The following is a 234861-nucleotide window of genomic DNA, read 5'->3' as shown; positions in this document are numbered from 1 at the left end:
AAATAGTGAGAGTTGCAAACTATATAGTCCTTAAAATGTTATTTAGTGGAAAAGGGACAGTGTATAAAACAGGGATTGGAAACTATGAGGAGCTGATAGATATCACCCATTCCATTTTGACATTTAAATGATGTTCTTTGTAGTCAGTTGTGAGGCAAGATCAATGGCACAGTAGGGATAAATTTGTCCTGCAATAAACCTGTGTTACAATCCTAAGATTTAAGCTATGTAACAGAAAGAACACAAACCAACAAGTTTAGTAAAAACAACAAAGAATTTATTTCTCGAAATTACAAAGCAAAACTTGAAGAGGTTACTTACAGAATTAAATACCTAAGTAATATGAAATGTCCTATCAAGAAGTCCAAAAGTATAGAATGTTCAAATCTTAAATGTCTTGATGTATCATAATGATATAATCCAGAATGTTTTTGAATGAGTCCTCAGTAATCCCTAAGTTGTGTTTTAGTCCAATTTCAATGAATAATTTATAAATAACTCCTCTCAAACTGTATTTGACCACAGTTGTTGTGGCATCTGTTTTGATGTAACTGTACTAAAAGGAATTAGTCACAAGCAAAAGGGTTCTACTTTTCCACATTTAATTTAACCATAATGCTTCCAGATCCACATTCTGACTCCCTGCCCTGTTTGACCATAGCTTGTAAACAATAATAGTGGACTAAAGAGAAAGCATTCCCTGCAGACCTTTTCTAGAGCTAAACTTCTTTATATCTGACCATAGTCTACATACCATAGTGCACAAAATCATATATTCCAAATAAAGCCATATATCCACTCTCCACACACACTTTTTTGCACTCCTTAATGTATAGCAGAATTTACAAAAATATATTAAAGGGGAAATTACTTTATCCTTATAAGCTAATTAATACCAAATTGAACTGTAACTACCTCTTTTTTATGCACTTTATATCTACTAAGTTCACAACAATTGGTGATTAAACAAAATGTTTGACTATTAGGGGAAACTTTTTATCATTGATTTATAGTAGTCTATGAATACACAGTCCTACTATTATAATGACTTATTTGTTTCAATCTCTAAGCCTGGACTATAGCCTAACACCATTGCCCCTATGTGGCTGTTGATAATGCCATATTTAACTGGAAACACATCCCCTAAATTTAACACTAAATAACAAAATACTTCTCTATCTTAAATATACAATTATTAAATTTATCAAGAGAATTTAGAACATTTATATACAAATGTATCTTTTCTTCTAAAACCTATATAAATACCATACCACGTGAAATAACTATGTTTAGCCCTATAATACAACTATTAATTCTGATCATAGATTCCAAAGACTGATATTAAACAGGAATGAATAATTGTTGTGCAAAAATCAGGTAGGCACTATACCCTGAATCACCGACAAAATTTTAGTGCACAATATAGATATACACAACAGCTGTGATCACCTAAGATAGCTGCAACAGTGTTCTGTTTGAAATCCAAATTTGATACTTTACACACATCAGTATCAAAAGGAACATCAACTTTTCCCTTCCTTTCTGATATATTTTTATTCCCTTTTAGTTCACCTGATAAGACCAATTTAGCTTAGGATATTGCTCTTTGTTCATCATGCATCAATGATCCATTCATAATTGTTATTTATTTGATTAAGGTATGTTGTCTTAAACTAAATTAACTGCAGAAACCATTATTTTTCTATTAGATTAACAATGACCTTTGACCTTTAGAGCTGAAAACTAAAGGTTTCTTTCTCTAATTGCAAGCCAGCCACAAAGCTTGGTCAACTTATTGAAGAACAAATTTTGTGCCAAAACCCATTTTTCTTTGAGTCACAATGGTCTTGATATCTGACCTTTTGACCCCTAGATCTATTGGCCACTTCATTATCTTAAGCCTCCACAAGCTTTGGTCAAAGCATGTAGTCTAGAACCTAAGCATTTATGTAAAAACTATTTTTCTTCTTTCAGTCACAGTGACCTTGACCTTTGGACCTTAAAATCAAAAGACTTGATTCTTGCCCAAAGTGTAAGCCATATACAAACTTGGATAGGGGTACATGGTTGAGAATTATTTTCCAGCCTCAGTGACCTTTACCTTTTGACCCAAAAATAAGTAGACCATCGTTGCCCCATGTGCAAGCCATCCACTAAGTTTAGTCCAGGTTTATGATGTAAAATAATTTGATTTGTGCAAAAAACATTTTTCTGCTTGCAGTCACAATGAACTTGACCTTTGACCTTTTCATCTCGAAATTAATAGCCTTCCTCCATATTCTACGTGCAAACTATGAACAAAGTCTGGTCCAGGTCTGTGATTTTGAACTAATATTATTTTTCAGCAACTATTTATCTTTTTTAAGTCAGTGACCTTTACCTTTTACTGATTGTCACTGAAATAAACAGTATTCTTCCTTTCACAAATGTACTGAAATTGCTCTACAGAATTTGGACAACTTTTGCAAAAAGCATGCTGGCATAAAGGTTTTTACAAATTTCTCTAATGATCCAGCTTCCCATAAGAAAAATCTCTGAATGACCATTTGATTCTGAGCCTACAGAGAACATTCAATAATGTACAAATGATGCTCATCCACCATCAAACATGGCCAATTATTAAAAATAGAACAATATTTAAGCAACTTCACAGAATTTGACCAAATTTTACATAGTCTCTTGACATGAAATTTTATACAAATGTGGCTAATCCATGATCATTGTTAGTAGAAGTATGCAAAACTTTCAATGACTTCCCCTCGGAAACTGCTCGAAAACTTTGAACAAATTTGATAGAAAACATTCAGGCATTACAGGCTTTAAAACTGATACAAATGATAACCAATTTACTATCAAATATCACTGCTGTTGCTAAAAATAACAAGTCTTTAAAGGACTTCCCAAACACCATCACCAAAATTTGACCCTATTTTACAGAAAGCATTCTGGAATTAAGGGTTGTTAGGTTTTACAAATAATGCTAATCTGCCATCAAATATGGTTGCTATTATTAAAATGAGAAAACCATTAATAACCTGATGAAAAACTACAGAACAGAATTTTACCAAATTTGACAAAAAGGTGTCCAAGTTTGAAGTCCTTTCTGATTTGTATCAACAATACCATTCTGCCATCAAACATGACTGCCATTATTAAAAACAATACAACTTTACATTAAAAAATACACTGCTGAATGGAACATGACCCAATTTTACAGAAAGTGTAATATGCCATTAACTACGTATGAACACGTATAAACTAACTGTAACCATGATATATACAATCAACAACACTGGAGGAACTGTCAGCAGAAAACATCCAACAGACCCAGATGTTGGCAAACTGCTTTTACATTTGCCATTAGATCTCAGTCAGGTGAGTGACGTCAGACACATTTAGGTTTCTTGTTAACACTTATAAAATGGTAAAATAAATAAATTATGTAGTTAAAGTAAATGATCTAGCGAATACTGCAAGAGCAGCTGGCCAAAAGTCAGTAGTATGCTTTTTACGGAAATGTCTCCAAAGTGTTATGAAAGTAATTGCTGCAATTTTCTCCAAATTTTGTGGCTTCATATTTATTTGATCACACATCAGCATCATTTGTCCAATACTGAAACACACAAACAACCTGCCAGGATGCTTTGCTAAAAATTCGTCAAAATTATTCTTACGTAAATTTAATTGTTATTGTTTGCTGGCTTTTTTCCATGATTATGTCCAACAAGCTTTACACAATGTCATCTAAAGTATGGAACACTATTTTAAATCATTATCCAGAAAGGGTTGGAGTCCTTGAAAACGGATTAATTGCTCCAACTTGCCAGGTAATATGATCTTTCAGAAGTGAAGGCTTCTTTAACAAGGCAAGAAATAAAAAATGTTTTCGTCCAATATTTGGTGTCAACGAATTTTGGGGATAAAAGTGCTTTGGGTTTTATTAGTTAGTTTCTATTTCACTTTGAATGAAAGTAATAGGATTGAAATTAATAAACCAGATAGAAATAGAGAGAAGAAAGCTTCAGCTTCAAAAAGAGAAATAGAAATGCAGAAAGAGGAAAGAAAAATGAAAATGCACATGCAGAAAGAGGAAAGAAAGAAAAAGAAGAGAGAGAAATGCAAAGAGAGAAGAAAGAGAAATGCAATTAAAATGAAAAGAATTAGAACAGGCAGGCAGAAAGCACTCTTTTTCACATACAAGGTCAGGTTTTGATGTTAGTAGAAATATTAAATTAGTAACCCCTTTTAAAGAAAAGTAGATTATTATTTTCCTTATTTTGAGAAAAATTGCTGAAAATTTTAAATAGCTAACAGAGCATAGAAGTTTATTATTACAAAGTGTACTTACTGGCAAAGCTTGTGTATATTAACACGTTCAAGAATATTAGTACAACAGCAATACTGGAATTCATTTTGATCACCTATAGAATTCATTCAGAACTTGATACTTTTGGACTTGTGATAGAACTTTCAGGACTAATTGGACTTAACTCACAATACTGTAATTTCTCTTTCAATTTTCCCTGTGTATTCTTGGAAGATAAATTATTTTTTTTAAATTTAAAAAACTTGTTGGTTTTCACTCTTTTCTGTTACTAGTTTAAGACCATAGAGTTGTAACAATGTTCAGTGTTGTTTTGAGATAAAGATGCATAAATGTTTTTCTACTTTTACTAATTGCAACTCTAGTTGATTGATGTATAGAATAATTTGCACATATTTTAAATGGTGTTCAAATTCGAGTAGTTTCTGTGAAGTTTTGTTTGGTTGTTGCTTAAAAGTTAGTGAAAGTTTTTCTATTTTTAGCAACAACAGCCACATTTGATGGCAGATTGGCATTATTCGTTCTAACTTGAAATCTTTTAATTCTAGAATATAATATTTGGTCAAATTCTTTTGAGTGGATTTTGAGAATGTGTTTAAAGGCATGTCCATTGTTAGTAACAGTTGCCATACTTGAAACTGAATTAAAATCATCAGTGTAAATGTAAAAACCTTTGAAACCAGTGTACTTTCTGTCAAATTTGATTTTTTGCTGAGAAGTTTCTGATATATTGTTCAAAGTATTGTTTTATATTGTATGTAGTGCTAACTATACTTGATAGCAAATATGTATCATTTGTACAAATATGAAAGGGTTCATACCAGAATGCTTTATATGCTTTTTGTTAAATCTGGTCCATTTCCATTAAGCAGTCTTTTGTTAAATTTGGTCCATTTCCATTAAGCAGTCTTTTGTTAAATTTGGTCCACAACTATTCAACAGAATACATTTAGTTTTTCTATTGTTAGTGACAGCAGCCATATTTTACCACTGAGCAGCATCATTTTGTACAAATTTGAAAGGTTTTCATGCCAGGATGCTTTTTGTCAAGTCTGGTAAAATTTTCTTCAGCATATCTCAAGAAAAATTGAAGGTTTTCCTATTTTTAGTAATGATAGTCTTACTTGACAGCAAACTAATATCATTTGCACAAATCTGAAAGGTCTTCATGCCAAGATGCTTTTGTCAAATTTGATGAAACTCTTATTTTTCTTTATTTTGCAACAGTGGCCATATTTGATGCTTGAATGTATCTTCTGTATAAAACTAAATGGTCTTAATACCAAGATGCTCTCTGTCAAGTTTTTTTTACTATTTTTTGGTAGATTTTGAGAATAAGTTGAAAGTAGCAACTGTCGATGAACAGTCATTTCCATTTTTGGTACTGGCATTTGTGTCAAATTTGATCAAATTTTCTTTGGTGTTTTTGGAGACATCATTTTTCTATTTTTAGTAGCATTAGCCAAAATTTACGTCAAATTATCATCATTGGTGTTTTATGCCACAATGTGCTGTGCCAAGTTTGGTTGAAATTGGTCTTGCAGCTTTTCATGTACAATAAATGAACAGCCATACCATAAGTTCACTTGGTTTTACAGCTAGGTGAACTAAAAGAACACCACTGACGATGAATTGGTGACCCTTTGCACAAACATAAGATTACTGTGGTGCTGAGCAAGATTGTTACATGGAATCATACAGGCTTCTGGATCAAAGTAAATTGTGGGCAAGGAAATCAAAGGATAAAGTTAAAATCATGGGGATTAAACACTTTACTGCAGGCTTAAGAACAAACTTCAAAATCTGAAGATTATTGTTATCAATAACAATTGCATTAAAGAACATAACTGTTTCACAATATGGATGACCTGGCAAATATGATGCAAGGACTGAGTTTTAATTTAAACAGAGGTCATAACTTTCTTACATTTTGTCTGCAAAAAGTGAAAATCAAACTTGATCTTTGCTGTTTTAATGTACAGCCACTTGTCAAATTTAGTTTCAATTCATGAAGTCCTTCAAAAGGTTTTGAATGGATATGAATTCTGCATCAGGGTGGGTATGACAGGAATTGATTGATGTGACTGATGAATTTTTATAACACTATGTACTTCCTCTACAGATGTTGTAGTGACATACAAATGTTTATTTGCTTATGCTGATGCACAATACAAACTAGATGTTTTTATCAGATTCTAGAGCTAGGATCTAGTGTAGAATATTACATCTTTTATGTTGCATATTTCTGAATTTAACCTTGATGGTTAGCTATACACATGTGCCTCAATAAATAGTTCTTTTGCTACTGACATACTTATAACTAGAGGTAAAGAAGTTGTACCTGCATGCTATAGCCTAATAGAACCAAGGAGAAATTTAAAACCCAGAAAACATTTAATTCCATATGTGATCACTTTTTAAGAATTATAAAAAATTTAAATTCTTGGAAATACAGTTACTGAAGCATGGTGCATTAGATCTACACAAAGAAATTACCTAAGTTGGTTGATTCTATACAAGTCAAATAAAACATGTAGGCCTTCAGTAATGACTATTTTAGTAAATGGTGTTTTCAGAATTTGATTACAAATACCTCTAAATGGTAATTATTCATTCTATTTCAATCTTCATCCATCCATACTCTTTGGAAGGTCATTATATATATGCTCCAAGAAATACATAAGGCAAAATCAATGTTAAAGTATGTGGGCATATTTGCATGAGGTCAACCTAAAGGTATGATCCAATACAAATCAAACTGAACTCATACGCTGTAATGTCACAATCAAAGCTGAACATGCTGGAGAAAATAAATATCACATTGCCATGTTATTTGTTATGCATAGACCCAACTTAGTAATTGGCCACCATTATAAAAGTTTGCAGCAATCAACAATTTTCCTCTGGAGGTCTTTTTGATAAAAGTTAAGGTGCTAAGCGTTCAGCAATCATGATTTAATAGACTTTGTTTAAACTAAAATAGCATTAAATTTTAGAACAACAATTAACATTCAATTTATTATGAGTAAATGCATCTATATGAACACACTGGCTTATATATATTAGCTCTGTATGACACATGCAAGCAGAAGAAGAAAAAAAACTGCACTGTTCAATTGAGAATAATATCATTATGTGAGATTGGCCAAATGAAACAGTTGGCTTTGATCAATATATATGTGTATTAAATTACTCAGCAATTGTCACTGGTGTAGTTGAAAATGCTGTAGAGCACATGTATGTAGATTGTGCCCAAAACATGTTCCAATACTTTCACCAGTAATGTAACAGAATAAAGTTGGAAAATTTTAACTGCATAAATTAAACAAAATCATGCTATTTAAAAAAAAGCGAGAAATCTGCACAAATTTAACATAAAAAAATGTGCCTGTTTACAAAAGTGTTACTTACTCTTATAAGACAGGCTAACACTATAGTGATGAAAAGATGGCCTTATAAGAAAGTTGATCTCCAATCAGGAGGGATGAAATGGTAAAATGACCTACCTTGGGACTGAATATAATGGCCTCTTGTAAGGCAGTGTTTTTTCTTAAGAATGACCTGTTAAGAGGAGGTCTACAGTAATAATTTGTTCTAATCTATTCCCTGCCTCCTGCCTCTGTCCCAATAAATGGTTAGAGTAAATAATATTAATTTAAATATCCATATAACTTTGTCTTTTTGACATCAATAAAAATCTGAAACAATTATGTAGTTTTCATGTAGATTCTATAAACAATCAATGTACAAAATATATCATATACATATTTTCTTTATTGAAATAAGTGATCATCATCAATGCATCTATTTCATACATATCACATTTTCATACACAAATCCTTTGGAATATTTTTTATATACATATACACAATTATTTATAATGTACATTTATATTTACATACAACTGCTGATCTATGTACATTTTAGTTCAATCATAATACATTTTCAAATAAGCAAGTTTCCGATGATATTTCTTTTCCTCTTTTGTACTGTACAGCTGAAATGAGACAAGAATGAGAACTCGATCAAAGCACACCTAAATACCATGTTATTGTATGTACATGTACATGTAATATGCAATGAACTGAATACAGCATAAAATCAAACCTAGCCTAGCAACCACATGCATTAAAGCAGCCTCCTGGCCACTGAGACCACACATTTTAGTCCCTTTGAAATGTCCTATATAATCTGCATGTGTTTAGCAACCACCTGTTCAAAGCTATCAATAACACCCTGGTTAGGTTTGGTCCTGTAGTTCATCATGTACTGTCTGTAGTTGTTGTTGTTGTTGTGTGGTTTAACGCCATTTTTCAGCACACGATAGGCTATGCATGGCAGCCAGTATCAGTGGTTGAGGAAGAACCTGGGAAAACCCCGGGAAGAACCACCAACCCACGAGAAGCTACTGGCAAGCTTTCTCACATACCCACATTGGCCAAATCCTAGACTCGAAAACACGCAGACAGAGGTGAGATGGCAGTGATCCGTAACAGAGAGCGCTTTAGACCACTCAGCTACTGTCTGTTGTGACTGGTGATTATAAGGGGTGAAATCAATGTCAACTTTATTGTTTTTTCTGAATTAATCACATACCTCTGAACAAATCCATAAAATCCTCTTATATAATTCCTACCTGTATATAACAACCACCTCCCTATAAAGACCACTTTAATATGGCCCCCAACATAGGCTGAATGTAATGCTCTGACAGATCAGGGTCTATGCTGGTCATGCTCTGACAGATCAGACTATATGACTAATTCTCTGACAGATCAAGGTATATGCTTTTAATGCTCTGAAAGATCTGGAAATATTCTTGTAATGCTCTGATAGACCAGGGTCTATAATTACACTGTTCTGGCAGATAAGGGTCTATGCTGGTTATGCTCTGACAGATTAGAGTATGCACAGTAAATGATCTGACATATCAGGGCCTATGCTTTTCATTTTACATGGAACTTAAGTGAATGGCATAGACCATGATTGTTAAGTATATTATGCCACATCAAGCCTGACCCAGTCTTCTTAAAAATATTTTAGCAAGGAACTCAAGCTCAAAGTCCCAAAGTTCTGACAGTCTGTAACTTTAGTTAGAATATAGCTAGAATCATAGAACTTTCATAATTTTCTTCTGTTCCTGTACCAGACTGCCAAATTAGTATAATGTAAGTATACCCTAAGTAACATATCTGATTTGAGGTTCTGAGCTTCATCTTGAGTTTCTTGCTCAAAATGTTTTGAGAATAATGGTCCGAAAATCGCAAAACTTCTGAGCTTAAGTTGGGCTTAAGATTTTGTTTCCATCAATTAGAAATTCAAATGGCATTACTTTTGAAAGCTCATTTCTGATCAGCACCTTGTAATTCCAATGAATAATTTAAATAAATAAAACTGAATTAAAATTACTAAAGTGAACTTAATTACTATCCTGATAGTAGGAACTTAAAAATTAAAACTTTAAAAGATAAGCATTCAGATGAATGTGCTCTCTTATTTGGGGGAAATACCTAAACTAGATGATGGTTTATATACTTAAATACTGCAGCACTCCTACACTATAAGGCCCTTAATTATAACACCATTCCTGTGATAAGGCAGATATGGTCTCATCATTAGACAGTATACTCTATAGATCCAATGGACAGCATTATAATGTGGGAGTTCTGTATCATTTACTTGATCACAACATGGTCTCACTATATGGCAGACAACTATTTGGTTCCTATTTACAGCATTATAATGTGTGAGTACTGTATAATATACTTGATCACAAGGTGGTCTCATTATAGAACAGTCAACATTATGACTCCCACAGACAGCATTATAACTAGGGAGTAATATATAATATATTCGATCACAAGGTGGTCTCATTATAAAACAGTCAACTACAAGACTCTCACAGACAGCATTATAATTAGGGAATAATTGTTATGTATATTTGATTGAATTATATCTGATCTAATATATATTTATTTCAATTTAATTGTTTGTTTGTCAGTTTTAATTTTTTTTAAATTTTTCATTACATGCTATTGTAATGTAAATTTATTCACTGGAGATGATACTTTTTCCAGAAAATAGTTTGACACTGACTGTTCGTTTTGTAAACACCATGTGTTGATCTAGATCCTGACCTTGATTCAAAATTAGTAGCAACCACGTAAAAAGTTCTATTTTTATTTTAAAACGATTGGTTGTTGTTGAGGTCATGATGGGACTACATGTTTAAGATGTAAACAATATTTTTTTAAAAAATTTTATTTTTTAGAGTAAAATGATTGGTTTTTGTCAGGACCACACTGGGTGTACATGATTTTTAACAAGTAATTAATTTCGACAAGGTTCTGGAACATGATGATGTGACCCCCTTTTTGCATTTTAGAATATGATATAACCTTTCTTTTGGAGAGATATTCTCAGTAGTAGTTGGGCTTTTACACTGGAAGTTGTAAGTTGTGCTGTTTGGAGTTATTTCAAATTACATGGATTCAAGAAGGATTAATTCTGTTTTTTCCTGGAAAATATGTGTGCTCATGTAAAGTTTTTGAACAAAAGACAGCTCTAATAAAAATTTATTCAGATTTCCAAAACCAGAGTGATATTTCTTGTTTCTACAAGGAACTATAGACTTCAACACTACAGATTACAGCAAACTTCATTGTCTTCCATCTTGGACTCTTCATTAGGACTCAAACTTGAAATCATTAGAACATTTTGTTATGAGGACTTCAAAAATTTTATTTGTGGATTATTCTTGGATTATTTTTGGATTTGATTCTTAAAACCATAAGTTCATATTTTTCATTTTTACAGAATTTTTCCAGGGAAATAAATTATTATATTTTTCAAAGCTTGTTGTTTTCACTCTTTCTTGTGTTCTGTTTATTCGAGCCTAAACATGTAACATAAGAGTAATATATAATTTACAAATTATAAGGTGGTCTCATTATAAGGCAGCATATTCTGTGTCTCCAGTGGACAATGGACAGTGCGATAATCTGAAAATATTGCATAACTGACTCCATCAATAGGCAGTCTCACTATAAGGCAGCTTACTCTGATTCCTATGGACAGTTATAACTAAAGACCTCTGAATGATGTACTCCATTCTGGTGGTCTCACTTTAAGGCAATATACTCTAATGCTTCCATAGATAGCTTTACAATGTGGGAGTATTTTTAATGTACTTAATCATAACACAGTGTCACTATAAGGCAGTATACTGTGGTTTCCGTGGACAGTGTTATACTCGGGTAGTGTTGCATTGCATCTACTCTATTTTAAGTTTCATTCTAGGCAATATGCTCTATGGTTCCCATGGACAGTGTTATAAATAGGGAGTACTGTATAAGGTACTCTTTTGTAAGTTTCATTCTAGGCAATATGCTCTATGGCTCCCATGGACAGTGTTATAAATAGGGAGTACTGTATAATGTACTCCGTTGTAAGTTTCATTCTAAGCAATATGCTCTATGGCTCCCATGTACAGTGTTATAATGTCCAGAGTACTGTATAATGTACTCTATTGTAAGTTTTATTCTAGGCAATATACTCTATGGCTCCTATGGACAGTGTTATAAGTAGGGAGTAATGTATAGTTTACTCCATTATAAGGCAGTCACAATGTAAGACAGTACACTCTATGGCTTGAATGGATGGTGTTAAAATGAAGGAATACTGCAAAATGTACTCCATTATAAGGCAGTCTCGCTATAAGGTAGTATACTCTATGGTTTCATGGACACCATTATAATTGGGAGTACTGTGTAATTTTTTCATCATAAGATAGTCTCACTCTAAGCAAAATACTCAATGACTCTTATGGTCAGCATTATAATGAGGAGTACTGTATTGGTAATTTGCTTTTATAAACTGAGTAACAATTTTCATGGATTTTGTAGCCATTAAAAAATCCTGCAATAAACCAAATGTGCAAAATTTGCACAGCATAATTTTTAGCACAGCTTTGTTTTCTTTGTTAAATCTGCCGAAGATTTAAGAATTACATGCATATCCATTTTAAATGAGGGGGAGTTTCCTCCATAAATAATCAAATTTAGAACAGGCTCTGATCAAATACTAAGAAAAATCAAATTTATTTTGCCAAACAACAAAAATATATCCCCATGAAAATAAATGAATTTATAGTATTCTACCTCCCTGGTCTGTCTGGGCAAAAATGTACACATATATTGGTATTTCTGTCAGTGAAGTTTCATATTTAGAAATAAGTCTAATTTTGATTCCTTACAATATTTGACTTTGATCTCAATTTTCTTCTATATTATTACTGAACAATATTTACATGGATCATGCTACTTGAATTTTGTAAATCAATAATTCAATAACTATTGAATATTGAAACTAAGGCTTTTGAAAATGTTGTAATATAGCATACTGCCAGGTTCACATGTAATCATTTAAGGACAGTGTGTGTGTGTGTGTGTGTGTGTGCATGCATGCATGTGAGTATGTGCATGCATGCATACAATTATGTGTGTGTATGTGCATGAAAGGGCAATTTGTGCTCTGGACTGTCTGTGGCATACTTGACAAGAGATGCTGCTTGTGTAATTCTGATCAGTGGAGGATGCAATATATATATAAAAACACACACGGTATGCCCACCTTTTCTGTGTTTTTGTCTATCGTACTCCTGACTTGTGCTTGAGGCATCATTATGGGCTCTCCACCAAATGACTGGTGCCACTGGACTTTCCTGTTCTTCTTTATCTGGTGCTCATATGCCCCTGGGCTGCAAGAACAGAAATGGAAGAAATGTCTGAAAATATCAATGATCCAAAATTCAATTAATCCAAATTTTGATAATATGGGACTCCACTGTATTTCAATCCTCTGGCAATTTTCAGGAAAATTGTAATCTATTGTGAAGAAAAGTAAGAGTTTTTTAATTTTATATAAAAAATGCTGGTTGAAATTAGTTTGATCAGCTTTGTTCTTTGCAGTTTGTGAACTAACATGGCTAGCATTATGGTATAAAATTAAAATAAAAATTTCAATTTTTTTTCAGTGAATCCTGAATGTTCCCAACACTATATACCAATAAAAGAGCTAAGAAATTTTCATTTTTATTTCACTTTCCATCTTTCCTAAGCATATGTTCAGGTTTCTATTGCATTGCAAACCTGACATCTCAATGGTAATGTACTGGTAATATAGCTGCTTCTCATGTCTGCAGTCTTGGATTTGATCCCCATTTCTGTCAGATATAAATATCAATAGTTGCCAATGCACAACCAGTGGATTTCTCTGGATTCTCTGGTTTCTTCAACTTTATAAGATCACTGTTTCATGTGAGATCTGAGTCATGGAAAGTAGACGATACAAGTTGTTTCACTTGTTATAAAATTGTGGTGAAAATATATAAAATATGAAATTTACTATAATGTGATCCACAATGCAATGGATGACTTAGGCTGGCAAATGACCACATGAATAAATCAGTGAAAGAAACATTTTTACCATCATTTTACGCTTTTTGATTGATAATCTAATAAACTGATGGATGTAACATGCTTTTTGACTGGTTGAACATCAAAATTTGCAGTAATAAAATCCATAGTATACTGTCAGAAATGTCGGTGCCATTGTGTTGTCTTTACCCTACCTGCAACTTAGAATTGCATTTTCAACAACTTTTCAATAAAAAAATTTGAGTGTGTGTAAGAATGGGGACAAGATTTTGATTGGAATATCTAACAATATTAATGGAAGTTTTACTGTTACATGTTGCCAGTAAAATTCAATTTTGCAAAAGCAGAACTAATATTAACACCCTGAAACCCTCATTGTACATGTACAGGACTGTTATCATCTATGCATTTTACTCATATATACATACCCTGGAAGGACCTCTGCCACATCACGTTTGTAGACAGGAAATCTCTCAGCTCCAATATAAAATGGCTTTTTGGATTTATCAAATTCCTTAGCTTCTGTACATTGTGTTTGATATGCTGTGGGACTTGGTGTCTGAAACTGGAGAGCGAAAAGCACTGTGAGCTACCATTCCAACTTAGATTATACAAGAATGCTTCCTCTCTTAGCTAAATGTCTACCACATTTACCTCTTATTGACTGATTAAAGTTTGAAACTCGGACAGACCAACACTGAATGACTTAAAACCCTGGTAAAACAAACTTGATCCTCTCTTCACTGATTGTTGTCAATCAAGTTTGTTGTGTTTATATGAGTAAAAAATTAAGAATGAAACTTTTCTTTCAACTTTTTTATATACATAGGAAGTATTAAGTTGAATCTTGTTCTCCAAAATGTTCATCTTAATTTCAAGAATAATGAGAAAGAAAAGTGTATTTTTTATATCTGTCAGACAATTTTTGAATCCAATCGATCTAATTTTATGACAAATTGATAATTTTCTACTATTTATGTATTTGTACAGGCAAGCTACACCTAATTTTTATCCTTTTATATGAATGCAAAATCAAGGCTTCAGCTTGAAAGACATATAAAGCATAGAATTTTCGAAAATAATAGTAACAAATATTGAAATATATCAATTTGTTTCTCATCTTAATTAATCTTTAACTACAGAATTCCATCACCCAAAGATACTGAGACACATCAACACCCAAAATTCAGTGTGTGAAGCTTCAATATAGGAAAAGTATTTCTCTCAAAACACCTAAAGATACTGAGACACATCAACACCCAAAATTCGGTGTGTGAAGTTTCAATATAGGATAATATTTCTCTCAAAACACCCAAAGATACTGAGACACATCAACACCCAAAATTCAGTGTGTGAAGTTTCAATACAAAAAGAGTATTTCTCTCAAAACAAATCTTTGTGCATTTGTGCATTAACAGAAAAATCAGACTGAAGTATGACTTGATATGACCTGTGAATGATAAGTCAGCCAGGCCACATACATGCATTCTTAAAATGTGTGGAACAAAAAACTCCAGCCCAGGCTCAATACCCCAACAAATGTGATAGTTTGAGTTAGCCATGTAATTGTAGTCTAGAAAGCTTTCACATGAACCCAAGTTAAGATGATCTTTAAACTTCTATTTTTTTAACTTCATTTTATTTAAAGTTACAGAATTTCAAATGTTTTTCACTTTGAGGTTCAGCCTGAACTTCACCTTTACAAAATGTTTCAAGAGTATGGGTCCTGTGACCTGATTTGTTATTGGGTAAATCAGTACACAGCTTAAGGAAAAGAGCAACCAGGGAAATTTTAATTATCCAGGATATTTCAACATCTACTTCATCTCTTTTCAACACTCTTAGATTGATGCCAATCAAGGATTATGTTATTTTTAGAACATCTTTCCTTACCTTTGGGGTCTTAGTTATCATAGTGTTTTTAAGATTGTACAGATTACTGATTTTAAGATTGTACAGATTTCATTTAGTGGATTAATCTTAAGTCATTTGGTTAAAAGATTACAGTTATTTATATTATTATCCCCACATTCCTGCAAAGTATTTAATCTGTCATTGCCTCTATGCATAAGTATCTCTTTCCATCTGTCTTCCATTTGTGAGAAAGCTAAATATTACTTTTCCCATACTGCTGGAGGACTTTAATGAAGCTTTAAAGGCTAGATATGTGTTTAATATATATATATATATATATATATATATATATATATATATATATATATATATATATATATATATATATATATATATATATATATATATATATATGTACACCATAAGGTTTTTGATTGTTCTACTGGCCAGTTGCTAGAGACATTTTCTGAAAAATCATCAAAAAAGGGGTATTCTGGGTCCTGAATTTGTCACTTAATTCTCCTCCCATACCACTGGGAGTATTTTCTATTAAAACTTTGCAGGTCAGATATCTAACTGGTGCTGATGTGCAATAATGTTGGACTTTTTTCCCCACATACCCATTTTTTGGGACATTTTTTAAAAAAATTGTCAAAAAAAGTAATATTTTGGGAAGTGAATTTGTGATCACTTAAATGTTCTCCCACATCACATGCAGGATGTTATTAAACTTTCTAGTTATATACATGGTTAATGTAGGTATGCAATATAATTTTCCTTTTTCCTTTGGCCCATTTTGTGGAAAAATTTGTTGAAATTTTTTATTATTAACATTATTAAATGTTTATTTTTATTACTAAGAATTCAGCTTGTTCATTCTTTTCCTCTAATATTACTTTAAGGATTTAACTGACACTTTGTACCTAGCTTATTGGTGAAAATGCATAATAAGGTCTTACCTTTTTCCTCTGGCCCATTTCTGGAGACACTTCTTGAAAAATTGTCCAAAAATGGGTATTTGGAAATTCAGTTCATTATCACTTCTTCTCCCACACTGCTTGGAAGATTTAATTGAAACTTTGTTGGCTTGATATGTGGTTGGTGTAGATGAGCATTAAGGTTTTAATTTTCTTCCTCTTGCCCATTTTTGGGGAAATATATTGGGTTTATTTTGAGACTTTAGCTCATCATCACTTCTTCTCCCATGGATCTTTGAGTATTTTATTGAAACCTTGTAGGCAAGCTATGTGCTTGGTGTAGGTGAGCAATTAAATGTTAATTTTACATCAGGCTCATTTTTGGGAATATTTCTTGAAACACTCTCCAAAAAGGTAGTATTTGGGGAATTCAGTTTGACAATGCTTCTCATTCCATAATAATTGGAGGATTTTAATGAAAAATTGAAGGTTATATATGTGGTTGGTGAATATGCAAAATAAAGATTAAACTTTCTTTCTGTCCTATTTTAGCTACATTTTTTTGAAATTCTTAAAATAAGAGATATTTTAAGAATTTAGCTTGTCATTACTTCTCCTCCACCAGGCCTCACACGATTTTACTGATTCTTTGTAGGCTAGATATTGTGTCAGTGTAGATGTGCAATACAATTTTATTTTTGTTCCCTTTAGTGAATTTTGAGAATTATGCTCATTTATTTAGCAATTGTGTCAACTTTGCAGCTAAACAGTCATAGATGTACAGGAAACATTCTACTCTGACACTGCTTCTAAAATCTTAAGAGTGAAGAATTTATATTATTTGCCATATAAGAAAAACATGTTCAAAAGAACATGCCTGAAGTGCAGGGTATGTATTCCTGTCACTGCATGTACATATAGTTATTATTATTATTAGTAGTAGTAGTAGTCTGTTATTGCTATAAATAATATAATGGTTCTAAAAATGGTCTGCTTGTTTCAAATGTAGCTTTCAAATGGGAAAAAGTTTCTCAAGATAAATGCCACTGAATGAGTGATTTCATAATGTAACCTCTGACCATGCAAAAAGAGACTTCTGAAAATCATTGAATACCATTTTTTCATAACTTTTGTGTAATTAGAATTCAGATTATTATTTTTAGCATTGTCTATGAACAACAGCAGCAATCATCATCATCATCTTTAATACATGGCTATACAAGTTTGTAATGAGATATAAAATATAAAAAGTTCCTATTAACAAAGAAAACAATTAATGAACTTAACTTATTTATTTATATTACTTATGAAATCTTTGTAGGGATTTTGCCCAGAAAGACACCATTAAGCTGTCTTCAAGACCTTGCTACAATGAATTTAAAAAATTTTAAATCACACCTATATTTATAAAATTTATATAAACATAGTTATCTCCAAAAGATGATATTGTAGCAAAATAATTTTGTTAGTAAGGAAAACATAAATAAAACAAAGCACGTGATATCCTAAAATGCATGATAAAAGGATTTTGGACTGGCATTTTCTGGTGACACTATCAGTCAGATTCTGGAAAAATGACTGACTAAAGTTGGTCCCTCATTACTGATATAATAACTCCACTTTCTTAATCCAAAGTAATGAAATAATATAGTTCTGAAAGGACCTAATCTTGCCATTAAGGATACTGACAGGAAAATGAAATAAAGACAGGTCAAAACAACACATCCCCAAGTGATTCCACACGAAAAGTACATAAATATATACCAGTACCAAAAAAAATGAATTACATATATTTTCTTGCTGAACATGGAAAATTATGTCTCAATGAAAGCCCTGGTTAGAAAAATCTCATTATAATGCAAAAGATATTTTTAAATACCAGAGCCTAGACAACCATACCAAATGCAAAGCATATAATATTTGGAGAAAGAAAATGTTTTAATACAATACTACCACATATTTATTTTTTTAAAAATTGTTAGTGCATAGTAAAAATGTTTAAAAGAAATTAACGAAAATTGTAAATCTACAACAATTTTAATTCTGTGTTACTGAAAAATTCAAAAGTGCCTAATCATGGTGTCTTAAATAAACTTATCACTAAGAGCATGATGCTTTATATCAAGGTACGTTCAGTATTAAAACTACATTCATAAACAAAATTGTGACGTGTGACCATAACTGTGATGTATGTTGGACTGATCTATGCTGTGGTATTTGGTTATGAAGATCACTATATTTAATTAGCCCTAGATGAGACTGGTCAGACTGCTCCTTTACATTTCCTTCATAAAACACCTGATGACAACTTATGCTTGTTGACAGACTGGCAACTCCTGATTTACATATATGAGATGGAATGCAAATAACCATGGAAATACCATTTTTTTACCATACAGTGCCAGGTAAAGAGTTTCATAAATATGTATAAAAAAAGTTTAAAATATTCATGTAAAAGTTAAAGAAATAATTGGTCCATGTTCAACATGAAAAAAACAAATCTGCAGTTCCATGAAATATACAACTCAGGCAGGTATTCAGGCAGAATGTTACCCTGTAAAAGGTGTGTTCCCTCTCTACTGGTTTAAAAACAAAATCCATGAGGGACTCATTTCGAGTCAACATTGGCTATAAACAAGAGAAAAGAATTTTAAAGTGAATGTATAGACGATAAAAATGGAAAATATTATGCATAAATGATGGTATCATTCAAAATTCTAAACTGAACAATTAAAAAACAAGGATTCTGCAGAATATGGTATCTCACCTGCAGCTTTATAACATTGTAATCCCACAGTATCTATCAGTAATTTGCAAACAAAATTTTTAACATAGACTTGTAATGCTGACATTGCTGCCACCACCTCTGCTGCTGCAACTGCCAAGGAAGCGAACACTTCTGTCTCATCATGCTATCAGAGGTGAGACAAGAACACACCTTTGTCTCACCATGCTGTCACTGGTGAGATAAAAATACTTATCTCAACATACTGTCACTGGTGAAACAAAAGCACTTTTTTCTTGACATTTTTCATGTAACAGAAAAAAAAACCTCATAAATGTCTCACCATTATTTCAAAGGTGAGACAAAACAGTTTTCTCTTGGCAGGATATCAAGTGGTGCATATAAAAAGTGACATATATGTCATACCATGCTTTCACAGGAGAAATAAACATGTTCCTCTTGGCAGGGTACCATGTGATGCATACCAAAAGTAACATATATATCCTACAATGCTGTCACAGGTGAGAGAAAACATCTCTTGGCAGGGTATGAGATTGCAGCATACAAAAAGTGATATCTCTGTACTACCACTCTGTCACAAGTGAGAGAAACACTTTCCTCTTGGCAGGGTATTGTGTGATATATACCAAAAGTGACACTTCTATTCAAACTTGCTGTCACAGATGAGAGAAAACACATGTCTCTTAGCAAGGTATGATGTGACAGCATACAAAAGTGATACCTATTCTTTACCATTCTGTCAAAGACAATGCTTGATGATATGCCTGTACTTGCTGATAAGTTCAGACCCATTTTTTCAAAATTTAGAAAAAATTTGAAGTAAGAAAACGTTTTCAAATGATAATATGCTTATCCGCACTTTTCAATGCATCTAAAAGGTGGGACTTATGAGCATATCATGGAAGAAATACTACATTAATATATATCTTTTCCATTATCTATCTGCAACTAAAATACTGATTTTTTTTTCATCTCTATCTACTTGTTACCTTGGGTGAATCAAACTGTTCGTGTTATGTAACAGAGAAAAATAATACAATTATTTCACAATCTATCAACACTAAAATCTAAAATTTATTTACAACCAAAACAACAAATATAACTTGTGTCTTCAAGAAAATTAAAAGCTCTTGCTTGAAGACATATAAGGTTTAGGGTATAATTTGTAGAGAAATCACCTTTTATCATTGGTTTCAAATGGCACTGAGAAAGTTATCCAGCACTGATTTTAAAAATGTATTTAAACAAACATTTCAAGGTCCTAGTAGTGTAAACTTTCAGCAATCATAAAGAATAGCCAGAAATTGGCATGACCCTGAGGGGTAGTAACCTTTGAAAAATCACCTGCTATTTTCATCTACATTGTTATTGGCAATCATCATTTTTTCCTAAAAAATAATTTATTAAGAGAATCTTTATGAAAATGGAAAGCTTGTATAAAACCAAATAAAATGTTAAAAACAAATTGCTAAAATAGTAAATGACGAAGAAAAAAAGGATATTTGGAATTTAGGGAGAAGGAAATTAGAAGAATTTAGTAAGTTCATTAAAAACAGTTTTTGGAGAGATGTAATTTTGGCAGTATCTAATTGGCAAGAGGAAACGCAAAGTCCAAATGAGTATCTATCTATGAGTATTTTAAATTTTGTCCTCCCCCCCTCCCCAATGTTCTATCAACACAAATCCTAGACAGAAGCCAGTTTTGAAATTGTGAATGATCTAGTAGATGATCATGGTAATTTAATACCTTTTAAAATAATAAAACAAAAAACTAGAAGTGATGATTTCTTGAAATACTTCTCCTTAATATCCAAAATTCCAAAAGCATAGAAAGATAAAAAACCATTTAGTACAAAATAATTTTGATAAGCAGGAGGATCAAATAATGAACTTGCAAAACAAAAATCACTCAAGTTTGTTTACAAAGATCTTTTAAAAAATGCTAAAAGGCAACACATTGCAAAGCAAGAAACTTGGATGCAAGTATTTAATAAAAATATAAGTAGTGAAGAGTGGTCTGAGATTTATAGCTGGGCAAAATGCTGTACCAAGGTTACCAAGTTGATCTCTTTTAACTTTAAATTAATCCATAGAATAATTACTTCACAGTTTTGGTACCGTTTTATTGAAGTGTTTGCAACTTTCTGCCCAAATATTGTACATTTGTCGAAAAAAGAAACATTCTTAGGAAGTGAACAACTGGACAGTTTGTGTAATTTCCTGCTTATTTTGGCAAAATATTATATTTATACTTGAGATTCAATATGAAAAATCCTTCTATTTTTGCTTTTAAGCAAATAGTTGCAATGCATAAGAACATTGCTATGGTAAATAAATACACTACTATGGTAAATAAAAAAAGAGGACCAATTTCTTCAAAAATGGACCTCAATAATAAATATGTAACTTGTATCTGATTTGATGGTAAACAGGAACAAAATACTGTAATATCACCAAGTCCATGTCACCTATGTTGTGTGCCATATGCATGTGTGTGTGTGTGTGTGTGTGTGTTTTCTTTTTCTGCAGATTATATTTATTATCCCTAGATTATCTGATAACCAGAAATATTTGACTGAAAGGTGACCTTGGGATGATTCCCTGACCCAGTGGTCAACTTATATTGTGGTTAATAAGAAAAATAATAAATAGTAAATGACTGGAAATAACTGGAAAGCTGGAGCCAATACACCCATGCATGGAGAAATTGTGATGGCAGTTTTAACATTATGAGCACCTTGAACAGGAGGGATATTGTACCAGTTCATAACACCTACCACAGCCTCTTTTTGCAATCTAGGGCCTGTTCTGGCCCCTAATGTGTAGCCCTTGCTGCTGTTGATCTTATGCTCAATCTGATATGAAAAACTGGTTTTCTGAAAAAAAGAGAGATAAACTCATACAACTGTAATTTACTGATTCTACCATTTTATTTTTTATTGCAAATAACTTTATCACATATACAAGCTTAGAAATGTTAAAATATCTTTCACACAGTAAAATCAACACTTTATTTACATAAGCAACTGTAAATAAAAAATATTTTTAGCAACAATACATTTGTACAAATAAAACTGAGGCTTAAAATTTGTCAAATCATGTCTGGGAAAAATATGTTTGTTCATACAGTTATATCACTAAATTTAAGAAACTTCTATACTTGGTAATATTTAGTGATTAAGGATATAAGTTTTGATCAAAATGGCTCTTAAACAGAAAACTGATTTAAGCTGCATATTATTCGAAAATTTCAACCTTAAACATATTTACAGGGCTTTATGATTCAATGACCCAGTCTTAAACATATCTAATATAATGGCTTTCTGATTCAATAACCCAGTCTTAAAAATAATATGGCTTTTTGATTCAATGACCCAGTCTTAAACATATCTAATATAATGGCTTTCTGATTCAATAACCCAGTCTTAAAAATAATATGGCTTTTTGATTCAATGACCCAGTCTTAAACATATCTAATACGGCTTTCTGATTCAATGACCCAGTCTTAAACATATCTAATATGGCTTTCTGATTCAATGACCCTTAGTTTTACACAAATATAATATGGCATTCTGATTCAATGACCCTCAGTCCTAAACATATCTAATATGGCTTTCTGATTCAATGATCCAGTCTTAAACATATTTAATATGGCTTTCTGATTCAATGACCCAGTCTTAAACATATCTTACAGGGGTTTCTCATTCACAGACCAATGGTCTTAACCCTGTCTTATAGGGCTTTCTCATTCACTGATACAGTTTTAAAAATATCTTATAGGGCTTTCTAATTCACTGACACACAGTCTTAAACATATCTTACAGGGCTTTCTCATTCACAGACCCACAGTCTTAAACATATCTTACATGGCTTTCTCATTCACAGACCCCCAGTCTTAAACCTATATTATGGGGCTTTCTAATTAACTGACCCACAGTCTTAAACATATCTTACAGGACATTCTCAATCACAGACCCAGTCTTATACCTATATTATGCTAAATAGTTTTAAACATATCTTACAGGGCTCTCTCATTCACTGCCCCACATTACTGGTAAATTATATGACTGGTTTGTTTTTTGATGTTTTATAGCACAACAACACAAACTGGTTATTTCAGGCTGAGGAACTGGGAATAATGTGCCTTGTCCATTGACACATCATGGTAACCAACTGCAGATAATGTAATGGTAGGCTTTGAACCCACACCCTTACTGTCACAAATCCAGCACTCTGTGCAATGAGCCACCACAGATGTAAATTGTACAAGTAATGATAGCAGCATATATCCAAAAATTCTTACTTACTTGCATCCATATTCCTTTAGCTATAAGAAGTGTTTTAAGTGTAAGGACTTAATCCTTGGATCTATATTTGTGACTATATCTACACTTTCTCTTTTTTTAAAAAAGGTACATGTACCAACTACTTTATAAATACCAAAACAAGTGTAAAATAATCATGACAGAAATGCATTTTATCAATATATATATTTATGGATTTAACTGATTTTAAGATACACTGAAATAATGACTAAAGTACTAATGACAATGAGGTCTGCATATCCTTTATTTAAAGCAGTTTTTACCAAATTTTACTTTTAAAGGAACAAGATTTACCAGTTGTTGTGGGCTTGATCTCATTTCCCATATATGATAGGCTATGAACAAGATAGAAAATATAGTTGGCAGAGGATGAACCTGGGAAAACCCCAGGAAGAACCACTAACCTACAGGGAGCTATTAGCAAGCTTTCTCACACCCACACTGGTTGAGCCCAAGACTCAAACCCAGGCAGACAGTGGTAAGATCACAGTAATTGGTAAAGATGAGTGCTTTAGACCAGTTGGCCACCTGGGGCCCTATTTAATTAGTCTACAGTTTTTAATTACCATAGACATACATAGCAAAAAGTAAAAATTTAAAAAAAAAGACTAAAATAAAATTAGTAACATTAAACTTACATCCTCATTTTCATAGCACCCAGGTCCTCTGTGTGGAGCACCCCTCAAAGGAACAATCTCATTGCCAAAACGGTTGTAAGGCATTTTGACTGGAAATAATTCTCTGTCCATGGTGGTCATAAAGGCCACCTTGGACTTTTTCTCCACTGGAAAAAAAGCAATTTAAAAATACACAAGATTAGCTGTTGAAGATATTATATGAAGCATATTTTAAAAAGACAAAAAAAGGTGCAACCGGAACTCTAAGATTATTACCAGCCTGTCAAGTTATAAACTATAATACTTGATTTAAATGACTTATGTCTGTGAAATCCTAACTAATGTTCCCTTTGAAATTCATATTAACAAACAAATGAAAGCAAATTGAAAATATGAACAAATTACATATGAAATTTGTTTTTACAAAAAAATGTGAAGATAGCTCCTTTTTGTGGAGCACTGTAGAGACCTACAATCCATGGGAGGTAACTAAACTACAGTAAATTAGGCCAGTATTTATAAACTCATTAGAAATACTAATAACTTATATTGAAATAGCATCTTTGCAAGACATTTCAGATATAAAATACAACCTATTGTAATTCAGTCTTTATTATTTACATATATCTGTTACCACTATATTAGAATACTCACACAAGGTGACCAAAACAAGTTTCAACAAAATTCTTACTTTTATCTGCATTGAAGGAAGAAAATCTGCATCTCAGTGCAGTCGATATGTAGAAATAATGCAAGACTCAAAGATATCTATAATTTTTATGACATTATTTTCATAATTAATTTCTCAGCTTGTGATATGTTTAATTACAAGGGAAATTTAATAACAAGCAATATATGCAGAAATTGGAAATGGACAGTAAATGTAACATTTATTTAATTTGATTATACTCCCCCCCAAAAAAAAAGAATAAAAAAAAAAGAATAAATTATCTGCAGTTCTGGATGATCCATATGTATATATACAAGTATGATGATTAATCCACATAATCTGGTCAGCCTAAAAATGCAGATGCACACAATGTTTTTGAAAATGTCACTTTCAATGTCACTGAAGAAGTTAATAAGAATTTTACCTTATTTATCCTAAGAATTTTACATTATTTATCCTAAGAATTTTACCTTATTTATCCTAAGAATTTTACATTATTTATCCTAAGAATTTTACCTATTTATCCTAAGAATTTTACCTTATTTATCATAAGAATTGTACAGTATTTATCATAAGAATTTTACCTATTTATCCTAAGAATTTTACCTTATTTATCCTATGTGCATGTATTTTGCCTTATTTATCCTAAAAAATTTACCTTATTTATCCTAAGAATTTTACCGTATTTATCTTCAAATGTAAAATGCAGATGCTGAATTATATGATGTAGCTCTTCCTATACCATAAAATTTGAATGCTCCATACATGTACATACACTGTGGCAATTCATATCTCAAATCTCAATAAGGTGCAAAGGGAAACAAAACTGTTGGGCTCTGATTATAAAAACAATTTTTTTTATTGCTATTTCACTATCACTATCATCATACTCATCATCAACATCATCATCAGCTTATTATTATTATAATCATTATTATTATTATCATTATCATTATTAGTTATTTCTTTATTAATTGTAATTGCTACCATATTTTTCCCATGACAAATTCAGTGGCCTGCCTTGTGTGAATGTCCTGAAAACAAGTGGGTTTATAATTGGTAATTTGTTAAAAATGGACATGGATTATCACCAAGAATGGGCTTATCATTGAAGAGTTACAGTATTACACAAGTAGAACAATTCATCGGTCCCTGTTCATTTACCTGTCTTAAGTATCAAGAGCTTCCTTCCTGGAGAAGGTGTTTCCCAGGAAGCTGGTACTAGGAAAACCTGTTGCCAAGGTGACGGATATAAAGCTCTGGAGCATTTAGAGGAAGAAGGTAGAGGGGAGGAATGAAAAGGGTAGGAATAGAAGGTTATACCTGAGAGAAGAAAAGAAAAGCAAAGGCAGAATAAGAAAAAAGTATAGATTGTGTAAGAATTCAAACACAGAAACAATTCAAGTTTGCTCCAACTTCTCAAGATACAATACTCACTCACTATAATGCTGTTGAAATAAACCATAAAAGTGGACATGATGTAACTTTATATTGAGGTATTATACACATATTACTAATGAATAATGAAATGGAATTCATGACCTTACCTGCCTTATAAAAAGGGACTGTATGTTTTAAAGTAACTTTATTGTGAGGGATAACTGTATTTAGAATAAAGGCCTTCAAAAGTGAACTGTGAATTACTATTATTCATGCAATTTCCTGGATGCTGTAAACCACATATTTACGATATTATGAACAATATTCCTTTTGTGGAAACAAGACACCTAACTCAATCAACGAATTAAAGTTGGAACAAAATGTCATCTTTTGCAAAATAAAAAAAATTGATACCTACCAAAAATAAATGAACGTACAGTATGTCAACTTGCAATGAAACTTCAATTATATAAACTAAATTATCCAAACCTTAATTTTCCAGACTCGAATATCTCATTTTGAAACAACAACACCATGTCCCGAACTATAGTCAATTCTCATTTATCTGCTTATTTCAAATTTAATATTATGTCAAGAATGACTGATACAAATTATTCTGTAAAATGAATCCATTTTGTTTTTTTAACTGTTTGACTTTTCTGGATAAAGTCTTCCAGTGAAAGCAAGATAACTGAGTGAATAACAGTGAATCTAGTAACGCACTGCTTAGTAAATTTCAAATACTAAGAGCATGGCAGAGAACAAATGTGTTGGTAAATGTGTTACGACATGAAAACGCCTACACCAATGTCAATTAAATCTTATGGCTGATTGGTGGTAATGACCAAATCATCAATTATTAAAAATTTCAAATGATTCCAATACTATCAATAATCACTTTAATTTGATATTTTTATGGCAACAACAAGTGTTGAATAAACTAAATAAGAGTATTTCCAACATGATCAAGTACCGACTAAATTAACTAACATTATTGGAATCATTCTTACAACCCCTAATGAACTGGATGATTGAGATTCTACAGTAAATGCAATATGCTGCATTAGAAATATCTTTTTGTTGAGCCGCCACCCCACCCCCAGGCAAAATCATGAACGAGCAATTACTTCAACATCAATGTGTGTATCCATCAATCCTTGTACTCCATGGCTTAAGGTCCATGATAAAAATGTCATGCTTTGGTAGTGTGGTAAATTTGTCAAATACTGTTGGCCACAGAGTAATATTACCTGGTATGTCAATACAGTCATGTAACACATCAATTTACCAAATGCTTTGATGTGTCACTAGACATGGTCTAAGACATGACCAGCTTCTTGTTATGCAAATGAATATTTAAACCTTCCTACGACCAGTGTCACGGTGATTCTCAAGGACTCAAATTAAGTCTGACATGTTCCTAAATGTGAAATACATACATTTCATGGTTTAATATTTTATAACATTTGAAAGATAAAACTTCATATATACCATCAATCCTAGTGCATCAACTGCTTGTGTATATGGAATACCTGTCTTTGGAAGCCAAGTTCTAGCTGTCCTATCTATACATAAATCAGTTAAAATTTACCTGAGTATAGAGGCAACCTGTTCACAAAGAACTCTTCTCAATGGTCCAAGTTACTATTTTCAGACTTGACTGCATTATGAAGTGTTTGTGTAAATGTTAAAAAAAAACAATGCACTGCATGACTCTTAAGATTTATTTGGTTATCAGACATAAGAGTACAAAATTGGTTTCACCACTTAAGAGCTTCATATTTTTAACTGCAATCCAAACATTGTTTGGCCCCCATGTAGACATTCAGCTGACAGAATACTGTAATTCTCTAAAATATGATACACAGTAGTTTCTTAGCAATGATAAGTATTTTTGATGCAACACAACACTCCCTCACTATAAAATACCTCAATATAAAGCAGTCCCTTTTTATAATGCAGCTATGGTCATGGATCCCATTTCATTATTTAGTATTACTATTATTTGTAAAATACCTCTATATGAGGCACTCCCTTTTATAAGGAAGGTATACCAATAGTTATCAATTCACTTTCATTATTTAACAGTAATATTATCTGCCTCAATATAAGGCAGTCCTTTTTACAAGGCAAGTATAGTCATGGATCCCATTTTATTATTTAATAATAACATTTTGTATAAAATACCTCACTAAAAGTTAGTCCTTTTTATAAGGAAGGTATAGTTATATATTCCATTTCATTACTTAATGATAATGTTATGTATAACTTACCTCAATATAAGGAGGTCTACTTTATAGTAAAGAAGAGCAGTGTTATAATGAGAGATTACTGTATTGAAATAAAATATGTGATGGATCAATGATATAACCAACTATGATTGATAAGTAAATGATGCACACTTCTCATGAACAGAAATGCAATGGATGTTAAAACTGACTCACACTTGGGTTGTTATTAGATTATAAATTTCACTTGACAATGTGTCAGTTTTTTCTAAGGGTGAGCTCACTATATTTAGTAACAAAAGAATCAAAACAAAGGAAAACATCAACCATTATCATGTTAAATATCTGACCTAGTAATTTGTGATTTCTTCCCAAAATTTTGCTTAATTTACATATGGTAACTTCTTTTTATTAATTTATCACTTTTATACCATTTACAATAATTCACAAAACAATTTCTAATCTCATGCCTATGGGTGTGATGATAAATTAAAATAATCAAAAATTGGTTGAAAAAGTCAGTCAAGCAAGCATTTAATTATGAGTTTAAGATAACTGAATATAAATTAACATAGTTTTCTTTTTTAACTATTCAACATCTTCATAAAATAGTAAATTATATTAATAAAAGCTTCTTATTAAATGAAATTTCCATTGTTTAGTACAATCCAAGTGCCAAATGGCAAGTGTCAAGTGACAAAAGTGTTAGTAAATGGCAAGTGGCAAGTTACAAAAGTGTCAGCAAACCATTCAACTTTTTGGGATACAAGCAACTTAACCATGTGTTCAAAAATTATTATCCATTCAAACTAATAAAATATGTCCAATTAAAATATGTGGTTTATCAGTTCTAATAAACAAATCATCAGTCTTTAGATTTAAACAAATTCCCAACACTATTCATGCCACATGTCAAATCTTAAAGTTGAATGATCAAACACAAAAGATTTGTACCACTGGTTGTTTTATTCCTTATTTATACTTCATGATATCTGGGGTGGGTGGGTGTTAAAATAATTATATCCTAAAAAAATATTGATCATTGTAATGTTTTAGATTTGATTCTTAGCTACAAATATTAGCAACACCTTAAAAAGAATACAAAGTTATTAGCGTTAAAACTTAGCAGACAAAATTAACTATAATTTGTATGGATCATTGACATATGACAAATTACAAATTATACAGTTTGTTCTAGTGGTTGGTTTTGTGGGTTTATTGCCACTTTTCAGATAATGATAGGCTATACATGACAGCCAGTATATTTGGTGGAGGAAGAATCTGAAAAGACCCTGGAAAGAACCACCAACCCACAACAAGCTATTGGCAAGCTTTCTCATGTACCCATGTTGGTGGAGTCGTGATTCAAACCAGTGCAGACATAGGTGAGATGGAGTGACCAGTAAATGCCAGCACTTTAGACTACTTATACAGAAGGAACAAGTGGGGTGTGTGATTTAGATTGTGTGATTTGGATTTTTAATGTAGCTTTAACAATTTTTCAGTCATATCATTACGATGTTTGCAGTGTGGCAGTTTACACTGATGTCTAGCACTGGGGCATCATGCTGCAGACATGTAGCATGATGTCCCACCCAGTCATATTATCCTGACACCAGGCCAACCAGTCCTAACACTAACCTCTTAATGCTGAGCACCAAGCGAGGCAGCTATTCATACCATTTTTGTAAGTCTTTGGTATGACTCGGCCAGGGATCGAACCCACAACCTCCTGCATCCGAGGCAGATGCTCTAACCACTAGGCCACCAGAGCAGTCCAGAACAAGTGGGACCATACCAACTATATTTAATAAATGGTTTATATTATGTCAATTGTATCATTTATCAACAAAGTGCAATTAGCAAAATGGGAGGGATTAAAATTCCACATCTTGGGGGTCTCATTGCTTCTAAGATTACTCAATAACATTATGTCTCCATCAACAATGCCACAGAAACATTTCCCCCAAATTTTGCTCACATATTGATGGTAAGCTATGGAACAATACTATTACATAAGGTAAATGAGGGATCTATTTTGTTATACAAGATGCTCAACAGCAACCAAAAAAGGATTAAACTTAATGGATCAACCATTAGCTACTGATCTCCAATGGTAATCAAGTGTCACTGATTCATTACAGGATACAGCAACATACAGAACAATCTTTAAAGCCTTGCATGAAAACCTAAAAAGGAAAAGAAAAGATCTTCTCTCTCCCTGCCCACCAATTTGGATACCTGGAAACTTCAGAGTTGAATTCAGTGATATCTGAGTGAAAGATTTTACCAAAAAGCTAAAAAGTCCACTGGCATTAAAAGAAGGATATGTCATACAGGTAATGAAATGAGCTGTCAAAAACCTCACATGTATCCACTCATTGTGATGCTTCTGTATATTAAATGTAGGCAAATCATGATGAAAATTAATCCATTGCGACCTAATTTCTAATCAGCAGTTTAAAAATGGTGCAAAGATTTATGCTGCCTAGCTTAATGGTTAAACAGAGAAAAATGTTCATAATGGGAATTACCTGAAGATGATGACACATTCATACTTGTAAAATTCTCATGAAAAGTTAAAGTCAATGGCAGGTGATTTGTTTTGTAAATCAAGGTTTCTAAATTAATTTTCAGTGGAAAAACTAGTTCATGATACTACAACTGCTGTAACATCAGCTAATATCTTTTCTATGGCATGAAAAATGCATAATGTGTAATTACGAAAAACTGGAACAAATGAGCTGATTAAGATGAATTACGAAATACACAAATGAAACTAAAACTGTAATAATGGTGCAAATCATGGTTTTATAACAAAATTAAAATTGAAAAATAGGTTGAGAACAAAAACTTTAAAGTTGATGAGTACATTTAATACTGACAATGAGCACATGCATTACATCAATCTGAAACTTGGAACCACAAGACTGTATGATGGATTTCAGCATGCAGCAGTCGTAGTACATTTTTCATCAAAATGACAACCCAACGCTTTTGGTTAGCTTTTAGTGTAAGGAAAGTTTTAAACTAATAATTTATTATCATTCTTGACATATTTCAATAATTATGTCAGTACTAATTTGAACAGGACAACAATACGTATAACAAGCATTAATATTGATCTACTACAGTAAACAGTTTTCTAGGCAGCTAGCATTTTAGAATATTATCTGTTAGGAGAAAAGGTTCAAAGTATTTTACATTAATAAAACAAAATATTTAACCTACATAGTCCAGCTAGAATTGCAGCTAGAAATAAAAAGTAATATTTAATAAATACTAACATATATCCTCTTCTATTACATAAAAAATAAAACAATTAAGCTTACTTTTAAATAAATGATCTGATTATGTGTGTGTACATGTGTGTCTGCAAATGTGTGCATGTGCATTTGTGTTTGTGAATAAGAGAAGAGAGAATGTGTGTGTCTGTGTATGTGTGTGTGTGTGAAAAGGAGAATTGGTCCATGTTCCAGTTCATATACAGAAATAAACTATTAAATTTAACAGGATATCAATCATGTTCATCCTTTATTCATTCAAACACTTTTACATAAAATCATCACATTATCATGGATGCTCTTCAGGTAGATACATTATACTTTCAACATTATACTTTCAAAGTATTTTTGTTAATAAACAATTTGTTAGTATTTATCAAATTATATAGTTACAAAAATACTTTGAAAGTATAATGTATCTGCCTGAACAGCATCCATGATGATGATGCAAAATCACCTGCAAAAATAAGGATCGACATAAATGATATTCTACTGAATCTGATATCCTGTTGAATTCACAAATTTCTCTCTCATTCTCTCTCCATCAATTAATGAAGTAAAAATCAAAATAATATATAAGATACAATTGTTATAAATTGTGACAAATCATATTTTATGCTTTCTAAATTTAAATGGAATTTTTGCCAGGGTCTCATCTACAAAGTTACAGTCAATGGCTGTTACAGCTTCTTGTTCAGAGGTGGCATCATCAATGGCCCCTTTTCAGTAAGGTCACAAGCAAATGCCTGAAAACAAATTTACCTGTGTTGGGTACCAGACAATAGCTGGTAATAAGTATGGCAATTAATATCTGCCTTTTACACAAATGATAACAGCAAACACAACTTGATTAGTGCTCAGGCAGTGAGCTTTTCTTATTAAATGAGGTATCAATACAGATAGTCCACAGTAGATGTTTTCACTTTTTTGTCTGGTGTGTGTATGTGTGATTTGGATTTTTAAAATAGCTTTAACAATTTTTCAGTCATATTGCTATGATGTCTGCAGTGTGGTAGTTTATAGTGATGTCTAGCACTGGGGCATCATGCTGCAGACATGTAGCATGATGTCCCACCCAGTCACATTATCCTGACACCAGGCCAACCAGTCCTAACACTAACCTCTTAATGCTCAGCGCCAAGCAAGGCAGCTGTTATTACCATTTTTGTAAGTCTTTGGTATGACTCAGCTGGGGATCAAACCCATGACCTCCCACATCCGAGGTGGATGCTCTAACAACTAGACCACTGGAACAGTTCATTTTTGTCTGGTAGAAGTTTGTATGAAAATCAAAATAACAGACATCATCGTTGAGACTCAGCCCCCAAGATCTTAATTCAAATGAATTAAACTGATCCCAATTTCTACTCAATCCCTATAAAGCTAAATTCTAAACTTGTTTACAAAATCAATCAATCAGTTTGGAATAAACAAATAAAAATATTTTACACACAAATTTAAAGTAGATTAACGCTGAAGAACAAATTCAGAAATATTCAGTGCATTATAGATTTTTTTTGGTCCTGTCTAAAAAACTAAAAGTCTATATTTCGACATTGCCTATTTATTTTTCTCCCTACATACTCAGTTATAAGCATGGGGTAGAAAAAGCCACTGCCCTGAAACCTGGAACAAATGCAAGGCATCCAATTTTCACAATGTGAAAGCCTTGACGGGCAAGCAAAGATATTCCAAAATAATGACCATGTTAAGAATCATAACGAAATTTAGTTTTGCAGTACAATGTATACAAAATTTGATCACTGAACTGCTCTTCTGGGTACATACATCACGGTGTCTGAACTGTCTTGATATAATTCCATACTTCAGTACATGCTGGGTAATTGCTGTTTGTAAGAGGCTACACTAATCCACATGTGTTAACTACTTATAAACTAAGTAATCACAGTCCTTACTATCAGTTCTTCATCGAAAACCCATAAAGAACTGAATGCCTATTATCTAGTACATGTATTATGCTTTCTCATTGGTCTGTTGAAGAAATGTGCACTAAACGTAGAGCATATGACAGTTGCTTATGTTGCCTAACTTTACCTAAATGAATATGGCATTTCAAAAATCAAATCAATTACATTTATCATTTGCATACTACATTGCAAACAGTGTCGGATTAAAAAAAATACCACGAACCATACTGATGATAAATCACATAAAACGTAAAATATGGATAAGTTTCTGGTCATGGTTGGCCTACTACTAAAAACCTTACAGACAACAAGATACTGTAAAAAATATTGAAATGGTTTGATTATTTATCTTGTTGTTGATGATCTCGAATAAATATGAGCATAAACTTGTGTGACAATTTCCATTAGCAGGACTGATGCTGAGTAACAAGTAGTGTGTGTAGTTATGAATAAATATATATAGGAGAAATGAGTACTGTACTGTATACACTGCTGTCTGGCATTTCTGCGCACCTAAGGTTTTCGTTTCCAATATTGAAGCAAAACGCATACCGAATTCGAGCGATTGACAAAAATAAAATACAGCAATGCTTACCATTTGAAAAGATGCAATTGTCACCAGAATATTCTGTTCAAAATAATATTAATTTGGGACACAGAGGATACCCCCCCCCCCCCGTTTTCCTGACTCGCAATATGTTGGCCTATTATGTGCATAGCTTTGAAAAGATGTAATGTTTATCCATCTTGCTATAGAAATGACATATTTTACTTTGGACTATTTCTGTCAGCAGTTCAGTCAAGTAATTAGGTCAGGTTTATAGCTAGTTTTAAAAAATTCAACGTAAAAATGCCAATAAATGGCAAGAGATATTAAGCAAACTAAAATGATCTTGTAAAAAAGTTAGTAAAGTTCAACAGTTTATGAAAAATAAGCTATTATATGGAAGAGAAACAACAATGAATAGGATGTAATGTGTTTACAACATCCTGTTGATGGGGAAAAATTACTACAGAATTTACAAACAGACTATATGCTGGGGAATTTGTTGAGAATTTATGTTCTAGCAGCAAGTATACACGTTTGGTAGCAGATGATTTTGTACGTGTGGGACAACTTCTTGCAAAATTGGAAACTTGGATTAAAATACAGTTTTGTTTTAAGGTACACATTTCCATCTTTTATGTAATGTATTTATTTGTATAATTCTAAAAGATGCATAGTAAATCAAATTGTCCGGGTTACAGGTTCAAGAAGGTCATGGAGTGGGTCTTCACGTTGCCATTTATAGTCTGACTCTACATCCTCGTTTGTTTGTACCCTGTACCATTTTCAAAAACGAGAAAATTATGTGATAAAAAGTGCACAGAACTAAGTCAACTGAATCACTGATTTATAATTTATAACCTGACTGACACTAACGCTGGCATCCCCTGCACCATTTCATGCTTAACGGCCTTTCCATAATAACATGGCGCCATATTGCGTACACTATAGGCTAGTTTATTTCCATCAGATAACATAATGATGTAGTTCGGCAACTGCCGGATAATTCCGTAAATTACATAACGTTGAGAGTTTGTAATTATATCCCTTTGCATATATGAACATAGAAATTAAACCGCTTGTTAAATCCACATGAAAAGCAAATTTGTAATTGTCATTATTTTCCTTTGCTTGATTCGACATTGTAAATATTGGAAGCAGATGACTTATGTATGTACATCTGTAGTCGTGATACACCACTTTGCTGAAAATGGACTTGTCCAGAAACTAGAAATGGATCCGATCATGTCCATCTATTACAATGAAAACTTCCATTAAGCATGAAACACGCAACAGGTGACGGTGTTAGGGCCACTCTATTCACAGTCAGGTTAGAAATTATAAATCAATGAATGAATTGACTAAGTTCCTTGCACTTTTTATCACATTAAAGGTTTCCATTATTTAAATCGGTAGGGGGTACAAACAAACGGGTTTGTATTGTTAGACTATAGAAATCACATTTTTATGTGCATTTCGAGTCTAAATGTGGGATATTTTTGTACAGTTTATGATAACGCTTTTCTTAATTAATGTACGATTCTTCTTTCTGGATACAAAATGGATTTTTGACCCAATATAGCACGTGATCAAATGTTTACAGAAATGACGTATCGTTGCGCAGAATTACCCGACGCGCAGAATAGGCCGACATGGCGGTAATCTAAACGGGATGGGAAAGGACAGAGGAAACTAAAAATAATGTGGTCTAATTATTTTCACAAAAATCCTTCGTTCTACATTCATGGAGACGACTGAAAACAAATCATAAACTTGTTATTACCTTCCATGTTGAGCTTTTTAACTATTCGTTCAAAATAAACGGACGTTTATTCTGCAAATCACCGCATACAATTTTAGATTGTCAATACTTTTCCTTTTGATTACATGTTGCTAAGTTCATTGCGCATGCGTATTGCTATTTTGTGGCAAATTGTTGTCGTAAAGGTACCGGAAATGAACAATACACGGCAGTTGTGAAACTGCACGTTGGAAGACGAAGTTGACAGAATGCACCATGTCCCAGCGCCTTAAATTTTAGTTATTTCTTGGTGTTGTTTCACACGTTGCAGTACTGCAAAAAAATAGGAAAAATGATAACCATTCATGCTTGATCACAACTTATAGCTTGAGAAAGATTGTCCACACAAACACTTGAAGTTTTCTATGAATCACCATTCTCATGTACTTGAGCTTCCATAGATGCATAGCGTCCAGAGACTGCAGGGTTTTTGTTGCGGCTATTTAACTGTCAATAAGTTAATTACATTAAAGGTAAATACAGTCAATTCACTCTTCAGTAATAATAAAAAGATCTATTTAACAAAAGACACATTTATAGATTTATACTGAGAATTGATTAATACGTAGAACAAAGGTCGGCAACCTATAGCCTGCCACTTTTTTTCTAGGTTAATTACAAAATAAATGAGAGCGTGCTACCACTAAGAGAGTAACTCTGTTAAAATCGAGATTTTCGGCTGCCCTTCGCGTGCCACACAAAACCTCTTGATGTGCCGTAGGTTGCCGACCCCTGGCCAAAAAGGTAGTCCAGTAGTGTAAGACGCATCACTTGTTTTTTATGTATTGGGACTAGGTCTTACTGCCCAGATAACGGCCTTGTGTAGCATATTCCAATATTGACTTACATCGGAATGAGTGTACAGATTTTCAAGAATATTACACTTTGAAGCACGTATTGGAGCTTTTCCACAAATTAAAGTTATGTTGATTTAACCCTTTACCTCATAGAGCATAGTGACAAAGTGCAGTGCACTAAAAATAGAACACCTGTTACCTAGGCGACCGCATACGCATAGGCCTGCCTGTGAACTGTTAAGCAATGTAGTGTATGTTACGTTTAACAGCAATTTGAACCATTTTACGTTTTTGGTACACATCTATTATATGTGGAAAAATTTAAGAGTAAAGTCCGATTGTTATAGCTGTGTAATTATTTTTCACAGAAAATTTTTTTATGTGCTTTAAAATCTTGAGAGAACTCGTTCACTGTCATGTCAGTGAGGCCACGTGACCAGCTGCAGCTGCCATTTCCCATACTCGAAGTTTTTCGTCTGTGTCTACATCACTAAGTCATCTGAATTTGATAATTGATAAAAACAAATTGCTGCCTACATCAATATCAGAGCCTTTACTACATAAGTTATTGAATCTTTCATGGTTGTGATTCTAATCGTGAAAACTTCATAAGTACTGAATGAAATCTGCAACCGCCATTTTGGAGAGTGGAGACTACGACCCAGTTACTTTAAATAGCAGATATCGACCAGTGCATAAACAGTGATCACATGATCTGATGTAATTGTCATTTGCAGAAATTAATGTATTATCTAATAGGGGGGTTTTCCCCGAAGGTGGCGCCACAAAAACAGCTCAAAATGGCTGATGTTTACAGCAGGCGTCAAAAGGCCCTTCCATGCAAATGGAGTAGAGGCGTCGAAAGGCACGTCCATGCGAATGGAGTAGAGGCATCAAAAGACACGTGCATATGGTAAAGGGTTAAGTGGACTTTACCTTGATTTTTTTTTCTTCAAATAAATTTGAATTTTCACACAAGCAAATGGATATGTTTTCAAGTTCCGTTGAAGTTCATTTCAGTTGGTCGGAATGCGATATGAGCCATAAATTCCAAAATTGGTTTAAAGGATGATAAATATCCTGAATGAAATTAAGCTGTCTAAATACTTTCTTCAGTTTTTATTTGTTTCATTAAAGAAACATCTTTCAGCCTAATTTGAGATCAGTATTCCCAGCTTCCATCACATTCCATCCAGCTGAATGGAAGATGCAAATGCATACATTTGCTTCTGTTATATTTTGATTCCATCAGGATCATGATAGCAAAGTAAGTACAGTGTGACTCCGCTATAGTGCACTCCGTTATAAATGCGAATTCCGATATAACACGGTCGTGGCATGGTTCCCGAAATTTCATATACATGTATTTTTATTCTGCACACACAAAAAAACCATTCTTGAAAAGTACAAAGAAAAAACTTAAAAAGTTGCTTCTCATTTTGGGGAAGAGAGCGCATATGAACAGTATAAGACGATCGTAGCTTGGCTCCTGAAATTTTATATGCATTTTTCTTGTACACGAAAAAGTATTTTTTCTTCTTGAAAGTAAGAAGAAGAAAAAAAACGCATAAAAAGTTTATTCTGGGATCACTTAGGTCTTCGCCTGTGTCGCAAACTTGGATTGTTTTTCCTTATTGGCTGCAAAACATACCATGTGGCTTTTTTATTTATTGGCGACATTGTTGGCTGTTTAAACTTTTATATACAACCATTGGTTTAGAGTGAAGAAATTCAGAGGCCCCATGAAAGGAAGCCGCAAACTGGATATAAAATGCACTGAAATTTATCTATTGTTACATTAACAAATTCTTTGTCCATACTGACAAACCATCTAAACAGTGCATTTTATATCATAATCCGCTTAACTTGACATCTAGCATGAGTTCTGTATGTTGTGAAATATCCTCTTTTTTGTTTGTTGACATTTCTGTTAATGGAGATCAACCGGACGAGGCATTGTCTCGTAATCTATCTTTCATAGGATTTTTGGCAGCAAACTAGTAATTAATATATTTACAAAGACTGGCATTTGTGTGTGGATGGCAAGTAAAATTCCTCTTCTTTTCACTCAGAATTAAATCCTTTTGAACACTCGCGTTTTCTGTAATAATCCCTGTCATCAGAACACCTGCGTCTCTATTGTCCATTGACCCTTTGTTAATTTTTTCAGACGCTGCTACCACAGATGTAAAAAAAAAATACATCTTACTTATTGGTTTATTCAGTAGGCATGGAGGGACAGTAACTAGAATCGTCTAAACGATGGCCAATTCCTTTTTATAAATGCACCCAGATAAAATAGTTTAATGAAATTTCAAAGGAAACAGATTACCTTTGAAGCACCAACTGTTATGAAAACATACTCAGCAAATGGAAAAAATACCAGTCTCAATCATGCAGTACAATTATTTGATGTTGCCGCCACAATAAGAAATGGGCATTTGTTTGGTTCTCCAAAGCTGTCTTTAGCTATGTCTTCAATAGCGCATGCACCCTTCATCAAAGAAAGCCAACTAACTCTTTCAACAACAGCAAAGAACTTTTCTTCAAAGGAAGTCAGTACAAACTTAAATAAAAGTGATGGAATCTGATGGATTTTTGCATTTTCCAACGTGACTGGAGCATGTTAACTGTTTGTGAAAGTTTACTTTTTGTATGGAAAAAGTTATGCCAACGGCGGTTTAAAACGCAAACTAACTTTTACCGACTTGGAACGTACTTTAAAGTAAATGTGCTTCGTCATTCGTTATGTGATTGTGTTGTGATTTTCCACTGAATTCAGACCAATGTGACCTGTTACAAAATTAATGAATATTTTAAAGCTGTGTGTGCAGATTTTCGATGGAATCACTTGTATTGTGGATTCAATGTATATGATGAGGTTCGTGGGTGAGTAAACGGTGTTGATACTCTATTCATGCTATACATTAGACATTTATATATAAACAGGATTCATGTATATGTACCAATTGATGGTTCTCTAAATAAAGTAAACTATTATATGATGTCTTCTCTGTTTCCACTACAGGTGTATTTCTCATTTAATATGCATCAATTCAAGATGGTAACTGCGCAGACGAAGCACGTATTTTACCGTCCGCATTTATTACATTTTCTTCAGCTAACTGACTTGGTTGCATATAACACGGTTCAGTATATAACAGGGTCGGGTTTTATGGCTCCCAACTACCATGTTATAGCAGGGTCACACTGTACAGTGTATTGTGCAGACATGATTTTTCTCCATTTTAAGGTGGAATTCTGCTTTTCTCCAGGCTTGAATCAGATTTATCTTGATAGGGTCTGTTTTTTTATATCATCTCTGATCTGGTTTTTTAAAAACGGTCTGTCCAGTCCCATTCCACAACAACCCTTGTAAATTATTCATTCCATATATTAGTTAGCACATGACTCTCATAAAGGGGGCCCCGAGTGGTCTAAAGCGCTCTTCGTTACGGATCACTGCCATCTCACCTCTGTCTGCGGCGGTTCGAGTCTAAGATTCAGCCAATGTGGGCATGTGAGAAAGCTTGCCAGTAGCTTCTCGTGGGTCGGTGGTTCTTTCCCTGGTTTTCCGGGTTCTTCCTCCACCATTAATACTGGCCGCCATGTATAGCCTATCATGCTGAAAAATGGCGTTAAACCCCACAACAACAACAACAACAACTCTCATAAAGAGCATTCTGATTCGTCAAAGGTTTAAATTCATCCAGTGAATTTTTGTGTAATGGAAACTGATGGCATTGGAAAGAAGAGCATGCTTGCAAAACATGGCATCTCGAGTTGTTGAGAGAGATCACGACACAGAAAGTTTAGATAAAGGTTTAAAAACTGTATGGGAATTGCTAAAGTGAAAAGTTGACGGAAATTTAGTTGGTCAGTTTATAACAAAACTGAATGCTAGAAGACTGGCATTTTGTGACCTCTGCAAGAAAGATCTGAATTACGGTAATCACGGTTGGAAGAGTTTGGAACAACACCTACAAGAGAAGCTGCATACAGAAAAATTGAAGCTCAGAAGGCATCAGGAAAAAGTGCAGTTAATTACTATAAGAAGAAAGATTTCTTGCATGGGAGAACAGATGTAACCTTCTGTCAAAATATACACACTCAGTGTTGCCAATACAAGCACCAGGTTGAAAGGAAAAAGGCTGTCATTGAGAAGGAAAAGAAACAATGGCATATTGAGCCAAAAAAAGTCAGTGATGACAAAAAGGAAGGCTAAAGAAATCTTTATCAAAGCCGCAAAAAGAGCTCAACTGTCATATCAACAGGTTGTGTCCATTGGAGAAAAAGACACGGGAATGTATGGAGATTATTTGTATATAGTTGATGTGCTTGGGTGTAAATTTTACAGATTTGTTATGAAAAGAGGGAAGTATAATACATTTGCCACAAAAACTGAGAAATTTTTGTGACTTAATAATGATGTGAACACTGACATGCACATGAAATAAATTCAGCAGCAGTATTGGAGAACAAATTCATGTGACGATAAATATTGTGAAATTATTGAAGTTAAGCTGATGGTAAGTTTGTTAGTTTTTCAAATGATTATTTTGGTTTATTTTATGATCATAAGTTGCACCAGGAACATTTTTTTGAGTGTAAAATGTGTTTTTGGTCGGGGGCCTTTGGCCACATGGAACCCAGATTGGGGGCCCTGCCCCTCAAGACCCTTTTGGAGGAGGACCCCCAAAGCCCCCCTTAAAATATTTTCAGCTTTTTTATATGGAAGACCAAAATTATGTCTGATTGTGGAAGGATTTAAAATCTGATGAATTCAAAGTGTGCTGACTGTTGCTTATCAGTTGTATGCCAAAGCACAAGTGTGTGTAATTAGTCATTTGATCAAATGATCGAGCACTGGTAATTGATTAACAGGTGACATACTATCCTTATCTGTTGAGACCTAACCTGTGTGGTTTAAACCTAAATCCCTGTACAGTCACTTCACTAAATCCCTATACCACCACTTCATTAAATCCATGTACAGTCACTTCACTAAATCCATGTACAGTCACTTCACTAAATATATGTACAGTCACTTCACTAAGTCCATGTACAGTCACTTCACTAAATCCATGTACAGTCACTTCATTAAATCCATGTACAGTCACTTCACTAAATCCATGTACAGTCACTTCACTAAATATATGTACAGCCACTTCAGCTCTATTACATAGCCTGCACACTGCATGATTGATCCTTGCTTTATAAAAATGGTTGATAAAAATTTGCAGACAAAAGAAAACTTGCTAACCACTGACTCTGCTGTTGGAATTGTTATGTGTCCTGAATTAAAAGCATGCATTTCTTCTTCCCAGAGAAACCCAGGTCATTTATGTTCATTGGCAATAAGGTCAGAGAGACTTGTAAGAAGTTGGGGAAGAACCCCTGCTGAATTTAAAATATCCTATTAGTCTTGGTATTCTTAGGGAAGTTTTTTGACTGCAAAGAACAGTGCAGAGCTGAAGGTAGTGGAGGCCCTCATTAGTCAGTTGCTGATCTTGTAATCAACTAGCCAACTAGTTCACTAAGCATTACACAAAATATGCAGAAATCATTAAAGGTTGAGATATTCTTTTAGTATCTCTGGTGTATAGATGAACAAAGTATTTTTGGTAACTGAATTAAGCAGATAAAATTTGTTTACAACAAAGTTTACATTTTCATGAGCAATGTTTAGGTAAAGATAGGATTCAAAGGACCAGGAACAAAAGGGATGTAAAGTTGAGATAAATTCACCCCTTTTCATGTTTTCAGAATTTGCTGAAAAAAGGATTAAGTGACATTTGGCATGGAAAAAAAATGGTTAGATGTTGAATTTATCCCAAATGCAAGTATAGTCCATAGACGATGAAACCGTAATTTGTATATTTTTCAGACAAATTCAAAATGTCTCGTTCATCGGAAGAGGTGTTGCTGATGGTAAATTCCGTACGCAACAAGAAGACAGATGGCATGCTGTACATGATGGGGGAGCGTATGGCATGGATGCAAAGCAGCAAAAACAGCTTCAGTTATAGCCATCCGTATACAGATATTAAAAGTAAGATATAGCACCACATGTCATGTCATGAGTGATCACTAGTTTTGGTGGTCCCTAGTTGATGAATGGTCTCCTAAAGCAGTTATCAGTCAAGTCAGGTTTTACTGTTCAAAAGTATCTTCTTGTCATCACTTTGGTTCTCGTGTGCGTGTTTGTAATTCAGGCTAAATAGTTGCACAAGTACATGTAATTTTGCTAACTTCCACAGAGAAAATAAAGAAGTAATGTTAATTACACTTTTCTCATTTGAATACAGAGATCTTGGAAATGCTTAATCACATGTATTTGGACATAAAATGTTTATCTGGGATGTAGAAAATCACGCAGGAGTCGTCAATGCGCATACAATAGCTGGGCAGCAAATTCATTGGCTTGCCAGTCTGCTTCATCCACTTGCTGGATGTGGAAAATGAGTTGATCATTTTAGCTGTGCTGATATTTACAATGACAGAATTAAGCGGCTGAAAGGCCCCCAGATGTACATATTGTTATTATAAGAGTACATCAAAAGAACATGACCCAATAGCTGGGTGGCAAGTTCGCAGACTAGACTAGCTGCTGAGTGGTGGGAAAATGTGCTGATATTTATAGTAACTGAATTCAGGAGCAGAAAGTCCCAGTGATGTACATGTCGTCGTTATAAGAGTACATCAGGGGAACAAGTTTAGCCTTCAAAATCTTGTTCATTTCCTAGTGTAGCTGAATAAGTAGTGCATCTGACCTCAAAATCAAGAATGTCGAGACTTAGACAAAATGTCGTTTGCAAATTTGTACAAGTATTTTGGGGTTAAAGGGCAAACTGACAAAGATTGTAATGGGATTAAGAAGAGTGCTAAACTTGCTAGAACTGATAATGTAGAGGGAACAATAGCCAAGTGTAAGAAAGTGTTTGATGCCTGGTTTAGTGTTTGGAATAAGTCCTTACCTTGAATTGACAACATTCAGTCTGACTCTAATACATAGACCAGAGCTATATGTCAGTGGTTATAATATGTGTTATTTAGTGAATTTAACAAACTTAACACCCTGACATGTTAACCTATTGTTCCAGTTTATTTATTGCTTCAGAAACGTGTCTTCTAAATGCAGTAAATGCAAGAAATACAAAGTAAGTTCTTCCAATCATATACACAATGCACCTCCTCTTCCCCTTGCAGCATGTACATTTTGTGGTATGAGGTTGGCTGTTTTGCAGATATCCGCAAAAGCCAAAGAGAAGAGGGGAAAAGCATTTCAGAACCAGTACAAATGTGCCAGGTATACAGCCGATTACAGAATCGGTTGTGAGCCTTCCGGGGGACACAACACCTACCCCCTTCCCAAGATAATTTCTGGAGACGATTGCAGATATATTGCAGTTTGATATGCCAGCCTTTCAGCAACAGTTGCATTGTTTGGTACATGAGATGGATACTCAGTTCCAGGCTTCAGGCCAAATTTTATCTCTCTTTCACTTTCTTGCATATAATTTGGATACAGTAGAGGATTGTTGTGCAATTTTTAGGCAGCCCAATGGGTGGAAGTTCCCCCACAAGTCCAAGTTTTGCCTTTGGGCCTGTAGGACTGGGCATATGGTGTATTTCAGATCCATTGGATGCAGCATGTAGTAGAATCTCGCTGTCTATAGCCATATCGGCCATCCCAACCAGGACTCGATTATGATCTTAGTGATAAATCTCACCATTTAACTGGATATGTGGCTTAATATATATCTAAGGACAAGAATCTTAGTGAAAGATCCATCCATATTGCCAAGCCGATGGTTATACTTGCAGATATTGATGAGGAGAGTAGCAGAAAATCTATCTGGCATCTGCACATCCAATAACTGAGCCTACCATTCTCCTGGTTAACCAGCTGTCTGCCTAGGTATGACAAAATCTCCTAGCAGAGCTGGCTTTTCCTTTTTTCTCTGCTGTCAGTAGAATATTGGAAGTGGTTTATTTAGGGACAATGGAATTGCATCATCGTTACATCAGGGCATGGTATACCCCAAAATGAAAGTAACGAGGACCAAGAGTATTCACACAGTGTGAAAATATTCCACAACTACAGCTTTTCTCCATTCAGATTATGTAGAGAACAGAGTTTTGATTTAAGGGTGCTGTCAGTGAAATATACTGGGTGCTAACAGCTCTAGAATGCCTGCACCCATGCCACCACACAAGACTATCAAATCAAAGCATTAGTTGACATTGATGAGAAGAAGATTCTCCTTTCCATCTGCTTCCCCAGTCAGCATAACTAACTAATGAGATTAATGATCGGTTGTCAGACTTATCTGTGACCTTGGGAATGTTAAAGCCTTCTTTTCATAAAACCCGGTACCAGTCATGTTTTCCTTGCGCTGGTGCAGGACACATTCCATTGCCTACCATTCTGAACTCCTGGCATTGGATAACAATATAACAGCAGTTAATATGTCTGCCCCACCATTTTATGAAATGGGTAAGAATATATTTCTTGCCACATAGACACTAGTTCCAAATGTTTGCCACATTTATGATGCTGGCTCTGGCCTGATTAGAGATGTTCCAGCTTGTTTAAAGATTGGCAAACCAGCTTGCCAGCCAATTGATGGTCTGAACTGCATGGGTCATTGACAGAGTAGCTCACCATACAATGGCTAATGCATTGACTGCTTCTGCTAATCTTGACTTGATAACTCATGTTGCATGTTTACATACCACATCACTGCAACTACATTACACCCTGGCTTTAAGAATGACTCCATAAGGTGCAACAATGCTGTTTGGGGGTGAAATTTAAGAAATTTAGAGGCAGGCAGCTCAGGAACTGACCTCCCAACTAGCCACTCCACATGAATCCTCATTTAGGAACCTGATGTTCCTGACACAGTGGAGGGATGACAGGTGAGCAAGGCAAAAGGGATCTTTTATGCTCCAAGGGCCATTCAGATTTTGACCTTGTACCAACAGAATCAGTCTAGGAGGCAAAACAAGTTTCTCTGCACCCAAGTTTCCCAAATCTGATTTAACACCCCTACCACCAGAAGACAGCCTACCAGTGGGCACCTGCAGTTCTGATTATGTTGGATAAACCTGTTCCTGCAAAACAGACGGGTAACACAAGTAATTTCAGAGGGGGCTTCAGACTTTGTTTAACCAGCCACCTCTTTCTTTCTCTTTCCTTTTAATGGATGTGCCATAAGATCGGGAGAAGGACAATATTCTTCTGCAGGAGATACAGTCACTTATCAGCAAGTGGGCAATGTAGATTGTACAAGGTCCAAAATCTCCAAGGTTATTTTCATGGTTATTCCTCATCAAAAAGCCCAACAGTGTGTTGAGTCCAATATTTGATCAGAGCTGCCTCAGTGACTTCATTCTTCCGCAAGTGATGTTTATCCAGCTCCATCAGAAGGGATGAGTATGCAGTGTCTCAATCTCATAGATGCCTACTTTTATGTCCCCATTCACCCGGTGAAAGTTTCTTCAGTTTGCTTACTATGACAGTGTTTAACAGTTTCAAGTAATTGGTGGAGTAGGAAGCACATTGATCCTCGCTGTAAATTTTCTTCTCATCCTTTTTGAGGAAAGAGAATATTTGGTGCCCACTATTAAGGCTAGATAGCAGCCCTTTATAACACTGTACTTAAGGGATTGTGCTATTGGATTGGACCCTCATCTTAATGGTATCATCAGGTATTTTAAGGAAAGAGGCTGGTATCTCACTCAATAATGTTTTAGTGTAATCTTTCACGTTTTCTTTGGGTGTTGTTATAAAACCCTGTATGAACCTGCAGGAAGGAGTTCTTTACAGTTTTATGGTAATTATGATTCAGTTTCTCCACTTTATCATCCTGCTGGGGATGATCAAAATAGACTTCTTTGCCTGGTTAGGACCTTAAGGGTTTATTTGGCATCTTATAAAGGTAGAAGGAAGGGTAAAAAATGTCCCTATTCAGGGTTCCACTGGCATTTCAGCAACTACTATTTCCAAGTGGATTGTCTGCATTATCATGAGAGTTTATTAGCCCCTCACTTAGATGGACATTTTTTTTTCCATGAGAATTAAAGCACATGAAGTAAGGGCTATTGCTGCTTATTGGCCCTGTTTGAATTATCACTCCTCCTTGGATGATGTTATGAGAGCTGTCATCTGGCAATCTGACATCATCTTCTCTTACATCTGATCTTTGGTACATCAGAGCAAAGGCATTTTTTTTCTTCACTGGGTTCCTATAATGACAACACATTACTTGGCACAACCTTCTAACAGTAGTGAACACTATTAGCATAAGATGAACTATAATAGATTTTTGTACCAGATTTGTTGAGGCCATCAGTTCTCCTCCTCAGTGGTCAGTTCAGCCATGTGGTAGGAACAGGTAATGTATTACTGGTAATAGAATGTCCTGGGTGTGGGTAAAACTAATTTTATTTGTGTAATAGTTAAACTATTACAAAGATTCCTTCCTCCCACTCTGCTTTGATGCCCCATAATTTAGGTCAAAGTCAAAAGAGGATGGTACTCTGTATTTTGGTTGTGACTAAGGAGTTAGACTGGGATCATGTTCTTTTAAATTCTGGTCCTCCAGTACTAACTGGAGGAGGGAATAATTAGCTTAGACTGGAGACTCCTGAGTCCTGGAAAAGAAAAGCAGTTCAGTAGGAGCAGCATTATAAAAATAGTTCCCCGTCCCCATTTCATATTTATGAGTTATACTTGTATCTGATTTTGATCAAACTTTGTAAATATATTTAAATTGTGAGCAAAATTCATGTATATAAATGAGGTGATCCTATTTGGCTGATCATGTCAGCACTTTAGTGACAATTTCTAATGGAATTTACTAAATAGCCTTATATTATCAAAATATCCTACAAGTTTTGCTGTGATCAGTATCTGTCTTTAAAAATGATTAGATCTTGCATCTGGTTGGCTGGGCGTGCCACTCACAGTTTGATTATATCTGACCTTTTTTTAAATCCAACTCCGTAAATAGGCTAATATGATTAAGGCATTAGACAAGTTTTATTATGATTGAGACCTATGCTTATGTATGAGATTGTATCAGATTAGTGGAAGTTATTACCGCTCTGGAGACAGAATCTTAATAACATTTTACTTCAACTTGGTGAATAAGGAAGGTTATATCAGTTTTCTTAGGTTATGTTGTAAATGAGATCTGTAGATATTAATTAATAAGATGATCAAGCATCTGATTGGCTTGTTGCAGCTTGAATTAGATACTAAATTTTATATCCAATGTCTTGAATAACTTTGGAAGTAAGTTTATATTATCAAGGTCTTGGAAGAATTTGATTAGGAGCAATCGACATTGCGTGATAAGTGTGCCCATGTCTTTGGAATGAATTGTTATCATTCTGTGGAAAACATAAGTAAAACTTATATAAAGTTAGGGAGTTTTACTGTTTGATTTACAAGTTTACTAAAACATCTGCTTTAATTGGCTATTTTTAATGAAAATGCTGTTGACTCTATGCTCAATCACTTATCTTCCCACCACTTTTCCCATTTTTTGGCATGTGAGAAAAGTAACTTCACCAAAAGGTCCTGCATTTATCCCGTATCACGTATGAAATTTTTCCAGTCACCTGATCCATTAGTCTCAAACTAATTTGTAAAGAAAATTCGAGTCTCTACACTGTATATGATACATAGGATGGGTCTTTGTCATGGAGATGTACATGGGGAGCCATTTACATGTATTAGTTTTGAACATTTTGAAAATTCTGTGATTCTCAGTTTATCCAAGAGACTGTTAAAGAGTTTAGAAAGTTGAAAATTTAATTTTGAGACCCAGATTGATGACAACAACACAAGGCTTGTTATTGCATCTTTATATAATTCCACTATTCCAACTATTAGATTATTTGGTAGGGGGCCTAGGCCAACACATTAACTGGGGAGGGGACATCCCCAAAGGCTAGCTTAGAACATATTTATGTTAAAATTGCAAATAAAGGGAAAGATTTTTGAAAATATTTCATTGGAACTATGGTCTAATATCCAACGAATTCTTAAAGCCAAAAGGTTAGAAATTCATGTTAATATGGCTCCCTTATTGTAACACTATACATGGGAGCCACGGAGTGAACCACCTTATAATGATTTACATGATACAGTGCTCCCTAATTGTGACACTGTGCATGGGAGCCATGGAGTGTACTGTCTTATAGTGAGACCGCCTTTAGTGAATTACACGATACAGCACTCTCTCATTATAATAATGTCTATGGGAGCCATGGAGTATACCAGCTTATAGTGAATTACATGATATATTATAACCCTGTGCATGGGAGCCATGGGATCCCCGGCCGAGTCATACCAAAGGTACTAACAGCTGCCTTGGTTAGCGCTCAGCATTAAGAGGTTAGTGTTAGGACTGGTTGGCCTGGTGTCAGGATAATGTGACTGGGTGGGACATCATGCTGCATGTCTGTGGCATGATGCCCCAGTGCTAGATATCACTATAAACTGCCACACTGCAGACATCATAGTGATATGACTGAAAAACTGTTAAAGCTACGTTAAAAATCCAAATCACACACACACACATGGGAGCCATGGAGTGTACTAACTTATAGTGAGACCACCCTTTGGGAATTACAATGTAGTGTTCTCTCATTATAATAATGTCTATGGGAGCCATGGAGTATACCAACTTATAGTGAATTACATGATACATTACTCCCTCATTATAACACTGTGCATGGGAGTCATGGAGTGTACTGCCTTATAGTGAGACCACCTTTAGTGAATTACAGTAGTCCCCCTCTTGAATGGCCCCTCTGACCAGTGGGCACCCACTCCTTATGGCCAGAATCCCTTGGCACAGACGAGTTTGTATTCAAAAGTACACCTCAAGAACGGCCACCCCTCTAACGTGAGCAACATCCAACATATTAGTAAAAGAAAATGTAAAATGATCCCCTCACAAGTAGCCAGTTTTCATTTCAAATGTATCAAGACCCAATAATTAATTCATATTGTGAAGTAAGGTAAGTAATCAGATTATCTCTGTCATCAATACATGTCTCCCAATGTCAAGTTTCCATTACTGAAAGAAGCGGTGACTAAAGTACATTTATATTATATTATTGTCTATAAAAGCTGACGTTTACAGGAAATGGGCTCTGACATGTTATGATAGAGTTTTTTATTTCACACATGTCGAGTTATTCTCTTAGATGATTACAACTGGATGTAATTGTAAAGGTCATAACAGGGTCAGCATTGGCTAAAAATAGATTTTGTGCATTAACTCACACACAGAAATTGAATAAAACAGGGTACCAGACAAAGACTGAAAATCATGTGACAACACATTTATCACTTTCTTTATGAAGAAGGCATTTCATCCACTCTACAAAAGTTTTGTCTGCATAATTAAATCGCATACAGTTAGCAACATCCAAATAAATCATTACCAAACATTAACATGTCATCACGTAAATGGAGACGTATTATTTTAGAAGAAAGTCTGTTTTTCTACTCGACATTGGGGGAGGGGGGACTTGCCAAACAATTTTATGTAGAAAAGACTCAAATAAACAATGTCATAACCGGTAAGGAGGTTATCCAGAAGCAGTGGGAAAATGGAGCAAACAGAAAGAGAACAGTGTATGTACCAAGATTTAAATGACGTTTTGAAATGGTTTTGCAGTGTGCATGACAGCAATACCCACTCGCATATCACACTTACACCAAGAATAAGAACAGATAATGTATATTCAGTTGAAATAAGTCTATTATTATAACAAGAAGAACCTTTTAATAATTAATGTTACTTTTAAACGAAGATATTAAATGAAGAAATGCTTTGAGGTATGTAGCTTTCTTACTACTTACATTACATATACTTCTCACAAAAAATTAAGTCCCCCTCTGGAAAGGCCACCCATCTTATAAGGCCACTTTCCTGGTACAGGAGTGGCCGTATAAGAGGGGGACTACTGTACATGATACATTACTCTCTCATTATAATAATGTCTATGGAAGCCATGGTGTATACCATCTTACAGTGAGACCACCTTATAATGTATTACACAATACACATGATTGGACTTGCACTTTATGAAATGGGTTCCCTGTCTATACTCACCTTTTAACAAGAGCTGGGTTATAATGAGAGACTTTATAAAAGGTCTAATTGTGAGGGATTGCTGTATTATTTTATGGTGGTCTTTTCTTGATAGTAGAAACATCCCATCTGATAGAAAATTGGTATATTAGATTTTAAATTGGATGTGTTGGACAGTCTGATCAAGAGATCTTAAAATCCACTGTTTTGTGTGGAAATGTAAAACTGCCATTTTAACATTATTTGAGGTACAAGTACATTTCTGTAATAAGGACAGAGATTTGAGTTTATTATTAATTTAGAGTTTATAAATAATTTAGTTCAAGATGCATTAGATACTTCACATTTGCTGTAATTAAGTTTTGATACAGGTGAAACAGCTGGGAAGCACTTCCTGCTTGTATACTCTAGTCCATAGGTCATGAGGTCAATTTATATTTTATTGCAGGTCAGAAGATCTCACCAGACACTAAAGAGAAGGTCCAGTTGCAGGTTGTGATGCATAATGGCAGTGCCAACACATTCCACTTCAACAATCCTGAAGGTCGTTCAGCCCAGATACAGGACAGAGATGCTGTTAAGGAGTTGCTCCAACAGCTGTTACCAAAGTTCCGACGCAAACTCAGCAGTGAACTTGAAGAGAAAAATAGGTCAGGATGCCTGAAAGATTTCAATAATTTAAACTCTGAATAATCTTAGCTGCATGTTGAGTCACAGAGTTTTGATAATTGATAATCCATTTTGTTTTCAGTTGCACATGTTCAGGTGAGATCCCCAGTCATATGTGCCAGATATGACCAACAAATAAGCTTAAATAACAATTTTCTGACTTAACATGTGAGACATTATTGGACAATTATCCCATGCAATTTTATAGTTATGTTTTCAAAATTGTTAAACAATCTAGCCACAATTCTCAAGACAGAGTTGTGAAATTTTATCAAAACTCTGTATCAAACACTGTTCATTCTTTCCAGTCAGTTTCTGAGCCGACACTTCACTATTTGCCAAGTCAACATCCAGCTGCCCATCCACATACATGCCAACCATTACGCTTTTGGCGTAATCATTATGCTTTTTTTTCACACCTTACGCATAAACGTGTATGGATTACGCTTTTTTGGTATATCCACCTTCCAAAAAAAATAAATTGTTTGTTTTCTCGTTTTTATTAACATCCCATTAATCCCACAGACTGTATTTTAGAAAAGACGGCTTCTTCGTAACTACAATATAAGAGTACGCTTGTCCGTGCACTTTCCTAACAGTAGTATGTTCTATTTATAGCAACTATCCTGTTACCCAGAAACATGCTGGTTCTACTTTCCAACTTTCGACCTTGTATTCTATTTATAGCAGCTGTATGGCTTAGTGAGGAGAGAACAGACTGGTTTTCTAATTTTTTATCTTTACTTGCAGATTCTTTTTTCTAATTTATATTTAGTACAGAACCAGTCTGTAGGTATTTGGCACTAAAAAGTATAATTTATTTTAGTCGATTTGTGTATGAGAGCAGAATTATCTCCTTTCAAATAATTTCACAAATGGATTAGAAAAAGGCCAAAAATTAACGAAACGAAAAATAACAGAATCCTCCAAAGATGAGGACACGAGGGCAGCATCATGTGACGTCTATTGACCTTACGCCAGAAGGTAGATCGCTCCGCCTACTGAACACATGACTTGACAACCTCTTAACTTTCGACAAACATTCTGTGAAAATGGCGGGCGTGATAACTTTGAAAGATTTACCAGACGATATTGGTGAGCAATATTTGCCATATGAAACAACACTGAGACAGAGACAGAAAGCAAGAGCATTTATCCATCGCTTGCACTTCTCTAAGTTACATCGGTATGCTGAGAACTCGCCCCCACGTATCTGGAGAAGTCGCCCCAGAGTGGTTGGAGAAGTCACCCCAATTGGCTGGAGAAGTCATCCCAAAACATTTGCTCAGCAGTAGAATTTTGTTTATATGGAAGCAGGAAGCACATGAATTTCCTCTCCAGCATGACTTGTGGTCCGCACAGGCATTCAGGCCAAATCAGTCTCATATAAAAACCTTAAAGCTGTGAAATCCAAGCTGAAGTGGCTAATTTGCACAGTGGAAAAGCTTCATGAAATTTTGTGAGATTAGAGCTATGTCTGTAAGCATCAAACTTGAATGCAATGTTTTGTTCAGAGTTGTCAAAGAAGTTGTTGGCTGGCATGCACAGTCAACCATCTCTAGTTCTTTTCTCAGAGATCTAGAACTGCATTGATGCGAATTGAATCAGATAGGTTAAGAGGCTGCAGCCCAAATGACCACCAGACCTAGTAGACATAAGCACAATCTCCTCACAGATGTGGGATTATCACTTTCACCTGAATCATCCAGATTTTTTCACAGTAAGGAAAGTCATTATTTTCATATCCATTTATTGTTGTTTTGTGTTATGTGTTCTTCACCATCAAATGTTACTAAACTTAGTCGATAGGTAGCACTTGGGGTAAGGAAAAATATTTTTGATTTCAGAGTCAAAAGACCAAAAGTCAAGATCACTGACTGAAATGATAAATAAGGTTCCCAAACATAACTCAAGTTCTGTATCGTCAGTGTGTCCCAGACTTTGTGGATGGCTTGCACTTGAGATATGAAAGATTGATTTAGCTTAGTTTGGTATTTTATGGCACAGTCTCACTCTCTAGTCACAGTCAACATACAGAATATTGTCTTCATTTTCCTTGGACAACATGTGTTACACGTGTGCTATATCACTCAGCTGGACAGTAAGCATCATTGTCCTGGTCAGTAAACAGTGGCTTGATTATGCTGAATTTAATAAAATTCATTAAATATGTCATATGATATAAATAACTTATTGTGTTTTCTCCTTCATTTCCATGGTACATCATATAAATAATCTTATAAAGGGCTGTTGTCATTGTCAGTATGCGTTTGCTTTTGCATGTGTGATGAAATGTAGGATCAATTGGTTATAGACCAGACCTATAGCATTTTTCGGAGTACTGGTCCTGTGGGCTTGCAGGATATTTGTGTGAGCTCCTTGCACTGTTAGCAGGTGGTGCTTCATTAACTTGTATTCCTTGTCATTGTTCTGGTGCTGGGGAAAATAGTATCTACCCTGTTTGGGTTCTGAATTTGCTTTTGTTTTGTATGTTTTTTTATTTTAATTTCATAGCTTAACATGTCACAGTGAGTGGGTAAGCGCAGGTACAGGAAAGCCCCATGGGAGCCCCCTTCCCGCATGTTGTGCACACAAACAGATGTCCATTTATTTTTGTTTCTTGACAACTTAAATGTGGGACTTTGCAGAAGTTGTCACATGTACAGATGGATGATGCAAGGTCCCTCTTCCTATTTGTCACGACTGGACAACCACCTCCAGTCTTGAGAGGTCTTGATTTACCTTGTTTGGACAGACAAGTGCTTTCAAAATAATTCCTCAGGTGCTCCAGATCAGGAATTCCACTTCTCTGCTCATCCTGGTAGATCCCCTGTAGCTCCAGTGGTTGTGGTTCAACAACCTTCACATAATATTTGTTAACAAGCCCAGGAGATTACCACAGAGGACGGACCTACTGTCGCAGCACAGGGTGTCTCCCATTCAAAACAGTCCACAGACTCATCTCAAGCAAGCAATCAAACGGGACCAATTTTCAGGCAGGGTTGCCAACTGCATCATCCAGGCTAGTAGGTAATCTGCTTCCAGGGTTTACAATGCCAAGTGGTGAAATTTCTGTAATTGGTGCAGTAGGAAACTGGTTGAACCTAGCTGTCCCCAATTAAATGCAGTAACAGACTTTCTTTTCTTTTTCAAGAAAAGAGAATGTTCTGTATCCTCTGTTAAGGGCTGTTCTTTCTAACATGGTCAAGTTCTCTTAGGTTTCACCATTGGGATGGACCCTCATCTTTCTGATCTAATGAGGTATTTTTAGCTTCCAAGACCTGTATCATTCACTAATGTCTAGATGAAATCTTTCATGTGTTCTTTCCGCATTGTCAGAATCACCTTATGAACCGTTTGACTGAAACTTCCTTCAAGGGCCCTACCTTTAAGACTTTCTGCACTCCTTAGCATCATTGAAGAGAAGGAGCAAGCTTCATGCCTTGTCTGTGGAGAAGAGTTGTTTATGGTTCATTGGTAACTATGATTAGGTTTCTTTTTTACCATCCAGGGTATCTTTAGTAGCTCCACTACCCAATATGATCCCCAGTCTGAGTCTTATACTGGAAATGATCAAGATAGACACCTTTGCCCTGTTAGACTTTAAAGTTTTATTTGGCTTCCTCTGAAGGGAGAGCAACAGTCAGAACCATATTTTTTTACCCCACAAGGTTTTTTCACGTATTTTGGCAGCCACCAGTTCCATGTGGATTGTCCTTGCAGTCAAGATAGCATATTAGTCCCTCACTGATAGAGACCTTTCTTAATGAAAAATAAAGCCTATGAAAATTGGGCCATTGCTACATCTTGGGCCTGCTTGAATCACCCCTTTTTTAATGATGATGTGACAGCAGCTTTCCTACAGTTTTATCTTATCTTCCTTTTACCTTTAGTCTTTGCTGTACAATATTGAAGGTATTTGTTTCATTGGGTCCTATAGTAACAGCAAGGTATGCGGCTAAACCTTAACCTTAATCTTAGGTATAAGTGCAGTTGTTTTAAATACCAGTTTTTTTGAGGCCATCAGCCACCCTCCTGACTGGTAAACTGAGCAATGCATTAGTAGCAGGTAATGTATTACTACTATTAAAATATACTTTGGGATGTGTGGGGTAAAACTAGTTTTTATAATGTAATGCTAGCTACTATAAGATTCCCTCCTCCCACCCCTCTTTGACGTCATGTACTCTTGGACCAGGTCAGAAGAGGAAGGTATTCCATATGCTGGCTATTACAAAGTAATCAGACTGGGATCATGTTTTAAATTCTGGCCCAATAATACTAATTGGAGGAGGGAATAATTGACTTGGACTGGGGACTATGAGTCCCAGAAAGAGAATGCAATGCTGTAGTCTCAGGTAAGTACTAAAAAATAAAATTAGCCTCCCCTCCCAAAAATCATATCGCTGCCACTATGCTAATAATGAAAATAAACAACTGTACAATTTATCTTAATTCATTACAAGTTATTTATCCCACTTGTTTTTGTTGAAATATACCACAGTGAAACTGTCTTGAGGGACCACCTGTTTTGAGAGACCAGGATCTCCATGCACAGATTTATTCATCATATAGTGTTGTGACCTGTCATTAGAGACTACCTGTATTGAATGATCATTATTTTTTGGCATAAGGGGTGGTCTTTCAAGACATTTTCTACTGTATAAAGGATATATTTATAAATAATGTTTTCATTTCAAAACTGATGGCCAAAAAATTAAAAATCCCCATTATGTAAATGCCAAATGGGGAACTCACTTGGGCTTTGAAATCACTAATTCTGCATGTAGTCTGGACTAATTTACATACAGGAATCAAAAAATTATTTTGTTTTCAAATTGTGTCACTAAAACAGTACTTGTTAATTAATCAATCCTATTGGTAATAATAATAATCATCTTTTTTATAGACTCCTGAAGGAAAACCCAGAGTTGTTTCAGTTGTACAAAGATCTTGTTGTGACTCAAGTCATTACAGCTGATGAATTTTGGGCCACTCAAGCCAATGTAAGTAAAGCGTCCAAGAAAAATATGAGAGTACTGTCCAGACCACAAAGTCAAGGTGACAAAACTGTTTAAGTCAATAAGATTACCTCATTTTAAACAAATATTTTTTGTTGCTTTATATACTATTTTCCTTTGTCCCTCAAAAATATTGCATGTCCACCAACTTTGGAGGGTGGGGGACACTGTTCTTTGCCCTTTGGTGTCCTATGTGCAACACTGGACTAGTTTTAGAAAGTTTCAATAAATTCTTCTTTAAGTAAATAAAATCTGTCTATAAAATTTTGCCTTATATGGGCAGGTGTTCTTTATGTAAAGAGGATTAAAATGATAAGAAAATCAAGAAAAGGGGATATTAAATATCCTTTATAAGCAAAGCCATTTATATAAAGGTGTCTGCAAGGACAGTTTTCACTGTCTCTGCAAAGGAAGCCATGAACACAATACACTGTTCATTCAAGGAAAGCAGATATAAGGAATTTAAACAAGTCTGCTTAAAACAAATGAAACTATATAATTTGGGAAATACCTATAAAAACTCAAGTTTGAATCAAGAAAATCATTTGGGTATCCACTAATCTTTGGACAGTGTTTATATTTTTGTTTACGTTTAGGTCCAACCAGCCTCAGAAAATTAGGATGGCAGAATAAGCAAAGCAAATCTGAGAAATATTGGTTCTCATGCTTGGCATTTATGTTGTTTTTACATTGCAACTAAATAGATATGGGCTACACAGAGCTTGGACTTTTTTACGTTTCACATTTTATCATCCAAGTTTGTTATAATAACGCACTTGCCTGTTGTACCTATTTCAAGTTGCATAGTCTAAAAGCCTTATCTAAAGGTTCTTGGAGAGCTATACAGAAATCCAGATATGTTAATTTTCAGTGGGGAAAGAAATGTGCTCTGACAAAGCCTTTACAGTAACTAAATTTGTCTGGAAATATGTTCCAAATTGTAGTTTTTGTACACATGCTACAAAAGGCTTTGCCAAAAGAAAATTTATAGCAAAACTATAATAATTTTCTACCTCTATTTGATTTAACGGTTATACTTTTTCTTTAGAAATACACAAATGGAGGTGAAAAGGGAGAACAAAAACAGCAGACTGGAGTTTCAGCAGCATTCCTGGTAAGATGTCTTTTTAAGTAATGTAAAAAAAAATATTACACATAAAAAAAAATTTTTGGGAAAACCACTTGACTGAGTGTAAATGGACTTTTATAAGCACAGACTGTCCATTTTAAGATAATATTGTCGCCCACATTTTCAAAAGAAAAGTGAGAAACATAGTATGTATATTTCCTATTAATGTCTGTCCATCACTTAATCTGTCCCACTTTTGTTTTAAGTTTAAAACCATTTGAGATTAAGAATTAAAACTTGGTATACTTTTAAGATGTATATTATACCATATTGGGAGTCTTATCTTCAAAGTCAAGGTTACAACTCAACATTTGTAGTTTTCCATTTCACTTTCCTTAACTTTAAAGCTGTTTGTTCTTAAGGAATGAAACTTTGTTGCTTTGTATGTCATCACTAAAAGGTGTGGCAAGTACAGCATGCATCTTAATGGTGAAGATCAATGCTTAGTATTTTCAGTCACTTTTCCTTTCTGCCTTTTAACTTTAAATATGTTTGAGAATAGGGGATGAAATTTTGTTTACTCATACATTTACTAGTAGTCATGTCACAATCACTTTGGAGATCTTGTCTTCAAGGTCACAGCTCAGAATTTTGCCATATCATCACACTTTCCATTCTACTCCAAAACTTTAAAGCTGTTTGAGATACGGGTTGAAGCTTGTTGTATATAATCACTAGAAGGTGTGACATTCAGAAATCTTTGTCATGTAGTCATGGAAATTTAACTGATGGGCTTCTTACAATAGAAAGTCAGTCCTAAATGAAAATGATACCAATCTGACACTGAATGCATAAATAGTAGATTTTGACCAAATTTTATATTTAATTGCATTCCAAATGACTGATTGATAGTCAGCTCTCTGACATGGATTTCATAACCAAACGTTTGGACTTGGGTTTTTTGTTGCTGTCTGTAATGGCTTGTGTACATAATCATAGCTGCCAATCCTCACGAATTTGGTGTGAATTTCACGACTTTTTCAGCGATTCACAGATTCACGCCGTAAGCCAAAAATTCACGAATTTTCCAATCCTCAATTATTTTAAATCTTTAATAAAATAACCGATTTCCCGTTAAGCGCTAGTCATGATATTCGCAGTTGCCGAAACGGTCCGGTACTGCTGGTCACGATATTAGTAGCTCTACAGCCAATTAGTACAGTTGGCCCTGTAGCAAGCATTTTAGCCTCTTTTAATCTATATGTATAAGAGTAGTTTTACAAATGCTTTTGAGAGAAACTGGGGCTTAACTGGAAATTTGCTCCGCGCATGCATCAAAACACTGATTTTAGTTACCGTTCTGCCTCGCATGTAAGATTTTGAAAATGTCTTCACCACCAAGGAAAAAGAAATGTGTTACTCAAAAAGTGAAGTTTAATTTGGAATATATCAAAAATTGGCCGTGCATTCTGCCATTAAACATTGATATTCATTCATGCTTTTTGCGCTCAGTGTGTCATCGCAGAGACGATGTGAGGAAGAATGTCGGTTGCAAAAAACACGTAGAAGTTGGGAAAATTAAGAATTCGCAGATATCATGTCTGGAATATTTTAAACCATTTGTGGAAGACCTGCAGGCTACCAATGCTGAAGCATTATTTGTGAGTTTTCTTGTCGAACGCAATCTACCTTTATCAGCTGGAGACCATGCTAAACATTTGTTCTGACAAATATTCCCGGACTCGAAAATCGCTTTTTTTCCTGTGGAAGAACCGAAAATGCTGCAGTTCCTGTGCATTACTCACAGCGACAGTGACAGCGTAAGAATATTTTCTTTAGTGAGGAAAAATAAGACAGACTTTAGGGCCTCCTTAGCTGCAGAAAATTTGTCAGCAATTTTAGTCCCCAAGATCAACCTGCAGGCAATAAGTCGGAACTGTTTAGAAAACAAATTTATGATCAAGCAGTTGAGGAAGTTCAAGCCTGCCACAGTATAATGTCTTGATAAATAAATATTTCTGCATATGTGTAGTGTTTTATATTTATTTTGCGAACTTGATATAGTGTAGTATTGACGGTCGGATTGGTCAGAGTGGATGGAGTTATTGTCATGGTATTTTTCACGAATTCATGTCCAAATTCACGACTTTTTATCCCTATTTTCACTAATTGTGAGCCTGGAAGGTTGGCAGCTATGCATAATCAACACAACTGTGAACGAGTTTTTAGCTCTACTGGTCATAGACCAGAAGAGCTTATTGGATGACCTGTTTTCTGTCATCTGATGTTATTCCATCTGTTAACACAAGTTTGTTATTATAACTCCACTTAAAGTACTTTGAGGATTAACTATGATTCTGTTTCTCTTCACAATACATATTTATCGCAGGCTCTGGTTTGTCCTAAATAAAAATAATGCTCTTAAAACATACATTATGGCCATCACGGAAGCCATCTTTAAAATTTTATTATTGCTAATTCTTCTTTTTCACTTTGAGACTTTGTATGATGTCTAGTTGATCCTAATGAAAATGGTGGCAATCTGACATTCCTAATGAAAATGGTGGCAATCTGACATTCATTATGGCCTCCATTTCAGCTAGCTTGAGAATTTTACTGCAGCTCCTCCTGAATGGGAAGTCGTATCAACACGGGGTTTCACCAGAAGACTTCTTATGATGTCTAGTTTGTCCAAAATGAAATTGGTTCCGCTATGGCACCCAACATGGTCACCAAAATGGTCAGCTTAAAAATTCTTCAAAATAGCTACTCTTCCTGTTTGGATGGTCATATCAGCATCAAGGTTTCACTGAAAGATTTCTTATGATGTCAAGCTATTACTAAATGAAAATTGGTGCCAGTCTAATGTCCAATATAGCCAGCAGAGCAGCCATCTTGGAAATCTTGTTATATCTTTCCTGATAAGAGAGTTGTGTCAGCCTAGAGTTTTCACCGGAAGACTTACGGTGTCCTAAATGGCCCTAAGTGAAAATGGTTCTGCTTGGACAGAGAACTTAATTGCAACAGTGGCAGTCTTGAATATCTTCTTACAGTACTTCTGAATGGATCTTCTTACAGCACTTCTGAATGGAGGTCATATCAACATGCAGTTTTCTCTAAGGGACTTTTTATAACATCTAGTTGGTCCTAAATGAAAATTCAGCCAGTCTGAAAACCAATATGGGCACCACTATAGCCATCTTAAAAATCTTGTTATTGCTACTCCTCCTGAAAGGAAAGTCATATTGAAAGGGGGGTTTTCACCAGAAGACTTGTTAGGAGGTCTTCTTGGTTCTAGATGAAAATGATGCTGCCTTATGGCCATCTTCCAGATTTTTGTATTGCCACTCCACTTGAATGGATTGTCATATCAACATGGGATGTACAGAGAAAGACTTATTACGATGTTGAATTGATCCGAAACGAAAATGGTGCCAATCTGACATCCAGTATGGCCACCACAGCAACCATTTTTCACATTTTGTTATTACTACCCCCAGAAGAAGCAACGGTCATATTAGGTTCTAGTTCAAAATGGTATCAGTGCTGATCTGAAATCCAATATGGCCACCACAGCTGCCATCTTCAGAATTGTATAGGTACTTCTTGATGGAAAGTCATATCAGAAGACTTCTTATGATGTCTAGTTTCAACTAATGAAAATGGTGCTGATCTGACTTTCCATGTGGACACCATGGCAGCTAACTTAAAATCTTTTTATTGCTACACCTTCTAAATGAAGTCTTAGTGACATGGGTTTTCACCAGAAGACAAATTATGATACCTGATTTATCCAATCTGACCTCCAATATGGCTGCCACAAAAAACATTGAAAATTCATGTCTTTAATTTAATGGATAGTCATATCTACATGGGAGTTTTCACCAAAATGTTTTTTAATGCAGTCAGGTTTATCCCAAAAAGAAAATGGTGCCATTCATACATCCAATATGGCTGATACAGTGGCTAATATGAAAATCTTATCAGAGATGATTTCAGCGTTTAGCAGTTAAGAAGAAATGGTCTTATCTTCACTTCCTAGAAATTCTTTTTGGACAGTACATTGTCAGTCCCTTCAGCGGACTCAGTGTTATCAAACATTGTGGATTTGTCTAAAGATTGTGAATGAGTATGAGTGTCTGTATTCTAATAAATTATCACTAAAGGATGTGTCATTGGCGGAGCTATCTTCAGGATGAAGGTCACAGCTCTAAGTCTTGTTTTGTTCCACACTTACACTTCCTCTATAACTTTTGAAGGTTTTGCATCCTACAGTATGGGGATACTAACTTCAGGGTCATTGTCAAGGTTTGGTATTTTAAGTTTTCAACTGCCATTTCCCTTCAGCCATATATTTTTAACTATTTAAAATTAAGGAATGAGACTTGGTATGCTGATATATCATTACCACAGTGTGTATTGCATGCCATCATTATAGGTCATATCTGAAGGTCATGGTCAAGGGTAAGTATTGTATGTTTTCATGACACTTTCTCTTCTGCTTCATAATTTCACAGCTGTATGAGGTTAAGGGACAAAATATGGTATGCTTATACATTATCAGTAGATGGTGTGTTGCATATCATGATGGCTGTTATGTCTTGCAAGTTAAGTTTACTGATCAGTATTTTAAGTTTTCTGGCTTTACCTTCCACACTTTGATTATACAGTAAAGCTTGTCTTGAGAGACTGCCTTTCTGCCATCAAAAACCAGTCTCTTAAGACAGGTGGTCTCTCATAACTTGTTTGTACAAAAAGACAGTTTTCAAGGTTGAATTTCAGCACTATTCAAGATGGAGATAACCACAATCACTGCACATATATTCTATTCTTTATTCATTGTTTTTGTTAAAATATTTTATTTATTCATCTGAAAAACAAAATTATATAGCATTAAAAATATACTTATATCATTAAACATGAATTACATTCATATTTAAAGAAACTGCGTGCATGTATTAGCATATGAAAGTTGATTCTGGTTCTCTTCATGTCCTTATAACACCCTGAATTTGTTTTACTGACATTTGAACTGCTATTTTACAAGTTGGCCACTCTTTTTCACTTCTTTCAATTACAATAAATCATTTATAGGTGATAAAATTTGTATCTTTTTAGTTTTAGGTTCTACCATTGTTATTAAGGTACTAGGTGTTGCCGTTATCATTGCTTAATTGTAATAGTGTAATGATGGTTTTGATCAGGTTTTGGGGAAATATGGAAATATATGCATGTGCATTGTAGATGAATCAGTGAATTGAATAAAAGACAGTTATTGCATCCAGAAACAGAATCATTTATTCAAAGAAAGAGCCAGTGGCTTAATTTGCAGATGACTTAGAGGAATTACTTCTATAAACAAAGTGCATAATCAGCTTCACCAACTTGAGCAGATGAAAGCATGGTATATGGGCTGTAATCACTATAACATTGGGGGGGGGAGCTACAATCACACTATCAATCAAATCAGGGAAACTATTTTTTCCTGCTAGTTTAATAAACAAAGACCTTATTCACTTCCAGGCAATACAGATTAACTCCAAAGACAAGCAATATATGCGACCACTAACTTTAGCACTACAATGGCAGTTCATGACATGTACTTTAGCCTGATTTACAGTCTATAAGAAATGTCACTATATGCTTGACCTACCAAATTTACAAACCAGTAGCCAGACTCCTTTTTTTTTTTAAAACATTTTTTTCTCTTTTTTGTTGTTGTTTATCAGAACAGTCAAGTCAGTGGTGTTTGTCTCTATTCTCACAGTATGGTCATTCATATTGCTGGAACAATCTGCATGTACTTTAATCTGGTTTTACTGTATTGCATTTATACTGTAAAAAAAACCCCATACAATATGTTGCAGAAATTCAGACTACTCCAATGGCCTCTTGGTTAGAGCATCTGCATTGGATGCCAGAGGTCGCATGTTCGAGCTCCCGCCAAGTCATATCAGAGACCTATAAAAATGGTACTAGCAGCTGCCTTGCTTGGCGCTCAACATTCAGAGGTTAGTGTTTGGACTGGTCGGCCTGGTGTCAAAATAATGTGACTGGGAGGTACACCATGCTACATGTCTTTGGCATGATGCCCCAGTGCTCAACGTCACTATAAACTGTCACACTGCAGACATTGTAGCAATGTGACTGAAAATTGTTAAAGCTACATTAAAAATTCCAATCACAAACACATACACAAATGGTTAAAGCAAAAATATTAAAGCACATTTTTTTAAAACATTTTTTTTCTCGCTTAAAATCTAATTGTTAAATAATTCATTCAGCTATGGTGTGATACATTATTTTTACTTAAGTCCTAATATCATTTGATATTTGTATGCTTCAAGTTTGCAAAAACTTTTTTTTTGAGATTAGAATCAGACTTTCTGTTGATACACATAATTGACTTTGTTTGAACGAAGTAAAGATAGAATAGAATTCGATTTTTGTACATAAGTAGTGCATGGAAGTCACAAATAAAACACACAAAGAGTCATATTCCGAAGATAACAGACCTTTTTGACCATTCTGACCTTAAATGTCATCAGTCTTCTTTTTGCTTAGTGCACAAAAAATAAAGCTTTTGTATTTTATAAGATACATATAAAGATTAGAAAATTTCAGTATTAACTATTTTTTCCATCTAACCATCAATTTTGTATACATCATGTTCTGGCTCTTTATGAGAAAATGTTGAGTATTTTATTGATCTTACTAAACCTGCATGTTATATTCTATTTGTTTTATTGGTTGACTCATATTTATGATAGAAATCTCTGTAAAATTAGTACAGCCATTTATTTCTGTCTTTGAATTGGTATGAAAACATATTTTCACTATTTTCTTTCCAATCAGGCTGACATCAAACCACAGACTGATGGTTGCAATGGGTTGAAATACAATCTTACTGCAGATATTATTGAATCCATATTCCGAACATATCCAATGGGTGAGTTAAACAAATTATAGTCAGACTTTTAGAACAAAAGATAAAATCACTTGAATATTACTGGACAGAGTTCAGATGGTTTTCTCATTCCAAGTATAGAACATGTTTTGTCTGCAGTCATGGAACACTCAAACAGGCAAAAACTTGAACATTTTGGTTCCACTGCCAGCTGTTCTGTAGATTTCTAGAAATTAGGATATATTGGGATTGTTCAATCTCATTTAGACATAAGGTTATACACTGTCAGATTCAATTGTGCCCACTATTTAGTCTTTCTTATCTCTGCCAATGTCCCAACCAGGGTATTAAGTTATACATTTTGAGCTATAGTGCACACGTTACAGGAGGCAGCAGTTCCAGTATTGTCCTACTACACCAACACTGACAGTGTATGAAAAACAGTCTTGTTTTTAGAATTTTTGTTACTTTTTTCTCTGCTAAAATTGGGCTAAGTACATAAAAATTTACTTGCCTAATAATGATTTTTAATTGCCTGGGCTAACTTGTCATCCCTTCATTATGACACACTTAATTTGCATTACTTGAAGCTGATGCCTGCGGTTAATATAAATATAATCTTTAATCCAGATCTCCACACATTAACCCTTTACCTCATGTTGCCTGCCAATGAATTAAAGCTCATTTATACATGACTCTACAGTGTATAATGTGCTAAAAATAGAACAGTATGCAACCAGTTGAAAATATCCCATTGTAAGGAAATTTGCAGCTTTGATATATGTGCATATTTGGAAGCTTTCAAAGTCGGTATCATGTTGTTTCTTTCTATAAAGTGCAAGTCCGAGATTAATGTACTTTAGATTGTTGCTTGATGTTGAGCTTCAAGATCAGTGATCATTATCATTGATTTGTAAACTATTTTAGCTTGTTTTGTTGTGTATTGTTTGTTAAACAAAATTGAACTATACTGGTCATAATAAATAATGTGACTAAAAACCGGTTGTCTGCAAAAGTGACTGATAAAGTGTTACTACCTTAATCTTTGATGCAACTGATAACCAGTTTGAGGGGTTGTGGTCATTGCTATGTATATTTGATTTAATTTAATTGTTTGTAAGTTTTAAAATCTTTTTTTTTTAATTTCGTTACATGTCAAAGTAATGTAATTTTGTTTACTAGGAATTTGATATTTTCCAGAAAATTCAGTTTGACCTGAATCTTTTCATAAACTCCTAATAATAGAAACACTGTTTCTATATTTTTGACCTAGTTCTCAACCTTGATTCAGAAATCACCGAGACAAGTAAACCAACTTTCTATTTTCATTTTATTCTTGGAGTAAAATGATTGGTTTTTATCTGTGACTTTAGATTGCAAACAGCTTTATTTCACAATTCTGGATTTTCCGAAATTGCACATTAGATTTATTAGTGATGTTTAGATAGATATTTCACAGTTTGGGCTTAAAAACACTTGATGTCAAGGTGTTCGTTTTGTTGTGACCAGTTTGGAATTATATTTTAATTTTTATTCAAATTATTTGGATTCTAAAAGATTAATTCTTTATCCTGGAAATATTTCACTGCTCATACTAAATTCTTGGACAAAGACATTTCCTTAAATTTTAATCATAACTGCACACAATGGACTATTATTGTTTGTGAATCAACAAAGAACTGTAGACACAACAACACAATACTGACTACAGTATATGTCATCGCCTTCCAGTTTGGATTTTTCATCAGGACTCAAATTCAAATTTCATTAGAACATTTCATTACTAGGACTTCTAAAATTTAATTTGGGGATTATTCTTGGGCTATTTTTGGATTTGATTCTTAAAACTGTAAGATGTTATGTTTTCATTTTTACTGTATTTTTCCAGGGAAATAAATTATTTGTTAAATTTTTAAAAGCTTTTTGTTTTTACTCTTTCTTTTGTTACTGTTTATTAGAGCCGAAACACATAACATAAGTTCATAAAGGTAATCCATACACTAAACATGATTCTACCACTATCCCCAAGCAGTGTTCCAGTAAAAGGGTTAAAAATAGATTCTTGCATGAGTCATCTCCCCTTTTTTTCAGTGACTATATACAATAGTATTATAGATATAATTTGTTTATAACTAGACACTTCTGACTTCATATTATCATTATAGCCTCTGATACTATGATTTCCCTTGTGTCAAAATGGGAAAATGAAAGAAAAAAACCTTAACTCAGCTCTCCTGAACCGCTCTGGTGGCCTAGTGGTTAGAGAGTCCACCTCGGATGTGAGAGGTCATGTGTTCGAACCCTGGTGAGTCATACCAAAGACTTACAAAAATGGTGCTAACAGTTGCCATGCTTGACGCTTAGCATTAAGAGGTTAGTATTAGGACTGGTCGGTCTGGTGTCAGGATAATGTGACTGGGTGGGACATCATGCTACATGTCTGCGGCATTATGCCCCAGTGCTAGACATCACTGTAAACTGCCACACTGCATACATCATAGTGATATGACTGAAAAACTGTTAAAGCTACGTTAAAATCCAAATCTCACACACGCACAGCTCTGCTGATGAACAACAAAGTATCAACGTGGTTATTAGAAAGTTGAAATCTATTTTAAACCTTTGCTCTTTGTAAGTACAATTAATGAAGGTCATGTTGTTTTTAAACTAGAATGTAATAATTATCATTTAAACCTATTGACTCAAACTACTGAGCTGTCAAACTGTTGTACATGGTCATGTGGATTTTTACTGAGTAACTAAATAAGTAAATTCCTGCTGAAATGTCTTTTTTTTTAATCTAAGCAAGAATGTATGTAATTAGTTTAGTTATTAACCTATTATTGTGCATTTCTTATTTTTGGGGTGTTATAGTTTGGTTTTATGGTCCAACTTTGTCATAATTAACATAAATGAACCAAAAGCTTCAGAAATATAATTGCTTAAAAGTCAAATGAGCTAGCATTGCTGCAAAACTCAAAGCGAACACATTGAGAATATTTGCAATGGCACTAGAATTAATATGAAAGGTTAAAAATAAACAGGAATAATTGTGATTTACAATCTTTGAAACCAAAATCTCTTCCTCCTCCATTTTGGAGTAGATTAAGAGGTTCCCAGCAGTGCTCTCTAACTGATCCCACCCATTTTGTGCTTGCTACATGTATATCTTCTGTAATGTGACCTTTGACTTTTGTTGCTATTCTGCTTCAGAGTCCTCAGTTGGGTCATGTTATGTGAAATTTGGGCTATCTATTTTTGCCTCCCTCTAGGACATGTGGATTGTCTTAAGCTCTGTGTCCAGTGTTTTATGCCAAGTTGTGGCTGGTCATCCTCTGTTGCTTTTGCCTTGACGGTTCCAATCCTGGGCATGGCCAGAAATGTTGGGCTCATATCTCCACAGGGTATGTACAGTCCATCACCACTGGTGTTCCTTAAAATTGTGTCAGGTATGGGTTTCTGTTGTGTCCTCAGCCATAACACCTGGTTGGGATTTGGTCTAGCCATCTGGCATGCAGGTTCTATCAGAGACTTGTATTAATGAAGACCAGTTTATGGTTCAAGTTCTTTGTGTAACTACCCCAGTTACATATGCAATACCCCATAGAGCAACACTGATTTGACAGTGGAGTTGAACAGACTAAGCTTTGTTTTCAGGTGGATGTTATCATTCCTCCAGCCTGGCTTGAGAGTAGTAAAGGCATAGTGTGCCTTGGCAATCCTTGTCACGACATCCTCCTCTGTTCGTCCTGACTTGATTATGATGCTACCAAGGTACGCGAACTTGTCAGCATCCTCAGTGACTTGTCCGTCTTAGAGAATAGGTGCTTCCTGGTTTGCACTGTCTCACAGGCATTTTATGTTACCAACATTCAGCTCCAGGCCAGTATTGGAGGTAATCTATCTTTTAATTGTACATGCTGGAGTGTGTGTGACAGCAGTCTAATAGCAAAGTCTAGATCCTCAAGTTTTTTTTAGTTAAGGTCCATTGTTTTTCTCATGGTTAGTTCAGTTGCCATCTTCGTCAGCAAGCCATAGTGAGAAGATTATTTGTGAAAGTAAGCATCTTTGCCTGATGCCATTGTCAACAGAGGAAAGAGACAAGTCTCTGTTGTGATGAGTTGTCTTCTGTGGGATGCACATCAAGATTTTCCAGGTGTTGCTTCAATCCACCATATCATATACTTTCCTAAAGTCTACAAAACGTACATACAGGAGTGAATGTCATTCTAGGGACTGTTCAAAGATAATGCAAAGTGTTGCTATCTGATCAGTACACCAAATGAAGTTTCTGCTGCGTTGGTTTCTATAGTGTGGCTTTTTTATGTGGTGGGTATGCTAGCCCCACACACAACCCTCTTCTTTTCTTACCCATGCAACAAAGAAATCTTCCTAATTTGCTAACCTGACTTTTCTTATCTCAGTCTGGCTCTCATCCTGGTTGTCTCAGTCATTGTGTCCATGTGCTAGGAACTACTTTTATCAAGGGATGCAACCCTTGCTGTCTTCTGCTGTGCACAAATGAGTTGTTATAAAATTAAACACCAGTACATTAGCAAATTTATCAAAATATTATGGAGAGAAACAGATCAATTCTGAGGTCAATGAATTGACTGATCTTGCAATCATTGAAAGCAAAGGTTAATGTATGAACAAAAAAATGATGCAAGACACATTTTAAATAATTTAAATTTGTTTAGAGGGAAATGAATTTGAGAAAGATGTAAATGAATGAAATAATTAACTTATTACCCAGAATATAATGGTGTAATGAACAAGAGTCTTACAGAACTTTAAGATGTTAATTTTGTTATAAACCAACTTAAGGTCTCTCCAGTGTGGATAATATATAAAGCATTTTGAGGGAGAAAGGTAATGGGAGGAGGTGAATAACATAAACATCAAGCGTGGAGATACATCTTTAAAGCACGATTGTAAACTTAATCTAGAATTTTTTGAGTTTAACAAGAGATTGATGAAGAAAAGGACAAGGGAAGGCATGAGACACACAGGAAATGAAAAATTAGTTATTTATGCTAACCCCCTCTTTCCAGATGTATGTCCAGTAACTATCTATAATTGTTATAAGGACAAGTGTCCCAGTGATTTTTGCGACCCTGACCATCCATTTTGCCTTGCCCGTAATTCATGTGGATGCATCTTGACCTAAGGAACAATGGTTTTATGGGCTTCAGTTGGGGCAAGAAAGCTAAGTACCATAGTGAAATGAATGACTAAAAGCTAACTGGCCGAAGCAGGCTTTTAAAGGAATTACAAAATCAAGTCTGCAAAAATATTTATGCCAGAAACTAATAGAAAACAATGTTCCAGACACACAGGCTGTACCCATATATAGCTAGATTCTACTGAGATGATTATTTTTTTCTTCTTCATAAAACATTGTAAGACTGTGACCTATAGAATCAAATCTCTTTTGGGGTTTACACTGAGACAAGGAAATCCCATTCATGAGTTTATATTAGAGTCTTTCATGGAGAGGAATAATATAACCCCCTGACTGGGATTTCCTTGTCTCTGTGCAAACCCCAACATAGATTTGATTATTCTCACCTGGAATTGGGGCCGGTAATGGCAGAGTTTTTGTGAAGCACCTAAATGTTGTTGTGGGATTTTGTGCTCAGAAATGTATCTTTCATCTGTTACAATACATGTATGTTACATATTTTAGTAGGCGAGTCTTTGAATATTAAATGGCATTGTGTACAACTTAAAAAGAGCATTTGGTACTGTCTACTGCAGCTCAGTCAACAGCTAAGTTCCACCCAATGTAGTGGATGACTGCTATTACATAACTATATTGCTTTGACTTTCCATTTGGGGCAGTGCAACTTAATCCGTTCAGTACAAGCCATGACAAGGACCTCCATGATGACCACTATATATCTCACAGACAACAGCTTGGACAGATTGATTTCCACCATGGAAATGTGGATTTTCCATTGTCTCCAATGCATGTGATGTATTTGAAGGATAATATGGATTACCTTTATGATTCTCAGATACGACGTCACTCACTTTAGAAATACATTTTGTTGTCAAAAACCATCATTACTTTATAAAAAGAGATTGATATTAGTACAGGCTATAATTGGCAGTTTCCTTGCATTGTTATAATCTCAGTCATGCTTCTAGATAAGTTTCTAGTGATGATTGAGATTTTTTGGCTTATACTTTGCTTGTAGATCAAGCAACATGACAATACCACAGTTTGTGAACTTGCTAAAGTACAGTAATTATATCGTTTAGGGCCAATCCATTTTTCACCAAAAGTAGTGCTTGTACACAGTGAACAGACAGAAATAGTTTTAAAAACATAAAATAAACATCAGAAATATAGCTATGATTTTTAATTTATTAAAGACTTAATATATTAAGAAAACACAGAAACATTGTCATCAGTGTTCGTAAATGGCAGGCTAGGATTTGATACATTCCAGTTTACCTAGACCACTTCCAACCAACATTTTACTTGGGTGCATTGATAAACAATCCTCACAGTAAAGATATTCTCTTTTTCAAAGAAAATAGTTGAGAAAGTTTCTAATTTTCTCCCTGACAGAAAAGTAATTCTTTTTTAAAATCCAGATGTTTAAGTCCGTGATGATATTTTCATTATCAGCATGTACAACTGGGATCATTAAATGGATATTCAAAATCGTCGCTTTTTTTCTACTTAGGAACTATGGTATATTTGTCAGAGACCATACTTGTGCATCACATAGATATTTTCCAATAAGCACCTTTTGATATGAGTTACTTCCCTTTAAATGCCATTGCATGACCATTATGATGGTGGAAGATGGTTTTGGCAGTTGTTGCTTGAAATTGTGATAAAATCATCTCCTGCATGCAAATTAAGAGTATATTTTTTCATGATATTAAAATTGTTCCCAGTAGTGCAAATTAAAATTTTATTTGTGTTGGGTATGGAACAAATTTTCCCATTTTTCTTACCATTGATAAATAATCTTAACTGCAAATATGATAGAAAGCAGATATAAGGGAGAAAACTCTTGAGTTATGTGGAAGAGAATAATTCCATAGTTTATTTACATTCTCATATGATGTCACAATTATTGTTGGCATTGAGAAATAATGGTCTCGGAATGATAATGCCAAATAAATTCCTATCAGATTGTATTACCTTCTATATTAAAACCTCCATAGATCTGCAGTCATTAAATATAACACGTCAAAATTTAAGATGTACAGAATTATTACAAAATTATCAGTGTTTCAGCCCCTAAAAATACAATATGTATGCTAACCATTTTCATTACTTTTAATTGCAGTAAGAAAAAAACATGCAGAACAAGTGCCACATGAAATGACAGAGAGTGATTTCTGGACTAGATTCTTCCAGTCTCATTACTTCCATAGAGACAGAACAACATTAGGGAGTAAAGATATCTTTTCAGAATGTGCCAAGAAAGATGAAGAAGGTAAAATTCTTCTCAAGGGATTGTTTTTGTATTGGTAACAAATTCATTTCCTTCAACTTACAGAACGAATATTTAGAAAAAAATGTCAGGTTTTAGATATATTACCTAAATTTCTTGCATTGTAGTTTTATGCAATACTTTTTTGGTTGTTATTTAATTGTCATTTTGCATATAATATGGATATTTTTTGTGTATTTAGCTTTCTTTCAAAAGTCATAAAAATTCTGAATAATTTTAAAATTTACAATATTTTAAAAATTTGTTTTCAGATTTTCTAAAGTTTTGAAAAGCATTTCGAATATAAAATTGTATTCCATTACAAATAGTAAGAAATGCATAAATATTTTAATAATGTGTTAGGCTGAAAGCAATGCTTTGTGATATCATAAATTTCAGATATATTTAAGATACTACCCAGAATGTGAATTAATCAATATTTTCAAAAGTATCATGGTTTTATAGATATCAAGGAAGAAATGGACAAAAATGTCAACGACCCTTTGTTGGACTTGACCCGGTTAACAGACAGTACTCTAGATGAGGTAAGAACATTTCCAGGAGAGCCATCTCTGACCCTCTTATGCCTCATCTTTTGTTCATTATCCAGATGATTTAAAATTTAAACTTGCATAGCTTGATTTCATTTGTAATAAATGGACTTTACCATGGTTCTTTAAGATTGGTGTGTTGTTGTTTTTTTCTTCATTTTTATGAACTGTTATGTGTCCATTATATCCCCCATTTAAGATTGTTGCAAATGTAGTTTAGTTTGTTCCTGGACACTTTGTCCAATCAGTGTATAATGACCTCTCTGGGAACCAGATTATAGTGGTCATTTTAGACATAATGTTATTTCATACTATTTAGAGTCACATGGATACAGTTAGAGAAAAAGATTGACAGTATTATTGATCAATCAGTTGATTGATTGAAAGATAGGATGGTATGCTGGTAGTTAATTAACATGAAAGTGTTTGGGCATTGCGGTTATGATTGATAGGCATTCTCAGAGCATTCATTCAGTGTGCAAGCAGTCACAAGAAGCTGCCTAAATAAAAGTGAAATCATTCCCTCCCATTGGGAGGGGAGTATTCTAGTTACCTCTGGTCTTTGATTGGTTTCGTTATCCTTGTAACTCCTCAGAGAGAAAAGATGTTTGATACATGGGTTCAGCTGGTAACTGTGTCTAGTTAGTCATTGCTGTGTGACTAAGCCAGTTCACTGCAAAAGTGTAGCCACTGCTTGTAAAGAATTAAATTTTTCCTAGCACAATTTTGTATTTGCAGAATCAAGCATGCCTCATCACTTCATTTCTTGAATGTAATCTGTGAATTTCTCCTGGGACAAAAAAAGGAGAGGTGGGATAAGACCTTTCCAAAAAATAATTTAGGACAAAATCATTACTTCTTATTTATTTCAGGGATATGGTGGCACAACAGAAGACAAAAGAATCAGTCATAACCAAACCAACTTGACAATGATCAGGAGGTTTAACTATCACTCAACCATGGTGTTAAAAGCTTGTGAGAAAAATAAGGGTCAGCAGGAATCACACAAAGGGGACAGTTCCACTAACTCTTTAGAGCAAATTGGAGAACCTCCTTCACCAATGATAAATGGTGAGGCCTCAGCAAGTAGTAATACTGATCAAAGTGAGCCAGTGACAAAGAAGGTAAAATAGTAAAAGCTGGTGGCAATAATTTTTATCTTGTTTGTCATTACTAGATGATGAAACAGATCAAATTCATCATTGTTTAGGATAACTAAGGATTTTCTGCATCAGCCATTATCAACCGTAGAATTGTAGGGATATGTGTGAATTATCAACCTTAGATGTGATTGTAGGGATATGTGTGAATTATCAACCTTAGATGTGATTGTAGGGATATGTGTGAATTATCAACCATAGATGTGATTGTAGGGATATGTGTGAATTATCAACCTTAGATGTGATTGTAGGGGTATGTGTGAATTATCAACCATAGATGTGATTGTAGGGGTATGTGTGAATTATCAACCTTAGAAGTGATTGTAGAGATACGTGTGAATTATCAACCGTAGAATTGTAGGGATATGTGTGAATTATCAACCTTTGATGTGATTGTAGGGGTATGTGTGAATTATCAACCTTAGCTGTGATTGTAGGGGTATGTGTGAATTATCAACCTTAGATGTGACTGTAGGGGTATGTGTGAATTATCAACCATAGATGTGATTGTAGGGGTATGTGTGAATTATCAACCTTAGATGTGATTGTAGGGGTATGTGTGAATTATCAACCTTAGAAGTGATTGTAGGGGTATGTGTGAATTATCAACCTTAGAAGTGATTGTAGAGATATGTGTGAATTATCAACCTTAGATGTGATTAAAGGGGTATGTGTGAATTATCAACCATAGATGTGATTGTAGGGGTATGTGTGAATTATCAACCTTAGAAGTGATTGTAGAGATATGTGTGAATTATCAACCTTAGATGTGATTGTAGGGGTATGTGTGAATTATCAACCTCAGAAGTGATTGTAGGGGTATGTGTGAATTATCAACCTTAGAAGTGATTGTAGGGATATGTGTGAATTATCAACCATAGATGTGATTGTAGGGGTATGTGTGAATTATCAACCTTAGAAGTGATTGTAGAGATTTGTGTGAATTATCAACCTTAGATGTGATTGTAGGGATATGTGTGAATTATTAACCTTAGATGTGATTGTAGGGGTATGTGTGAATTATCAACCATAGATGTGATTGTAGGGGTATGTGTGAATTATCAGCCTTAGAAGTGATTGTAGAGATATGTGTGAATTATCAACCTTAGAAGTGATTGTAGGGATATGTGTGAATTATCAACCTTAGAAGTGATTGTAGGGATATGTGTGAATTATCAACCATAGATGTGATTGTAGGGGTATGTGTGAATTATCAACCATAGAAGTGATTGTAGAGATTTGTGTGAATTATCAACCTTAGATGTGATTGTAGGGATATGTGTGAATTATCAACCTTAGATGTGATTGTAGGAGTATGTGTGAATTATCAACCATAGATGTGATTGTAGGGGTATATGTGAATTATCAGCCTTAGAAGTGATTGTAGAGATATGTGTGAATTATCAACCTTAGATGTGATTGTAGGGGTGTGTGTGAATTATCAGCCTTAGAAGTGATTGTAGGGGTATGTGTGAATTATCAACCTTAGAAGTGATTGTAGGGATATGTGTGAATTATCAACCATAGATGTGATTGTAGGGGTATGTGTGAATTATCAACCTTAGAAGTGATTGTAGAGATTTGTGTGAATTATCAACCTTAGATGTGATTGTAGGGATATGTGTGAATTATCAACCTTAGATGTGATTGTAGGGGTATGTGTGAATTATCAACCATAGATGTGATTGTAGGGGTATGTGTGAATTATCAACCTTAGAAGTGATTGTAGAGATATGTGTGAATTATCAACCTTAGCTGTGATTGTAGGGGTATGTGTGAATTATCAACCTTAGATGTGATTGTAGGGGTATGTGTGAATTATCAACCATAGATGTGATTGTAGGGGTATGTGTGAATTATCAACCATAGATGTGATTGTAGGGGTATGTGTGAATTATCAACCTTAGATGTGACTTTGTTGCCATTGAGTTTAATTTCTACATTCTTTATAGCACTGACATAGGTCTTGTTTTTCCATCAGAGTGAGTCTGAATTTTGTCAATCCAAGGAAGGTCTTATTCAAAGCACTAAGCTAGGCATCACACACTTTTTACTTGGCTGCTGTCCCATCCAAACTATCAGTTCTAACAACCTTAGCACTCTCCTGAATTTATTACAGTCTTCATCAATTTGCTGTTGAGCACCAAAATAATCATTCAAGTCTAAGTCTCAACATGTCTTGATTCCGAGGTCATGTGCACTACTTATTCCGCTACACTCAGAAATGAACACAATAATGAAAGCTAAAGTTTTTTATTTTATGTACTTTTATCAATGACCACATTTACATCTCTGGATCTTTCTGCCTCTGAATTCAAGCACTATAAATATCAGTACATTTTCCCACCCAGCTGCTAGTCAAAGCCTTTGATCTTGCCGCCCAGCTATTGCAGCATGTTCTTTTAATGTACTCTTATAATGGTGACATGTACATTGGGGGGGAGGGGCATTTCAGCCACTAAATTCTGTCATTGTAAATATCAGCACAGATAATTGATCAACACTTTTCCTACACAGCATGTGGCTCAGGCATGACCAGCAAGCCTTTGAATTTTGCTGCCCACCTATTATATGCGTACGGAGGACTCTCGCCTAATTGATTTTATGCATCCCCAATACAAAATTGAATCCAAATATGCATAATAAAGCATTTCCGAGACCTCTGGAATTTGTGGGCAGGAATGAGGTTTGCATATGTTAATGATGTTGATAAGCATAGCTACATGATCTGCAGTGTGAGTGATAGTATATATGTGGAATATTTGTATCCCACATGACCTTACGAGTTTTCAAATTCGTTCATGCATGTGTAGGAATGAGACATATTGGTATCACTCTGCGCCGGTAGTAGTATCATAGTTAACATTTTGTTCAAAGCTGAAAAACATGTAGATGATCATACAATTTGTAGTCATGTCATGGTGTTCCATCTTACCCATGTACATAATGTTGTATTTGACAAAAGTAAGCTTAATGCCAAGAGTGTGTAAGAACTTTTGTCTTCGTAAAATAGGAGACAGTAAAAAGTACAGTTAAACTAGGAAGACTTCATGTTTCAAGTTTAGAATCAGTATTTTAGTTTTAGCAGTTGTTTGCATGGATCTTTTTCTATTGTCCAAATTAAGAAATCATAAATTGGCTACAAGTTACTCTGTGTTGACACATCACCTCTGATTGTTTGATACTTATCTAAATGAAAAAGAAGAGCAAAACGTTCAAGACAGTGATTGTAAAAATTCTACGCTGAATTAAGCAAACACTTGTACAGCTTGTCTGATTTTGTATTTTTCCACCCATCATGGTGGGACAGTTAATTTCCTCTATGACTGAACCATCTAGAAGTGCCATGGTAGACTGGTAAGCACCTAGCAACTCAACACTGCAACTTGGAATCAATATGTGCACCTCCACTGTGTAAGAAGATTGGGAGGCATATGCACCTCCACTGTGTAAGAAGGTTGGGAAGCATATGCACCTCCACTGTGTAAGGAGGTTGGGAGGCATATTGACCATCACTGTGTAAGGAGGTTGGGAGGCATATTGACCATCACTGTGTAAGAAGGTTCGGAAGCATATGCACCTCTACTGTGTAAGACGGTTAGGAGGCATATTGACCATCACTGTGTAAGAAGGTTGGGAGGCATATATACCTCCACTGTGTAAGAAGGTTGGGAAGCATATGCACCTCTACTGTGTAAGAAGGTTGGGAGGCATATTGACCATCACTGTGTAAGAAGGTTGGGAGGCATATATACCTCCACTGTGTAAGAAGGTTGGGAAGCATATTGACCATCACTGTGTAAGAAGGTTGGGAGGCATATTGACAATCACTGTAAGAAGGTTGGGAGGCATATATACCTCCACTGTGTAAAAATGTTGGGAGGTATATGCACCTCTACTAGTTTTATATCTCGATCAGTGCAGAGTAGATTTCATGGACTTTTTACATAATTTAAAAGAAATTTGAACTGACTTGTGACCTGACTTGAAAGTAGCCATCTTCTCTTGAATGACTTAAGTTCTTCCCATTGTTACAAGGGAAAAGTACTTGGATGAGATATGGACAAATAAATTCCAAATGACAACCACTACTGTTTAAAATAAAGTACAGAAAAAAACACAAATTTTATATTGGAATGTAAATCATAAACTTAAACCTTTTTATGCAGTAATAGTGCAATGTCTTATTGAGGTTGTGTAATCCACAACTGTGAGCCACCTTAGATTCTGTTACAACAAGGCTACTGCATGTGTACTGTAACAGGGACCTGAATTCAGTAAATTTTCTTCAAAAATAAGTTAGGGACAAAATATTATCAATAATTGGCATCAAAAGCAGATGTCATTGACAAAAATCCTTGGATGGGCTAAGGGTTATGTTACTCTCTCATTCATGAAACTCTTTAGCACATACTTGCTGGGCCCATAAATAGCATGCCACACCTGTTTTATTGACGCCACCTCAACTTCATGAAGTTTGGTCTTCAGAGCTATTTTCTTCATGAAGCTGTGACAGCTCCATCAGAATGCATGGAGACATGGTGGAGGGACTTTTTCTTAATCCTCTCCATGCTGTCTCCACTCCCACTGAGATGCTTGGAAAAACAAAAATCATGTGAGTTGTACTGTATCATTTCTTCAGTTTGCCTGTCAGTCTGTATTATACAGAATTTTAGCCCAAGTTTCACTAAGGATTTTGAAAGGAATTTAATCAGAACCAGCTGAAATTACTGAGTGATTCATGGTGTTTTTTTGAATGTCTTTTTAAACCATTATTTTGGTATGCAAAAACTATTAAGGTTTTTCTACTGGGTTATCTGTTCCAGCAGGAACTCATCAACTTGTGTGTTCTACTCATCCCGTGGCTGCTGAGCTGAAATTTTCTTAACTTAATTTGGAATTAAGTAGTGTGCGTGTGAGACAGAGGGAGAGATCTTGATTTTTAATTTACCTTATACAATTTTTCAGTCATATCGCTATGTTGTCCGCAGTATGGCATTTACTAGTTATGTCTAGCACTACAGCATCATTGCGCAGACATGTTGCATCATGTCTCACCCCGTCACATAATCCTGGCACCATGCTGACCAGTTCTAACACTAACTACTTATTGCTAAGCTTCAAGCGAGGCATCTGCTAGTTTCATTTTTATAAGTCTTTGAAATGACTCGGCTGGGCTTAAACACAGATCTCCTAACCACTTAGGCCACTGGAGTGGTGGAATTAGAGGAAAGGTTTAATATGGAATAGAAACCATTTGCTACCTGCATTTGGTTTATCTGTGCTTTTAATTGGTCTGGCATGTGTTGTTCATCTTCCATTTGTTCACATTTACTTTTTAAACTTGTTTTAAAAAAAAAACAACACTGAACAGATTTTAGCTATATTTGGCAGAGAGCTTTCCAGAGGAAGAGCTTTCAAATTTATACAGATGACTGCCATCATATATGGCCACAGTTACTGAATATAGAAAAACCTTTAAATCACATTAAAAACCACTCATCAGAATTGGATCAAATATAATATAAAGCATCCTGGCATGAAGGGCCTTTCAAATTTTTACAAATGATGCAGATCTGCCATCAAATATGACCACTGTTACTAAAATTAGAAATGATTTTGAACAACTTCTTTACAAAAGAACATCCAACAGAATGTGACCAGATTTGACAGAAATTATCCTTAGGTGAAAGCCTTTCAAATTTTTACAAATGATGCTGGTCTGCAATCAAATATGACCATCATATATAAAAACTTTCAAATGAATTAGCAGCAACAGTTTTGCAGAATTTTACCAAATTTGTCATAAACCATTCTGGAATGATGAGCTTCCAGATTTATACAGATGATGCCACTCTGCTGTCAAAATGGTCAGCTGATACTATAAATAGTAAAGCCTTTAACCCTTTACCTCATAGAGCAAAGTTACCCAGTGCAGTGCACTATAAAAAGAACACCTGTTACCTATTCGACTCCATACACATAGGCCTGCCTGTTAACTGTTAAGCAATGTAGGGTATGTTACGTTTAACAGCAATTTTAACCATTTTACATTTTTGGTACACATCTGTTATGTGTGAAAAAATTTAAGAGTAAAGTCCGATTGTTTTAGCTGTGTAATTATTTTTCACAGAAGAATTTTTAATGTGCTTTAAAATCTTGAGAGAACTCGTTCACCATCAAGTCAGTGAAGCCGTGTGACCAACTGTAGCTGCCATTTCTCATACTCGAAATTTACAAGTTTTTTGTCCACGTCTACATCACTAAGTCATCTGAATTTGATAATTTATAAAAACTAATTGCTGCCTACATCAATATCAGAGCCTTTACCTAAGTTATTGAAGCTTTCATAGTTGTGATTCTAATCGTGAAAACTTCGTAAGTACTGAATGAAATCTGCGACCTCCATTTTGGAGATCTAATAAGGAGTTTTCCCTGAAGATGGTGCTACGAAAACCCGCTAAAAATGGCTTATGTTTACAGGAGGCGTCAAAAGGCGCTGCCATGTGAATGGAGTAGAGGCATCAAAAGGCGCTTCCATGCAAATGGAATAGAGGCGTCCAAAGGCGCTTGCTTGAGGTAAAGGGTTAAATGACTTCTCAAAAACCACTCAACAGACCAAATTTGTCCTTAGTATCGTGTTATGAAGATCTTTCAAATTTTGTACAAATGATGCCAAGCCACCATCATATTTGGCTGCAGTTACTAAATATAGACACACCTAAAACAACTTTATTTCAAAAACTAAAGGAGAATTTGACATAAATTAGAAAGTGTCATAGTTCAAAGACTTTTCATATTTATACAAATAATTCTGATCCACTATCAAATATAGTCACCATTACTCAAAATAGTGAAATTTATATATTGTATGCTGGTTTGCTTAGAGCATAAAGTCTTGGTCATTCACCAGTCTATAAAACGCTGCCAGTTTGAACCATGTCGACTTGAGTCTCTGTATAATACTGGGAAGTTACAGTTCAAAGTTTTTCAACCTGTTGGAACACTAACCAGGGCCAAGCAACTTTAGTTTTGTGACCCAGCTTGTATTGAAGTACTTACAGTTGTCGAGTTTGTCTGAATTTTCCAATTCACAGCTATGTTATTTTAATAATGAAAATCATGGGGAAAATTTTTGTTGCAGGCAAGGATAAGAGAGAAACTCGAACTGGAAGATCTTCAAGTTGAAGAAAAGGAGAAGGCACTAAATTTACAATTATCACGAATGGAGAGGTATCTACATGGCCCAACACCAGTGACGGCTGTACGTTATACCACAGGGGAGGACATGATGCAGGCAACACACTCAGTTGCAACTGAGATCTCACACTGGACTCCTAATCTAACTCAGGTTATTATTGACCAATGTTGCATCTTGGTTAAGCAGCCTGGGGACATTTTATGTACCTCTGTTGCCCAAGTATGGTCAAAATATGGGGCTTTGTTAAATTTATGGAGATAATAGCATTTTGGGGTGTGGAGATGGTCCTCATGGTTTGCTAAAGGTGCAATGCTGTTAATTATTGGCATTCTTAATTATTGTAGTGACAAATTTTAGGGATATTGGTGAACGTAAAAATGCTTTGATTTTACTTATATATATGTGGGCTATTATCAATGTTCATGTAGAGAGCAATCGTGGCTAATCATTTAAGGCACTGGACTTGACACAGGAAGGGTGCATGGCCAATTCTCACCATCTAATGAGCCTGATTTAGCTACCATGATGTGTCCTTGGGCAAGATACTTTGTTCTGTTTGCATCAGCATGATATATTCAAACAGTTATTATTTATATACATGATTCCAGTTAGAGGTGTATCCAAAAATTTAAGTAGCAGATAAATGTCAGTGCTTGCAAAATGAATGAAAATTTATTTAGGTCACCCCATTATAACACAGTAATGGTATGAATCCAGTGACCAAAACTTTTTAATTTTTTTAATTTTTATTTCATTAGAAGTTTAAATATTTATCAGCTGAAAATTTGACATCAAAAACATTTTACATGATTTAGATATCTCCAGAACATGTTTTTAGAATCAGCCTTTGACTGTAATTAGCCACCATTGTATTTAATGTCAAATATTGTATTCCTAATAAGCTAGAGCACATCTAAAATTGTCCATGTCTCTAATGAGGCACTATGGTAATCAAACTGTATAGTTTTTTTTAATTCATAACAGCACACAGGACTACTAAAATTGCCTTTACATCTAAAGATACTTTGCCAGATCAGTGACTTTCTCTCGGTAAACACACTTCATGAATCATGCAAGCATGTGTATGTGTAATAGGCACCACATCCTGTGTCAAGGGGACACCACTCTAACTGCCACTTATGTGGACATGTAACTTTTATAGCCAAAACATTGAGCCTTGGATTTGTGAGGAAGTACTCTTCTAAAGTGTAAAGATCAGTTAAGTACTATCAAAGAAGCATACTTTACTAGAAAAACTGGTTTTTGGTAATGCTTTTGCACAGTATGCATTCACTGGCTTAAAATTTCAATAAAGTTTTAATTCATGGAGATATTGACATATTGTCAGAAGTTACACATATCTTCTACTGTTTTCAGACAGCATCTTGAATGATACCTGGTACTGCTTCTACAGTAATTGTTGATAAATGAGTAGCCAGTACAGACATTATTTTGTTATACATTGCATCATTCAGTAATTGTTGTAATCTTTGTCCATAAATACTGCATGCACCGCTGAACTTTACAAGGTAGTTTAGGATAACTGTTGTAAAATAATGACATGGTAGCATAGACTTAAACATCCCATATGGTACTATGGCACCATGCAACAAAGAGCTGTCACATGATCATGTTTTGAGGTTGCATAACTTTTTAATGGGATTTGGATATTGATACTGTTTTGAAGGTATCATCAATTCAGTGAGGTACTTACGTAAACTGAGTAAGATTTTATGGCTTCTTGTTGCCAAATCACTTCCAAAAGAAGGGGTTGGTATCTTCAAAAAGATAATTGTTGCATGCATATATCAAGAAGAGCAAAACTTTAGAAAGCTGTGTATAATATTCTGACTGGTCCTTGATCGTCACATACACCAGACATAAACATAGCTGAAAATGTATGGAAGACCATTCAAACGAAACCAAAAAAAGTTTTGCTGAAATTAAAGCAACAGGTAATCTCATAAGAAATCAATTAAGGAACACTAGAACTTGTTGTTGTTGTTGTTGTAGGGTTTAACACCATTTTTCAGCACAAGATAGGCTATACATGGTGGCCAGTATCATTGGTGGAGGAAGAACCTGGAAAAACTCAGGAAAGAACCACCAACCCACGAGATGCTACTGGCAGGCTTTCTCACTTATCCACATTGGCCGAGCCCGAGACTCCAACCCACACAGACAGAGGTGAGACAGCAGTGATCCATAACAGTGAGCAATTTAGACCACTCAGCCAATTGGGGCCCCCTAGAACTTGTAATTTAAAATAATATAAATATTCTAAATTTCCTTGATACCATCATTTAAATTTACAACAAAGTGTACATCAGCATTAGCATGTGAAATGGCTACTCATGACCCACACTAATGTAGAAATGTTTAATGTAAATGGCTTCACTAATGGCCAAAGAGAGTTCCTTTCACATGAACTTTAGAAATTTAAAAAGAGCTGTCTGTATGCATTTTTCATAATGTTTTCAGCAACACATTTTGAGATGCACATCATTTACCATTTGCATAGCAATTTGTATTGTTTCTGTTTCTATGCAGAAATCATGTAAAACTAGTGTAACATTTATTTTTTTCAATTCCACCTTCTGGAATTTCCATGATGATGTGCATACTGGTACTGGTGATTCTACATCTGGGAAATCACCTGACATTTACAAATCGCCATCAGAAAAACATCTGATCTGATCAACCTGTGGTAACTATTAGAGATGTTGAGTTAACATAATTTTGAAATTTCATGTCTGTTGACCTTGACCTTTGATCTATGGACAACAGTCTCATTAGGGAATCGCACAGTGTAAAGTGTAATGATGCTGAAAAAATTGGGTGATGCAAAAACAGAGAAAGTGGACTTAGCGTGTGGAACCTACAAGTACAGTTTAAACCCCAGTGACCTCAAAATTTGACCTCTGGGTTTCCGAATAAATTTGGTTGTATCTGTGCCCAAGTATAGACTGTGTATGAAGTTTCATGAAAATGGATCCAGAAAATTTGACTTACATGTTTTGAGCAAACCTATAACTAATTAAATATTGGGACCAGTGACATTGACCTTTAACCTCTCAGCCTTGCAATCAGTGTGGAGTTATTCCTGTGCAAGTTTAGGAAACTTATGAAGTTTGATTAAAATTAGGCAATGGAAACTTGACTTACTTTGCTGAAAGGAAGAGCACTTTTCCAGCTACAGTGACCATAACTTTGGACCTGGCAGCCACAAAATCAATAGGGCATCTGCCTTTACCAATGAATAGTGCAGAAAAAAGATCACAGGAAACAAATGTTATGGAGACAAGGCTTGCATATGGACAGATGGACAGACAGACCACTATCATTATGTCCTCCCAATATCTAACAGTGACAGACAGTTATATAGTGGTTTCTGTTGCAGGTCATACCAGAAAATGTAGCCCTCAGTGTGTTAGGAGAATTGTCTCCTGGAGGTGCCTTAATGCATGGAACTAGTCTACAGCAGCTTCACCGTAAGTTTTAAATCATCAGGCATTTTATCATATGAAGTCATGGAGTCAGTTTTTCAGAAACCCATTGTCCAAGTCTTATAAGAGTGTGTAATATCATGTCATGGTGTCAGTGTAAAGTTAAGGCATGAAAAGTGAAAGAATGAAAATTAAATGAACTTTTTATTCATTTGCTATCATATATATAATGCAGAATATTAAGAAACATTTGGCATGTGTAAACTCACTTATCTTAAAAATAATTGTGTTCAGCTGTCACAACAAAGGCACATGAGCAAAGCATTTGTTTCTCAACACTGCTAAAAATTATCTTTGATTTTCCATTGGAACACTGGTTTATTATACTGAGGGAGTGAATACATGCATTATTTAAGAAATGCATATATACTGTATTTTGTTAATTGACTTTTATTTCAGCACACTCTATTATAGACTGATATGCAAGTTGCTTGGAAAATAATAGCAGTGATGTTAAATTTCTACATTTTATATTTATATATATATATATATATATATATATATATATATATATATAATACCAGCTGCCAGTGAAAATTTTGTGACCTAATTATTCAAAGTATAAAGATAACCATTTTGGAATTGAATTTCAGATCCAAAATTTCAACTTTCTTGTGTAAGTTCTGAATCTGATTGGTTAAACATGGATTTTGTAGGAAAAAATTGACAGAGTTGAACTTTTTACCTCACCTGGCTGTAAGGCCAAGTGAACTTATGGTATGGCCCAGCATCCATTGTGCATTCTCTGTTCAAAGTTGTTATATACACAGGGATGGTCCTGGCTTTTAAAATATTGTCACCAGAACAAGTAGTGAATATTTTTCCAAGTCTATTAATGTAATTTGAAAAAGATGGGATAGTTATTACTTTATTGACACCAAGCTATACAGCCATAATATTACAAAATAAATTATTACATGACTACTGCTTCCATGGTCTTTGCATCCCGCATCACCGTTAGTGCATAGGTATGACTGTTGTCACCAGAAATAAATGCATTATCAAATGTAAAATACCTATTTTCCTGACATCTACAATCTCTCTCTCTCATTTTTTATATAGATACATCAGGTATTAAGCAAATCTGTATTATGTATATTATTTTCCTAATAATAGTTTTGTAAAAAACTTAAGTTAATGACATTTTAATACTAAAACCTTATGATCATACTTTACAATGTAAGATAAGTGATGTATAATGCGACCGTTGATTTCATGCATTCAGGAACTAAATGCCCCCCCCCCCCCTTATGGCTAGCTTCACAAAGTACATCTCCATCAACCAGGAGTTCAGAAATTTATTTTTGCCATGCTTTACATGCATTTGCTTGTAGTGAATTCCTTCCTAAATCCCAAGAATGATCACTGAATGCTGTAGATTTTTTCTCGACAAGCAAACTAGGATCTCCATTCCCACCAATGAAACTTTGGGAGACAACACCTGGTATTAATGTACCGTATATATAAACATTAATTGCCATCATTAAATTAAAAGAAGGAATGAAGAAATATATCACAGAGCATAAGTGCCCCCAAAAAACTAATTTGGGATAAACATGTTATTTAGTAAGGAGTGTTATATGCCTATATGAGTTAACAATAAGGAAATAAGGTGGGATATAAAATGTGGAAATAGCTATCACATGTGTGGTATCTTGAGAACACATTTGAACTGTTAACATAAATTCACACCCATTTTAGGCATTGTTAGTTATAACAAAGAAGGGCATTGTTTATTTGTTGATCGATTGCTAATGCTTTCACTCACTGTAGAACAGGTGGTTTCTTTGAAGTATGTTGAAGAGGCTTGAGTCTAACCTTTAGCTATTATGCAGTTTGGGCACAGCTGACCAGAATATGAAATGGAGGCACATTGGGTGTGTGTGTAGAATAATGCACTCCACTGGGAGAAATGGCATGTCCTTTGAGAATTTCATGTGTATTGGACCTGAAAAATCAGTGAATATTTAGTGAATATGATGCTTAATTATGCAGTAAAAGACTTCCCTATGGCAGGTCCCAATCTGCGTGTTTTCAGATTCAATCTCCCAACTTGGTTTTTGAAAAGATATATTTTTTTGCATGACACGCTAGAGTAACTGTACGGTATTAACTGAATTTGTTCAAAGAATATTTGAATTCTTTGGAAATCTGTCTCTACATTTGAAACTTCAACACAGAAGGAGCATTTTTCGTTTGAACATATTCAGATTTCTTGAAACTATTGGAATTAAATGAACTTTTAGGAAGTAGGAATTCATTCACCACACTGTAAGTTAATTTAATTCTTTCACTCCTGTATTTTGAGAAGAAAATTATTTTCAATTATGCAAAACTTGTTTGTTTTGCTATTTCTTGTTGCGTAGTTTAAGTCCCTGGATTCATAACACAGGATTGATGGCAAAAGTAAGAGATCAGTGAGCAGAATTAATATATATTACTTAACATGCCTGGATTCATGTTTGGTGACACACTCCTTAAATATCTGAACCAGTTGTAAATGAATTGACAACTTGTGCCAGGATAAATATATCACAGAACATCTGCTTTAACTTTGTATCATATCTCAGCCATGAATGCCAAATGTCCAGCTGTCAATAAATTTTTAGGAACTTTTGACCCGTTCACCATGATGTGGTGTTGCACTTGAAGCATTACTACCATCACTACATGTAGATGATGTTGGAATGTAAGGTATATCATCAGGTTCAGTGACTGTGTTGTCTGATGAATTTGCACTAAATCCAAATGCTGTTATTTATGTTAACTTTTAAGATGAGACGATGAACACGCAACATCTAACTTATCTTTACCCATGATAAAGTTGCACTGTTGACAGTATATAATTCTGACTGAGATTTTGGATTAGGATTAGCTGTCATTCAATCAATTATAGCTGTTTCTGTTCAAGTCTTCAGAGGTCGGTCAATTGTAGGTATAGTTTGGTAGCATGACTGAGTGTATTACAGCATACAGTAATCAGGCCAGATGTCAACATAAGCAGATTTTGATGTAACAATACACTGTAAATATGGGTTTGTCAATATGTACAAAGGATTTGTTTATGTAATAGATAGATTCCAGTGCATTGTGTATCCAATTTGTGGTTTCCTTTCATGGTCCCTTTGAATGTCTCCACTCCAAATCCATGATTGTATGTACAAATTAAACAGCTAAAAAGGTAGTTGCCAAAAAAATCATCAGATGTTATATTTTGTCGCCAATAAGGGAAAAAATCTCAATTTGTGACATTGGCGAAGCCCTGGACGATCCATGTATACATCTTATCAGAAATTGCTAAACTAATACTTACACGATTTTTCAGGGATATTTTAGCATCAAGAACTTTCAGATTTGTTTAGACGATACAAACTGAAATTAGAAATTTTTAAAATCTTTTTGTTAAAAAAGGTACACAGCAGAATTTGAATAAATTTGATAGAAAGCAACCTGACATAAAAGTCTGAAATTTGTTTAAATGATGTTGATCCACCATCAAATATGGCCACTGTTTCTAAAAATAGAACAAACTTTAAATGACTTTTAATAATTTGTTATACAGAATTCGACAGAAAGTGTTCTGGCATGAAGGGCTTTAATAAAAAAAAATGTAAATTATGCCAATTGATTCAGCAAAAAATTTGGCTGCTTTTACTAAATTAGAAAACCCTTTAAATGACTTGTTCTCAAATTCCCATAAAGAAAATATTACTGAATTTGATATATACTGCAGAAATTTAAAATGGAATGTGCAAAGCGTCAGTACATGTCATTGAAGTCTTTCTAGATGGACTAAAGCATGACATATTGCTGGTAAAAAGGTGGGAAGCACGTTTAACCAAAAATCACTTTGACTCAGTTAGGCTAAATGTTTAAAATAAATTATTGAAAAACCAAATTGAAAATTTTCCTTTTTTATGTTCCAATTCCCAATTTTAAACACACTCATTCCAGTTTGATGCTGATAGGAGTTGACATGTCTGCAACACTAATCACACACACCAGACAATTGCTGATGATTCAGGTTTTGAGAAGATAAGGTGGATGCTAATGAAGGCTAATTGACATGGTGGAGCTATTAATTAAAGGACATTTTGCTGATGTTGTCACTTATGAGCATACATTTTGAAACCACATTTTACATTCTACATAGTGGGATTTAAAAATTTGAGTTCAGACTAAATAGTGCTGAGGTGTATGCAAGCAGATGCAGGCATAATTTTACTTGGAGTATGTCAAAGCATTGACAAGCTGTATTCATAAAAACTAGATGTACTTCGTTATCTGTGGGATATTCTTTTTGCTATTGGCTAAAAGAAACATTTACCTGCATAAGCTCAATTTCTAAATCATTTTGTTTTGTTCTGAACATTTTGTCTGAGAAAACATGTCATGCTTGTGTTAATACCTTCATTACATACGCATCTCTTGGCAGAAATGGTGTCCCCAAATGTCCAGGAGGAACTTAAACAGCAGTACAATGCATTATGTGAGCTTCTGAGGCACTTCTGGGCGTGTTTTCCTACTTCCTCAAAATTTTTAGAAGAAAAAGTAAGTTTTTTATTTTTATGCCTTACCACAAATATGGTTACGGTAGGAAGTGTTACTCTTATTTGTTCATATGCCTTCTTGTCTATCCATCTTTATCTTTAGTCTCTGTTAGGTAACTTTGTACACCTTTGAGTGTGTGTATCCATCTGGTCATAACTTCACTGTAAAAATTCTCTACTTGGTCTCTTACTACCTACTTATTGCTTGTTTGTACATAGGTCGAGACCTTGTGCTATGACCTTGGCATCATCAGCATCAAAATTGGCATTTATGGATGTAAACAGCAGGTGAAATTTGTATTTATGATTGCTACATGTTTAGTAATATGTACTTGACCGTGATTAATATTTGTTACCCAAATTTTATCCTGATTTTTTTCCTTCCCATTTTATGGGGAAAAGTTTGCAGGTAATGATTTCTTTTAAGGTTGCCCTCTGTAGACAGCTGGTTGAAGTTTGTTTCTAAGTTTTATGTTAAGGTCTTACAGAAAGGAAATAGGCAATCAGATTTCAATTCTCTTGCTAAAATAACATGTGTCTGTCCATATTGAATATTTTTGTTTATTTTTTAATAAACTTTTAACATTGTTGTGCAGTGTATGGGGAAATGTTTGAGATTAAAGCTTACATTTAATGTTTTTTCTTTGTGGACAGCAGGTTTAATTTTGGATATAAAGTTTCAATTGTTGTTTGTGGGAAAGAACTGTCCATTTGAATTTTTCTTTCGTGTTAAATAGCATGCACATGGCTCTATTCACTATTTTTTTGTGGCTAGTTTTACTGATTTTTTTTTAGCAGGTTATGGAGAAAATAATTAGGCTAAAGTTCATATTTAAAGTTTGCACTATGTTTGCAACAAGTTGAATGTGTATACATGTACCTTTGCAGGTACAGTGCACATAAATTTCACTTACGTGCATTTTCCTACTATTTTCTATTCATTTTAATACACTTTTTTCTTGTTTTTATTGTACAATTTATTGTAAACAGTATGAGATTAAAGTTTCTTTATTTTCTCTATCAGGTTTAAAATCCTCTTTCATGTTATCATGAGACCAACATTTGTATTTCCTTTCAAAAGGACACAAACTATTAACTGTATGAAATATGGGAGATCCCTGCTATATGCCAATTCATTTTACATGCTTTCTTTTTAATGCCATTGGTAATAAAGAAGTAACAATCAGTTAGTGCCACTGTGCTAGCTTTTATGCCATCTATGGTGCCATGTGCTGTGACTTGCTTACAGTTCATTCCAGTAAATAATTTCAACAAATAATTCCTTGAAATTATATCTGTACATAAACACCAGATGATTCTATAGACTAAACCTAAAAAAAGGAATGAAGACTTTGAAGACAAAAACCCTTTACATATATGCCCACTTGGTCTATGTCTTAAGCATTTTCTGATAAACTAATGGAAAATTCCAAAATATTGTTAACAATTATGCTTCCAGAATGTACCAGTCTCATGAACAAGGTTATGTCTTGAACCTAAAATGCAAGTAAATACCATGACAGAAATCAGGTAGGCACAGCCTTCAGCCATGACAAGTTGTGTAGGCCAGAACTGTACCCTAAATCACAGACAAAAGCACACAATATAAATTAAATATACATAACATCATTTAATACCAGTTTCACCTTGTTTGTTTAGATGTATGTTGACATTTCAAAATTATCAATGCATTAGTGAAGTGTTTCACCTCTACTTGTAGTTCAGTGTGGATACAACTTGTTGAAGACTAAACTGTCAAGCAAAAAGTAGGTCACAATTACCTAAATTTTCACTCTTCAGTGACTTGTTTACTTGCACATATAGTCAGTGTGTCATACAGCTTTAGTGTTGTGGTTTTGTCCATGAATCCATTACAGTAAGCTCTTCATTGCATCAACAGTATGCCTCTGTAACCAACAGTTCATGAATCGCTGACTTTGAGCCATGATTTTCACCAGAATAATTTTGATATCTAGTTGGTTCTGAATAAAAATGTGCTGATCTGACCCCAAGTAAGACTGCCACAATGAACATGTTTAAAATCTTATGTCTAATTGGCCTCAGTGGACAGTTGTATCAGCCTGGGAGTTTCACCAAAAGTCTTCTAAAAGTATCTAGTTTGTCATAATGAAAATGAAAATAGAGCCAATCTTATATTTAATACTGCCAGACACAGTGGTTTGAAAATCTTGTTACTGAAGAACATAGAAATGGTTTCAACACTCAGCAGTTTAAAGAAGAAAATGTTCTTATCTTGAATTCCCGACAATTCTTATTGGTCCCTTCAAAGGACTTGTGTATATCATATACTTTGACTTACTGCAATTTATCACATTTTACATGAAGGTAAAGCTGTTAACATTCAAAAGGGATGTCTTTTGAATATATTTGAAGCCTTCTTTTGCCTTTTCCACAGGTTGTCCGAATGAAATCCACATTAGAAAGGTTTCAGATGGCAAAATTGAATCCACTTAAAGACAGATTAGAGGAAGACCACTATAGTATAGATGTGAGTATGCACTTGATATCCTTATTCTCAAAACAGTGAATAATGATTGCCCTGAATTGACTTTCATATACAGAGGGACCCCTTAATCAAACCTCTGAGAGATAAAGGATGAAACAAGCAAAAGAATTTTCAAGAGAAACGTGAAGCAGTATACTGACTTCTAAGTAAAATTATAGACCTTTTGTACTTTTTGGTTGTCATATTATCTAAATCAAGTCAGTAAACTGAGAGTATTAACATGTATGAATTTTTTTTAAAACAATGCCTCAGTTTCCGCTTAGAAATTTATGTACTTAAACTACACCTTTTGAAACAGTGTACTTGTGAAATAATTGATCATTCCTCCTGGTTACTATATTCAGAAATCTGTTGTAATGGGACTGGGTGAATGCGATCATTTTCAGCTGATAACCTCTCTATGGAGGTAGAACTGATGCAGCTTTTACTACCTATATACTCGCTTATAAGATGAGTTCAAATGCAAACTGCACAGGCCCAGATCTGCCATTGCATAATGCACCAGCACATCTGGGTCTGTGCAGTTTGTTTGGAGTAATCAGCAGAACAAACAACATAGACCATGATCTACATCACATTAAGCTAAAGCAGATCGGATCTTTGTTATGTGACTCGACCTTTAAACAAGTACGTATGGTATATTTAGATGTAATTTTTTTCAGAATGCAGTCTTTTCTTAATTCAGTGCAATCCCATTGAGGGAAAAAAAATTATCTTCACTGTTCTTATTATGTCTGTCATTGTATGAACAGAGTGATGGAATAGAGAGAAGTTGGAATGAAAAGAGTTGTAGGTTTATGTAATTTTAAAATGATTACAAAAGTAAATGATCGGAACAAATAGGACTTTGAATCATTTTGTCATTATGCAAATTAGTAGAAACAATCATAATAGCAAAATCAATGTTTACAGTGAATTGCTGATATGATTGATATTTATGGAGTCAAAACACACATCTCAGGCAAATTATTTTAGGTAGACAAGAAACTGTCTTTGAGAATGTTCTCAGTTATTATTATAGGATTGTAAATAGTTTGCTGTGTGCAAGTGCTTGACAATGCAAAAAGGGATAAATATGAACCAAGGTCAAACCTATGGCTTGTTGTCTTTCCCTTGTTCTCTGATAGAAATTTGCTCCCAACAAGCTATGTATGATTGTTATTCGTATAGGGTTATTTATTAAGCATAGAAATTATCTACGAGAAACCTACAAAAAGAAATTTTTCAGAAACATAAAACAAAAACTTAGTCAAGCAGCACATGCAGTTTCATTGTTTTAAGTATGGTTAACTTTACTAAAACTAGTGTGTCAACCAGATACAATTGGTCTGACCATGTAAGAATGTACGATACAGCAGACTGTTATGGTCATATTGGACGTGTATGACAAGACTTTGAATCTTCTAAAGGATTTTTATTCTCAGGACTCCAAAAAGTTTTTTATGGGCATGTGTCTTGTATACGATGTCTTTTTTATATTAAAAATGTACTGTATTTTTCGTACATCTTAAAATGCCTTGACTTGGCTGGTTGGAGTGTAACTTGACTACATCAATTGTAACTTGCTGCTGAAGTGTAACTTAGCTACGTTTACGGTAACTTGTTGCTGAAGTTTAACTTAGATACATGGACTGTAACTTGCTTCTGAACTTTAACTTAGCTACATGGCATGTAACTTGCTGTCTGAAATCTAACATATCTACATGGCATGTAACTTGCTGCTGCAGTGTAAGCTAGGTACATGGACCATAACTTGATGTGGAAATTTATCTTGGCTTAGCAGACTGTAACTTGCTGTGTCCTCCAAGTAAAACTGACTTCTTGAAGTGTTACATTGTGTGTGAAATGGAATTTGCAGCTGCCTGATCTCTAACTTGGCTGCACAGTTGTGTTTTGGTTTCTGAAAGTGTAACTTGGGTGCATAAAAAATATCACTGCATAATCTGTTATTTTGCTGCTGAAGTGATTCTTAGCTGCTTGAAGGGTACATTGTCCACTGTAATCTTAATTTAACTGCATTGTTATTATCTATTAGAAAAGAAACATAATCTTCCTCAGCTATGTTACCCGATCATAATACTACGCCATACAAATCCAGCCCTCCCAAGGTTCCCCCCCCCCAAGGCATTAACCATGTTATTTGGTTTCTTTTAGCATGAAGTAGTAAGATGCCATCTCCTTGTCAGAACAGAAGTATGATGAAACTGGTATCTCCTTAGATGGAAAGATTCGTCCCAAATCCCATCCTGGTGGCAATAGTAATTAACAATACATCTCACGATTTGATTTGTGTTGCATTTTTGTTAGATAATATCTGTAATTTTCTGTGCCATTTATTTCCTTTCCTTGCAATCCTTTCATTGTAAGCATATCATAATGATGCCACATGATGATGCCTGTATATACCATTGTTTCATTCTCTTTAATTGCAGGTAACAATGGCAAGATGAACAATTTATTTCCAAGATTCATGATTGTGCAGATTCCCATCTTCACTAAATAAACAAATCACACACTCCACCTCACCATGCACACTATTTTCCTTAAGAAAAATGTGTCACAGTGGAAGCCTTTCTGTGTGGCAGGAGGCATGATCTGGAAAGGACATTCATTGAATCTTTGCATGTCATGGTCAATGTATAGTGACCTTTTTCTGATGAGTTGGAATGCCAAGCTCCAAACCCTTGTCTCTTTACTCTCTGGCCTATAATTCTGGCCAGTCTCAGATCTGGATCAATCTGTTTGCAGAAGCTTTCCACCATGCCCTTGGATTCTAAATGCCTTCAGGAGGCAGTGAAATGTGAGTTAAGATCTTTAATTCTCTGCTCAAGTGGGAAAAAGCATTGATCAACAGTCATTTGAGCCTGGTGGTGAATATTCATAGGGAAGCCCCAACTTTTCCATGCCAGTTGAAATAACTGTGCAAACAGTTTTGCATGACAAAGTGGAAATGCTGAACCAGCACACATGGCTCATATAGATCAAGCCCTAATAAAGAAACATTTGTGTGAGCCTGTAGTGGCAATTGCTCAAGCTGGAAGGCCCATCACTTTGATAGTCCATTTTGAAACTTGTGCCGCCTTCCATTGGTGCAGAGTCCCCGGGTGACTGAGTGGCTTACAGATTACTCACATCCCACCATTGACAGTGCTTCCCACCATTGGGCCATTGGTTTTTTCCAGGTTCTTCTTCCACCAAAAATATACTGGTCACCACGTATAGCCTATCATGTCTTGAAAAATGGTTTTAAACCCACAAATCAAACTCTTACAGCAGTTGATGCAAAGAAAGATCTCCTTCTCCCTTAAAAGTCTTGGTACCACAAATAGCAATATTCTTCTTATGGCTTTTCATGGAGAAGTTAACCCCAATTACTATTAATGGTTACTATTCCTTGATCTCAGAAATGCTTCACTATCATTCAAGGGAGGACATGGACCAAATCAAAGACCTTTTCCAAGCATTCTAGCCAGTTTAAATTTGTCTTGAATGAAAAATTCTTTGCCCTTTGTCCAAAATGGAACCTACCATGGCTTTTAACGTGGTTTAAAGCTTTGCAGAGTCGTATTTCCTATAAGACCTGTTTCTTAGTAGTAGATAGCAGAATTGATGAAATTCATGCCCAGTTGGTTATCCTGACCTATCTGCAGTTCCACAACAATCATTTGGTTTCTTTCATGGTGGCCCCTAGTTTCAATGGCAAGACCAGGTTTCCACTAGAGAAATAATCCTTTTATTTTCAAACTGCCAACTCTATTGGACCAAAGTCATTTTCAGGACCCTGTTAGAGTATTGAAGTGGAACCTGAGAAATTAAAGTGATTAAAAAAGGGAATTTCACTCACAGAAGGTCAGGTGGATTTCAGCCCAGGTGATTTTGTCCTAGATCCATATGGTTGTCTTCTCAGCCCATAAGGAATGAACACATCCATATGACTTCATTAAAGATAGTGGCTCAAAAGGTTCGGGCAGATGCCACCAGAATAGCATTCCAACATCTCTTCCTTGGCACGGCATTCAAGTCATGAGGTGGAGGTCTGATGGCACCCAGGACTCAAAATTGGGCCATAAAAATGAGAGAAATAGCAATTAAAGAAAAAAGTGTGGAGAAAATAACTTTAATTTGCAGATTTATATCAGTTGATTTCAGATATCAGTAAATATAGTCTTTACCATGGTCAACAGACAAAATATTTTCCAACATGATGCTCTTTTCAGTTTTAGACCAGAAGAGTGCAAGTTATCACTTGTACTTCTCAACTGCTGGGAGCATTCCCATGAAAATTGGCAAACACGTTCTTGCAAAGGTCTAATTGGTCCAAAATGAAAATGGTGCTCCTCTGCCAGCCAGTATGTATTTCATGGCAGCCATCTTGTTGAATTTTTTTTTTATCACTTGTAAAGAGATCCTCATATTGACACATAGTTTTCACTTGAAAGACATTCTGTGTCTGATTGGTTTTAAATGAAAATGGTTCTGAGCTGATACCCAGTATGGAACATATGGTCCTATTGTTACACAGTTTTAACTGAAAGACGACCTGTCTGATTGGTTCTAATTGAAAATAATGCTGAGATGACACCTAATATGGCTTCCATGGTGGCCATATTATTTATTTATATTCTTCCTCAGCAGTTGGTTGCATTGATGTAGGGTTCCACTGCTGGTTAGTCCAAAACTGAAATTTTTACTTTTCTGACAGCCATTATGGCCACCATAGCATCCATCTTGAAAATCGTTTGATTATTCCTACTGAACAACAGACTTATTGAATTGACCGTGATGTGGTTTTTTTATATTTACGATACATAGTTGGCCCAAAATCCAACTGCCAAAAAGCTGCATGGTAGCCATCTTGAAAATCACATACAGGTTCTTCCTGTGGACAGATGGGCATATAGGCATGGTGTATTTACTAAAAGACTTGTGATATCTGCTCGTCAGTAAAATGGTGCTCAACAAACCTCCAACAGATGACCATGGTGGCTGTTTTGAAAACGTAGTTATTCCTGTCCTCTTTAAAGAATGTTCATACTGACATGTGGTTGTCACTGCATGCATTTGGGCCATAAATGAACATTATGCCAGTATGAACTCCAACAATTTGTCATATCTTTTAAAAGCTACTTATTTAGAACTAATTTTCTTAAGCAACATTTAAAAAAGTCAAACTACTTGCCAGCAATATATAATTGTCCTTACATTAAAGTGATGTTGAATCAAAATTGGTGCTTGCAGCTATCCAGAAATTCTTCACATGGCTGCATCTCCCAAGCAGTTGGTCATATTGAAATGGGGTTTTCTCTAAACCATGTAGCTAGTTCTAATGACAATGATTCTAATCTGACCTCCAACATGGCTAAATAGCCATCTCAAAAACTTTGTCAAACTTTTCTTTCATGAATGGTGGCAGTACAAGAAGTTTTCATGAAAACATATTTTGCAATATTTACTTTATTCATAATGGTTGGCATGTATGAAATATAATGGATTTGTATCATTGAACCCAGTTTGTGGATATATCTAAAGAACACTTTGAATGATACCAGTTCAATATCTTGTTTTGCCTAGACCACTCCGGTGGCCTAGCGGTTAGAGAGCCTGCCTCAGATGCAGGAGGTGGCAGGTTCAAATCCCAGTTGAGTCATACCAAAGATGTATGAAAATGATACTAACAGTTGCCTTGCTAGATGCTCAGCATTAAGAGGTTAGTGTTATGACTTGTCCCGGTGTCAGGATAATGTGACTGGGTGGGACTTCATGCTACATGTCTGCGGCATCACTATAATCTGTCACAATGCAGACATTGTAGCACTACGACTAAAAATTGTTAAAGCTACATTAAAAATCCAAATTACACACACACACACACACACACACACATTGTTTTGCCCCAAAAATATTGCTTATAGATTTAAACAAATTTGGCATGTGGTTGTATCTTGAGGTTGATACAATGTTGTTTATATAATATCCATATTAAATATCAAAGGCCATGATAAAGAACTTTGTACAGAACATGCAAGTATCATGTGAGCATGTGAACTTTGCCACAAAAAATTGGTTTTATTGGTTAAAGTTTCTCAACAGTTAAAAGGAGGAAATTGTTATCTTGGATTTCTGGAAATGTGTGGCAGCCAGTAGAGTGATAATCCATTTGACGACTTGGGGTTTTTCAACACCTTCATTTTACTTAAAATGTAAAAACAAAATGTGTTTTGGAAAAAGTGTCTTACAGATCCTGGTGAAAAATGATTTTACACTGTTCATTCTGATCATGGTGCCCCGTTTGGTATATCTTGGATTTTACCCTGCAGACAACAGCTATTCCTGGGGGTATTTCATAACCTTGCTTTTAAGGTCATTGGTGATTTTTTATAACTTAATCATATCTTATGAAGGCACGTTTTCAGGAATGACCTTAGCAAACATGGGACCCAATTTTGATCATTTTGGCAGGGCCCGCTGGATTTACGCGTGGGGCCCCCTGTGAGCACGGCATTTGGAAGTTTTATATGATATTTAACTTAAAAGTTTCTTCCATCACTTTAAAATTGCTTTCTTGCTATAGATATATTCTTTTAATTACTAAGAGGCCGGGCCCCCATTAGTTCGTCTGGCACTGCACCTTGTCATTTAAAGCAACTTACAACAGCATGACATTGGATTGTTATGTAATGGTTCACGCTGGTGATTAGATACATCATTACAGCTTCAGATGGATGGATCCAGTTTTACAGCTTACTGATAAAGAGGATTTCTGAGCTATGAATGTGCTGCACACTAAGGCTCTAGGGAATATTCATTTATGCATTAAAACCTCGGCAAGACACTTCAAGCACCAGAAGAGGGTATGTTCAAAAGCCGTATTATTCACCGGGGATCATCTCCAATTCAGTGAGAAAAGTGGGGAATTGCTAGTAGACATAAAAAAACAGACGACTTATCTATATTATTTTCATCCACTACTTCAAGCAATGGAGCCAGTGCAACAGTACTCATTCCCACATCACTCAAAACCTTTGTAAGCCTCGTTGCCACATCACTCAAAACCTATGTAATGACAGGTTATCACATGCTTTTTGGGAAGGCATCATATCCATTCATAGATATGTGCCATTCCATCCTGCATCTTGCAGAAGATAACTCTTGGGTAAGGGGATATAATTCCATTCACATCCTGCCTGTTTTCCTTATGTTTTTTTATATCTAGTGATGTATTTGAAGAAAAAACCAATTTTGGAATAAAAATGTTTCCTTGATTATATTTGCCAAGGTCTTACTATGGGCACTTCCAACTAAACCCTTCCCCCAGTTACATCCCTGGATGAACTAACAATTTATGGGATTTGGCACCAAAACCTCAATCCAAGGGAGCCCACTCTTGTATATATTCCTTCTCTGCAAGCAAATTAAAAAATATTAAATGTCAGGACATTAATGTCTTTTATCACTTGGAAGAGATGGATTTGTGAGGTAGTGGATGTTCTGTTAAGGTATTATGATTGGGTAAGTATTATCAAAGAAACATTTTATTGCAGAACTTTTTTCTTTTTTTTTAGCTAACAGGTCACATGGAGGAGATGCTTGCTGCAGCATGTAGGAAATTTGATACATGGCAGTCAAAACGAATGCAGAAGAAATCCTGACATCACTTAAAATGCTGCAGATGTAAAATCTACAGTAGAGAATTTGAAGACTTGCATTTGCCAGCATCATCTGTGTAGGTCAGGGTAAAGAAATGGCAGACCTGCTTCAGTCATGCCTTTTAATATGGAAAAGGTCTGAGAGATTCTTTTATGCATCAGGGTTTTATTCAGATCCAACTGCCATACAGTTGTAACATGATGTTGGAAATCAAAGGTCACAAGTTTTTATTTCAACTATTAAATTTGATTTTCAGACCATCAGATGATTAGTTGTAAGAGTTCATTTCTATGCTGACATACAGAAACACAGTTGATGAATTGTGCCAAAAACTGTGGCTTGATGGTCATATGGCTTGTACATCCATTAATAATTCTTGTCTTATGAAAGCCAGCTTGTATCAGACTCTGATAAATCTTGAGCTACTGGAAGCCAAAGGGTTACTAGAAGGCATATGTTTAATAGGGGCATTCCAATGGGCCAGTAAATTATAGGATTTCTTCAACATTTTTTTCAAACCAAATTGTGTCAGTTTTACAAATTTTATTAATTACTGTAGATTGATAATCAGGTGAATGAATAGTGACACATGCAAATTACCATGATGGGAATCATAAATAAGGATAAATTATTGCATAAAAATGTGTTGCATCATTGATGGATGTGGCTGTAACCTTGTACTATTATCAGATTTCCAACAGCATTGATGCCCAGATGTTATACTTTTTCTTTTTCTGTGCTGCACCAAAACAAATTACTGTATTCATCATCATGTGTGTATTGACTGAAAACGTAATCCTGCTAGGTTCTGCAGTCACACGGGGAAATTTTCCAAAAAGAGAAAACTGTGCTGTATTGCCAAATTTATCTTATTTATCCAGGGATTTTCAACCCATCTGCTCCACAGTAATCTATGTGTATCTGATTGTGTACAAATCAAAATATGGATCAGAATCAGTAATTTCATGTAAATTACCTGTCAAACCGCCAGTACTTGCTTTATTCAGCAGAAAAAGATATTAATCATTTGCTGATGTGGTTATTTCCCAGTAGATGATTGAAGTCTGTCTTGCAAGGTCATTATTTGTTGTACATCAGAATGATGCACCACCCCAGAAGAGTATTAAATAAAGCCAACACATTCAGTAGGAAAACTTTAAATTGTATCCAAAAGATTATGATTTTTGTTGTTGTTTTAATGTTAGAATATTGATCTAATTTTTTTTTTCCTGGTTAAAATGTTCACCAAATCCCTCAGATGTATTGGAACTCTCATTAATTTGGGTTTGGGCTACTACATCTCCAACAGGATTCAATGAACATAGATACCAATTACACAATTCTATTAAATTGCCATAAAATATACCTTGACCTACCCGAGAGTAAAATTGTTGGATCTGAAAGTTAGTACTGTCAAGAATCAACATGCTAATTCCTTGGAGAGATATACGAGGAAGCCAATTCATGTGCCATGGTTTAATTTGATGCATGCAGAACAAGATATTTATATTCACTGCTGCATCAGATTTCACAGGAGATTTGTGTGTGCTAGATATAATGATGGAAGATTCTACAAATGCAGCTATATTGAAAAGCAAATGCTCAAGTTTTGATGGTGTCTGATATTCTGTCCAAATAAATTTACAGGTGTTTCTTTAAAAAGAAAAAGATAAAATATTTTATTTTATTAAATATTTGTAAATTCTAAGCATGTTCTTTACCAGTCAACATCAATTAAACTTTTTGTATTTAAAGAAGAAATTGTCATATTTTCCCAGACAGGGAAGATATATATGGGAACAAAAGTTCAGGTCTAGACTTTTCTCTTAAGTTTGATGTGGAAAAGTGTTTTATGCCCACCAAAATATGGTTTTATCACTGCAGTCATTGTCCATCCAAGTTCCATTTGTTAAAGAACAATTTAGAATTTTAGACTACTACAATAATATTCAGCCATGTGTAGAACCAGTAAGAGAATCAGGAACCAGTTCACGTTCAAGGTTTATATTATGAAGTACTGAAACTGGAAATTCAAATATTTGCACATTTATGTGCAAAGTTCAAGTATTTGGAACTTCAGAACCTATGCATATGCATAAATATTTGTTAAATGTTTTTCTTCCTTTCATTTTACAGTTACTTTATAAGAATACTTTCAAATAAAAAAAATGGAAATTATCACTTGTCATTTAAGTTGTTTTTTCTTTGTTAGAATAGTGTCATTTTACTCTGTGTGCTGGTCTTTCTTGAGAAAAATATGGTTGTATTAATTATGTTGGTATAAGACGTTACAACTTTTTCATATCCTTTTTTTAAATCGGCAGGTAGAAATTTATCAAAACAATTATCTGGCCTTGATTTTCCGTGAAACCTACCTTATTTACTCACTAATAGATCAATTCCAAATGTAAACTGCACAGACACCAATCTGTGATCATGTAATGTACCAGCAGATCTGGGTCTGTGCAGTTTGTTAAAAATAATCAGTAGAACATCAAACCTTGATCTGCAGGCACATTATGCTGCAGCAGATCAGGATATATTTTGTTAGTTTACATTTTGAATTGATTTATAAGCGAGTATATATGGTAAACAAGTCTCTATTACTTCTTTCTTTGGCTCAATAGATCTGCTTTTGATCTGTACCTTTTGTACTGTAATTTCTCTTTTCAGCTTGCATGCTTAAATTGCAGGACAGCTTATGATATATCCTTAACATCATGGTTACTAGCATGATTGGCACTGCATTTACAGTGTAGACATTTTCTGGACACGTTCTTCTAAATTCTATTAAACCTGATCAATGCATGCTTCCTGAGGAGTACTAGAAAACCATATCAAAAATAGGTTACCATGACCTTTTCATTGATACTAAATTGATTATCTTGCGCTCTTTAAAAAAATATTCAGCAAGTTTCATGACAGTCTGCAAACATGTAATCATAGCCCTCCGTTCATATAGGTAGGTAGATATATATCAACTCCATTTTAAAAACTTTTTTGTTTTCAATCTGAGGAATGCTAATCCTTTTGTTTACTAATGCAAGGTCTAATTAAAATATACTAATGTCATTTTCTTTGCAACACAGCTGAGTAAGAATACAAAGGTGAATTTTATTGTAAAAGAAAGCTTTGGTTTCAATGATTTAATAGAAAGAAAGAAACCACCCACAAAGCAGAATGTTAAAACATTTTATTATTCAATTATGACACTCATATGGACACATGTACTTCCAGTATTTTATAATGCCTCCCTTTCAAATACTTTTAAAATATATACAAGTAGACATTGATTTTCACCAAGGATTTATTATAGAACAGTTTTCTCTGTACATCAGTGTTACATACTTATGTTCTGTAAACACCTTGGCTGATTCTAAAAATTTCCTTGTCAGTAATAAGACAAGAAAAGCCCACATCAACTCTCAATCAACTGAAAACATCAGATTCCTGTATGCATTGCCACAGAATAAACTAGATTTTGTTTTTAATACATAGCCTGTGACACATCTGCATGATCTTGAAAAAAGAAAATGATAACCAAAATAAGTAACTATGAGACTCCCCTCTTTTCAAGCCCAAGAAAGAAAAAAAAAAAAAAAACTTGAAACGGTGACTTTAATCAAGGGCATGGACAATCATATAAATGCAAAAATGATCACTATGTTGAGCTTCCACCAAGGTGGGCAAAACAAAAATCACAGCCTCCATTTTCTTGTATTTACATTTAAATTTGACTAAGCTCACTCATGTGCATTCCATGAATATACAGTCAAACAAGTCAATAAAGAACATATTAAATAAAAACATTGTCCTTGATGGAAAGATGTCTTTTATGAAGAGGTGTCTATATATAATAGGTTTTAAAGAGAAGGTGCCCTTTACAATGGGCTTTTGTAAATTAGGGAGCCATGGAAGCTATGTTGTGCTGAAGGTACCATCAGTCAACTAGTTTACTATTACCAGTTTACTTGTTTTACTATACAATAAATGTTAATTACCCAAAAGACATTATTTGCAAAGTCTTCAAAAACAATAACTGAATTCACTAAGAAATGCATGATTCATCAGTTCTCACAAGTAACCTGAGCATCATTTCAGCCTAAAAAGATGCAGTTAATTGCAAAATCTACTCCCTTATCCTAAGCAATTGCCAGATTACAGAGCTGTGAAAACCATATCTATCCATCAACACTTTTCATAAACTGAAAAAGTATGATATGTCATTTTAGTTCATCTTAAAATTACATAAGAACTGGATGAAGGATACTGATAATAATGTGAATTCAGTGATTATCTGGGGATGGGCCAGTGTCAATTTGCAATAAAAGTACAACATGTATATAGTTCAGAAAATTTTATTTATATTTGTCCCCCACCACCAATCAATTTAAATATGGCATTTGTACCAATATCAGTATTAAAACATACTCTACTCCAACAATATTCTTTGTGGCAAATTGTTTTTTTTTTTTTAAATTGTGTGTTAGCAAAACAGGTAAAATTGGGCCACTGGTTTATCATGAAGAGTCATAGATATTTGTAGCAAAAATTAAAAAACGTGAGCAATTTGTACAGTCCTATTATTATAAATCAGAATATTTGAGAGGCATTCAATTTAACAAATAAATTTGAGTATGTTAACCATAAACAGTTTTCACAAGAATTTGATTCTTAATATGAAATTATCTAAATTTAATGGCAATATTTTAGCAAAGAAATATGTTCCTTGCCAATTTCCCAAAAATGTTGTGCTTGCTAATGTTTTGTGATTTACAGCACATTAAATCTATGTACATGTCGAACCACCAGTTAATCATGCTAAGCAGCATCATAATACTTAGGGTATGATTACTGGTATATAAACTGGTTCTGATACTGGTCTAAAGTCAATTAAAATTTTGAATAAATCATTGCTTGACAGCTGATTATATAATGATGGGAGTTTACATTTCTACTACTCAGTTTCATAAACAGAAAAAGATTATGCCTTAATCAAATTTTAAGAAAAAAAATCGATAATCCAAAAATTATCAAACTGTTGTTGTTGTTGTTCTAGGGTTTAACGCCATTTTTCAGCACAAGGTAGGCTATACATGGCGGCCAGTATAACTGGTGGAGGAAGAACCCTGGAAAACCCAGGGAAGAACCACCGACCCATTATCCAACTGTAATTTAACTATTCTTTTTTTCTTTTAACCTAAATTTCCAAACATATGCCTCTCATGTTCCTTTTTATTTTGGGGTGCTTGTTTTTAACAGGCTTGTGGTGAAAACATATTCTGTTTGCATAATTGTAATGTTAAATTAAACTGCTTTCAAGCTGAAAAATATCTCGCACTCAAATCTACCGAAAGCAAAAACAAAAAGAAAATTCAAAGAACATTAGGAACGTTGCAGGTTATTCAAGATTTACTACAGCAAATAGCAATTTACTGTAAACAATCGATGATACTATCACTACACTTGCCCGATTGTCATTCCCTTAGTTCAGAAATGCAATAGCTTCTTTTAAATGTACTCATAATGGGACTCCTGATCTGTAAAAGAATATTTCTGCCCATTTAAAAAAAACAGAAATGATGGTACCAAGAATGAAATTTTGTCCTCCTCAATTTAACCATTCAAAATCAAAAACAGAAAGCAAGTCTTTTTATGAGCTGGCAATGGTTTATACTTCATTAATGTCTATAATGGACATACACCTGGATCTCAGTCTTTAGCTAGCATCTTGACAATGATTGCATAATACACGTATTCGCAGTAAATCACTGGTACATGTCAATGTACTAGATGGGAATTTCCAATTGCATGCTTATAATATTTGTAGAAATAAGTTGCAGTCCTCCAAAATGTTTTTACTGACGAATAGGTAACAAAGGTGAATATTACTTTCATATCTCTTTTGCAGTCTCTTTTGTTTTTCATCCTTGATCACCTAAAGTCAGCAATTTACTGATTAAAGAAGAGCTGATGAAAATAAACTGCATAAGCTTTTACATTATTTTCGTCTTTCAAAACCCTGGACACTTGAGGTCATGACTATGAGAAGAAAATTCAACTTCAAATGCACAAAAATAACTGATAAACAAATTCTTCTATCAATCGGGTGAGTCTAGAGCATTAGCCTCCCCTTTTTTACGATTAAACTTTTCTACATATGCATCCACAAGGGCTTTTATTTTCTCAGAATGAACCTCTCCATTTTTGGTGTTGGCACTGTGACAGATCTGAAAATAAAAATGTATAAATGACTAAAGTTTATTTCAAGACAGTCTAATATTAATACCCTTCCTGTTTTTTCTTCAAAACTATACTTGACTTGGATACCTACAAATCCTGACAACACAAAAGCTCAGTTATTTCATGCAGGTGAATGAATGCCAATTTTGTTTAGAAGTACTATGCATAGCAGATGACAGCAGAAGTAAAAAGTCTTGTACAAATCGACCATCTTGCAATTGTGAGTACACTGGTACAATGCTGTATGTACTTCACCCCTTGTATGAATGAGATAAAATCGTAAAAGAAAGCACAATATAGCACTCCCTCATTTATCCATGCCTGGATTAACTTTTGAACTCCCTTATTATGCATTAAAATGTATGGATCCCATTTTCGTTTTTAAGTTGGCAGCAAAAATAAAGAAACAGACTATGACAAAAGCTTTACAAAGCTTGCACTATTGTGAACATCCAATATTCACATTTTAAATGACAAAATGTTGAACATCCCTTGATTTTAATGGGAAATGAAAGGGAACAGGTCAGCATGCAGACATTTCTCGTCAAACTAGACTGTTTAGTTGCGTGTCTAATGAAGAGAGCATCAAGGACATTTTCAAATCAATGGAAAAGCAGTTGTAATGAATACAGTTAGTGGGCTATGCATGCTTTATCTTGACAAGTATTGAGGACTTGATCCTTTACACATAACACAGACTGACTATGATATTAACTGTCTGCAGCCAGAAACATTACATCAATTGAGTTGGCATTAACATCTGGGCACAGTCTGTCAAATTTCTTATTAAAATTATTCACTACACAATACTTACATTTCTGGATTTGGCTAATCTGTGAGTTGATCTTAATAGCTGGCAGTAATTTATTCAAAAATAATTTGGAAGTTCTAACATTAAGTCCCAACGATCCCAAAACTGACCAGCATCTTCCAAACAGTCAAATGCACAAGCAGGAAATCTTGGTCAGTAGTAAGTTTTCTACTGAATTTCTTTCAATGCTGTTGACTACATGTTAGGAAAACAAGTGTTTTCTCGAGTTTCTTTATCCATATTTGATGGCACATTGGTATCATTTGTAAGATCCTCCGCCAGAATGACTCATATCAAAGTTAGTCAAATTTTGCTCATTTTTTTTTTTAAGATAAAAGATTTATGATGTTTTCTAATTCTAGTAACAACAGTCAAATATGATGGCAGAACAGCACTAGTTGTATAAATCTTAAAGTTTTTCAAGCTCAAGCACTCAGAAGTTATTAAAGGCTTATCTATTTTTAGTAATAACTGATTAGCATTATATGATGTTACGACTCTATGGTCTTTAAGTAACAGAAATGAGAGAATAATAAGTTTTGTAAAACTCAACAAAATTTTTTTTGTTGCAAGAATACAAAATGAATATTTAAAAAGAACTTACAGTATTGTGAATTAAATCTGAAACAGTCCTAAAAGATCTATAACAAGTCCAAATGTGCAAGTTCCAATGGCAATCCAAATAAATTCTGATACTGAATGTTAATTGCCTGTAGTCTTGAATGTGCCAATGGCCTGGAGTCTAGCGATGTGCTAACAATCTGTTGTTGCATCACAATAATATAATAATAAAATGTTCCTGTCTAAATTCACTACAGTTCCAAATAATGTTTCTGTCCAATAGTTTACTCAGCACTTTGTAATTCCAGTGAATAATAATTTGAATAAATAAATCCACCCAATGAAAAATGGAACAACAATAAGAGTGATTCTGCTTCAGATATAAGGGCAAGAATGAGTAATTTTTCAAGTAAAAAAAAAATATAATCTCTACTTGATCTAGGTTGCAATTACCATTTTCTGAAAATAGTCATTGGCTTAAAAGGAAATTTCCATTTGGGAAGTTTCTAAGGTCGGAATCAAGACTGCATCTTTAACTCAAATTAAAATAAACATGTTTACTACTAATAATGATCTGAATATTTAATGATAGAGAAATATTATCTATGTTATGTTGTTTACAAAATAAATGTCACTGGTCAGGTGCACGATTATGGTCTAGGTCAAGTACAAAATATAGATGTACATAGTCATTTAGAAAAGCCAACAAACAATGCAAATCAAAGATACATAATAATACAAAAAATTTTTAAGCCTTTCATGTCACAATGCTTTCTGCAAAAATGGGTTAAATTCTGTTGAATTTTGTTGCTGTTAAAAGAAGAAAAAAAAAGACCATTCAAATTATTACATCTTTTAGTAATGGTGGCCATAACTGGTCATCAGCATCATTTGTATTTGAAACCCCTCATTACCTGAATGCTTTCTGTTCAAAATGGGTCAATTTCTGCTGATTTGTTTTTGAGAAGTTATTTAAATATCTTATTTTTATTAATGGTACCCTGTCAGTGAATTGGCATCATTTTAAAAAATCTGAAATCCTATTTTTGTCAAGATGCTTCTTGTAAAAATTTTTTTAATTCAATTAAATTATGATAAGCAGTTTTTCAGTATTAGTCATTTAAATGTTTTTCTACTTTCACAATAGTTGTCATGTTTGACAGTGGAGAAACATCATTGCATAAAATTGAAAGCCCTCAATTCCAGATGGTTTTCTGTCAAATTTAGTCAAATATAGTTAAGTGGTGTTTGAGAAAGAGCTGCTGTAAGGTATTTTTATTTTTAGTAAAAGTCACCGTATTTAATGTTGGATTGACATTATTGTTACGAACTAAAAAATGTCTTCATGTCCAAATGGTTTCAGTCAAATCTGGTTGAATTATAATAAGCATTTTTGGAGAAGGTCATAAGAGAACTTTTCTATTTTTAATAACAGTGGCAACATTTGATGGCAGATCAGTATAATTTGTAAAAGTTTGAATGTTTTATGCATGGATGCAATGTTCCATGTTCACATTTGGTTGCAATTGCTCTGGTTGGCTTTATGCCCCAATGCAATGTGCCAAGTTTGGTCCAAATTGCTCTGGCTGGCTTTATGCCCCAATGCACTGTGCCAAGTTTGGTCCAAACTGCTCTGGCCGGCTTTATGCCAAGATGCACTGTGCCACGTTTGGTCCAAATTGCTCTGGTTGGCCTTATGCCAAGATGCACTGTGCCAAGTTTGGTCCAAATTGCTCTGGTTGGCTTTATGCCAAGATGCACTGTGCCAAGTTTGGTCCAAATTGCTTTTGCTGGCTTTGTGCCATAATGCAAGGAGCCAAGTTTGGTTGAAATTACTATGGTTGGCTTTGTTTCAGAATGCACTGTGCCAAGTTTGATTGAAATTGCTGTGGTTAGCATTGTGCCAGGATGCACTGTGCCAAATTTGGTCAAATTTGCTGTTTGGCTTTGTGCAGGATGCACTGTACAAGGTTTGGTTGATGCTGTTCTGGTGGGCTTTGGGAAGAAGTTGGATGTAGTAGTTGTTGATGGGTAACAGATTTTATTTTTAGTAACAAAGGATATATATGAAGGCAATTTGACATGTCTAAATCAATAGCTGTCCTGCCAGGATACTTTCTGTCAAAATTGATGTAATTATGTTCAGTCATCTTTGAGAAGTAGTGTTTCCATTTTGATTAATGATGGCCATTACTAGATGGAAGCTTGCATCTTTTGTACAAAACTTCATCTCCAGATGCTTTTTGAAAACTTTGGTAAAAACGGTTTCAGTGGATTTTGTTGAGAAGGATGCATGACGGTCACAAGGCCATACCATAACTCACTTCACCTTATTGGCAACGTGAGTTACAGTAATAAAATGCAAATTTTAAACTTTTTTTTATGGTCTATTGCACTGGTCAACAGTGAAATCATTACTGACTTGAAAAGGCACTAATCTGTAGTATTTTGGTGTGCCGAACACGAATATAACCGTGAAAAATTTGTATTGGCTCTCGTTTTGAAGATATTCATATACCTCATTTTCTATGTTTCACTGTGTAAATTTCTCCAGTAGGACTGCAGCAACATCCGGAATAATGATGTAACATTGCATAATACCATCATGCTCACATCATCCACAGTTGATTGCATCATTTTCTGATGCAATGCAATACTAATGCCATGCGGCTGCTGAAGTAAGTTGACGTCAGCAGTGTACTATACATGTGTAGGCCTATTATACTAATGCCAGGCGGCTGCTGAAGCTGACGTAAGCAGTGTACTATATAAAGCCCAATCAGATAGGTTCAGCATTTAAAATATTTTAGACGTTGTGCGAGACAGTTCAAGCTACTGTTACATAAAACTTATTATTTTATCCATTTACGTACAATAAAGAACAGTAATGCCTCGAAAGTGTGTTAATACCGCGGACAATTTTTGCTATATTTGTGGGGAAGTGACATTTGCCAACCAGAAGAAAAGTATCAATTCTCAAGTGAAGAAGGCATATCATCTTTACTTCGGATGCAAGGTTGGTGACCAAGACAAGCCTTGGGCTCCGCATATATGCTGTGCTACATGTACAACACAGCTTTCACAGTGGTTGAATTGCAAAAGGTCATCAATGCCGTTTGCAGTCCCAATGGTGTGGAGAGAGCCAAGCAACCACCTAAATGACTGTTACTTCTGCTTGGTTCCTCCTCTTTCCGGCGGAATAACGAAGCGAAAGAAGTCGAGAATAGTCTACCCAAACATTCCGTCTGCATTGAGACCAGTTCCACATGGTGAGGGACTTCCTATTCCAGAACCTCCAGCAGAATATTCTCTTGATTCATCTGACGAAGACAAAGGTGAGTCGACCTGTTCTTCTCCTGGTCCATCAGCATGCAGTGATCCAGATTTTCACTGTGGTGCATCATCAACCCCACACAGAATAACACAGGAAGAACTAAATGACCTGATTCGTGATTTGGACTTATCAAAGAACAAGGCAGAATTGCTAGGATCAAGACTCCAACAATGGAATCTTCTTGAAGAAGATGTCACAATTACTGCATATCGAAAGCGCCACCAGCAATTGGAGCCTTTCTTCAGAAAGGAAAGTAATCTGATATTCTGTTCCGATATTGAGGGCCTCATGAATGCTTTAAAAATCACTCATGACCCACAAGAATGGAGACTATTTGTGGACTCTTCGAAACTGAGTCTCAAGGCTGTGCTTTTGCACAATGGAAACATTCTTCCATCTATTCCAGTAGCGTATGCTGTCCACATGAAAGAGACATACGATAACTTAAGGCAGCTACTGAATTCCATTGAGTATAACAAGTACAGCTGGCACCTCTGTGGTGATTTGAAGGTAGTTGCCCTTTTAATGGGACTGCAGCAAGGATATACAAAATACATGTGTTTCTTATGCGAGTGGGATAGCCGAGCAAGGGAAATGCACTACATGAGGAAGGAATGGACTCACAGGCAGAATGTAGCCATTGGAGAGAAGAATATCGAACACCCAGCTCTGGTTGAGGCTCAGAAAATCTTGCTACCACCCCTTCACATCAAACTAGGTTTGATGAAGAACTTCGTGAAAGCCATTGACCGGACTTTGCCAGCATTCCGATACCTGCATGAAAAATTCCCTCGACTCAGCGAAGCAAAGATTAAAGAGGGAGTTTTTGTGGGTCCTCAGATTCGAGAGCTTTTTAAAGATGACCGGTTCAACAACTTGCTGGAAGGTGACGCGAAACAAGCATGGAATGCTTTTCGCCTAGTTTCTACAAACTTCCTCGGAAATGTTAGGGCAGAAAACTATAAGGAACTAGTAGAAGACATGTTGATGAAGTATAAGAAACTTGGCTGCAATATGTCTCTAAAGATTCACTTCCTTCATTCCCATTTGGATTTCTTTCCTAGCAACTGTGGTATTGTTAGTGATGAACACGGCGAACGTTTTCATCAAGATATCGCAACAATGGAACAAAGATACCAGGGAAAATGGTCCACTACAATGCTGGCTGACTACTGCTGGACACTCCTCAGAGATGCTCCCGAACAGCTGTACAAGAGACAGGCGAAGAAATCTAAGATGTAGTCAATGACTTGATTTTTTATAGGTAGGCTATTACAGTTGACCTTTTACTATTGGAATGCATTTCGTTATGTAAACATTAATTTCTTGCAGATTACAAAAAAACTAGAGCCAATTTTGCAATTTGACTGTCATATTCGTGTTCAGCACATAAAAATTGATAAGAATTGACTAATTTTATTTCAGTAACATGACTTTTGTAAAAATTTGTTGTCCAGTGTTGTTGTTTCATCCAACCTATATGGTGTTTCAGGACCATATGACTGCTGTATGGCACCCTGATTGTGAGCACAAGCAACAATGAGTCGTGCTATTGACAATGAAGAGTTACATTTCAAAAAGACATCCTGCAGAATTAACCAGTTCAAATGTATTAATGGGTTCTGATCTTGTGTTCTGAATGTAACTAATGCTTTAGTTCATTTACATTTGTTTCCAATGGATCTATCCTCTGATCTTGAAGGGGAGCCAACTCTAACTTTATTGATGCACAAACCTGCGAGCACTGCATTTCAGCGTAATTATTATTAAAAATCTGTCATCAATTTATTGCTTTTAATTGACTGCTAAGATTAAATATCCATTAGAGGAAAATTTGTGTTGGTTAATTGAGTTTATAATTTTCATATATCAACACAAATTGCTCACTTCTCTTTTTACCAAAATTTAAGTCTACTTTCCTATCTTGCACCCTCCATAGACTTGATCATGAGCTATGTCTGTGCATATTAATGATGCAACCTTGCAGCTGATTCGCTGAACTATTTACAATTCTAAAGGTTTCATTTGTACCCAGATTTTATCACATTTACTATATGAGCTTCTATCACAAACACACTATAGAGTTTAATTTGTGAGCAACAGTCATATTACAGAATTATTTTGCATCAGGCTCAACAGGTTTATTCACTTTCAAAGATATATTTCTGATCAATTTTTTTATCACACTCGGTATGTAAGCTCATTTCATTATGATCTAGTATAAGTTAAATAATGAGTGAGATCTATGCATATTAATGAGGTGATATGTCATCTGACTGGTGAGCTTGTTGGCACTCTAGAGGCAATACTGCTCAAACTTGGTATCATGGCTTATATATTTAAGGCTTTAGATAATTCTGATCAAAAGTGCCATCCATTTATATTTGTGAGGTTATCATCCATCAGATAGGCTGTGCTTGTTGCTATTCAAAAGATCAATATTGTTTTTTTAAAACCAGGTTTTGATCGAACTTCATTATGTATACTTATATAATTAAGGTTTTGGATAAGTTGATAATAAGTGAGATTTAAGCATATTAATGAATTGCTATTGCATCTCATCGACTGAGGGCTGTTCCAGTAAAATGTACATGGGTCCCATTAAAGCACTTTTAATATGCAGTACTCACCTAAAGATGAAATTTAGGATTTTGTATTGTTTTCATGTGTAAATGTGTGTATGATTTAGATGTTTAACACAGCTTTAACAAGTTTTCAGTTATACCGCTACGATACCAGCTGTGTGACAGTTTATAGTGATGTCTAGTACTGGGGCATCATGCTGCAGATATGTAGAATGATGTCCCACCGAGTCACATTATCCAGACACCAGGCCGATCTGTTTAATGCTGAGTGCAAAGCGAGGCATCTTCAAGTACCATTTTTATACATCTTGGTTACGACTCGTCTGGGGTTCTAACCCACAACCTCTGGCAGCAAAAAGCACTCTAACCACCAGGCCACCAGAGCGGTCTATTTTCATGTGAAGTCTTTTTGAGTAATCAGAGCACCCTTGAGTAATCAGAGCACCCTGGGATATATTTTGTAAAATCTGCCTTCCACAATTACCATATATGTTCAAATGGAGAACTCCTGAGCTTTTTTTCACTACAGGTTCCAGATTTCCTTCAAGATCCTTATCTCACCCTGTGTAAAAAGGTAGACCTTCAAGTCTTTTAATGAGTTCTATGACAAGCAACATCTACACAAGTTAATAAGAAATTCTAGCAGCTGATTTGCTGAGCTTGTTACCAATTCTATCAAACTGATTTTATAGTCTAATATCACCAGTATCTTGAATGAATTTCATGACAAATAGTATCCAACTGTTTGAGTTTTTACAAATATTTCCACCTTTTGTGCAAATTAGTAACACTAAGAAGTCACTTTCCAAGTCAGACACGTTCTGTTGTCACTTACTTTCCCTAACATCAGTTTTATTTGCCTCATGAAGTCAGGCCACCATTAATGTTCAGCCCTTATTAGGATGATATACATCATTCCTTTTAGGTGTAAGTAAATACATTTACATGCAAAAACTATTTAAAACCAAGGAAGTGGGGAAGCATCTGGCTGCCAAATAATGTTTTGGCCAATTATCTGCCCTCTATTTGTGGAAGGATAATTGTTTTTGCTGACTATATGCCCTCTATTTGTGGAAAATTGAATGGCTGAACATTAGTTTTAGCACAAACTGCTGGCACTACTATTCCTGCTAGATGACAAATGCTTGTCCCTAAATACTATCTGGTAACCAAAGGAAATTTAAAGGTTTCCTAATAAAATTTGTTGATACCTTTGGCACTGCCTTCCTGAGAATCTCTTTGTATTGGTCCTTGTTGATACGGCGACATGAGTAGTGTGGCTTAATTGCATCTTTAACCTCAGCTACTACTCTCTCCTGAATCTGTAGTTTCTTTACAAACTAAAATTAGACAGCAATAAAAAATTACTCAAATATCCGGAAAGATGAATAAACAGACATTTTGGCTTAATTTTTCAACTTCTAAGCCACAGGAATAACGCTGGCCAGAATCACAAAGGCATATACTAATGACTAAATTACATATGAAACAAGCAGACAACTGTTTTGAAATGCAAAGACGACTCCCCTCATACATCCATGACCAATGGTCATCTTGTTACTAATAGTTGGCCACATAAATGATGCATACATTCCAAGACTTAAATCAATGCAATTAGTATTAACAGCTCTTACAGGCTAACAAGCTGAACATGACAACATAAAACTGACCCCCTGGCATTGAAACTTAAATCAAGTTTACGAAAACCTCTTCATGTCCGTAACTATCCTGAGGTATCTTCAAATCAAATTCTGTCAGATTTCAGTTATATTACATGCAAGCTACTTGTGGGCACTTAATGTCACCATGTGCCCTTGAAAAATGTGTCAAGTTCACCAAAATGTATTTGGATCTTCTGATGTTTTGAAGCCATCTACATATAAAGTCAGGCATTGTAGTTCATACTGGAGATATCCTGTATCATGTTCACAAGTTGAAATTTTGGCTCCGGTGTTACCCCGTGACCTTAAAAACAGGTCAAGGTCACCAAAACTTTAATTCTCATGGGACTGTCTCAAGGAATTTACATTACAAATTAGGTCAGGATTGCATATGTTCCAAAATTTTTTGCTCACAAACAAAGCAGGATGGGACTATCTGCACAAAACCAATGTGTCTCCTGCCCTAGGAAATGAAGCCAACAAAAAATAACATCTATTATTATCCAAAATAAAATAAATACATACTAATATAAAAATTAAAACAAGAGTCCCTCAGAGGAACTAACGTTCTACTAGACAAAATGAATTTTCAAGAGTTTGAGAAAAACATTTCTTCCTTTAACTGCCGAGTGTTAAACCATCTCTGATATTCTTCAGGAATAACATTTTCAAACAAGCTGCTATGCTGGACATACTGGATGTTAGATTGACACTGTTTTATTATAAAGCAGACATCGTTAGAAGTATTTTGGTGAAATGAGAGCACCATTCAGGCAGAGTAGTGGCAAGAATTTCAAGATGGCTTCTGTGGTGGCCATATTCGATGTCAGATCATCACTTTCTTTTTAATTCAGATCAACTAGACAGAGAAAACCCCAAGTTGAAATAACCATACATTTGGGAATAATAGCTATAACAAGATTTTTAAGATGCTGTCATGTTTGCCATGCAGGGCATCAGATTGGCAGAGTTTCATTTAAGACTAAATAGAGAATAAAAGTTGTTAAGAGAAATCCTCAGGTTGATATCACCATCCCTTCAGGGGGAGTAACAATAACAAGATTTTCAATATGGCCATTGTGGCATTCATATGGGATGTGCAAGTGCACCCTTTTACCTGGAACAACTAGATATCATAAGATTTCTGGTGAGTACTCCATGGCAATATTACTTTCTGTTTAGGAGTGGCAATAACAAGATTTTCAAGATGACTGCTGTGGCAGCCATATTGGACAACACACTGGCACCAATTTCATTTAGGACAAACCAGACATCGTAAGAAGTATTTCAGTGAAAACTCCATGTTGGTATGATCATCCATTCAGAAGTAGTGATAAGATTTTCAAGATAGCTACTGTGGTAGCCACATTGGACATCCGAGTAGCACTATTTTCATTTAGGACCAGCCACACTATGGGATAAATGCATACATTTTCATCATAATTCTCCATGTAGATTGGGAATACTCATAATAACTTGTGCTAATAGAAGGCCAATGACAACAAACTAAGCTAAAGTAGTCTATGACCAGTAAAGCTAAAAATGAGGTATTATGTCACATTTAGTGATCCATGATTTTTACAACTGGTCAAATGTCACATTTCTAATTTCATTCACTTGGGGTCTTGTCATACAACCTATCTAACAATTCTAAAGTTATATAGTTTTGTTTTTTTTAAAAAACATCCTTAAAATGTCTTGTCAACAAATTTTAGCATTTAATAATTCTTATGAATTATTTTCTCGAAAAGTTCCATACAAAAATATAGTTATGCAGTTGTAGATTGGTCAAAGTACAAAACTCTTTACAATGTAAAAGGACCATACTCTAATTTGAGGGACAGCTAAGGACAGAGTCGGTCACATCCTCAAATAAACAAATTCAGTGAATTTTGTCCCCTGCTTGCCATGGTGAGGTCACTAAAAGTATGTAATGGTGAAATCTGACTGACCTTTGCAACTGAGCTGTAGAGCTCCTTGTGGCATAGAAACTAAGCTCCACATCTCCATCTCAAATGGCATTAGAGTAACAGTGCAGAAAAGGGGGGAAAAGCTAAGCAGTGACCTTGACCTTCAAAACAAAATCTTTGTGATACACAATGCCATCAGATAAAATGTAGCATGGTTCACCCTAACCTCAAACAGCTTCTAAGATCTAAAGCATAAACAAACGAAGCCATGTAATATACATATGTGACCTTGACCTTGAATATTGGATCCCAAACGTAGAATGTAATACATCTTCTAGTAACAATATACAGAGCAGAAACGGAAAATGTCATTGAGATCTAAAATATTGACCTGTTACTACCCCAAGGTGGGACTCAACAATCACACCCATTTCATCACCTAATTTCAGTCAAAAGTGGAAAGTTAAGCATGAAGGAAAACTCAAAACACTAACCTGTGGCCGTGGCCATACAGACTGGACTCTCAATGTGGTATGTGACACACCTGCTAATGATGAAGTCCAAGTATAGTATGTTTCTTCTCATAATGTCAAACATCTCAAGGTTTAGAAAGGTGTGCATGTGTGTTGGATTTTTAACGTAGCTTTAATAATTTTTCAGTCACATCACTACGATGTCTGCAGTGCAAGTTTATAGTGATGCCTAATACTGGGGCATCATGCTGCAGACATGTAGCATGATTTCCAAACCAGTCACATTATCCATATACCAGGCCAACCAGTCCTAACACTAACCTCTTAATGCTGAGCGCCAAGCGAGGAAGCTGTTAGTACCATTTTTGTATGTCTTTGGTATGACTCGGCCGGGGATTGAACCCACGACCTCCCACATCTGAGGTGGACGCTCTAACTACTAGGCCACCGGAATGGTCGTTGAGAAAGAAAAGGAACATGTGATGCAAGATTTACAAATATTGACCCATGGCATTGACCTTTATGATTGTATGCCACCCTCACCCCCGATGTGTTACATCAGACACTCTCTAATGATACTGTGCAAGTTTCATCCTTAAATCTGAAAGCACTCTCAAGTTGTAGAGTGCAAAGGGGATATTTTGTACCTGTGATCTTGACCCTGACTAGTATTGTGATACTCAACACACCTTCTAATTATGACCTACAAGTATATCAAGTTTTATCAATTAATCCCTAACAGTGCTGAAGATATGGATGGGAATGGAAAGTGGGCAAGAAAACTTGAAATAATGACCTTGACCTTGAAAATGTGATCCCCAATGTGGGTACTGTACACATAACACACTTTCTAATGATGATTTACAAATACACCAAGTTTCAACATTTAACATTGATGGTTCTAAAATCCTACAGCAGAAGATTTTATGATGGAACCATCACATCATGCATAAATACAAGAGCCCCATTTAGTACATGACACCCCTTCTAATGATGGAAGTATACCAGGATTCATCCCTAAACTTCAAACAGCTCTAAAGTTATAAAGTGGAATTGACAGAATAAGGAAATACTTGAAGTATTGATATGTGACCTTGACTTTGAAGATAGGAACCCAATGTGGCTTCAGAATGCTTTCTAATATTGATGGATGATTATACCACGTTTTATTCCTTAATCTGAAACAACTTCTAAGTTATAGCACAGAGACAAAAACGTGACAGATGGTCAAAAATGTCTCTTGCTTTTCTTTAAAAAAACATCAAGCAGAGAGCAGGTGAGCTGCAATAGCACCTCCTAAGTGACTGAACACTGGTAAGGCTCTGACAAGAAAAAAGAAAGAAAATGTATCATACACATATGCATTTGAATAATTTTAAAAAAAAATAATTTCAATTTACCTTTGCACTACTTGTGACATCGCTTTCAGACTGTGCTGTATTTTTCTGGATCTCAGCATCGTCTTTTGTCCCCTTCTCTTTATCCCCTTTCTTCCTGCTGGGATCATGATTACGATGTCTATTTTCCTTTGTTTCACTTTTCCTTTTAGCTTGGTTTGCTTCATTTTCATTAATCTTCTGCTCTGACAATTTATTCTGATGGTCACCAGTTTCAGGAAGTTCAATAAGATCTTCATTATCCATTGGAGATGACATGTCCATATCGACAACCTCATTCATGACCTCCCCTGAGTTTACATTGTTGCGATTTGATGTTTTGGCACCTGATGGGGGAGGGGGTAAGGGCACTTTAAATACATTTTCATCTTTCTGCTCAGTCAGCCTGTTTGTCCTGTCTGAATTACGTTCAACAGAATTGTTTTTACTTTTGTTCAAAGAAGCCAACCTTGCCTGGGTGTTCAACAATTGACTCAGCTCCTGTAATTTGATTGAGATCATTCCACCAGGTTTAGGTGCATTACTTGATTCTGTGACATTACTAGTGGTTAAAAGCTGAGGAGCAGCTGTTGTAACAGCAGTTGATGTTCGAATTGTATCTGTGACAGAAATGGCTGAATGAAGAGGAGGAGGTTGAAGAGGGAGGCTTAACACTGAATGAGGCCTTGGTATTGAGGATGGGATCATGGCTCCACCCTCTGTTTCAAGAGATACTGGTAAAAGAATTGCATCTGAGGTTGGAACTATAACATTAGAAAGAGTTTCACTTTGTGGAGGTAACAGAGGTTGGGCGAGTGCTGTTTCTTGTGGCAGACTGTCATATAACCCTGCAGGTCCAACAATACCCTCAGGGGCTATTCTAGCCCCAAAGGGAATCATCTGAGGTGGCCAGCCTAGTGGAGGTCCACCTGGGAGATGGAATCTATTGATAGGGGGTCTGTTCAAGAATGGATTAAAAAGAAAATGCCTCTGATGTGGACCAAGGTGTTGATGGAATCTAGGTGGGACCACATTTAGTCCCAATGGGAGTGGCATCCGATGCTGGAACAGAGGAGAATCCCCTGGGTGAGGTCCTTGGAGAATTAAAGGCCCTTCCCCTAAGAGACCATGCCCTGGGGGGCCACTGACTTGTATCATATCAGGGTCCTGACTGACAATTAATGTGGTTGGAGGAGGAGGAGGTGGAGGAGGAGGAGGAAAGCAATTACCTATAACTGGTTTACCAATATGTATTGATGATGGCCCTGGACCCAAAAGAGATTCCTGGGGTCTCTCCTCCTCCTCGAAAAACTCAACAGAATTGTCCACTGGACTAGAACAATCTAATGATGTGGTAAATCCCCTATTTTCAGGCAATGACCTCCAATTTTTTCTCCTCCGTCCCGTCATCTCCTGATCAGAATTGGGAGAACGTGACCGTTCTGTACTACAGTGCATATTTTCAATCTGATCAATTCTTTCTTCTTCAGTAGTTTCTTCATCCATATATCTGTTATGTTTTTCATTGTAGTCAACATCTGCATGATCAGTCCTGTCTCTCATTCTTTTCATTCCTGCTGATACATCAATGTCCATAAGGGACTTGATATCTCTTTGTCTTTCCTGTCTTGTATAATAAGCATTTTCTTTCTCAAATTCATCACTATGCCTACTGCTTGACCTTGTGTCCAAATCTCTATCTTTTGACCTACGCCGACTCCGACTGCTATCTCTTTCATTACTTTTTGACCTCTCTTTACTCCTTGATCGTTCTTGACTTCGATCCCTGTTTCTCTTTCGCTTCCTATCCCTGGATCTTGATCTACTTCGGTCACGCTTTTTCCTTGACCTGTCACGAGATCTAGATCTTCTAGACTTGTCATGCGATCGAGATCTTTTGTCTTGTGATCGTGGTCTTTTTTCTTGCGATCGTGATCTTTTGTCTCGTGATCTTGATTTTCTGTCTCGTGATCTAGACCTTCGATGTCTACGTTTTCTATTATCGCTTCTATCCCTACTCTTATCTCTATCATGATGTCGCTCTCTTCTGTCTTTCTCTTGACTTCTTTTTGTGGACACTTTATCTTTCTCTGATTCTCTCTCTCCTTCTTCACCTTTCTTCTGTTCTTCTCCTGATTTAGCTAAAAGTTGAAGAACCTGTGCAATTGACCTATGATCAATGAATGGCGTCTCTTTATCTTCAGCTTCATCCTCCTCTTTTGCAGAAGCTTCTGTGTTTTCATTTACATTTTCCCCATTTCCTACCTTGTCGTTTTTATCAATGATACCCACGTTTCCCATATTATCACTTTCTTGTGCATCTCCATTATGCTTTGACCCATCTGTCTCACTTCCATTTGAAAGTTTACTATTACTTGCATCATTTTCCTCAAGATTTTCAGTTTCATTTGAACTCACTTTTTCTGCATCACCTCCAATCAAACTTCTTTCCATAACACTGGAATCATCGCAATTATAATTAATTCTCTCTTTTTCCTCATTCATGAATGGTGCTCCTGAATTCTTGTTGGTAATGTCCATTTCAATCAAATTTCTATTGTGTTCCACTGACTCATCTGCAAACATATCAATCACCTCTTTTGATGACACTTTACATGAAGTCTGTTTTGATTCCGACTCTGAACTTTCAAGCAAGTTCTTTTCACTGTCAATTATGGTTTCTTCACTGCCTTTCATGTCTTTTTCAGTGCTATGTACACTTATTTCACTTAACGTTTCAGTTTTTACCATACTCTCTTCTAAACTATGTGAAGAACTCTCCACAGGATTAAAGCTTGACAAAAATTTACTATCCGTTCTTAATTTGATTTTAATGGAATTACTTTTATTTTTCACATCTTTGCCATATTTACTCTTGTGATCATTAATGTTCACATTAATGGTATTTTTAGAATTTTTCTCATCCTTAACATTTTTCACATCCTTTCCATAAATAGAATTATCCCCCTTGTTGTCACTTGTCACCTGATGATCAAAAGCCTCTTTACTTTCCACAATTTCCACTTTTGATTCTTCCATTTTCTCTTCCTCCATATCATCTGTGGGATGGGCTGGGTCATACTCATCCTCCAAGGAAGTTTTACGATCTGTCTGCATTGGAATCTCATTTACTTCTTCCAAATCATCCGTTGGGTGAGCAGGGTCATACTCTTCGGTCAAACAAGAGTTTATCTCCTTTTTACACCTGATGTCAAGTTCCGCATCTATGCTTAAGTTACCTGCCTTGTTTGAATTATATTCCTTTGACTGCATAACGTTTTCATTGCTAGCTGTCTTTTTACTGATGCTACCAAAAAGAGATGGCAATTCCTTTCCGTCAGAGGAGTCTTTGCTCTTGTTCTTTGGTATTTGATTGTCTAAAGGCTTCTTTGTGGACAAAGAACCTGAAATTGGAACAGAAATGAGATTTTAAAAATTCCCATAATGAATTCAGGAAATAAAGGTAAAAGTAGATGTATCACCATATTTTCAGCTTAAATTTTCATATTTTTTCTTTTGCCCATATATATATCAATGTCATAAGCAGCTGGAGATGTCATGGTTCCTTACTTTTCTGCACAATAGCAGCTAAAAGTGAGAGAATTTCACATGCGTACACCAATGTTCTCAAATATTACTAATACATTGTGTGTGGCAATTTCACCTACATACACGATATTCTCAAATACATGGTGTAGGCATTTCACCTACAGATATCAATATCAATGCTGACTAATAAAAGCTGGCTTAAGAATTACATATCTGCATCACATTAATAGAGATAACAGTAATTATAATTAGCTTTCTATTTTTCATTGACATGTTAAAAGAAACTCGATGTTCCAAGCAGGTGAATGGACACTGTAAGTGATGTTGGAAATCAGGGGAGAGACCACCCTTCTTCTTTGTTAGGCTCTTGGCTTTGTGACAATTTCTGTGCCAATTCTTTGGCCATCACTGAGTGGGGAAGCAAATGAAGATCCATTTTTATACTGTATCGCAGAAAGCCTCTCTAAAATGGATAGGATCCTGGTGTCTGAAGATCCAGAATGTTTCGGACACAGATCATGGAAAAGGAGATGGCAACTGCCTTTGCTAAAAGGTCCAAACTTCATCTTCCACTCACTGCCTGACCTGTAGAGAAGAATGGATATGGGGACCTCAAAGGTGGAGAAAGACACAATCAGGTCATCCTGGAACTCATCCAAGTCGCCCAGAACTGAGAGTTTATTGCACTGTCTTTATTAATTAGTGAGAGATATTATTTTTTTTCTCCCTCCTGTCTTCACTCAATAGGCAAGACAAGATAATCCCTCTTTATCTTTTCTTGCAGCAACTTAAGATCCTAAACTGCAAATGAGGAAAGTAAAGTTGTTCAGAAAACAAAATTCGGAGACCCTCTAACATAGTTTGGATTGCCCATTGTTTCTGAGAATAGCTGTTCCAAACCTGATGAAAGGTAGTCTGGTACCTCGGTTAGGTCATAAGAGGGTATGATGGCGCATCATTGACAATTGATCAAAGGCCTGAGAAAGGAGAAACTGTAGTTCTTTTTCTCCCCTGCTTGCATGCCTGTTAAAACAGGACCATATTACCAGTCACTGCTCAGAACACACACTTTAATTTTCTGGTGACGTTTTATTTTCCATATACAATCCCTAACAGGGTTATGCTGAGATAGTACAGTACACTGAAAGTTCCAGGGCAACTCTGTACCTCTTGCTTTCTCACCTCCTCAATTCAAAGCCCTAACACCAGTAGAGAACCAAAAGGGAGAGAGCGCATAGGAAAACAGCAATGATTGTAAGCAGCCTTTCTGCTTGATGTTTAAATAAAATCGTCAGATGCACCAAATCAAGTGGTGAGGAAGACGACACAACATTCCTAACTTTAATGTGGCATTAGGACTTTCCTGTGTTCTTCATCAACATCTAGACAAGATACATGTGGGGAAAAGTTCTCTTGACTTTTTACCAATGGGGTGAGAAAATAACATCTACCATCTACCCTCTACAGCCAATCAAGCTGGTTTTAAACCTTGATATTTCTATTCAAATTCTAAATATATCTGGGTGGAGTTTGCTCCTAAAGCATATTCTGCATACAAGTCACTCTCAGTTAAATCTTACCATCCCTGTGTATTGTGACATCTTTGCCCTGCATGTGGAGTACGTTCTGTCCCTGCATTATAGAACCCAGTAGATCGATGGCTCCCACACATGCTGCTGAAGTAGAGGTACTTTCTACAGGCTCTGAGGAACTCCCTAGTTTGGCTATCAACCTGGAAAGTAAGGCTTTAGATACTGTGAGCTTTCTAAATAAAGCCTTATACAACACTGCATGTATTTTTCAATATAAGAACTGTTTACTTCAACAAAAGCATTTACCAGCTTGCTAGTCTTGCTTGTAATTTTTGCTAATTGACTGTGCTTTTCATCCCAATATTAATGCTGAGTTTAAGATCAACTTTTTAATTTGTAATTTTTTTAATAAAGCATAAATGTAGAATCCCTTATTCAGCTAAGCCACCAACCACCTGCACCCTTCTAACTTGCAATACTTTTGCTACCCCTCTTCTCATCAAGTCACTGATATTGAACCAATGCATACAGGTCCCATCTAGCACCTAATAAATGCTGCATGCTTCTATGTTTACCTGGCTGGAATGCGTCCTATGGGTCTATGAGAATAAAGAGCAGATCTGGAGTGCCTGCTGTGAGGTTGCTGCTGCTGGGATTCTGCTACCTCTTTTGAGCTGCCTGGCTGTTGAATATCTTCATCTCTGAAATACCAAACATAGCTTTGAAAAATGCTATTCTTGTAGACAATTTATTTAATTAGATGTCACTCTGAACTACAATTCACTTCCTTCTATAAGGAAAAATTAAACTGTTTTACACATGACTTAAGATTTTCATTCACTGACATAAAAATCAGTAATTTCCTTCACAATCTACATGCGATTCTGGGCAAATAACATAAAATTGTACTTGCCACACAAAATTCTAATTCTAAATGAAAAATAATTTAAATTCTATGTTGTCTATTTCATACATACAACTTCATGAGGACTTCGTGGTTGTGTTATACATCAGATGAAGATCAAGTCAATCCAGAAATAAGTACATAGCTTGAACTTCATGGGAAACTGCAGGACATTTTTTTTAATTTTCAAGGTTCATTTTCTCTATATCTATTTTTGCTTTCTTCACCCTGCATCTGTTTACACAGGAACAAGTTGGTGGAGTGCTAACCACAGACAAGGGAGTATATGCAATTTTGACTTGGAAGTTGTCTTTTTGTCACAAGTAATGTCATTAACAAAGCTTAATCACAAATGATCACATTTATTTGTATGTAACATATTCATAATTAATAACTACAAAATAATATCATTAACAGCAAAAATGAACTCAGTTTTTCATGTCATTATAACATTAAAAGGAACAGATTTTATGAAAGAAAATAGACAAGATATTTAAAGTTTATATACTCAAGCCCCTTCAGCTTCTTAGGATGTTTGGTTTTGAAACTATTAACTTTCCTGCATTGGGATTGTGGTGTGTTCCTAGCAAGAGAGTACTGAGTGCTCTGCAGGGTGGATGGGAGGGATATTTACTTTACACAAGACAGAAATAATTTTTTTAAAAATTGTATTATTTTTCAGCAGAAACTCTGCTGTCCATTGCTGTTCAGTCTACAAATTATAAGACTGGAAAAGGTACACTATGAACTGTGATTTGCACATGCACTTGTTAAGAGGATAGATTTTTTTCTTTCTTTTCTTCAGGGCATGTGGAGAAAATTAGAAGAAGCATCAAAGTGGTGTGACTGTGCTATGGGCAGTTGTGGAATAATTTCCATTCCGGCACAAACTTAGCAAGAGATTGTTTTTTTGTTTCTTTTCCCCTTTTTTTTATATTTAAGTCTGTAAAATGAAAACTATTTATTAATTCCTTTTGGTTAAAAAAAAGTCATGGCTTTTCAAGGTACCCAGACAATATTTTGAATTTTCCAGGTGTTTTCAAAGCCTTGAAGGAACAATTTATTTTTCAAGACTTTTCACGGTCCTCTACAGACCCTGGAAAATGTATGAAATATATAGCTTCAAGATCTAGAGGTTAACAAGCTCAACCAATCAGATGCAAATTCAAGGTTATCAAGCTCAACCAATCTTATGCAAGGTCAAGGTTAATAAGCTCAACCAATCTGATGCAAGGTTAAGTTAACAAGCTCAACCAATCTGATGCAAGGTCAAGGTTAACAAGCTCAACCAATCAGATGCAAGGCTATCTCATTAACATGTGCTGAACCTACTATGTATAAAACCTGAGCAAGCAGGCTGCAGAATGCAGGATATATTCTCAAACTGAAAATTTTGGAGGTAAAACTCTACCCTCCAGTTGAAAAAAGGGGTGGGGTGTAAATATAGGAGCAATGTAAAGAAGAAATAAAAGATGGCATGAAAATATGACACATGATTCTTACACATTTGGTTGATTTGGTGGGGGTGGGTGGGCATGATTATCTCAGACCTGTTTACCCATAAATTTTCTTGTCAGTATTTTAAACAATCTCTGTCAGTATTTTTAGAAGGCAAGTCAGTATTTTCATTCAGTGTTTCTAACATCTTAACACGGCACACATCACCTGTGAAACAGCACACAAATAGTAGACACTATCAATACGCTATAATTACCATTATGTAGTACTGCATGGCATACTGACTATACAATATTCTGTAAATAACTCCTAGTTTTGTAAAGACACTGGTATTCAGGCAATTCTGTGTTTCAAGGCAAAATCTGCAGAAACTGAATACCACTGACTTAAATAATCCTGTTTATATTATAGTGATAAAAACCATAAAAGAATACCTCCACACACCCAAATTTATTCGGTTATTTACCTATGTTACTTTCTCTAGAAAATCTGTTTTCTCAGCTTCACACATATCCATAACATTTAAATAAAGCCAATTCTCTACATTAATCATGGTTACGGAAGACTTAATACAAAACATTATGACACTGTTATCCACTCAGAAAATAACTTTATTTAGACAGGTGAAGGCAATCTTTTTATTTCATAAAATCTAGTATCAGCTTTGTCAACATTTACTAGAATGGAAATGAGCTTTATATATTATTCTGCACAAAGTCTGTCAACAATATCAAACTGATCCACTTCGAATTAATGTCTTAATGAAGGTTTAGTCTATGGAGTTTTAATGGCGATATAATTGGCACTCTTTATCCTATCAAGCTGGTCATCTGTCCACTCTTTGGTAAAAGAGATAGATTGTTTCTAAATACCTTGTGCAATTTTGGAATCTGGGAGCATATTTTTCATTGCTTCTTTTAACTTGTTGGCTGTGCTCAATGACAAGTTCATATTTACGATCAACTCGTATAGAATCACCTCAGCACGTGTTATTTGCTTTTGAAGTATGTGTTGATCACGTACTTCCTTTCCCTTCATCACTGACAAAATATTCCTATTTCCCTTTACTGATTTCAATTTTGCATGATTTTCCAATTCCACGTGCTGTGAACAGTCATTCCTTCCAACATGTGCACAGGAAAAGTCTAAGTTGCAAACTGTGAACAAAATGTTCTCCTTTAGACGATGGTTTAAGGCACGGACACAGAGTATTATAAACTGATAGAAAATGCTGCTTTCTATGTTTAAACTTTCCCTTTTCATCAGTTTCATGCTGAAACTTTCTTGTCAGCAGCATTTTCTTTGTTTAAACAACCGGATGTTGAGAATGTTAAAATCAGTGATGTGGCAGACTGCAGACACAAACCGATTAGATGATACAACAAAATAAAACGGAATAAAAATGGCTAAAGAAGTTAGTAAATAAATGCAACCTCAAATCATATTTTCAGATCAATGACTGTATGACCGTACAGATGGGCTTTATTCCATACAAATATGGTAAAATACGGATGGGTAAACAGGTCTGTTATCTACAAAACAGGATGTATGACGCAATTGTCCATATTTTAATAGATCCCTGAGAATGATGTCCTTACCTGTAAAAGAATTCATCCAAAGTATGAACAAATCCCACTACTGGTTAAAGAATTATCAGGAAAAGGAAAAGCTTTAACCAAAACCTTAACACACATTTGCTATGACTGTAATCTTGACCCAGAAAACAAAAGTGCAAGCAAATATGGCAGAATAAATTATCTCAGCATCATAATAATTAATTCCAACAAGAAGAAATCTATCAAGGTATATAAGCGTCTGTGTGTTTTGGAATTTTAATGTAGCTTTAACAATTTTTCAGTCATATCGCTATGACGTCTGCAGTGTGACAGTTTATAGCGATGCCTAGTACTTGGGCATCATGCTGCAGACATGTAGCATGATGTCCCATGCAGTCACATTATCCTGACACCAGGCTGGCCAGTCCTAACACTAACATCTTAATGCTGAGTGCCAAGTGAGGCTGCTGTTATTACCATTTTTATAAGTCTTTGGTATGACTCAGCCCTGGTTCAAACCTTCAAACTCCCGTATCCGAGGCAAATGATCTAACCACTAGGCCACCGGATCTGTCTCAAGGCATATATGAAATATAATCAAATGAAAGCAAATTTAACCAAAACGGTAGCTCAAACCTGGACCCCAAGATCAAAGAGGCTTGAAAACATCTCACACAATGAACTGTTTCAGCTTCAAAATCATTTATGCCAAGTAGGGTGAGAATCATACAAAGTTTTGCTCCCCACTAATGTGGGTTTGTGTGTGTGTGATTTGGATGTCTGCAGTGTGGCAGTTTATAGTGATGTCTAACACCAGGACACCAGGATGACCAGTCCTAACACTAACCTCTTAATGCTGAGCACCAAGTGAGGCAGCTGTTAGTAACATTTTTCTAAGTCTTGGTATGACTTGGCCTGGGATAAAACCCATGACCTCCCGCATCCAAGGCAGACGCTCTAACCCCTAGGCCACCGGAGTGGTCTAATGTGGGTTTGAAAATAAACATGTAAGTTAACTGATGAAAGTAAAGACACTAACTCATATGAAGGATCAAGTTGATCTCTGGATCCAAATATTGATAGTGATGTTATTCCAACTTCGGAGCGACGCATGTCAAGGGATTTATCCCCTGGCAGTTTCTGCAATGGAATCGTACGTCCTGGAGGTGGTTTGCTCAGCCCCAAAGCTCCAGCAATACGACCTTTTACAGTCAATGGGGTATGTGACTTGGCAACTCTTTCTTTCCATTCTTGCACTGTCCTCTGAAAGGGTAATAAGAACATAAGTGTCATGTGATGTGACAGATTTCACACTGCATACACCAATCTTGCAAAATTAAATAACATAAATGTCATGATATATGACAGATTTGACACTGTATATTCCAAACATCTTAAATATGAGCATAAATGTCACGTCTTATGACAAATTTGACACTGCATATACCAATTTCACATCTTAAATAAGAACATAAGTGTCATGTGATACGACAGATTTGACATTACATATACCAATTTCACACCTTAAATAAGAACATAAGTGTCATGTGATATGACAGATTTGACATTACATATACCAATCTCACATCTTAAATAAGATCATAAGTGTCAAGTGATATGACAGATCTGACACTGCATATGCCAATCTCATATCTTAAGTATGTGCTACAACATCACGATTTTACACAAAATAAAAGGTTAACAGCTAATGCATTAAAATGTAAGTACAGTCACAGCATGGAACATTATTTCTGAATGTCATGTGATTAATAGAATCTTTAATATTTATTCTTGTTTGATATGAAATCTATAAAAGACTATGAAACCTTATTCTGCAGACACTATATATAAAGATAACTGCTACGGACACTAAAAATTCACCCACTCAGCTCAAAATGGGGTGGGAAGTTTTCTGGCAGTGAAGTGAATTTTCCAGATACTTGCTCCATCAGGGAGCACAGATTCAGGGCTGACCAGTGTTTCTCTTTAAAACAAAGGAGAATAGTTCTGACTTTGTTCCTTTAAAGTCTATGTTTGCTACCAGAATCTGTTTTTCCAAGTACTTTTCTCTCACTCTTCAATACTAATAAACACTTACCAGAGCCAGCAGAGACAGATCTGATTTACTTACAGCTGGCTTTTGAAAGGGTCACAGAATAAGTTCTGGAAAACAACCTTTCACACAATCCAACTGAGATCATTAACATCTTCAATTTCTACATTTCTATAATATCTTTTTGAATAAAAGTTTATTCTGGGAGAGTAAAAATGTTTAGTGCTGCCTGACTGGGCTAGTGAATTTTTAGGGATTTTTCAACCTGTGCTCATAATGGACAACATTTATGAATTCTTTCCTTCATTTTAATTATTATTCAACTTTTGAAGAAAAGACACCTGTCTATGATGAAGACATCTGTGTAGTCCCTGAATGATGGGCAGGTTGTACTGTATATTTTAACATGTTATCACTAGGGTTCATACAACAGGGAAATCCTTCAATCTTTTTCATACATTTCATACCAAACTAGAGCTATGAGCAGCTGGTACATGATGTTAAATACATTTTTACACCGAGAGGACCTTCTAATGAGCTACCACTTGTACTAAAGAAGGATCTTACCTTCAGGAAGTTTCAATTACCTAAGTATACAATACCTCCCAGCGATTATTCTGGCAGTTTCTATCTTAATCTTATGGGATTGAATTAATCAGTAGCAAACAATGTTGTTGTAAACAACGATGTAGATTGCAAGTTTTAAGTGAAAGTATCTGCATGAAATTAATTCTTAATCAATACATGCATTCCTCCTTTCTTTCATAAATATCTACTGCTTGTATGCCAAGGGGCAGCTTCATGTGAGATTAGCTAAATTGTTGCTAAATGAGCTACATGCTCTACAAATAAAGTATATTATTATTATTATTATTATTATTGTTTTTATTGGTATTATTATTATTGTTGTTATTATTATTTCTATTATTATTATTACGAAGGGCTGCTTTCAAGGGTCTTAAAATGACAAAGCTGTGTTGGGAAAACTAAAAGTTAGGAGAATGGACATTCAGAGCCATAGCTCTTCAAAATGATGATTTGGAATGCTGGAAATGACACTCATTCAGGGGGTGCATACAAACCTAGTTCAACTTGCTAAAGTAATGCTGCAGAAACCAAAGTTATAATGACAAACAATCAAGGCCATAACCCGGTAAATAATGTTATGGAATACTAGAAACCAAAGTCATAATGACAACCAATGATGGCCATAACCCAGTAAATAATGTCATGGAATACTAGAAACCAAAGTCATAATGACAAACAATCAAGGCCATAACCCGGTAAATAATGTCATGGAATACTAGAAACCAAAGTTATAATGACAAACAATCATGGCCATAACGTGGTAAACAATGTCATGGAATACCAGAAACCAAAGTCATAATGACAAGCAATCATGGCCATAACCCAGTAAATAATGTCATGGAATACCAGAAACCAAAGTCATAATGACAAGCAATCATGGCCATAACCCAGTAAATAATGTCATGGAATACCAGAAACCAAAGTCATAATGACAAGCAATCATGGCCATAACCCAGTAAATAATGTCATGGAATACTAGAAACCAAAGTCATAATGACAAGCAATCATGGCCATAACCCGGTAAATAATGTCATGGAATACCAGAAACCAAAGTCATAATGACAAACAATCATGGCCATAACCCAGTAAATAATGTCATGGAATACTAGAAATCAAATTCACGGTCCTATTAACATTAAGATCCATACTAAATTTCGTTGAAATCCACAAACCTTTGGTAAAGTTATATGGCATGAACCAACATTTAAGGATGGGAAATCAGGTGCAGTTAACTCTTCCAATTAAGTTGTGGATTGCTGGGAATCCATCATATTAAAGGTATCATGAATATAAAGCTGCATGCCAAAATTTGGTTGAAATCATGATCCTTGTTTAATTGGAAAGCACTTCCCCTTCTGTCAAATACCCCCATTGTTCATAAACAGTCATAATATTATGTGTACAATGTGTCAGTAGCAGACTGTTAGCTTATGTACAAATTGATGCAATAAAAAAAAACACACTAAACCATACTGAACTGCAGTTTTTTTCATATGTTGCTAAAAAAACACATTTTATAATCAAGCAAACTCTTGGGTTTATTATCTGATTTTCCTTTAAACAAATATGACCAATAATGCCAAATTATTCCCTAAAAAAATGGTCATATAATTGCTCACAATATAATACACATTCCAACACAAAATAACTGTCAATCATATCATATCTCTCTCTCTCTCTCTCACACATACACAATGCTGACAAGTAAAATAAATTGATAACGAAACTAGATTTAACAGAATAAATTGTTGTCAAACATTGAATCTAGATTTGCAAAAATTTTAAGACTTTGAAGTAAAGTGGTGTGTATACAGAAATTATTTTTGAACCTTTTTCTTGCAAACAAGCTGCTTTAATTTCACGAAAATTTAAAGATTGCACAATTTTTTGACAGATCATTTACAACTGCACTTACAACTGTCTTTCTACTACGTTTTTTAACTCGTCTCTTTCCAGTTTTTCTTTTTCCAGTCTTAGTCTTCCTCTTCCTTCTTTTTGTTGTTTTCCTCTTTTTTCCCTTTCTTTTCCTTCTTGTAGTCTTTCTTTTACGAGTAGTCTTCTTTCGTGTAACTGGCTTTTTCTTGGCTGCTGTGGACGATGGAGTCTCAGTGGTACTTTCTTCTTCCATTGTCCCTTCTGTATCTTCTTCCTCTTCTTCTTCACCATCCTATTATACAAAAGTAAAAACAAACAAAAATCAGAAAATCCAGATAACATGATTCCAAGAAAATCAAAAATTTCTAAAGATCACAAGCAATACCTGTTCTGTTTATTATTATAGTAAACCTTTTCATACAACAGGCTCATTTTGAAACTACCAACTTAATAGGCATTTGTTAGATACAATGATTTTTAATGTTATTGGAACTACCAATGCACAATTGAAACTGCATAAAATAAATTTAACGGCAACCCAGCACAAAAGTGACTACGTAGTGCCAGCTCAAGGTAAAGTTCGAAAAGTGAAATAATGAATTGCATACAAATTTAGGAAGATAAAGCCTTCCAAATTAAAGTATATAATAAGTGCAACAAGACTTGAGAGATATTCGAAATTCCTTTTACTCATGCTGTATTTTATGAAATACATGTATTTTCTTTAGGTGATATGTGACTTCTGTTCTAGAATATGTGTCACAGGGATAACACGAGTACTGGAGCGACACATTATATGCATACAACAATGTTAACAGTCTTGTATGCAGATCACTGACATTTTTGTGCAGAAACCACTTTTCTTCTTTCATTCATGACCTTGACCTTTTAACTCCAAAACTGAAAGGATTTTTCCTTACAACAAGTGCAAGCCAACAGACATTATAACATAATATACAGTACCTTATTGCAGGCATGTAAAAAGCCTCTATCTCCCTTTCTCACTCCTCCTCCCCACTTTACACTAAGATGGATACAATGTATGAAAGGGAGTTTATAAAGCATCTAAATTTCTACAAGTAGGTTCACTCTAGAAAGCCACTTAATTCAAAGTTCTAAACAGATGGCATGTCTAGACTATTAGTCAATTATGTGTACGAAGATTCATAGTCCACAATAGTCATATCTGGAACATTAGTCAATATGTGTACCAAAATTCATAGTCTATAACAGTCATATCTAGACTATTAGTCAATATGTGTACCAAAATTTATAGTCTACAATTGTCATATCTAGACTATTAGTCAATATGTGTACCAAAATTCATAGTCTACAATAGTCATATCTACACCATTAGTCAATATGTGTACCAAAATTTATAGTCTACAATAGTCATATCTAGACCATTAGTCAATATGTGTACCAAAATTCATAGTCCACAATAGTCATATCTACACCATTAGTCAATATGTGTACCAAAATTTATAGTCTACAATAGTCATATCTACACCATTAGTCAATATGTGTACCAAAATTTATAGTCTACAATAGTCATATCTAGACCATTAGTCAATATGTGTACCAAAATTCATAGTCCACAATAGTCATATCTACACCATTAGTCAATATGTGTACCAAAATTCATAGTCTACAATAGTCATATCTAGACCATTAGTCAATATGTGTACCAAAATTCATAGTCCACAATAGTCATATCTACACCATTAGTCAATATGTGTACCAAAATTCATAGTCTACAACAGTCATATCTAGACCATTAGTCAATTATGTGTATAAAATTTCATAGTCTACATAGTCATATCTAGACCATTTAGTTTAATATGTATTTTACTTCAGAAACAAATTTTGAAAGACAGATGGAGCACAGGAAAAATTGATAAAAAAACCCACAAAATACTGAAACTGAAAACTTGTGAATAACAAACTGTGCAATGTATAGACTCCTACCATATGTATTCTGTACTCCAACTCACTAAATTCATCGTATACCACTTCTGGTCTAGCACTCTCAATTTATATACTAATTTTGCTACACTTTGTGTCTAAGTCAACTTAAAACATACTGAATGCAAATTTTTTTAAATAACAAAAGGCACTTCTACACAACATACTTGCCTAGTTTGGTTAAAATAATGCAAGTTTCAGAGTTATTTTCCAGGAATGAAAATGCTAAGGCAGACACTGTTAGATACACCCCCCATCCCCACTCCATTTCCTACTGAGTAGATATCAACTTGACCAAAAAAAAAGATTAAATATTTAACTGACAACATCTAAATAGAAAACTTTACACTGGACCACTAGTCTAATATGTGTCGAGTTTCAGAGATACTTGAACAATTTTGGAGTTGTGCACAAAAAATAAAAGTATGAACAATGGCAGGATGAATGAAACGGACTTTCAAAAAAAACGGTAAAATCACTGAAAATGAAGATTTGTGAATAGCAAAAGACAAATGAACAAAATTATTACCAAATACTGAAACTGAAGAATTTTTAATAGAAAAGACACATCTACACCACCAGAGATATATTCAATGGTTTTGGAGTTATGCTTAGAAACAACTGTGGGACAGCCAGTCAAATAAACAGACTATCCCATATCAACAAAAAAGTACATGAAAAATTATTTCACCATTTGATTGAGTTCTGTCCTTTGTAAAACATACAACAGTGTACAAGATTTAAATTTTATCTTTCAAAAAAGTATGGGATTTCAATCCTACAAATTTGCACCAGAAAATGGAAAATAGTGTATTGGCAAATGCAGAAATAAAATATGAATGGTGGAATGGAGTGGATGGCAATTTTACCACCAAAACATATGTTGAAATTTGTGTTTCACTGCATTTTCTCCTACAAATGTGGTATTCCAAAATACAACTTGATGGTTAGTGAGTTTATATAAAAAGTGCCTACCTTATACTTTTATTTATGAACTAGCCCACACTAAACTAATGCCTCCAAACAACTACAGACATCTGATACAGTGGTCCCCTTCTTATACGGCCATCCCTTCTGCACTGGGAAAGTGGCCTTATAGGACTGCTGGCCTTTCCAGAGGGGGACTACATTTTTTGTGAGAAGTATATGTAATGTACGTAGTAAGAAAGCTACATACTTCAAAACATTTAATATCTTCTTTCAATATCTTTGTTTAAAAATAACATTAATTATTAAAAGGTTCTTCTTGTCTTAAGAATAGACTTATTTGAACTTGAATATACATTAACAGTTCTTATTCTTGACATAAGCGTGATATGCGAGCGCTTATTGTTGTCATGCACATTACAAAACCATTCAAAAACATCATTTAAATCTTGGTATATACATAATTCTCTTTCCATTTGCTCCATTTTCCCACTGCTGCTGAATAATCTCCTTATTGATTATGACATTTATTCAAGCCTTTTCAGTGTAAAATTGTTCTATAAGTCTTTTCTACATAAAACTGTTCTGCAAGTACCCACTTCCCACCCCACGATGTCGTTGACTAGAATAACCTGCTGTCTCCTAAAGTAATGTCTCTGTTTACGTGATGATGTGTTAATGTTTGGTAATGATTTATTCGGATGTTGCTAACTGTATGCAATTTAATTACACAGATGAAACTTTTGTAGAGTCGACTAAATGCCTTCTTTGTAAAGGAAGCGATAGATGTATTGTCACGTGATTTTTTGGTCTTTGTCTGGTACCCTGTTTTGTTCAAGGTTAGCTTTTCTCTGTGTGTTAATCCACAAAATCTATATTCAGCCTATGCTGACCATGTTATGATCTTGAAAATTATGTCCAGTTGTAATCATCAAAAAGAAGAACTTGAAAGATGTGTGATATAATATTAATCTTAGTGTTACATGTACTTTAGTCAACACTTCTTTCAGTAACAGAAACCGGACATTAGAAGACATGTATCAATGGTAGAGATAATCTGATTACTTACCTTCCGATATGAATAATTATTGGTTCTGGACATTTGAAATAAAAAGTGGCCGCTTGTGAGGAGAACATTTTACATTTTTGTACTAAAATGCTGGCCGCTGATCATGTTAGAGGGGCAACAATTCTTGAGGAGTACTTTTGAACACAAACTCATCGGTGCCTAGGGGTTCTGGCTGTAAGAAGTGGGTGGCCGCTGGTGGAGGGGGCCATTCAAGAGGAGGACCACTGTATTGCATTTCAAATGTATTTACACACTGGTCTATGATCAAGTAAAGGAAAAGACAAAATGAACAAAATTACATCAATCAAATATAACAATACAAAGAAATTAAAACACAATGGAAATCACCTCTGAAGATGACAAAATTCTCCGTATCCTAAGACGACGTGTTTCTTCGATTGCCTCACGAACTCTTTCACTCAGCAGAGTTCTAGGAATTCTTCGGTGTAAATGCCTGGCTTGCTGTGCCTGGGTGTTCGTGACGGTGGCTCGTAAACGTGTTGGCATTAGTCGGTCTCGATTTTCAGCTATTAGCTCACTTGTTTCTTCAAAGTCGTCAATTACTTCTGCAACACCTTTGCAAAAGGATCAGAAAAATTTCAACACAGCAAATTACATTTGTCTGCTATAATGATGGAAAAATTATGTGATTATAAATATACTGTCAATTATGACTGGAAAAGTGGTACCTTCTAACACTATTTTGATTCTCTCCAAGACACTGAACAACAACAAGGAAATGCATGACAAGCTGACAGATAGCTATATATACAGCACTCCCTCATTGTATGGCTCTTCATTATAGCACTGTTATGTTATAGAGTGAGTATGGACATGATCCATTTTCATTGAATGGTAGTAAATTATATGTATCATATACTTCAATATAAGGCAATCTCACAGAATGAACCGTCTTAGCTTCATAATGATTCATGTCAAGTATGACGGGAACCTATCTAAAGTTTAGAAAATATAAGCAGATAAATAAAACTTTACTCAAAACCTAAACACAACATTTATATGACTGTTGACCCCAAAAGGTAAAAGAGGCAAGCAAACATTTAGAATGAATTGTCTATGCTTCACAATCATTCAAGCCAAGTATGATTATAATCTAAAAAGGGTTCTGGAATACATGCAAAAAAATAGCTTTAGCAAAAAATATAATATGTTGATGCAATGCCAGCAGTGAGAAAGTGACTATGTCTCACATCCCACTAAGGGCTGATCCATTTAAACATAACATGGTACAAATGGAAGGCAGTTTTAAAAGTAAATGCCAGGAAAACTTGACTTCACAGAGTTCACAATAAAATGATAAGAAAATTCAAAATTGCATCTATGGGTGAGTATCCCACATTAACAGTGCCTTCCCTGTGTCCCAGATAAATTTTACTGGAACAGCCCTAACATAAGCTCAAGAATCGTCTGAAAATTATGAATGTCTCTAAGTTAATTATGAGAAGAAAAATAATATTCAATTAGTTCCTACTCTGGCTATAGCTGGTTGCTTCACATTCTGGGCAAAACCATTCCTCTACTGGAACCCTCCTCAGTGGTGGTACGAGACAATCCATGTGATAGCTGAAATTCAGAAAAGACAATGATGTCTAAATAATTATTTACTCATTTAAGCAAATGTACCTTGCAATACTAATATTTTTTATTTTAATTCAAGATCTGTTTCTTTAAAACCTTTATTGGAAAGGTTCCATGCATCTAACAAACCTGTGAACCTCCAGGTCAGGAGGGTTTTTCTTATGAGATGAGGTGTATACCATCCCTCCTTTCACTCAATGAAATCTCCCTTATACAAAAAATTAGTTTTGAAATTTTTTATTCTTTTAATTTTTTTCACACCATCTCCTAGTGTTGTATATTTCTGGTAATATTGCTTGTGATCACATGACTATAGCTACCAACCTCAGAGTACAAAAACATAACTAATTAAGACAAAAATAATGATTTTTAAAACTTAATGCATACGTAACTATTTACAACATCTACAACCATCAGTAAAGAAGGAAAAGTAACTTAATTATTGAAATGTCAATGATCCTTTCCAACATGACTAGAAGATGAGACAGTGATAGCGGCAACTGCTTTGCGCAGTCCAATATGGTGGTTAAAGATTGGCAAGGTAGCCTCAATTTTGAATGAACCGATCATATTTTAGAACTCTATATCGTTACATACATGCAATACATTTACTCTCAGAATGGAACCAGGTGCCCATTCTAAACAGAAAATTGCAAAGAAATTTGTAATTTAATCTTTTTACAAGTAAACAGATTATTACCAAGAAAACGTACACCCGTATTCAGGTCAAAAAAACCTGACAAATATGGAAAAACAGGACACTTGCCAGCAATGCATGACTGTAAACTGACTTAAAACAGGGCAAGACAATCTTGTTGCAAAATTCAAGCAGCATAAAACAATTAACATCTCTTTGATTCTGTCAGCAGGGTCAGCTGGCTTCAGTGTTTGAATTTTGTCAATATGGATTATATTATACATTATCAGAATTCCAAAAGGATTAATGTTGACAAAGATATACATAAACTGTTTGCCAAATTTATAGCCAAATAATCTCCTGTTTATGTTAGCATATAATTTTTCCGATGTAGTCAAAATAATGTTCACTGACTTGCAAAAAAGTGCTCATACAAATGGCTGAAAACTACCCACAAAGTGACATTTGGATCAGAAAGTCAAACTCATGTGTCTCAATGGCCAACCAAATTCCACAAATCTCCTAAATTGTCCTAAGCTGACTTCGCTGTCACATGTATCATCAAAACAGAGGTGTGTGTATGATTTGGATTTTTAATGTGGCTTTAAAAAAAATTCAGTCATATCGCTATGATGTCTGCAGTGTGACAGTTTATAGTGATGTCTAGCACTGGGGCATCATACTGCACACATGTAGCATTATGTCCCACCCAGTCACATTATCCTGACACCAGGCCAACCAGTCCTAGCATTAACCTCTTAATGCTGAGCACCAAGTGAGGCAGCTGCTATAATCATTTTTATCAGTCATTAATATGACTCTGCTGGGCAAAACATAAGTAAATGTCAAATCCCTCATGAAGAACCATGAAAAGCATTCAAAGACTACATACAACATCGACAAAAAGCTAAGGAAGCCATGATAAACTATTTATGGTTGGTTGTTACCATGACAACATAAATTTATTTTGCATCTGTAACATAAAAGGCAAATGTTACCATGATAACCTACCCAAGGTCACATCCATCACAAAGCAACAGCTTATCCTCTCTGTCACATTGGTTGCAAACCTCGCAGTAAGTCAAATCATCCTCATCTGCCACTTCCTCCTCTTCTAAAACATTATGCTCCTCCACAGGAAACTGAAATACATCACATAACCGTTTATTATTCTATTTTTAACTCAATTTAAAACCTACACACCATACACTCAAAGAAGTGGCCTTACAAAACCAGTGGTCTCTGCATAATGAATACCGATAATGCACAAATGTGCAACCCTGAAACAATAAAATTACAAATGATGCCTTAAAATTCCATCCGCAGAGTCCCAAAGGATGCAAAAAAATTGCTGACCATGTAAATTTCAAGCTTACAGAAACGTTCGAGGTTTCTCAAAACAGATGTCTCAAGGATTTTCTATGCCATCTGTTGAGGTCATGCTCATTAATTATGTGTTCATTTCCGAGTGTAGCCAAATAAGTATAGTGCACCTGATCTCAAAAGGATGACGCGCTAAGGATTCAAATTAAATTAGAAGATCAACCCTATGACAATAATTATTACTACCATCTGATGCTTTTACACTGAGACAAAGACATAATGTCATTTGCAAATTTGGATAAGTACTTTGGGGTTTGAATGCATACATGGCAGCCATTATGCTTTTGTCGTAATCATTACGCCATTTTTTTCAGCAAATTACATTGTATGTTCTCCAGCATATGGATTACGCTGTTTTGGTAAAATAAAAAATAAAAAATATCAGAAAACAGTTGTGTTGATAATTTTTAGTATCATCTCTTTAATTCCACTCATATAAATTTGAGAATCTGCTTTAAAAACATGCATAAATATTGTCCTTGTTTTCTATTTATAGCAACTGTATATGACCCATTTTATTTCCAAGAAAACAGACGGGTTTCATCAATTTGAACTTAGCCTCGCAGATTCATTATATTTATAGTAAAGTTAGGTAGTGGACCAGTCTGTTGTTTTAAAGAAAATGGCACCAGATTATAAGCTAGACGCTTTACAGTGTGACTTGTGGACATTATACAACAGAAAATGTTAGAGTAGATGGATCTTTGCAAACTTCAAAACATGTCAGATCAGAAAAAAGTACAAATCAACACAGTTTGACGAACTTTAAAAGAAAAATACATGTAATACAGTACTCGGGATTGAACACATGAATGCTAATTGCAAAATTTAAAATTAAATTCACAATCATCCAGTTCTGTAATTAAGACACCTTGCCTAATATTTCTGTTTTGGAGGGCGTGATGTAATACTGTCTAAATAATGGCCTTGTGTAGCATGTTCCCAAGTCAACTGATATTAATATTTAAAGAATTACAAATAAGTAAAACTGACAAGGTTTTGTGTTTCTTTATTCCTTTATTATAATAATGGACATTTATTCACTTCATGTATTCCCAACATGCTTCTGAGGGGACTGCAACTTTTGCTGGTGAACTACTCTCACAAAAATTCTAGTGAGACCTCTCTCTCTCTCTCTCTCTCTCTCTCTCATACACACACACAAAGACACACAACTTACTGTAGATACTATAAACTGGGACCCTTTAACATTATGTAAGGACCCTATAAAATTCAAATGTGAGGGCCCTTGGGACTACATGAAATTTAACGGAAGCCCTAGTGTGTATGTATCTTTGTGTACACACACCCAGATGCACAGACACGTACACTTACCAACCTATACACACAGCTTCACTAAAGACACCAGTGACAAACCGGAATAGAAACCTCTCAGACAAAACAAAGTGATCAGTTAAACAAATGAATCAACCAGAATAATTTCCTCTGACGAGTTACAGTATTAACTAAACCAGTCTGGGACCAACTCACTTTCTTGAAGATCTTGTCTTGCCCTGGATGTCTTGCAAGAATTAGATGAAATACTTGTCGATCTACCGGGCAGGTATTCACATTCTAGAAAAAAAAGCACAGACTGATATGTAAACTTCGATACAAGGTAACTTATGAAGCATATTCAAAATAACATCTAAACAATACTGAAATCCTCATTAAAATCTCCTTTCTACAGAGTGAGAATTGTTTGGAAAACACTACAAAAGACAGCAACATCAACAGTAATATTTAATGTCATTAATACTTGTACATTTTCTTTAGCATGTGCTTATACAAATTACTTTTAAGAATTACTCTCTGTATATATTGATATTTTTAAATTAGTTCTGTGGAATTTGTTATTACTTGTTGCCTGGATCATAATGATCATAATCTAAACCTCACTATTTCATATTACTGGCATGCAAAAGATACAAACCTTTGCCCATTCCTGAATGCATTCCAGACAGAATGTATGATCACAGGTCTCTGGCATGCCAAGATCTTGGTCTCGCAAACGATTGAGGCAAATGGGACAAGTTTCTGCGTTCTCATCTCCAGAGTTCTCACTTTCTTCAAGCAATGTGGATTCATTGTCATCATCCAATGTCTCCCATTCTAAAACAAAATAGAATAAAATAATATTTTCAAAATCATGCATGCTAATATCTTGGTCACAGAGACCATGCATTCTTATCCTCCAAGTCCATGCTCTTTTTCGGCAACTTTGGACTCGCCATTGCAATCAAACATATCCCATTCTGAAACAAAACTCACAGTAAACTTGAATATATCTAACATTTAACAGCTTTGGTGTCTCTGTGCTATTACCATGTGATCTGGGCTGAACAAACAACAAGGTCACCTAATTTTTTTTTATTATTCCATTGACATTTTTTCTCCTGATTTGGACATGAACTTCAGAAGCAATCTGAATACTTTATAAAGTTTAAAATTTTACTCAAAGAATTTTTTTCATTAATTACTGGCAAGTCCGCCAAGCATATGTAATACATGTGACATTCAGGCACTGTAGGTCTATACAGAGACTAGATATACTAAGTGTTTTATTATTATCAAAAACCCTTTCTTTCCTCATCAATGAAGCAATATTTATATTTTGACTACATTATTTCATCTACCATGTGTAAACCAAGCACTGGTATGTGTCTTTCTTAATTGCTGTATATATTTTGTATTTGAAACATGTCCATATGCTCCTGCCCATATGATACTATTAACAGCCAAAGTTCCAAGGCAAACAAGGGCTGTAACTCCATATTTTTTCTCAAAATGATAAAATCAAAACTTGACCTAGGTCTTTTTAATATCAAGCCTCAAACCAACTTTTGTTTTGATCTATGATGAGCTTCACCTACTATTGTGGAGAAACTGAAGGGCAAAGTTCCAAGTCAGAGGCCATAACTAAATAAAACTGCAAAAAATGGTGAAAATTTAACTTGATAGAGGTTGCCTTAATCTAAGCCAAAACTGAACTATCAGTTTTCTTCACAATTTAAGCTTCATACTAAATTTTATTTCAAGTCTTTCAAAATCATATAAAACAGAAGTAAAACTGAAGGATAAAGTTTTAAGTCAAACAGGCACTGCAACTCCATAAAATTTTGCGGGGAAAACTGTGTAAACTAAATGATGTATGATAGATGAAGAACTATACCATATGCTCACTTGACCGTATGGCCTGGTGAGATTAAAACAACAATTTAAGACATGACTTTTGTCATATCCATGCTACAAATATCTAACCTTTTCCTTTCTTCAACGATGACAAGCAATACACCATACAATAAATGCCAAGTGATCTTGCTCAAATTGATTAACTAAATATAACAAAGATCTACTCTGATATATCCTGCCCTAATTTAAAGGAGTTATCTCAAAGATTTCACCTTTTTCTTCTTTTCTTTTTAACAAATGTCTGAAATTGGCACAAAATAAGCCTATTGGTTTCCTTGTTGAAAACATCATACAGGAATCAACATAAAGATTTAATCCTAAGAAATGTCAGTAGTAACAAGTTAGCTAAAAGTTCAATATTAGAATTTGCTGATAATGTTGACTACATAGTACTTTAATGAAACTCATTGAAAAATATCTGACTTCCAAAGGTTAACAAAACTTATGCTGGGGTTGGCACAGTGTAAATTAAATTGCAGTATGTGGTATATATTATTCACCTGTGGTAAGACTTCTGAGAAAAAGATATTTAATTTTTAATGCCAAGATGAAGATTTCTTTGTCTCAGTGACAACCACCTAATTAAATTTTTCACCCATTTGAACTTTAAAATGAAAAAATAATGCTACCATATCTATCCCACTATATCACTGATTTACATCAATTGAAAACATGGACACTGACTAATTCAAGTAATCTCCCCATATCAAGACATTTGCAAACTGTCAAGTGACAAATTACTTGAGACAGAGTTGCATCAACCAGACCAAACGAAAACATGATTAAAGAATACAGGGAGTTTGCTGCCACATGGACGAGCAAGAGTATCCTGAAACCAGGCCAACCAGTCCTTACACTAATCTCTTAATACTGAGTGCTAAGCAAGGCAGCTGCTTAAACCATTTTTGTAAGTCTTTGGTAAGACTCGGCCATGATTCGAACCCACGACCTCCTGCATCTGAGATGGACACTCTAACCACTTAGGCCACCAGAGTGGTACTGTAAACATATGTACCACATTTCCTTGAAACGAGTTTTACAAAATTGAGTTTTATCCAGAAATCTATTTCCCCTAGTACTGTTCTTGTTTTCAAGCTACAAAATCCAAAATCAATAATCTCTTTCTATGGCAATAGGATTATAGTACATTAAACAAGTTTCTTTTTAAATTAGTTCTGATCTGGATTAAATGTGTGCGTGTGTGTGATATGGATTTTTAATGTAGCTTTAACAAATTTTCAGTCATATATGTCTTCAGTGTGACAGTTTATAGTGATGTCTAGCTCTGGGGCATCATTCTGCAGACATGTCCCACTCAATCACATTATCCTGACACCAGACCGACCAGTCCTAACACTATCCTTTTCATGCTGAGCGCCAAGCAAAGCAGCTGCAAGTACCATTTATACAAGTCTTGGTATGATTCAGCTGGGGTTCAAACCCGCAACCTTCCACATCCCAGGCGGACACTCTAACCACTTAAGCCACCAAAGCGGTCAAATTTTTTTTTATATTAGCAGCCTTGACATTGAAGGTATGCTACTCCAGAATAAATGGGTTCTTTAATTAGCACAAGAAACAAATGTACATTGTATCAAGTTTCATAAAAATGCATTTTGTAGAGCTGAAGTTATTTCCAGAAATGAAATGCAACGGCCAAATGTATGTTTTTGTAAATGTCCTTGACCTTGGAACACGTGACCCCAGATCCAATAGATTTTTTTCTCCTGGAGATAAGGAATAAATATACTTAATTTCTTGAATTCTGTCTACTAAAACTTAAGATATCATCTGGAAATGAAATGCAAAGGCACATTTTATTTTTAGCATCAATAGGCACATTTTATTTTTAGCATCAAGAGGCATATTTTATTTTTAGCATCGATAAACTTGACTTTGAAGCTACTGAATCCAAAATAGGGATCTTCCTTGTGCTAAATGGAACTGTAATAAAAAATTTTTAAAAGCAGCCGACTAGAACAAATGTTATCATCTGAAAACCAAAACTGCCCTATGATTGCCAACCCAGACAGCCACCAGAGAACTGCTAAAGAACTTTGCAACATTTTTTGGCAGGATGTAAAATTACTAATAGCAACAGCCCTCTGGTGATCTTCAACTGGTGTTCATGTTTTAGAATAGTATATTTCAGAAAATTTGGAACCCTGGTCAACAATGTTTTGGATTTTTTTTCAAAAGTATCAACACCTGTACTAAATATATACTGGCTACATGAAATTAATGGATACCCACTTCTGTCAAACTAAATTTGTGTACCGGAGTTTCTTATCACATCATACTGGCCTGTCTTACCTTCTGTAACATGTTACAAGCTTGGTCTAAAGACTGTTGGAGAACTATCAATACTTAAATGGTATGCACAGTGACAATCTTGTACCAGCAATCTAAGTGCTGTGTAAATATAATTTTTTAATCTGTAGATTATTTGTCGAAACAACTGTCTGATTGTACAAACTTGCAATTTTCGACAAATGTGATGGTGGTTTACTTGGAAGTAAAAATGCTGGCTTTTGGTGCTAAATTCATATAACTCAAACTTAATGCCGTTTACTGACTTGAAACTTGAGCCTAAAACTTGCTGACTCAAACCATCAAGCCGAACACTGATTACTGACTCAAAACTCAGGTCTAACACAGATTACAGACTTGAAATGAATGACACTACATTTACCCACTGCCAACAATAAAAGCGGATTTATATTTTGTACTTGTGCTACTGTCCTTCTTTGAAACACTTCTCAAATTTGTTTAGTTCTAACATTAGCAAAACTACAATTATTTCCAGAAAGTAAATTTTTCAGACTTGTGAAATTCAGGCTGGGACTTCCCCACTCATGATTCCCAGCAATGTTATCAAATAGCACTTTCAGGAAGGAAGCAATTTATATTGTATGCTTTTAAGTCTATATTGGCAAGGAAAATAATGTCCTCACTGTAAACATCTTGTACAATTGTTTCAATTTAACACTGTGATAATATATTTAATCTCTCACAAACTACATGACATGCAACTGGAACAACATTGTGACGTGTTTGATCTCTCATCAACCAGACAACATGCAACTGGGGCAGCTGACAATAAACACACTGGTATGGCCAATTTATGCCAAGCAAATGGGAGTTAAGCACCTTGCACAGATAGAAACAAGGGCAACAAAACCTACACTGGTCTGGACAGAATTTAAACCTGTTACCAAAGGAGTGTGAATCAACGAAAATGACCCAACCACCATGTGGAGAAAGGTGATATTACCACAAATTGCCAGTCAAGATGATACATCAACCACTGTAGAGTTGAAACAAAAGCCTGATTAGTCTAACTGAATGGGTTTAAAGATACAAAGGATGAATAAACAAAATGGTTGAAGATGCTAACATCATTCAAGCATGAAAATCAGGTGAGTTACCAACTTTGGTAATGATGAGTTACTTTTCTTGAGATGCATTCACTTAACACTTTTCATGAGTGTTGGTGAAATAAGGTCAAAGAGGATATAACAAAATGCTGAAAATACAAAAGTCACTCAAGATGAGAATTTGGTGTGTCATATTACTGACTTTCCTTGACAGTCATTCTTTTTTATGAGCATGATGAAAAAACAGGCTCCACAAAGTTAAGGGTAAAATGAATCAATAACTTAAAACAGAAAAGTCAATCCCAAACTAAAACTGGGTCATAGTGACCAAGTAAACAAAAAACTTTTTCCCCCCTTGTATTATTTGGTAAATTTCAGTTCAGAACAACCTTAAGTCCACCTAGATTCTACTAAGCAACCAAGGTTAAAAAAGTTATATAAACATTGGCAGTTTATATATGGCTTTATAACATGCTTTGTTCACATTTTACCCTAAAATATTGTCACTGGTCATGTTCACATAGTGATCTTTCATAATGGTGCATCTATATAGGAAAACTCAGATTTTATTGTACGTGTTGGGGCAGCAGGTGGCAAACTGGTCGCACGTGCTCACCTTTACAGATCACTGATGGATACACGAGATAGCTTGCCAGTAGCTTCTCATAGGATGGTTGCTCTTCCTCTACCATATACACTGGCCTATCATGTGCTTAAAAATGGTGTCCCCACCCCCAATTAATGTGTTGATCAATTTCCATTAGATTCATGTTGTTATCTTCAAGTCAGGAGTTTGATTCTCAGCAAGAAGGACAAATCATCCCTATCAGTATTGACAGACGAGTCCAGCCTGGATAAAAATAATTTATTCCTAGTTCATCTTTTGATGGCTTCTCTATGTAGTAATTTAGACAAAACTACAAACTTTAAGGAGGAATAATCTACATCAGGAAAGTCCAATCCCCAACCCATGCAGCCCAGTCCTTCACATTGTGCAGCCAGCAGCCATGTACGCCATATTTTTGACAACATGCATTTTAATATGCAAAATTAGTGGCAAAGAACTGTTCTTGTGCTTGCGGCCCACGACCTTAAGCATTTTATGTGTTTAGATCCCCCAGTCAAAACAGGTTTGATTCCCCTGATCTACATAGTGAAAGAGAAACACTGCTCAATGATCTTAAGTTTCTCCAAACAACTTTTGCAATAGTGCATGAATTCAAAACAACTAACACCTTGGCAGATTTATTGTGCCAGCAAAGAGAAATGGTAGAAGATATATTTAATTTTTACTGCTAATGAAATGTCATTATTAGTTAAAGAACAAGGTACTACACTTTGGAAAACCAAAAACACTTGAGAAAACCAAAAAAAACTTTATTTACGATTGAATCCAATCAAGTTTCAGCTCATCAATGTTTCCACCTCCATGATACACAAATCCTGAGAGTATACATTAAAATCAGTGAGGATCCATTATCAATACTGGTTATAACAGTGGTATTTCTGATAGTGACCATAGAGACCATTATCCAAGCACCAGAGCAGAGGTAACCACAGGTAACCATCAGCATACCACATCATACAAAACTGAATTTGTTCATTTCATGATTAATAATAAGAATGCCAAGTATATACTAACAAAAGTACCATGAATGGTGCATTACATGCCTGCCCCATGTCTAACAGTCCACTATTCAGATACTAGTAGAATATAGTTGACTTTGGAGACTGTTGACCAATGACCTGGACCTTTGGTAAAGCAATGCAATCATAAACTGGACTATAAATCATTATTTTCTTATTAGACTTACCCCAACAGTGACAGCTGACCTTTTGTGGGAGTTAAATTGGTAACAGACATCTTTATAATACACCCCGACTTTTAGTAGGCATATTATGCATAACAGTTAGTTGAAAAATGATGATGTTATTCCCACTGAATTGGTGAATGTTATACTGTATCTGTAGGTGATGGTTTGATACCATTTCTAGGAATAGCATTGGTCAGCAGTTCAAGGGCAGTGACGCATATTTTACTTTGACACTAAGCAGTAACTTTATTACATACAATGGAATTGAAAAGGGCCATGTGCCAAACTGCAGACCTGCCAACTATGACAAGTCCGTCTCAGTAAAGCAGCAATTATTTTTCCATAAGATTGACTAGTTTTCAGTAAGGTTTAACAAAACATCATTAACTGCTATTGTAAAGCTGGAAAACATAATTAAAAGTTTGGCGTATCGATGATAAACATTATGTTCAACTGAAAAGTTTGTAAAGTATACATAGACTTTATCTGACACTAGTACTGTTGCACAAATTGTTCCAAACCCTATACAGCTCAATGGTTTGTTGCTATCTCTCAACTTGACATAGTTCTTGGAAATTCTTTTCCATTTCACATGACGATGAATTCAATAATATCTCCTGCCACAAGACATACTCAAATTGGCACGTGATGTCTAATAAATGTAACTGTGTCCTTTCCAGCTTTTATTCACAAGAATCTGAATACTCGTTTTTATTCTTCTGAGTTGATTATTAACCCTTTTCTAGAAGTTTATTTTCTCTTTCGTCTTAAGCATGCATCGCTTTCTGGACACCATCTTTAAAACTTCTATAATCAACCATTTGATCATGCAGACGCTTCGCATGAACAAATATGTGCAGTTTAAAGTGTTTGGGGTGCTGCTGTAAAGTTAGTCTGGCTCCCTGACTAATTTCACTAAGATGAAACCAGGATCCAAACAAAACATGGATGAACCAATTATCCAGATTTTTTGGCAACGATCATTTTTCCATAGTTTCTACTAGTATGCCATAAGTCCGTATTTTAAGGGTAATTTTCGTAAGACTTGTGGCAAAATCGTAAGAGTTGGCAGGTCTGAAACTGTAGTAAGCCCATGAATACTATTTCAATTCATATAGAATCAGTCAGCTTTGAAACTCATGTCTTAAAGAGTATCATTGGTGAATGTCTAAGACAAGACGGCAAGACTTCTAAAGCATGCTAACAAATTGGTTGAGGAGAACACTAAGTCCAGAGCTGCATAAAAGAAGGAGTTTCAACAAAGATCAGGTATACACACTATACCATTACAGTGGGAAGTTCTCCAGCCACACAGTCACCCAGTACCAACTCCAGTACACACATCTGTAATACACATAATAGAGATGTACACTATGACAGTGGGGGAAATACACGGTGTGCCCAACACCCACCATGGCCAATATCAGATGTTGGACCTCAAGCATCCAAGCTCAGTATTCTCACAATATTAAGCTCCATTTTAATTGGAATTGATGTCAGAGGACTGAATAAGAAGGACAAGAAATGTGCTTTAAAAGTACCAATGTACAAACAATATACACGACAAGATTAAGCTGTACAATCTTAGAATATTTTCTACTGTTTTCATCCATGTTGGAGGAAGTAACGTGGCACAGATCATAATTTGGAATTGACAGAATGTGATCACATTTTAAGACCAATCCATACCCAAAATTCTAGATGTGAAATAGTTGTGTGTGAACAGGTAAAGTAAAGATTGCAAAGTACAGGATATAAATTAAATCCATCAGATTTGTCTGAAAAGATCTACAACTATCATTGCCAGGAATAGCTATGTTGACAAGAGACAACATCGAACAAATGATCACAAATCAACTTTCCATGAAAGAAAGTGAAACTGTCAAAAACATAAATCAAGTTGTTGTGCATAACTAGAAAAATGGTTAGCAATTTACGCACATAAAAATACCTGACTCTCCAGTATCCTACTTCTACCTCATGATGGAGACGAGTCAAAAGTCAAAAAAGGGGCACAACTCTGAAAATAATGGAAGTACAATGACTTGTCAATATGCATACCTTGACCCTCAACTAATATTGACTTTTCATTACCAGTAAAGAACCAAGCACATCATGTACCATTAATATTTGCTGGCATAAAAAATCTGTATAGGTGTTCAACTATTGTTCTGAATTCCTGCACCCTTACTTATAAAACCTGCGAACAGAAATTTTTTAAATGCAAAATGTTATCAAGATATTTGATAAAGATTACTCTTTCACAGTCTTGACTATTCCTTCTAAAAGATTATTTATAGTTAAGTACTACACTATTTTTATCCAGGCTGGACTCCAATGTCGATAGAGAAAGGAACGATTTGTCCTCCATGTCCTCGCCATTATAGACTTAAAAGTTGCTTTGTTCCTGAAAGTACTACTTGGTAACATTATTAGTATTAATGATTGGGCCTAAATTTCACAAGTTTTAAAAACTTATTCTCTGGAAATAATTGCAGTTTTGCTAGTGTTAGACCTATATAAAGAACTTCACAGAAGGAAAGTATCTGCGTGTGTGATTTGTATTTTTATCATAGCTTAACAATTTTTCAGTCATATCGCTACAATGTCTGCAGTGTGGCAATTTATAGTGATGTCTAGCACTGGGGCATCATGCTGCAGACATGTAACATGGTGTTCAACCCAGTCACATTATCCTGAAACAGGGCCAACTAACACTAACCTCTTAATTCTGAGCGCCAAGCAACGCAGCTGTTAGTACCATTTTTGTATGTCTTTGGTATGACTCGGCTGGGGATCAAACCTACGACCACCCGCACCCGAGGTGGATGCTCTAACTACTAGTCCTCCAGAACAGTTAGAAGGAAAGTAGAAACAGTACAAAATATAAATCAGTTTGTATCATTAGCACTGGACATGTAATATAATTCATTTCGAGTTAATAATTAGTGAGAGACTAGAGTTTTGAATCAATTATCAGTGTTAGGCTAGACTTTTGAGTCAATAAACAACATTTGCTTGCAATTCTTCTAAAGCCCATCAATGCAGTGAAGATGCACTAAATGGTTCACATCAAACCATAGCAATATGACAGTAAAAATGGACACCTATCAGAAAATAAAACCAAAAGTTGTACAGTACAAGGTTCTGTTTCAAGGCCTTTGTTATTTGTTCTTTTCATAATGACCTACCCCTGAAAATAAGAGATGCAGTCTTATCAAATTACATTTATACTGATGCAATAAACTCGTCTGATGCTCGCAGTAATCAAGCTGAACTTGTGAAAAACTTTTCAAATGTTCTCAACAGACTCCAAATATGGTGTTACAAAAATGGTATGATTATTATATCCAAGGTGTAAATCCTCAATACTAAAGTCATTAAAGTGTGAAATGTTGTTGTTGTGATTTGGATTTTTAACGTAGCTTTAACAATGTTTCAGTCATATCGATATGATGTCTGCAGTGTGGCAGTTTATAGTGATGTCTAGCACTGGGGCATCATGCTGCAGACATATAGCATGATGTCCCACGCAGCCACATTATCCTGACACCAGGCTTATCAGTCCTAATACTAACCTCTTAATGTTGAACGCCAAACGAGACAGCTGTTAGTACCATTTTTTGTACTTCTTTGGCATGACTCGGCCGGGTATGGAACCCATGACCTCCCGCATCTGAGTCAGACACTCTAACCAATAGGGCACCGGAGCTGTTTAAAGTGTGAAAATTAGGGAAAAGTGACCTGCATTCGTATATCTGAGTCTCTCTTTAAAATGCAGCCAGTGCTGCCCAAAAGCTCTTTTTTGGAAGGCTATACACCTTACCCAGAATATATGATCCACTAAATCTTTGGGGGTTGTGATATCCTTAATTTTCAGAGCTATAATACACTGCATATGGTAATATTCTATGTGTACATTTAGGACAATCTGACATGGTTTGCCCTATGTTTCACTCGCAATGCAAATATTATCATAAATGCACTAATGGAGTACATGAACTTAAAAATGCTCTCTTGTATATAGATAAAACTTGACTGCACAAAAAAATCCCTTGACAGACAGCACACTACTTTGACCATCATGTGATCTCAGGAAAACAACATGTTGGCAAAATCAGGTTGATGATATTAAGAATTTAATGATCAGTTAGGTTAAAATACACATGTCACTCTAACATGAAATCAGGATTCAGTGACCTAATTAAAGTTATTTTATTGGTGATGTATCTATATACCATCTTCCATGAATGAAAGTGACGTAGGATCCAAGATTTTTGAAGAAATAATATAATAACAGCTGAAAATAAAAATCTTTCATATGAAAGTTACTTCTTGCATGGCTGATATATCCTCCTTGAAAATCCACAAACCAATTGTTAATGTATTGAAATAAGGTCAATGATACTGAAGTCACACCAAACAAGCAACAACCATATCCCCTTCAAGCTTCATTGGCAATGAAATAAAAACTTCTATATTAGTGTATTTGCAGAGGTCTTCCAGTGTAAAATCAAAATATAGCTTGCATTTTTCTCTCATCTGTAGAGTTATGAAAATTTTTACTGCAGCTCAACTGATGTTCTATGTCTGAAATATGACGTTCCTGTGTGTTTCAAGTCACTAATCAAAAGTTGCTGCTTTCCTTCTGATTTCTTGGTCTGTTCTACTTCAATGACCGCATCATGTCACCACTTAGGCCTCCAAGAATACTTAACATAATATTCAACCTGCAAGAGTACTAGTACTTAATATAAATATTGGGTATTCAATTTTATGTATTATAAACACTGGACCTTAAAAAGTACTTTTAGGTTCTGGACCTTCAAAAGTACATAATATAAATATTGGACCTCCAAGAGTACTTAATATAAATATTGGACCTCCAAGAGAACTTAATATAAATACTGGACCTCCAAGAGAACTTGATATAAATACTGGACCATCAAGATTACTTATTAAAAATAATGGACCTTCATGAGTACCCCATATAAATATTGGGCCTTCAAGAGTACCCAACATAAAAAGTGGGCTTTCAAGAGTACCAAATATAAATATCGGGCCTTCAATACTACCCAATATAAATATTGGACCTTCAAGAGGATCCAATATAAATATTGGACCTTCAAGTGTACTTAATTTAAATATTGGACTTTCAAGAGTACTTAAAATAAATACTGGACCTTTAAGAGTACTTATTAGAAATATTGGACCTTCAAGAGTACCCAATATAAATATTGGGCCTTCAATAGTACCCCACATAAATATTGGGCCTTCAAGAGTACTTAATATATAAATATCAGTGCCTGTGATACAACTGGTGTCAAATGAATTTTTATTTAAGATTGTTGATGGATGATAGATAAAATGAACATTTAAACTAAAAATATGAAACTGTTGCCTCCAATGTTGAGACCTTTAATGACATATTTAACATGATGACAAAATGCAAGTTAAAACATTTACATTATTCTGTATTCAGTACATATAACACAACTGCATTTATTAACCCATCTTTCTAACAAAGGAAAATAAAAATAATAAACATCATTCATTGCAGGGTAAAATTTACAAGGCATATACACATACAATCACTCTCACATCAATATATTAGACCCACTCGTGGTATTCAGTCAAAACTTAAAACAGTATCAAAAGAATACAAATCCAATGTCATCATTAAAAAAACCCAGACAAAACGTGTGTACTGTATGTACATTTACAATGTTCACAATTACACAAATCATTTTTACATGTGCATTAAATATTACAGTTTTTAAGGCTAAAAAAAAGTGGTCTACACTTGAATTTCATATGGGAACTGTTTTACTGAAGCCTTTTGGTGTTAGCTTGCACATATTTGCCCTTTTGACAGAAAATTGCAATTAGTTGCAAAAGCAATAGTCGCAATGTCCTGGATTATAAAAGAAATTGAATTTCTCACCAAAGCACCTTACTGTTTTCATTTATAAGGGAGATGCAGGAGTTCAGGTGGTAGAGTGTCTGACTTGCAATCAAAGGGTTGCGAGTTTGATACCCACCCAAACCAGCCCAAGTCGACAGCCAAAATATGGCAAACGCACTTAGCTCCCCTTTTCCAAAATATGTTATAGCCAATAATGTGTTAAAAGTGTCATACAAAGAAAGAAAAGAAAAGCATATTCTTTTCATCTTTATTGCTCTTTTGAAATAAGACACCAAGGAGAAAAACACAAGTACACAGACATAACATAGGTAACTCTACATGGATCATGCTTGTCCAATGCTTTCGTGTTGCAAACTTATTCATCACCATTCCTGTAATTCTGGAAAGTTCTTAACCTTTCAAAAACCCACCAGAAGGAAAGAATTAATTTTTAGGTTTTTATTTTAAATAACCATATTAGTTATGGCTGGGTTACCAAAGATTCCTAGATGAAATGGTAGACCCAACACCCAACCCACACCCATCCCCCTTCAAAATTCAAGAGCTAAATCCCATACCAAAAGAAACTTTTGAATAATTTAAATTAATATAAATTCTGATGAATTTTATTCTTTTATTTGTAATAAATACTCACAAAGACATAGCTACACTCCTTTATACTTTAAGAAAAAAGTATCAAACATGATTATAACAAAAACATGTAACAGAATTATCAGTTGTATTTAATTTACTTTGATAACAAATATTTAAGTATGATATAAAAATACATTGAAATATGTTCTAACAGTCACTGATGCTCTCATTTAACAAAAATTACCAATAATTTTAGAGAATATTGCTCTCAAAGCACTTTCCAAATAATGTACAAAAATTCTGATCTTCAATGCAATTAAAAAATTCATCCAACATAAAATGCAGGCATTAAACATTTATCACAATGTAGATAGAACATTAAGTCTATATGAAAGTTTTGACATTACATGATGCAACAAATCCTGATCATGACACAAATTAGGTCAAGGTGGATCTCTGAGGCATCCAAATGCATTTCAAAGTCATTCCAATAAGGGGGGGGGGGGGCAGAATTTGTCTTCCCATGATAAAGAAAACATTACAATGTATTGTTTTCAAACAAAATTTATGAAACTTTATGAAGAATTTGAGTCTTTATCATGGCCATGATTTGCAAAAGGTAGAAAGTATTAAACTTCTTTCATAAATTTCTTAATAAATAAGCTGTTTTGTAAGATTCTCTATGTAAGCATATTAATATTTAAAAAGAAGTCAAAATTTACAATCCGACTTTCTGATGTAGAAATCCAAATTTCACAAAAAGATGACTAAACTATCACACAAATCAAATTATGCTGAATTCATCTTGGAATTCCTAATTATTTTTTTTACTCTTAACGACTTTACCTCTCTTAACAGAGATCCAGTTGTTTTTATGGAGTTTATGGTCATTTCATTATTTTCTTTGGATATCAATTGTAGTTATCATCGAGGGTACTTAAATTTGTGGATTTAGGAAGGGTCCCATTATTTCTGTAAATGAAAATTTTCTTGTCGAATCTTTAAATTTATGGCTTGTAGCAAAGACAGAATCAACGAAAATTCATACCGCATGAAAACTGGTACATCATGTTAATTTGAACCCCTTTAAATAGGTTCAAGAATTTTTTTTTTTATTCCATGAAAATTTGCACCTTATGAAAAATAGTGAATATACAGCATCTATGACTCAATTTAAAAAAGAAACCATGTTACATTTTAAGAGCACTAAGTTTTGCACTATACATAACAATATCCTGACCATGTTATTATGCTTCGAGTTTCTTCATTTTAAATTCTGTGACAGCGAATTGTCATTATAATGTCCTCAAACCAAACTGGAGTGACCAGGATGTGACTATCTAATACAGCAAACAAACTATGCCTAACATACAAAGACAAAGCAATCCACACAAGTAATGGAGGTCTTAAATAAAAAAAAGTAGCACACTGAACACATTTACTCTATATAACATGCGCCCAAATGCAAACAAATCCAACACAATTTTTTTTCTCCCCATAATGCCCTGGAGATCTAGATCTATATTGTTTGTAATTACAAATTTGCTATACAGAAGCAGCACTCAGGTCCATTCTCCATTCAGAGCACCTCAGGGCATTTCTACCAAACTCTACGATGGAAATACTTTGCTGGAACAATAAAGCACATAAATAGGGAAATCACTAGAAAATGGCAGAGAACGGAGTTATATGCTCCAAACCATTATATCTTTATAGAACAATCTGCACAAGTAGAATAAAGTTTTCTAAAAAATTCATACTTGGAAAAAGAAAGCAAGGAATGTCTAGCCAAGAATAAGTCGTTTCAATCAATCGGTTTCCATAATGAACACTTTGATGGTGTGTGACATGCATATAACATCATTTTAGTAACTAATGGGCAATGGAGACTATTCAATATTTTTTAGGTGTTTTCTACTGATTGGTGGAAAGATTAGTACATTCCAATTACCGGATTTTCACGACCTGTACTAATTTCAAGTCTGTTACCAATCAAATTATGTAATCTACATTGTATATTTAAACTGTAATTAACTTATATTTAAATCTGGGAAAACATTCCATTTGATATCATTTCTTCTATCAACAATGGGCACAAACTGCAAATTTCTTGTCTTTGATTGAAGTTTCTAGCAACCACTACTTATTGTCCCGAGTCACTCATAATCCATCATCCATCCTGTTCTCAGAATTCTTTGGAAATATTTTTTAAAATGCCAACCGTATCAATGCATTTCCAGTAGTATTCCATGTTATCCAGTACTGTGACTACTTTCTTGTATTTCCAGAACATCCTGAATACTACCCTTAATATAGGGTCAAAGGGCAAGGTTTAAAGGTCTGTTCCCATTTGGAGTCAATTTCTCCTGAGGAGATTTGCCAAAAGTTATTTTTCCTTCCCTTTTCTTAGTCTTTTGATATTTTTCAACATAGGCATCCACTAATTTTCGAATCTTTGCTGGATTGACATCCTTGCTTTTACACACCTGAAGAAAGAAGCAAAAGATAATGCTTGAAAATAAAATACTGAAAAAGCATGCATGAATTTATGTCAATCAGGCATACATGCTATTTGACACATCTAAATGTCAAAATAATAGGCTTCTTAGTGAAAAATTAGTTTTAAGATATATATTACCTTGGAAAATATCTTAATTACTTCTTTTAAATTCTGAAAAAACAAACTGCATTTCCTTTATCAAAACGTCTTTTAAAACTAAAAAACCCCACTATAACTGTTAATCTGAGGCAAAACAAAGATGAATTGCCAAACTAGTTTACACTATACAGGTAAAGAGATGATGACAGAGTCCTCTGAATAAGTGGTCTTTATAGGGTCAAAACTAATTGTATCAAGTACATACCTTTGGCACAGCTTTCCTGAGGATGTCTTTATACTGTTCTTTATCAATATTCTTACTGGCATAATGCGGCTTCAGGGCTAGCTTAAGCTCATCCACAACACGCTCCTGCAGGTGCAACTTCCTCAGGTACTGGAAACACAAAGATGGAAGTTTGTAATTACTTTATTCTTTTACACTTAAATGTTATGCTATATTTGAGAATCAAACGTTTACCACATATCAAACTACAATGAAGATGCATTGCTGCCTAGTTGTAGGTACTATGGACTCTGGACCAAGAGGTTGTGGTTTCCAGTCCATGACTCATGTCCTCGAAACTTTTAAAGCAAGAAATTCAAGCTTAATGTCCCAAAATGCTGACAGTTTATAACTGAATTTATAATAAAATCAGAATCACATAACTTTCATATTTTTCAAAAATTCCATCTAACAGACTGCTATATTACCACAATGTAGGTTATCCACAACTTTAATTTTTGATCCTTAGATTTTGAGCTAAAAAAGATCGGAGAATGTGGCTCCAGATCTGACCATTGTGAGTGTGGTCCTAAGCAAAACATTTAACATTGCTTGTTACAACCAATTAAGCTGTAAATGAGGTACCATCATCTGTATGGGGTTCACATGCAATGTGTGTGTGTGTGTGTGATTTGGATTTTTAATGTAGCTTTAACAATTTTTCAGTCATATCGCTATGTCTGCAGTGTGACAGTTTAAAGTGATGTCCAGCACCCGGGGCATCATGCTGCAAACATGCAGCATGATGTCCCACCCAGTCCCATTATCCTGACACCAGGCCGACCAGTCCTAACACAAACTCTTAATGCTGAGTGCCAAACGAGGCAGCTGTTAGTACCATTTTTATAAGTCTTTGGTATGACTCCGCCGGGGATCAAACCCACGACCGACTGCATCCGAGGCGGACGCTCTAACCACTAGGACCCGCAATATTACATGCATCCCATCTAAAAGATGTCAGGCACTTTCTGTTGCAACTTTTCAAGGAAACCTGAGGGGTTTTAGCCATATGACCAAGGAGTCTTACAATCTCAGAATATGACATTAAAAAACCCATAAAAAATCTGGCCTAATAAATCACTGGAGGGCTTAGAATGTGTTTGTTTTTTTTAAACCTTTACAGAGAAATCTGGCACCTAAATTTGGTATTACTGTATTAGTCCTTTTTAAATTCTAAGCTATTATACAAATTTTCAAAGTTATGGCTTATCAGATATCAAGGTATTTACAGAAATTTAATTATTATAGTGCCACAACATGCTGATTCTAGACAGGTGCTCCAAGATGAATTTAATTATTATAGTGTCACAACATGCTGATTCTAGACTGGTGCTCCAAGATGAACCTAAGTATTTCTATTATGTTCCAGCATTAACCAAGTGACAATTACATGTCATAATGCATGGTTGATTGTCGTGTGCCTCCATTTGTCCTTGGGAAAGGAACTTAGCTCTATTTCCATGGCATGATATGGCCAATATTAATGTGCAGAAAGTCTTGTCAAAAACCAATAACTAACAACTATGTCAAAAATGCAGTGTCCTTTACAAGAAAATGGCTTACCTCCCATGCCATTAAAGTTGAGAAATTAAAGGCTGATTTCTCCTAAACTGGTGGGTGAAACTGTGACTTAATTTTCCCAGATAATAATGGAAACAAGCTTTATCAAAAGAGTACATAATATGCCTTTGTACAAGATCCTGAGATTATTCGATCCATGATTCTATTACCACACATTATATGCAAAACCTTCAAATTACAGATATTCTCCCCTGATGCTTTGATGTCTTCCATCTCACAAAAAAATCTAAAACCCACTCTACTGCATCAAATTTAGGAAGCCATGATAGTTCAGTCAGTCGAGCATCAAACTTGTAATCCAACTATAATGGGTTCAATACCTGCCAATGCTTGGCTGCCTGAGTGTGCCCTTGGGAAAAACAATTAGCTCCAATTTCCTTGGCATGATATAGCCAATAATGTATTAAAAGTACTGATAAAACCAACAACACAAAAAAACACCACCAAAATCTGCCTTTGAGTGCTAAAGGTAAATCTTATTTCAAATTTTTCATAGGAAATTAAATAAAATTTAATTTTACTTTTAAAACACTTATTAAAATTTACAAAGATGATAAAGAGCTAATAAAAGATAATAAATTAAACAGGATTTTTACATTCATAAATTTGTTTAGAAAAATTATTTCATTCTGTTCAGGCTAAAAGTGTATAAACACAGGAAACTGATGTTTCAAGACATTCATGACAATGACAAGTTGAAGATCAAACAAGACCAATCATGAAATAAAATATTCCTTAAAAAAATAACTGCATATCTCATTTCATCACAAGACCTTCTGCTGCCAAATGCTGCATCTTTGTGACTTTGATCATTGACCTTAGTCACTGTACACTACACATATGATTGACTAATGTGGATATTAGGTCATTAATGCAACCAGAATAAACAGTAACTCAGAAAAGTTCAAAGCAACTCCTGATGCAGCATAGATGGCAGACTCTATCATATTGATAAATTGGCTAATCCAAAATTATTGGGTAACAATAGACCTATGAAAGACATAAGAGAGGAACTTACTTTCTCCTTGTTTGTCAAGTCAACTGCTGAAGAAGGTTCATCCACCTGCTCAATTAGCTCATTTTGTGTGTCACTCACAGCCATCTCTTGCGGGTTTATCTCTTTTTTCTCTTTGTGACGACGATGTCGATGTTTGTGATGGGAACGAAGTTTTTTGCTTTCCTTCAATCCTTCAGTAACTTTTTCGGACTCCTCTGAATCTTGCAAGAAAATATTATCCATTACTGCAGCAAAAGATTCTTTTAAGCTAGAACTCGAGTCTACATCAACCACAGACTCTTTTGATTTTGACTTAAGATCTTTTCTTTCCAACACTGTACCTTTCTTGGAGTCTCTTTTCTCCCTTCTTTTAGAGTCTCTCTTTTCTTTACTTTTACTATGAGATTTCCGTGCCTTTGGAGATGATGGCAACTCAATGCTACATTCATCTTCAGAAGGTGAAGATATGTCCATATCTACAACCTCAGAGGTATCAATTTTGTCAAAAGGTTTATTGTCCCCATCTGTTACTTTTGCTAATGATGATGGAGGCAAGGGCACCTTGAACAGACCAGTTTCATTTAAAGCGTCTCTGTGTTCAATTCTTTTCCCTGTTCCCTCACTAGCACCAAATATTGCCAGCTGAGCTGGGGCAAGGAGATTACTTATTTGACCTATACCTGGTATCACCTCTCCTGATGGCATTGGCCTTGGTATTGCCATACGTGGTGATGATCCAGAGACATTGGTAACAACAGTACTTAAAGAAGCTGGTGGCTTAGTCTGAACATTATGTGGCTGGGGATGCTGCAGGTCTTCATGACTTGACAAAGGCAGAGATTCATGTGGGGAAAGATGATGAACAGGTTGAGGTGGAGGTCCCTGAGGATGACTGTCTGGTATCGGAATTGGCTGTGGAAGTATGGTTGATGCCATCGTTTGGGCTACTGAAATGGCAACAGAGTGAGCTGGATCAACTGGAAGAGACATGGATGGGGTTGATTCTGGAGGCAAATCATCATAAAGACCAGGAGGTGGAGGTCCTATGTCTCCTGCCATTCTTGATCTGAATTGGCCTACTATTCCTGGTGGTGCATTGACTGGCCAGCGAACCTGTGAAACTGGTTCTGATATTGGTGGAAGATGGCTGGGAGGTGGCCTATTCATGAAGGGAGGTGCCATCAATGGTCTTGGTGGAGGTGGACCTGGAAGACCCGGTTGCAGTCCTGGAGGAGGTACACTGAGTCCCAAGGGAAGGGGAACTCCAGAAGCCCCAGAAGTGGGAATAGGCAGTAAAGATGGTCCCTGACCCATTAATCCATGTCCTGGTGGACCACTGATTGCAACCTGAGTGGTTATTGCTGCCTGGCTGACAACTGCGTTTAGTGGTGGTGGTGGTGGTGGGAAAGGCTTCACTGTAAATGTATCTCCCGCTGGTGGTAGTGGATGCTTGCCCAACCTGGGCTCAATTCTTCCCTGACGAGTTTCAACCTTATCCTCATCTGGCCCCTCATCAAAAACAGGGCTATCAGTTGGATGAGCAGGGTCATAGTCTTTGGACCTTGTCATCAATGGAGCTGATTTTCCCTCCCTTGGGTCCCTGAATTGCATATTTTCAATTCTATTTATTCTTTCATCATCTGAAATCTCCTCTTCATTCTCTTCGGGGCCAGACTCTTCTGGTTCCAGTTCAGTGGCTATTACCAATCTGTCATTTGAATCATCATCTGAAAGATCTAGATCCTCAGGAGTAAGCGTGGTAATTTTCTCATTCATCTCAATGTCTTCCTGTTGCATGGGCTCTTCAACAGGAAATTCAATGTCATCTTCCTTCTCTGGTGACAATTCAGGAGGCAATTCTGGCAGCTCTGGTGACTCAATGACCTCAACTTTGCGTTTTTTAGCCAATGCCTTCTTTTCCCCTTTCGGGATCTTCTTCTTTTTCTTGACCTTGACTGGAGATTCACTTTCAATAATTATTGGAACCACTTCCTTTTCTTTCTGTTTTTCTTTTCCTTTCTTTTTGCTTGGTTTTGCCTCTTTTAATAGTCTGACAGGACTTGGTGACTTCATTTCCTCACCATACAAATCTCTTCTATCAAACAGTATTTCTGGGCTCTTGTACCTTTCCAAACTTGTATCTCTTTCTCTACTTAGTCTTCCCATACTTGTATCTCTCTCTAAGCTCCATCTTTCCAAACTTCTACCTCTACTCCATCTCTCCCTTGATCTTTCTCTGCTCAGTCTTTCCCTGCTCAACCTTTGTCTATATCGGTCAGGGCTCCATCGATCCAAACTTCTTTCTCTTTCTCTGCTCCATCTATCTTTTGTCCAGTCTCGTTCCCTGCTCAATGACAAATCTCTGCTTCTGTTTCGTCTCTGCCTTTTATATGACCTATCATGTGATGAATAATTTGTTGAATGTGACCTACTTCTCTCATTCCTCCTCCTCTTTGAGTGGTCCCTTGACCTTGACCTGCGAGAACGATCTTTAGACCGTGATCCACGATTACGAGAATGACTCCTATGCCTTTGACTTCTCCTGTCAGCATCTCTACCTCGTTCCCTTCTTCGATCTTTGTCTCGATCACCTCTTCCATGATCTCTACCACTTTCTTTCTCCTTTGTCTTTTGTTTCTCCTTCCAAACAGTTCTGTCTTCATTGTTTTGAGACACTTTTATCATAAGTCTAGACTGTTTGGAATCAGTTGTTTTCTTATTAGGTTTGGGTTGAACCATTTTTGGAATGTGTGCCCATGGCGATAACTCTACATACACAATTTGCACATCATCATCACTATCTTCCTCAACCTTATTTTCAACTTTTGATGACGTAGGTGGTAACTGATGCTTGGCTGATTGAGGTTTGGGTGGTTGAGGCTTGGGTGGTTGTTCTACCTTTTCCTTCTTGTGAGACTTCTTTCTTTTATCTCTTTCCGTTCCCTTTGAAGAATGATCTGCTTTCACTTTTTGTTTCTCCTTCAAATGGTAATCCTCCTTTGCTTTTTCCTTTCCTTTCATATAGCTATCATCTTTCAACCTTTCTTTTTCCTTTGAATAGTAATTCTTTTCTTTGAATTTTGAAAAGTAATCTTCTATCAAAATTTCATTCCCCCTAGAATAATAATCCTCTTTGTAATAATCTGTCTTTTCTACAAACTCTCCTTCTTCAATTTCACCATTGTCCCATTCTCCTTCTTCCCGATGCTGAAAAAATTTGTCCCTTTCACCTCTATCTCTATCTTGTTTTCTACTGCTAATATTTCTCTCATTTCCTTTATTTTCCTTTTTCTTAGTTTCTTTTGATTTTAGAGAATGACTGTCATTTTTCTCGTATACTATCCTTTCTGCAATCTCATGTTTTTCGTGTTCTTCAAAATCAATGTCGTCCCTAGTACTGTTGGATCTTCTATAATGTCTGTATTTTCGTTGGGACTTATTCACATCTTTGCCAGACTTTTTATGCTTTATTACATTAAACTTTACAGATGGTTCAGTCTTTTCATGCAGTTCACCATCCTCCCCTTCTTCATCTTCTACCTTTTTCTTCAACTTTTTCCCTTTGTCTGAATTCTTTTTGTGTTTACCTTTGCTTACACTGTTTTTATTTTCTGACTTCCTGACCTTTGGTTCATTTTGCCTTCTCACCTTTTCTTTTTCTTTTAATTCTACCTTCCTTCGGATTCTATACTCAGTGTATTCATCATTGCTGACTTTTTCTTCATCTGGGCTATCAATGCTATCCTTTGGAAGTTCCCCTTCTTCATTCTCATCTTCAACTGTGACGTCTTTTGTATCATTTTTTTTAATTTCTTTTGAATTATAACCTTCACTTCTTTCTTTATATCTTGATCCTATATTGTAAATTTCATCCTTTGATTTATTACTATTGTCCATCCCATATGTCTTTTCTTCTTCATCTTCTTCTCCTGGTGTATCATCATTTCGTTCCTGGTATGAACCAGACTCATCTTGTTCAAACCTTGCCTCCCTATCTTGTGCCTCACTTCCAGACACTGCAAGATCATCACTATCTTCAAACACTATTCCTTTATCTTTCTCTACTTTTTTCTGAACAGGATCTTCACTGGACTCAAAAGAACTTGTACTTTCTGCAGATATTTCATTTTTATTATAATTTTTGGACTGAACATCCTTAAATTCTCTCTCTTTGTCCCCTTCACTTTCTGTGTCATATTTGTTTTCCTCTAGCTCTTCACTATAATCAGCATTAACAGTATGACCTGATGCAATCACAGTTTTTATCTTGTGTTCATTATAATTCCCTTCCAGATCTTTGCACCTCTTTTCTTTATCATTCTCAGACTCTGTGTCCTTGGAAAGTAAACTTTCATCAAGAACTTCCATTTCTTCAGGATTTTCTTCATCATGGGAACTTTGGGGACTCTCTGCTTCATTCTCTTGTTCAAATTTCTCAGATTTATTCTCAACATCTTGCTTGTCCTCAACACTCTCAGCATCCATTTCTTCCAAGGATGTTTCAGCAACATCTTCCAACAATTTCACTGTTTCTGAATTAACTGCAGAATCCACAATCTCATCCTTGTTTTCTTCCTCCTCTGCTATGTCATCTTCCTCCGCCTGTATAGTAAGGGCAGGCCCATTATACTCAGAGTTGTGCAAGGCATCAAGGGTTGTATTAAGAGAGGCATCCAATGATGTGTTTAAAGAACTTCTTTCGGCTTGGCTTCCCTCAGTTAAGTCATTAACCAACCCTTTCACAACATCAAATGATGAATCTCGATCCCGATCCTTTTCCATATGAAATTTCTTTTCCCCAGCATCCCTTTCAGCAGCATGCTCAATATTTTTTGTTGCACCTTTTTGTCCATCAACATAATTTATACATGAATCATCACCAACCTTGATTTTATTTCCTACTAATGTATTTTGCGTCCAAGAATCCTTTTCATTGGATACTTCAATACTCTCTCCCTTTGGTCTTTCACATGTTACCTCACCTCTTTCTAATCTTTTGTCATGCATCTCCTCAGTAGCTGATAAACAAGCCTTCTCAACTTTCTGCCTTCCTTTATTATCTACACTGAACCAATCCTCAACACTGCTTCTATCTCCCTTCTCTTTATGCATCTCACCACGTGAATGAAACTCTTCACGTTCACATTTTTCTTTTTGATCTACACTAAACTGATCTTCAACACTATTAACCATTTCTCTGGCTTCTTCATTCTCCTCAAGTTCATCAGTTGGATGAGCTGGGTCATACTCATCTTCTTTTGGAGAATCAGGCATTGGGAAATCACCAACAGCCATCTCCTCCAACTCATCTGTAGGATGTGCTGGATCATAGTTCTCTTTCAAAACTCTATAGTTTATTTTGGACCAAACCACTCCCATTGAGGAGTTACCTCCTACAGCCAATGACAATTTGCAACTTGTTTCATGCCTAGATCCTTGTCCTTCATTTGCCTGCATGGCTTTTCCTGAAATTTTTTCTCTTCTGGATCTCTTTCCCCTTTTCTTTCTGGCCCTCTGATGACCTAAAAAGGACATGTAATATTAAAAGTTGCTCTTTCTACAGTACTTCCTTCTCATAACAACTGAGAAAATACTGTGAATTAATTTATTTGTATCGGTTTTCATTTTCACATATTGACTGGATAAAACACCCATAATTGATATGTGAATAGTACACGTGTTAGGCCTGTGCAAGATTAGGAAGTCATATTTTCTTAACAGGTGGAAAACATTTTTCATCTGTTACAAGAGGCAATCCATCAAGTCAAACAAGTCTACATGCCAGGACATGGTCAAGTTGTACTCTGGACAAGCATACTGGACACATAATTACATTTTTCACTCACTGTGACCTTGACCTTCAGATGGTATACTTATGCAAAGTTTCATCAAAATATCTTCTGGATTCAAACGTTTCGTTGGATAAAGGTCACAGAAATAACATTTTCACTCGATGTAACCTTGAGTTTGATGCATGATCCATGTCTATTGTACACAACACACCATCTGGTCCAATAAATATAACTAGGCAACTTTTTAGCAAAATTTTGCAAATCATTACAAGGTTATGACCCAGACAAGCAAATGTAAGCAGATGGATGGACATATCCAGAACATAACAAGCCTGACACAAAACTACATCAGAAATCGGACTTTTAGAGATGTCTGTCATATACTTGTTCAAAAAAGAGATGCCATGATTACTGTAGACTATTTGACAAGTTTTTAAATATCTGCAAGTTTGGGGCTATTCAAAGTCATGGTTTGAGGAAACAATGAAATCCATAAACACTGTTACCCCAACAATGAAATGGAATTTATGTTTCCACAAAAAAAAAGTCTTTCCTAGATTTCTGTTACATATTTGAACAATGAAAAAAGCATCCATACTTTACTATGAAATATTTTATCAGTTTTAGGCTCCTTTTTATGCATTTAAATTACTGAGTATAATTTGTTTTAATTTTCACCACTTTCTCAAACGGATTCATTAAAAGTTACCCTGAGGACAACCTTGAATACACCTGACAGCAAATCATTTTCCATCTTTAATTTGTTGCTCAATAATTGTTTGCCAGCATAACTAAACTAAAACCTCATACCAGTGTGATACTGGTAATCTTAATAAGGATGGCACTTACATCTGCCAATAAGAATGGCACTTACATCTGCCAATAAGGATGGCACTTACATCTGCCAATAAGGATGGCACTCACTTCTGCCAATAAGTATGGCACTTACATCTGCCAATAAGGATGGCACTTACATCTGCCAATAAGGATGGCACTCACTTCTGCCAATAAGTATGGCACTTACATCTGCCAATAAGGATGGCACTTACATCTGCCAGCATACACTTTAGCCCCTTTAACAATTAAAGTAACTATGGGTCAGTCTTAAATTAAAGCTAAAAAAGGACAAATATTTGCACTCAGAAGGTAAAATAGCGGTTTTCGGAATGGTCGAGTAGATGGATATGTTGATTCTGCTTCTTGGAGCAGCTTCTGGTATCAAACATTTACTTCATTTATCTGTAGCCAGTACATGCTTTTGTCTACAAATTTTAAAAAGTAATGACAATGTCTATCCGAACCAAAGCTATGCAGCAATTCAGTCAAACCTGCCTCAGCAAACACCTTCATATAAAGGACAGCATTTCATAAAGGACAATACAGTGGTCCATTTCTTAATGCCACTTTTAACCCCTGAAAAGGTCACCTACCTCCACAATTTGTCTGCATTGAGAAGCCACATCTTTTGCAAAGAGAATTTTTTCACTGTGGAAGCAGAGGCCTTAAATGGAACACAACTGTGTTTAATTTCATCTGAATATTTATCTTTTTTATAAAGGACACCTGTTTACCAAAGGCAAAATGATGTTGTTCCTGGAGTGTCCTTTATATACAGGTTTTGTTATACTGAGTGAATCAGAAAGCATTTAACAAGTACATCAGATGATAAATTCTCTATCTGCAATTGGCTACCAATTGTACTTGCTTACAAGTCAAGTCCAACTGCGAACTCCACAGAGCCAGATCTGCCATCACATAATTCACCGGTGATCTGGGTTTATGCAGTTTGTTAGGAGTAATCAGTAGAACAAACAACATATACCCTGGTCTGCAGGAGCACCAAGCTATGGCAGATCAGGATCTTTGTTGTTTGCAGTTTGATTCAACTTATAAGTGAGTAAATATGATACCTACAAAGATTTACTCAAGTATGCAAATTCCCTCGTACAATATGCTATACCTAACTAACAAAGTCTATTGCTACATGCCAAATCATATGATGGCACATTATATCATGTGATATACTAAAACTTGTCTTTGTAAACTGTTCTCTTGTATTGTTATCTGGTAGGTTACAGTACTTGAACCACTACATACCACCAAGACAACATTATAGGACAACAGTTCTCTCTGGATAAATCGACTAAAATAATATCACCTGAAGAAATAATTTCTTTGAAGCTTTTATGGCTCCTGAAAAATTACTCTCATGAATTTTAACCTACAAAATAAAATCTTACAAGTGCTAATACCCCCCCCCCCACCAGTTCTCATTCTCTGATTGTGCTTTTAACATTTCAAACATAATGAAGAAGAATTTCATGTAATCTACTCTTAAAAATGGAAGACAATTTACTGTTGTAAATGACAAGTTCATCAAGAGATAAAATTTTACTTCTTTTAGCCAGTAGTCTAGTCGATGGTAAAACACAGCACCTAAGAGGTTACACGAACACGATCAAAATATAAATTCAACATTCAAGCCATTTCATTGATGATAATTTACAGATCTGTTACCAACACATGCTGGCAAGATACATTTGAAAAATATTATTTCAGTTCTGTTGGTCTGAACTCCTCTTTTATCACACCTATTAACTATATTATGCAAAGGAAATGGTAAATAAGAGCTGTTCCAAAGGAGTAAGTACTCAAAATCCAAACTTTAGATTATGGGTCCAACATTCTACCTTTTGAGAAACCTTAAAATCTGAAACAGCATTTACAGCAGTGAGAAAAAGGCAACTGTATATTGCAATAAAAAATGTTGCTGATGATAAAATGGCAGACATAATCATAATATGAAATATCTGTGTAAACATCAAACTTACCAAAATTATTTACAATTTCATTTTGTTCTCAAAAATATTGCCATGTCAATAAATACTGCAAATTCTGCTTGAATCTGAGTAATACAATCTTTTCAAAACAATCAGTTATATTCTGAAGCATCAAACATTAATCGTTACAAATCTCCCCTGTATACTCACTTACAAATCGACTCCAACTGCAAATACATGTAACACTTATCTACCATCACATAATGCACTGTAAGATCTGTTTCTATGTCGTTTGTTGTTCTGATTACTCCTAACCAACTGCACAGACCCAGATCTGACAATACATTATACAACAGCAGATCCTTGACAATGCAATATAAAGTCGGACTCAGCTTATAAGTAAGTATATACAGTATTCAAGTTTGTTAAAGTAACCAAATATTTTCAAATATTTCACATGTATTTTCAATGTGACATATCTGCCATTTTATTCTGTGCCAAATTTATCCAAACTGCTGGTGACCTCGGTGGCCGAGTATTGTAAGGCACTCGTCTTTACAAATCACCGACATTCCATTTCTTCTGCATTGGTTTGAGTATCAGCTCAGCCAACATAGGTAAGTGAGAAAGTTTGCCTGTAGCTTCCAGCAAGTTGGTGGTTCTTTCTGAGATTTCCCAGGTTCTTCCTCCACAATATACTGGTGACCATGTACAAGCCTATCCTGTGCTGAAAAATGGCATCAAACCCCAAACAAGCAAAAAATAATCTGACAGCACCACTATTCAAAACATCATTACATAAATAACTACTGGTAGGGATTTTCTGTAATGTGAATAAATTTCTGTTGATAATTTTTGTAGGTATGCAAATAATAATACTTTTTAAAAAATCTTTCTCTTCAGTAGCTACACTTCGAGTAATGTGAGTTCTTGTAACTGAAAACTGAGGATTAAAAAAAAAATGACAAATTTATGGACTGATTGGTACACGAACTTTAGAGTTGACAAAATATTACAGAAAATACAATACCATATACTTGTTAGTCTAAATATCAGCATCACCTTTTATTCAATATTAAACTTTCCAAGGCATTTTTCACCATCACATATATCAATCTGTCTCCTGCTGTCATAAAACAATCATCAACTCAAAATCTTACTCAAAAATACTGCCCGATTGAAAGGCTGAATTCATATATTTCAAGCATGGAGTGATACTTATTACTCCAAATGTTAAAGGAAGTTTTACGATGGAGAAGGTCTTGATACTAATTTGCATTGGTACCAATCAATTACATTTACAAATTTTCAGCATATAACATTTATTTGAAACTGTAAATGCTTCGCATACTTTTCATAATCCTGAATTCTCTCCATGTAATCAAATCAGATGAATATTATTTGTCTGGAACCAAATCCTGTTACTTTTCTTTTTTATGTTTCCAGTTTCAGGATTTAAATAGAAAAATTGGACATATCCATGGTCTGCAATTCTAATGACTTCTATTTCACCAAAGTTCGATTTCAACAAATTAGTTAGGAAAGCTCAATTATTTCAGTAATTTCTGTTTCATCTGCTTACATGTTTTACGCATCAACATCAACCAAATAATGCACATGCTACAAAACTTCTTCATGGAAACAAATTAAGCAATAGTAAAGTAACATTTTTTAACAAGGTGCATTTCAGAATTAGTCTGCAAAGAACCCAACAGTACTTCAGGGAATGGTGCTTTGAGTGGATACTTTCATGTGGCAGGCAAATTTTGATATAAACAGACACATGTGAAGATAATATGAAAAATTTCATGCAATTTGGACTGTTGTGTAGAATACTTTGAATGAAATTGTCAAACCCTATTTCCCTAAACATATCAAACTTGCTTGCAAATATACAAGAAATTCAAATCTAATAACCATTTTATGAATAATTCTCTGCAAATAAATTTACAAACTTAGCCATGGGTTTTTACAAGAAATGTTCCTATTGGAGAAAGTCAATATCAGAAAAATGCACAATTGCTTTGTTAAAGAAATCGTAATCCTTAATTACAGCACTGAATATAGTTTATGCCAGCCTGCAATTGTACTTAACAATATTTATATTTTATATTTTTTTCTTTAGTCATAATTTACAATTTCTTCCTTTTAAGGTGCGTCATCTTATTAATTTTTATCAACTGTTCTACCAAAATTTATGCATACTGAATTCACATGTTTTTTACAGCTGGTTTGTACATATTTTTGGCTGGGAAAAAAATTCTTTCAAACCTAAACTTGTGATAACCAATAGTTAATACTATGAGTTACTTCCCTTGCTTTCATGTAAGGCGAAGGCAGGCATTTTTAAAGAAAAACAAACTAATCACACTGAATATGATCTGAGAATTATTCCAAATGGCACTGAATTTCATTAATACATGTAGAACTTCCTCATAACAAAACTCAATGGTTACTTTGATGATTCAAGTCTATATACAAAGTTTACTCACAGTCATAATTAGTCCCTTGAATGGTAGCATGCCACATCAATCAGATGCCAGATTAATATGTGCAGATTTTGCTTATTATTGAATTCTTCTGAGACCTCGATCATACAAGCCTATATTGCAAATATGATCAAAATCTCTTCAGAAATGACCTCCAGAGTGGTGACAAGTCCAGCCAATTAGATGCAAGATCACCTCAATTGTATGCATGGTTCTAATTACCCGAGACAAACACTTCCAAAATCCTGATGATATAATGTAATATTGAATGTTTTATTAAAAATTTGAACAGACATATGGCTTCCAGAATTGTAACAAGATCAACAAACTGGATGCAAGATGACTTCTGTAAAAACATCCTGTGTATCTTACTCATTATCAAAAGCTGTCTGAGATCTTGATGATACAGTAAACCTGTCTTGAAAGACCACTCTTTAAGTGAGACCACCTTATTCTGAATGCATATATTTATTTAGACCTGTTATGAGAGACCACCTGTCTTGACAGACCATAATTTTCTGGCAGAAGGGGTGGTCTTTCTAGACAGGTTCTACTATATAAGCATGTTTCACTGCTCCGGTGGCCTAGTTGTTAGAGCATCTGTCTCGGAAGCGGGAGGTCATGGATTTGAACCCTGGCTGAGTCATACCAAAGACTTACAAAAATGGTACTAACAGCTGCCTTGCTAAGCGCTCAGCATTAAGAGATTAGTGTTAGGACTGGTCAGCCTGGTGTCAGGATAATTTGACTGGATGGGACATCATGCTACATGTCTGCGGCATGTTGCCCCAGTGCTAGACATCACTATAAACTGTCACACTGAAGACATCATAGCGATATGACTGAAAAATTACTAAAGCTATGTTAAAAATCCTAATCACACACACAGAGCATATGTTTCCAGTCAAATCCAAACTGGATAAAAAATGGTGATTCCCGAGTGATAACAAGGTCATTCAAATATGTTGTAAGGTGACCTCATTAGTACAATCCCTATGGTATTAGCATATATTCCAAGTCTGATCAAAACTAACTGCAATACTGTAGTGGCAACATGCTCAGCCAATTAAATACAAGCTCATCCCATTACTAAGTATCTTGCTCATTACCGATTCCATGGAAACAGCCCAGTAATCTTGTTATGAAGGTAATGATAATTCTTTTTTTTTAAATTTTTACAAAATGGTTGTATTCGTCACAAATTAATTTTGAATTTTACTATGATAATTCTATTCATGAACATTTAACCATGTTTGAAATGTGTCACGTATGTCAATGTGGTGCCAAATGGAATGTTGTGAAATATGTTCTGGTCAAATCCAAATTTTGGGGAAAATTCAGATTAAGAAACAAAACAGAACATGTCATGCTTTAGTTCTTTACTTGAGTATGTGTTAAGTACATGTTTTCCTTTGTGAGGCTGCAAATCATCATCAGATTTTCAAGATGGCAGTTTTCTTTTTACTGTTAGAATTTTTCCATTCAGTTAGTGTGTTTTATGTTTACTGGTTCTTTTTGATAAATATTTTGCTTTGAGGCTGGCATGACACGCAAAGTTTCCCTGCCTACTGCATTCAATCAACAGTCTGTAAATTGTACACTTTACATATTTATGTACAATCACAATGTCTTTCACAGGTTGTCAGCTTCAATGTAAGCTTAATAATCACACTTTAGTTTCTTAGATTACAACTTGTACAACAATTAACATACAGCAAATTCATCAACTATCAAGTATTGACCATTGAATTATGAGGGTGGAACACTGCTATTTTGTTTATCTCAAGACAATTTTTTTCTTTTTTTCAAATATATAATGGATATAATATGGTGTTATTTTGCTATAAATTGTATCAGGCCCCTGCCCCAAAACATTAAAATGTTGGTCCCTAATATAATTGTGGAATACAGTGGCATGTATCACGGTATGTTCTGAAATACCATGGTACAAAATATGTCATCATACCCAGCTCTCAACATATATTTCAAGTCTGATCCAAACTGGGCCAGAAATACAGATTACCAAACTAGGTCAATCTGATGCAAAGTAACCTCATTAATATGCATGGATCTCATTCATTATCAAAACTTGACAGATATGTTAATGATAAACATATACTCCAGCTTTGATGAAAAACATGGCTCCAGAGTGGTTACAAGAGAACTGTGACTGAAGGAAATACAACTAATGACAGGTACAGTGCCAAACCATGATTTCACTTGGCATTATGGTTAGGAGAAGCAAAAAAAAATAACCAACACAAGTGGACTTGATATCGCTCACCTGGCTTACTTAACAGCTGACCATTAACTAAGCTTATGTAGCTTTGTAAGAATGCAACCTATGTAATCTCTCCCAAACTTTTATATCATGTTGATTTTGCCATTTTTCTCCATAGTCTGATATAACTTATATCAAACTACTGGCATAATTAATATGCATAGTCTCTTCCTCAAAACTGGTCATCCATGAGCTTTAGAAGTTAACATTTGCAAAAATAGCTTTAATTTGTGATCAAGAGTCACCATGCTTTCCAACAAATGTTGTTGTTGTTTTGGGGCTTAACGCCATTTTTCAGCACACGATAGGCTATACATGGCGGCCAGTATTAATGGTGGAGGAAGAACCCGGGAAAACCCCGGAAAGAACCACCGACCCACGAGAAGCTACTGGCAAGCTTTCTCACATACCCACATTGGCTGAATCCTAGACTCGAACTGCCGCAGACATCCAACAAATGAGATTATCAATCAGTTCTTCTTTGTTCATAGACCATTGGTTCTTGATAAATGAATCTTGAAATGTTTCAGGAGAAATGCACAATGTGTAAAAAAATAAAATATATTTTGTTAAAAGATTGCGATATAAACAAATTTTAAAATTATATGAGACATGGCAATGAGTATATGAAATAATGCTTAATACACGTGATAACATACAAATGACAAACATTTCAGACACACTGACATGGCAATACTAGCAGAAGTCAAATTATATCAAGCTTGCTTCTGAATATTTAAGAATTTCATATATAGTATAGTTCTGAAAAATTATTCTCTGCAAATATATTCAGAAATTTAAACTGGTTTTTACAAGAAACATGCTCTTATCAAAGCAAGGTCAATATCTGAAAGAAAAAAAAACAACACAATTTCTTGCAACGAAATATGTACAATAGTGTAAATAATGTTGTTGTTGTTCTAGGGTTTCACGCCATTTTTCAGCACAAGATAGGCTATACATGGCGGCCAGTATAACTGGTGGAGGAAGAACCCTGGTAAACCCAGGGAAGAACCACCAACCCACGAGAAGCTACTGGCAGGCTTTCCCAAGTACCCACGCTAGCCGAGCCTTGGACTCGAACCCACGCACACAGAGGTGAGATGGCACTGATTCGGAACGGTGAGCGCTTTAGACCACTCAGGCACTTGGGGCCCCAATAGTGTAAATAAAATTTTATATAAAATACTGCACAAAGTTTATGCCAGTATTCAACTGTACATTTGTCTCAGACAACATTGCATCTAATCCAATGTTTCCTCAATTCTTTGTCCACTCACTACTCATTGTTAGAATAGTGCCTCAACACTATAATGATGCATCAGATTTACATATTAATCTTATAGCCATTTACTTTATCTACTTAGAGTGTTACTTGTTATATTTCTATCTTATCTTTTTCATTATATAGTAAAGTGTGAATTCTTTCTAATCCTAACGATATCAATATGCTAATTTTATGAACCATTCAACTGAAATGTATGCATCTAAAAATCATTTTTTAATTTTTACAAGGGGAAGAATTCTATGTAACTTCAAACCTGTAATTCTCAATTTTCAGTATCACAAGTTTCTTCCCTTGCTTTCAGGGAGAAAAGCACATTAAAAGTGCAAACAACATTCTTAAATAGCACATGAATTCAAAACTATTTCTCACTTCATTGAATTTAATCAACTTGTGCAGATCTTGCTCATAATAAAACCCATTTGATAACTTCATGATTTAAACCTATTTACTAAGTCGGAGGGAAAAAAATTATTCTGTCAGAAATGGTCAGGAAAGAGTCGACAAGCTCAGCCAATCAGAAGCAAGATCATCTTATCAATATGCATTGATCTTCCACATAAATGAACCAAAGATCTTTATGATTTCAGTCTATTTTACAAAAGTTCGCTCAAAATTGAATCAGAAACACTCTAGAGTGATGACATGTTCAGGGAATTGGATGCAAGGATCACGTCTCTAATATGCATGGATTTCACTAATTATATGGAACTCTTACGAGATATTGCTTACAGAAGTCTGTATTTCAAGTTCATCAGAATCTAGTAACAATTATATAGCATTTGGAATGGCAACTAGCTTGGTCACTTACATGCAACATCACCTCATAAGTGTAAGTCAATCATGATCATTCTTTAACTTGTTCCAGATTTTGATGGTAACTATTCAAGTTTAATCAAAGCTGGACCAGAAATATGTCCATAAGAGTGGTAACAAGCCCAGGCAATCAAATGCAAGATCACTTCATTAATGACTGAACAATACACATTACTGAACATGTCCAACATCTTAATGAAGGTTCATAGTCGGATCAAAATCGGATCAGAAATATGGTATCCAGAATGGTCAGCTCAGCCAAACAGCTTTAAGATCACCTCATTAATATTCATATATCTCATTCATTACTGAATTCATCTGAGCTCCTGACAATACAGGAATAAATTCCAAGTCTGATAAAAATCATGAGAAACAAGACTCCAAAGTGATAACAAGCACAGCCTATCAGATGCAAGAAATCCTCAATCATACACGTCAATCTCACGTATTAAAAACTTGTATCCTGATGATACAAGCATATATTCAAAGTCAGATAAAAAAATCCACGAGGAAATAAGACCTTCAGCGAGGTACTTAGGTCAGCCAATCAAAAGGAAGATCAAATCTGTGTGGATCTTGCTCATTATCAAACTTTTCCACTTTCAATGATACAAGCCAATATTCCAAGTTTGATCGAAATAAGATCAGAAATAACAAGCTACTGTTCATCGGCCAAGACAAGACATACAATAGGCTCTGGGCCATACCACAGGCTCACTTGGCCTTATGGCTAATTGGGCTAAAAAGATATTTGCTACAACTTTTACCATCATCCTCAAAGATTTGTTTGACTGGATCAAATAAAACTTTATTGTTAAAATTGACATGAAATGACCCTCATTTTAAGTGTTATGAATTTTACAGGTAGTTGCTTACTGTCAATTAATAATTTTCAAAAGTAAAGTTGAATGAAACTTTTTTTTAAGCTTGAAGTCTGTGATTAAGTTTTCTGAAAGACAAATTTCTTTGTATATATAAATACTGAGAAAAAATGAAGCTAGGAAGGATACAAAAAAATTAAAACATCAAATCTGGTTTTAACCAATTAAACTCCTGTCCATCCATCCTCTCATCTGTATGCAAATCTGGTCTCAAACTGATGTGTGTGTGTGTGATTTGGATTTTTAACGTAGCTTTAACAATTTTTCAGTCATATCACTATGATGTCTGCAGTGTGGCAGTTTATAGTGATGTCTAGCAGACATGAAGAATGATGTCCCACCCAGTGACCCAGTCACATTATCCTGACACCAGGCCGACCAGTCCTAACACTAACCTCTTAATGCTGAGCGCCAAGCGAGGCAGCTGATCGTACCATTTTTGTAAGTCTTTGGTATCACTCGGCCGGGGATCGAACCCACGACCACCTGCACCCAACACCAACACCAGTCAACTGGTGGAAGTTCTAAACTTGTGTAAATAACAGCAGCAGAAATATTATTTAGACACATGTCAGCCCTCATGAAAATTTAGGATATCAGCCTAAAACTGTTGTATTTAGGTTTCACAGAGAGACAGAAAGATACAGAGAGAAAGCAACACTTCACAAGATTTTGCCGTTTATTACCTCTTACTGTATTGCAGTTCATTGGTTTGCCTGCAAGTTCCTTCTGTTATGTTGTTCGCTAAGGTCCATGTTACCAACTGTACCATATTTGTTTCAGTGGTACTAATCATTTACCCAACTGTACCATTTTTGTTCCAGTGGTAACATCCATTAATGTAACTTATATTAATCCGTTACATACATGCATCACCTGTATCAAGTAGTTATACCCATGTACCTACGGTTACTATTTCAACTAAACCCAAACTTACAATGACATATAAGTCATACTAAAAACTTCAAAAATGAGTGAAAAAATAATGGTGTTTGAATAGATAATGATTACACAGTCTGCATCTGCTACTAAACACTGTGTACCTGTCAGCTTATATATTCAGTTCTGGTCAAGCTGTGTTCATCAGCATTATGAGGATATTCAGCTAATTTTGGAAAGGTCCAAAACTTTATGCAGGGTTTACAATATATTAACTTTTGTATTGACTGTTAATCAGGCTATCCACACACTGAAATAATGTCCCTATTCTTTATGCATCAAGTATACAATGAGGAACAAATTCATGAAGCAAATACAATAATGCCATGAGAACGATGAAATGAAACAATTATGTGCAAACAACATCTTGTTCATCCCTCCCTGTTCTTACAATGGGCTTTATACTAACATCCAAACACCTGTATGTTGCTTTACTGCAGTGCTGTTCAACCTTTTCGACACAATGGGCCACTGAAAAATGTTTTTCTTAAAGCCGAGTGCCGCAGCAGAAAACTGAAAATCAACGACTATATAGCTGCTCGAGCTCTAGCAGGCCATTTAAAATCAGCCCGCGGGCTGTGGGTTGGACAGCACTGCTTTACTGCTATACATGCAGTTTACAGGCTACTTGAAAACTGCTACAAAATTTATTTACAAGTTATTCTTGTTCTTCTTCTGTTCCTCATTATTCTTCGCAAATTTCATTGGCACAATAATACAGCTTGTAAATCTGCACACAGAAACTTTTTCCCTTTATGTAGTTCGGGGCTCCGAGTGGTCTAAGGTTGTCACCATTACAGCTCACTCACATGTCAACATGTGAGTTCAAGTCTCAACTCAGCCAGTGTGGGTACATGAGAAAGCTTGAGAGTAGCTTCCTGTGGTTATCGCAGGCTCTTCCTCCAACAAATATATGGACTGCCATGTATACATGTATAGCCTGTAATGTGCTGAAAAATGGCATTAAACCCACAAAATTGTATACTTATTAAGTGAAAATGACTTGAATCTGCAATCTGGCAACAAAAACTTTGTTATTACTGTCCCCAAACAAAATACTTGGCCACCAGAAGACACATGTGACATCATTGTCTTCATGGTACAAAGGTACTGATCCCTCTCCCCCCTCCCCGGTTCCTCTCCCCTCTCCATAAATGTTGCCTCAAAAAGCAAACTACATTTGTTATGGTTGCAGTGTCACATGACAAACAGATGCTTAGCCTAAATAAAGTATCTTAGCATTAAGTGTTCACACAATTAGCTCATTTAAAAATAACATTTTGTAATGTACCAAAAGTGAGTGTGTGTGTGTGTGTGTGTGTGTGTGTGTGTGTGTGTGTGTGCACACATGCATGCATGCACGCACATCAGTGTTTTTGGCAGCAACTGTCTCTGTATGATGTCAACAAAGTTCATCTTACATAATGCTAAATATACTAAAAGACTAAATACTTGGAATAGTCACATTTATCCAATTAACCCACATGCAAGATACTCCTTAAGACAGAATTGAATCACTAAGTGAATGTAAAATCTGAAATGCCAATATGGGCAGAGCTAACTTGCACAGGTTACTGAACTGTGTATGTTATCTGGTTTAAATCTGGCGTCCATGCAGCCCAGTCCTTCACATCGTACAGCACCCAGTTATGCAGGCAGATCTTTTGAAAATATGCATTTTGATTAATACTTATTCCATTTTTTCTATATTGCTTTCTAATAATGTTTATGCATCTACCACAACAAGTGACTATCTCATTTAACAATATTATTACAACCATGTAATACAAATATAATTAATGTCATGTGTGTGTGTGTGTGTGTGTTTGTGATCTGGATTGTTAACAAAGCTTTAACAATTTTTCAGTCACATCACTACGATGTCTACAGTGTGGCAGCTTATAGTGATGTCTAGCAGAGGGGCATCACCCAGTCACATTATCCTGACACCAGGCAGACCAGTCCTAACACTAACCTCTTTAATTCTGAGCACCAAGCGAGGTAGCTGTTAGTACAATTTTTACAAGTCTTTGGTATGACTCGGCAGGGGATCAAACCCATGACCTACCACATCCGAGGCGGACGCTCTAACCACTAGGCTACCGGAGCAGTCTAATTAATGTCATGTAGTAATTGTGCTGGAATTTTATATTTAATTATTAAACTGTTCATGTGGCTAGCAACCTTAAGCATTTTGGCTGTTTGGCCCCCTGCCAAAAAGGGTTGGATGCCCCTGGTTTAAATCTACTGGGTAATTTTGTTTTGGGTTGCATTATAGGTGTTTTTTATTTTAATCATTGGAAGAGAGCAATTTCCATGTCCAAATGAAAATCCCCATAAGAAAAATAATAAATTTCAGGTTAAAACCCTTGGTTAACTGTCATGGAAAATTAAATGGTTAATTAAAATCAGGATAATGCATGATACTATTCTGTGAACTTTGAAGAAAAAAATGGAGATAAGAAGAAAAGCAATTTTTGTCAATAAAAGATACAATTCTTTAAAATGATTGCTAGCAGTCTTATGAAAGAGCTATCATATTGCTCATTAACAAGAAAATCAGGGTCTGCATATCAAATCCGTGTTCAAAAAATTGCTTTACATCATGTCATCTTGACCCAAAGATCAAAAGGATAGCAGTTGTATCATAGAATTTATGTCTTTGAGCTTCATAATGATTCCTCTAAAATATGAGCAAGATCCATCAAGGGGTTCAGAATATATAAGCAAATGAAAAAACTTAAAACGTTAACCAAAACCAAAAAACAACTTTTCTATGTGACCTTGACAACGAGGTTACAGTGGCAAGCAGGTGCATCACAGAATGAATTGTCTGAGCTTCATCATGTTTTATTCCAAGTATTAATTAAATCCATCACTGGTTTTAGGAAACAAATGAAAAATCTTTAATTAAAATCTAAATGCAAACATTTTATGACTATGACCTTGATTCTAAGGTCAAGGGCAAGTGTGCACATTGCAGAATGAACTGTCTTTGCTATATAACCAAGACCTGAATGAATATTTTCATAGGCTGCGACTCTGACCCAAAGTTAAACAAGCAAGAGAGCATGTTGTAGAATGAATTATCAGAGCTTCATGAATATTAATTCCAAGAATGAACAAAATCAACTGGTTTTAGGAAACATAAGCAAATGAAAAACTGTAACCAACACCTTAATACAGATCTTCTACAACTGCTACCTTGACCACAAGTTTACCAAGGCAGGCAAGCATGTCATAGAATGAATTGTCCAAGTTACATAATCATTAATGCCAAGTATTAGAACCAATCAATGGGTTTAAGAAATATATGCTATTGGCAAACTTTAACCAAAACCATAAAAGGTTGATACCGACGACTGCAAAGTAACTGCTATGTCTCACTTCCCGATAACAAGGGATCAACAAAAATCACATAACACCAAATTTAAAGTGTAATATTCAGCTCAAAGAATATCTTCAATTCCTTTTCCTTCCTGGATGCACCCTTAAAGCACATCAGCATGTAGATCAAGAGTGAAAACATGTCAAACTGACCAACTTTTGATACAAATGTATAAAATCTCTTGGAAATTTGCATATACTGTATCTCATTGCATATTTTAACATTTTTCACATGAGACTAGTGACTTTTTTTGTGGCAAGTTTTGGGTAATACTGAAGTTGCCATAAGGGTGCAGGCATATATCAAGTCTATGTTAGTAATGGTAAAAGTAACAAATACCTGACTCTATACAAACACATAATTCTAACTGTGACTGTGCCAAGATTTTGAATAGGCAGGAAAATGCTTGGAATAGGCAGCCAAAATTTATATTTAAAAAAGTAATAGCAGACAAAAATATCAAAACACAAAAAAGCCAATTCATATGACTGCCAGCTTTTAAGAAAAACAAAAAAACACTGACCTTTCAATGTCAATGGAACACAAGATTTTCAATGATCTACAACAGGTACATTAAAGCAAAATCTTAGACTGCATGCAGATAATCAAGCCAAGGCAAACTAGGTTGATAATAAATTAATCTCATTGAAAATGTTAAACAGTGTCATCAGAACTTAAAAACAAACCATAGTGAATGTCTCTGGGATCAGTGCTACATAAACTGGTGGTACATCTTGCATTTACATACATCTTCATACAATCATTATTTTGGGAAAGTGGTTACCATGACCAACTCTGGTTCTGATAAAATACCCCTCAGCTTGAATGCACATATGTTTCATGATGAAGCACAGGAAGTTGTGTGGAGGACAAACTTAAAACATTAGTTACAGCAAGGATGACGATTTCTTCAACAAGGATATATCATAATCTGTCATGTACTTTCATAAAGGTAATACAATGTTTACCCACTTCTCAGCTTCATCTTTGGAGTTAGAATTGTCAGGTTATTTTAATAAATAAAATCATATGTATAAAATATAATCATCTGAAGATCTGCCACTGTTACTGCTGAAGATGATATAACTTACAAACATGCACACATTACAAACATCCTGCAGAATCTTAAGTCTCACCAGCTTTGCCTCAGCATGATGCAAAATCCTAAGTTAGCAACTATTGCGTGAACAGAAGACCATAGTGGCCTTCTATTTAAGAGAATATTAGTTTACATAAAAATCACGTTCATCAAGTTTGATAATGCAAAGTATCAGAAAAATGCATACTTTGAACAAAATTACAACGAATGAATAATGTCAGTGTGACCTAATTTTGATTTTGAGTATCAAAACAAAAGGAATGTACCTGTCAACCTTCACAACTGTAAATGTAACAGTTTCCGAAAAGTACACTGATACTTTACATTAACACCTCAGGTACAGCACTTACTATGTAACTACTAACGGAATTCATCACAGATCACATTTTTGTTGATATTTTGGATTCCCTCATCCCACCCACTTCTCACTGTAAGAGCTGCATCCAGGATCTAAAACATTCATAGTCAACATCTTACCTTTGTCATAAACAAGATTCCCTCAAAGGGACTGATGCTCTACTGTTTGAAGAGAATTTCCAGGAATTCAAGATAAAACCATTTCTTCTTTTTAACTACAATCTGTGACATTTTACTGAGATAAGATTTTCAAGTAAACTGCAGTGGTAGCTATAGTGAACAAAAGATGGGCACAATTTTCACCAAATACAAACTAGACACCATTAGAAGAAATTTGAGGAAATTCGTATGCCAATATGTCCATCTGTTTAGAATTTATTAACAAGATTATCAATGTATTTACTGTGGCAGTTATACTGGATGTCTCTGGGGCACCATTTGCATTCAGGACCAACCAGATATCACAAGAAGTCTTTGTGTCAACACCCTGTGTCAATATTACCCTCAATTCTGGAAGTGTAATGACAAGATTTTAAAGATGGCCATCATGGTGGCCATATTGGATTTCAGATCTGCATTATTTTTATTCAGGACCATGTAAACGCCTGTGAAAGCCTTGTGTTGATCTATTTTCCATTAGAAGGTGTAGCTACACGAAAATTCTCAAGATGGCAGTCATGCTGGCCAAATTTAAGCTCAGACTGGCACCTTTTTCATTCTTGAGCAACTGGGTATCATACTTAGTCTTGTGGTGATAATCTGATTTCAATATAATTTTCCATTCAGGAGGAATAAAAACATCAAGCTTTTCAAGATGCCTGCTATGGTGGCCATACTGGATGTCAGATCTGCATCATTTTCATTTACGACCATGAAAACAACATAAGACGACTTCTTGTGAAAACCCTGCATTAATTTGATCTCCCATTTAGGAATAGCTATGACAAAATTTTCAAGATGGCTGCCATGGTGGCCAAATTTGATGTCAGGGCACCATTTTCAATATGGACCAACTCAATATCATAATTAGTCTTGTGGTGAAAACTACTTGTCAGTATAATTTAACATTTTGGAGGAATAAAAATAATATGATTCAAAGTTGGCTTCCATGGCAGCCATGCAAGATACGAGATTGGTACCATTCTCATTTACTATCATAAGAAGTCCTTTCATGAAAACCCAATCTTGATACGATTTTCCATCTAGGAGTAGAGATAGCCACTGTGTTGGTCATATGGATATCAAATTGGCAAAATTTGTATTTAATGCCATGCCTCCTAATGAAAACCCCAATCTGATTCCATTCAGGTGGAAAACAATAGCAAGATTCTGAAGACAGCTGCTGTAGCATACATACTGAATGTCAGATCAGTACCATTTTCATTTATGACCAACCAGAACTTATGTCTTTTAGTGAAAACCCCATTTCAAGCAGTATCCAGAACTTAATTTTCAACACGGCTACTGTTGTGGCCATACTGGATATCTCTGTGGCACCCATTGACATTCAAAACCAGCTAGACATCATAAGACATGTTCTGGTGAAAATCCCATGCCAATATGTCTTTCCATTTAAAAGGAGAGTAGCAATAAGATTTTCAGATAGCTGCCTTGGCAGCCACATTGCATAACAGACCAGCATAATTTTCTTTAGGACCAACCAGACATTACAATAAATCATTTAAAGAAAACCCCATGCTGATATTACCATCAATTCAGGAGAAGTGACAATAATTTTTTTAACGGCTACTGTTGTGTCCATACTGAATGTCTGAGGACCACCATTTTCATTTAGGACCAACTAGATCTTGGGATGAATGTGTGTGTGAAGTTTCATTACAATCTTCCAAGAAGTTTAGGAGTAGTAATAAACTTGTGCTAATGGATGGACGGACATTGAACAACAGACATCTGGACATTCCATAAACTCTTCTGGTCTGTAGTGATAAAAAGCATTCCTAATATGGTTACCCCATAACAATTGGTGTAGACAGTGTTCAGGCTGCAAGAAGAATTAACCAAGGGATGCATGGACAGATACATAGATGGAGATACCCAATCATCAAACAATATCTGCAGTTTTGCAGATGTACCATTTTCCTCTAATTATAAGCCAACAAACCTTTCCAATAAACTTTTTGTTAAGTTTTGTGTAGTCAAATGATATAGCATGCTATTTTTATCAAGCCGGAGATGGGCTTATTATTAGAGAAATATGGCAACAAAAGTAAAGTAAAATGGAAATGGTGATTCCTATGTCTCACGTATGCTTTGTAAGCAATACAACAATGCACACACACATACACCAGTATGTGGAAACAGTACTGTCCATGCCACTGAGAATGAGAAATTCCACTCTGGAGTCCCATGATTCATTTTCAAATTTTATTGTTCAAAAATTTTCCGTTTAGCAGCTGTACTTGGTGTTGTTGCCTTTTGGGGAAAACAAACTCCTTTTACAACAGCGCCTATATCCCCTGACAAAGAAAAATGTTAGCGTCAGATATGTGTTCCTTGAAATAATTATCAGCTGACCTATGTAAAAAAAAAAACTGGAAGAATGGAAAGTTAATTTATGCTTCTTTGAAAACATTCCCCTCATTGTTTCACACTATGCAAATGTTAGTGACCTATTTTTTAAAAACTGATTGTGTAAAAACATGTAGCTCCAATTGCTGATGGAACCTGCATTATATTCTGATGTCTGGTACAGTTTGCAATTTGTTACATTTAACATGATTATCTGCAGCCAAGAAAAATCATAATGAATTTATTTTCAAAGGTAAAGAAAAAACACCAGAAAGCATAATTTTGCCTGCATAAATGGCAAATATAATGTAGCATAAATTTGCACATTAAGTAATACTGCTATCAAGAGTACTGAAATACAAAGGCAATATATGAACTGCAAAGGTGTGACTCTTTCACTCTACACCAAAACAAAAATATCAAAATTATAACAGGATATTTTTTTTCTTTCTAAAATGACTTTTCTCTGTATCTCCATTTAAATGTTCAGTATATGCAAAAGTTTAGTGAGTGAACACAGAATATTCATGTAAAAGAATACTGAAAAAGTTTTGAAACAAGAGATCCAAGTGAGCCTGATATTGCTCACCTGGATTACATTTCACTAAGCAGGCTTATGAAGAACTGCCAGAACACAACTCTATATAAACTATCTCCAAAACTTTATATCAGGTTCATTCTATTATTTTACTATTGTGTGATGAATATTCTTTCCAAAGATGAAGGCATAATTAATTTGCAAAGTTTCTTCTTCATAACGAAATACTTCCAAGATCTTTGTGATATGAACCTAATTACTAAGGTTCTATGAAATTTCACAAGAAATAGTCATTAGATCAAGAGGTAAATAAGCTGGTCTAACCAGATTAAGCATCATCTCATTAATATATATTTATCTCATTTATTATAGAATGATACTTAAGTTTATTTACCAAACCGACAAAACATTCAGTTAACATGATACAGGATTAACACGTAAATGTGCACAGATCTTGCTCACAATCAAACTCAGCCAGCATCTTGATATAAGATTATTTAACAAGTCAGATCAAAACCTGATTAAAAATACAGGTGCTGGAGTGTTAAAACGAGCTCACAATTAAATCATGGCATTAATATGCATGGATTTCATTAATAATTATAATGAAAACTGAACACTTGATTATATAAGCATACTGACCAAGTCTGATTCAAATTCTAATAAAATACTATCTCTGGAATGATAAAAAAACACAGCTAATCAGATGCAAGATCACCTCAAATATGCACAGGTCTAACTCAAAACTTATCGAACTTCTTGATGATAAACAAAAGTCTGATTAAATTAGGATCAAAAATATTGCTACTCTAATGGTAAAAAGATCCACCAAACACATGCCAAGTCACCGCATTAGTAGCATGAAATCGTCCTCGTAACAAAACTTCTTTAAAATCTTGATGAAATAAACCTATTTTCCAAGTTTGATAAAAATTAGATCAGAAATAGTCAATGAAATGTAAGCGAGCTAAGATAACCTGACGTGAAATAATCTTATTAATATCCAGAAATCTTACTCCTAATAAAACCCATCTGATATCTTGATGAAACAGTACAAGCTTATTTACAATGTTCTATGAAAAAAAATTGATAAACAATAGTGAACCATTAAAGAGCTATGACAATCCAATGAAAGGTCACCTATTAATATATTGATATTGTATATATTGTGCACATATTGTATTCATCTTATATCTTGATGACTTGCCCTAAGTTTATTTCCCAAGTATAGTGGCACCAAGTGACAGAGTGGTCTGAGGGCTCACCTTTACCAATCACTGCCATTTCACCTCTGTCTGCATGGGTTAATCTTGGGCTCGGCCTATACAAAGCTTGCCAATAGCTCCCCATACGTCAGTGGTTCTTCCCAGAGTTTTCCCAAATTCTTCCTCCACCAGTTATACTGGCTACAATGTATAGTCTATCATGTGCTGAAAAATGGCATTAAACGCACAAAAACTAATATACCAAGTCTGATCGAAATTGGATCTGAAATAGAGTTTCTAAAGTGGTAAGAAACTCCATCTGATGTAAGATCACATGATCTGTATATATGGATCTTGATGTTTACTGAACTCATGCAAGACCTTAACCATAATGAGCCTATATTCCATGTCTGATCAAGACCGGAACAGAACTATGGCTTCCAGAGTGGTAACGCGCTAGATCAATGAGATACAAGATCACCTTGTTAATATAAGTGAATCTCACTCATTATTAAACTCGAAGATCTTGATGATGCAATATTCCATGTTATTCAAAGTCAGATCCAATAAAGGGCCTCCAAAAACAAGCTCACTCAACATGTAGACATCTGTAGATCTCACTCATTACTGAATTCTTCCAAGATGCATATTGAATCTAGCCCTACAATCTCCAGATTCTGTCAATCTGATGCAAGATCACCTCATTATTGTGTGGATCTTGCTCATTATTAAACCAGACCTTGATGATTTAAGCACATGTTCCAAGTCTGATCAAAACAAAACTTCTAGAAAAAAGCAATTCTTTACTGATAAACAATACAAGATTGATGCACTACAATACCATATCATCGCTAGTTTTTTTAAAAAAATCAGGTTAGCTAAATTGAAAACACTGGCAGAAATGCTTTCATTGATATTATTTTGTACAAGAATAATGTTCTATTGTCTATGATGCAAGACCTAGGATAACTCACATGTTCTTTCCCCAACAAGACAAATCAACAAAAGAACCTTTCAACATTTTTTTCCCCTTCTACACTGATAATCCAACACATATGGTTTACTTAATGTAGATTCTATAAATTACATATCTCTGCCAATAAAGGCAGAATATCATTCCTATGTGACACTTCGTCAGTCGTATTATCTTGCAATTCATTTATCTGTTAAAAGTACATAATTGGTTCACCTTCTGAGTGCAAAATCTGTCTCCCCTTCTGAGTACAAAACCTGGTTAGTCTATGTTTATAATTTATTCTTAATCCAACAGCCTTTCTGACTGATGAAAGTGTTAACCACTTGTCAGACTTATCTTTTACGATAAATTATCCCTATGTGGCACTTCAATAAAGGTAGAAGGATGCTCATGAAAAATGTTTCGAAAACTTTGTATTTTACAGAACGATGAAATTCTGCATACTTGAAACAAAATCTCATCTGAAATATTCAGAAATCAAAAGATGAACAATACATATTAACTCCATAAGAATTTTTACACCTGCAAAAAAAATATTCAGCAATCAGCCTTCTCCTTGTTTTCTTTGAAGTAAATTGTACAGGTGAATTATTTTAATTTGCAATTTACAAAATTTAATATGTTTTAACAAAAATACCGAATAACAGGCTTTCCTCTCAGCCAGAGGCCTAATAAACTAACTATATATAAGCTGAGCTGTATTAGAATTCAATTCTTTTTTCTTTACTTGACCATGCCACCTTTTAAACGGACATTGTCAATTTGTACATCACCCCATCTAATTATGATTTAAGCCAGCTATTTCAGATACTAATGAGAAGACTGAGAGCTTATGCTGAAAGCTAAAAATGGTGTACAAATAAAGGGACTTTTTAAAAAAGAAAATAGGCTTACCTTTAAAAATTCTGCTGGTAACTGGCAAACGCGAGAAAACAAGAACCACTCCAAATCCGCTTTGCTCTACGATTTATGACGGTCTTCTTCTTAGACTGCTTCTTATATCTTCTGAAAAGTCTTCTTTCATTCATGCTAATTCTCAGATCGGACAACCAGGGCTAAATATCTGCTCATATCTAGATAATCTTGTGTCTTGAAGAATGTATGATGAAAGCTGAAAGGGCCTTTCTGAAAAAATGGCCTCTGCTGAGCCAGCAACATTGTATTCTACAAGAAAGTATATTGTTACAAAGAACTACACAAACCCGGCCATCCCATTTACTTGAGGTAACTTTAGAGAAGATACTTTCCCCTATACATGTGCACACACATATGTATGTCATACTTCTAGAGGTTAGGTAAGCATATCATCATGGTACAGGAGGTGACAATTCCAATTAGTACTGCCAGCCTGTCAAGAACTATATGTGGAAAGTGGTCTCAAAATCTTAATTTGTAAAACAAAGAATTTTACAATGAAAGAACTGAGCAACTTGCATCAAATTTCCCTTGCACAAAACAATGTTTAATTGTCTGGGCTATTTGGGCTTGGGAATTTTGGATGCCTGATTGTATGCTCTTAGTCTCCATCCCTTCAGGGTTAGAAACATCACAAAATGATTCACTTTGCCAGAAGATTTAAATAAAATTCGATTAAAAAAATCAGGATTTTTCCATCATATTTTTCATGAAATTTCTGGGTAAGTGATAATCAATTTTCCTCTCATCCCATGTTCAGAAGTGAGTAATATTTCCACAAAACCCCTGTTATATACCTAATTATGCAACCTGCTACTTTTCCTTGCACATGCATACACACACATTTAGCCCACGTTTCTACAGCGTACGCAAAAGTAGATGTCTTAGTACAAGAGGCAACAATTCCAATTTGAGCTACTAGCCTATCAAGGACTATGTCTCGGAAAATGGTCTAAAAATCTAAATTTGTAATTATTTTTAACATGAAAAAGTGGAATATTTGCATATAAATTTCCTTGCCCAAACCTATGTTTACTAGTTGACTGGGATAGTTGAGCTAGGGAATTTTTGTCTCCTGCTGGTATGTTCTTAGCCTCATTATTTCCTTAAGAAGTGGAAAAATCTTGTAATGCTTTACTTTCCAAGAATATTTTTCAAATAAATTCAGTCTTAAAAAATCAGGATTTTTCCTACATATTTTATGTGAAAATCTGAGTAAGTCACAACAACTTTTCCACACATCCTATACAAGTGATTTTCCACATAATCCCTGCCATACTATGGGTACCTAAGAAGGTTAAAAAGCATAATTTACCACAAAAAAATCATTACTGCACATAAAAAGTGTGTGTTTGTGTGTGCACGTATGCACACATAGTCAACTCGAGGAAAAAAATCTTTGGGGGAAAAAATTTCAGATAATTTAAGTGAAAAGACCACCTTCATCATTGATGCAAACTTTGGTGGGAATCCCTGTGGGATTATAGTGACCATTATTCCTCTTTGAGGATTGTTTGTCAGCAAGGAAAGTTAAGTGTTACTGTAGAATCATTACTAAATCAATGGCCATGTAAGCATGTCATCCTTTCTAGTAATACGAGAAATGTGAACGGCACAATATGCACCAGCCAACATTTAATAGCCCTATACGAAGGCACTACTAGCGTACAGTTGACTTAAGATTACTAACCAACAGGTCTCAACAACCTCAACCTTTGGTAAAGATATGCAGACTTCAGCTAAACTTAATGTGCAGAATATTTGGGAGGGTGAGAGGACACTAATTTTAATTATGTAATACTTACCTCCTACTACCATACTGCTAACCTTTGCCAGGACGTTATGTCCCATGACTAAGCCAAATATCCCCTCCTGAAATTTGGAATTGGAGGACCAGAAAAGACTAAAAAAACATGTTCTCAGTTCAATTTCTTAGTCATTACAACTTCTGCAATATCTTCCTCTATTGACTTGAAGCAAGCCAACAGGACATCAGAACAGGATTGGGAGAAGGGAATCTTCACAACGCAAGTAGGCAAAAAATAAACTGCATTACCTGCTACTACTGTATTGCTGTATTTATAAGTTGAAAGAGGCTGATCTAAAAAACAACACTGTTTTAGAAATATGGGCTTACCCTTACTGTGCTACTTTATGTTGGTACGTGCCCGAGCCACATGTTATGTTGTCACAATTGGACACAACGAAATATCTAAGGTAAAAGAATGAAAAGATAGAGCGAGACTACCAGAAGGTGGCCCTCACAGCGTCATCCCAAAAAGTATGATAAAGCAGTTCCAAGATGCAACACAAGGCCTAAACTCAGGGAGTGCCACTTAGATGTGACAACATGATATTCAGCTTTCTGGGAAATTGGTGGAAGATACTGTGATCTGGAGGCTGAGAATTGGCAGGTTTTATCAACCAAGTAAACACAATTGGAAAGTTCACGTTCTAATGATTTAAAAATTTGTAATTTCTTTAACTTTGAGAATTGAAGTCATTCTCTCACTACATCTTACTATAAATGGCATGTTAGTGAAACATCTGAGGCCCTCGACAGGCACAGTAGATAGTACTCTAAGCAATCAAAATTGTCTTTCTCCACTAGCAGGAATGTTTATGTAACCTGTCAACATCTGTGATGGTGAACATCCAGTCTGAAATGATGAATATGGATAAAAACTTTAGCATACAGAGTGAATAGGCTGAAACCTTGGAATCAAAAATGAAAACATAGCAAGCTAAGCTATTAAAACCCCAAGAACTGGCTAATGATAATGAGGTTCATGATGATGAGGCTAATGATGATGAGGCAAATGATGAAGCTAATGATACTGAGGCTAATGATAATGAGGTTCATGATGATGAGACTAATGATGATGATGAGGTTCATGATGATGAGAGGCAAATGATGATGAGGCAAATTATAATAAGCCTAATGATGGTAAGTCTCTTCATACAGAGTTATTGAAATTGGAAGAGCATAATGACAATAAAGATGCCAAGTTTAGGAAAAATAATATAATTTTTCCGAGATTTAAAGGACCTTCAGATGAATCTGGGGTTAAAAGTAAATATCTGATTCTTAACTCAATATATAATACCCTTAAGGAACCCCATACTGATCAAATAGGCAAAGAGCAAGAATAAAGAAAATAGTCAAATTTACAAAGTTCTTGGTTGAGGATATTGTGTTGCAAAAGGTCTGAAAGAAGTAAACTCATTTTTCTTCTGAAAATTGATGTGTCTGTACCACCAGGAAAATGTTGATTCTATTTTTTTACTGCGGCAAGAAATAACGACTAGATGGCAGTACTGAAGTAGGAGAAGCACTAATTATTGATAGCAGAGTTTCTGTGTTGAATTCACCTATGAATGGACTCAAGAGTTGATTAGATATAAAATAACACTGTATTGGAATTCATACTGTACAGTATAATTGGTGCTATGATGCTAGCAATGTTTGCCTATGCTACTGCATGATGAGCCAGTGGCACGAATTACCTGCCCCTGAGTGGTGGAGTGGTCTAGGGCACTCTTCTTTACAGACTGCTTACACATCTCACCTCTACCCATGTGAGTTAGAGTTTCAGCTCAACCAACATGGATATATGAGAAATCTTGCCAGCAGCTTCCTGTGGGTCCATGGTTCTTCCCGGTTTCTGGCTCCACCAAATATACTGATCACCATGAATAGCCTATCATGTGCTGAAAAATGGCATTAAACCCTACAAAACCAAACCAAACAGGAATGAATTACCAGAATAAAGAATCTATCAAACAAAAAAATAACTCATGAAAAAAGATCCCCTTTGTGAAGCTGGGCTCTCATCAGTTTCAGGATAAGGAGTCCTGGACTCTTCAGTCGTAGAACTCTGGAGTCCCAAAGCATAAACTCACAATTCCCTTACTTTCAACAGTATAGAAAGGAAAATGAAGTACATAATCATTTTATTATATATCTGGATTAAATTCTCAGCCTCATAAGATCGCATTTGAGATAAACTATTTTTATTTTTCAGTAATTTGTCCAATGTTTTAAATTTTACACTGCACTCTCATGTGCAAACTAGTTTTGCCGATTAGTTAGTTTCTTCACCTTTTCCTGTTCTTCAACTTCACAAATGTATATATTGTTGTTCTAGTTATCAAAAGTCTTTAGGTTCAGGATGCTACTCCATTATTCTGATGAATTCAATGTACAAGACTGCTGCTTAGCACAGGGATAAAATCCATCTCTCAAGGTTCAGGATTAGGCCCAGACAAGAGAGAAATGAGTCTTTCAAAAGAGTATCTCTGAGCACATTGTGCATCAACAAGTGGTCCAAATACTGGAGGATGGGACCCACAAAAGTCCTCAAGTAAACTGCTATTACCTGAATCACCAGCATAATATCTCCAGTGGCTGAGCCAAGACCAATGGGAATAGCCTGAAAGTGAAACACCTCGTGGCCCAGACCAAACCCGAGGTATGAGCTGGGAAGAATGAGGATGCAAAGGTCCACATTCTGAGGTTTTCTCCATTTTGAAATATTTTTTTCTGAAATAAATTTGTTTAAGGTGAACAAATTGAGAAGTCAAAACTTTCTGCCTTTTTTTGAACATCAAACATATCTGGGAATGGAATCCATTAAGGGAAGAGGTTCCTGGAAACTAAACCAGTAACCTTAATTTATTGTGGAAAGGTCAAGCACCAATGAATGCTGAGAAAAGGAAGCCATTGTAGGAAAAGGTGCAACTACTGAGAACCAACTAATTCCATCCTTAGGGAGGAAGCAGAAGAAGAAGACTTCCTCTCTTGGTATTTATGATCTTCTTGGGGAAGATTGGCAAGGGGAAGTTTTGCATGGCTGCTAAGTTTAGACCGGCAAGAAGTCATGGCCTAAGACTCTTTCTGATGGTCTCTTAAGTCTTATGATGCCACAGAGGGGATCAGGCTGCCAAAGAACATCTCTGCATTGAACAGCGCAGACCTCAACAGGCTTTTGCAGTGATCCAGCAAAACCTTTAAAGTCTCCACAGTGGCATCTCTATGGAAGTGGAGAATCTCTGCAGCCAGTGTCACTGACATCAAAAATGTAATCCTCAATATTCCAGGCAATACCTCAAAATGGCCCGGTTAAGCTGCTTGAGACAATGCAACCTCCTCCTACAAAGCTGAAGGATGCAGCCAAAACGTTATCATCATGGTTATAGTAACCAGGGTACTAACCTTTAGTTCCAAGGCCTCTGAAGATCTGACAAGGAGATGAGCCCACATCCCACTTGGAAAGACCCAATCCAAGAGGGGAAATGGGTTTAAGGGTCCAAGCAGGGGATTGGACCTAACTTGTGGCAGAAACAAGCAGGTGAAGCATAGACAAGGGAACAGACCACACCTACTGCTAAGTCTGGCAACCTCTTGGCTGTGATTAAACTTCTGATCATGCTCCAAAACCACTGATGAGTGCTGGAGCAACAGAAGGTCTGAATGTATGTGCACATGTGCATGGCAGAAATAGGACTAACCTTTTCATCCACTCTCCTTGGAGAATGGGATCAATAATTCCTTTCCAAAGATCTGGAAGGAGAGTGATGGCCCACATGGTTGGATAAGGCTGGAGGAGATGGAGAAAGTAATCTGGTGTCTGATTGTTAGAACAGTGGTGGGCAGTGCTCACTACGTGCCCAGTCGCTGGTGCTGTGATGATGATCTGATGGAAGAATCTGTTTGCAGTACTAGAGCCAGCAACAGATTTGTTTAAGAGTGCTGCTTTTCCTTACCTTCAGGAAAGCATAACTCTCTTATTGGGAGGAATGAAGGATCTCTCCCTAACAGGAGCTGATAGCACTGGTTCCAATGTTAGTGATCCAAGACCTTAAGACAATTTCTGAATCACTGAAAGCACTCCTGAGCCCTCTTGCACTGGAGGTGCTGATTTCCCCAAGACAGGAAGTGACCCAGATCACTCCTAGAAACAGAGGTGATCATCCTTAGATGATGAGGAAGAAGTGGGGACACTTCTCCTTCCTCTGTAAGTGCAATGACTCTGTGCCAAGTCCTATACTGCATCTTATCCAAGAAATCAAACAGGAAAAACATTGGTACATACACACTTGGTATGCAATAAACAGGTGGGGTGAGTGTCCCATAAGGCCATCTTATGGAGGCATTTACCCATAACTTGCATTATAATTTTAAGCTGAAAATTAATTAAAAAAAACATAAGCAAATGAACTGAAACTAAAAATTGGTAGAGGATACTCACACCTGCACCAATACTAAAAAGACATATTTACCATAGTACCACTTCACTAAGTAAGGCATAAAAACTACAAAATTAGTGAAATGGGACACTGATATACATATTTAAAAAAAGCAGGGACTGAGGAGAAAATGACAAAAACAATGTATTTTCCCTGAAAAGTATAAGCCTGAGAGTCCAACAAAAAAGAAGATATTCCATATGTTGGATATGACTAAAGAATCTGAGATCATGTTCTTTTTGTTTCTGGGAATATTTAGTTTCATTGAGAACTTAGGGTCCCAGAGAAAAATCAATGCAATAGTAGCAGGTGATGACTGCTATTAAAATGTTATTCTCCTATTGGACTTATTGTGACCGTGATATGAGACCGATTGATTCCAGACTCCATAGATTTCTTTATAACCTTGAGTGCAAGAAATCCATAAAGTATGGTCAAGAAACTTACTCTGGAACAAAGGTTTTTCTGCAAAACACAGTTTTCTTTTAAACAAGTTGATCCTGACCTTTGAACTTCTGATACTAAAATCAATGGATCTCTTCTGTATCTAAGTGCAAGCCATCCACAAACTTTGGTCAAGGTACATGTACAGTGTTCAGAACTAAAGTTATTATACAAAAAAAAGAAGCATTTTTCTTCCTTCAGTCAGTGACCCTGACAAACAACCACAATATTAATAAGCTTCTTTGTCACCCAGCGTGTTAAATCATCAACAAAAAGTAAAAGTATATGGTCACTAACTAAAATTGTGTGCAGAAACAATATTTCTTTGTGTCACATTGACCTTGTGAGACCTTTGACTTCAAAATCAACAGGCGTCTTCATAAACAATTTACAGTGACCTTGATATTTGATCTTTTGACCCCAAAATCAGCAGGTCTCTTCCTTACTCCAAGTACAAGCCATCCACATAGTTTTCTAACAGCAGAAGGTGGAGAATTCAAGTTATTAGGCAGAAACCATTTTTATTCTTTCCGTCAAATAACTGGCTTCTTCCTTATCCTAAAAGCATGCCATCCATAAAGTCTGGTAACTGTAACTGGTGGAGAACTAGAGTTATTGTGCAGAAATGAAACTGGTAACAGATGCACAGATCAACAACAGGCTAACATTACTGCAAGAATATAAAAATGACAGATATGCATATTTGAAAGAGAGGTTCTGAAAGAAATCAGGGTCAAAGCTGGCATATTATTCAAGTAAATTGTCTTGTGTCACTTTAAATTTCCTGCATTAACAATTTCTTGGTAAACTGTGCTTCATGTGGTTGGGTGGGTAAGGGCAATGTGTTACACCATCTCAACTATTCCCTAGTTCTTGTCTCTCTTGTGTCTATACAAGCAAGAATCTGAGTTGAAAGAGGATATTTTAAAATCAATTAATTACCTGTTGTAAGTGTGAGGCAAGACCTTGCTATCAATTAGGCATTCAGGTTACCAATTAGTTCACAAGTGTTTATCTTTTCAGATGAATAATCAACACCTGGTTTGATTAGGAAAAGCTTAATTTAAGTTCCAAATTGTTTTAGTTAGTGGGTTTTTTTTTTTCAGAATCCCCAATACATGAGTATACCTTAATTACTAAGGTGGACTCAAATAAATGTTCTGATGAATAAGTGCTCATTCTGAGACCAATTCACTAGCAGTCTACCACAACCAAAGAGAAAATTACTCAGCTCAGTTAATCCTCCTTTTATACCTCAAGCCTGTCTTGTACAATAGAGACACATTTTTTTCAAACTGAGAATTCTCCTTTCCCTCATGATTAAAATATACTACTAAAACAGGTCACAAAACCATTCTAAAATGAATAAATCAACAACTTAACAAGCTAACAAAAAATCTGGTAACAATTACCCAACATAAATTTCTAATTTGGAATTATCTTATACATTTTTTGCAATAACAGCTTTTTCTATAAATGACTATTTACAATTTAATGACATAATGTATATTTGATCCAAAAGAACATTTGACATGCAGCATGTGCATGTAAATGCAAACAGGCAAATTTGCAACCACTGAGAACTGTCCAGCACCCAAGAGAATCAGTCTAAAGTAATTATGTGCTAAAACTAACAAATTAGCATCCATACAAATCACTTGTTATAAGGAGTAATTACATTCTCTTTAGGCATAGGAGTTCTCTGGAGTCCAATATAAGGCTTTATAGAGAAATTCCTAATACCAAGGGCTGACTGCATTTAAAGCATAGTCCATTTGCCCATTTCAACCTGTGAAATAGGAAAAACAATCAAGATAAATTAGTACATGTATGTAAATATGCAAGTATGTAAACATCAGTGGATAAGACAATGAAAAAGAAGTTTTCAACACTGGAAACAAATTATGAGGGAATGATTACCAACTCTATACAAAGTCATACATTTTGCAATTATTGCTGTTATTTTGTTTGTGCATGCTCTTGCAATTTTGTAAATTTATTTCTTTAGGGAACCTTGGTAAAATCTATTACTATCTTGAGCCAATTTAAACTTGCTAAAGCACTGTCACTTTTCAGTATCTGAAGTCAACATCTGATTAAATTTTAGAGGTGGGAAGTAACTGAACAGATTTTCAGAAGCCATTTCTGAATAAATATACATTCTAGCTTTGTTTATGCAGCCTCAATCTCAATGTCTATCACTTTAGTAACAGGGATGGCTGAATCCATTATCCAGAAGTTTAGGACAAATTAAAAAATGTTATTACTTGCCCAGATTTTAAAAGGAATATGAATGAATTGTAGAAGAACTTTAATTCTGGAAAAGTAAACTGTGTTAAGATGTTTTCCCCAACAACAAAATTTTAAAAAATTTGGGTGAACTGTTTGGCTGAATTCAACTGGTAAATTCCTTTATCAAACAGTCAAGTTTATCCACAACATTTCCCAGGATTATGGTTTGAGCCAGGCAAAAAAAAGTATTTTCAATTCAGCAACAGATAAATTTTAAATTATCTATCTTGATTATTATACCATGAAATTCTAAGCCTTTCCTGTGTTAGTAACAACTATGTGTAACACCACTAGCATTATAACAGAAGAATCACACCTGTTACTTTGTTGTTTTATCTATTAAATCTAAGCTCTTGATTGCAAAATTTGAACAAAAGTCCATTGAAGGGACTGACACTCTAATGGCTGAAAATTTCCAGAAATTAAAGATAAAACCATTTCTTTTTTCAACTGCTGAGTGCTGAAACCTAATATTCTCTGAGAGATGACAAGATTTTCAAGATGGCTGCTGTGGTGGCCATGTTGAATGTAAGATTGGCACTATTTTCAGTTAAGATCAACTACACATCATAAAAAGTTTTTGGGTGAAAACCCAGTGTCAATAAGACTTTCCTTTCAGATTTTCAAGATGACTGCCATGGCCACCATACCGGATGCCTCATCGTGAGCAGCAACATTTTCATTTAGGACAAACCAGAGCATCTCTGATGTATCATCACCACCTGCCCTGACTTAAAATCAACTTTCTGGACAAGGCCACACTTTTTTACTGTTTTTTTTTTACACACCCATCCTCTATTGAAATATTTAATGGTTGGTACCTTTGACTTGTGATATTGTTCAGGAGACTGAACCTTTCACATTCTACTGTAGTGGGGCTCACAACTATTGTTGTTGTTGTGGGGTTTAACGCCATTTTTCAGCACGATAGGCTATACATGGCGGCCAGTATTAATGGTGGAGGAAGAACCCGGAAAACCCCGGAAAGAACCACCGACCCACGAGAAGCTACTGGCAGGCTTTCTCACATGCCCACATTGGCTGAATCTTAGACTCGAACCGCCGCAGACAGAGGTGAGATGGCAGTGATCCGTAACGAAGAGCGCTTTAGACCACTCGGCCACTCGGGGCCCCGGCTCACAACTAACATCATTTCCAACAATTTCACTATTTCTGCATGCTCAATCATGGATTTCTGAATAATTGTGGCAAAAAGCTCTCCCTTGCGATCTCTGACTGTATACTTTAAGGTCGATGTAAGAATGAGTATCCTGGGGCTTTAAACTAGTCTCATTTTCCGAATGCTGCAAATATCTTGTTTCTCAATCAAAATAAAAAACAGGGATGAAGATGGAGATGCAATGGTCCTTTTTTATATCTGGAAAAAACAGTAGCTTCAAGTTTCTTAATATAATCGCATGATAGTAATGTGGATGTGTCACAATTACAGTAAACACTCCCTACCTATTAATATAATCTGTGGTTTCCAGTTATTTAATCAGTGATCAGTACCAAGCCAGTTTGTGCACTGGACAGCTCATGATTTTCCAAGTTGGACTAGTGGATGTTAATAAGAGGCAACTAATGAACTATGAAGAACAGAAATAGTAGTTTAATCCGTCTCACTGTAGGTCACAAGCTTCGCTTTGTTCACAAAGTTTATAGCTTTCATTATAGATAAGGAGACTACCTTCATAGGGACCTTCAAATGGAGCCCGAGCTAGTGGTTTAATATTAATAATTTACCAGTGTCTTTCAAGATGAAAATGCTGCATTTTGACAATGGATTCAAGGCTATTTCAGGCAATATATATATATATATATATATATATATATATATATATATATATATATATATATATATATATATATATATGTATGTAACTTTTTGTATAGACTTTAAAGGGCAACTCAGAAGGGGCCTGATTTAGATTCTTGTTATCCATATTATTTTAGCTCTGAGCAACCCATACTGCATGTCTGAATGGCACCATTTTCAACCAACTAGACCCCGGGATGAAGATGTATGTGTTAAGTTTAGTGGCAATATTCTCAATAGGTACAAACTTGTGCTAATGGACAGATGCTTGACAGAAGACATGCCATCCCATAATATCCTCCCATCTATGACCAGTGGAGCTAAAACAAAAGTCATTACTTATATTTCAAGTTCATATGTCTGTCATTCCAAATATATCAGACGGGATTTGTTTCTTAACTAAAAGCAAGCCTCAAATCTAGCCAACAAATACAGTCATTAATAACTTGTACAGTGTACAAAAACTCCCTGTACAATGTACTTGCAGGATACTCATATTTGTATAAAAACTAACTTAACAAGAGTCCAAATGGGAATGCAACTCTTGGTATTTTGCAAAACATCCTTTACTTCAGAACTAGAACAATTGGAGTTTGGAACTTTTACGACAATTCCATTCCAGTTGCAGAGAGAATTAAATATACACAGACATAGAAAGGATGACACAGAATTTGGTTTGGTGATTTTAGAGCACAGCAAGGTTATTAAGTGCCAAGGCAACTGAAGTAAAGTGCCTTACCCAAGGACAACCACAGTAGATGACCCAGGCTGGTCCGATGAAAGGATTCAAACCAACATAATAACCACTAAGCCACTGTGGCTCCAGGTGACATGAACAATATTCTATGTATTCTATTCTGGTTAAGTTTTCTTCTTTGAAAGCTAACTCCTTTTAATGTATGTTCCAATATGCTTAATTTAAACCTGATTATTTACATTCAGGCATATCATTGTTTGCATATCCTTTATTCATTTTCCACTGGGAAGAGAATTTAGATTTATGCTCTCAGCAATTTGTTAGAAGTGGTAAACTAAAAGAATTATCTCCAGATTAAATGTGAATAAGTGGGAAATTCCCTTCTACACGTGTCTAGTTTTATTTTTGTTCAATGAATAAAGCGTGCTATTCCTTCACTTAAAAGACATAACCAACACCATCAGTACAACAAAAAAGTGAACAGTATGACATTGTTTTCTAAGCAAGAGGAAAGAATGACAATCTACAATGAATTTTGAAACTTTTTATCAATCATTATTTATCACACATAAACTACACATGATTTCAGCTATAATCATATTTCTCAAGCTCTCACATTTGTGAAGTATACATGCATCTCATAATTGTTCTGTTGAACAAATGAGGGTCTAGGGTTTAAATACAGAATACTAGCCACCCCCAAAAAACATCCACACAAGCTTTCATTTTTTTAGGGTTGAAATTTTTAAAAAAATAACATTTCATTTTGCAGATTACTAATCACAGATGCACAGTTAAACTTACCTAGTAAATATTTACTGAATATGGCTAACAGGTACCTTTTCACAGGTGCAATCCTCAAATCCTCTGGCAATATGTTTTGGTTTTTTCTGTTCTTATGTTATTTTCCATCACTGAACACTAATCTCATATAATGCATTTATGAAAATACATCTACTATAGATCTATTGTCAATAAAAACAATTTTTATTTTATCTTTGTCCCACACTTTAAACCCTAAAATACACTCTGAAAACTTGCCCAAAACTTTTGAAAACAAGAGGCACAAGAAAAGAAATAGCGCACATGGCGAATGGCAAAATGAAAGAGCAGATGGTCAAGAAATCCAAGTAGGTAGGATGCCATGTGAACTTCCAATCCTGTTGATCGAATATGTTAAGAAAACTGGTTTCAAGGTATCTTTATCCATACTGAATGTGCATGACGGTATTTGTCCAATACTAATCAGCTTTTTGCCTTGCAAGACTTGAGATCAGTTACTTTCAAATGTAATTACTTTTGAAAATTGTGCTTACAACTCCATTCTGGAATAAAATCAATTCATTTTGATTAGTTTTTGAAAACCTCAACTAAAAATAATTCTTGTGTATTATGCCTTGAGGATGACAAATAACATCTAAATCTATTTTTAGTTTTAAAAAAATAACATTTTGAGGAAAACAAACTTCAATTTAACATTTGTTTTATGTCAATATCTATTGAACTATGTTACTTTCATTCACACTCAGGACTTTGTTGGTCATATGATGACTGACAGTAAGACTTAATGATAGGCACCTAAATACACTTTTGATTCCGAAACATTGCTATCCTTAGCTTATGTCTTATTTGATGAAATAAAACAAGGCAAATGAGGCCACGTGTCAGCTAGACTCATTTTGCAGCCTAGTGTGCAAACTGTCTCCCATGATCACAGCACATCATGAACAAGGCCAAGGTTGTAAACCAATAGACATCAGTCCAACAAAAAGAGCATGGTGACACATTTGAATGTACAGTATTAACTTAAATGATCATCCATTTAGACCAAAGTCAAAATTTTATTTTCACTTTTAATTTGTTGTCTAACTTGTTATATATGCTGAGCATTTTGTACTGTCTTGATTATATCATATTGGATTTATTTATTTATTTATTTCAAGTATTTATTTTTTTTTAAATTTATTTACTTCAGGTGACATTTTATTTAAGTTAAAGTTATATTTTCTGTATCCACTATTTCATTTGTTATGCTAATGATTATGTCATAGAAGCCAGACAGCAAAAGACATTCACTATTTTATTTCATTTATTATCATGCTGTGATTACTTCATACAAAAGTCAGTGAAAAGTTGAAAGCACATCAACTCTCTGGGACAGCAATTAACAGTCTAAGTCCCACCAAAGACGATTAGTTATTTCTCATTTTTCTCTCAGTCAATCACTTTTCCATAAAAAAAACTCTATTTCAAGTCCCTTCTTTACAAATTTATGTATCCCAAAAGCATGCTGACCAAATGTACAAATTTAACTGCAGTACATGGATTCTTTTATCAAAGCTGCAGATACATAGCTGCCAACCCTCCAGGCTCATAATCAGTGAAAACAGGGATAAAAATTAGTGAATTTTTACATGAATTCGTGAAGCGATCTTAAGAGTCCGGCAATATTTGTCGGAACAAATGTTTAGCATGGTCTCCAGCTGATAAAGATAGATTGTGTTCAACAAAAAAATTCACATACAATGCTTCAGCGTTGGTAGCTTGCAGGTCTTCCGCTGATGGCTTAAAATATTCCAAAGCTGAAATCTGCTCTGAGTTCATAATTTTCCCAACCTCCATGTGCTTTTTGCTACCACTGTACTTCCTCACACATCTCTGCCACCATGCCCAATGCTAAAATTTGTGACACACTGCATGCAAAAAGTATGATGTATATCAGTGTTTGATGGCTGAATGCATGGCCAATTTTTGGTATATGCCAAACTAAACTTCACTTTTTGTGCAATACATTACTTTTTCCTTGTTGGTGAAGACATTTTCAAGATGTGATGCAGAATATAATTAAAATCAGTGTTTGCAGCACATGCGCAAAGCAAAATTCCGGTTAGGCCAGTTTCTCTCAAAAACATTCGTAAAACTACTCTTATACATACAGATTAAAATACACTAAGATGCTTGCTACCGGGCCAACTGTACCAATCAACTATCGCAACCAGCAGTACCGGACTGTTTCAGCAACTGCTGATATCACAAATAGCACTTAATGGGAAATCAGTTATTTTATTAAAGATTTAAAATAATTGAGCATTGGGGAATTTGTGGTTTTTTTTGCATGCGACATGAATCTGAATCACTGAAAAAGTAGTGAAATTCACACCAAAATCAGGAGGGTTGAAGCTATGCAGATATACAATTATTCAAGTTTTTTTTCTCTTTCTCATGATCAAATTTTGATATCGATTGAAAATAATGATAATAAGACCATTTCTTATTTTTATCTGTCAAGTGTTGAATCACCTCTGATATTCTCTGTGATAACAAAATTGTTAAATTAGCTGCTGTGGTGCTAATATTGGATATCAGCATGGCACCATTTTCATTTAAGACAAAGTAGACATCTGTGTTTTGGTGAAATCCCTACATCATAATGATCATCAACTCTGTAAAAAGATTTTTATGACAGTTGCCATGGCAGCTAGTCTATTATTGAAAACTCCCTGTTGATATAGGTATCCCTTTCTTTTGGAGAAGAGATAATACCTTCAAGATAAGACATTTCATTCAGAAGGAGGAGTAGCAAAACAAGATTTTCAAGATGACTGCTGTGGCAGTCATAATGAATTTCATATCAGCAAAACTTTGATTTGAGACCAACATAACATCATAAGTCTTTTAGTGAAAACCACATCGAAAGAAACCATCCATTCAGGAGAAGTAGCAATAACAAGATTTTCAAGACCGTCACACAGTGTGGCAACCATACTGGATATCTTTCCATGAAAACCCCACAACAATGACTTTCTGTTAAGACAGAGCTTTGATAACAAGATTTTTTAAATGGAGGCTGTATTGGATGTCAGATCAGAACCCTTTTTAGTCAAGATCAGCTAGGCATCATAAGAAATCTTTTAGTGAAAACCTCATGTTGATATGATCATCCATGAAGCAGGAGTAGCAGTAACAAGATTTTCAAGGCTGCCACAAAAGCGGTCATAATGGACATCATATCAGTGCAATTTTCATAAAGGACCAACTAGCCACGATAAGAAGTCTTTCAGTGAAAACCCTGTTTTGATATGGCTTTCCATTCAAGAGTAGTGACAAGATATTCAAAATGGTCAACATGGTGGCCATATTGGATGTCAGATTGGCATCAGTTTTATTTGACTAACATCATATGTCTTTTAGTGAAAACCCCATGCTGATATGAACATCTATTCAGGAGGAGATTTTAAAGATGGCATTTGAGGTGGTCATGTTGGATGTTCAAGTGGCACCATTTTCATTTGGACTAACTAGACCATGCGATGAATGTGTGTATAAAGTTTCAGAGCAATACTTCAAGTAATTTAGGAGAAGCAAGGATACCAAACTTATGCTAATGAGATGAAAAGAACAGGTCACCCTGTTAGAAGACTAAAATCTCAGTATCTCATAGCAAACACCATTGACCTTTTCCATCTTCATTGTGCACATCTCCACACCTCTAAAAAGTCAAATTAGGTCAAATTCTGTCAAGAAGTTATTGAAAGTTTTTCTCATTTCTAGTAATGGTGGCCATATCTGAGCATTAATTGAACAAATGTGAAAGGCCTTGATATCAGAATGCTCCCAGTAAACTTACATGCACATTGGTCAAACAGTGTGATGGATGATGGACAAAGGACATGACCATATAAGCAGTCAAGATGGGAAACTAGAGACTCGCATCTCCAACCCCTCCAATGATGCATCAACTACAAAAAAAATTCTAAAATAAAAAATTCTAAAATATCATAAATATGCTTTCTTCTCTACTTTTTTCCCTTTGTTTTTGTACAAATAAATCCAAAGACAAGTAAATGATAAAAGTGTTTGTCTTACACACATTTTTGCAAACATCCCAGTAATGAAGTTGTCTGTGCTAAAAAATGGTTACTAAAACTGCTTCCAGTTTAGACAGTGGGTCACTTCATGAATTAAAAAGTTGCTTAGTGATTGATTATAATGTTTAAAACAGCAGCCATTCTGCTGGTTACTATTTTTTCCTGGTTTATTTTACTCTCAAATTGATAAAATAAGATTACATTAGAAATAAAATTACTGGTAAGTGCTTCTAGTAATACTGTTCCTACTGGTTTTTTTATATGGATTATTACTTCAGATCTAATTAGGTGAACATAAATGCTAGACGATCAGACCCTTGCAGCAAAAACTCCATTATTCAATCAATTTGATTCAGGATTAAAAGTCATATTATGGATAATTAATTTGTCTTATTAGTTAAATATGTACACTAAACCCATGCAAAAAGATCACAGACAAACCATCTCAAAACTTTCATCACATAAAATATGACAACTGAAATGTTCCAAATTTTAAAAACCATTAACAAAGACTTTTAAGGTGTCCATCTTAAACAGTGTTTTCATATATATAGTAAATACACAAACATAATGAAATGATCAAGGGGGGCATTATTTTACAGCAACAAAATTCTGTTAGTAAATACCATCCCAAGAGCATGCTTGCCAGAAATAATATCTCCTTCATCTACCTTTTACCATCTTTAAAGATCATTACAGAAATATCCTTTCAATTAAACTAATGGCAATGCATGAAATAAAAGCCAACACAAAGGAAATACCCATGAGAAAAGTTCACTTGAGTATGTGTATATACCCTAAATGTCAATACTGAAATCAAAACTTTGGGATTTTTGGATTGTCACCTGTCAGGATACATTTTTTAGGCACTTTTGACCTGGTAGCCTATAGGCACCTGTCTATAATCATTACAGTTTCTATGTTCCAATATAGCTTATCCAAATTACATATCTGCTATAATTTCAATATAAAAAGCAAGATAAGAAAATGTATTATTTCCAATTAAATGTAGGTTGGCACTGAAGTGGGATCAGTCACTTGTGACCCTTTATAAAGCGGACCACCACTTGGACAGCACAATACAGATTGGGAGAAGTACACAAATAGAAGTACTAAATGATACATGAAATAAAAAAAAGGAAACAAAAAATAAAAAAAAAGGAAATCTGGCCATTTAGTTGAGCCTCAAGGAATATCACAAAGTTTTCAACATCCCCATTTGTCATTCCTGAGCAATATCACAATGTTTTAAATATTGCTTTTTGCTATTCCATTCCTGAGCTACATCATCTGAGATTTCAAAGAATACTTGGCCAAAAGCGTTTGTTAAATTTTAACTTATCACTTGCTCACATGAGTTACTTCCACTAACTATGACTGAATCTTCCATGAAGATATAAGGTCAACACTTTACACTGTAGTCAATATTCTGAGTAAAGTTTCATAGCAATTCTTGAAATAGTTTAGGAGTAGCAATAACAAATTTGTGCAAACTGACAGATGGACTAAGGATAACTAATCATCACATAAGCTGTTCTGGACTATGAACCATAAAGCTAAAGAATGACCACCTTCTTGTATTAACTGATGGAAGAAAAAATAACGAGTTCTTATTTTCAAGCTTTATGCAGTTTGTAACGTCTATTTTTAAGATAAAATCACAAAAATAAGAAGGATGCATTTGAATTCTTCCTTCAAATTAGAAGACTGACACAGGTCTCACGCCAATCTCAATACCAATCTAATCAGGAGATTTACAATACTAAACTGATAGCCTTCAAACAGATATTTTAATGACAAAATCTTCTCAACATTAAACTTCTTTTCAAAATAATCTTATCCACTGATGTCCTGACAATGTTCATATTATTTAAATCAAATGTATACCTTCCTCACTTGCATCTTCCTCTTCCTCCTCATCATCACTTTCATCATCATCATCATCATCATCATCCTCATCATCATCTTCCATAGCCTCATCTTCCTCAGTAAGCTCATCCTTTTCTTTATCACGAGGATCACCACTTGCTGATGGACCTGTGTGAGGTCCATCACCCCACCCACTCTCCTCCATATTTTAGGTATCCTCCTATATAATCAATAAATCTGAAACAAGAAATAGCATCAGTCAGAAACATATTTTCAAAATCTGATTCATAAACTGAATTTTACCAAGATAGGTGCTTTTCGGAATAACTGAAAACTTCATATAATTTTTACACCATCCCCAACCCAAAGCATGTATAGCTCAATGGTACCACACTCCCTTGGTACCTGGGCAGACTAAAAACTCAATCCTCAATTCCATCATGTACAAAATAAAGCTAAGAAGTGTGGCTAAAACACCATGCAAATTTTCCTTAAATTTCAATATTCAAATTTCAACACAAACACCATAATAAAATGTTAGCAACACAAGGATATAATGTCACATGCTTGACAAAAACTCATTTCATCATATTCAATATACAAGCTTTTAAACTTTTGAAGATAATTTTTTAAAATACAATTCTTAAACATTGATTCTCACTCATTTGTACTTATTTTCTCTGAAAACAAAGCAAACATGGTAGGCGAAAGCCTTTCTCAGCGAATCAGATCACTGTGTTTGTACATTCTGATTAAGTGTAGTTATCAAGCAAAAAGCACCAAAACCCCAAAACAGGTTCTTCTACCAGGGGCCCAAGGAGGCCAAGTGTTCAAAGGCGCTTGCTTTTACCAATCACCGACATCTCACCTGCTTGTGTGTTCCAATCTCAACTCAACCAATGTGGGTATGTGAGAGACCTTGCAGTCAGCTTCTCTCGAGTCATTGGTTCTTCCACAGGTTTTCCTGTGCTCTTCCTTCACCAAATATACTGGATGCCACGTATAATCTATCAAGTACTGTAAAATGGCATTAAAACCACGAAACCAATACCTGGCAGCACTTAAAAACAAACAGAAAAAGTTTGGTGCCTTCTGATCTAAACTGCACAAAACATATCCTCTTAAGGTAGAATTCTCCATAAAATGCAACTCATTTGATCAAAATCCATTGTAAAAGAACAGAAACCATGTGCTCAAAATTTAAATTTAGTAGAGTAACTGATTTTATTCAACCAATCAGAAACTGGACGGTCACCATAGAACTCTGAGGGACAAAAGCCATGGTATCATACTTAATTTAGGATACACAAATCAGGTTGTAAGACTTATTGTTTTGCATACAGAATACATGCTGCATAAATGGATTCATACATGGCTGGATTATCAGGTGCTGTAGAAATCTTCATTTTTTGGTCAATCTTATTATACCTACATTCATATTTCATTATTACTGTATTTTTTAGTCAAGGCATTATGTTATACTGTGACAGTGTACAACTGTATTTACTTAGGAAACATTAATCCCCTCTCACATGAAATTTTCTGAGTAATAAATTAATATAATTATTCAGATCTTGTTCTTGTTTCATCCTTTTATGCAAATAATGTGTAGCATAATTTTTTGAAGAATCTAGCACATAACTGTGGCACATGTACAACTACATGTACCTGTATTCAGTGTTTCTCCACTTATAAGGCCTACACCTGTGCAACAGAAAATCAGCCTAATAAGGAGTTGCTTTTCCAGAGGGGGATCACAAGTAGTAATAAAAACATATAATAAAAAAAGCCATATCTAAGTTTTGAACATTTACTATTTCCTTTAAAAAGTACATGCATGCTTTGGGATCCATATAAAAAAAAACTTATATTAACGTTATTTAAAATAATTATGAACAATCATAAACTGAGGTGCAAAAAACATTAAAAACTCAGGATACATACATCTGACCATAACTATCATTCTCCTTCCATTCCCACAGAATGTACAACAACAATTCTTAAATTTCTTGAGATCAATCAAAGCACTTGCCCTCTTTTAGTTAGATCATATTGCTTGATTTTTCCTTGTAAACTGAGACTGACATTTTGACCTTTTGCAATAACCTATATACCACTCTCAAACTAATTTTTAGCTTACACAAAATAATGGTCAACACATCGTTTTTGCTTTATGACATAAGCTTAACAATACTGCACTTCTCTGTTAACTTTTGTCATCTTGGTAATCTGGTGACAATAATAACAATAATTATCAAAGCGGCAAATATATGACAATTAAGGAACACAGCTGTAAGGACAATCACCTCTTTGTATGGATCAATATTAGGTACTTGATCAGCATTTTGGAATAAAAGTCACTTTGCTGAATTATGAAACTAAAGATATTTTTTATTCTAAACCACTTTAATTGTCTGCTTGCAGGGGAAGATATTACATGTTACATTTTTGCACAAATGTGCTGGCTACAGTAGAGAGGTGGCCACAATAAAGGGGTGTTTTCAACACAAACTTACTGGTGCCATGGGATTTTCTGGCCATAAAAAGTGAGTGGCTGATGGCCTGGGGGCCTTTTAGTATGTAATGTAAACATACTTTCATGATCTTATGGTCAGGCGATGTTTTCATTGTCTTCAAATGGTCTATATAAATCAATGCTATACAAGTATAAACAATAAATAAGCAACCATTCTGCAGCACACTTTTGAAGTAAGTGTGTCAATGAATGAAACTTTAACAGGTGGACGAGATTAATGCATGATAGATTGAATCCATAACACTGCCCAATTGGATTGGACATCAATCACCTCAAAACAGACATGTTAACTGTGAAAGCAAATATATAAATGTATTAAAACAATGGCATGCAAAGAAATGTTTGGATTAGTTAGTTGCCATATTAGTTCTTAATAAAAAAAAATAATGCATGTTTTCAGTTGGATGTTAAACAAACTGGGGTGGCTGGTCAGGATCAGATTTCCCTTCTCATTTTACCACTCCATTTACCAGAAACATACCACAGCTGCATGACCCAACTTTAATCCTTTGGGAAAAATCCTTATTAATATTACTCAACACAAAAAATGTTATGTGAAATGTGATAGTTATATATGCACTCTCCATACAATTGCTCAAATAATTAGTCTGATTTAACTTTATGTAAATTTGAACCAACCATGAACAGCAAACAGTATGTGAAGGCAGCCATCAGTTATAAGTCACATTATATCAACAAAAACCATTTCTAATGTTGCTACAGAAAAACAAATCGAACATGTAAATGAAAGTCACATAATAATTATAGAAAAATAAATAAAAAACTTCTAAAAATATTCTGAAAACAACAACCAGAAATCTGTAAATGTTGCAACAACTTGGAAAAAACCAGATTCATCAAGCAAAGAGCACTGTTCAATGCAGTAGTCACATAACACCAACAAAATACATTGCTGACACATGCTTAGTACTTGATGAATCTGATTTTCTTCACCTTGCTGTGATACAAACAGGTTTCTGGTCATTGTTCTCAGAACAAATATGTTTAGAATTAACTGTGCATTGTAATTATGTACAAGCATTACATGACTTTTAATTAATATTTTCGAATTCTATGTACAACAACTTTCGAAATGTTTTATTGTTCATATCATGTGACTACTGGACCTATGATGTCATTGACATGTAGTACATTGTGAGATTTGTGTAGCCATGTGACTCAGAATGCAAATGGAGAGTTCAGATCAAATTTCATCAACACTGTAGTTAATCTCCTGTCAGCGGATTAAAGATATAAACGAATGCTATAATTGCAGTTTCTGAGAAAATAAATCATATTCCTATTGATTTCATGAAGGTATATCTCGATGGAAGATTGCTTGGCCGGCTAGTAAGTAGCTACCCTATGCCAACACCAAATGTTCTCAGCAAATTCCAACTTTTCGATAGGAAGTGGACTTTGACCCAAAACCCCAACATAAATGTCAAATATCAAAAATGGGGTAGGAAGGGTCAGAGGAAACTTGGACTACAGTGAATCATTGCTTTTTTGTCAATCTCCAGTAGGTGCTTAGAAACATTGGGAAAAACAGTAACAATCTTAATAAGCACGATGTCCAATAATGTTACCTAAGAATGAAATAAAACGCACTCATGCCATAATAATATGAAAATCTGCTATTCATTTGCTGGGGATCCGAAATTATTTTCTGGACAAACAAAAATATTCATAATTAATGCAGTTAAATTCAGTGTTTCAAGAAAAACCATATTTAGTTATAGTTTTTTAAATATTAAAAGCTAAAGATACAAAAGGGTGGGGTGGGGCATACAACTAATTTTAATTATGTAATACTAACCGGTCACTGTTGTTTAGCTTACCAATTCTGCAAAGGAAAAACCTTCATCCGTGCTAGATGCACACACCCACCCCCCATTCTATATTTCTTAGAATGTGCATTAGCCCAGTCTGACTCATAGGCCCATGCACAACAGCGCATATCATTCTTTCTACAAATTTGGCTAATAAAGGACATCACAGCCGAGTGGGACGACGGCATTTAATAGCGACAGGCAAGTATTACAGAATTAAAATTACTTTTACCCACCACCTATCCCACCTATGCCCTCCAGCTAAAATCTACATTTTAATATCCGCAAAACATTACCTGTCACTCTTGTTTAGCCGAGTAAGGGGGGGATGGGGCTAAAGGACCATAATGGAGTAAAGAGTGAAAATGACTCACCTTGCAGACCAACCACTCATATGACGTCATATAGGAGCAGTCTGGGTCACTGATTGTGCAGTAACAATGTGACCCTGAGAAAAACTACCTTTGTTCTTCTTTGCTACAGACCGCAATTAAATGGAAAAGGTTGAAATTAAAGGTGAAAATGCAACCCTCATAATACCCTCTAAAGATGAACAACTGAAATAGACCCAGAAAGTAGCAATCACCTTATTTCATGAGCTTTTATACTCATGAATGTGTCTCTCAGAGACCAATAAGCTCTCTTGATTGTAAGGAGCAGGGTCCCCTAAGAGCAAAAAACATATTTTTCCTACCCTTCCTTCTTTCTTTGGCAACCACTAAATAGAACACAAGTGCCCAAATTGAACAAGAGAGTCCATCTTGATTCTCTCTTCTTTCAAGGAAACCTGGCTGATGTAAAGAAGAACGAATCAAGCTGTAAATGGGTACCAAGGCACTCGTCCAGTGATGATAACCCAGGTAATAAAAAGAGTTATCAGGTACCTGTTTACCAGATAAAAGTTTTCTGCCAGTGCATGTGGCTCAGTAAGTTCTTGGACTTTTATATGCAGCACTAACTTTGTTTTTAAGTTAACAATCCTTTTTCATCAAACTGCAAATAATTTGTTTAAAATGCACATGCTGTCATAAAGAACAGAAGACCCATCACTGATTTTGTATGAATGTGTCAGTTGGATGAGATGAAAGGAGTTGATGTTTGAGAGACTTACAGGAATGATAAACAGGTTGTTACATTTACTCACTACATGGTTGAAAGTGAAATGCAGAAATTTGTCAAAAGTGTGAATGAAACAATGTTTCTTTCAGTAGTTTGCGATGATTGTACTGAAACTTCAATTCTGGAGGAGGAAATTGTATATATTAGAATTCGCAAAGGAGGAGAGATTAAATAATCGTTCCTGGCAATTGATTTTGTAGAGAAGGCAGAAGGGACCCTGAAGGTGATAACCAATGCACTGCAATGTTTTAAGGAGACCAGAACAAACCCCATATGGACCCCGAGTGCAGGTAGAGGACGAGAAAGGACACCTGGATCCCTTTCTGGAATTGGATCCAGGTTATCTTGAAAAACAAGAAATGTGAATCGACTGATTGATGATTTGAAGCAGGATTTATACTTCTGTACTTCTGCATTTCATATGATAATGCTATTTATGAAATAAAAATTATTGTTACTCTCAATTCATGTGTGTGACATTGTTTAGTGGACAAGACTAGTAAAGATTTGGCAGGACTAGTAAATTTCTCAGTATATTAGTCCTTCTGGCTACAAAGAAATTTGTGCTAAATTCGAGCCCTGTGGTGGTACTGAAAAGTAGATTCCCAAGAAATTTAATCTGACAGCAAATCCTTCCTTGATTTCCAGGACACCAACAAAAGAACTGAAGAGACAGTAAATGAAGTCTTCCTAGGACTTCCAAGTCCCCAGAAGAGAGGGACAATAAGGTCTTCGGCTGTAAAGTCCTCAACAATTCAAAATTTTGTTCATCCTTTCTGAGGGAACATGAATCTGAATCAGAAAGGTAAAGAATTTATTACCATATACACAAAAGTTCTGAGAAGGAATGAGATCAATTTTCCTAGGTTGGGAACAAATCCTATTTCACTACAGACCAACAGTGCTTCATGTGACCTAACAGGAACTGGTTGCTGCTGGTTGAAGTACTTGATAAAAGAGATCCCTAGATAACTCAAGGGTACAGCCACTACTCCCATCATTCTGGTGAACACCCTGGGTACTGAGACTAGACCTAACAGCATGGTTTAGAATTAAAATACCTGCTTTCTGATCAGAAAACAAGTATATCTTGTGATGAGGAAAGATTGGGATCTGGAAAAATGTATCCTGAAGACTGATGGAATCTGTCCAGACTCTTGAGTCTGACAGAGTTTTCTATCTTAAAAGTTTCTTGCACAAATATGTTCACTGGGAAAGATCTATAATCAACCAGTTTCCCACATTTTGGAAAAGGGGATGAGTCAGAAGACTCACTTAGCCCTTGACTCTCCATAGTTTTCCATCTCAAGTATGACTATTGTGGAGTGGGCTTACATGATGGTTGGCTACTTTTTGTGGCTGCATATAACTCTTTGGTAACTGGTCTGTCCCATGCCTTTATCAGGCTGTGTTGGCTTACTGGCCAGTAACCAAAGCAGGGCACCTATGCCGACAGTCCTTCAAATCATAAGATACACTGTCAGGACTGAGACTGCCAAATAAAATCATATATTTTTGGGTGCAGACCTATTTGGACTTTTGCTATATCCTTGCAAAAACCTGAAGCTTCTAATATGGCATCTCTGCAGTACTATAGTAGCTCTGCCAACAGCAACATGGCTGTAGACTATTGTAAGGCAAATGAAAAATATATTTCTTCATTAGACTTAAGGAAGCCACTGAGAACAGATCATCTTTGTTTCACCAGAACCCAAGACTACGGCATATATCAGGAGAAGGTGGTTGACTTTATTCAAGGCTCTGTTGAAGGACCAAGTTGATTCCTCCTCAACCATGTGAGACACTTGGCAGAAAAGGTCTGGAGATCCTAGGAGGGGAGGGTGAATCATCAGATTCCAGAGAATCTACATCATCTTTTTCCAAACCTCAGAGGAGTTTTAGACACAGAACAACCCCTCTGCACAGAAGGCCAGAACGTAGGGATATGGATGTTATGCGAGTCCTCACAGGAAGTGATTGAACTGTCCCTAATTAAAGTCTTTTCTGAAAGACAAAAACTTTTCGTGTTCCCCCGGACCTCTAATGGAAAGGGGAATTACCATCCTCTGAGTCCTTCCATAATGACCCCCTCCTGAGTAATCTGGGGTGGTCTGTGCACCACAACACACATATTTGCAAGGGGCCATAAAGAAGACCTCCATGGCGGTAATGGATGATCTCTCCTTTCAAAGAAGAACTCCACATCCCAAATGAGTTGAAAGGTAGCATGGGAAACAGAGTACATCAGTCCTATCTCTTTTCCTGAAAGCAAGCATAAATATAGGTTCGTCCCTATAAATGGGCAATTGGGTAATGCAGAGAAATGGGGGAATCCAATCCAATCCCTAACTCTATGCCTAGATTTGGCAGGAGTTCTCAATGTGGGATGATAAGTATCATGACCAGAGACTGTTACCAGTGGTATGTTCAGTTGGAGAGAAAGAAAGATGAGCTTCCTTGCCCCTATTAAATGTATACCTGCTTTCAGTAGGGTTCACAGTATTGTCAAACCACAAACAACAAATTGGACAACTATCCATTCATGTACATTTTATACATGAAATACATGTGACATAATATCATGAGCCTTTTGTTTTAATGCCCACTTACCCCACTTTGTTACATTTGAAAAGCAATTTCTGAAACAAGACATTTTTTGAATGACCAAAAGAACTATAGCATCTGCCTTATTGTTATCCTTAAATAAAAACCTCAGATATTAATTACGTGTTTCTTAAACAAGTTTCAACCAAAGGTTCATCAATAAATTATTTAATGTGACAAGGTCACCAGTAGCACTGCATTAAGTAACATTAATGAAACAAACATATACAAACACCCTCCATAGAATATGTACATAGAACATGTAAACACTCAAAGTGAAAACATACAATACGAATGGATAATGTAGACGAACCATTTGAAATTCATACACCATTTCTATAATCAATTTCTGGACCCACAAAGAGTAAGGAGAGTGGGGGCTCATCATGTATACAGCAATAAGTTTCACCAGACCATCAAAACATTTTGATAATTAAAGGGTGTGAGGGATAATATTTCACTAATAAAGAAATATAAACATCAGGTTCCTGATACAGTATAACTACCATAGAGCTATTTTTTTCTGTAAAAATTAACCTCATGTGAATATTTTTGGACACCTCTACCTGAAGTTAATGGAAACGCTAGTGGATACCTCTACTCGATTCACATAATAATGCAAATGCACCCTCAACATGGAAGCCTGTTTAGATGCCTACAGTAAACATCAGCCATTTTTAGTTGGTCTTCATAGAACCACCATTGGGGTAAAACCCCGCATTAGATACTACAGGCATTGAGGTAAATGACCATTACATCACATCAGGTGGTTACTATTTAAGATATGGTAGTAACCTAATTAAAATAACTAGGTCAGATTCTCTGCTCTCCAAAATGAAGGCTGCTGATTTTGTTCATCGCTTTCTCGAGTTTGGATGATTACAATTATGATTCTTAAAAAAGTCCAATATCAGTAAAAATCATGTAGACAACTAATTTTTGGTAATATATCAAATTCAGATGATTCATCAATGCAGACAAAGTCCCCGAACCAGTAGATTTCAAGGATGAGAAGTGTCAGCTATGGTTGGTCACACCATTTGACTGATAATTGTGAACAAGTTCTCTCAAGATATAAACATTAAAAAGTTCTTGTGAAAAATGATTTTAAATAAATATCAGATTTTACTCTTAAGCATTCTGACAGACATGTACGAAAAGGTAAAAAGGTTTAAAATGATGCTGAACTTCACATGTACAACACTGCTTAACAACACAATTTAACAGGCTGACATGCATGAGTCACATAAGTAACAGGTGTTTATTTATAGAACACTATTGTGCAGCTTGGGAACATGTATATCAAATGCCTACACAGCAACAGACACTATCAGGTAAAGGGCCATGAGAGCATTTTTTCCATCTCAACTGAGAATGCGGAACTGCACATGGACTTATGAACGTCAGACTGGGTCAATGCACATATTCTAAGAATTCTAGACCAGAATGATGGTGAATCTTGAACAGCCATGGGTTTGTCCATCAGAGGAAACTTCCGAATGGTAAACTAAGTAGTAGTGACATATGCAGTATTACCAACATTAAAATAATTTGTGATTAATGTTATTAAATATACATCATACAATAAAATATAGGTAAAAGTAATTACTTAAAAACAAAATATATTTCAAATTCTTAACTGGCTAATGCCATTTTTAAGGTATTTAGAATATGATGTATTTCCAAAGGATTCAATGAAGTTCATTACAGGATTTTGTATATACTTAAGTGTTTTCCAATCTAATCTTAACCTTAATTTATTTCATCTACTGGAAATGTTACTTTTTTAATATTTTTCTTAAGATTCAGGTTACAAATTATTCAATCTCAATGCTATGGAACATTTCTGATCTAATTTAAATAACTTGATTTACTGAAATGTATGAATCTAGTTTTAATTTTTATTTTGGAAGGTGAAGTTCCCCAAACCCATGATTCTCAAAAGAACTCATAGGTTACTTCCCTTGCTTTACTAAGCAAACTGACACTTTATGTTGGATAGTTTCAATTTTCTAACTTAACACTATGATAGAACCTTTTCAGCCATTCTTGTTTAATAATTAAAGATATTTGTGATTCATTTGTCCAAACCTGAAAAGGCATTTTAAAGATTTTCTATTTCTTAAGTAAAGATGGCCACATTTGACGACGAATTAACATCATCTGTATACATCCGAAAGCCCTTACTGGTCAATTTCTGACAAGCACTTTTTTTATAAAAGGTATTCTTTGAAGTTTAGTCTATTTTTAGTAATGGCAGCCATATCTGATGGGTAATTGCATCAGATGTACAAGTTTCAAAATGTGATTATCATACTTATTTCTCTCTTGATAGCTCAGGCCTATGTCACTAATAATGATCTGAACAGTAGGCAAGTGTCATGCTGTAACAAAGTTTTCAGTGAGGCACAGATATAAAAAGCTAGAAACTTAAACAAAGATAAAACAATACTGCTGAAAAGGCGGTCCAGTTCTTCAAAACATAAGAAAAATGTTCAATAGGCATGCAGGGCTTTCCTTATCAGCCGGGAGCTGGGTGATTTAACAGGCTACTTTTACTTTACACCATTACTTCAACAAAAAAACTTGATCCCCATTGGGGGGAGGTAACCCATACCCTCCACATACTTTGGCATCTCATCTGCCAACTTTAAATCTAATGGTAGGCCAGGTCATGGCTTGCTGATTTGGATTGAATACAGTAAAATGTGGAATCCAGTAAATATCCATCAATATCATACTCAAATGTATCCCCAATTGTGATCTTAAAAGGTGAATTTTGGAGAGAAAAAAATCATTGTAATTTCATGATAAAGTTGGTAATACATTATGTATATAGAGCAAGAAAAGCATCAGAAAAGCATGAATGTCCGGAATTTGCTAAACATAACGTAGGTGAAGTTCAAATATTTAGTTCTCAAAACCAACCACAATTACATGATGAGTAGAATTTATGCAAGACAAGTAAAAGTTCCAAGTCACTTGCATTGCGGGATGGTTAAACAAACATTATAATTACTATGAACAGTATAATAACTATGTTCAATGGTAAACTCATTGCAAAAAATTCCAAATTCTTGATACAAAATAGTATTATTTCACCAAAAAGACAGGATTTCACTCCCATGATTAACATTTTTAATACAAATGCACTAATCATCTGATGATACTACGTTACACCTCATAGGCTGTTCAAGCCCAATTACATTCACATTCTATGCTTTCAATGTTTTAATTTTTAAGCTGATATTTTCATTTTGTATTTTCAGGAAGAATGGGAAATCATTTTTCTGCTATTTTCTTTATGCATGTTCCATATAGTCTTGCAGGCTTAAGTGTAGATGGGCCTAAATGAAGTATTTAACATGAAATTAGAAGTGTAGATGGGGCTAAATGAAGTATTTAACATGAAATTAGAAGTGTAGATGGGCCTAAATGAAGTATTTAACATGAAATTAGAAGTGTAGATGGGCCTAAATGAAGTATTTAACATGAAATCAGAATGCACCATTCTGTTTTGTGAATGAACATCATCTTGAAGCACTTGTGTCTAGAATGAAAATGAAATCCCAGTTCTGTGCACTATGAAATAGTTTTGTTTTAAAGTTATCTAAGATAGACCAATCAAAATGAGAATCTAATTAGTATTACTGTAGTTTTAATTTTTTAATGAACTGCATTTATCCACAAGGCAAGAATAAAAACAACCATTTTACAGTACAGCTCATGTGATTTATTGTTTCTCCACAAGTAATGGTGGGGGAGTGATTCACTTACATGATCACCCCACTGGAAGGATAAATACCTACAAATCACCACAGTGACTATGCAGGCATGTTTTGTGCTTCTCTACTGTAATTGGGACTGGTCAATATAACAGACTAACATTTTAAAAGCTAATGCATGAAGACCACTAAAAGAAAGACTGAGATGATATGCCAATAAACTGTTATAAATTGCTATGATTGTTTTTTTTTGTTGTTATTATTTAGCACATGCATATTTTCTGATTTCTCCAACAGGAAATAAAATCACATAAAGACTTCATAATTCACGGACCATTTTGGGTCTACCTGGAGACCTGTACTACAGTGTAGTACTTACTAAATGCATACAATATTTAGCATTACTTATATCCCCATTTAGTCCTACAATTATTAAATGCAGATTTTTATTAATTTTTTATTTTTACCAAATCTCATTCTTCCAAATCACTATTTAGCTACAAAACCCCTGCTGTTTTATTTACTTTGTTTCATGCACTTAAAGAGTTATCTTTCTGAGTGATATAAGCGATTCTACCAGGTGATGTAATCTACATGAAAAGACACATGTTTAATGAATGTTTATAAATATATTTGGCACATATTCACATAACTGTCATATATTCATTAAAAAATGATCATAATCTAGGTTCAAATTCTGAATATAGATAGACTAGATCAACATCAACCCATTTTAGTTTTTCAAAATTTTGGCTGAAAGCAATGTTGGTACAACTTTGTTCTACAACAAATAATCATTTTCTCACCTTTTATACCAAATAACAGCAAAATTACTGCAGCTGAGTAAACGTGTACTTATTTAATTCAAAGCAGATGTATTATCACATGATTCCAAAATAATTATGCACAAGTTTAAATCTTTAATGTACATTCAATGATGCCATTATGTAAAAAAGGTCACTATAAATGTGAGCAATGAACCAAAAGTTATTTTTGCTGTTTTTATACTGGTACCCCATTTTAGTGAGTTAGGTATTTAAATTTTCAAGGTAAAAACGTAATTTCAAGTGACTTTCAACAATTTTAATGCAATCATGCATAAAAAGAGCAAACAAGGGGGAAGTTACTCTTAGTATGCAGGTTCAATGGTTGTCATTGTCTGATGAAATTCTACATATTTGAACCAGATAGACAAAATATGGAAACAATACAATCAAACAAATAGATTTTTCAAACAAATTATATTAATTTATAATTCCATACAGTAGTTCATAATAACATTCCATAACAATCCATCAAGTTCTTTTTTTTTAAAACAACCAATAAAATACATTGGGTGATCAGTATAAAACAAATAAAACTGCTGGAATTTTGTATGCCAATTGTTACAGGTTATAAAAAAAGATTAGTTTTGAAAATAAAATTAGGGTGTCCCAAGACTACTGCCATTACGGTAATCCCACTCTGTGATAGCTAATTTGCAATCAAAGATTTTCAGATTTTATTTTCCAACAAAACAAGCTGCCTCCTTTGTTCCAATTTGCTAGCTTGAATTTTCTTCTTTTGTTACATCATTAGAGACTAGCAGATCTCAAAGTCCCTAATCAATATCTCTCATGTAATGTCAATAAATCCCCAAACCAAACTAAATGCATGTCAAAACATTTATACTTTTTTTTTCTGCAAATGAAAACAAAAATGTCCGGTCCAATATCCCTAACTGTTTATGCACCATATCAGTTTTTAGTGAAAATGAGTGCATTAATGCATATAGGTCTCTCTCAAAGAAATCTGCAGATTTGTTAAATGTCATATTCAATCCCCTTTTAGCTGATAATGAGATTCTGACATTATATTTTCATAATGTTGTGACAACATGCACCTGATCCTTCAGCCCTCCCATTCTCTCACCTTTAAGTTTTTCATTTGCTATTTTTTTGTCACCTTGTTACTCTTGCAGTTTAATTTTACTTCTTTTCCCAATCAAGATTAATTTAAAATACTTAACTATTTCATTTAAATCTGTGTCCTGCGAGCATTTTTCAGCAACCTATTCTCTCTCCATTTTAAGAACTGAGCCTACAGTTTATGTTTTAAAAAAGATACGTGTAAATATTTTTTACATGTAGCTAAGGACATCTTCACAAACAATGGGTGTTCAATGTTGATGCATCTGCTTTAGACATGCTTAGAAAGAGAACAATACAATTTCTTTAAATAACAGCTACATATTTTTTCTCAAATATGAGTATGGATATTTACCTGTCTTCAGCAGTCGTGAGCATAGTGTCTACCTCTCTCTCACAAAAGAATTTAACGATAGATACACTGCATTTTCATTTTACATTTAGCTGACAACGTCCATGTTAGATAAACTTTGATCTGGAAGAATATAAAAAAAATATATCCATAATTTATAAGGGTAACTTTGCAGTTAATTTAGTATCCCACCATGCTCTCTCTCCCTCTCTGAACTTGACAACATAATTTGCTGGGATCAGTCAGAAAAATATCATGCTTATGTTAATCATACAATATAAAAAACATTAAGTTTGGTAGGCACAGCTATTCTCTGCGAGACGCAGCAACAACTCCTTCAGCAAGTGTTGGTAGATGGTGGAGGGCATTTTACTGTATCACCACCACCAACACAATGAGTGGAGAAACAAAAATTTGCTAGCTGTACTGTATTGTAGTTGTATTATAGTTTAAAAGTTTTTGCAGTATCATTTTATTTTTTTTAGGTCAAGCCTAAATGGTAGATGCCTCTGACAAGTAATAGGAAATTTGTATTTGTTATTGATGCATTTCAATATCAATGTCCTTTTGTAGTATGTGGCACATCCTGAAATACAAAAATGCATGGCCTTTTGCCCAGATCCACAGCAGATCACAAATCCTGTAATTGTACAAGTATGTATTACACTGTAAATGTTAAATGTTTATGTAACTGTGCCATTCTCTTATAGAAGCTATGCTCAAGCAAGGTGGGGATAACCGTAAGGCAAAAAAAAAGATGTTTCCTACTGCACTGATATTACAATATCATAAAGGGGGATTTTACCAGGAGTAGAACAAAAAAAAGAGGGGGAGGAAGAATCTGCCCTAGTTCAATATTTACATAACTTTTTAATAACCATCTTACTTTCTTCCTGCTCCACTCTGTAAGACCAGTACTGAATTCAAAATCTTTAAAAGATGTTGCCTGTAGTCATATAAGCATAAATCTGCTTACTGTTTCTGAGCTTATTCTGTCCATTATCTATGTATGAATAGTGTTCTGCACTGAGAACCCCCATTCAGACAGCTGCTTGAAGTGACATATACATAGCCAGCTTAAATAGCTGGAATAAGTGTGAACACTGTTCATTATGATTAATGCATCCTACTGACTATTATGCAAGATTTACATTTCCATAATACTGTAAAATCGCTTTAATTCCATTAATGCCAAAGTCTACTTGTTCAAACAGAAGTATTTTTATCAAGTAAATAGCTTTACTTCTTAATTTTATATTTAGATTCTTATTTATGAGATTTATCGTAACCTTTTTGCTAGGGCTATATGGTTTTGTAGTACATGATCCTGCAGGGTAAAACTGTTTAGAGAAAAGAAACAAAAAGTGCAATCTACTTTTAAGTTGTCTGTATTTTAATCTGACAAACAGCCTTTTCTACATTTAATTTTGAAATACCTCCAAAATGAGGAGTTGACCATTATGCTGTCTGTTTCTGCCCATGCAGTATGTACATTGGGCTCATATTTAATGCCCTTTTAGGGTTCAAAGTCATTGGTATCTCCATTAACCCTTTCCCAGCTCCAATGATCTTACTTTATACTTTTTTAATATACTTCCTAACTTTAAAAATAAATTGCCATCATCACTATGATCAGCCAGTATTTGCCATACGAACTCATCTGAAGATAAACCACACTTGCCATTTTGGGTCTTCTAGATAGCCCATATTAAAAACATGCATTTATAAAACTTCCTTGATGCAGGGTTCGAACTATCACAGAATGCTCATTATGGGACTCAATGTGCCAATCAAATTTAGTTAAACAACCATCAATGTCAAGCTGAAGAAACCAAATGTATAAATAGTTATGAAAAAATACACACCACAATAACTGCTACAATATTTCTACCGGCTTGACTTGTGTTGCAATAAGCACTCTAAGGGTGAATAGCTGAATAAAATTCTATACTGTACAGAGTTGTTGTTGTGGGGTTTAACGCCATTTTTCAGCACATGATAGGCTATGTATGGCGGCCAGTATTAATGGTGGAGGAAGAACCCTGGAAAACCCCGGGAAGAACCACCGACCCACGAGAAGCTACTGGCAAGCTTTCTCACATACCCACATTGGCCGAATCCTAGACTCGAACCCACACAGACAGAGGTGAGATGGCAGTGATCCGTAACGGAGAGTGCTTTAGACCACTCGGCCACTCGGGGCCCCCATACTGTACAGAGTACATTTTTATATGCATGGCTTGAAACTAATTTGCATGAGTTCTCAGGCATCATCACATTCCAAGTGCACAAATTCAAACAAATTTTGCACAATTACGTGATCGCACACTCTGTGATCATCTCTGTAGAAGGCACCAAGTGATTCAAGTACTGGACAAAACCAGTTCAATTAGATGAACAATTCAATTTCAGGAATATTTTTTCAACATTATTTTGTTTTTTCTTTTCAACCATGGGGAGGAAAAGTGCTTGGGTCGGAAACAAAAAAATGGAGACAGTTGGCAAACTAAAAAAGACATTTTTTTAACCTAATATGCTTTTGAAAATTAATATCATATCCGGAGATCAAAACAGGTCTTTTTTTTTAACGCCATACCCTGTTACCATGTGATAATGTTTGGCATGGAACTATGGGTATTTATGCAAAGCAGATACCTTAAATCTTGTCGTTGTTGTTGTGGGATTTAACGCCATTTTTCAGCACAAGATAGGCTATGCATGGCGGCCAGTATTAATGGTGGAGGAAGAACCCAGGAAGAACCACTGATCCACAAGAAGCTACATGGCAAGCTTTCTCACATACCAGCATTGTCCGAATCCTAGAATTGAACCCAAGCAGACAGAGGTGTGATGGCAGTGATCCATAACGGAGAGCACTTTAGCCCACTCGGCCACTCAGGGCCCCTCCTTAAATCTTGCAAATCTGGCCTCATTATAATTTTTGAGCATATTTCAAGATAAGTAAAAAAGAATGAAAAAATCTTCAAATTACATTTAATCCTCTTTACTGGCCAAATACGCAATCCACACACATATATTTATAAAAAAGAACTAAATTTTAAATCTTTTATAACATACTTTTGACAATTTTAAATGTCATGCTTTACATGAAATTGAATTTTCAATCAAGTGCATAAAACTGTCATTCAAGGTGGAAGAGGCAATGACAGACAACAATTTACCCCAAATTACCGTACATGGAAAATAATTTGAAAACAATTTTTAAATGTCTTTTTATTTACATGTAAATATGTATGAATACCCTTAAAAATTTTAAGTTTAAGGTTTTATTAAAAATGTTTCCACATTTTAAATTTTTGCCAACTCTGCTTGAAGAGAAAACTGTTGATCTCCAAAAGTTGGAAAGTTTGGAGGAAAGATTATTTATAGATTTGCATTTCTTGACAGCTTCTGGCATATCTTTGGGTTTACATGGAAATAAAAATAAATATGTAACAATGAGACCACGATAAATCCCAAAACGTTAATATTACCAGCTGAAAATAAATTCTTCAAAATACTTTGAGCATAGCTAGTACTAATACTGTGCCTTTATAATGTGCAAGGAGAGATAGCTTTAAATAACGGACCTGCTGCGTGGATGGGTTTGTAATTTGAAGAACTATTAATAATTTCATTAGTGCGTTGTATGTATAAATGAGGTCATCAGGTAGTTTTATCAGACGCATTTTCAAACTAATGAAATGGACAATAATTGAATAATCCTTCCACGATGACTTTTCAACGTGGATTGATCCCCATACAGAAACTTTCATCCTAAATTTTGATGATGAATACGTTTATTTAAGACAAAAGTAACTTCTGTAGCATTCAGAACGTACTCACAAGAACCTACAAATAAGGTTTGGAAGTCGGCTTCAAATTCAAGAACGGGTCAGTGCCCGGCGAGGGTTTGCAGCCTTATTATGTTTCCCACCTTGAGACATGCGCGTCCTTACGACAGGCGAGAGAGGGACAGGAGAAGAGTTGAACGATTGATTACATGCACAAAGCGCTGAAGTGATGGATCACTGTTCGTAAATGTAAAATATCATTTCTAACAAGCTCAATTCCATTGTAGAATTTCATTCCACCACCATGTTGCTCGAATAAATACCCGGATGATGGCCGGAAATGACGTTTCATCTTAATTTTCTAAACGCGAACAACAGCTTCGGGATGGAAATACTAAAGAAAAGATAATACCAAAGAAAAAAATCCTTTTGAACATACATTCTCGTTAATTTGAGTGTGCAGGTAAGTCAACTTGAACAAAAACGTATCTTTATGCGAACTTATAAATTGTTCTTGTTTAAGAAAGCTAATATTATCATGAATTCAAGCCACATAATTATTGATTCTCGAACAGAACCTGTACTTATATCGTGACCTCTAATTGTTATAACATTAAATTAACATTTACTACTTATTTTCTAAATTTACCGAAATCATCAAAATTGTATAAAGAAATTAACATCTCTTAAAAATTAATTTTGTTATTAATGGACGACCTTAGTAGTTAACTGTGGTTATTGGGCATCGTACGGGAATTGTAGCCAGTATGTTTAAATTGGGGGGGGGGGGACCTTGAAGAAGAAACGGAAATCCTGTATTCAAATAGACCATAAATTTAACATTGGGAAGGTATTATGGGGACAAGTATATGGGAACAAAGAGTCGAACGTGTATGCGGACAAACGGGAATGGTAATATTAACATTTTTGCTTGAATTACAATCCAACACACACCAGTAGTAAATGGGGATAGATTAGCGTCAATGGGAATTAGCATTACAGAGACCCCTGGGACAGATTAGCGTCAAGGGAAATTTAACATGGAGAAAAATCGTGGGTCAGATTAGCGTCAAGGGAAATTAACATGGAGAAAAATCGTGGGACGGTTTAGCGTCAAAGGAATTTAAACAGGGTGGGACTTTATAGCGTCAAGGGAAATTGAACATGGGATTTTTTTTTAAAATTTTTTTAAAAAAGGGGTAGGCAATGGAAAGGCTATCTCTTTTCGAGAAATATGGCTGGCCCTGAAAAGGGCCTTTGGGTTTTTTTCTTCTTCTTCTTCTTTTAACTTCTTAACTTTTTCCACCATCCTCTTATTTTGTCCATCATTCCTTTCTTCTTCTTTTCTGTTTCCGGCAGCCAGTCCGGGTGGCCCATGGCCCGGAACTTCTCTTGGATTTTCATCCAGTTTGTGTTCAGTTTTTCTAGTTCATCCTTTTTTTCTATTTTCTTCTTCTTTTCTTTCCTTTGACCACTTTTCTTTGATCTTCTTGACCTCTTCGGTCAGCACATTCCTCATTACTTCTTCCATTTTTGTCAGCTGGTCCAACCCCCATTTTACATATCGCCACTCCGTCCAATTCAATATCTTTTCTAAGAAGCACCTGACTTCGATGACATTTTCAAGTGCTTCCTTTAAACTTCCAACTCTTACATAAGGCGGGTCAATCAATCCTCTCAGTCTCTTTTCCTCTTCTTCCATCATTCCTGTTATTATCTCCTTTGCTTCCTTCAAATTATTAAAATAGTCGAGACACTTTTCTAATTTGAATTCTTTCTCTATCTTCTCCATGACAAACGTAACATCTACTATCCAATAATAAATGCCTATCAAATGATTCAGTAACGCTGTTGCTACCACCATTTTCTTTGTCTTTATTCCTTGGAATGGGTTCTAATGGCTAAACTGTTAGATATATAGTTAAAGCGCGGACGTGATGGAAAACATCCCCTAAAAACGTAAAATTGATCTTACCTAGATCATGACCGAACAACGCGCGGACGTGAAGGAAAACATCCCCCACTTTTCTCATTTCATATAATCAAACCCAAACTATACTCTCCACATACGCTAAGAAACAATAAATTAACCCATAATCTACTATTCACACAAACATACCTGAGCTCTTACAAACACAAACACACAAACACATACCCTCACACAATTAAAAAAAAGAGTTAGTGTTTATATTCACACTACTCTACATACACACATTGGCAAATCGATAGTTATTTCTTTTCTAGAGTATTGGGTAGCCCTGAAAAGGGCTGTTTTTTTTGGAACTTCATGAACACCTGGTTAATGGTGGCACCTTCCAGGCCTGGCGCCGCATACACAACTTGTCCCCCAGTTACTTTTTACCTTTTTGGGGGAGAGAGCAGAGGCAGGATATGTGGCTTCAGAATCCCAATTTTCGGTTTCTGGGATTCTGAAATTTTTTCTTCTCTCCTTTTCCTCCTCCTCCTCTTCTTTGTTTCTTCTCTCCTCCATTTTGTATCTTCTTTCTTCTTCTTCTTCTTTATATCTTCTCTCCTCCTCTTCTTTGTTTCTTCTTTCCTCCTCCTCTCTTATCCTTCCCTCCTCAAAGAAACACGAGTGTGTGGTGTGACTATTCCCACTCATGTCTATTAGCCTTTCAGTCAGGTTGTTAAGGACTAGTTAGTCCTACACCTGAGTGGCTAAATTAAAAAGTACTCTTTGAGTACATAAAAGCCTGGGGGATGAGGCTCCTTTTCCTTCCCCCAGGAGTAATTAAAAATCACGCAGTGCGTGAATAAAAAAAGTGGTACATGTTCAAAAGAACGAAAACCACTATAATCCAACTAACTAACTAATTAACTATTCCCTCCTCCACAATGGCTTCCGCGGCCAGTTCATTTAATATGCGCCTGGCATATTCCAGATGCACATGAAGTTCCAACAGTTTCGTCAGTCTCGTGTTCATTTTTGGTGTTGATCAATCAACAAGGGTAGTTAGACTGCCGAACGAGTTTCAATTTATAGTGAAAGCGCGGACGTGAAGGAAAACATCCCCCTTAAAACATAAAATTGATCTTACCTACATCATGACCAAAAACAACAACGCGCGGACCTAAAAGAAACACTCACTCACTTTTTTATGCTACCCATCACTATTTTAAAATTTTTTATAAATCACTTCAATAGACTATTTACATACGCAAAGCAATCCAATCTAACTCCTAATCTACACCTCAAACACCAAAAAAGACATTATTTTAATCTACTATCCATACCAACCTACTTAACCACTTACAAACACAAACACACAAACACATACCCTCACATTTTTTAAAAAAGAGTAGTGTTTATTTTCACACTACTCTACCTACACACATTGGCAAATGGATTGTTATTTCTTTTCTAGAGTATTGGGTAGCCCTGAAAAGGGCTGTTTTTTTTGTTTGCTATGGCATTTTTTTTTAGTTTCTAAGAATGCGATGTCCTCTGAGGATAGACTTTCTGGCGATAGGTCTGCTTCTTCGAAAAGAGAAGAAGAACTCTTTGGTGTCGATACGACAATCGACAAAGCCTCTGTCAGCTTCAGATTGCTGCTGCTGTTGTTGTTGTTGCCGCTGTTGCTGCTGTTGCTGCTGTCTCTGAAGTCTGTACTTCTCCGTCCATTCTTCTTTCTCCCTGTTCATTTCTTCTCTGAAGAGCTCTTCTATCAGGTCTTCAGTGATTTTTAACATTCTCACATTCTCTATTTCTTCTGGCTTCGGTATCAGACTGTGTCTGACCCTATGCAAATTCACGTAGGCTTCGTTGAGTTTAGCTAGTTTGGAGCACATCTTCGTAGGAGGATGAGTCGACAATGGATGGTTAGACTGGAAACAACCCGGTTCTTAAAGTCAAAGCGCGGACGTGAAGGAAAACATCCCCACGGTTTTCGAGTCGCAACGTTCAATGAGTGTCATGAGAGGGATAGTAAGAAATGAAAGAGCATCAATCCAACATTCTTATAGCTAAACAAAAGACAAAGGCATTTTTTTCAAAACACAACCTTTTTTATTAAAAAATCACTTAACACTAAACAACAACTCTAACATTTTTAACAATAATCCAACATATAACATCAAACAATTTTTTCAAAACACAACATTTTTTATTCAAAAATCACTTAACACTAAACAACAACAACTCTAACATTTTTTAACAATAATCCAACACTAAAAGTTTCTCCACTAGGTAAAGAGGGATAACAGTCTACCATGGTTTCTAGTAATCTAGGATGACTTCTCTCAAACTGTTGATTTCTATGGTATTATCGAATTCTGCATACAGGATGACGTTCACCGTTTCATCAGGGTCTCGGTCTTTAAACTGAATTTCCACACGAATCTGGCCGGATTTTATAGGGTGGAAATGTCCCTCGTCGCTGCCTTGGTCTGGAGTGAAATCGAAAGCCCACAAAGCGTAGCCTCCTGCATAATCCTCGTACGTAATACCGTGACTGGTATTGGTTCCTAACTGTCCGGTGGCTTCGTACGGGGACAAGTACGATCTCAAGTAATTCTTCTTGGTAAAGTCAGGTTCGAAAGGTCGGGTACACAAGGTCTTGCCATCGCGACTGACTTCGATTTTGGACACGCCAAAGTGTTGAAAGTAGAAAGGATTTTTTTCGGCAGCTCCGTTGAAGGCTGTATTCTCGACGATACAACGATCAAACGTTTGGGTAACTGTCCTTGGAACAGATGATCTTCGATCATGGATCGCTGTCCCTTGGGAATGGTGAAGGTTTTCAATTCCACGTGTCGTATGGGATACTTGGCGGTCGTTCTGCTCAACGTCTGACTGATGTCGTTTCCCACTTTAGGTAACACTTCCACACGGCGTACGTAGAGTCTGGCTTCTAGGATTTTGGTTTTGTAACCGTTACTATCAGCCATCAAATGGAAAGCGGCACTGCTACGATTCAGTCTCAGGCGGACATCCACCCCGTTCAGCAAATACTTTTCTTGCAACCACATGTCCAAATGCAAACGATCCATCAGTTCTAAACATGTGTCGGCTCCCGTGATTCTCTTTCTTCGTTCTAGAAATCCATCATTGTTGTCTTTCTTTTCATCAGTTTCCAATATTTCAAACTTGGTAGGTTCGTCAGCTTCCCATACCACACAGGCATTGAGATGAGTGTTCTTGGCATCTATTCCGTACGTCAAGAGATTTTCCAGGTAGGCACGATAAGGGTAAGTATCCATGCTGCTACTGACCAGTTTGTTATTCAAGTACAAGTCCACTCCACTGAACAAGGAATGCATGAAATTGTTGACGGGAGCTACTGCTTCATCGTCTATAGGACCTCCAGTCTTATCTAGAATTTTGACTTTCAGGTACAAGTAACTGCTATTCAGATCGATGTAATCTTCGGGCTGTCCTTTGATTTCAAACTCGATGGGAGCGGAATCGGTCAGTGAGGAGACGGGGTGAAATTCCACCCATTGGGATTCTTGCATCGTCATCATCGTGGGGGGCATGGCAAACAGATCCAGTTCCGTCTTGGAACAAGCGCAAGATTCTCGGTGCATCATTTTTTTTGTCTCTTTTCTCAGTAATCGAAAACGTCTAAGTCTCGAACGGTTCTTCTTTTCTTGGCCTTTCTCGCTTGAAGTCTGGTGAAAGGGTGTTTTCTTCGTCGTCTCTTTCTGCCTTGTCCTTGCTGAATGCCTGACTCGGTAGCGTGCAGGGCATTTATAGGTGTCTCTCGGTGACCCAAAATGTCTTTGCCCGTTTTCAGCAAGACATTTTTGCCTGCCCTCATGAAGGCTTCTTTAGGGTTTTGTTTGTCGATGATGACATTTTGGAGAAATTCTTTGCCTTGCGTCAGTGCCGCATCTTTCAAGGCGTGCAATCCGCGTGTCACCATCGGTTTCAACACTGGGGCCACCGAACGAAAGGCCGATTTTAACATGTCTCCTAAGCCGTGTCCTCGCTGTCGAGCAACCCCTCGGTACACTGGATACATGACTTACTTACGAGTCGTGAGAGAACCGTTTTCGAAAATGGAGTTTCACCGTGACTTTTCCTTTGGTGAATGGAATATTTTGTCCCAGATCTCCTTTTATAGCAATGTTGACCGTGTCCAAATACGACTTGCTGACAGGCAAATAGTGAGGATGGACAAATTCGCGGTGGACGTGGTAAGTGTTTCCACCTTCCTCGTCAGCGTTCGTGACAGAATCTACTTTGAAAGGAATGACACGCAGTAACGGTACGGAGGTGTGTCCCACCACGTTGTACTCCACCACATCGGAATACACGAACATCAAATTCAGTCCTTGGTTCAGTTCTACCGGGGCACGAAATAACTTGCTAAAAGACTCGTTGTCGTAAACGATGGGTAATTCGCTTTTCTTGAGCATGGCCTTTCTCATGTCCATGTCTCCGCCCAACATGTCAAACAATTCAGGACAAAATAAAATGGACACGATTTTACTTCATTCAAATTTCATCAAGAAGCGACGAGCTGCTTTGTGGTACTCCATGGTGACACTTTTGTTGACATGCTCCAAAGCTTTCAGAAACACGACATTAAACCTGGAGGCTATGGTGCTGACCAAATGTTGACCACTAAAATAATAGCCTGGGGGAATGAACAAGTGATAGGTGGTGTACTTTTGTGTACGGGTTTTCTTGTCATATTTGACATTGCTATCCATCCACTGTTGCATTTGCTCGTCATGAACTTCCACATCAAAAAAATTTTGATTGGGAAGGACATTGAGGACTTGGGTCAGGTGAATCACTTCTACTAAAGCCACTTCCCAATGGGCTTCGTGATCTAACTGGATGGCTTGAGGTAATTTGGCCGTGTAACAGCACAACGTGTTCTTGGGAAACACCTCCATGGAACTGTCACTGGGTAAAGTTAAGTAAAATTGGTTTTGGTGACTCATAATTCCAGAGTTCTTTGGCTGTCCGAAGGGATATTACTGGACGTCAGAGGCGTGTCTCCGTCTAAAATGGGGTTCTGATTGTGGTTGAAGTGGTGACTGGCACTGGCACTAGACACAAGGTTCCCGGGGTTCACGTTCGAGGAGAATTTCACGGAGGGATTAGGAAGCAGGTAACCGATGCAACTGCTCAATAAAATGGTCCACAATTGTTTGTCTCCTTGTTAGAAACTCAAATTGGCAATGGCTGCCCCGATGACACAATACACCACGAAGATTTGGCAGAAAAAGACGATTTGCGTTTTAGGCACACGTTCTCCACACCACACCCACAAGGGTTGTTTTGTAAATCTTGCACAGAAGAACTAGGTGAAGAAGGAGTGGTCGACGTAGCTGCGTCTGCTGTGTGAAAAGGCATGATGGTCACTTCTTTTTATAGTCGATGACTTGCGAAGCGTCGATCCAAGAATCAAAACTGGGTGGATATCCTTTCCAACGTACTTTGACTTCCTTGACACGTCGTTTGCCCACTTTACGGGTTCTGCGTTCGAGAATGCTTTCGATGTCGTACACGTCGTCTTCTTTTTTGGTCACACGTTGTAACTCGGGCGAATAAAACGCTCCTTTGAGCACTTCTCCGTTCATGTCTTCCAATTTATAGACGGCAGGATGACGGCCATGCACTCGTCCAGTGACGCGAAACAATTCGGTCGTCCAGTTAGGTAAGTAACCTTTGTCGAAAGTGCGTTTGGTTTTGCCAATGCGCACCCAATCTCCTACGGCCAACATTCCACTTTTCTTGGGGACAGCCCTCGTCGGGGACGTACCAAACAGGCGCTCAAACACCAGCACTTCGTTGTCGGGAGTCACATCTTGCGGGGATCGTCCGATGCTTCGATGGTAAGATTGGTTGTACGCTTGCACCAGGTGCGGTAAGATGTCGATGTACTTCAGAATGTGGTGATGCGTAAAATATTTCCACATGCGTTCTTTCAAAGTGCGTTGAAAACGTTCCACGATGCTGGCTTTGGTTTCGGGATTCTCGGTGGTAAAAAAATGAATGTCACGTTTCTTTAATTATTTTTGGAAAGCTTGGTTCAGAAATTCGGTGCCTTTGTCCGTTTGCCATCGAAGATAGTGACGACAGCTTTGTTTCAACACCCGTTGCAGGGCTCGCACTAACTCGCTGCTCGATTTGGAAGTCAAGGGCACGACCCAGGCAAATTTGGAAAAGACGTCGATGACACAAAACAAATATTTGTAGCCACGATTGTAGCTGGCCAAATGAGAGACATCGGCTAAATCGGCTTGCCATTGATGATCGATGCCTTCCACTCGGGTGCGACTTCTGGCAAACTTGCGTCGAATGGGTTTGTCTAAAGTGTAGGTAGCTTGTTCTTGTAACCATCGTTGCACTTGAGGTAAACGGAGACTTTTCAGTCGCGTTTTGGCAGCACGATACAATTTTTGAACTCCTGCGTAACCTGCAGGATGGGAGGGATCGTAGTAAATGCTGGCTAAGACTTTTTCCATTTTTTTGTGTTGGTTGGTGTGTTAATAAGACACCCACTCTTGGAGGATGCTACTCTTTTTCTCTTGGGATATTTTCTTGGATTGCAATGCTTTGCGTGTGCGGCCAGCAATAGGTGTCGAAGAGGAGAAGGATGTCTGAGCGGGGGATATCGGTTCTTGTTTCACTTCTGTCTTCACTTCTGTCTTCACTTTCTTTTTCTCTTGTGAGGAAGAAGGGGTGGCCATCATCTTTTTAATCCATCCAATTCTGGAGGTAGGTGGTGTTGTTAACTTGCGTACTTTTTCTGGTGGAGTTTGAAACCCTTCCTCTTCTTCTCCTTTTTCTGTCTTGGTCACGGGTACTGGTGGTACTGGTACTGGTACTGGTACTGGTGATGGTGCTGGACTTTTCATCAAGGTCTTAAAATCTTTCAGAGTGGGTAGAGCTGTTTCGTCTAAAGCTTTCTGGTGAAAGAGTTACAGTCGTTGCAAGAGTTGACCGTACTTTTGCGATTTTTCTGTTTCGGACAAATCTTGGCGATCCATCAAGGACTGCAATTCGTGTTGTAACTGGGACATCTCGCTCAAATTGGGATTGGGAGGTAAATGCGGGGTGTGTTGTTCTTGCCACCGATGGTATTCCATCCATCGTTTGTAAGGCACTAAAGCTAGTTTTCGTCCTTGTTTCGATCGAAAAAGCGTTTGGTTTGATGAGGAATCTGAATGATTCCTTGGAGTAATTGACGTGCCGTCACCGTGAACCATCGTAAGACTTCTTTGAGACTAGCTTCTAAGACACGAGCTCGTGTTTGTGGATCTTTTTCTCGACTGATGCCATACAAGGCACGAATCAATTTGACGGGAAGATGCGACTGAAGGGACGTCATGTTCGCACTGAGAGTGAGACAGACGAAAAAGGGTCTGAGGTTTTTATAGATTTTTTTATGGGGAGTGAAATGAAGTCGAGGACGGAGACGTGTACAGGACAGGCCCTCCGTCTTGGCACCAGTGGTGAAACAAGTGGGTACGAAATCGCAAATCCTCGGGAGTCGTAGGTTTCAAATCGACGAGTAAATAGGCGTGTGGCGTTTGAGTGGCATCGTCGTACGCCTGAGTCAGCCAAGGCGTTCCTAACTGTTTGGCTAAGACTTGCACTTGCGATTTATCTCGAGGGCTTTTAAACAAGACCACGTAATGCGCATTGAGACTGATGGTGCGATGGGCTTTACTTTGTTGAAACAAATTTTGGGTGATGTAAACGACACTGGCATTACGGTGATGCCCTTTGCGCGTGAACCACAGTTTAATTTCTTCTTCGTCTTCTCCTAACATATCGTCGAAAATGACCAAATGGGTTTGACGGGAGTCAGAGACGATGCCGTCGTCTTCTTTAGGAATGCCTTCCACAAACACGATGGAATCGCCTTGACTTTCTCGCAAGAGGCTGTACGCCGATTGCCACTCTTTGTAACACCAAACGATCCGTTGAGGTGGTCGATCGATCAAATGATGTTTATGTTCGATCAAACGTTTGACGAATTCGGTTTTGCCAGAACCGCTAGGTCCAGCAATGAGCATGTTAAAGGGATGGCGAAGATACAAAGCCTCCCAACTGGCACGATCTAAGTGTTCGTCGATGACTTTGACAGTAGAGGAAGAGGGAGCAGAGACAGTAGAGGTAGCCATGGTGTGAGGAATGTCACTTGTGACACGAAAAACAAACAAGACAAGAGTTTATATACTTTTTTTTCAGAACACGTTTATTGAATGCTTTTTTTCAAACATGAATACGAAAGACAAAAATACATAAAAGCCAAAGGCTTAAGTACAAGAATAAAAGGCACATGATAACCATGAACGTGGAATAAAAAACAAGTGTCTGTACAACAACCACATGTTTTGGGTAAAGTTCTAACCAGTTCTATAGTAGGGGGTAAGGTCACACAAGTGTCCTCCCGAAAGGGTCTTTCAGGCCTGTCCACGACAGTCCTGTCCTGGGTGACGGGTTCTTCTGGCACCGTCACTAACACGGGTTGAAAAGTAACTTTTTTCCTTGAATAACTCTCGTGCATACTGGGTCACCTCTTGTGTCCAAGCCTCAAAACCCTGGTCTCGGTGATGTCCAACATTTGACTCCTAACCAGTCTGGTTTCTTCTTCGTCAACGACATGGTAAGTTACTTCAATGAACAATGAACTATCGATCTTGCCTAGGGTTCCTTTTTATATACAGACCAATATCGACGTGACCGTATGGCAACGTAAAGTGATTGGGAAGTCTCACTCGCTTCTGGTACACGACTTGATAGACTTTTTCTAGGGGCCGACTGACGATGTGGTGAGTGGGTAAACGTACAATCTTGTTCGGTTGATAAGTGGTCACTTTAAAGTTTCCATCCTCTCCCGATTGCAAGGCTTCTTTCA

The 234861-nt window shown here is 35.5% G+C and overlaps 3 protein-coding genes across 10 annotated transcripts; 1 reads left to right on the top strand and 2 right to left on the bottom strand.

Annotated features, from left to right (window-relative positions):
• Positions 1-6083: 6083 nt before the first annotated feature.
• LOC149785095 (ciliary microtubule-associated protein 3-like) lies at positions 6084-36146 on the bottom strand. 3 transcript variants are annotated; one of them, XM_089978853.1, is made up of 8 exons: positions 36041-36146; positions 31730-31750; positions 24242-24387; positions 22056-22154; positions 19086-19160; positions 14190-14326; positions 12956-13082; positions 6084-8321 (listed from the first exon to the last, which is right to left on the bottom strand). In XM_089978853.1, the coding sequence occupies exons 1-8, from the start codon at positions 36045-36047 to the stop codon at positions 8253-8255; spliced, it is 681 nt and encodes a 226-aa protein (XP_089834979.1). In that variant the 5' UTR covers positions 36048-36146; the 3' UTR covers positions 6084-8252. The 3 variants fall into 3 exon arrangements, with proteins under 3 accessions (XP_089834979.1, XP_089834978.1, XP_089834980.1); XM_089978852.1 differs by lacking the exons at positions 19086-19160; positions 31730-31750 and adding an exon at positions 26055-26213; XM_089978854.1 differs by lacking the exon at positions 31730-31750.
• A 69-nt stretch (positions 36147-36215) lies between these two features.
• On the top strand, positions 36216-100341 carry LOC149785094 (general transcription factor IIH subunit 1-like). The gene is made up of 14 exons (XM_089978846.1): positions 36216-36531; positions 42743-42907; positions 51427-51628; positions 56557-56653; positions 57717-57782; positions 64593-64686; positions 71958-72107; positions 72570-72649; positions 73528-73779; positions 80960-81166; positions 84417-84507; positions 88958-89073; positions 91489-91581; positions 99162-100341. The coding sequence occupies exons 2-14, from the start codon at positions 42754-42756 to the stop codon at positions 99246-99248; spliced, it is 1689 nt and encodes a 562-aa protein (XP_089834972.1). The 5' UTR covers positions 36216-36531; positions 42743-42753; the 3' UTR covers positions 99249-100341.
• A 2083-nt stretch (positions 100342-102424) lies between these two features.
• LOC149785093 (uncharacterized) lies at positions 102425-224337 on the bottom strand. Of its 6 annotated transcripts, XM_089978845.1 has the most exons (14): positions 224067-224337; positions 206164-206382; positions 141229-141407; positions 140787-140870; positions 138924-139054; positions 137169-137260; positions 136025-136251; positions 131756-132007; positions 128239-128462; positions 123857-123982; positions 123330-123481; positions 118225-121604; positions 113992-114120; positions 102425-105476 (listed from the first exon to the last, which is right to left on the bottom strand). In XM_089978845.1, the coding sequence occupies exons 2-14, from the start codon at positions 206348-206350 to the stop codon at positions 105348-105350; spliced, it is 5292 nt and encodes a 1763-aa protein (XP_089834971.1). In that variant the 5' UTR covers positions 206351-206382; positions 224067-224337; the 3' UTR covers positions 102425-105347. The 6 variants fall into 6 exon arrangements, with proteins under 6 accessions (XP_089834971.1, XP_089834967.1, XP_089834965.1 ...); XM_089978841.1 differs by lacking the exons at positions 102425-105476; positions 113992-114120; positions 118225-121604; ... (7 more) ...; positions 140787-140870; positions 141229-141407 and adding exons at positions 153066-156663; positions 157042-157170; positions 159659-165159 and having other exon boundaries at positions 224063-224337; XM_089978839.1 differs by lacking the exons at positions 102425-105476; positions 113992-114120; positions 118225-121604; ... (7 more) ...; positions 140787-140870; positions 141229-141407 and adding exons at positions 153066-156663; positions 157042-157170; positions 159659-165159.
• Positions 224338-234861: the final 10524 nt, after the last annotated feature.

The sequence above is a fragment of the Sinohyriopsis cumingii genome, chromosome 13, assembly GCF_028554795.1.
Source record: "Sinohyriopsis cumingii isolate HCF-2022 chromosome 13, ASM2855479v2, whole genome shotgun sequence".
Taxonomy (NCBI): domain Eukaryota; kingdom Metazoa; phylum Mollusca; class Bivalvia; order Unionida; family Unionidae; genus Sinohyriopsis; species Sinohyriopsis cumingii.
This window is presented reverse-complemented; position numbering and strand designations above follow the sequence as displayed.

Coding starts and splice junctions, on each gene's coding strand:
- LOC149785093 (XM_089978841.1), bottom strand. CDS start 206,350: ATGGAGGAGAGTGGGTGGGGTGATGGACCTCACACAGGTCCATCAGCA. Junction 165,160..206,163: donor GGAAGATGCAAGTGAGGAAG/GTATACATTTGA, acceptor TGTCCTTTTTAG/GTCATCAGAGGGCCAGAAAG. Junction 156,664..157,041: donor TCAGGAAAGCTGTGCCAAAG/GTATGTACTTGA, acceptor TTCTTTCTTCAG/GTGTGTAAAAGCAAGGATGT.
- LOC149785095 (XM_089978852.1), bottom strand. Junction 24,388..26,054: donor GCTCTTGATACTTAAGACAG/GTAAATGAACAG, acceptor CTTTTTTTCCAG/TGGAGAAAAAGTCCAAGGTG. Junction 13,083..14,189: donor GTGGCAGAGGTCCTTCCAGG/GTATGTATATAT, acceptor CTGTTCTTGCAG/CCCAGGGGCATATGAGCACC.
- LOC149785094 (XM_089978846.1), top strand. CDS start 42,754: ATGTCTCGTTCATCGGAAGAGGTGTTGCTGATGGTAAATTCCGTACGC. Junction 51,629..56,556: donor GAACTTGAAGAGAAAAATAG/GTCAGGATGCCT, acceptor TCTTTTTTATAG/ACTCCTGAAGGAAAACCCAG. Junction 57,783..64,592: donor GAGTTTCAGCAGCATTCCTG/GTAAGATGTCTT, acceptor CTTTCCAATCAG/GCTGACATCAAACCACAGAC.